We start from the raw sequence: 213,749 nt of genomic DNA on the forward strand, positions 1-213,749 counted from the left end.
TGATCAATTCATTGCTCCCTAATAAAAACACACTAAAAAATTTCATCAGAATAAATATAAGAGCCCATGATTTCACTTTTCCTCAAGAGAGTGTTGAATGCAAATCCTAATAAACAAGCAGTTTTAAATTACATACCAAACAAACAGAAATAAAAGGCAGGATATTTTAAACTATTGCTTTTATTATAATTCCACTGGAGCACAAATAAATAAGCACTAAATTATTGTAAAATATTGTCAATGCACTAAAGAAAGCAGAATCTCCAAACAACATCTTATTACTTCAGAAGTATCAAAGTACAGTTAATTACATCTTACTTAAAAAAATCAAGTACAAAAATGAAAAGAAAATTATTATGTATTTATACTGTGTATATAGAAATGGCTAATAATATATGATTACAGTTATCCTCTAGCTACTCCTTACTCCTACACAATTTCAGGCACATACCTGACATTTCTAACAAAATATGAAAAAAAAAAGCAATATGACATTCAGTTTTAAGATATCGGTAAACATATTACATTGGAATGAACACACAGAATGGTTTCTTCTTATTTAAAAACCCTGTAATTTAAAAACATAATGCCATAGTCCACTGAAAGAAAAAATACCATTTTATACCATTAATTTATTTTGTTAAAAAGAGCAATAAAAGTAAGCATACATTTGCTAATATACGTAAACACATTTTTAGTGCAAGAATAACGAGACCTGTGACTTTACTGTGCTTTCTTGAAATCACAGTGCACTTTACACAAATTGCTACGCTATAATGTTTAACTTTAGGAATTTAAAGCAAAGTAAGTGCATACCAAACAATTTCATATATACAGTCTCCATAAGTGTGTGTAGATATGTGGCCTGTATGTATATTCAGATTGCATATTTATATAACTGCAGCTTTAATGAGCACATGTTGCTAAATGCGATCATTCACCCTGTGATATAGAAACTGCTGAGACAATAGGGAATGTAGAAAATGTTTAGACACCATTTTGATGGTACGTTCTCTGCAGTGAATATTCACCTTTTATTCTCAGGCTGTGCACTCTGCCTAATGATAATGTTGTCAAATGATCAGAGCACAAGACAGGGACCTTATCCTAGCTCTGGCTTTGATTGGCTTTGGCAAGTCACTCAGCATCTCTGCCTCAATCTCACTTTCTATAAAATAAAATGTATCCTTCCTCACATAGGTGTGTGGTTTAATTCACATTTGTAAAGTGCTTTGAAGATAAGTGCTAAGTTCTATTTTAATTTTTCATGTGGCGTCAAACAATAATAAATATAAGCTATTGTTTGCATGGGATACAATGGTGGTCAGCAAGCATTTGGGCTAATTAACGGATGATGACTATGGTGCTGAACTATATATGCAAAGCACTAAGTGGTTTTTGTGGTAGTTTAAATGGTCAAGCAAATCTGTTTATGACCAGAATGCTTCAGAACCATGATAATTATTCCTATAATATGTCAATATGAAAAGGATACTGTACAAAAACTTGAACGATTGTATATAAAATTGTTTATACTCTCCCAAAGGTTTGTATTGTTGCCTCTTTTGAAGGTTTTCAAGATGTTCCCATTGGAGGCATGAATGTCAGTGATGAACAACTGCTCTTGGGGAATACTTCCAAAGGGAATATTAAAGTTTTTAAAATGACTAATTGCTTAAGGAAGTGTGTACAAGAAGTATCATGACTGAACACATACACAGAGAAAGATTTGGGGCAGTTTGTGAAAGGGACCAAGTAAAAAAAAAAATCTCACATTGATTATATGAAAGTCTTTTCTTGGCATATAATCACCCATAACAAGGAAAATAATGCATTTCACCATTCTAAACATTTTCTGAGTAATGAACCTGTTATCTCAACATATTCCGCATGACTAGCAAGTCATTCTCTTTCCAGCAGATTCTGGAGCATTGCAAGATCTCTTGAGTTTTTCTTCTGCCATTTTCTTTCTTTTCTGAAAAAAATGAGTAGGCAGAATATACAATTGGTGCCTTTTGGGTACAAGATTTATTTAAAGATTCCTTCACAATTTGTGGTTTTTATGTTTTCTGTCTTTTGGATTGTGGGGGCTTCTTTAAATTTTCATCTAAATTTTGTACCCATTTCAGCCTCTGTATATCCAACAACACACACACATTTCATATATACAGTATGTATATAGATGAGAGTGTGTATGTGTGCATATATGCACCTATACATATACACACACATTATAGCATAATGCTAATATACATACACACATATGAACACACACTTTTGTTTATCTTATACAGAAATCCTCAATTTGGACATCAAAATATACATTAGTTAATTAGTTATAAAATATTTAAAAACTTTATTATTATTTCAGAGACTGGAAAGAAACTACTACTGATAAAGCATTACTCAAACTTTAGTAATATAGATTACAAAAAAACCCTACTAAAATTGGTTATTTTTGGTTTTTTTGATCAGCAGTGATGCCCAGGGCATTGCTGCAAAATAGTTTCAAAGAAAAGCCAATATGACAATAAGTTCAAACAACACATTTTTTTCTTCTCAGAGAATATAATTTTTAAAGGACTATTAAAGAGGAATTTTCATGCTGCCAAATTTCAGAAGCATTGATAGAACTTTAAATATACAAAATATATGTGATAGCATCATTTTATCACTCCATGGCAATACGGATATTGTTCACCCTAAAGCGTTTCTTTTGGAAGATATTTTAATGCACAGCTCTCACTCTCATATGCAATATAAGCCATCTCTTTCTCCTGTTAAAACCAAGAGGTCATAATTCTTTGGTCATGACATAGCATTCTCTTAGGATGGGTGTGATGTCACAGAGGACTATGACCCAATTATCTGATCAGCCAGGAACAGGAAATGGGTTACGTGAGAGAAAGGTGCTCTGTGGGTCTGATCCAAAGCCAAGTGAAGTCAATGGGAGTCTTTCCATTGATGTCAATGGAGTTTGGGTCAGGCCTTTTTATATAATGCTTTCCAATTTGATACAGACCCAACTAGGGATGTTTGGAGTACTTAAAAATAATGTAAACAGATTTTGTTACCTTTACTTTCTGGACCAAAGACAAATGTGGACAGGAATCATGGGTGCATTGCCACTGTTTTAACCTGCTAAACAATGGGTTAACTCATTATCATGTGATGTACAATTCTTAGTCACAGTGAACCGTGGTCTCCTCTAGTCAGCTGAATAAAAGAAGGAAGAGCATCTATTTTAGACCTTTCTGCAGTAAATTTCATTTACTTGGTTAGCCAAATGTAGCCTAGGAACTATCACTGGAGACTTTAATAACTGATTGACATAAAAAGAAGGGCAATTTATAATAGTAAATTTACCAAAAATCTGATGCAGAACAACTCTTTTTTAATGCAATTTGGACATCCAAATTAAGCATTTTTATTTGCATTGTTTACAGTTTTTACTACTTCCTGCCAAAACCTTTCCCAGAAGAACAAAAGCAACGGATGTCTCTAATGAATATGACTCTAGTGAACTTCTACAGCCCTAGCACCAGGTTGATTTGTACATTGTACTTGTTAAACAAAAGTACAACCACATGCTTTTGTACAGAGGCCAAATTTAGGCAGGTAAGATCATTAAAAATGACAACAACAAAAAAGAGCATTAGGATACCACATATAAAATAGTTAATAAAACAATATAACAGTAATTATATTATATAGTAAAATTCTTCATAAACTTTTGAATTATATATTTTAAACAGTGTATTAGTTCAGGTGTTTTCAATAGATTGGCAAAATATTTACATTTCAATATCTTCTGGATCCAAAAAAATCCTTAATAAATATGCATGCCTTAATCAGCTGGAAATTTATACTTTCCTTTAGATTGACAGGTGAGCACCACATTGGTATGTTTTTCACTAGGTAGTTCATCACCTGCAGATTAAGTTTTATGTCACAGGCATTGCCTTATTAAGAAAGGAGGCTACTTGTGCATCTTACAACATTGTGGTGATGGCATCAGCAACAGTCTGGTCATATCGCTGTGTCCCAGAAAACAGTTTGTTGTTTGGAATAAGGAGGAGGGCTGTATTTCTTGGTCCCAGTGTTCTTCTTCCAACTCGGCAAAATGGGCATGCTGTCCTGTTTGCAAAGTCCTTTCTCTGATTTCTGTCGAGCCTTTATTTCTTTGCACAAACAACGCTTTTTCTCAATCATTTCCAGCATTGTATGGTCCCCATGCAACCACTGCATACATGTCACCTATCAAAAAAATAATGCATACAAATAACTGCTTAGCCATAGATTATATTTAGAGTGTTGGCTCCTTGTGGTTACCATGATGTTTGTGAAGCATTATCCATGGTTTTATGAACACAAAATCCTCATGCACTAAAAGGAATAAACACAAAAATCTACTTATATATACTAGACAAAGACATAAGGGAAAATAAAAATAATCCTTGTTAACATTGCAAGCCTAATGCAAGCTAATAAGGTAACTGTTTTTTGCCAAATGACGGCTGTTTATTTCTGGATTTTAAATAATATAGATCTTTAACAGGCACATAGATCTTACCAATATCCTGCCGTGTTGAAGGTAAAAATTCTATCCACTCAAAACCATGTTTTATGATGCCTGCCAAATCCAATTTGTCACATTAGAACTGTGGTGTTAATATAAATATAAAGCTAAATACGTTTGGGGTTTTTTGTATGATTTAATGAATCCTATTCCAGTCAGATGGTTTAACCTGTGCTGTTCTTTGAAGTGTTTCATTAACACAAAAGCAGAAAGTTGTTTTAAAACTGAACATCTTCATTCATTCACTCTGTTGCAAACTATGGTCCTGATCCAGCAAAGCAGATCTATGGTCCTGCTGAAGTCAGGGGAAATAGCTTCTTTTCAGTTCAGTGGGACGACTCATAAATATCGTATGAAGTGCATCACTGGATTGGGGCCTAAACAGCTAACTTTCAAATGTGTCAGTAAATGGATCAATGGATTTTGAGCATATCCTTGCTGTACATCTGCTTGTGTGCACAGATCAGGTAACTCTGCTTTTAGCAAACTTGATGTGCATGTAAAAGTGCTGGTTTGTGTGTCAAGATGTGTATTTTGCCTATGCCTTTAACCGCACAGTTGCCCTTGTATAACTGTGAGGCTAAATTTGGAGGCACAGTTTTCGTGGCTCTTCTGAACTTGTAGTGAAAATGTATATACTGTAAACTAATATGGAGAATACGTTTTAAGTTTCACAAAAAATGTTTGTTTACAATTAACTTTATACAGGTAAACATAATCTATGGGCATTCTTTCACCTCCAGATGTGATGTGGTATGGAACATTCTTGCTAACCTAGAATAATACAGGTAACATATGTACAGCATACCTTTCCCGAACTGAATGAAGTTAAAAGTCAACTAGGAGCCTGATCTGCTTTGCAATTTCTATTTGAGGGTTTGGCTCTCACTTTAGGTGTGTTGTGTCATTTACGACAGACTCCATATGGCAGATGTCATGGTGAGTCAACAAAGTTATTAGACTTGTTATGAGCGCTTTGGGCCTGATCTAAAGCTTGTTGAAGTCAGTGGAAAGATTCCCATTGGCTTCAATGGACTTTGGATCAGAACCTGTGTGACTAAGAGGTTTCCTTGCCATTCCGTCCAAGGGCAATATTTTATTACTTACACAGTTGTGTCTTCTTTTTTGTTGGATCCCTCAATGTGGCAGGCCAGGCGCATAGTCTGCACACAATTCATCAAACAGAATATCCAAATATATGACTGCATACCAGCATCTGGGCAGAGTTTGACCAAACAGACACTTGAGAGTGGATTTCACTTACAGGCATGCGGAAATACCCTTTTTTTTACCCACCCAGTAAGGGAACAGTGCAAGTTCTAATATGAAATGTATGCCTTATACTATACTCATCAGCTGTAATGCACTGGAAAGCCATCATCAGCACATACCATTGCTATCAAGAATAAATTTTATTCATGTTTTCATCCACACACTCGCCCCATTGTGCTCTATTAGAGTTTGCCTGGTTCGATATTTTCTAATGGATTAAGACTTTCACATGCTTTGAAGGAACTGAAGCTGAATCTTTACATCCTAAAAAGTAAAACACCAATTGCAAATCCCTAAAGATGGAAATGGTATTCCAGAATTTGTCTGCATATTAGCAGCCACAAAACAGCTCTGGAATTCCCTGTATCACTGGGCTAAAATAAACTCAAGTACAGAAAATGCAACATTCTTTTGTATTGGTTAGAGCTAGATGAATAGTTCAAAAAGAGCAATTTACTTCATGTCCAATCTATGAGATATCTGAATGCCCTTAACTCCCTGAGAGGAGATACTCAGCTTCTTTGATGTTTAGCATGCAAAGGTTTCTCCTCCAGGATAAATGATGTGTGTATGAAAGCCAAGAAAGAAAAGTTGGTGTCCTCTGTAATCAGCCATACATCATTATTTGACAAAAGAAACCTGCCTGTAAGCTTTTCTAAAACAAATCTAAATCATACTGGTATCCTTTATTTAAGCAAGATCATTTACCACAAGTTGTATCATCCCTTAACCAACACATATTTGCAATACATTTAAGGCTTTTGTAAAGAAACACATTGCACAACTTGCATTACGCAACCAAAAACATATGACCAATAATAAAGTAATTGTATGATAATATTAGACGTGTGTGTGTGTGTACACATCTGAACATATATATTATATATAAAAACATTGTTTATATTAAAAATAAGTCACAGAGATCTGAAACAACTGGGCGGGAAAGAAGAAAAATTGAGAGGTATGGCATTCTGGTTTAGTTTGATTTAGGGCCTACTTGTCAAAATAAGGCCTCTAATTTTGTGCACATAATCATTTCTATGAGGGCCTCCATTCATGGTAATTTGCATGCACACAACATTTAAGCATGATGCTTAAGTGAATAGTAAAATGTATGGGAGAAATCATGTGCCCAAATGATTGTCAGAGCAAAATTGGAAAATGTGGCCTTAGATGTAAACATTACATTTTAAAAAGGCCAGTCCATTTTGAGGGCCTGATCCTGCACCCATGGAAGTCAATGGGAATTTTGCCATTAATTTATACAGGAGTACATTCAGCTCCTTAATATGACCATATGCCTTTTAGAATGCCCTGAAATAGTGAATTAAAAAAGCCACATATGAAGGTTTTTGAAAATGGGAGAATGAGGATCTCAGCGTGGGCCCTTCAACTCCAAATACCTTTTCTGAAGGGGACAAACTATCATGAAAGTTTTGAAAAAGAAATCAAACTAGTGGTTAAAAGGAAAGGCCTGTGAGCCAAGAGATGTGGGTTCTATTTTAGCTGTGTTATCAGATTTCTGGATGATCTTGGAAAATCAACTAACCTTAGTGCCTCAGTTTTCCCATTTGTAAAAATGTATTGGTATTTACCTCCCAAAGCTGTTGAGACTAACTTCATTAATGTTTGCAAAATGCTATAAAAGGGAAATAATAATATAATTTTTTTCAGCTCAGAGAAACCATACTTCCCAATTTTAAACTCTAATTATATTGTTTTGTCGAATTAAATTATAAAACTATGGAGTTACATTAAAAGGAAAACTATTATTCATGGGAGAAGTTTGATGAGGAGAGGATTTATACCTTTCTTACAAACGTCTTCCTTTCTTTCTTTTCCTGACAGAAACTAGCAATGTGGCAAAATTCTGTCTCACTGATATGGAATGCAGAGGAGATAATAATTCATTAATCTTCATAAAGAACTGCAGCAAACTGTCATAAAGTTTGGTTAATAAGCCCTGCAAAGCTTTGGGTGACATCCAGGCTCCATTTAAGTCAATGGCAAAACTCCCATTGACTTCAATGAAGCCAGGATTTCTCCCTTTGTCACTAGGCAGGTTCTTCCTTATGAATCTGAATGCATTTGTTAAGGACATTGGGCCTGATCCAATGCTCTTAAAGTCAACGGGAGGCTTTCCATTGATTCTAGTGGACTTCGGATCAGGGCCATGATGAAGAATGAGATTTAAAAATCCATGTTAACGCAGAAATCACATGCGGGAAAACTCTATGCTGATACAGGAGGCAACTTTCAGGGTGCCTGGGGATCTCATTTTGAACAGAAATTGTACTCTTGTTTTATTTGGCATCTGTAACTTAGTCATGAGCTAAGGAGGTGATTACATCAAAGAGATGGAATTGGGGAGGAAGTAAGAGAGGGAGAGATTTGGCTCCCCAAAACAGCAGTACGGAAGGGATTTTTACACCTCAAACACATCAGACAGTTGTAATTCAGGAGAGCCCTAAATAATTAGACTTTATGTGGCCATGCTGTGTGGGGTGTGAGGAGGACTGGCTCCACCTCCCAAGCAAGGGAGAAGCCACAGGCCCAATACCCTTAACAAATGTATTCAGACTCATAATGAAGACCTGCCTAGTGACGAAGGGAGAAATCCTGGCTTCACTGAAGTCAGTGGGAGTTTTACCATTGACTTAAATGGTGCCTGTATAGTACTCAGCAGCTGCTACACCAGCTTATGGACAGGAATAGCAGCCATAGCTCCTTTACATCGTCCTCTGGTATATGGGAATTCCTGGCCTCTGCACCTAATATCCTAGATCTTGCCCACCTAGATTGCAGGTTGGGTTACTGAATAGAAATAGTAGTGATAGGACTGATGGATATCTTGCTATTAATGCATATAGGATGGATATTTATACTCTTGGACCTCTCTGCAGAGAATACTGATATCCTACCTGTGAAAGGTAGCAGTGTTCTAGGGTAGCATTGGGAAATGGTTTGAATCTTTCCTCAGTGTTGCATCCAAAGGTCAGTGATGGGCAACTGTACCTCTGCCACCAACCCCCTTTCACCTGTGGAGTACCATTCTATTCTGTAGAACTCCTGCCTTATTCAGTATTCACATGCAGCTAATAGGAGAAATTCTGAGGCTTCCTTTGCGCCTACATGTCAACAATATGGCAATGACACAACTCTGCTGTTCACACCCCATGATGATACCACTGTCACCCAGCCATCTCAGTGTTTAGCTAGAGTAGCACATGGAGCAGGAAGAGCAGGCAGAAATTAAATCCTAGTGAGATGAAAGTAATGCTGACGAGTAGAAGAAGCACTTCAACCAGCTTGCTAACAGAGTGCTGCATCAGCCAGTCAAAGATGTGTGCCCACAAGGCATCAACACAGACCAATTTTTTTTTCAACTTCTCACTGCCATAGCTAATATTGGACATGCCTGCTTCTGTGAGAAATCCATACTACCCCCTCCAAGTGGTTAGGAGACTGCATCTCAATCTTACTGTTGATACCTAGCTTTGACCATGCATGCTTCCTTGGATTATTGCAATGCAAGTTTTTAGACATGAAAGCATCAGCCCTGAAAAAACTCTAACTGGTGCAGAATACACCTCCTCAGAATCATGGCATACTACGAGCACATTTCCTCTGCACTCCACTGCCTCCCTTTAGATAGAACATCACATCAGAGTGTCTCATTCCTTATTTTAAAGGTTCTAAATGGTCAAGGGGCTCAAGATGCCTAAAAGCTTCACTCACTATCCTGGACTTTAACCACTCTTGGCAATCCATTCCTCATAACAAAGCTGTTTCCATCAGGACAAACTCTCATGAGCTGGAGACAGGCCTTTCTAAAAGGTGGGTTTAAAACTGTGGAATTCACTCCCACAGGAACTAAGGATGACACAAACATCAATACTCTCCAGTACAAATGCAAAACTCATAGTTTGACCTTGCTTTCTTACAAAGCTACATATCACATATATGGTTTTTTTTAAAATATAGGCTATTGAAAGAGAAAGGAAGGAAGGGAAGCAAAATGCTAACTGTTTATTCTTAACTCAAGGAAGTGCTCAGATAGCTGAGTGATGGGCATGGTATAAGAATCTAAGCAGAATAGAATTTTAAAGGAAAATAGGGAATGTGCTCCTAGAAGCTTCTACTGCAGCAGATAATACTTACAGTCATGAGTCAGAAGGCAAAGCTACAAGGTCAGGAAAGAATTATGAGAATATTACCAGGGCACTACAGACGCACTTAGAAACCATGAATTTCTTGACAGGGAGATGACTGAATATAAGTACTTGGGGCAGAACTTCAGCCACCATAAATGGGCATAGCTCCATTGAGTCCTAAGGGGCTGCTTACACCCACATCAACTAAGGATCAGGGCCCTATATTCCAGAGTGATAGATAGACAAATGAGATAGATGGATAAGAAAGGCAGGTAAGGGTGTGTATGGCATTAATTACAACAACAAAAAGATTTTTAAATCAAGAAAAATAAGTACAATGAATGCAACAATTCTTTTCCTTTGTTAAACTAAGCGGGTTAATTTTGTTTTGATAGAGGGAGTAATAAGTATGCATGGAATAAGGTCAGAAGGAAATATTTTTGACATCCCGACTAGTAATATTAAGCAGTTACTGCTAGATACAGCCCTCATCACTCATTAGCTATAGCCATTAGAAACAGTTATTCCCCCATATCTTTTGTCAGTAAATGATACAAAGTCTTGTATTTTAATATGAGATGCTTCTCTGCTGACTTTCAAGAGTCTGGACACTCAACATATAACACAAGACATAAATTGTGTTAACGCACTAAACAAACACTTCTTTAGTAGTTAGTAAATACATATACATCACTGAAAAAATATGGAAACACCTTCAAGTTACGTACATACCAAACCATATCCAACAAAAGCAAAAGCATGAAGGAAAGAGAGGGGGAGAGAGAAAGGAAGACGAGACTGAACATATAAAATGAAAAACGCTCAGTATCTGGTCTGTGAACCTGTTTCTCTATTAGGCATAGTAACTTTGTCTGCTCAGGTAATATCTGTTGTTGAATTTCACCCCTATAGGGAAGGCTTATGTGCCCCCTAAGTTCCACATGAGTTCTGTTTCGATGGATTAAATGATGCGTAAGGTAGGCTCATGCTGGTTCTCTGCACGGGGGTTAGCTTCATCCTACATATCATATTTTCAGAGCTGGTTGAAAAATAGGATATAATTTGCAAAAAAAACTTCATGAAAATCTGGTTTAATTTTTGTTGTTGAACTTTCTTGAAAAAATTATTGAAATTTTACAGCCAGCTCTACAGCAGGTCACAAACCAGGCCAAAAATGTTGACATTATTTTCATTATTTAAAATTTTGATGAAAAATTGCAAACATTATCAACCAATGGTATATTTCATACTTTGGACCCTTTTTTATCCTTTGGGAATTTTTTCCATGATCCAAATAGAGCATCTCTTACTAATGCTCACAGCAAGGCATTGTGAAGAACAGATTAGATTATGTAATGTTCCATTTTCTTATTTTCTCAGCAGGGAAGTCTTTGCTGTTGGGAGGCTTGCTTGTTTGTTTTTAATATGGTTGGAATATTAGGTGGCATTTGAAGCTCTAGCCAATAAGGCATGCCCATACTTCAATGGGTGTTTCCATAATTTTTTCCCCAGTACTGTATAATCACACTTACTTTGCTGTAACTGTACAGGTTATTAGGCTGAGGAAGAGGCTGTTCTCTTCTGGTCCTTGAGGTTTTCTTCCCTCTCCTATTGGATGGGCAGTGGGGCTGACTCTTCATTTACGGAAGTATGGGGAAAACCAAATAATGCTTATGTGATCATGAATGTCATGTACAGATATGCCCTTTTTCTTCATGATTACCATATACCATACTAAAAATGACAGTCCAACATTTAATGTAAGGATATACAAAGTGATCTTAGAATGAATGAAATTAAAAACCAACCACAACATTGTTTTGAAGTGATTAGACATGGCTCCAGCATCTGAAAACAAAGCAACAAAGCTATGTAATATGGTCTGTGAACAGTGCAACAAATGATTTCAATACAGCGAAGCATGCTACTGGTTTCCATCAGGCTAATAATAGGTGAAGAAGAAAGGCTTACTGAAAGCCACTTACCATCCTCTATGAGGAAGTGAGAATGGGCTCAGCACTGCTCCCTCCCCACTTGCCTGTTCTGACATGGCAGTCTCCACACTCTCTTTCCCACTGAGAATCTAGGTGGCACTTTCTCTTGTTTTCCAGCCATCTTGTCAACTGACGTATTTCCACTTGGAAGGGTGTGGAATCACATGACCTCTGATGTTGTCTGGGTCCCACTGGTGCATGTGGGATATGGCTATTCTATGGAGCAGTAGTTATTTCACATTCTCTGAGCTGACACACTTGGCTTGACATAACACAGATTCCCTCACCTTATATTCACAAGCAGGATTCACTCACTGCAGTAACTCAGCAGCCCTCGTGTTTCAGAAAGACATAAGGTGACATCCTGATCCTTCTGGAGTCAATGAGAGTTTGGCCACTGACTTCAACTGGGCCAGGGTGTCACCAGCGGTTTGCGAAAACAAATATTAATACAAGCAAATGTTTCAGCAAAGTCTCTCAAAGATATTTTGAACATTTATATTATGTTGTAAAGGTTTAATTTGGCTAGTCTACTAGAACCACTGCACTGCACCTGTATTGGGAGGATCCGATTCCACTTACACTTCTGCAGGTATAAAGCCAGAGTAGTACCATGTCGTTGATGGAGTTACTCTGGATTTACACCGACATAAATGAGAGCAGAATTTGGGCCAGCATATGCAGTCATCTGCTTAGCTCTGCACTGGCTAATCAGTTATTCCACAGTTGTTATATTCAAACATGAATTGGTTATTAGTACAGCGTTACTCAATAGTGACAATATATGCAGGGACGCACAAAGCACACCAAGTGAACAGAGAAAGCAGGTGCTCTCCACACAATGGCTAGTGCATGGGATAAATTTCCCCCGGGAGCTGAAGGCACCTCTATTTGATCTTTTCTAGAAAGCATTCTGAGCCAGCCCTTGGTTACATCAGTGTTCATGCTACAGTGTTACCTATGCATTCACATGCTTATATAGCAGTCACAAATACAAAGGTTGCATTATGCATAACCAGTGAAAAGTCTTTGCCTCCAGTATTCACAAATGCTGCCTTCCAATAAGCACAATGAATAACCTCTCCATTGATGTTTGACTTGTGTAGTCCAAACATAGAGGGATGTGGGGCCATAATAGCTGAAAAAGAGATGATGCCTGCTAAAAAGAACCAAATAAAGCTCTATGAATAGACTATATTAAGCAGTTGTTATATAGATTTTGATAGCAGCATATGTATGATTAACATATGTGAATAATTACACATTGGAAGTTTAAAAAACACTTATTCTCGTTTTCGTAATGCTTTTATCCTTTGCTGTCTGTGTTTCCCTTGGGATACAAGCCAGCATGAATCTATTTGGTGTTTTTGTTTATGAACCAAAATCTTTAATGTTGCTAGCGCAGATCTGCAAATAAAAATTTGCTAGTTTAACCTGAGCTCCTTTGCTATGGCAATGAAGCACAAACCTATGACAATGGTGTCTATTTGTTTCTAGTACCTAGGTGATAGAGGGTATATATTTTTAAGCAGATTTGTACATTCTGGTACATTCTGGAGGTGATTCCCCCAGGCCACAGCCATAATTTTAACATCATGATGGAAAAAATATTGTGAAGTTTTGTCTCTCCCCCTCTCCCCCCAAACACTACAAAAAGTATGTGTGTATGTCAAAGTTTATGCTACAGGGATATTTTACAGTAAAATTATATGAATCATTCTTCAGGGCTTGTTCAGATCACGATGTGGGCCCTAATCCAGCAAGATACTTAAGCACATAAGAAATGTTATCAACTTCAGGGGGAATAATTATGTGATTAAAGTTATGAAATAAATATTAAATATTAAGTAAAGCTTAAATATCTTGCTTGAATCAGGCCCACCATGATTAAAGAAATTTTAGCCTAGGTACAACTTTGCACAATTGGCCACGTGCTTTGTTGTTTGCCTTCCTCTGAAGTATGAGGTTGTGATCATTGATACAGTCAGGTAATAAACAGACCAACAGTCTTTTCTGTTATGGTAAATCCTGTGGTCCTAAAACTCTGCAAACTCATTTTAAATATAAATGATATTACCAGAAACGATACGCAATGTCCCTATAACAACTGCTGTAGCATTTGCTGTAAATCTTGTCTTATAATTTGATATAACATAAAAAGAAACCTCTTGATGTACTGTATCTTACCAAAAATACGCGTCTTACCAAAAATAGAGACAGGGTAAGTTACATAGTCTTGTCTTTAAATGCTGGGTTAACAACAAGAGCAGACAAAAGTACTTGGAACTTCAGGAATTCCAGTAGATTGTGTCAGATACAAATAATCTTTATTCTCAAATTTAATGAACCAATGGTTAAGCCATTTAGCATATCTGATCTCAATCTTCCAGTTTCATGATTCAGATTTCCAATTACTAACAATCACAGTTACTTCATACTAAGCAAACATAGCACGTAATCCTCAACTAGCTTTCCTTTGGTCTTTAATGTCAAATTAACTAGCTACCCTCAGACTGTTACTGTATTTTTCAATAAAACAAACTTTTTGAATGATAAATTAACATTCCTTCATTCAGTTCTCATGCTAATAAATACATTAAGTGCACTCTTGTGCCACAGATCTTCTTGACCTGGTATTAACTTATTTAGAAGCATGACTATTCCTTATCAAAGCTAATCTAGCTATTAAACAAATGGCTTGAAATGTATTACCTGACATAGTGTTATTTAACACATCATGGACTGCAAATATTACAAATGTGCAAAGTAAGAATTATAGAACAGCAAATGTTATGTATAAAGTAGTCTCATGACATCTAATTTATGTGGCAGAGAAACATACACCGCAGTCCCATTGAGGCCACTCATGAAAACCAAACCTTAGTCTATGCCTTTTCCCCAGAACTAAGAAATAAACACAGGGCTCAAGCAAACAGTGTGATACATCTTCTTGTTAACCCTGAAAATGGAGAGGGAAATGAAATATTGTGTTAGGGCCGCCGAAGGGGAGATAAGAGGCAGGCTACCCAGACACTATTGAATTTGATTGAGATAGAGACGTTTTTATGACCACACAGCATTTTACATTGCAGTGCCTATATCAGAATTTCAGCTCTTGGAAGAGAAGCAGGATAGTATAAAGAAAAACACATGTTTAACTTTTCTGAATTTAATTAATCTATTTCCTGGTAATTAAGAATAAGGAGGGCCTGAGCCTTTAGCTTTTACTCACATAGACAATCCTTACTCATGCATCTAGTCCCATTTGAATTACTAGATTACATGTGTTAATAAGGGTTGGCTAAGGCACCCTTACATTGTTAGGACCCACACCCCTGTGTTTAGGGAAGGGTCTGATATACCAATGAGTCACTCAGCAAAAGGCAGCCGGACACATACACTTAGTGAGGGACCCAGATCCCAATCTGCAGCATTGAAGTCAATGGGAGTTTTGTCATTGACTTAAAAAGGAACAAGACCGAGCCATTGGGAGGAAGAAATGGATTGTGGTGCCCCTCGATCCTTCATGTCATGTTACCACGTGACCCAAGAGAAGGGAGAGAAGCTGGCAGTAGCTGAAAGTTCCAGAACTCTGATACAGGTGCTGTAAACTGTCCAGAGAAGCTCCAGATTTTTTAGCAGGGGCCAAGTTTTGTGGATCTCAGCCCAGTTTAATCTTAATCCACCCCTGCTCCTATTGATATCAGTGGCAAAATTGACAGTGACTTCTGTGAGAGAAGGTTCAGTCCCAGGAGCAACACTTTTCTTTCTCAAGCACTGGAATTAGAACTGTACTATGTCACTATCAAGCATGGGAATGAATTCATAATAATGATGCTCTTTATCACCAGCCTTTCTTAAAATGATGCATAATAACCTATTTGTGATTTATTCCTTCAAACGTACATATGGATTTAGCTAATCTTGATTATTGCTCCAAATTGAGAGTACAAGTCTCTTTTTCTTCTTTAAATGTTTATGTTTGTATAAAGCGTTCTCAACAAAATGGACACAAAAGGCTTCCTCCTTGTCTAAAAACAATCATTTAAAGATTGAAGATGAAAGAGAAAAAGTTAGCATATTTAGCCCATGGAGAAAATGCCTCCACAGATAAAGTCCTGGTAGTCGGAACTCCTTGGTGGTCTGCTCATGTAGCATGATAAATTCACAAACTCAATGGGACCATGCGCGTGTACAAGTATCTGCAGGCCTGGGGTCTCACATTCTAGAGTTGTCTTACATATATGCAATATAGCACTGTGTTCTGTTCCATTTCTTCTCTTCTTATGGCCAAATCAAGTCAATGGTTGTTTTTTAAAGTGAACATCATTTGTCAAGGACGGTATCATTATACCATGGGAAAAAAATGAATGTAGGATAGTAAGGCATTTAAATGAATCATTATGTGTGAGTGAAAGATAACACTGAGCTATTCAGAGTTGGCAAAGTTTCGGCATGTGGGAATATCATCCTTCTTTCTACATGCATAGAATTGTGCTTAAAAGGCAAAGGTATCCCATGTGTTATTAGTTACTAAGATATACTTTAATTATAAAAATGCTGAATGGAAGATATTACTATCCAACATTGCTATAGTATGTTTCATCTGAAGGATCCCAAAGAACATTTCTAACAACAGTGTACAGGAGCCAGTTCACCACCCTCGTTAGCGTGGATTTTGGCTCAGGGCAATGTTATACAACCATTTACGTCAGGAACTGTTAAACAATGTAGTAACCAAATACAATGCATGGGTGATTTATCTCAATCCATAAACATCAAGTACAGTTATGGAATGTGTCCTTTTTAAATGATTGGATCTTTGTTGTTGAGACAAAAGACATGAGAAAAAAACATTCCTTGAAAGTCTCCTGGGATCCCTCAATTATAGCCTATGGGTAAAATGGGACTTTTGCTGTTGACTTCAAGGGGGTCAGGATTTCACCCTCTGACTTTAAAAATGAAAGATTTTCTGGCATGTGACTTCATTTAGAATGAAGGCCTTTCACAATGGTGCCTATGTCACTGCCAGTAAAACATTCTAAAAATTCCTCAGTATTTCCTCTGTAAAGATTTGTCTTCTTTCTAACAGCTTTCTAAGTAGCTGCTGACACTATGCTGCAATAACTTATTATTCACTGAGGCCAATCCAGCTGGACAAAATCCCGGAAGAGAAATAATAAAACTAGCATTAAATGGCAACAAAGTTGCCACACTTAAAAATAAATATGGCTTATGTAAGCATATATAATTCTTCATAGAAGACTTTATCCAGTAAAGCACTTAAACACATGCTCCACTTTAAGTATGTTAATACAGTGTTTCGCAAATGGTGGGTCTGATCCACCAGTGGGTTGCGGGAAGGTTCTAGATGGGTTGCAGGTCCTAGGTAAACATAAACTTCTCATGGCTTGGTGTGGCAGGGAGGACCTGGTGTTGGGGGTCTGGGTTGGGGAAGGGGTTGGAGAGCGAGTTCACCCCATACTCTCCCCACAGCAGTGGTTCCTGGATTCCTCTTCCTGCTCTGAGCATTGTGATCTGGCAGATGGTTTGGAGCCAGGTCACAACAGTTTGAGTGACGCTGCGACCCCATGCGCCAGATCATAACACCTGGAGCGGGGAGCGTACCCCAGCTCTTCAGGTCAGGAGCCACCACTAGGGGGTGAGTGTGGGGTGGGCTTGCTCTCCACCCCCTCACCAGACCCTCCCCTCCGCACTCGGCTGGGACTAGAATCACAGTGCTGAGGCAGAGGGTGCATTTATGTAATAGTGCGTTACAAAAAAGACAGTTGTTTGGGTCGCCTTCATAAAAAGTTTGGGAACCACTAGCTTGTAACCATCTATATAACACACTTTAGTCTGCAACATGCTTTTAACCTCTCGTCAGCATTTATTAACCCTTTGTAAACTATTTATAAATGTATTCTTACTGTAAAGTGTGACTGACATTTTTACCTGATTCTAAAACTCCACTGCACTGGAAAGGAGTTTCTTTCAAATGAAGAATACAAAATATTAATGAAAACAATACCTTGTCACTTAGATAAGCAGTGTAATTAACTGACCAATGCCCTGATCCTACAAACATTTATGCATGTGGGTGACTTTATGCACGTAAGTCGTTCTTTGAATTCAGTAGAACTCTTCACATGAGACAAGTCAGCATTTGCAAGATCGGCACCCAATTGTCTGAGAGCATTAGTTGCAAATGGAAACACTTGATGAACACAAGATGAAAAAAACCGAATGGACAAAATGCAGAATGTTTCCAAACACCTTTCAATCACAAATGACCATTGAAAGATGAGTCTAGGAGAAACAGAGTCAGCATTGCAAACTTAGGTTCAATAAAATACCTTTTAAGGAACAGTAACATGTAAAGCAATAGAAAAATAATCATTGTTAAAGTTCTCATTTAAAATACATGACATTTTTATTTTCATAGTTCAACAAGACAAAATGAGGGTAAAAGTAAGTTATCAAAAGTGGGTGCTGGCATTCATACTTCTTTGCAATCAACGTACACTTAATGTATATGAATAGCCATATATTTCTAATGAAAGACTATGAACAAACACACATACATATACATAGATATATAAACATACTATACATACATACATGGGTGAATATACATATTTATGTGCATACAGTATACAGACAAGATACTATACAACTACAGTAAGTGCAATATACTGTATAAGACTATACAAACACTGAGGGACTCTGATGAAAACATGACAACTATGAGAGCAAATTTGAGTGATTTATGATGTAATTTCCTGTCCTGTGGCATGTTTTATGCATCACGCAATTAGAACAGAAAAACATGGTACAGAATATTCAGTTCATATACAAAAAGGCAAGACAACAGAGTGCATGGGGCTAGCTGAAATGTGCATGATCAGACAAATAAGGTGGTTTTGTCTAGAATACAGGATCTTCATGTTCCTTTACAGAGGGTGCCTATATATAAATCCATGCGTTCATGAATTCTCTTTTCATGCCGTTGTTTGTAATTTCTATTTGTTTTCTTTATGAATACTATAAAATTCTTGCCCTGAGTTGAACATAAATACAGAAAGGAAAAAAAGGAAATTGCTTGCTTTTTGTTTTATTTGTTTTTTGTTTAAAACCAAGGCACAGTGTCTTCAGTAGTGATCGTAACACCATTTAAAATAAACACCACACTGGTTATTGTCCTGGCACTACTTCTCTTGTTAACATGATTAAACAAATTGGTTGCATTCAAAAGTCTCAGAACAAATTCTGGAATTAATTTAAGGGGTTTTTAAGAGAGTAAGTCAGTTATAAGAGGGTGCCTTAAAGAGATATTCCCTAAAGGAGCAAGGAGTTTTGCAAGATAAAATTCAATTATAGCTAACTTACTAATGTTTAGGCATAACATATTATTTTACTCTCTCCTTAGCATAAATTACAGTATAATGAAATGAAAGTTTGAATGCAAGTTACTTCCATTTTTAATAGAACCACGTACAAAGCTCCAAGAGCAGTTAAATAGTAGATGAAGCACCTCTAGTTAATTTTTAATTTCTCTGTATAGGCAGGACAGGAAAGTGATTTCATAAATGCATTTCACAAGCCTCAAGAGGTTTAGCCTAACAGTATCAGCCCAATGAAACAATAAGAATTTGAGGCTGCTTACCATCAATAATTTTATCTCACCCCATCTCAGCAATCTGGATGTCTTCTATTGGTGAGGTTCTTTATTCTCACTTTTGCTTTTATGTCCATTCAATTAATAAGGTGACTAAATAATCATAAACACGGTTATGTGAATGAATAAAAGTAAATCACAGATCTTTATATCATCCAAGATAGGTTGTGTATCTGAAAGCACAGGGCCAGATCCTGAGCTGAGAAGCACTCAGAAGTGGTATGGAGGTTGTGGGGTGTGCAAAGGTGGCTTTAAACCAACCCTGTACTTCCCTGATCCTGGGTATGCCTTGCACTGGACTGGTCCCTTAAGCTATTCTGATTTGTATTGGCTTTTATTGGCCCCAAGGGTCTTTGATGGCAGCCTGGAAAGCATACCTTGGCCTTGCCCCCTTTCTTCTGGTCACACTACCTACTTACCCATGACAGGGTGGCACATCAGTTGCTAGGGACATATTATACTATCTAAGGAATTCCCTGTGTAAGAAGATCTTCCTTCGATTGCATCCAGCAGTTTTGAGGCTGCTTTGCACAGCTGGAGCAGCATAAAACAGTCCCAGTGCACCAACGGACTGGGACCACACTATGTGGAAGAGCTCAAAGAGCAAGCTGACCATACAGGGGGAGCAGGCTCCATTCTTTTATAATGCTCCCTGGACACTGGGCTGCTCTGAGAGGAATTGTGCCGCAGTGAAGCATAATCTCTTCCAGAGCTTCCCAGGGCTGAAATTCCCCCCTTTGCAAAGGACCCTGAACAGACTTATAGCTATCTATCTGCAGTAACCTGGGCCATAAGCACCTCAATCTCTGAGCACCTTGCAATCTTTCAGGTAGTTATCCCCACAACAGCCAAGGAGGTAGAGCAGTGCTATTATCCCCAATCTGCAGACTGGGAACTGAGAGGCTAAGTGACTTGCCCAAGGCCACACATGGAATTTGTGGAAAAGGCAGGACTTAAACTCAGGCCTCCCTGGTCACCACCCTGACCACTGGACCAGCCTTCCAGTTTGCTTTGGTGATTAAATGGGACTTCTGTGATATACAGGCTTTGTGATGGCCCTCTGCACTGGGGCCTCTTTCTACTCGAGCTATACGCTAAAATGTGATCCTTTTTACACTGTGATTTTCCAACCATCAACTGAAAATCCAGCCACTGGTTTGTAGCATGCACAAAAACCCTACATAATAAACACAGCTGGAAAGCCCTTGGTATAGATCACTACTGCCACACGCCACCTAGTGGCAGAACTCCTCACCTCCTGCTTGCCTCCTCCCCATCCCCCAGACTTCTGTTACTGTTTTAGCTCCCACCCTGCCCTTTCCTGATGGTCACTAAGGGCATCACATGTGACTGCAACCACCAGAAGAGGCTGATTTGCTCATCCTATATTTCTGGTGAGGTCCTTGCCCATTTCAGGACACCATGCTTCTTGCAATGATGCTTTAATGTGGGCTGCATGCTAGGAACTGGATTTGTCTGCCCTTTTGGTTGGAAATAAACCTCACTGGTAGATTTTGATTTGTCCTCTGATTTTTTTAATTACTTCAGATTGGCTGTAGTGCCCTTGCCAGTTGTGTCACAACAGGCCAAACAGCGCTGCATCAGGGCTCACCACACCTAGCGCTGGTTAACCTCTACAAGGACCGATGCAGCCACACAGCTTTCCCTAGCTGTCAACTTTCTACCTGGGTCTCCCGTGTATTGCAAAACACACCCCTGTCCCTATCAAAGAGAGATACAGCATTACAAATGGATTGAAACAAGCTTCCTGAACCCCCATAGTCTGTGACGATGAATGGGTAATGCTACAGCAACCACCTCCAGGAGACCACTGAAAGATCTGCCCCTTCCCTTGTGAAAATACAATGGCTTATCTCCAGGCTTCATCACACAACTAGTAGAGCTGGTCAAAAGCAGGGACACATTTTTCATAAAAAAACACTGTGAAAATGTGTCCCTTTCTTTGTCAAAATATAGTTACATTTGAAAAGTTTTAAGCAGCTCTACTTCTAGGGGACATACATCCTGCAGGTAGCAGTGCTTGCTTTCAAGTTTTCAAACCTCAGCTAAGAAACATAAGTAAGAATCTTAAAAGAGTAGAGCAACCTTCCCCCACCCCATCTTAATTCCCAAATATCCATTTTTCTTGAATGGCCACTAGCCATGTTGAGCCTTGAGACGGGGTGGGGATAAGGAGAGATGCCTCAAATGGTCACTGAGGGATGCTAGGCAAAAGGGCTGAGGAGCTCAAGATTTTATCTTCCTGTCCCCTTAACTTATTCTCTTTCCTAGAGAAAAACCTTCTGAAAGCCTGCTTGGATGGTCAGTTCTCCCTTTCCACAGGCATCACCTGCTCCAAAACCTGTCCCAGAGACTTTGGGCCACATTTTCAAAGGCATCTCAATGTGATTTAGTCATTTGCACACACAAATAATAAAATATGCACAGGGAAATCAGGTAGTTGAATGTGCAAACACTCTATTTGTGCAAGCAAGGGTAAGGCCAGCTTTGAAAACATGTTCCTTTGTCTCTATAGACTGTAAACCACCCACTCAAAATCTAAAGATTATCATCTGGTATAGGCCTACTTCTCCACTCTGTTACACCAGGTTTATGCCTGAGATGGCATAAATAGACCCATAATCTATATACTTTGCAGTAGGGGCCCTGGAACCTACTTCAACTGTATGGTACACCCAGAGCTTCCATAGGCCGGTGGTCTGATTTTGCATCTACTGAAAACAGTGGCAAGACTCACACTCACATCAATAACAACGAGGGCCTCAAAGAGCATGTGATCTCATGCTTTTAAACCAGAGTCCTAGCAATGCAAAACACAGTGATGCAGCAACCTGCTTCATGACCATAACTGTAGAAACGCTGAAGGAAAAATATTGGGACAGCAACAGCACTACTGTGTGCCAGCAGGAGATGACTTTGGCACTTCTGACAGTGATTTCAGCCCATGAGGTGAAGGATGCTGGACTCTGGAGAGATTTGGTGATTGCATCTATTTCAATTTTTTAATAAATCCACCATTTGTGGAAGGGTTGTTTTTTGTAACGATTTGTATTATTTTGGACTAATTCTCTGATACGTAAGGCCCGTATTTCAAGCAGAAACTCAGCATAATGCAATGTGGCACCTTTCCTAAGGCAGTAAATTTTTTCACATTGTGTGCTTCCAAAATGTTGACAGCTATTTAGTTGGATTGCCCACAGTAGAATTTTTCCTTAGTGTGTGCAAAATAGCTGTCCTTGGGAAAAAAAGATTTTAAAATAGTCCCATTGCTCCCTCTTGTGGTCAGATCAAAGAAAGACAACCTAGATACAGGTTTCAGAGTAGCAGCTGTGTTAGTCTGTATCCTCAAAAAGAAAAGGAGTACTCGTGGCACCTTAAAGACTAACAAATTTATTTGAGCATAAGCTTTCGTGAGCTACAGCTCACTTCATCGGATGCATGCAGTGGAAAATTCCACTGCATGCATCCGATGAAGTGAGCTGTAGCTGTAGCTCACGAAAGCTTATGCTCAAATAAATTTGTTAACCTAGATACAGAGAACATTACACATCTCTAGCGCTCTGCATAACTCATGCTATGAATCCCAAGGTTTCATTAGCAATTCAAAGCTCATCCCAGATTTGTGAACTTTTGCTTAGGAATGGAACCAAGCCATTGCTCACATTTTGAGTGGAGACAGCTGATATACTGACTTGGGTCTGAATGTTGTTATTAGGGTCTGTCTACACTAGGCCAGACTGGAATCCCAAATCCACACACTCCCAAAATTTAGAGGGTGCCTTAAAATCTGAAACCTGTGGCCCCAGTTGACCTCTACTTTTGACCATACACAGGCCCATCTCCTTCTCCCATGTACCACCAGCAGCTCTCCCTATGCCCCCATCCCTGTCACATGTAGCACTCCCCTGGCACCCTCTTCCTCCAAGCCAGACAGGTGACTCTCTTCTGGCCCTTTCTCTCATAGAGCTCCAGGAGCTCTATCAGGCAGCCCAGGAAGGCCCATCTCCTGCAGATCATCAGCCCAGAAACCAGCAGCAGCCTCCCCGCAAACCCAATGTGAATACGTCTCCTCAGAACCTGTCTAAATTCAGGAGTCTCCAGTTCAGTGGGTGGTGCCGGGGCGGGGAGTGGAGGGTAGAAAAGGAGCTCAGGTTGTTTCTCAGTTTCTGAGTAGGGAGAGAGATGCACAGGTGGAAGGGTGCGGTGAGGGGGAGGAGGGGTAGAGCAAGTGTTCATATGGCATCTCAAACACCCAGGAGAGGAGAGAGCATGTTTGGAAGCAGAGTTCTTTTGATATGACTTGTGCTTGCAGGATAGAATCACAACCTAACCAGCCTGCTCCTGGGGTTCCTGCCTTTCCCAGCAGCTCAGACATGGCTAGGAATGTTCTAAGGCCTGCAGGGCTTCCCCCAACTCCATCAGTAATTAGATACAAACTAGCCTGAGTGACAACCACCCCAAGCCATTCCCTCTTGCAGTCTTGCAATAGCTACTGCACACAACCATTCAATGTGAGGCACAGTTATACTATGGTCTTTTCTGTGATATCCCACCCTGTCCTCCCTCCCTCCAATTTCCTACTAAATTCGATCAGAGAAAAACAGCCATTTAATATTTGCTGTTCTAGCTCCCTCTGGTGGCAACCGTGCTTCATTGTAGAGAACATAAATCTACAAGCTTCACTAACAAATTCACCATGTTTTTTGGTCAAAACTGGTTTGCACAGGATCACAGTCCTGGCTGTTCAAGAGTCCAGCACCGAACAAACCGAGTTTTCCAGCAGTCAGATCTTGTAGGTGAAGTTTAGGCTGGAAATCCTGTACACATTGGCTTGGATTCCCTCTGGGCTGGCTGCTTCAGTGGATCACTGACCTGGACTCTCCTCTCACTGACAGGATTCCATACCAGGCTCCCTCCACTGGCTTCAGTGGGGTTATTTGTGACTCATTCCAGTGACAGTGAGAAGAGGCTCAGGCTCACTACCCTGAATACAGCACAAATGGCAGCCTCCCAAAAGCATCGCCAGGCAAAAACAGCTCCAAAGAACCACTGCTGCTTTGCGAATGCAGCTCAAACGGCAAGGCTGTTTGCATCACATGCACCCCTTTGCTCTGTGTCCCTTCCAAGAGAAGCTGGCAAGGACTCAGTCAGAACAACGTGACTTTCAAATGGGGCTCCAGCCTTTCTGGGCAAGAACTGTGTTTTTACAGCTTCTGGCACAATAGCGTCCTGGTCTATGACTGGAGCTCCTAAGTGCTACAGCATACAAACTAATGATAATAGGTTCCCCCTCCCAAGATTTAGTTAAAATGGCTTTTATCCCTTTTTATCTCAATTTGAGTTGAGCTGGAAGTTAAAGTACAAGAAGTTAAAGAACCAACTCATTGCTTGTCGGAAGCAGCATTGCAGAGTGGAAAGTTCTCATGACACTGCACTGAGCAAACTCTCTGAAGATGCAGCTGTCTGCTACTAAACCCACCCACACTGAATACTTCACACGAATTCTGAGGCTAGACAAATTCATTGAGAAATCCCTGGTTGCTAAGGACCAAACCCTATTCGGTAGGAGTTTTGACACTGACTTAAATTCACAGTTACTGTAGGCACCTCTTAAAGAGCTCCATCAAAATCTCCTCTTGTCTCTGGGTCATTTTGGGTTACATTGTTACTTGAGCTGCTTAGGGGTATGAGAGGGAATAAGAAACCCTTTTGGTAATCCTTACATCCAAATACATAGGAGTACGTGGGTGCTGTGTGTCATTTATCTATCTATCCTAGGTACTTGAATGGCCTCCCCTTACAGTAGTTTCTGAGAACCTCACAAAGCTCCTGTGAGATGGGGCCGTGCTATTATTCCCATTGTCAATATGGGGAACTGAGGCACAGAGAGGACCAAAGTCACATAGAAAATCTGTGGCAGCGCCAGGACTTGAACCCACGTCTCAAATACTACACTACTGTCCTAACCACTGGACCACCTTCATCCTTCTAATCCCCACAGTTCTGCCTGTGGAGCAGGTGAGCCAAGGAGGAGTCAGCGGGGGAAAATGGGCATAGCCAAGGCTTCCCAGTGCATCAGCCAGCACAGCCACCAGCATGGGGGTATAGACCAGCAGCAAATTAACTACACCTTGGAACAAAGGGGAAGCAGGAAAGGGATCTAGCCTTTCAGTTCCTTCCCTAAACCATCCCAGACACTGGGCTTGAGGCAAAAGCCACAGACTACTCCTCAATATACATCCTGAAGAATTTCTTACTAGTGTAGTCGCCAGTGATTGTATAATCAGCCATATGAGTCGCAATCGCATACAAAAAGAAACTCCTGCCAAACCAAGGAAACTCACAATTAATCTATATTGTTTGTTCTCTTCTCCACAGATATTGAAGAGGTCTCCAAACACTGAGCACAACAAGGACAGTTAAGGAATGACCCATAATACATAACAACATGCTTAGAGCACAGTACATGTGGGTTTGCATTTTCAGATATTTAGAACTTACAAAACTATAAAATATTTGCGTGTGATTGTGTTAGCAGAGTATAAAATGTAATTGAAAGAAGTGTACAAGATGGTGGGTTAGCCTGCCCTCTGAATTTCTTTGCATGTATTGTTTTCGGGCAGGATGTATAATACATCAAAGTTTTCTCAGGGTCTGCGAGCCACATCTTGCAATCCTTACCCATCAGATCCCTCTGTATCCATCTGTTGCCTCTTGTCTTGTACTCAGATTGTGAGGTCTTTGGGATTTTTGTTCTGTGTTTGTACAGCACCTGGCAGAATGGGGTTTTGGCCCACAAGTGGGGCTCTCAGGCACTAAGGTAATACAAATAATAAATAACGTTAGGTTGGAAGGTGTTAATGGTTGCCATTAAGTGGTCTTTGATTTAGGCAGCCACAGATCGGATTAAAGCTGATGGCTGAGCTAATCATGCTTCTTTAAATTTAGGCTAAATGCAAGGAGCAAATAAGACTCTTTATGGAGTGAGATAGCTGGAAACAACAGAAGCCACTGCTAAAGGCAATAGGTGCATGGCGAGGCCTGATCAGAAGCTAAGCTGTGAGGGTTGAGTAGTTCCCTGTTTGCAGACACAGGGACTTTGGGTTTGTCTGCGTGTGTATGTTAGAGAAAGAAAACAAGCAGACTCAACAGAAGCAGTCGCAAGCATGGCCCTATAAGGGATCAGGGACTGGGCGTTCCTTGGGGCACAGGACTGATTGGCAAACCAGACTTGAAACTTGTGAGCAAGGAAACTGCCTGCTGTTGTTTGTTCCTACTGTGGTCACAGCAACAGACCTTTGTGTACATGATTGTACCAAAGAATACCCTGGACTTGTATCGTCCATTTTTCCTCCTAACAGAAACAATCCTGGAAGGCCCCAAATATTGCCTAAGCCCTTGGCCCAAAGGGGTAATAATAATAAGTGCCCCACTCCTCTGAAGTTTATGGACAAGCTTGACTTCAGTGAGACCACTTGTGTGTAATTGTTCACAAACATGAGAAAAGGAGAGGTCACAGTCTGTCTCAAAGTAGCTCCCTGAGGAGTTAGACACTACTCAGCATGAGTAAGGCTGGAGGAACCTGGCCCTTTTATTGTAGTCCCTTCACCCTGGTAGCACCCTGATAGCAACATGCTGATGTCAGTTTCTTCCTGATATCCTTCAGGAACCATCTCCAGCTTGGATTTATGATACTGAATGATCAAAATGGCTTTAACTGTGAAGTCTATATCAATTCCATTATGAGCATCAGTTTTTACAGTTACCATTTCCCTCATATTCAAGCAGGATGACAGAATACCTCAGTTCAGAAAGTTCTCCACCTACCTCTAACGACTCTATTTCTTTTATATCATGGAGGTTTAATAGGGCTGGTGTGATCTGTTATGGATCCTTGTGGTTCTTGATTGATTTGTGTTCATTTTTCAACAACAGAATTCATTAAGTGTGAAAGTCAGGAAACCAGTCCCTCTTAAGAAGCCTGACAACTGTGGGTTATTTACTGACACCTCTGGCACTTTTGTACAGTATTGCTGTGGGAATACAGAAGCTTTGGCCTGACAGAAATGTAAACAAAAAAGTACCGCTGCACTGTTTATGTTCCAGGAGGCACAGGGGGCATATATTAATTCTGAAAGCAGAGATCCCAAATCATAGAAATTTGAATTCATTAGAGAAATATTTGTCCAGTGCTTTAAAAAATTATAACAATAATAAAAAATAATAAATAATAATTAATAATTTGCTCTTCTAAAAGAAATCAAAGCACATTGCAGAAATTGATTAATTATAGTATAAGCACAACGCTCTGAGGCATGTAATTATTACTGTACCCATTTTACACGTGACTAAATTGAGGCACAAGGGCTAGACTTGTGGCTGAGGCAATATGGGAGTACTCACATGCTTAAAGTTAGGCACATGCTTAAATACCTTGTTGCACTAGGGGAAGAGTGCTCAGGTGGCTCTGCACACTGCCTCCCGCCCCATGAACTGGCTCCGCAGTTCCCATTGGCTAGGAACCGCAGCCAATGGGAGCTGTGGGGGGAGTGCCTGCAGGAGGAGGCAATGCACAGAGCTGCTTAGCTGCATCTCCGCCTAGGAGCAGCAGGGACAGGTTGCCACTCACGGGGAGCCGCCTGAGGTGAGTGCCACTTGGATCTGATACCCCAAAACCCCTCTTGCGTACCAACCCCCTGCCTTAAGCCCCCTCCTGCACACAAACTCCCTCCCAGAGCCCGTGCCCTGCACCCCTCCCATGCCCCAACCCCCTACCCCGCATCCCCTCCCGCACTGTGAACCCATCGTGGCCATTTTTCCACCTAGAACAGCGGGGACATGTTGCCACTTCCAGGGAGCCACGTGGAGCCAGGCAGGAAGCCTACCGGCCCTGCGCCAACGGGACTATAAACCAGACTTTCTACGAAAATTAGAAATGCTGGTTTGTAGAGCTTTCCGGTTGGTACAGGGCCGAATAACACAGCTTTTACTGTATACAGCATACCCAAATATACACCAAAAAATAGACAGCTAGAAGACACAGCAACTTCTATAGATGCCACTAGATGGAGCCATCAGTCCAAGAAACAGATTGACAGAGCCAGAAGAGTACCCAGAAGTTACCTACTACAGGACAGGTCCAACAAAGAAAGTAACAGAACGCCACTAGCCATCACCTTCAGCCCCCAACTAAAACCTCTTCAACGCATCATCAAGGATCTACAACCTATCCTGAAAGATGAACCCTCACTCTCACAGATCTTGGGAGACAAGCCAGTTCCTGTTTACAGACAGCCCCCCAACCTGAAACAAATACTCACCAGCAACCACACATCACACAACAAAAACACTAACCCAGGAACCTATCCTTGCAACAAAGCCCGTTGCCAACTGTTTCCACATATCTATTCAGGGGACACCATCATGGAGCCTAATCACATCAGCCACACTATCAGAGGCTCGTTCACCTGCACATCTACCAATGTGATATATGCCATCATGTGCCAGCAATGCCCCTCTGCCATGTACATTGGCCAAACAAGGCAGTCTCTACGTAAAAGAATAAATGGACACGAATCCGACATCAAGAATTATAACATTCAAAAACCAGACGGAGAACACTTCAATTTCCCTGGTCACTCGATTACAGACCTAAAAGTGGCAATACTACAACAAAAAAACTTCAAAAACAGACTCCAACAAGAAACTGCTGAATTGGAATTAATTTGCAAACTGGACACCATTAAATTAGGCTTGAATAAAGACTGGGAGTGGATGGGTCATTACACAAAGTAAAACTATTTCCCCATGCTAATTTTTTCTTCTACTGTTACTCACATCTTCTTGTCAACTGTTGGAAATGGGCCATCCTGATTATCACTACAAAAGATTTTTTTTCTCCTGCTGATAATAGCTCACCTTAACTGATTATTCTTGTTATAGTTGGTATGGCAACACCCATTTTTTCATGTTCTCTGTGTATATATTATCTTCCTCCTGTATTTTCCACTGCATGCATCTGATGAAGTGGGCTTTAGCCCACAAAAGCTTATGCTCAAATAAATTTGTTAGTCTCTAAGGTGCCACAAGTACTCCTCGTTCTTTTTGCAATTTTAAAGGCACCTAACTTTCTTAATTATTATATAGACCAGTGATTCTCAACCTTTCCATACTACGGTACCCCTTTCAAGAGTCTGATTTGTCTTGTGTACCCCCAAGTTTCACCTCACTTAAAAACTTATAAAATTGGACATAAAAATACATTACTTTCTCATTAGTACCATATAATTATAAAATAAAACAATTGGAATATAAATAGTGTACTTACATTTCAGTGTATAATGTACAGAACAGTATAAACAAATAATTGTCTGTATGAAATTTTAGTTTGCACTGATTTCTCTAGTGTTTTTTATGTAGCCTGTTGTAAAACTAAGCAAATATCTAGATGAGTTGATGAACCCCCTCGAAGAACTCTGTGTACTCCCAAGGGTTAAACATACTCTTTGTTGAGAACCACTGATGTAGAGAGACAAGATGGGTGAGGTACTACATTTTATTGGACCAACTTCTGTTGGTGAAAGAGGCAAGCTTTGGAGCTACACAGAGCTCTTCTTCAGGTTGTTTTTATCATGTATCAGGGCTTTCTGCTCTTTTGTTTAGTACCATTCACAGGGGTGGTATAGTAGGGTTTGGAGTTGACAGTTATGGGGAGGAATTTTTGGCTTTTGGTTTTCAAATACAGTTCAAAGATACATTTGGGGGAAAACATTTTCAGCCCATCTTTAACTAGGTCTCCATTTCTGGAGCTGTAACTTTGCAAGGGCAAATAACTCTGGGACTAGAATGGAGGAGGGGATTTGAAAATCTGGCCCTATGATGTATAATTCATCACAAAGCTTCCATATATTACAGTGCAAATAAAGTTATGTAACTAAATTAGCACCACTAACTTGGACTAGATTATGCAGTAAAAAAACCTGATTTGCGACATTCTGAAGTGCAAGGTGGATTATGCAGCCCATTCCTTCACTGTGGGATTGCAGAGTACAGGGAGCAAGATTTTCACGAACAGGAGCTAAAAGGTATGCTCTGAAATAAATATTTAGGCACCTAAATAAGTAACCTGATTTTCCAAAGTGTTCCAATTTACTTCAAGAGGAGCTACAGGATATTTGCCACTTTTGAAAATGAGGTCACTCGGGAGCCTAACCCTGATTTTGAAAAATTTGGCCATCCCTAGGAAAAGCCACACTACGGGTGAAGTGTACATTATATTTTCTTACCAGGCACCCTAGCAAGAGAACAGACTCCATGGAAACTTCTTCCCCCAAATGTCTTTGGATCGGGAAGCGCCCCTACAATGTTCAGCTAACAATGTTCAGCTAATCTAATGTTCTTCCAGCTCATTAGCCCTATCCATTCAGCCTGGGTAGACTGGATCTGAGTAGGTAAAAAAATTATGCAGCCAAAGAATAAGGACATGAAGGTCTGTTCTCTTTAGCTGTAACTCCCAGAGCATATCTTTTCTACACAGAGTGTAGCATGCTCAGCAGTTCTGGAAACCAGATCACTTATTTAGGGGATGTCTAGACTTATAGGACACATAACCAGGGGCCCCATGGCCTGACCACTTTTTATGCAGAAGCCACTCAAGACAATCTGACACCCTAGGCAAAACCTCCTCATATGCCAACTGTGATGAGGGTCAGCCAGGCCATATGGGAGTGAGAGGCACTGCAACTGGCCTCCTGGGTCCATTGCGATGGGGCGGCTGGGCTAAATCTGCCTTGTGAGGCAGCTGCCCAGAAATCTGCTGCCCTAAGCAGCTGCCTACTTTGCCTATAGCTAGAGCCCAACTTTTATGGTGGAAGTAGAGATTGGAGGTGAGCAGTGCCCAGAGCAGCAGCAGGATAAGCATGCTGGATCCACAGCATGGTCAGCCCTGCCACAGTGAGTGTACTGTATGGAGCAAATCTATGCCCCCTCCCCACCACTTCAAATGGTGCTCTGCAGCCCCTCTCTACAGTGCAATCAGAGGCATGACTGCAGCACATGTAGACATACCTGAGCTTCAGCAACAAAGTAGTGAAGCTGGGGCAGCAGGGGACAGCTGCTCAAGTACATCACCAGGGTCCCACTCAGGGCTGCACAATTTGTGCTGCCCCCTGTGCCACTGTGGCTTCACTGCTATTGTTATTCAAGTTACCTAGATCAAAGCTAGCTCTGTTACGTCTACATGTGCTGGGGTCACACCTCTGACTGCAGTGTAGACAGACCCCAAGATATCGAAATATGGATTTAGGCACCAGTTTCAAAACTTTAGGCACCGATTTTAAAATTCTTGTCCATAGAAATCTGATTTTAAAAGGGTTTACTAATGGATGCATTCCTTTGGGGAAGTACGGTGTGTATATCTTTACATGACAGCTGTGCCTATGCTGTTAGCATGTGAACTTCCATCTTTCCTTTACTATAGTAGTAAAGTAACCAGGGAGAGAATGAGAGAACCCTTCCCCTGCGTGGGATATTGGGAGGTTGGGGTTATTCTCTCACCCAGGACTGAGATATATGAACTCTGCATTGTGTGCTCTTGGGAGAAGCCCTAAGGGCCACATGATGGGAGCTTTAAACAGAAAAAAATAAGGGATTAACTGAAGGCCACTCAACCTGTTGTAGCAACTAGCAACCTGTTGTAGACATCATCTTTATGGCAGGTAGACTGCTTATTTGCACCACATCCACTATCTCTGCTTAATTATTTACCTTGCTAACTGGGCTGAGCTGAGAGAAGAGCCATTAAAAGTTCAGAGCAAGAGTGTTTCCTGTAGCACTGTGTAATTTTCTAGTGCTTTCTCCATTCTTCTTTTAAATGGAAGTTAGGCTCCTGTAGACAAAGATGTCCTGTGACCTTCATTCCCTCTTGTGGACGAGTTATTATTCTTAATCCTGGCACAGCTTTTGAATTCTACTGTGATCATTACTGGAAAGTTTAAACATTCTTACTCTGCTTACATCGAATATACCTGTCACCAACCCCATTCAGGGAGGTACCAGAATTTAGAAGGTTTATGCACCAACCAGAGATTGGAGACAATAGTATAGGAGCTACACTGCTGTCTTCCAACTAAAGAAAAAAACCAAACCAAACCAAATAGCTAACTGACAGCATGAAGGATGCTGCACATTTGCAGATAAGGTACAAGGTTCACAAAAATAGGCCTGCAAGAAGGCTCTGCATCGCAAAAGTGATGAAATACAGGCATCAGAACTAAAGAAGGATTTTTTCCTCAAGGATTTCTATTCCTTCAGGGAATGGGCTTTCTTTATTAATATGTGCTAACAGAACTGCCATAATCATGCAACTCAGTACAAGGAATTTTGCTGTAATAGTCCTAATCTAACAACAAGAACAACCAGAACAAAAATCAGTTTGCAAAATCCATTTGGAGCCACAAATTGGCAATAGATACATTTGCTATTTTTTAAACTGGTATCTGAAATTCTTTCCTTGTTAACAAACAAGACTGCACACATTAATTTTTTAACTAACTATGTCTGTAAGGATCCCAATAACAACCTAGCACTGACGTTTTATGTAAATTTAAAATAAGATTTGAAAAAAATCCCTTCATACACAGTAATCTAACATCTGCAATGCAGTTCACTTTAAGTGCATCCTTTTGTACCTAAAATATCACATTATGTGTGTATGTGTATGACACATAAGGCGGGTCTTGTGAAGCCATTCATTCTTCACTATCCTGAGACAAACGTGAGACATGAGTTTTTATATTCCTTTAAAATGAGGACGAGTGAGATGAGGCTGGGGAGCAACCCCACTCATCTAATTTTTTTCCCTTTAAATCTGAATCCTGCTGGCTTTACACATAGTAGGAGCTCCATTCATTTACAGTGGGTCTACTGATGTGAATGACACCAGCAGAATTTGGCCAAGGACTTCAGAGAAAGATTTGAGAGGCAGTGAGGTGCAATAGGTAGTACACTTCACAGGGAGTCAGGACACATGGGTTCTAGTCCCAACAATACCACTGACCTGCCACTAAGGATTTGTGCTCCATGGCACTTTTGAAAACCCCACCCTCTGTCTATTGGAAGCTTAACTTCTCTAGTAAGACTGCCAGTTGGTGCCAACGTGGTGGTGATGCATTTTGTCATGTAGACAAGGAACTGAAGCCACTAACTCAGTCAACATAGTAGGCCACACACTACATGGTCATTTGACCACTTCCAATCTAGACTGGATTTCAAATGGCAACTTAATGGTGAAAGGTTCAGAATCCCTTGAACTACCCAGCTACTCAGCAGCATCTATCTTTCTTTATTGTATTTATAATTATAATATGATCAAGGGCACACCTGGTTTACCTAGCTGAGTGCTAGGGTTTGCCTTTACATGGCTCTTGCTTTGGGTCTTTCTCTTTGAGAATTCTGGTTGCTGGCCTTACATCCCCTATTCCAACCTCCTGCTTCTTTAACTGTGGTTCCCTACTGCACTAGATAATTTATAGCTGTTCTCCATCAGAGGCCAGTCTCTTACTTTGTCTCTGCCTGTTGAAGAAATATTTTTGTTTTATTCATACAGTGAGATCAAAATATCGCTTAGCACCTTATAAAGCACTTTCAGTCTTCAAAGTGCTTGACACACATTAACTAGTCAGTCATCACAACACTCCTCTGAAATATGTTAACCACCATTATTACCACAGTATACAGATGAGGAAAGTGAGGCAGAGGATTTAGGTGCTCAAGATTACACAAATAGTTAATGTCTGAGCTGGATTAGAATTTAAGAGTTCCTAGCTTTTCATCCTATGCTCTAACCACTAGACCTGTCCTCCCCACCTGGTGTAAAAAATTTCATATTATAAAGTAGGTAGGGTTTTGTGAAATGTTCAACTGCAAACGTGAACCTACCTGAAATCAGTTAATGGGTTTAGGATCTATTCCTACTCAAGAGCATCACCCAAGTCCATGAACATATGGGATAATTGGGCTAACGCAGTAGTCTGTCTCTTTTCCTATGTGTTCTTCTTTCTTGGGGCCTTTTCTGCAAAGAGCACTGGGTGGTGGTTATCCCCACCTCACACATTTAGGGTGGATGCCACGCAAAGCTCCTTACTTCTTAATCCTGAATGATCTTTGGGAAAGCCTGTTGCTGCCAATGCTATGGTGCAGTTAAGGAAAATCAGTCTCAGTACTCTAAGACAACCATAGCATAGGACTATAATACCCTCTAGTCCAGTGGTTCTCAAAGCCGGTCTGCTGCTTGTTCAGGGAAAGCCCCAGGTGGGCCGGACCGGTTTGCTTACCTGCCGCGTCCGCAGGTTCGGCCAATCGCATCTCCCACTGGCCGCGGTTCGCCGCTCCAGGCCAATGGGGGCTGCGGGAAGCGGCGCGGGCCAAGGGACAAGCGGACTGGCTTTGAGAACCACTGCACTAGTCCACAACTGATCTGACTTCCAGTGGGCTAACAGCCCCTATCCTTCTTCATACACATCTCACTTGACCCAGGGTGTTGCATACCACGGTAATATGGGAATATGACTCTAGAGTAGGGATTGAGTTGTGCCAGGGTTTACACAAAAAATCCCAGTGATGTCTGTGTACATAATATAACTGCTATCTTTCATCCTCTCCTCCTGTTTCTCACTGGAGAAGTTCAGTGGGATTTTCCTGCCGCTGCCACTTAGGGCCTGATTCTACACCATTCATGTCGGTGAGAGTTTGGCCATTGGCTTCCCTGGGAACTCAGTTAGGCTAAGGCTCCTCCTATCTATCTCCACTGCTTTCTTTTGGCTTGGCTTTTCATTTCATTCATGCAGTGGCAAGGTATTTCAATGCTGATGAGACAACACTAACCAGTGATTTTGGAGTTCTGTTTGGGTATTTGTCAAAAACAACTTTTTAAGGTACCATGCCAATGAGGTTACTCACCCTCTAGGGCTGCCATGTTTGCTGTTCTCACAGGTACCCAAACAAACACACCCATACCTAACCATCTTCCCATACAGCATTACAAATTAGCAGTGTTCAGCATGATTTTCTATTGCCCCAGGGCCTTGCTTTATCCTACATCTTCTTACACCCTCCTGTCAATTGCACTTCCTGGTGCAATCCTGCCTTCCAACTCCATCAATGTATAAGTTATACTAGTTAACAGCAGTGGATGCCTACTAACACTCTCTCCTCCCACTGTTGTCACCTCTGAATTTGGCTCATAGTCTCTAAATCTCCCTGCAATACAAGATATTTTTACTATGTCATTTTTAAAAAAAGGTTGAATGAAGTTTCTAACATGTAAAGAGTTTCATATGGAACACACCAGAGGACCGAAAAGAGATGGACTATAACTCTATAAGGCCTGATCCAAGAACCAACAGAACTGAATAGAATAATACTTTAACAAGCTTTGTATCAGAGCCACAGAAAGCAGTGGTACTATAAGTGAGGGAATGCTTGGTAATATCAGATGACAATATCTGCGACAAAGTTGTGAAGTTAATTTCCCCACTTGCGGGGTGCGATGTAATATGCAGTTAACGGCTCTTAGAAACTCTGGGCCTGATCCTTTTTTCCTTGAAGTCCATGAGAGTTTTGCCATTCAATGAGAGCAGGACTAAGCCCTCTCATTGATAATTATACCATCATAACAGAGTATTGTGGCACACCAGTGCTTTATTTTTTCCCAACTGGTCAGTTTAAAGGGAAGATTAATATGAATCGAAGCCTATTACTAGGGTAGCAGGGGTTTTTGTTTCCGGGGAGAGCCATAATACACACTATACACTACACTGTTAGCAAAATCTTCGTCTTTTAGTTACTTGAATTTTTTTCCTGTCATCTTTATTCCTTTCTTCTCTCTAGAGTGAAGTGAATCCTTTCTCCACAGTTCTAATCAACCCTGGCTGCAGCTTCTGGAAGTCTCCTTATCTCTATCATCACACCGAGTTCTGCTTTCAGGGCTTACTGTTTTTTTTTTTAAATCCGAACCGAGATACTAAAAATCCTTTATAACATTCAAGGTGCCTTTGTGACTGAGTAACCAGCAATGTGTTGCATTGGCTTTGCACCCTGATCAATCATAAATCATGTATTACATATACATCGGGCCATGCAAAAATATTCAGAAGTGCAATTGCTCTGATTTTTTTCCATAGAAGAAAGAACTCTCAACATATCATTTAATTAGCTTGTCATTGTGAGTCACCGTTAATTTGCTTATCTAAAATACCTTTTGGTAATGTGTAAGTTTTTTTAGGCATCATCTCCAACAGGACACAGAATTATAGTAGAACCTCAGAGTTACGAACATGTTGGGAATGGAGGTTGCTTGTAACTCTGAAATGTTTGTAACAAAACATTATGGCTGTTCTTTCAAAAGTTTACAACTAAACATTGACTTAATACAGCTTTGAAACTTTACTGTGCTTTTAACTCTCTGAATTTAAATGATACAGAAAGTTTCCTTCCCTTGTCAAATCCTTTTCTTAAACTTTCCCTTTATTTTTTAGTAGTTGACATTTAACACAGTACTGTACTGTAATTGCCCCCCTTTTTTTGTTGTCTCTGCTGCTGCCCGCTGGCAGACTTCCAGTTCCAAATGAGGTGTGTGGTTGACCGGTCAGTCCATAACTCTGGGGTTCGTAACTCTGAGGTTCTACTGTAATAGAACAGCTCTTACTTCAGTTAAGCAAAGTTAGAGAAGTTCAACCAATATGGACTCAGTTGTCCAAATAGAATGTTACTGGAAAATAGGCTGAGTGAATTGGCACAGCTCCATTAGCTGTGCCAATGTACACCAGCATTACAGGCGTTAGTTAGAGCAGAGCTTCTTGCAGAAACTCACAGAGCTGCAATGCAATTAAGTATGGGAATAGCAAAGGGGCCCTAAAGGGAGTTAGGCCCCTACATCTCATTGAAATCAATGAGATGTAGGGGCCTTATTCCTTTCTGATCATTTGAAAAATCACAACTAAGTAAACAGAAATAATATATATAAGTTTAAAAGAAAACCATTCAATACCAAAATGCTTCATGTTTGATGGAAGACATAAATGCAATATTTAAATGCAGTCGTTGCCCCTATTACTAATCTTTGTAGTTAGTTCTGAAGATTAGTAAAACACCTCATCACTTGTGTGCACTGAAGTGAGCAGGATCTCCACATTAGCAGACAAAACAAAGTTACATGTGCATTTGGCCATGTCTTTATTTCTCATCTCTTTTCTCCAGTTGCTAATATAGGTCTCATTTGCCGTGTTCAGATACTTAGACTTCTTTGTCAAGTGTCCGTTGGGTATTTTTGGTATTGTTGAGAAAAGTAGCTCCATTTAAAGCAAGTAGGGTTTTTTCTTAGTTTCGTTTTGAATTTTTTGCATTTTTTTTTTTACAATTTACAATAAACATAACTACAGCAGACTATTTAATAGTCCCATTAGCACTATATGGCCTTAGGTTGAAGAGAGGCTAGCTGCCATATTTAAACAAAATAACTCGCCGTGTGAGCAATTTTAAGGACAACGATAATTCACAGTGTAATACAATCATGCACCAAGCTCAAAACAAATGTAAGACTGGCACAAATATTACAGTACAACAGGGCAGAAGTTAAAAGGTATGTACAAGTCTTTTGACAAACATTGGTGCAAGTGCTTTAGACGAGACATTTAAAAGAAACACACTAAAACATAGATTAAATTTATCAAATTTTGATAAATTTTAGACAGTAAAAAAGTACACAAAACATGAAAAAAATAAAAAAACCAACCAATACATATATAGTTTCACTACATCTATATTACAGAATGAAGGAAATCAGAGACAAAAAAGATTTAAGAATTCACAGCAAAGAAATTTCTACCAGCCTTGAAGGATAGAATTTCATTGCCAGTGAGAGACACACGCACACGCACAAAAGTAAAAACAAACACAAAAAATCATTTACTGTAACAAATGACAGACACAGAGGTGAGAAACATTTGGCATGTTGCATCACATGAAGTCATTCACGATTGGCTAACGATGGTACCTGGCTGGGTTGGAGATCGCTGGCTTGCCTGAGAGGAGTGACTGATGGAGGAGGCACACCTGATGTGGATGCAGATCGACCTAATCTACAGCTTGCTTTAGGCTCTAGGAAGGGAGAGAAAAGAAGACATATGCCCAATTAATGGGATTGTTGATGTTGGTGCAGTAACTTGACACTTGAGGTGACATAGAGAACTATAGGTCCTTGTAAGTGCCATTCACCTGCCTGCCAACCTCCCCAGAACTTTCCCAAGGTATGGAATTCAGGCACATATTTCTGGACAATGTCTTGGGAAGTTGGCTGAGTCATAAATAAAAGTTGTCTTCTAGGCACTAGCCACCAGTATGGCAAGAGAGAGGCCTGGAGCTGACTTCTCCCCACACCTCGCTGTCTCAACCTCTTTAATTTCCAGTAGCATCTCTGAGGCCGAAGAGTAGAGCAATGAGCAGCGGAGATAGGAAGCACGTCCAATTTTCCTTCTGCCCTCCACTCACACACTGTGGCAGTCTCAGTGCCCAACTCTCTCACTTGCATAATGTGGCAGTGATTGGTGAGGGGTGACTGAGAGGGGTAACTTGTGGCCCAATACCCTCATTCAGCGGCTGAGTGGGATAGATAGTGGAAGAAGACAAAAAGGTGGTGAGGCTGAGGGAAGCAGAGGGAAATCACAAAGAAGACACAGTTCTTGGGGAAGTGGACAAAGGTAGGAGAGGGTGATGGGGTAGGTGGGGAAAATGGGAAGTTAGAGATTTTCCAGAATCAAGACATCATGATTTGTGATGTCATGAAGGCCACACAGAAATCTGAAAGTAGCTGACAGTGAGTCAAGGTCAGCCACAGAACACAGAGTAGAGGGAAGAAACTTCAAGTTTTAATAGCATGACACAGGCCTCAGCAATGGAGTCTGTGAAGTTGGTTGCATTGTGTTGTCTCCAGCTTGTGTGTTCCCCAAGTAGGAGTGATTAACAGAAGTGAAGGACACTATGAAACAGGAGAGAGATCTCAGGCACCTGAAAAGAATTTTGATGCAGAAGTATTTGATTTCCCTATCCTGGTTTTACCCAGAGACATTTCCTGGAAGATTTCCCACTGAGTTACAATTCAATTTACTGCAATGATCCCAGGATAAATACCGAGCTGGGAGAAATTTACCACCTAATGGTCTGTCTGCAGCTGGTTTAGAAGAACATATCTCCCTGGGAATCTGATCTGCCCATCTCTGGTTGAGAGAAATGTTGCTCCCTGAAAGAACTGCAGTGCCCATGTCTCCTCCAGGCATTGGTCTGCCTTCGTCTGGCTCAGAGGAATGTGTTTATTCTGCTTGTATGTTATATCCCTTTCAACAACCCTTTATCGGTCCTGTCTATTTAAACTGTAAACACCTCAAGGCAGGGACTGTCTCTTACTCTGTGTTTGTACACTGCACAGAACAACAGTGCCGTGATTTTATTTGGGATCCCTATGCTCTGCTGTAATACAAACAATAATGCATCTCCTTACATCTGGTTGAAAAGACGTGTCTTCTCACAGCTTATATCAGCCCAAGTTTAGCTGAAGGCACACATCTCCCCATGATGATGGTCTGTCATGTCTAGCTTTGATGTGCATCTTCTCATATATCTTATCTGCCTATGTCTGACTGAGAGACATGTGCTTTCTCATGTCTGGCTAAGAACATCTTCCCCCAGTGCCATTCTATGTATGCCGCTGGATGACCAGAACACACCTCTCCATAGCATTGGCCTTTAAGGATCTGCAGCAGCTGCTGGCTGGGTCACTTCCTCCACTTCATTTTCTGAGCAGGTCAGCAGGCCACCTTCTTTCCATTGCCACCACCCACTTTTACCCAAAAACTCCTTCTGGAGTCTCCAGGAGAGCTGGCAGCCTGCACCAATACATAGATCTGATGTTTTGCCTTTCTGAATGAGGACAGTACACTGTTCAGTTGATTAGATCTGTTCTGAGATAATTTGTTATTATACATCTGAAATCATTTATTTCTTCACACTGTCTGTGTGCAAGGCACCCGATTTTTCCTTTACTAGAATATACACTAGCAACTGGAGTTTTCCTGTTGATTTCCATGGGAGAAAAATTGGGGCTTATTTTTGTTTTGTTTATCTGTTAAGGACAGATGCTACACTGTCTCTATGTTAAACAAAATCAGATTCCCATCCAGCATTACCTTGGTTAGTATTGTTGATGTCAAAAACTCCAAGGCATTGCTTCTGAATTGTTTTTTTTTTTTTTTTTTTTTTGCGTTGAGAAAGCAGAGAAAAATGTCATAATTTCCAATTTGGATATACTTGCTGCAACGAGAGCCCATTGTTTCCCTGCCAAAGACAATCCTTTCATCTGGCATCAAAGAAATAAAATCCATCCAACTCAGATGAAATATTAGTTTCTTCTTTTATCTCCCTGGCAATATATTCAAGTGTCAGAAACTATTGCAAAGTCCAGCATGGTTCTTACTATGGGAAGTTTCCAATCAATGCTTATCTAGCTTTTTCACATCCAGAAGTTTAGGTGAATAAGAATTTCTTTTTTAAGGGACAGTTCCATTGATATCAATGGGATTATTTTTACACTGAATCAATTGGGAACATGCAACAGAAATTTTTGCTGTGACTAACTTCTTCATGCTGTGGCATGGAATGCAAATTTTTTCCCTAAATGATCCATCAGATATTGTCTGTACAGCTGACCACACCATATTCAGTGTATCCAGTGCTATGTCTTTTTTGTCCCTTGTGCACTCCTTATTCCCTGTACTTAGCTAACCAGACTTAGAGTACAATGAGCATTTTTCTTGAGTAAGAAGTTCTGAATAGGGTCCCCTAACAGCTGCAGGAGGACTCTGTGTATAATGATGCCCAGCATCCTTTCCCCTTCAGTGAATTCAGTTTCTGGGTTGTGTGTTTCAAATGACAAATTTGAACTTGTCTACAGTGCTCTGTGGCTTCATGCACATTCTGATTCTGGGAGGAAACAGACAGAGTTAGTTTGAAAACTCCCTGCTGCTGTCCCCAAGGGGGTCCCAAACTGTTTGCCAGCAAAGAGGAGGGCTGGCTTCCAGGGAAAGCATGATGGCAAACCTGAAGTGGAGACAGATCAGTGTCAAGTGCTAACATAACCTCGCTGAGCGCCAGGTGTGTCCCTAACAACAAAGCAGGAGCCAGTTTTGGCCATGACTGGAGGAATGTGTGCTTTGACATGGATCTCTGGGGTGGTAAGAACTTGGGGTTCTAAACAATTCTGTCCCAAAGGCCACATCCCATTCCAAGTGCAAAATTCCTTTCAGAGCACAGAGACAGTGGCCGTGTGACACTGCTACTAGTCACTCAACTGCTGACAGTTGATCCTGAGGATCTCCTGCTATGCTAGGGAAGTCCCAAGCATATGGATAAGTGCTTTACTAGATGGGAGCCAAAGGATGCCATGTATTTGAACAGCCATGAGATGCCTGTTGTAATCAATGGGCATCACGTGACTTGAACTCAGCAGATCATGTTGAAAATGTAGTGGGTTGTTTTCAAGATTTTATTTATGTCAAAGACAAATATTTAAAAAATATTTAGTTGCTATATTTACTGATGAAATGTTCATTGTGATAGTTTTCTCAGCTTCAAAAGCCGGTTCCTTCACATTGTGTCATGTGAAATGAAGCACACACTGAGGGCCAGACTCATTCTCAGTGAAGTCATTGAGCAGGATCTCAGTGGAACTCCACATGGACATAAGGGATCATGTTGTAGGATCAGTGTCTAAGCAGCAAACACTGATTTCCCATAAAAACATAAGGCATAGATTAACAAATGGGGGCACCTAAATTTAGGCACCTAAATCTACATTTATGCTCATTTATAAGTGACCTGATCTTCAAAGATGCTGAGCATCTGCATAGCCCGTTGTCCTCAATTAAGGGTGTATTTTTTGCTAACATAGCAGACATCTCTGTTCTGAGGCCAGAATTTTCTGAAATAATTTAGATTTGTTTTATAACAACAAGAGGCGGTTTCCTGCATTCATCCGTTACACAACTGTTCTGCAGGATGTTTATTTCTGGGTTTGATCAGAAGAGATCTCTTTTATGCATCCCAAGGAGTCATCATTCTGCCTATCCTAATCTTAATTTAAAAAAAAATTCTCTGGCTGTCACACTAGAAACGCTTCCTATCCTGCTGCAGTCTCTCCTTTGCACATGAAAATAGAAGTTGCTTATGCATTATTGCTGCCAAGAAGCACATCTTGAATTAAACAATAAGACATGACAAGATGTATATCCTATGCAAAAAAATTGAACATGCACATTTTAAAACAAATTTCATCTATTATTGTTATACTGACGTAACCTCACTGGTCTCCTAATAAATATAAATAATCTGTAATATAACTGGAAATGATCGAATACTGTATAGGAAGAAATCATTTGATATTTTTCTTTTTTAAAAATATTTGACATGAGACTGCCGTCAGGAGGCATTCAGTGTTGAAACTTAAGAGCAGTGCATTTAAAAAGAAACATTTGTATACCATACATGATAAACCTCTGGAACTCAGTGTTACTAGATATCATTGAGGGTAATATCTTGGTAGAATTCAGAAACAGGATTAGACATTTATACAGAGCTAAAAAGAACACCTGCAGCTACATAGATTTAAAAAAAAAATTTGATGGGGTATAAACCCTTACATTTCAGGGCATATACCAACCACTAACTCCTGGGGACAAGGAAGAAACATCCCATATTGGCAGGTTATTCTATAATAGTCCATTGCAGGTTTCTTGCAGCTTCCTGTGAAGCAGCTGGCACTGGCCAAAGTCAGATACAGGACACTGGACCAGATGGATGATTAATCTGATCTGATATGGCAATTCCTATGGTCTGAATATGCATATATGCCATAAAATGGTGAAGTGCTTATGTGTAAAGGGTCACAATCTGAAGATTTTTTTTATATGCATGTACCTTCTCCACAGCTTACTGGGTCTCCTTTGTATTCTATCCAAAAATATACTTCCTTCTATAGGGGTAGGCACGTGCCTATACACTGTCATCTAGGAAGGAGTGATAGAACTGTGTATTATGAACACAGATTTGTTTATACAAGCAAACTTTTATTTTCAACTGCATATGCATCTCTGCATCCCGGGGTGATCTTTCAGCAGGACTTTAATGGAGCACAGACCGCCAGTTTAAAGCTACCCTCACCTGGAGAATGCTACTGCCTGCCATTCCCCTGGGGATGAATCCTCCTTGGATGAAGCAGGCATAGGTTGGGACAGTTTGCCTCCTGCGCCATGATAGCAGGGATGAATCAGGCCCTATATCTCTTCGGCCTCCCAAGGGGCTTTTTTGTGTGTGTCAATGTTTCTCCCATAGCGCTTGAGGTTAACAGTTGATTGTACTTTGAAATCCTAACCACAAACTCTGATTAAGTACAGTATACTCATTCCTTTCCCGATCATCTGCAGAGTATTCAGCCTGAATGCTAAATGTGTTGGCTGAGCTTCTAATAGATGGCGATTATAAAACAACGCCCCTCCGCCCAACAACCAGTTCTATAAACTGTTTAAAATGCAATGTAGAAATGCTTCTCTCTCGCAGCAGGTGGTAATGCAAAATGCTACAGAGTAGCAATAAGAGAGCAACATTCCAGAAAATGTTCTTCAAAACTCCTGGAGTTAAATTACATGTGCCTCCCATTTTGTAAACCTCCTGTGACTTTGCCCTGAAATTGCAAGGACATGTTTTGAATGCTGGTGTGCGTAAAAGATCATTGACAGTGCTTTTCAAATGGAGCTCTCTGGGAGAAACGGTATCATGCAGATAGGGTGCAAATGTCCCTGAGAAATTATCTGATAGATGAGAGAATGATCCAGTGCTGTGAAAATTGTTATTCAGATGGAATTAGTGACCTAAGGTAATTTAAACTTTGTGTGCCCACCAAAAGGGCCCATGATCTTTTCTGGAGAGGCCTGAGCTCTGATTCCAACCTTACTAGCACCAGTGTAGATCAGGAGTAACCACCGAAATAGTCAGTGGCGTTACACTGTGTAAAACTGTTATAAACACAATTGGAATCAGGCCCCAGAACAAGTTAATCTGGGTCCCAGATTCCCAGCACAGTTCTAACAGTACATACAATAAATCACATTGACTTGATAACGTACCTGTACCTATCCAGATAAATCTAAACCTTAATTTTTGTTTTTCATTGTACTGTAATTCTAGTTTGTTTGCAACAGTTGCAATCCACAAGGACAGTGTGCAGCACTGGGAATGAAATGCCACAATGAGGAAAAGTCAATTATGTATTGGTGCAAGAGCTATGGATCCCATCCAGGGAAAAATGTATATGGCTCACCGGGGTACGCAACTCAAAGGAATTGTAGTAAATAATACATTTGAAAAAACCACAAAGATACTCTTTGGGGGGAAGAAAGAGGCTTAATTCAGCCAATAAAATATTTGTATAATACTAACAATTGCACTTGCCATCTGAGGCTTTGATGGTCTTTGTAGTAAAAGACAAGACACAGCCACAGGTAGCTTACTGTAAGGCCTGATCTGACACCCATTGAAGTCTAGAGAGCTATGCTGATTTAGGACTGGAGCCGGTGAGTGTTTTGCATGATTTAACTGTGAGATGAATGAAGTCCCCCACAGCAGCCTCTGCGTAAGGGCTGGATGGAAGTGAAATATTTTGTTTATGCTTTATTCATATTGAGGGATGGACAGAGACTGGGTCCCTCTGATTAATTTTCCTTTTTCTTGGTTCTGATCAATATTATTGTCTAGCATGACTAAAGAGTTTGGTATGTACCGTGGGTTTGAGTCTGTGCTGTCCTGGCATTCTGAGCTGGTAGAATCTTTCACTGGTGTAAATGATACCAAAATGTGCAGGACAAAGTCCCTTGAGTTTATCTAAAACATTCACAGGTTCTAACCCTATAAAGGTAAACTTTTCTCTTACTCACTTTGCTGCACCCTCTGTAGCTTACTCCCAGCCTCTCAACTCCTCCTCCCTCCTTCCTGTTTCCTGTCCTTTCAGACTCCCAACAGCCAGTGCTCCCAATTCTAATAATTACAAGCAACATCTAAACACCACACCACTCCTAAGATCTAATCCTGCAAACCCTTACTCACCCGAGTAATAAATAGGTACATTAAAAAAAATCCTAATAAATAAAAAAAATAGCTAAATACTTTGCCAAGTATACTTTGCCAATTTACACTGATGAGGGGTATGCAGGATTGGATCTATAAAGAAGACATTTTTTTCCCTACCAGAAGAAATATTCTGCAGAATGTAGTGCAGAGTAACTACAGAAATCTATAATGGAAAAAGTGAGTGAAAGATTGCTGCAAACCTTTTGTCATCTTGGCAAAGTTTGTACAGTTCTACTGAGTCCTTGTTGTCAGAGCAACAAGCAAGACTTCTCGTCTCTGGGAAGCAAGACTTCTTTTATCCCACGCTGAAGTAGTGTTTTAAGTGAGAAGAGATCTCATACTTCTATTGTTATGACAGTATGTAGACACCAATGTCTGCTACCATTCACTCAGAAACATCTCTTCTGCAGAAATGGTTTATTGTTTATCAGTTTCGGTATGAGACACCGTCCACAGTCTTTACTCTTGTAGAAGATTGTTACTGAGATTACTGAACTATTTATGTCAATTGTTATGAAAGTGGATATTTCTGGCAAACAAACAGGCCACGAAACTTCTTTTTTAGTGATCTGTCACATTTTAAAAAAGTAACACTGCATTGATTATTCATAGTGTTATACATGTGCCAGCTATAGTCAGCTTAGATAGACATTTTACAAAATATAGGCTGTTTTTTTATTTCAATGGATTATATCAAGTCACTATATACATTTATATATATATAAATGTATATAATAGTTAATGTGATTAATAACACTGATGAATACTAATATTGACTTCTGAAATCTATAGTGAGTTTTGGACTGATTTACATGTAAGCATAAAAGAGTGGACCTCTTGTTTTCATCTGTTGTGTATATCAATATGACAGTTTTGTTTATGCTACAGCATGTTCTACTCATTATCTTATGTGACATCTGAATTTATTACGGTCCCTCTATGAAGTGAAATCTGGAGGATTATTAGCCACAGTGTCCCTCAAAATTATGTGTAATTTACAAATTTTGTTCAAATATTTGAATGGTACAATTTTATTCTTGGTCATTAGCTACTAAGGACCTAATCCTGCCTAAATAGAGACAACAGCTACAGGGAATATAAAGCCTGAACCTGAAAGGTGCTAATGGACAGATTTTTAAAGATATTTGGGTGCCCAAAGATGCAGATAAGTGCCTAATGGGATTTTCCAAAGCATCTAGGTACCTAATTCCCATTGATTTCAATAAGAATTTAGCACAATAGATGAAAAGCTGATTTCAGTGGAAGTTAATCACCTACATGCATCTTTTGGCAACTAAATACCTTTAAAAAGCTGGCGCTAAGTGCCCTCAACTTCCAATTTCTTTAGCTCAGCTCCTTGCAGGATTGGGCCCTATATTTGTAATGGTATCATGAGATTTCTTTCCTTGCTCTGCTTGTGAAACAAACTCCCACATACCTGAGCTGTTGTTTCCTGCCAACATTGTTGGACTAACAGAGGATCTTCCCAGTCTACTGGACACAACTGGTGGTCCTGGTGTTCCATCCCATTCCTGAGCTTTTATTGGCTCCCTGGAGGAAGTTGTCCCATGGTGACCTCCTCTCTCTTTGTTTTCCAACTTTGGTAGTGGTTCCGTACTGTGGCTCCTGATCTTCAACTCATCTAGTGGTTCTACAAAATATACAAAGTCCACATTCCATTATCTAGTGCATTTTAATTAAATTCATACCATGGTATTCTTTAACAGACTAGTATAAAAAGCGATCATCCTTAATTATCCCTCTGGTTGAGTTATGACCACCACAATCAGAGAGATGGGTAAAACTGGCAGTTTTTAATTCACTTGTTTTTGTTGAACTACAATATTTTATGAAAATACTTATTGTGGAAAAAATTATGCCCCCATCAAAGCTCTTTAAATTATATTTTTAAAATTAACATTTAGGAAATTACCTTGAATTCTTTACGGCTGTCTTGTCCCTGCAAACTGGTCCTTCTAGAACTCTCTCTCTCTTTCTATGCAAGTTGTTTCCTAAGGTTTTGTATTGTTCAGCTGATGGGCTTGTGACTCCCAGGAGCATTAATGGAAGCTACATACAATCTATCGTGCCTGACTAATTTAAGTATTTCTAGTATGCCAGTAGCATAATCTATGGGATAAATTCTGCTTATACAACTCACTTGAATAATCCCTCTGACGTCAAATTAGTGGCTGCTCCATTTGCAAGCACAAGAGTTGTTGCGGAGTGGAGAAGGCAGACAAATGGGAGAGCAGGTGTCCCCAGTGATGCCAGGGTTTTAGCAGCTTTTTCCATCCCTAGTAACTATCTATTCTGTCCAGAGCCCCTTCTTGCTCCTCCCCCATTTCTTCTATGACGGGCCCATCAACAGGGTGGGGCATTGTATTTCAAAACTAACTCACCTTCAATGGAATTAACAGATAGTTTCCATTTCTATTTTCTATGGTCTATGAATGAATTGTATCAAAAACATGAACAGGGGAAGCATTTAAGAGAGACTTAAAATCACAACAGTTAATTACTATTTGATCCACTTATGCAAAGCCTGCTGATCTATTTTTTTCTTATTTGATGAAAAATTCCCTCTGGAATATGCTTCAGGTATTCTTATGGCATATTCCTGATTTATAAACATTCGGGATTATAATGGAAATGCTGGCCCTTTTGAACTTCAGCATCGCTGTGTGGAGTACTATAGGGTAAATACAGTTTTAACTATCTATATAATTTGGAGGAGAAGAGAGAGAGAGAGATTTACACAATGCCTACACACAACTATACACAAAATTGTTTATTGTACCTTGAACAAAGATACCCGGTTAGATTTTGGGTCCCTTAATATTTTAATCTGTTGATTAACTTGTTTATGAGAAAATAACATTTTCTTTGTAAAATCCCTCAAGAAAACATTAATGAGAAGACAAATTTATCATTTCTAATGAGCAGGTATGCTGTACATTATGGAATCATTAAGATACTGTATGAATTACTGTCGGTTTATAAACTTGCTACTGAAAACAGAAGGGAGTATAAGGATTTTAACAATGTTTCTGACAGGAACATTTTTTCATCCCCAAGCGTTAAGGTCTTAGGTCACAGTAACAAAAAAGCAATAGAATATCACAAAACAATTCCAAGCTGACGATTCACATAAAGAATATTTAGAGTAATCACAAAAGCACTATAATCTCAAAATCTAACAACTATTTACTGCCCTTCCTTGAACTTTTGGACTGCCTACTTTAATAGAGAAATATCATAAGCGGGAAGGCCCCTGCTTTGTAACCCAAAAGGCTACATAGGGAGAGCATTGAAGAATAGTTTGCATCCATATTACATGACACAGGCTTTTCAGGGACTTTCAGCATGGAATGTCTGCCACCAAGCCTTGTTTATGCATTCTTAGAGAGGCAGGGTAATGCAAGGAGCTATGTCGAGAAATATAATAACACAGGGATTTATTCATTTAACATTTACACATAATTATAGCAGAAATATATCTATAAACTAATAACATGCGATTCCTGTAAATGCCATGTTACTGGGAAAGTGGAAGAGGAGAACAAATATCAGAAATTCGATGGAAATATAAACCAAAGGCACTGAATAAGGGTCGAGTCCTGGGAGGAGCTGACTGCCTTCTTCAAAGTTCTGAGTGCCTATTTTCCAATAAAACCAACAGAAATTGAGAGGGGCACATGTAATCTCATAGATTCAGGTCCTAACTAATAGTAAATGTGCACATTGAAGTTATGGAAAGAACGTATGTAACTTTACCTAAACTCCTTCATCTTATTGCAGCATTCAAAAGAACTAATTCACCATATCTTTCAATAGCTACTGTAAATGCTTTGATTATTTTAGTGAGAGCCTTTTATATTTGTGACTTCTTATTGCTGATTGAATACAACCACTTGAAATTTCACACACTGACAAAGTCATCCCTTAGTTACAGAAGAAGCACTCCAGTTGCATGTGGAACAATGGGGATCAAAAACACTTCAGTTCACTTTACAGAGCAGCATTTGTACTTATTACTTGATGCAAATGATTTTTCTGAATGTCACCTCTTATTTCTATTAGCTGAATCAAATGGCAGCAATTTTCTGCAAACAAACTGAGCTGTGGAAATACTCAAAGGCAATTTAAAACAGACTGATTAAGCAATGAGACCCAACAGGCAATCAATTTTGCATGATGTTATAAAGTACTCTGACAAAAGAGTGAAAAGAGGTGCAATGCAATGCTCTGATCCTGCAAACTTACTACTGTGCATAATACTAAAAACCATGAGCAGCCTTAGTGAAATCACTTGCTTCAGTGGCACCACATCTGGTCATAAACATTATAGATAGCAGTGTTTTCAGAGTCAGGCTCTTTCTGTTAATTTGGAGACAGCGTAAACGGTCATTCACTTCAGTAGGAGCTATAGTAGTTTATACCAGCTAAAATCTGCCCTGGAATGTCTTAGGGCTGAACAGTCCTAAAGTTGATCTGCATTAGTTAGTCTTTGTTAGTCAGCACTAAGGAAAAGTGTTTTATATATTCGGAATGCTATGAGGAGGAAAATAGGACCATCTCCTCAGCTGGTATTAAACAGTGTAGCTGCTGTGGAATTGGTAGAGCTATGTCAATTTACCCCAGCTGAAGATCTGGTCTCAGTTTATTTCTTAAGATTTTGTAGAAAATCAGTTTTCACTTGTCAGCCTAGATTTCATATATTTCCACTCCCCATCCTTTCCTGGGGAGCTTCAGCTCTGAGGTTATCTAAAAATTAATAAATCCTAAAAATGAAAAGCAGATTGGATCAGACTATAATCTCATGCAGCCCATTATAGGCCCCAAACATTGTTATTGGATGATACTTATCAGTAACACTGATGCAAAGTCAGAAAAACAATATGCTGATATTTTCCATGGCCTTCTGGAATATTTGATTTCACCTGGTTTTGTAATATGTCAAGAACAATAAAGTATATGGCAAAATTAATTTTCAGTCACCTCATCTTGAAGATGGCCCTACTTTACTTAAATGACAAGAGGGAATAATTTCAGCTTCAGAATTTTACTTATATATTATTAATAATATATATATTTACTTCAAATTTAAGACCAAAGGAATTCTTATGTCATATTCTGATTTATAATCATACAGGATTATAATGGATATATATATTATTCCCTCAAATCCCATGTTTTTGTAAATTCACCATAATACTTCCTGTTACATCTGAAGAATGACTAATTTTAACTGGTCCAATGAAGGTTTGAGAGGGGCAGAATGCTCCCCTCCCAGGCCATGGAACATAACTGGAACCATTCTGTGGTCACTATGACAGCTCTACAGTTATCTGGGCTGTCTCATGCCGTCTACCATTCTACACTACTCTACGCTACTGCAAATGGAACTCCATGGACCACAGCTCAGTGGCCCTTACACTAGTTAAAAACTTACTCATTGTTTTATATAAACGCCTCAGGCACTGATCCTGCAATGTATACTGTGTGAGAAGAAAGCTGCACACATGTGGAGCCATGGTGAAGTACCCATATTGAGATAACCTTATTATTTATCGAAGGCGAAACACATGCTTTTATGGGTGGTTGATAATTTTAGCTGGGACAAGCCAAGACTTAAAGGAATAGTTGTGCAATCCTGCAAAAGCTGTGGAAGGACTTCAGTGCTCAATGTACCCATATTGACAGTAGGTAACATATACTCTACAGAGGGCTCATCACTTATTATTTAAAAGACACAAAATAATGCAAATTGGATTTAAGATATACTATGCTGTTATTATCTCATTCAGATGGCTGGAGGTAGCAAAAGCCATAAAAGCTCTGTTTTAATGAGTTCCTTGAATCACATGTCTAAAGGTAAATCTTTTCACAGTCAAACACTGAATTTTGAAAACTGAACATCATTATGGAAAGTGTCTTTATTGGTCTATAATTCTTAACCCAAAATAGTACATAAAATGTAAATTTCAATAAATCATTTGTTGCTTTAAATATTTATGAATACCCCTTCAGTGAGATTCCCATACCGGCGTTCAAATGCTTGAAGCACTTCCACATATCACTGTATTTCAATATTAAGAGATGTGCACTTTCCACATTTATTTCACCTAAATCCCAGGCCTTCTCATTTGATGAGAAAGATGGCAGCTAAAATCTCTTAGGCAGTACACATTTTCTAAATAATTGACATGTATGGTTTGAACATTATAAAAGATCTCTTAATGGGTGCATAGTTTTGATGTGATTTGTGGTTCTGAGGACTTGTAAGCTCTAAACAACCTGAGAAACGCAGCTAATCAGCCACAGTTTAGACCAAACTAATTTGACAATCGGAGCTAGGGAAAACATTTTACCTAAAAAGCTATCATTGCAACAAATATACACTATGTGGCCAGCCTGCCACAAGCTGCTTAAGCACATATTAATTCTAGGACATGATGGCTTCTTATTGTAATGCTATCTAACAAATAGCAGAATCATTTTTAAGGAGGCAAACAAACAATAGTGTGAAGGAACTACACATGAGGGTTGCTCTGCTAACCTTCTCTCTGTAATCTGTAATTAATAAAGTAATAATCCATGTTTTATTCATTCTTTCTTTTTTCTGTCTTTTATAAATCTAAAATAAAAAAAAAAACATTTAAAGCATACAACTCTGTTAATCCGGGGAATAATTTTTTCTACTCACGGTACCTAAAGAAACATATGTACATAAGTCTTTGCAAGATTGGGATATTGATGTGGAAACCAGGTAAATCACTTGTAGATGGATTTTAAAAGCTCTTAACATTGGCTTTACTTTCCTTCCACTGAAGTCAAGGGGAGCTTTACTGTTGACTCCAGAGTGAGTACAGTTAGGCCAATGCCAAGCTCTTTTCAAAATCCTACCTCTAACCTTTGTGCCTCAATTTATTTATCTGTAAATTGGGGATAAAATTTTACTCATCTTTATAAGGTACTTTAAAAATCTTGGAATGAATGCTTCTTCATAATGTCAAAGTATTATACTTCCTTCTTGATGTGCACTTATTTGTCTGATCTGCGCAGACCATCGTGTACGAATATATATTCAAAAACACCACAGAGAAAATAAACTGGGTATAAATTCTGCAAAAGGAAAGATTCAATGCTTTAAGAAATTATATTTATAACAAACAATTATGAATATATTACAGTGCCAATGAAAGCCTTTTTCTGATCTTTATTAAGCTTGTGGCTTGTCTAGTCTGTCTTTATCTGGTTGCTAATTAAGCAGAAGTTTGCTTTTCATATCAATTTTTAATACTCATTTCTTAAAGTTAAGTGAGAATTGGAGCAGCTCAATTCAAAGCAGTTCTGACCTAGTTCCATGCAAAATCAATAGAGTGCCTGAAAAAGAGTCTCAGAAACCACCCAACATTCAAGGAGACAAGACTGAAATGCATCTAATGATTAATTCAACATAGGTGCCCATGGAATGGAGTGCAGCAGAGCTAGTAGGGAGGCACCCCCCCACCGCCACCCCAGCAGCCTTTAGGTTTATGTGTGGTGCTTTTTTAACTGAAGGTGGTACCACCAGTGACCCATGGCTCTGCCACTGTTCAAATTCTGGCTCCGCTTCTGGAATGTGAGTTTTTACGCACATCTAAATACAGTGGATATGTACTCTGCCTGCTAACAGATGGAATAGGGAAGGGGCAGACAGACCTTGGAAGCTTAGAATTGGAGGCTACCTGTTGTTTGGCTGATTTTTTGTAGCTAGGCCCCAAGGCCACAAGTGGGGAATTCTGGGAGATGTAGGAGAGTAAAGGGAGGGCACTGGCAGGGGCGAATTTATACAAAACAAAATCAAAAGTAGAAATAGGCTGATAATTCCATGAAAACGAAGGGTTAGTAAAAAATAAAGCATTAGGGTCATTCCAAAATAGAAATTAGGGAAGAATTAAAGCTGAAACATAAAAAAAGAAAACAGGGAAGGACAATAATAGAAATAGTCAGAAAACAGGTAACATTTTTCAAAAGTAGAAAAATAGATACATTTAAAAAAATAGGTAATGGCTTTCAAATAGAAAAATAGGGCCAGACGCTGACAGCTTGGCTCCTATTGGGTAAGCACCTTATTTCATAACTGCAATAGCTTCAAAGTAGTGCCAATGACTTTAGTGGGACTATTTGTGGAGTAAGATACTCTTCGGTAGGAATAAGTATATCACATCTGGCCCACAGAAATGGAAAAAGATATGGGTTACAATAAATAATAAGGTTTAAACTTTAATATAAACTAAAACTAGCAAATGTAAAGACCTAACTAATAAGACATGCATCTAACCTCATTAAACATTTTTCTTGTTTACTGTCTGTCTATTTTTATCATTTCTCTGACTTATCTTTTTTGGATCCCATCCTGCATGTGTTAAACTTTGCTAGCATGAGTAGTCCTACTGAAATCAAGTTGAGCACATGTGTCTTTTCAGGATTGGAGTGTTAGCATGTAAACACTTTGGGGCAGGTACTGTGTCTTCTTCTCTCTATAGATGATCTGGTCATCTCTTCTGGCCTTAAACTCTATGACTCTTATAGTAACCTAGCATAAGAAAGTAGAGATTGGTCTCTTTACACTGTAACAATATAAATAATAGTAGCTGTGAACTCATCAATGGGTGGTGCTGTTGGGGCTGAAATAATGCACATTCTACTGTGAGAAAGAACTGCTGGAAATTACTGTGAATATATTGTGGTTTATACTGTTCTGAAAATAAATGGTTGGTTGTGAGATGTTAACATAGATACATATATTATTCTGGGGCTCAGAGACTGTTTTGCCACTTAGGAATATCAAACCACATGCTTCAGGACTTAAGCCAGCCTCTAACTATTTGAGACCTAATGTGGAAGACAGATGATTCCACCACTGCCTACTGCAAGATTTCCTTCCTATGAAGCATCTCGTAATGGCCCCAGTCATAGAAAGGATACTGGACCACAGGTGCGATCCAGTCTGGTAATAACTATGTTCCTACATCCTCAGTGTGAAGGATTTTTTCCATCAACTTGCTGCTTGAATAAATAATTGATATTAACGTTCACTTTGAATAAAAGAACTTGGTTAGTGTCTACACTCATTCAACAATTACTTTTGCTCCAAACACTGTTCATCACCGTTGGACGGATTCCTGGTAAGCACAGGGTCCATTCCAATCAATGACCTCCTGAGGTCCCTTCCAACTCTGATATTCTATGAATCTATGAATGAAATAATAAGTCTTGAACAAACATTTTCTACTTTTATTTTTAAAAATCTCCACTCAAAAACAACTGAAAATGTTTTGACTGATGGAGTGAAAAAGCAGGACATTTCAGATATCCTGGGACAGCACAAGAGAAAGTGGTGCTGACTTGGTGAAGCTGAATTATAGGGTCACTTTAACAAAAAGATGAGTGCACAGACTTCATGGGTACAAGTTTATAGCCTCACTTGCAAATGCAGTCTCTTTCAATAGAAACTAACGGAGCTGTTGAATATTTTTAGTTGAATAGTTTTTCAACAAAATAGAACTTTTTGAACTATACCAGCATTTTACATGAATATTTTACTGTTGAAATTTTCCATTTTTTTGGTCAAAACAACATTTTTATTTTGATTTAGTTATTAATTAAACATTTTGTTTATACTGAAATTGAAACAAACTCATGTTTCTGTTCTAATTTAATTTTTTTTTCATCTTTTATATTTTTCCTTTTTTCTCTTCCCCCACCCCCACTTTACCAGTGGGGAAAGGGTGGAAAGAGAAGAGGTGAATAAATATCAAGTATATGAAAAAAAAACAAATTTTAAATTTTGATTTCAATCAAATAAAATCTGAACACTTTTTAAAAATTTCATTTAGATGATAAATGAAAAAGTCTATGAAAATTTTCAACTGAAACTAACATTGTTTGATTTTATTCAAAGTTTTTCCTGGAAAATAATTGCAATTTTTCTAACCGCTTTGAGTATAACACGTTTATTAATGCTAGTTTTTGTTTGATGGTTTAATTTTTCAACCAATGAGAGCACCTCCTTTTCATTACTAACAGAAATGTTCTGTTTGTATTTTGTTCCTTATACCACAGTTCAGCGGTTGAAGCACATGACTAAGGAGTAAGGAAATCTGGCACCAATTTGCATCCTGATTCTTCCAAGCTTAACATATGTGCTTAATTTTAGGCAATGTGAAAATGTTTGTGAGGTCATGTCCAAGTTAATTGCAGACCAAAGAGTAACACCCAGATTTACTGACTCCCAGTCACAAACTAACACCTACATTATGCTGCCTTTCTTATGTCCCTTTATCTTGAGTTAATACATTTCAGTGCTACAGTAGATTCACATTTCCAAAACAAGTTGTTTTTTTAAATTATGGATGTAAATCACACATCAGAATAAGGTTTACCCGTGTCTGTCTGGTTCAAACAATGAGGCTTTTTTCTTTCAGCTGAGGTTAGATGATCAATAGCTCTCCTATTCCCACTTAATGCATGATTGGATGTTAATTGCATGTTAATTTTTGTACCAAATAATTATTACGGATGGATGAATCCACACATTACTAAAAGCAGCTTGGCCCTTTGTACAAAATTAAAGCCCAGTTGAACTTGAGCCTTCCTTGTTTATTACAGTAATAATAATTATTATTATTTCTCTGTGTTCCTGTATTTCTATTTCCAGCCTCAGCTGAACCCAGGAAGTTCTGGAAATCCCACAAGTTTTCCAGCTCAATATCCAGATCAAGGTGAGCTGGATAAATCAAATAAAATATCTCCGAACATTTGAGGTTTGCCCATCCATGATAGGCCCATGTCATTGGTTGTGTTGAGATAAGATGTTCCTGGCAGGTTTTTTATGGAGAGATTGTGGGTAGCTAAGGGGACACAATGGGCCAAAAGTTATGTGTAATGTTCCAGCTAGTCACATTTACTAATTCTCCCTATCCCCCATATTAGTATCTATAGTCTGAGTATAGAAGTATGCTGAGTCAGAGAGGCTTTTTGTATGGAACAAATTTTTCACACAAGAAGTAAAGCCCTTTCACTCCATTGCCAAAATGTAGGCCTAATCCAAAACCCACTGAAGTGGGAGTCTTTCCTCTGACTTCACTGGCCTTTGGAGCAGTCCTTTAATGACTGCACTTAAGGACTGGGATCACGCTGCTGGGACTCAAATCAGAAGTTCTAGAAAGTCGAGATACTTCAAAGCTCATGTATAAGCAACTTAGTCAACCCAATAAATTGTTATTCTTTATTATGTAGATCGGTATGGAAAAGACATTTTAAGAAACGTTAAGAAGGGCAATAGTAGCTACAAGTGTTGCAAGGATTTCAGAACATAAGGCAGGAACTTATTTCTTTTCTTTATTCTTTTCACCCCCATGCACAGTTCCCACCATCTTCTCTCTTACAATAACACAGATTCTACAGCTAACTTGTTTTACTGTAAGATGTCCAGATAATGCATTTAATTAACCTCAGTCTCTTGTCAAGAAGCAGTGACAGTGGCTCAGGAGATCCTGGGAGTAGCATTCAGATCATGAGCAAGGGTTGGAAAGGTCTTCTTTTAACGATGACTTTCTGTAGCTCTGATGTACACATTCTAATTTTGAAAATGGAAAGCAGACATTTGCTAGCAAAATTAAGTTTTGCTTATGGTAAAATTGGGGAAATTGTTTCAGCTTGGTTGCCTTTGGAAATGCAAAAATGATCATTCTACTTTCTATATTGTACAATTGCTATGCTTTTTTTACCTCTCTTCACTACAATTTGTTTTAAACAAGCTAATTTTGACTGTATTCTGAATAGACACACACATATATACTAGTCCCTACAATGGACTGTATCTGATCTGTGAAAATCTGTGTTATAAACATGCTGGTCCTAAAGAACATTTTCTATTATATAGAAAATATGGAGGGTCTGTACTTTGAATTTTGGGGGTCTTGAAACTACACAAGCACTTGAATTCTATCCCAGCTTACAAGTATGAAACTCAAAGTACGCACAGTTTTGTGTACAGGCACAGCTGTGAAGTCCTAAAAGAAGCATATTAACACTCTCAGAGGAGAAGATTCCCTGATCAGCCTGCCAGAGGGACTGCCCACACTGTCACATACCCAGAGGAAGGTACAAAGGAAGGTCAGACTCTGAAAGAGAGAGGCTGCATCTACACTGTGAGCTAGGGGCATGATTCTCCTGCTCTAGTACCCATAGTCACGCTGAGAGCTAGCATGAGTATAAATAGTAGCAGAGCCGTGGTAGCACAGGGAATGACAGAATAGGCACCGCTGAGCTGTGCCAAATACAAACCCGCCTCAAAATGGTGGGTGTGGACTCAGCGTGGCTCATCCGTGCCTCTGCCGCCACAACCCTGCTATCAGGGCTACGCTACTAATACTCATACCAGCTTGATGAGAGCTTGCATGCACACGTGTACGTAAGCATGGTCTGAATGAGCTCTCCCTTGACATCTGATCATGCACCGGGGAAAAGATTTCAGGAGCAGACCCTATTTGCATAGATACACCTATCCTGCCTAGGTGTTCGGCAGACAGACCTGCTTTGCCAAAGTGATCAACTTTGGCTAGTTTTGGTTAGTTTTGGTTTAAAATGCTAGTTATTATTTCATTATTATTTTCACTGAGGAATATATGAGTACCATATATTTATCTCTCCACTCTAAAGGACTCAGATAAATTTCAACAGATTGTATTTATGCAATTTGACTGAAAGTAATGCATGTTTGGATTTCTGGAAAACAGCACAAGGTTAAATGTTTTTACTTCTATTTTTATTATTTCTAGGCGCACATCAATCTGTTGTGCATTCTGCAGTTTACATATTTAGAAAAAAAGCAGTATTTATAATATATTGCCAGTTTTGCTAGATGACTGTACAATTTTGAATATGGGCTTTTGTAATTACAAATGTCAGATTTGTGTCTAATAGCCAGATGCACAGCTGGTGTAAATGACACTGCTCCATTGATTTCAACTGAGATATGCTAGATTACAACAATTGAGGATTTGGCCCTAGAGGTCTAATTTTCACAGACATAATTTTTTGTGGCTTAGAAAGTTCTGTGCAGATAAATGAGTGGCACTCAAAACTTGGAGCAAATAATTAAACTCCAGGTCTTCAAATGCAGCAAGTGTTCATTTGCTTATCATTGGCATCTATTAAATACAGACCAGAGTAGGTGCCAGTAATTTAATTTATTTTTAAAAGATCCATTTCTTTAAAAATGTTTAATATGGCCAGGAAAACCCATATCCTACCTGTATATGTAATAAACAAAAAATAAAGCCTATTTCAACCTTGTGAAACCTTAACCAAAAAGTTGAAGACAGACTTTACTCAATTTCTTTTTTAACTATAGATTTTTAAGGGTTGTTTTTTTTTAATTCCTAAAAAGAAATGTTGATTGAGGTCCATACACATCAGTCAGAAGCAGCAGCTGTTTATAAAAAAAAAAATCTGAGGAATTATTTATGAAATTACGTCTTCTTCAACGATTCTATATACTGTAGCAGTCCCAAGAGAATCTGATTTTTTCATGAGCCTAAATTGCTGAAGTAGAAGAGGAGACAATGTCATGGTCTCAGTTAACAAAAGTATCATGTCATTTCAAAATATGTTTTCTATTTTAATGTCTGTGTGTAACAAAGACATTCTTTCATTCAAATAATAAACCACTAATTTTTCTGCTCCTCTCAAGCTCCACTGAACGCCTCCCTTCTTGGCCCATTCTTGTGCAGGTTCTCCTCCATATTTATTGATAAATACATAAGCAGCTGAAATACAAGCTTTCCTCATTTTTTTCTGTCCCGTTCTGCCATTTTGTTCTTTTTCCTTCCACTTAATTCCTTTTATAGAAGTGAATGGAGTTACAATAGTGCAAAACGGAGGTCATTCAGTGGTCACACTACAAGGAGTCTATCACCTCAGGGCCAGATTTTCAAGAGTCCAGCTTCCATCTCAGCCCCAGCCAGAGTTTCAAAAGTGCTCAGCACCCGGCAACTCCCACTGTGACACCAATGGCCAGATTTTGGGAAGAGTTCAGTACCCAACATGCTGAAGCTGTTCTGAAAAGCTGGCCATGTGATTCTGGTGCCTAACTGGTAGCTGAAGGCTTATGAAAATCTGAGTCTGATGGCAGGTGCCGTGCTCTTTCAAAAGTGTGCCCTGTACTTACCAACAGACAAGAAGGCAAAGGCATGTCTAAGGAATTGAATACAAGGGTGGGGAGAAAAGAGCAAATGAAAATAAACATAAGCATTAAGGAAAGTGGGGTAGGGAGAATTAAGTACTCATACTCCAAGTATAGTAATTAACCTTGCCAGTTCCGATAACTTGTTAATGTTACCTAAAAATTGGCAGCATCCCTATAATATGTAGTATATTGTTACCATCAGGAATTAGAGGGAAGTGCTGCAAAGAGCAGCAACATTATTTGGTTATCCTGGGTTACTCAGTTATCTAATGCAATTGGCAAGAATTTAAGCATGACCACTGTACCCAGTTATGTTGACTGAGTCACTCAGTTTGCCCAGAGCATATGCAGTATCTGTCTTATCCACATCCTTAATGCAGACTGAATTAGAGAAATGAACAGCCTTCAGATTTTCTCATGCTGTTTTCTGTATACCTCTGTCTTTTATGTCATCATGTAGATATGTAGCCAACCATGATGATAACACAGAACCAAAGTGAGACGTGCATACACACACACACGCACAGTTAAAACTACAATAAAAAACTGGCAGTGGCTGGGTCATTAGACATATTGAATCTATTTCCCTAAGTTAAGTATCCTCACACCTTCTTGTCAACTGTCTAAATGGGCCATCTTGATTATCACTACAACATTTTTTTCTCCTGCTGATAATAGCGCATCTTAACTAATTAGCCTCTCACAGTTTGCATGGTAACTTCCAACTTATCTGTATGTGTATATATATATATATATATATATATATATATATATATATATATATATAAACTTCTTACTATATGTTCCATTCTATGCATCCGATGAAGTGGGCTCTAGCCCACGAAAGCTTATGCTCTAATAAATTTGTTAGTCTCTAAGGTGCCACAAGTACTCCTGTTCCTTTTGTGGATACAGACTAACACAGCTGCTACTCTGAAACCTACAATACAGTTGTATCTATAATGCTCTTTTCCGACTCATTCATTTCAGCCCATTTGATTTAGCTGGGTGAAATGCTACTGAAAGCCACAATGAGGGCCAGCAATTTCTATTTGCAAATTATTTATTTCTATTTATTAATGGTCTTCTTTCCTACTGTAAATTTATAAGAGCTTCGTGTTTATATGCATGTTTTCAAGCTAATGGGAACTTTGTTGTAGTTTATAGTAGTGACTGCTAAAAAGACTTGTGTGTTTGTGAATTTCTGCACATATTGTAAGATTCTTGTATGCAATGAATAATAGTTGTAATGCAACCCTCTCCACAGGGTCTTGCAGAGTCTGTGGCTTCTGCCCTATGGAGCATTTCACTGTACAGTTGTGACAGGGAGGAAATGTGTGATGTACTATTTTCAGAAGGTTTGGAGGTTTAGTTAAACATCCGAAGATTTAGATAATTATACAGATTTTCTGATCCTTCTTGGTGTCTACTGAATTGTGGATTATAATTTCATTATAATCTTTCAAATAACATATATGGGGGAGGGGTGGCTAACCACCTTAAAAATGAACTTATTCAGATTCCAAGCTGCCGTCATCCACCCACAAAGATTTCAAATCTGCTACATGCCAAGGAATTAGTTCACAAAGTGATAGAGAGAAAGCTGAATTTTTCATCCTAGTGCTTTCCAAGGAGCTAGCATATGGATTTGGATCCCTGTCGGACAGAAGAGCATATGGGAAAAGAAAGTTTACAGAAATGAATCAGACCAAGCTAAATGCAAAATTCTCTTGTTAGATCTGTATGGCAGTCCAAGCTAAGTGTGGTAAACTCCTGCCATAGTCATTAGGAGTCCCTGTAGGTAGAAAGGGCAGGATATCAGAGTTTGTATGTCTGCTGGATTCAAAGTGAGAATTTGGCCCTAATGAATGTGGGTTTTGTTCAATATCTTCATAAATGATCTGGAGGATGGTGTGGATTGCACTCTCAGCAAATTTGCAGATGATACTAAACTGGGAGGAGTGGTAGATACGCTGGAGGGGAGGGATAGGATACAGAAGGACCTAGACAAATTGGAGGATTGGGCCAAAAGAAATCTGATGAGGTTCAATAAGGATAAGTGCAGGGTCCTGCACTTAGGATGGAAGAATCCAATGCACCGCTACAGACTAGGGACCGAATGGCTAGGCAGCAGTTCTGCGGAAAAGGACCTAGGGGTGACAGTGGACGAGAAGCTGGATATGAGTCAACAGTGTGCCCTTGTTGCCAAGAAGGCCAATGGCATTTTGGGATGTATAAGTAGGGGCATAGCGAGCAGATCGAGGGATGTGATCGTTCCCCTCTATTCGACACTGGTGAGGCCTCATCTGGAGTACTGTGTCCAGTTTTGGGCCCCACACTACAAGAAGGATGTGGATAAATTGGAGAGAGTCCAGCGAAGGGCAACAAAAATGATTAGGGGTCTAGAGCACATGACTTATGAAGAGAGGCTGAGGGAGCTGGGATTGTTTAGTCTGCAGAAGAGAAGAATGAGGGGGGATTTGATAGCTGCTTTCAACTACCTGAAAGGGGGTTCCAAAGAGGATGGCTCTAGACTGTTCTCAATGGTAGCAGATGACAGAACGAGGAGTAATGGTCTCAAGTTGCAATGGGGGAGGTTTAGATTGGATATTAGGAAAAACTTTTTCACTAAGAGGGTGGTGAAACACTGGAATGCGTTACCTAGGGAGGTGGTAGAATCTCCTTCCTTAGAGGTTTTTAAGGTCAGGCTTGACAAAGCCCTGGCTGGGATGATTTAACTGGGAATTGGTCCTGCTTCGAGCAGGGGGTTGGACTAGATGACCTTCTGGGGTCCCTTCCAACCCTGATATTCTATGATTCTATGGGTTCGTACTCCATTCAAATCTGCACTTATCCAGATTGCTCACCTTCCCAAAACATGGTTAAGTTCCAATTCACAGGCCTTCTGACTTTGGAGTTTTAGCCCGAAAGAGGAGTTTTAGCAGACTTTCTATTGCTATTGCACTATCTTCAGATGTATAATTGAGGTCTGTTTCAGGCACAGAGATTTGGGAACATAAATGATTTTTGACCTTAGGTTGACGTAATTCCTGCAGTTTTCTTTTATGGGTAGATACCAACCTCATTCTGCAGCCCTTCCAGATAAATGGATTGAATGGAGTGTTATGCATGCAGGATGACTGCAGAATTCAGTCCAAGCAAATAGCAGATGCATACCTGCCAAAATGTTCAAACCTAGGTGCCTACACTTAGTCTCCCTGTTGAGGTATCTAAATAAAAACTCTGAAATGATTTTAAAAGGTGCTGAACTGGCGCTCCAGTTGGTTTCAGTGGAATGTTTGAGTGCGCAGCAGTTTTCAAATTCATCTCATCCAATTAGGTGCCTAATTATAGATTTAGAACCGTCTCTTTAGGTACCCAAGTTTGAAAATTTTGGCCACAATGTAGCTACTAACATAAAAATCCCAATGAATGGCCAAATTCATTCCTGGTATAAGCAGACAACTCCACTGGGTTATGTTTTGCTCTTAAAATTAATAGAAACTGAGCATCCAAATCTCTTTAGAAATTTTGAAAATCCCACCGCAAAATTTAAAAAAGTTACCCTTTAGCTAACTAAATTTATCCCTTAAGTAACTTATTTCTAAACCTAAAACTAAATAGAGGGTATCTTAAATTGCTATAAATACTGATGGGTTTATACAGTTTAATTGTAAATATATAAATATTAGATTATATATAAATATATTTGTCATAAAATCAGGAATAAATATTATAATCCCAAATCAGAGATTTTACAGTAATTTAAACTGAAGGCCTTAATAAAATGTGAAGGCTTTAGCAGTTAGATTTAAAGGTGGCCAAGGGAGCAATTCAAAGATTTCAAATATCTTTTAAAAAAATAAAAGTGCTACAGTTTTACAAAAGATTTATAAAAGACACATACTATATAGATTTTCTGTAGTAAAATCCACCATTTAAGCAGACATCTCTATTTCTCAAACTAGTTTTGAACTATTTTGAAACCATTTTGAATCACATTGCTAAATATATTTTTCTTATTCCTGCCAAGAGTTTCATGATTTTTAAATGTCTTTATACATACGCGCACAGATACACACACGCGCACACACACGCGTGGTATTTTTGACGTTTGGGTTTTTATCAGGGATGGAGGTGGATGCTTATGGTAATAAAGGGATGAACAGCTTTCATTGAGGACTTTGAGAAATGCTAAGCTGTACCCACTGCACTGTAAACTCAGGGTTCAAACTCAGGCTTAAGCCTAACCCCCCCCCCCACTTCCGTCTATGCACAAATTGCACTAAGCCAGGGCTCAGACACAGGGTCCCAAGGCTCCAAGGGGGTGGATGGTCCAAGCCTGAGTCTAGCTGGGACCCAGGATTCAAGCCCTATTGTTTTGCAGTGTAACTGCAGCCCCACTGGAAGCATGCTCTGCGAGTCTGTCAAAAGTACCCCACAATCCCTTGGGCTGACTTTCTTTGCCCTCTGGACAGGCAGTTTTGGTGGACAGTCAAGTTTTCCCACAGTGCACCATGAACAAAGGGTAGAGCGGCCACATTTGGGAAGGGCACTAGAAAGTCCAGGATACGGGTGTTTGAATTTGGGCCTGCATAATGCATTGTAGATGCTGGAGCCCCAGGTTTGGACCCAGGGTTCAACAATTCCTAACTTGGGGTTACAAATGAGTGTAGACGCTCAAGCCCTAGGTTAACAAACCCAGGGTCTGCCAACTCAAGTTCTATTAGCTCTGGGCTGACATTGCAGTCTGGACATATCCTAAGAGACCTGGGAGGCTAATGAGAGTCGGAGCTCATCAGCACTGCAGTGACCACTGCAGCCAACTATAGGACCACTCCAGCCAATTTTCAGTGAGCCCTTTTTTGCCTACAAAGGAGGCTCCTTCCTCTTCTAAAGCTAAAATAAAACCCAACAGTTCAGAAAGATAGCCTCTTCCCATTTCCTAGGCAACACTACCATGATGCACAGCAGCCTCCCCTTTGGCTTATCTGCTGCAGTGGATCATGGGAGATGCAGTTCAGCTGGGGATTCCAGAGCATAGAGCAAAAGGGACCAGAAGCATCTAAACTACAGCCCTGCAGCACTTCAGGCAGATGCAGCTTAATGTTGAGCCTACTTGAAATGAAATGAAACATTTCAACATTTCCAAATTCAGCTGGAGTGGCAACCATGTAGCTGAGTCGACTTTGCTCCATAATTGCTACAGTACATTCCTACTACACCCAATTTGAATCCAAAATCCTGTATCATGCAGTTTTTAAAACTTACATTTAGCAGTGAGTACTTCAAACAAGTCACAGAGGGCCAAATTGCATAGGCTTCAATGAGAATCTTGCCTGAGATATGCCAAGAATAAATATACATATTTTTTCAAACTACACATTGATTAGTTTCTGAGCTCTTATTTCATAAGATGGACACAACTTTCTCTTTTTTTTCTACTTCCATCTGGTTTCCAGAAACTCGTTCAGACTAAATTACATTAAGCTTGCAAAAAGAAAAAAGGGCCAGTGCTGGTTTGCCATATATTACATTTGCTCTTCTCTTGTTCAAATAAATGTTGAGTATTACATCCTGATTCAAAATAGTGTGACAGCCTCAGGCTTTCTGCATGATTTGTATGAGTAAAATTTCTTAAATACATCTGGAGACAAGTTTAGTCTACATTGTCTTCCACTGTGTGTTATTATACACCACAAAATGTGACAAGCTTGGTCACAAGCTTTCAAACTCCACAATTTACTCTAATTGTGTTATCGTGGATCTCTCTCTCCCCCCCCCCTTTTTTTTTTGTAGAATTACACGAGAGATATTGCTCATCTCATACTTGGTTACAAGTCATCCTACAGTGATTTCTATTGCTATAATATCTGAGCACAAACCCTGTTCTTGCTTATTGTGGTAATCCCAGGAGATTAAATCATACTGTAAATACCACATGAAGTAAAGCAGGATTAGACTGACAGTCTGTTTACTTCCCCTACACAGCAGCACTCCAGAGTCTTTTGCTGTTAGCTTCACTACATAACATGGATGGTTTGTCCTTAAAGGAACCAAATTTGGCTTCTCTAATTCCTCTTCTCTCTCACTGCTAATGGCCAATAACAAGCACTTTCTCTCCCCTTGGAAGAGCAAACAAAATGTTCCTAGGGCAGCCAGTAAGAAAGCTGCTTCTTGTGGAGATCTCAAGGGCAGGAGCTGCTTTAAATTCATATCTGAAATTCTCCTTGATAGTCTACAGTTAATTTCAGTCAAGTGGACTATAGAGAACTTTTTTGGAGGGTCATCCAGGGGTGCTGGAACAATTTGTATAGTGGGAGTAATGAGAGCCATCGAACCAAACTGTAAACCCTGTATGTAACAGAAACCACTTCAAACCAGGGTGTGCTGCAGCACCCCCATCCCCGCACCCCTAGTTCCAGCACCTATGGCGTCAGCTGTGAAATGGCAGCATAAAGAGATCCTGAAATTTCAGCATTTGGAACTAATGACACATTCACTGTGGGAATTTCTCAGGGTTCTAAGGCCAGCTCTCTTATGCACACTGACAAAGAAAGAACCTTAGAATTTATTCATTCTCTGGATGGTGCTGGATTTTTGTTTGCTTATTAACAAGCAATAATGTTTATTGCCAGATTTACTCCTCCACTGTTTCTCTACCACATCACTTTAATTATTCCTAAATGTTGTAACATACTCCATATTTGTCCCCTATTACAAGAACCTTCTCATTCTAGACCCAAATTTGTTTCCATCCCACACACAAATCTGGTGTTATTGTATTTTTATTACTGTAATTATTTGTGGCAAAACTACTGAATCATGGAACTAAGCTTTCATACAATGCATTTATGTCTGCAGGCTGACAAACTATTGTAGGTGGATCAGGCTAATTTCTGCACTGACTTATACTCTGTGTATCCTACTGAGCCTAATTCCCTTCTCACTGCCACGGTTTTAAATCCATAGGCTTCAAAGGAGTTACTCCTGATGTACACTAATATACATGAGAAGAGACTTGGTCCCAAGGGGAGGTGTAAAACTGCTGTCAGTGACAGAAGAATCAAGTGCTGACTTCAGGGGGATACACAGATTATAAAGCAGTTCAGAAAATGACCCATCTCTCTATAAAACTTTGGTAGCCTGAAGACATCCTAACTACCATCACTTATAAGGATGAAAGCCAGCACAGAATTTGGAACTTTTTTTGTTACATCTCTGCCAAAAAGGTATAATATATGATTAGTACAAACATACAATAGAGTGCTACAAAATCAGCTATTCTCAAATAAAAGCATTTGAGCTATTCGGGCTTCAAGATATCAAAGTAATAAACTGAGAAATCATATCAAGCTCACTGACTTTACTCATCTATAAAAGCTTAGGGCCAAATTCCACCCTAACCCCTGTCTTTGGTTTCACTGACTTTGAAGGATTTGGGGACATACTAATATCTGTGCCAAGTTTACCCTTATGGATGTTCATCTCTTGCTAACTGCAGTTAGAGTTACACCTTGTGTAGTCTCAGGGTCAGACTGCTGCAAGATGCTGAGCAGCCTCAAAGCTAATGGGAGCTAAGGGTGAGACTGTTAGCCAGGAAACAAAGGTGTGGCATTCTTTTGTTGAAAACAACTAGGACATTTATCATGTTATAACATTATTTAAGTATTTATGGGCCTGAGTCCATGAGGTATGAATTCCATGTGAGTTCAGGGCACTTCAATGGCATTGGACAGAACTCGGCACCACAACAGAAATCTTTAAAACCTTTCAGGGATTGGGCCTTAAATCTCTTACAGTTCTCTTTTGCAAGCCTTCATAATACAGGACAAATAGCTTTGAAACCTTGATATATAAAATAAAAACATGAAATATAAAAGCAGTTTTCATCAGTAATCAACTTTCCTCTGGAATGGAATAGGCATATATAATTCATGTTGCTGAGTTATGTGGTTATTTGCACAGTTCTGATTTAATAAAATATGACAAGAGTTATAATGCTGTAAATGAGACAGTTAAACAGTGTATTGAAAACTTACTCTCTGCAGGCTCTTTAGATCTTCTGCCACTGGACGACTTCCTCAGTAAACTTCGTCCTGAGGTAAAGAGGCTGGTTAATTCCTCTAAAGGACTGGTTGGTGTTCTAGAACGTGAACCACTCTGTGATGATGACCCGTAGGTATTGACCGAGGCATTTACCATCTTTCCCCCTTCTTGCAACGTGTTTCTGGCTGTAGAATGAGGCACTGATGGAGAACTTCTTGAGAGACTTCCTGAATGTACAGAGTCATAAGGTGGAGGTCTTTTGAGGCTTAAGGGGGTAAGAGACCTACCCATACTGACAGGAGAGGGTGAGGCAGAGTGACTTTTAGGGTAGCCATGTGGAGACTGTGTTCTGTATAAGGTAGAAGGATGAGGAGGTGAGGAGGAGTGCCCAGGAGTGGTAATTCCATGAGATACTGTCTGGTCTTTCTCCAGTTTTTGATGGCCCGGTGTATGAGGTGGCAGTGAAGATGGAGAAGCTCCAACTTGTTGTTTGATGTAAGACACATTTTCTAATACAGGAAGCTTTGTGACTTCCAGTGGAGTTAGAGGAGACTCATCAGAATTTGGGGAACACTGCACTGGTGCTGGCGGGAACACCAATAGTGGAGGTCTATGAGAAAGTAGATTTGGAAATGGTGGGGGGATATCACAAAGCAAGCCCTTGGGAGTAGATGGCACTGAGGACTTGGTGAATTCTAGGTCAGGCACTGTGGGAGTAGCACACTGAGAAGAACAACTGTGATGGTCATATTCACATGAACACTTTGAATCTTGGCCTACATCATCAAATATAGGGTATTTCATCTCCTCATAGACTGCTTCACTTTGGTCATCCTCATCTTTTTTAAAGTCTCTTAGTATATTCCCAACCATTTCAATATAAACAGGCTCTTCTTCTTCTGTGTCTGGGGCAGGACTGCTGACTTGCAATAAAGAGGCATCCCTAGTGAGTGTTGTCTTCATGGGGCCATGCTTTTTGATGTACGTTTCATCAAAAGATGTGCTTAACTGAGTGTTTGGATTTCGTTTAGGCTTAGGAGGAGGGATCTTCTTGGTATATTCATCACTGTGGGGTCTTGGTTTGGCCGATGCTGAAAACAGAATGTAATATAAATTCATCAAAAATATTTAAACTTCTTTGGACACAGAATTTCTTACAATGTTATCATTCTAGAATGGATTTCTGGGGCCTGATTCACTTAGCAATACTCCAGTTACTCTAGTGCAACCCAATTGAAAATAATGGCCCATTCAAAACATGCCCTTTCCTTTCCCAACCCTGCTACGGTGCGCCACAATTATACTCTTAGTGAGCACTTCTTCCTCTCACAAGGGTTGCCCTCTCTCAGGCACTTTGGACAGGGCACTTTTCACATTTACTCTGCTGAAATATCACTATAGTTTATGAAAACCCTGGAGAGACAACAGTTGTACCTAGGAATGTACTTCTTATGAACATGAAAGAACCTTTAAGACTCCAGACAATCACACTGGAGTGACAGAGGCATAACACTAGAGTAACACAGTGATGAATCAAGACTCTTACATTTATAAGACCATTCTGTAGAGGGCATAACAAGTGCATGTTTAGTCCTACTGATGAAGTATATTTGTACTTACTGCGATGTAAGTACTGTAATACTTATCTTCAAAATCATTCTAATGAATCATTTAGATTCCATGTTGTGAGATGCCAAGACTTCAATGGAAGCTGAAGGGACTCAGCATCTCAAATGATTTGAACCTTTTGAGTAGTTTAAATCTGGAAACAATTCATAAATCTGTTTTTGAAATTACAAGCTGAAATATTACGATGAAATTCATTTGATATGAAAGGTCAAAGATTTAATAGCAACTATCCTCTACAGATACAACAAGAAACATACACATGAAAATTACATGTAGGTCTCTCTGTATAAATATCTCATTAAAGGTTGGGGTTAAGTCAGTTTATCCTCTTAAATGGACTTAACCAACTCACCTGCAAAAAAATCAGCAAGAATCCTAGCCCTTACCTCTATTCTTGTAGAATAAATATCTCCCCTATGTTGAAAACCCTGACACCTTATTGATGTATCCCACAGCTGTAAATGTCCTAAATCATAGCTCAGTTTAACATGCCAATCTTCCAGAATTTTACTTATACTGTATTTCTCTGTGATACTGTCAACTCTACACTTAGAGAATTTTCCAAGTACCTTCTGCTGACCCATCAGAAAAACATCTAGTGAGTTTCTAACTTTAAATCAACCAACCAGGCAGCACTTGTGGACTTAAAGGACCCCTTCTAGAAGCTCAGCCTCAAATGCACTACTAAAGTCAGCAACAGTACATTGTTCTGCCAGCTGGAAGACCATATTTTGACAGTCTACTTATGATCCCAGCTCTGGGGTAGGAGAGGCTAGCATTATGGCCTGTGTTTGAACTGTCTTGTTTATGGGGGAAGGATTCTAGCATATTATTATTGCTATTTTGTCATACTTGTGCTTTGTTACATAAGATACCATTACTGCTCACTGCTAAGACATATGCCCCATCATAGAATATCAGGGTTGGAGAAGACCTCAGGATGTCATCTAATCCAACCCTCTAACCCCCTAACGGAAGCTGTGGTAATAAAGGTTCAAGTTAAATAGACTGCTAGTTCTGTTTAAGAATAAGTAGACTTGGGTTTATATTGAGTGTTGAGACCACATTCAAGCCAGTAGTATCTGGATAAGTATAATGGGTAAAAAGGATTTCTTCTGAGAGGAAGGGACGAAATAGGAACTTAACCAGATTTTCAAACCCAAAAAAGTTGTACTACAATGTATTCAAATGTGTCAGGAGTAAAATTTACAGAAGGGCCTAAATGAATTATGCCTGGTCTACACTTAAAATTTAGGTCAACATCTCTTCATTGGTCAGCGGTGTGAAAAATCCACATTGCTGACCAATGTTGCCATACCAACCTAAACCCCAATGTCAACACAGCTAGATCAATTGCAAGAATGCTTCACTGACCTAACTACCATGATGCAGGGAGATAGTATCCCTTTCTGTTTCTATAGGCTGCGTCTACACTGTGGGGTTATGCTAGCATAGCTACATGCCAGGATAATTCCTATAATGTAGGCCAGTGGTTCCCAAACTTGTTCTGCCGCTTGTGCAGAGAAACCCCCTGGTGGGCCGGGCCGGTTTGTTTACCTGCCGCGTCCGCAGGTTCGGCCGATCGCGGCTCCCATTGGCGGCGGTTCGCTGCTCCAGGCCAATGGGGGCTGCTGGAAGCGGCGCAGGCCAAGGGACATACTGGCCGCCGCTTCCAGCAGCTCCCATTGGCCTTGAGCAGCGAACCGCGGCCACTGGGAGCCGCAATCGGCCGAACCTGTGGATGCGGCAGGTAAACAAACTGGCCTGGACCACCAGGGGCTTTCCCTGCACAAGCGGTGGAACAAGTTTGGGAACCACTGGTGTAGGCATTCACTTAGGAGGCTAAATCTCATTTCCAAAAGTCTCTTAGGGCAAGTCTCCACAGGGACACTCAAGAAAGTTATGCTGAATTCATTAAAGGTGTGAATGTAAAGTGCATCAGTCAAAGTGCATTGGCCCTTTTGTGAATGCTCTCATTCAGAAGTAAAGTGGCATTAGTTCAGTTTAGCTTACTCACTAGAAGGGGGCAACCTGGGAGGCACACAGAGCCCCTGGCATGAAGATGGGCATGGAGTTGTGTAGGGAGCCCCTGAATAGAGGGGAATGGGAGGGTGGCAAATGGGGAGTGTGAGTGGGGAGAATGGAGGAATGCAAAGAGCCCTGGTGGGTACAGCAAGATGTACGACCCTCATGTTAGCATAGAGGAGAATACAGACACTGGACAACATTTTCAGAGGTAATTTAGGTTTGATCTACACTTCAAATTTATTCAAGCATACCTATATCAATTGGGGTGTGAAAAACCACACCCCTGATGGAATGCTTCAGTCGGCATAGCTACTGTCATTCAGGGAGGTGGTGTAGGCCAGATCTATACCAGAGGGCTGGCTGACAGATATGCTGACATAAGCTCCGTGGTGTAGTAGCCAGAGGCCAGGTCTGCACTGAAAAGTGAGGTTGACTCAGCTATGTTGCTCAGGGGGGTGAAAAATCCACACCCCAAGCAATGTAGTGAAGCCAACCTAACCCCTGATGTAGACAGCACTAGGCTGATGGAAGAATTCTTACATTGACCTAGCTACCAGCTCTCAGGGAGGTAGAGTAACTACAACGATGGGAGAAGCCCTCCTGCCACTGCAGTGAGTGTCTACACTGAAGCGCTACAGTGGTGCAGCCAAAGCCTTAGGAACTTGGAGCCTGACTCTGTAAGACTCCTGAAGGCATGGCTACACAGGGACACTCAGGAAGGTTATGCTAAATTAACTCAAGGTGTGAATTTAAAGTACATTATACTCATGTGCCAATGCTCTCATTCATCAGTAAAGTGGCCTCAGATTTAATTTAATTCACTTGTGTTCCCTTCCTCTCCTATTATCCCCCATGCCACTGTCTGTCTACACCCCCCACCCACACATATATTCTTCTCCCTCATACCACTGTCCCCAGTCTCCCCATCCCTCCTTTCCCCCCTTTCACTCTTCCTCACCATGGCAGCTTTGTGTACCCCCACATTCCCTCTTCTGCCACATGGCTGGGGCTATTTGTCCCCCATGTTGTCCTTCCCCCCATACCTGTGTCCCCTATTCTCTCTGCCAGAGGTGCTGTGTGGTCCCCCACAGATGGGAGGATGGGCAGAGCTGAGATAGAATGCTGAAAGTTGCTAATGCAACCCATTCTAGACAATTGCAAAGGTGCTTGAAGCTCCTGGGTCTGCTAACCAGTTGCAAGGGACCCTGTGTGTCCCTAATTTCCCTCCTATCATTTTTCCAATTTTCACCAAAATCATTGGGTTCTTTCTGCCATTGATGCATAGAACTTTCCCTGCAATTTTGGAATTGATCCGATGTGGCATACAAAAGTTTTCACAATACAGACAAATAGACTGAGCTGGCCAGAAAACAAAATTTCACGTCTGTAAAAATGTTTGAATTTTTGGAACTTTATGACCCAAATTGGGACAAAAAGCTGAAACGTCCAAGTTTTTTTTCCAATATTTTGAAATCCTGCAATATTTTGTTTTGGAAACACTGAAACAGGGATTCTGATGGAACGCTCCCTGTGTTCAGTAGCGACGGCAGGTTAGTAAGGAGAGAGTGTTCAGTAGAGAGTTTATCAAAATATAACCATTTCCACAAAACTTTACTATTTGACAAACCTGTAAATTGTGACCAAACAATGTTTGGTTTAATTTTCCAACCAGCTCTAAGACAGAAAAAGAGGAATTCCATTGAGTTGTGGGGAAGGCCTTGCTTCTCTCTAAGACACTCTCTCTCTCACACACACACACACACAAAACTACAGTGACATGCAGGTCTTTTTGCAACTGGCACATGATGCCCTTATCAACAGAAAGGTCAACTGACCCAACCCTGCTGTATAGGGTGGAAGATAAATACCTATGGGGTGACTTTTTTCCCTCACGGTTATTTTATTTTTTCTCTACCATAGTTTAAATAAGTTAAGCAGGGTTTTTTTAGTAGTAGAATAGCAACACATAATTTAGATGCTTTCCCCCATCCCCAGCAATCTGTAGGACTTTAAATATTTTATAAAATGTTGTTTTTTTGTAACTTTAGGAACCTACTATATATTACTTTTACCAGGAATATGTGGTATTATAAGACACAAGAGAAACTAGCCAAATAAACTGGTGTGTGTGGGTGGTGGTGGTGGGGGGACAGCAGAGGCCTCTGAGTAAGAAAGGGAGCAGGGAAGCTACTACGCACCTATATGGGGTGCTGTGTACTCTCATTCAATTTCAATGAAGTCAGACTTCATTGCAATTGAATGAGAGTACACTGTACCCCATATAGGTATCAAACTGAATTAACACCATATAGGTGTCAAACTGAAATAACACCATGATGATTCAGACTTATTATTATTAATTATTGTTACTATTATTTTGGAAAGGCTTAGCACACTTCTGTAGCAAGAGATTAACTTTGTGGCAAAACCCACTGCTGCAGAATCATGAAATACCTATTTATAGACGACCACTCAAAGAATTGTAGACGGAACACAAGAATGCTGCAATTAAGAAAACTGTGCAACTGTAATGAAAGGCGCAGACAATGTGTCTGAAAATTTATGTATAACTAACATTTGGCAGGGATAGCTGTACACGAGGAGCTCTGCCAAGGTCCCATAGTTAATGAAAGCAGATTATTTGGCAATCCCTGTGAGCGGAAAGGCAGCATTGCCTTAGTACTTGACATTTATCAGGCCGGGAAAGCATTCAGCATGCCTACTGGGAACGCAATCTCCTATGAAAAGCAGCTATGGCTGACACATTGGTGATACACACACACTGCAGGGTTGTCTGCTATAAGCATGGAATAATTAAATGCTTTTCAACATGGATTACTATGCCACTGGTCACTTGTTCTTACTAACCTGCCATCGCTACCTTGCTACTATTACTACTTCTAAGCACTAAACGCCTGATCTGAAGCTCACTGACAGCAATGAAAAGACTCTCATACACTTCAGTGGGCTTTGGATCAGGTCTTCATATCATGCTGTTAAGAGTCTTATTTTGACAGGAGCTGAGCACTCACAAATCTCACTGAAGTCAATGGGAGTGGTGGCTGCTCAGCACCTCAGCCTGTTGGGACCGTCTCTAAACATTCCAGCATTTGTTCATCTTCACATCTTCTACTGTGGCAAAGTGGGAATTTTCTGAAATATTTTTATGAATCTTAAGCATGCCTCAGTTTCCATCTGTACATGGCATTGCTAACTGATCATCAGTTGGCAAGAGCAAACAGGACAAATGCCCAGTTTTGCAAAAAAGTGGGGTCAGGATGTGGAGGAACATGTGGGAGGAGGGGGCAAATGGCAGTGACAGCTCTGTGTGGGAGGGAGGGCTCGGGAGAGTGGCTCTGCCTGGGCCAGCCACACACAGGTGGGTGGCAGGGGATCTTGGGTCAGCCCTGCATGCAGGGGATAGTGGGGGGCCTCAGGCCAGCCCCACTCGGGCGGGGGTGGGAGGGCTTCATGCCAGCCCCATGCAGTGTATTCCGTTTTCGCTCCAGCAAGACAAAGAGATGCCACAATGACTGAACAATCAACACCCAACTGCATGAAACTCCAGCTGGGAGGACTTGGGGACTGAACTGAAAAACAAGGTGTCAGGTGACTGGAAGAAGGAGGCTTTTTGGAGGGACTCAGGAGCCCAGACTGGAGGAAACAAAGAGAGAGGGAGCCAGAGATGGAGTCCCTCACAGCTTGGCTGGCCTATCAAGGCACTGTTTGACCAAGATGGGCTATGTGGCTTAAGAGAGGGATTGCTGGTGCCAACTGCCCAGTCTTGGAGGCCACGGGCCTGCCCTGTGGAACTCGGGGCCTGGCACACTAGAGGGGTCACTCCCAGGAGACTGGTGACAGGCTGGGGCATACACCAGACCCCGTGACTCCATGACAGTCTCATCCTGCGTTCCTCTGATTTTTTCATAGATACCTAGAATTTAAAGCCTTTCTCGTGTGACCTCCTATATATCACAGGCCCTTACATTTTGCCCAGTTACTACTGGATTGAAACCAATAACTTGTGTTTGGCTAAAACATATCTTTCAGAAAAGCATCCAGTCTTGATCTGAAGATATCAAAAGATGGAGAATCCACCTCTTCCCTTGGCAGTTTGTTATAATGGCTAATCACCCTCAGTAATAAAAATCTGTGCCTTATTTCCAATTTGAATTTGTCTGGCTTCAGCTTTCAGCAATTGGCTCTTGTTATGCCTGTCCCTAACAAGATTACAGTTATAGATTCCAGTAGATTACAAAGCCCTTTAGTACCCAGGATTCTCCCCGTGAAGATATTTATACACTAATTAAGTCACCTCTCAATCTTTTTTTGGTAAGCTAAACAGATTGCGATCTTTAAGTTTTGCCCTCTCCAGCCCTTGAATTATTTTTGTGGCTCTTTTCTGCACCCACTCCAATTTTCCCATCACCATTTTTTAAAATGTGGACACCAGAACTAGATGCAGTATTCTAGTGCTGGTCTCACCACTGCCATATAGTAAAAATTACTTCCCTACTCCTACTCACTACTTCCCTGTTTAAACTTCCAAGGATCGCGTTAGTCCTTTTTACCATAGCATCACATTGGGAGCTCATGTTGAGTTGCTTGTCCACTATGACCCCTAGATCCTTTCCAGAGTCACTGCTTTCCAGGATACTGTCACCCCAACTTGTAAGCATGGCCTGTGCGCCTTGTTCCTGGATGGATGATTTGTATTGGATGTATTAAAATGAAATTTTGGTATATTAAGGTTTAGAAAAAATTATTTACTAGGACTTTGTGGAGAACAGAAATTCTGTGTCATGAAGGATTTTGAGATTTCAAAATTTGTTCTCATTCCAATTAGAAACAAAACCCCAAACTTTGGAAATTCTCTGTGAAAGAACATTCAGGAGAAAAATTCTTTCAGGCCAATAAAAATATTTTGTTTTGATAAAAATCAAAACATTTCATTTTGATTTTGACTTTTTCATATTATTACAAAATTTTTAAAAAAATCAAGATAAGTCAACTTGAAAGGAAAAAAAAGTTTTTCACTTCTGAAAAATGTTAAAATGGAGCATTTCAACATTGTTGGAACTTTCCCCCCTTTTGTTCTCTGAAACAAAATTTTGGCAACATTGACATGATTTTATGAAGCATTTTGATTTTGTTGGAATTGCATTTTCCATCAGAAAATGATTCTAGGAATGGTCTTCTGACCAACTGTATTGCTTACAGTTAAAAATACTTGAGAAACTGCAAAAACAGAACAATTTTAGACTATCTGAAGCTACTATTCCTGGTTATAACAGGATTACGAGAAACAATTTTGAGATGGAAGATTGAGTATTCAGTGTCTGGACTGTGTACTGTGATTGGTTTGTAATCACAAGCATCACACTATCATTTGCACAGCTAGTTGAAAAGGAAATACAACTTTCGTACTTTGCTACCAAATCCTCCCCCGATCCCAGCATCGGAAAGACAAAATACAGCAGAATCAGCATGATCCAACTGTCTTTGATATCAGCTATGGAGATTTTTTGCAGTCTTCTGCTTGCCCTGGGTCCAGTCTCCACAGGGGTTCACATGGAAGAAGGCAGAGGGCAGTGAATATGTAAATTGCATAGATTCACTGGCCCACAAAGTCACATGAGGGGATTTATACTGCACAACCGGTATTCCTGCTCACACTGGTTTCCTGCTCCATGTCTCAGACGTGGAGCAGCTCCAACCCAAGCAAGAGCCGGCTGGGACTAAGGATTCCATCCCTCTGTGCAAGGTGTACAGTCCCTTAACGAGCAATGTAAAACTGTGCCTCGTTTTACCAGCATGATTAATTTGTCAATGTTATCTTTAGAGGGAGAGATGAATATATATGGTTGCCACGTTCAGGCCTAGGTCGCGCCTGTAAGAATTAGCTCTGTATTGGGGTTGTGCAGAGCTGCCCACCATCCCAGGGGAAGCTCGGGAAGGAACTGTACCTTAGGTGGTCCGTATAGATAAAATGGATACAGTGCTGGTGGGCAGCCTTTGAAAGCCTAGCAGGAACTCTGAACTTGGCTGGGTGAGGGATGGTTTAGGAGTTGCTATCGTGGTTCTACATCATCTGGGGTGTCCCAATTGCTCAAAGGATCCTACAAGATCCTCTTGTAGGATCTTGGATCTCCTAGCTATAGTGCTGCTTTGTCCTGTTGAAACAACCCAAACCAGCCACAGCTGAAGGATAGGAGCCACTGTGATCAGCTGCTAAACTTTAGAAATAAGCCAGAACTTTAGCGAATCTAAAACTACTTTGATATCAAATCTCCCATATTGAATAGAATTCTACCACCATTATTAATACCTCCAATGACTGAATGACGAAATATGGCTAATAAACCAAGATATAGAGGCAGCTGTGCTTTAGAAACAAGAAGCTTAAAATAGCCTACTGGCAGCCCTCCTGAATAAGCAGAGTCTGACATTTTTGAAATGAGATATTTGTAGCACAAAGGTTATGCATAGCTTTCAGACATGCCTAAATGATCTGCCTTTCACAGTTAATTTTGGAAATTCAGCCTGCTTCTTGTCATCCTATCCTTCTGAAGTCTTTTTCCTCTTTAAGGAGAGACTGAACTATGAAATCATGTTGTGGCATTTCTTTTCATTATTTTCTCAGTGTATGGAAAAAAGGACAATTTTTTTAATAAAACGAGTTTGTCATTTTCTACTGTGCCTTAGCTGTTTACCAGATTTTGCGACCCACACATAGTCAATGTACTGTGCAGTTCAGCCCACTGCAAGAAGAAAATTAAGTACATGAAACAATTAAACTCCTACCTTTCAATGTTTAAAAGGTGCCACATCAAATGTAATTTTAAAGCTGAATTTCTTTCTAAACAAAAGATTTCCAGTTGCTTAAATTACAAATTTAAAAATTTTCTCCTTAAAAAAGATTATATTTGCTTAGCAATAGGAATTGCTCAGGCTATATTTGCGTCTTCCTTAGAAAGGACCCACAGAACAAAAGGCTATAGTATTCCTTTCATTAAAACCCTGAAATTACTGAATATCAAACTGTAGGTCACAGATTACTTTCTTCTACTATAACATATACACCATTTAATCAAACAAAATATGCCCCCAAAGCAGCAAATCAATTATACACATATGTAAGTTTAAGCATTTGAGTAGCCCCTATTGACTTCAATGGGATGACTCACCTGGCTAAAGTTACATGTCACTTTAAGTGCATTGCTGGACCAGGATCTGTGTGTCTCTAATTTCATTCATACCGTAGATGAATTTGGCGAGTATTCTTCATGAGACAGTATTGAGAAAGCAGCATGCTCCGACGCAGAGGTGGGCAAACTACAGCCCGTGGGTCACATCCGGCCTGCGGGACCCTCCTGCCCGGCCCCTGAGCTCCAGACCCGGGAGGCGAGCCCCTGTCCCCTCCCCTACAGTTCCGCCTCCCCCGCAGACTCAGCTCACTGCTCCGTCAACGCAATGCTCTGGGCGGTGGGGCTGCAAGCTCTTGCCGGGCAGCACAGCTGCAGAGCCGCAGCCTGACCCGGTGCTCTATGCTGCACGGTGGTGTGGCTGGCTCCAGCTGGGTGGCACAGCTGCCTGTGCTGGTGCACTGGGCAGTGCGGCTGTAGCACCACCAGCCATCAGTGGTCCAGGCAGCGCAGTAAGGGGGCAGGGGGTGGGAGGGATTGGATAGAGAGCAGGGGAGTTTGGGAGGGGGTGGTCAGGGGGCGGGGGTGTGGATAGGGGTCGGGATGGTCAGAGGACGAGGAACAAGGGGGTTGAATGGGGGCAGGGATCCCCGGGGGGGGCAGTGAGGAAGGAGAGGGGGTGTTGGATGAGGTGGCAGGGGGCAGTCAGGGGCAGGGGTTCCAGGGGCAGTCAGGGAACAGGGAGTGGTGGATGGGGCAGGGGTCCCGGGGGGGTCATCATGGGGTGAGAAGCGGGGCGGTGGTCAGATAGAGGGCGGGGGCCACGTCACGCCTTGCTGTCTGGGGAGGCACAACCTCCCCTAACCAGCCCTCCATACAATTTCGGAAACCCGATGTGGCCCTCAGGCCAAATAGTTTGCCCGCCCCTGCTCCAGTGCACTGGACTGGCACTCAGGAGACCTGAGTTAAATTTCCATCTCTGTCACTGACCAGCTGTGTGACCTTGGGCAAGTCATTTCATTTTTCCATGCCTCTGTTTCCCCTTCTACCCTTTGTCTATTTATACTGCAAGCTCTTTGGAGCAGGAACTGTTCCTTATTTTGTGTTTATACCATGCCTAGCACAATGGGCCCAAAATTTATTATTGTAACACAAATAGTAAAAAATAAAGAGGCTCGGACAATGTGTATTGAACTCTCGTTATGTTGAACATCCGTCTTTTCCTCTCTGAGGAACTTGCTATAGCAAAAGTTCTTGATCTGTTAACATCAATAAAACATACAAAGCTGTCTTTCGGCAGAAGACATGACCATCTAAATATCATATCTGGTTTGGCTTTAACACTAGGGAGCATATCTTTGTCACCAACCAAAGCTGGCTCTCAGAGTATTATTGTCCATGAGGGGTTTTTTTTGTTTGTTTGTTTTTTTTTGACACAGACCAGCTTTCAGTTTTCTAAAAACAAGCTAATAAGAAAAAGTACAGAGAGGAAGGGACAACAGATAAAAAAGCACTCAGTGTAAAGGCCCTGCAAGCAGTAGTTGGTTTTGACAGAAATTTAATGTTGCTACAAATACATTCCCCCACCACCAAATAATCTATGTCCCTCCCTTCCTAGCCCTTGTGTGGGTGGTTAAAGAATGACTCAAGCACAGACAAGTGAGGGGACTGAAAGACCGCTTCATAAAATACCACTCTGATGTCAGTTAAGGTAAATTTACACAGCTTGTGGCAGCAAGCTCCCAAGCCTGCATCAACACATCAGGTTTGTGCTATAGCACTTAAAATCGCTGTGTAGATGTTGTGGCTGGGCAGGAGCTAGAGCTCTGAATCATGGTGATGGGTTTCAGAGCCCAAGCCGCAACCTGAGGTGCAACTTCAAAGCGTTGTCCACACAGCTATTCTTAGCGTGGTAACGTGAGCCCCATAAGCCCACGTCTGTTGACCTGGGCTCAGAGGCCTGGTGCCGCAGGCTGCCACTGGCTCTGGAGACACACCCTCAGTGGCCTCAGGTGCTTTCAGGCTACATTTAAGGAAACTTCTTCAAGAATGTTTACATCCCAGATTTTGGTCATAATTTCTTTCACCTCTTTAAAGCCAAATTCTACTCTCATTTACACTAGTGTAAACCAATTTACTCAAAAGGAGATGATAATCCAGAATTAACAGCAGTATAAAAGAGAGCAGAATTTGGCCCTTGATAGTAAATTTGAGACTGCATTTAATCCAACAGTTCCTTCAATGTTGCATCAACATATCAAAGACTGGATAAACACCATGGCCTGAAGATATGCTACTGTCAGGTTGGGCCTTAGAGCTTTCTGTGCTGGAGGGGACACTCCTCCTATACTCAAGGCCTAGGAGCATCAGACTTACAGGCTGTCTTCTCCTTTCAATCATACTAGATCTCTGCTTCTCTGTGCATTTCTCTGGCATACTGAGCTGCAGAGATTAATTAATTAATTAACCTTTCTCACAATGAAGAATTTACAAAAGACTCCCAGAATATTATAAAATAACTGATTCCCCTCTCAACTACAGACCTTGTACCTCTGAATTTGAGTTGCATATCCTAGATCCCTTCAAGACTGAGTAACTGACCAACCTTAATTGTCCGGAAAACTGAGATAACAGCGAGCAAACAAATGACAAATAAAAAGTCAATATTTGGGGAACAAATGGAACATTTATGCTGTCAAGCCTTTCTGTACAATTTCATGGTGTGGAGAGCTCTTGTTTTCAGGCAACGTAATGCCATCAAAGGTGGAAAAAAAATCTCATTTTGGTTTAAAACAATTGTGAGTTTGAAGTGGCCTCCTTTTCCAGAAAGGAAATGATGGACCAGGCACAACTGCTGGCAAATAAAAAAGTGGATGTTTAAGAGTCCCTCTATGGGCAGACGTTGCTGAGTAATGATTTCGGAAAAAAACCTCTTTGAATATTGCTGCTATATCCAAATATATTCAAAGTATGCTCTATTATTCTGGTGTAAACCTTGAACAATTCCAGTGTAATGAGTGGAATTATTCCTGATTTATGCCAGCATAATCAAGAGCAGAGTCCACTCCGGTGTCTTCAGAAGATGGTACATTCATAAACTACATCATTCTACATCATTCTATGCATTAACCTGACTAGGACTAAAGTGATCAGATATGAAAATAGTGCAACTGTACTATAATCTGGAGGACCTCTAGCTATAGATTATATAACCTGTATATAAAATGATCAACAACAAGTATCACTAGATGAATTACATGAAGCATGTGCAAATGAAACTACTGAACCATGCTCAGAAAGAAATGAATTTACAAAACGTATGTGCTTGTTTGTTGTTGGTTTTAGTAACTAGTCTGCTATTGTATTTTAGCAGTGTCTGCCTAAGGCTGATGTTGTACAGTAGCTTAACTGGTTGGAGCATTGAATGAAAAAAATGCCCTCTCATCACATCCACTATGAGAGTATGGAAAAGCATCTACAGAGTAACAAAAAAGTAAAGCAGTTAAATTTGAAATCAGCATGTATTTTCACTGTCACCAGGGACATGAAGCTAAGGGCATTTACTGTTCTACTATAAATTAACTGATATCACTATATTCTCATAGTTACTAGCAAACTAACTGCAATTCATAATGAGAATTAAGAATTTGAAAAAGGCTAACTAAAAACAGCCTTTTTCCCCCCACAGTGACTGAGCTGTGCTAGTGTCATGACAGCCCAGCTCTAGGACAAATGTCCTCCCTATGCTATCTCTTATCTATTTCTGTCTAGCTATCTATCTCATGCTCATCATCATATCTGCTGAATGTCTTACAAAAATGTCTGTTCTGTGCCATAGTATTGTCTGCAGCTTTCTATAGGCTATGCAGTTTGCTAAGGCAAGCTTAGTAGAACTTCCACTGGCTCAACAAGAGAAAGGATTCCTTTTCACTCAGCTGAGCATTTTCAAAAGCATCTAAGTGACTTAGGCACCTTGATCCTATTGAAATTCACACCGAGACTGAGTGAACTAGGTCACTTAGACATTTCTGAAAATGGCAGGCTGTTTTTGAACCTTGGTCTCGGACACAGTAAAGCACACAATATACACGTGCGCATGTGCAAATTCAGCCTTTGTATAAAAGTACAACTCTTCTGACTGCCCATTTACACAAGGCCTCAATTTGGCCCACTGGGTCTTGCCATTGCAAAGAGGATTTTGCAATGTAGAGAAACTGCAACACTGGGTCTTAGTGTACTCTCATATAGAACAACCAGTGGACAGCCTCAGCAGCTGGCAAAGATGACAGGCCACTCTTGCATGCAACTACTGAAGTGAGAGAAAAATACAAAATATACAAAGAGTAAATTCCATCTGAGGGACAGTACATTTAGTTCAGTTATTTGACTTGGCCAGGAAAACGCTCCCTATCAGCTCACCTGGTAGTTGGCCAGGGACTCAATGGTGATCATGTGCAAGGGGACACAGGCGTGGAGAATTCATCCACCAGATGGGGGACTCTACCAGTTGTTTATATTCACTCGTCTTCCATCTGCTGATGCCATGGTTGATGTCTAATCTATCATTCATTTACACTGTTCACAATATGCTTGCCAAACTTCCAAAATAACTTCAGCCCATCAAAGGAGACTGCCAGATTGGCAGATTACGGATTGTAAATTGCAATAAATCACTTCTGGCTATTGCACGGGTATGGCAGTCCTTAGAAATGTTTCTGCACTTCCTAAACGCTTTCAACTGGTGTCAAAGAACAAGCAGCTTCCAGTAACCCCCGGACAGAAGTTCTGTGCTCTTTGTACAAGCCTTTCTCTTGAGGCCTTTGTTTAAAAAAAAAAAAAAACACACATTGCTGAGGATGAATGACACCTCTGACAGGCTTCTGTGTTGACACTTAGACTTCATCAAGGTGGAATTACAATGAGAGTAGTACAATGCCAATCAAAAGGGCCAGCTGAGTTGCAACAGCAGAAGCATCAGGAAGGAGAATTACACCTACTGACCAAGAGTTCATTTAAAGGAGCTACCCCGTCTCCGTCAAAAGGACACAGGATAACTCCACAGCAACAGATTCTGCAGGTTGTCACTGAGCATTTTCTGGGGTGATTATAATGGTAGTTGAAGTGAACAAAGCATTGTTAGAACAGTTCAGCTGCACTTCACAGGGATCTGCAGCCTGCAGATATAACATCTCTGCGGTCAGGGGCTGAGCAGTTCTCAAATGCTCAGTGTAATCAGTTTTAAGAAAAGACCCTCAAAGCAATTTCACATTTCAATTCCATCTCCATAGTGGTGGCTCCACCCTCCTCCTCCTTCCCATGACAGGATAAATCATTGCCATGAATTAAGAGTGGCCAAGTGTGAGTTTTTCTCAGATAAACTTAATTATCTCTGACTCTGGCACTCACCATTTTGTAAGTAATTGCTTTCCTTCACTTTAAGGTTCAACTACTACTAAGGTTCAACTCAACTACTATAGGTAGCAAGGGCCCGATTTGGATCTCTCTTATGATACACTGGTGTAAATCGGGGCTCTTTAGCTGGTGGTATACTTTTAGACAGTGCTCAACTGGAAGAGGGACAGAGCCCCACTGAGGGAAAGTTCCCCATCTCTATCTCCACAACAGCTGGAGGAAGTGAGAAGAAAGTTAGCCTGCAGCTGAAAAGAATGTGTTGAAAGTGACTTTCATTTGGGTAGCTGGTTCCTCCTCCTTTCCCTTCCCTGTGGCTGCTCCACAGTGGTTACTGCATCCCCAACCTTACAGTAAAATGCAGCCCCTAGATAAAAGAAGCAGAGGCTCAGGACGTAGAAGTGAAAGGTCTCCCTCTCTTCCCCTGGACATATCATGTAGTTTGTTCCTTTCAGTTTGCATTCATAGCAAGACAAAATGCCTGGCTTAAAAGCATGCTGGGGAGAGGTGGCTGGGAAATGGAATTTCAGTTCCACAAAAAATTTTGAGCCTTCAGAAGTTATCTTTATCTTGAACTGTGTCTTAAAATCTAAAAACTCTAAATTTTTCACAGAACTGAAATTTCTCAATATTTCACTTCAGAAACACCAAAACTTTCCAACAGCAAGAATGTTTTGGTGTTTCTGAAATTAAATATATTCCCCAATCTCTGCTCTGGCACTCTAGCGACACCATAAAGGGGGCATAAATTACATTCACGCTCACCGTAAGGCCCCTGTGTATTGCTGAGTGGTGCAAAGAGGCTTTAGTGTACATGAGACTCAGGACCACAGTATTCTCATTTAAAGCTGTTCTTTGCACCAAAATGGTGAGAGCAGGGCTTTTTATTAAAGTCTGAGCCTCTTTCATATGAACTGCTCAGAATCTGAGATGCTCAAAGGAGAAAGCAAAACATTGTAAATTGACTGAATTACTGCCAGGCAACCCCACTGATTTCATTTTATTTGATTGAAGTCAATGGGGTAGCCTGGATGTAAATGACAGCAGAATTTGACCCCACGTGCTCATTACAGAAACAAAGTTCTTTGTTATTTTCCCCCTCATCCTCCAACTATCTTTGCTGTTGGCACAGCCTTCTTGAAATTGGTTGCACAGCACAAACTCATTTTGAAAGGAACTAGATGGTTTTTTCTCCCTACCTACGTAAAACCCATTAAAAATTCAAACCTCAGATGCTAACGTTATTCACTTAGAACAGACATGAAGGAAACAATGTGGAGAAAAACTGGAAAATAGATAGAGTTGGTATGTTTCACATAACTGCTCACAGTGAAGCCATTGGCATGGTCTTGAATAGGAACAACCCTGCATCTGACATCTGGGACAGATCCATTGAAGACAATGGAGCTATGACAATTTACATTATCTGAAGATGTGTCTCCTGGTGCTTCAGGTCTAATAATGCCTTGCCCCCACTTCAGGAATCCCACATACTGTGCAGATACGAAGTATGAAGGCTGTGGTATTAGCAGATACCAAGTATGAAGGCTTTGCAATGACAGCTACAGCAATGATCCAGCTTCTCTTCTGGCAAGCAAGATTCCACAGATTAAGAAGCTTTGCCTTATAAGGTGCTTCCTGTGAAGCACCAAGTGCCCTCAGCTCCCACTGAATTCAATCAGCCCAATACAGGAACTGCTTCACAGATTTGGGTCCTAAAGCTGTGAGAGGAAAAAGGAAACTAGCTGTTGCACAGTATTTATAACCTGGCTCGTTCTGCTGCTACTGAAAAATGAAGCTCTTATTTAATAAGAACTCAACTATGCCATTTAGGCATAGCCCATAGTAAAGGGTGGTACAGAGCAGCCCCACCGCTGAGGCAAACTCAGGTCTCCTAGCACCTCCTATGATTGATTTCACTGTGAGTTGATGGTGCTCAACACCTCGCTTGAGATGCCAAGTATCTTGCAGGATCAGGCTATGATTGCAGGCCAGATTTTGCCACCTTACTTGCATTGGGTAGCATCACTGACATCAACAGGAATATTGGTAAGGAGATCTTGAGCAATTTTTGAAAAAATCTCCCTCTTTTGTTATATCACTATAGACTTCTGTTTCCATAGTAATTGAGAGAGTTTTTAAAAACAAATCAAAACAAACAAACAAACCCCAAATTCTTCCTTATAGTACATTATTGCCAGCAGTGAGAGACTCCAAATACTGGGATTTTCTGTGCCCTTCTTTTTCTGTTCAGAATGTCTTTCTTCATCTATTTACTGCTGCAGTTCCAGAGGTCACTATGCTAGCACCTGATCCTGCACAGCTTTGATCTGGTGATTACTCCTAATTTACACGAGTAATATATAACAGTAACACTTATCTCCTTATGTAGCATTTTTCATTAGTAGACGTTAAACTGCTTTATAAAGGAGGGCAGTATCATTATCCCCATTTTACAGATAGGGAAAATGAGGCAGAGAAATGGGACAATATTTAGCCAAGATCAATCAATGGGCCAGTGGCAGAGCCAGAGACAGACACAGAACCTGGGTCTCCTAAGTCCTGCTTTAGTGCTCTAACCACTAGGCCATTAATTACAATGGGACTAATTGCTTGCGTGGCAAAAGTAAGGGTTTGAATGTAAATAGAATCCTATACTTGCTGTCAAGATCACTCACCTCAGCTTTGAAGACAAACCAATAAATAATTCAGAGCAATGGATCAATATTTGTGACTTCTGTGTTTTTGTTTTTAAAAGCCCACATGTAAGAACATAAACTAGTTCCACAGGGGTGCTTCGGCTTGAGGTATTGTCATTACTGGCAGCTTTAGAGTAAACTTCATGGTTGTTTCAGTGTTTTCTTGGGGCCCGTGATTCCCTGACTGAGGGACTTGTTGCTGCTGCTGCAGTATTTATTCACCCTAAGTAATAACACCCAAACATTGCAAAACTTCCATTGTTATAAACACAAATCTCATTCAGTCAAACTGTCCCTATGGAGGAGACAGTTAATCAGATGTGGGCTTTCTGCACTTGGGGCAGAATCAAATTCAGCAAAGAGCAGGACTGATGTACAGGCCCAGCTACTGGATTCTCAGGGAAGTGACAATGGGCCAAGTCCTTCCATGGGTGTGGCAGGAAGGAGGATGCTCGGAGCCTTCCTCTTCTTGCAAGGCCCACCTTAGGACAGGAGAGGAAGGATTAGCTTGCAGTTAACGCACTGTCATGTAAGCCCCAGATCCACAAAGGTTCCTAACTTCTGTGGAAGTTAGAACCTAAATACCTTCGCAGCTCTGGGCCTTGGTATCTCTGCAAGCTGCCTCTTAACCTGCAAAGCAGTGATGGCTATTTCCTTTCTCTCCTGCTTTGTCTGCCCTGTCTATTTAGATTGTAATCTCTCCAAGGCAGGGACTGTGTCTTTTGCTATACAGTGCTTAGCATAATGGGGACCTGGTCTCAGCAGGGGCCTCTAGATGCTGTTGGAAAATAAATAATAATATATAAATAAATAATGATAAAGGGCCAGGTTCAACTGCATTCAAAGGCTGCATCTGCACTGTGAGCTGGGGTGGGATTCCCCGGCTCGTGTACACATTCTCACACTAGCACAAGCATAGATAGCACTGTAGATGGGGTAGCAGAGGTAGCAGCAGCAGAGGCATTGCTGAGCCCTGCCGAGTACAGACCGGGACTTTTCAGGCGGGTTTGTACTCAGCCCTGCTTCTGCTCCTGCTACCTGTGCTACTGTGGCTAAGCGGCTATTTATACTCATGCTGGCTCAATGAGTATGCAAGTGTGAGTGTGTGCACGTGAGCAGGGATATCATGCCTAGTGTAGCTGTAGCCAAAGAAGCACAGGGACTGTTCCCTGCCTATGCCCTTGGTGTGTGTGTGGGGGGGGCGGTGGGGGGGCAAGCAAGTCTGGTGAGTGGTCTTGCTCCCCACTCTGCACTAGCACACAAAGTGGTACTGGCTTGGTACTGGTACGGGGTGCCAGCAGCACCTGGTGTTCCACCTGTGCCCTTTGGAGAGCCGGAGGGATTCTACATAGCAGACTTCCTCTCTGAGCTCCACCAATTCTACCTCCCCTCCCCGCCCACACACACCCTGAACATAGAGCCATACATTAGCGGCACACTTAAGCCTAGTGTTAGATGCATGCAGTTTTGTTTTTATTTTTCTATTAATCCTCTCAAAAGCTGGAATTACTCAAGTGTAACTTACATGCTAACCAGTTGAGTAATATTTACTGAAAAAATATTATTCGTGATCATCTCCGAAAGGTGTTACCAATAAAGCTGTGACAAGAATTATAACATCGTACCAAGGAGTGGACACAAAATTATGGTCTTTAGTTGATTTGTTGACAACAAAGAGGTCAAATGTACTGTCATCCAGATTTTGGCCTCTCTTGCAATCCTGTGCAAGCCCACTGAAACCAGCGTAACTCCACAGAACGTATACCGAGTTAGAATTTGAACTTGTGTATTCCAGCTCACACGCCTGTAGTTCAAAGCAATGACCGTTACAATTGCCAAGGTATGAACAGTAATGAAGAACCACCACCACATGTAGATAATACAGACAATGATGGAGAACAGAAGATTCTTTGTGAACTTTTGTGTCAAATGGAGCCACTAGCGACAACAGAAGAATGGCCTCCCACAAAGTAGTGTCTCAAGACCTACATTATTCAACATCTACACAAATGACCAGCCAAGCTGCTCTGGCACAAGATGATTTATCTACACAAGGAATGTGGAATAGTAGCGAGTAGGTGAATGTACTTAACACCTTATATGAGTACTATGCAGCAAACCAGCAGTGCATTCCATCTCAAAAACCAAGAGGCCACATGTGAACTCAACATCAGCTGGCTTGGAATGAAAATTACTCATTCCTATATACCTTGGCGTCACTCTTAAACACGCACGGTCTTTTAGAACCCACGTTGAGAAAACGAAAGCCAAAGTTAGCATACAAACCAATATTCGCAGCAAGTGCATCAAAGTGGGGTGCAGACCCATCCACTGTGTGATCAACTGGCACGTTGCTGCTCCTCTGATGAACACACAAATGCAGCATGGGCACAATCCCCTCAAACAAAGAAGCTAGACCCTGCACACAATACTGCCTGCTGATTTATTACAGGATGCCGTTGCCTACTGTGACAGGGTCGGGCCAGATGGCTCCAGGAGAGTGATAGAAGGCAGATATATTAGCCTCAGGTTAAGTAGGTCCCTTTTCCCTGGGTAAGGTAATAGGGAAGGTTCCAGAACAATCAGGAACTTTCTGGTAAACAATTAAGGCAGACAGGCTGATTAGAACACCTGCAGCCAATCAAGAAGCTGCTAGAATCAATTAAGGCAGGCTAATCAGGGCACCTGGGTTTAAAAAGGAGCTCACTTCATTTTGCGGTGTGCGTGCAAGAAGCTGGGAGCAAGAGGCACAAGAAGCTGAGAGTGAGAAGGCGTACTACTGGAAGACTGAGAAGTACAAGCATGATCAGACATCAGGAGGAAGGTCCTGTGGTGAGGATAAAGAAGGTGTTGGGAGCAGGCCATGGGGAAGTAGCCCAGGGAGTTGTAGCTGTCATGCAGCTGTTACAGGAGCCACTGTAGACAGCTGCAATCCACAGGGCCCTGGGCTAGAACCCGGAGTAGAAGGCGGGCCCAGGTTCCCTCCACCCCCCCAACTCCCTACTTGATACTGGAGGAGTTGAACTGGACGGTGGGTTCCACCAGTGGGGAAGGTCTCTGGCCTGTTCCCTGATCCACTAGGTGGATCAGCAGAGACTGTGGGGATTGTTCTTCTTCCTTTCCCCATGCTGGCCAGTGAGGAGGCTAACTGAGTGAACGGCAGATTTGAGCCATGAAAGTGGCCAAACTGATGGCTTCTGTCAACCTCTGAAGCGAGAAAATCCACCAATAAGCACAGGACCCACCAAGGCAGAGGAGGAACTTCGTCACACTACCCATATCAACAGCCTCTACATCCGCGCAGGTATTGCTCCTCCAGCTATACTCCAGGAGGTTACAGTAGAGTTGAACACACAAAGCTAATGTGCAGATCTAAGATATCCACTATATGACATTGGCTCCAAGTCGACTGAAGTCACAACAAAGTTATCGTGCCATTGTTAAACCCCTAACATTGTCACCCAAACAGACAAGTGTTCAGTTATGGCAAACAAAGATGGAGAACGACCTTGTACGCCTCTTTGCTCCAGCTCCCAGCAGTTGAGGACCTACCTGGTACAGATCAGCCCTGGATTACATGGTCCTAATCAATGCCATAGTGGAGCTGGCTGGTCTAGAGATGCAATGGTCAAGTGGGGCTACATCACTGGCCCCCGGATCTGTGACTGCAGCAGAAACATGAAGCATCTCCTGCAATAACAGTTGCTTGCGCATGAATGCTCTTCCAGTGACCTGGCAGAGTGCAATGATCAGGCAATCACATGTGCACAGACATGGTGGGAAGCAGTTTGAGGACAAGACAAGAAGAAGAAGAATCAGTAAAACAAACACCAAGTTATTTTGGGGTTTGCATCTGCATTTTTTTAAAGTCCCATTCTGGCTCATTATGACCCCGTGGAGATGAGGATGTGTTCTGTTTAGCTGTTGCTAGTGTGCGTGTTATCCCAACATAGCTCCGTTTGCTGTATTTACAGCAGGCTCATAAACTGAAAAGCATGAAGTGCCAAACACAGTTGCAGCATGTCAGGCATATGCTGCTTGATGTCACCCAGTGTTAATCTATGTGGATGATATGAAAGCAGCAACTTTGTGTATTAACCAAGAAGATTATATTCGAACAGTGATTAGATACAAATTAGTGACAAACTGGAGAATGGGCAGTAGGTTTACTAGGAGCCTGGCACAAAATCTCTTAAGGCTCATTTTGGCTGAGCCCCCTCAACTCGCACTGAATTCAGTGCGAGTTGAGGGTGCTCAGCACTTTGCCTGATCAAGGCTTTAGGAAGAAAATGCTTTTAAGTTCCTGCTCCATTCAATTCAATGAGAGTTTTGCCATTAGCTTTAATGGGAGTAGAATTAGAGCTTAATTGAACAAGAAGGTAAGGGAAAAGGTACCAGGATAGAAACCTAATTTATTTTCTATAGAATAATGAGTGCAGCTGTGTTCTGTTCTCTTTCCCGTAGCTCCACATGAGTTTTACAGGACATAGGTATTACAATGGATAAGCTCTAAGGATATGTGTGGGATTTAATATTCTGACCTGATCCCGCAAACCCTTACCCGAGTAGTACCATTGCCTTCAACATTTTCAGGTCAGCTCTAGCAATGAGGCAATGGAAGCCGAAGCTTTGTTTTTCCAGTGGCTTTTAATGCTTTAGGGAGACATCCAGTAGACTAAAATAATCCAAGATCTGGTTTTATCACAGAATTTCAGCTCATGGCTAGTGGAAATACTGTGAGAAGGCCCATTATTATGTCTCCCTGCAGTGCAAACAACCCAATGAAAAGGTATCTGCTATGTGTACCTATATACTAGGTTAAACATAATGTAACTTAAGTGTAATAAATACATTTATGGATATTGCAGGCAGGCTGTATTTCTCATCTCGTGCTCTTTTTGCACGTGGAATGTCACCCCAAGTAAATGATCTATGTCCACGCACAAAATAGAAATGTGAAATGTATAAAGTGATTTCATCAAATGAAAAAAAGCCATTAAGCACACAAATCCTAGTGCAGGCTCATCTGTCATAGCTACAGTACTAATCATCAGTTCCCCAGCACAGAATAATTCCCTAGCTGGCAACTAGATTGTCATGTCTTTTAATACTGCATGGTCTGTTCTCCATTCAGTGCTTGTAACTTCCATTAACATCAATAAGTACGCATATGTGCCTTGAGTGGTAGAAGATACCCCTATATGGATTCAAAACTTGTTTACAAATTCCTCAGAAAAAAATCACATTGTGCTCATTGTTCTTGGCAGAAAGCTATCACAGCTGCATTGGAACCTCTGCTTTTGTTCCACTTTTTTCTGACCAGAGGGACCAGACAATACACCAGAGCAGATAGAAGGTGGCGTGGAATGCCGAGAAAAATAATTCAGCTCTGGGAGTCTGCCAGCGGAAAGTGGGGTTGCAGCAGAAAGGTGGTTACTGAAACTGCAGATCCAAACCTGCAGTGGCAACCTCAGCTAAAAATAAGCAAAGGAGACAACCACCCGTGACGGCATATCTTAGAGCTAACCGAGTGGTTAGACTGAGCTCTTTGCTGTTAGTTCCTGTTAGAATCCAGGCAACTGGGAGCAAGCAACCGTTGCAGCCTTAAGGGCCAAACTGTGGCTGTCTTCTGCATGGGCAAATACACTCATAGTTACAGGGAGATGTTCCTTGTCCCCACCAGCAAAATCAGGCAGGACCTGATCCTGCTGTTTGCAATCCCTGAATGAAAGACAATGCGGCTTTCTGGCCTGAAGACTGGAGCTAGGGAGAAATACATGCTGCATTTTGTTTTTGTTTTTTAAAGCAGTGACTGCATTTTTCGAGCCCCACTGAAGGCACTGTATCTACCTCTGCCCTATTTAGGCATATTGGGGGAGATTTTCAATGGCACAGATGTTAGTTAGGGAATCAACTCCCATTAATTTTCAGCGGGAGTTGGGCACCTAACTGCCATCTAGAAAATCTCCCCCTTTGTCTCCAGTCACTCCCACTTAGGTGCTACACCTTCGCAACCCCGCATCACAGCTGTTGCTTGGGAAGAGCTGTAATTTAGCTGTAAGTAGTTTAAGGGTAGTTCAGCTTAGCAGCAGGGTGAGGATCCTGGCAAAATAATATCAGAAAAAGCTACTTAGGTATATGGAGTGAATACTTATTGAGGGCCAAATGCTGTCGTGATTTATATCCATACTACTAGACTCTATAGGGTTACACAAGGAGTAGTCAGGGAAGAACACTGCCCTTGAAATATGAAGCAACAGCCAGGGAAAGCAGGAATGGGAAAAAATGTATTACATAATAAGGATCTTCTGACATATTTCTTCCATTAACAGGCACACAGCTAGGATGGAAAAAGCTGGTTATAAGCCAGGAAACATCATTCTTTAAATAAATTATTAGCCAATGTAGGAAACAAAAGGAACTGAGAACTGCATAAAGCTACTGAAAGCTCTAAATCCATTTCAGTCCAACTTCTGTTTAGCTCATGTGGCAACAGTTCAAGCTCATAGCAGGTGGTTAGCAGCTTGGGTGGGTAAGTAACTGGGAATTTATGAGAGGCACTGCCTTTTGAACAACTCCAATTACAGAATTAATTGCCTTTTTCCAAAGCTACATATTCTCTACAAGTTGACTGCTTGTAGAGGTTACTGAGCAGAAGAAATGCTTTTATCAGACAGAATTACAGAGCAGCAGGGTAGATGCCTCACATTCAGGTAAACACACACGCGCGCACACACTTAAATGGGCACCATAAGTGAGGATTTTCAAGAATGACCTGTCTCTGCATCTTTTAAAATCTAATTTGCTTTTCATTGGTTTTATGATTTAATTGTTTGTATTGCAGCAGTGCCAAGGACCCCCCAGCTACGGACAAACACAGAAGAAAGAGAGGGTTCCTGTCTCTAAGAGCTTACACAGTCACTCTTTATTCTGTTCTGTTCCCTTCTGTATTTCTTTAAACCTGGGCAGTAAAAATACATCAGTCAGTTTCACTCCTCTTTATATTTGTTATGTGCCATACAAGACAAAAAGCAAGATAATGTCCCCACCCTGAAGGAGCTTACTTTCTAAAATATCTCTTTCAGGTTGCCAAGCACTAGGGCAATGATATGATGTGGGATGCAAAACAGCTGTTTCTATTGGAAGTTTAAATCTCCATGGAAAGACAGCCTTAGATTTTGTAAAAACTGGGTTTTATAAATCCAAACATGTGGAACAAATGTCACCTGATGAAGGCCCTTTAATTAGTAAGGGGCAGGGGAGGGGCGGAGAGAAGAAGGAATAATATAGCCTGATAGTGTACACAGAGATATAGAAACATACCAATCAAATTAAAGAGAGGTCACAGGAATTTCTCTTAGAAATTGCTCCTTAAATCACAGACAACTTGAATATACTGTGATACACCAGACACTGGAGCATTATCACATTGCTATATAAGGAGGTTGGGCTAATGTGTGTCAGCACAAGTTAAAAAGATTTTTACACTATAGCAAATTTGGAAACAAGAACCTTTATACAAAAAGCAATTTAAGGAGCCACTACCTTTCTGTTTCTGATGCTATTTATGTTTTAAACAAGGAAGGACTTGCTAACTTCCAGTCAAGTTTCTCCTATTTACTGTCAGAGTCATATTTAAAAAATCTATTGCTATGGAAATTATTGTGATGTGACAGATTCAATATTTTGACTTCACCAGAATCAGGAAGCAGAAGAGAAAGTGGGTCACGAGACAGAACCCCTATATTTTTTTCAAAATGGATCATTAAAGAACAGAATAAAAAGAAAACACACATTGTATTAAAGATGATGTTGACAAATCTCTCCAATGGTTGCCTGGGAAGTTAAATTAATTTTCTTCCAAATTAGCCAGTGGGCCAGATTATAGACAAAAAAGAGTTGGAATTATCACGAGTTGCCATTAAAGTATACCTGCAACATTTTTGTACAAACATCTTTGCAAAATATCCTATATGTGTTTATAGAAAACAACAGCTTTGTTTCATAATTTTCCATAGTGGAATCTCCCCGATCCAATAGCACAAAAAGCTGAAAGGTCACTTGATATCAGACCTGTCAGTGATACAAGGCTGACTATTGTCTCTTTTGGGCCTTGGGCCAGTGAAATACTGTGGGGATAAATTCTGGAGGAAATGAAGGAAAAATGTGGTAAACAGCTTAGTTTTTCAAATGGCAGCAGTTTAAAGATTGGGTTTGGAGTGTTAGAAGTTGGATTTGGATCTGTGGGCAGAGTGACACAATGGAATATGCATGACAAATTCCATTTTCAGATTGTTTTACCTATCAACACATGTGAGATATAAATCTATGCTCTAATTCAATCTCTGTCTATAAATAGCCAGTTGAGCTAGGAGCTTTGAAATTTTTTTATTGCCTTTTTAAAATCTGATTGGTTAAAAAAGGGTTATAGCATGAGCAAACCCAACAAGTATTTCTGACCACAACCCAGCCCCAATGGACACAGACATGGAGAGCAATATACCACACCAAGTGTCATAACTGACATGTAATGTGGGGAGTGAGAGTAGACCAGCACTGACTAAAAATAATCTGTGTCATTCTGACCCTAAGGAATCCCTTTTACATCTCACACTAGGAAGCAGAACTAGCTTGATGTCTCCCAGTAGGGAGCATAGCTAGTTCTCCTGCTCCACTAAAGACAGTTCTAGCCTGGAGGGGAGGAAGGAAAGATCCTAATAACTTGTCCCCTCCTAAACAGTTTTTGGTGGAGAAAGAAGGACCTTGTACCCTGCCTCCTTTTCACTATTTCTGCTGAGGGGTTGGGGTGGAAAGAGCGGGTACAGGTTTTGCCCTAAATTGGGAAGATCGGGAAAAGGCAAGAATCCTTCTAGGTTAATTAATCTAATAATGGTTTGTCAAGGTTCCTTTCCCACTCTGAACTCTAGGGTACAGATGTGGGGACCTGCATGAAAGACCCCCTAAGCTTATTCTTACCAGCTTAGGTTAAAAGTTCCGCAAGGTACAAACTTTTACCTTTTGTCCTTGAACCTTTATGCTGCCACCACCAAAGTATCTAACAAAAATAACAGGGGAAGTGCCCACTTGGAAACATCTCCCCCTCCAAAATATCCCCCCCCAAGCACTACACCCCCTTTCCTGGGGAAGGCTTGATAAAAATCCTCACCAATTTGCATAGGTGAACACAGACCCAAACCCTTGGATCTTAAGAACAATGAAAAAGCAATCAGGTTCTTAAAAGAGAATTTTAATTAAAGTAAAAGAAAAACCTCTAAAATCAGGAAGGTAAATACCTTACAGGGTAATCAGATTCAAAACATAGAGAATCCCTCTAGGCAAAACCTTAAGTTTCAAAAAGACACAAAAACAGGAATATACATTCCATTCAGCACAACTTATTTTATCAGCCATTTAAACAAAACAGAATCTAATGCATATCTAACTAGATTGCTTACTAACTCTTTACAGGAGTTCTAACCTGCATTCCTGCTCTGGTCCCGGCAAAAGCATCACACAGACAGAGAGGACCCTTTGTTCCCCCACCCCCTCCAGCTTTGAAAGTATCTTGTTTCCTCATTGGTCATTTTGGTCAGGTGCCAGCGAGGTTATCCTAGCTTCTTAACCCTTTCCAGGTGAAAGGGTTTTTCCTCTGGCCAGGAGGGATTTAAAGGTGTTTACCCTTCCCTTTATATTTATGACATGGTTGTTTTACCATTCCTTACAAAAGCCAATATTGCCTCTGGGCAATATACACCACCTCTGCAACTATTTTTACCTTTGGGCAATATTTCACTGCTATAGTTCTGAGAGAGAGAGAGAGAGAGACTTTACTTTTGTAAGTACTCTTGTAATATAACTTTGTCTAGGAAAATGGTATTGGCATAGTTACTTAAACTACAGGTAATACATTTGCAGTGTTTCAGGAAAACATTATCAATAGGTTGACCTTAACATTGGGTCTCTCTAACACCACATTTCAAATAATTGTATTATTTACCTTCAGTCTTGTCCGGTAGTTTCCCACTCTTACTTGTTCCAGAGTTGACCGTTTCAGATGAGGTGCTTAGTTTGGTGTTGGGATCTCGTTTAGGTTTTGGTGGAGGTTGTTTACGAGAGCAGCTACTGCTTTCATCGTCGGTACCCCCAACCGAATGAAGAGACTGGGATCTCACGGTAAAGCCACTAGAGCAAGGATGCGGCAGTCTGTCCTGAGGAGCAGGCATTGTCATAAATCCCATCCGGAAATGTTTGCCCACATAGCTTCCTTCATTTCCTCTCGCGACTTCTCCACCTATGCTGTAAGAGAAAAAAGACATACACATACAGGTAAGGGATCTACCTGCATTTGAACAGCACCTAGAAATGGGGCCTCTGGACATTAATATTTAATAATCAACATCTCATCATAAAAGCTTTTACATAAAAAAGTTTCAGGGATATACATTTCCATGGCATGGGGTGGAGAGGGTGGAGGATATTTTTTAGTCTTTTTTTTAAAAAAAAAAAATCTGTGCACTTAGCTAACTTAATCAGAGACAATGAAAATAAAAACAGATTGTGAGGTTAGTTACAATGGTGTAAATCCACAGTAAGTCCAAAGAGGTACCCTGATCTAAAATAGTATAACTGGGATATGGATTTCGCCTTTGGAATTAAAGGGTGGAGATTTGAGATGGTCAAAAAAAGGGGATAAAAATTAAGAATTTTAATTTTTTCCTCCTTTTTTAATTTGAAACATTTTAACCAGTTCTGTAGATAGTCCAAAATTGTGTGCATGAGAAGGAAATTTTGCCCAAAATGTCAATACTTTTTCTTATTTATTTTTCAAAAAACTTTGAAACATGATTTTTTTAATTCCAAAAATACCGACCAGTTCTAAGAAAAAGGCACCTAAACTGGCAGTCACAAGATGGAGAAAGCCCATGTCCTTAACTTGCAACCCCTCTTTCAGATAGTATACAGGTCCTTCAGTTTTACAATTCCTTCTTGTGTTCCAGACTCGTTGCTGTGTCATGGCTGATTTGGGCCAGATCTTCTTTTCCCCTAAGGGACCTACCTACCCACTGGCTTTATTTTATAATCCTGCTTTAATGAGCCCATATATCCTGTGGAGTATCACAAGCTGTTTAAAACTTTTTAATTTCCCTTCTAGCTCTTCAGCAATATATACATTTTTCTCTTCAGCAAGGCTAAAAATCAAACCAGGCCAAACCATTCTGTAGCTATTACAAGCCAACACAGAAAAGTCTTCAGAAGTGAATGTCAGGTAAAATTTTCAAATCATCACAGCATTAAAACTTCTCTTCTGATTTTTACCAACCTTTTCAGGAAACAGTCACCTCTGGGATGAGATGCAGTAGGCAAATGTTCAGGAAGAATCTCTCTTTCTCTCTCTGAAGTAGTTAGAGGGTGAGGTTTAAAAATCAGTAATAATAGGAAATCAGCTTCAGTTTTAACTATGAAATAGCTACTGCAATTCTACAAATACTGCTTTTATATTTTTATAAAACAGTTGAACCCCCCTTATATAACACTACTTTAAGTAGTTAATTTGACTTTTTTATCTGAAATATATTTTTCTGTTTCCCACTCTGACTTTTCTTTTTACATGGTTTCCTACATGGCTTTTTTCACTCTTATCTCTGGTTTATACAATTTCATAGGGATGTTCACTGTAATCATTGTCAAGTCAAAAATCAAGTTACAATGTAAAATCTATATTTACTGCCATATACCAAGCATTTTCTATTACTGATCCCACATGAAGATCTGAAGACTCTACAAAACTGTAAGCTCTTTGAACCAGGGATCATCTTTTTGTTCTGGGTTTGTACACCTCCAAGCATGGTGGGGTCCTGGCTTGTGTCCAGGGCTCCCTAGGTGCTACCATAGTGCAAATAATAAACAATAAAATAATAAAACATTAAAAAATGCTTATCCCATGTTATTTTAGGGTAACAAGCAGTTGACTTCTAAATGTTGTATGCTGTGAGAACAACATCTGGCGAGATATAATTAGTGCATTTTATCAGTCTATGTCTATATCTAGTATTTGATATATGGTTGTACGCTTGAAACGTTAAAAGTAGTACTTCGACTCAGCTCAGATTTTATAGCAGTGTGACAAGAACCTGCCCACAGGACAAATCCCAAACATCAGAAGTTCAAGAGAAATCTTTTGGAAGAAGAGAGAAAATTGGTCTTGCAAGAAAGGGTATTACTTTAGAAATGTAGCACCATGGATTGATCTGTACTTCCAGGTACTCCTCTACGACTGTAGACATACATGCATCTCAGGAAATAAAAATCATGGGGTCTAGTCAATCCCTTTGGAATAAAAAGAATGCAAGGGAAAAATGCTCCAAAAATAACTCTCATACAGGGAAATGTAAACTCCACCTTATTATCCCATCAAATCTACATGAATCTGCAATGTGAGCAGCAACAAGGTAGTGAGGTAGAAGTGTGAAAGATGAATGGATAATGGGAATGCAGTCCAGATTCTCAGGAGACAAAATAACCCGGAACAATTTAAGTAAATCATAGGTATATGAGAAGGAAAACTCAGCTGACTTGGATCTGAATGTATAGAGACAGGTACCAAAATGCATTGGGGATGACACAGTATTTCTTCTGCAGTACTTATCAGTTCTGGAATGCTGTTCTTATTTATGCTTATATTTCTGGAATGCAAACACAGTTTGTTTCAGTTAAAAACCTTCAGCAATACAGTAAAATGAATGGGGATTATATCTGTAACAGATATCCAAACCATTCAGACAGCTAGTTATGTACACTCTCAGTTACATACACCTGAACCATATGGCCTTCATCACAATACATACAACTTCCACTCAGTACTTATTGTCAGTGGGTAAAATGTTTAACTTGCTCCCATTTTAATATCCTGTTTGAAGTGATCCTTCATTAGGATAATACTGAGTAAGGGATCTGGCAATTAATACACCTCTGTTTCCGAAAGCTAAGGCCATTTTTCTACAGCTCACTTGAGGATTGAGCAAGCCCTGTGCATCACATTATGCTGCCCTCTCTCCCTTTGATCTCTGGGGAATCATAAGAACACCTCTTTTTTTTGTTTAATTACATACTTCTTCAGATGATAAGCTACAGCTTATATCAAATACGCACTGTGTACCAGATGAGATAATAGCACGTTGATGATTATATGCTCCAAAAGCAGCAGTCTACCACAAGACCTCAGGGAGAATCTCTATTAGTTCACAATACTATTTCCATGTATGTTCTCTTTTCTAAGTTCCAGCCACTAGAAGAAGAGTCTATTATAAAAGGCTAGAAATTGAACATGTCTTGACATATTCCATCCATTAGAGGCAGTGGTGCACATATATATAAAACTAGCACATGTTTACAACCAACTTATTATTGGATCATAATGGGCGTCAATTCCAGAGGGATTTTCAAGCAAAAAAAATCAAAGGTTAGAGCTTGATGTTTTCCTCCACAATTTGAAGATTAATAATTAAAAACTACCAAGCAATCAACCAACCAACTGGTGGCTGATCTAAATGATCAACTAATCTTTCCATAAATTGTTCTGATAGTATAATCCTCTGATTCACCACAACAAAAAATGCCTGTCACATCATTTAAAGAGGATTACCATTTAAACGTATTGAAGGATGCAGGTAGGAGATCCACTTTAATCCTTAATTCTACTGTATTTATATATTGTGACAAAGTTCCTCCTCTACCTTGGTGGGTCTTGTGCTTACTGGTGGATTTACTCATCTTGGAGCTTCACAGCAGCCCTCAGTTCGGCTGTTTTCGTGAATCCACAGTCCAGGTCAACTCCTCCTGTGTCTGACCAGGAGTTGGGAGGTTTGGGGGGAAGCCGGACCCACCCTCCACTCCGGGTTCCAGCCCAGGGCCCTGTGGAATGCAGCTGTTTAGAGTGTCTCCTGAAACAGCTGTGCGACAGCTACAACTCCCTGGGCTACTTCCCCATGGCCTCCTCCCAACACCTTCTTCATCCTCACCATAGGACCTTCCTCCTGGTGTCTGATAATGCTTTTACTCCTCAGTCCTCCAACAGTCCACATTCTCACTCTCAGCTCCTAGTGCTTCTTACTCCCAGCTCCTTACAAGCACACCACAAACTGAAGTGAGCTCCTTTTTAAACCCAGGTGCCCTAATTAGCCTGCCTTAATTGATTCTAGCAGCTTCTTGATTGGCTGCAGGTGTTCTAATCAGCCTGTCTGTCTTGTCTCCAGAAGGTTTTTTTTTTTTTTTTTTTTTTGAAACAGAAAAGAAATTTATTTGTAACAGTTACAGAGATTACAAAAAGATAAAGAAAAACTTAGCAACAAAACAACGCAATCAGAAGGTATAACACAACAGCTTTCAGGAGGGAGAGGTGTTCAGGCTAGCCCAGGCCCAGAGCGGGGGGGCTTCCTCGACACTCGTGGTCTTCCACCCTCCTGAGTTACCTGGTGGCCTAGAGCGGGGGGGCTTCCTCGACACTCGTGGTCTTCCACCCCCTCGAGTTACCTAGTGCCGCGCCCAGGGTCACCGACCCTCCCTCTCCTGAGAGTGCCCGACAAGATGGGCACGGCTGCGGGGTGGGTGGCTGGGAGGGAGGGGGGCACATCCATGTATTATAAGACCCCTCCTAAATAACAATAATGATGGTATTCACAGCAGCTAACGGCTGTGGCTGGCGTCTCTCGCTCTGTCCCTCAATCAGAGGGTCAGACGGAGGGAACCGGACGGGGTCACCGAGCAGAGAACCCCGGACAGCGCCCACCGCTCCTCGAAGGTGTCAAGGGAGTCGGTGGACGCCGCCCGGAGGAACTCCGCCCGGATGCGTGAATGTACTGAGGATCGGAAAACGGCCCTACAATCGCAGGACGCCTCATGAGCCAACCTCCGCTCTCTGGTCTTATAAATGGCTGTCTTAGCCAAGGCTAGGAGGAGGCTAACCAGGAGATCCCGCGACTTGGTGGGGCCACGGATGGGGAGTGTATAGATAAAGAGGTGAGGGGAAAAATGAAGCCAAAAGCGCAAAAGAATGTTTGTGAGGAGCCGAAAAAGAGGCTGCAATCTGGCACACTCTAAATAGACGTGCGCCAGGGTTTCCCTCACATTACAGAAGGGGCAAGTCTCTGGAACGGAGGTAAAACGTGTCAAAAACACGCCCGTGCTCACGGCCCCGTGAAGGAGCCGCCAACTGATGTCCCCGACGGGCCTCGGGACCAAGGTGGAGTACAGGCTGGCCCACCGAGGTTGCTCCCCCTCCAAGGGTGGTAGGAGGTCTCGCCACTTTGTGTCGGGGCGGGACACCAGGGTGCGGGCGTGAAGGGTATGGAGCGTGAGTGTATATAAATATTGCCGTGATGCAACTTGAAAACCGACCGGTTGCAATTCATGCAGCCGGCTTGCAGTGAAAGGATGAGGGGTGTGTTGGGATCGGCAGGGTAGGGGCCCGATGGAAAGGTCCGGTGGGCCTGAGGTAAAGGATGGGCGGGGTGCGCCCTCGCGCAAGGCTCGGCTGACATAAGCCCGAGCAGCGGGGGTCAAAGCGGCCTCCACCTCCTGAAGCACGCGCCGGGGGGTGCGAAGGCTGGAGAGCCCCATGCGTCGAGCGAGCGTCAGGGGATCCAGCCAGTCCCCCCGGTCGTAGTCCAGGAGGTCCCCGACCCTCGTAACTCCCGCCAGGACCAACCTCTGGCGCACCGTGCGGGACTCCGCCGCCTGCACACGAAGTTGGGGGTTGTGTAGCAGGGGCTCCGTGAGGAGATCTGCCCCCACGATGGCCGCCACAGACCTGGTGGTTGAAAACAGTTTCCAGGTCCGGAGGAGGTCCTGGTAGAAATCCGGCAGCCCGGAGAGGTCTCGCGGAAAACCTCTCGGACAAAGATAAAAGAGCTGCCGGTCATATCGGAGCCCATGGAAGCGGCGTAGGAAGGCGTGCGCCAATATGCTCCACGTCGAACTACCTGCACCATAAAGGAGCCTCTGCAGGGCCTGGAGGCGGAAAACGCGGACCTGAGTGTACAGACACTTCAGGCCCTGCCCTCCTTCCTTCAGGGGCAAATGAAGAACTCCAACAGGGGCCCAGTGCAATCCTGACCAAAAGAACTCCAGAATCAATCTCCGGAGGTGGGACAGGAAACCCGGGGCCGGGGCTAGGGTGTTGAGCCGGTACCAGAGCGTGGACAGGACTAGTTGGTTAAGCACCAGTGCTCTCCCCCGAAGGGAGAGACATCGGAGTAGCCTCGTCCATTTCCTGATCCGCTCAATCACGCCGCCTTCCAAATTTTGCCAGTTCTCCGGCGGAGAAGGGTGCGTGGCAGAAAGGTAAACGCCGAGATAGAGCAGAGGGCCGGCACTCCACCGGATGGTCTGAAGCGCGGGTGGGAGGGAGCTTACCTGCCGCCAGCCCCCCACCGCCAAGCCAGAGCTCTTGACCCAGTTGACTCGGGCGGAGGAGGCTGCTGAATAAATGGCTTGGCATGCCTCCACTCGCGCCAAGTCGCCCGGGTCCTGGACCACGAGGAGGACGTCATCGGCGTACGCCGACAGGACCAGCCGCAGCTCCGGCTCCCGCAGCACCAACCCCGTCAACCTCCTGCGGAGGAGACAGAGGAAAGGCTTGATCGCCAGAGCGTACAGCTGGCCTGAGAGGGGGCACCCCTGCCGCACCCCTCGCCCGAAGCTGACCGGTTCGGTCAGGGTCCAGTTGAGCCTAACCAAACACTCCGCGGAGGCGTACAGCACCCGGAGAAAACTCACAAACTGAGGTCCGAATCCAAACGCCCGCAGGGTGCTCAGGAGGTACCCATGATCCACTCTATCGAACGCCTTCTCCTGATCGAGAGACAGGAGGGCGAACGACAGACCGTCTCTCCGCCCGAGTTCCAAAAGGTCTCGGACTAGAAAGAGGTTGTCAAAAATGCTGCGACCCGGGACAGTATAGGTCTGGTCTGGGTGGATCACGTCCGCCATCACGGACCCTAGCCGCAGCGAAAGTGCTTTCGCTACGATTTTGTAATCCGTGCTAAGGAGTGAGAGGGGACGCCAGTTTCGTAAGTCGCGGAGGTCCCCCTTCTTCGGCAGCAAGGCAAGCACCGCTCGCCTGCACGACAGAGGGAGGACCCCGCCCTGCAAAGACTCAGCCCAGACAGTGACTAGGTCTGGGCCAAGGATGTCCCAGAACGCACGGTAAAACTCCACGGTCAGCCCGTCCATGCCCGGAGATTTATTGGTGGGCATGCGGCGGAGGGCTTCCGAGAACTCGGCCAGGGTGAGAGGCAGCTCTAGCCGGTCTCGGTCGCCCACGCTGACCGTGGGGAGTTCCTCCCAGAGCACCCCGCGAGCGCCAGGATCGGTCGGATCCGGGGAGAAAAGGCTTGCGTAGAAGTCACGGGCCCTCCCACACATCTCCTCCGGATCCGTGAGGGGGGTGCCGTCTTCCGCTAGAAGGCAGGTGACATGTTTTTTGGCCCCCCTCGTTTTCTCCAAGGCATAGAAGAAGCGGGAGCCGCGATCCATCTCCCGAAGGAGGCGGATGCGGGACCGGACAAAGGCACCTCGGGCCCGGTGGTCCTCGAGGGCTCGAAGTTCCTCCCGCTTCTCCCGGCACGCTCCGCAGAGGGACGGGTCCCCGGGGCTGGCGGCCAGGCGCCTCTCCAGCTCTAAGACCTCCCGTTCCAACTGCTCTATCGTTGCATTTCTCCGTCGGCTGGCGCCCCGAGTGTAGTTGCGGCAGAAGAGCTTGGCGCGCACCTTCCCTAGATCCCACCAGCGCCGCACCGAGGGAAAGGCACGCCACTGCTCCCGCCAGGCCAGCCAAAACTCCCGGAAGGACATCACAAAGCTCTCGTCCTCCAGCAGGCTGTTATTAAAGTGCCAGTAGGCCGGCCCCGGTCCCTCCGCACGGAGGGAGACCGTGACGGTAACTAAATGATGGTCGGAAAAAGGGGCCGGCCGCACGGTGGAGGAGTGGGCCTGTGAAAGATGGAAACGGGATAGGTAAATACGGTCTAACCGAGAGCGGTGTGACCGATGGGCCTCCACCCGGACAAAGGTAAACGTGGAAGTGTCATCTGGGTGATGGTCACGCCAGACGTCCACTAGGGAGTGATAATCGACTATGTCTCGGAGAATGGTCGCGGCGGCCGGGCTCGGCTCGGCCCCCGAGCGGTCCCGCTCCTCGAGGGTAGTGTTAAAGTCCCCTCCCAGGATCAGGCACTCGTGCGAGTCTAGGGTGCCGAGAAAATCGGACACCTGCTGGTAGAATTGTGGCCGCTGTGAACTCACTTGCGGGGCATAGATATTAACAAGATTGACCACGAGCCCCTCCAGACGAACTCGGAGGTGCAACAAGTGGCCCGGTACGACCTCAGTGACCCCTAGCACCTCGGGCCGCAGGGCGGGGGAGAACAGGGTCGCCACTCCAGCTTGCCAGGTCGTGCAATGGCTGAAGTATACCCCGTCCCCCCACTCCAGCCGCCACCTATCCTCGGCGGTTGGGTCCGTGTGGGTCTCCTGCAGGAAAACCACAGAGTACCCCCCCTCCCGAAGGTAGGAGAGCACCTGGGACCTGCGGAGAGCCATCCTACAGCCCCTGGTATTCAGGGTTACAATAATGAGAGGTGTCATGCGGAGGGCCGGGGGGGTGGGGAGTTCTCATTGGTGGGGGTGCTCATGGCCCCCGGCGGGTCGCGTAGCAACCCGTGTCCCATCCCATAAGTAAGTAGCTCCTTCCGGAAGCCGCGGGCCCGCTCGTAGGCCGCAGCACCGCGCCTCCCTTGCCCTCTGCCCTCCTTCATAAGGGCCCTTGCGGCCTGAACAAGTCGATCGAAGTCCCCCCATCGCTGGAGAGCCAGCTGTGCCCTATTGCGGGCACCACGGGTGTGCTCTAAGAACTGCCGTAGTGCATGCCGCAGCTCATGGGGGGATGGGGTTACGGTTTCCGGGGTACTCCCCGATGGGGTTCTTAATACAGCCTCGAGGTCCGCTAAGGCGGGTAGGCAGGGTGCGGACCGCCGACGGGGCGTCTGACAGGCTGGGGTTATTAAATCCATCTCGTGCCTTGGAGTGGAAGGGGATGGCAGGGGGAAAAGCGCAACTCCTAATGAGTCGCAACTAGAAAACGTAAAGACTGCTCCCTGGGGGGGGTCTGCAAAAGGCGGAAAAGAAATAACCCCAGGGGCGGCAGTAGCCTTGCAGGAGGAGGGAAATTGAACCGGGACAGGGGTGGGGACAGGGGCAGAGGTAAGGCCCTGGGCTTCAGGAGGCGAGCAGCAAAAAGAAGATGCCTCCTGAGCAGGGTCGGGGGTTAAGGGGCAAGGGAGGGGGCTCCGAGCAATGCTAGATGCTGGCTTCGGGGTGGTCGTGGCAGCCATGGCATCAGGTGATAAACCACTTTCCGTGGGGTGCTCACCCGGAAAGGCAGTCAGGGGGAGAGAACATGGGGAAAGGGGGCCTGGGGTGAGATTGCCTAAAACGAGGCTGGCCGGCAGTAAATCATCCCCTCCCTGGGTGACCGGGGTCAAATCTAGGGCCTCAATCTCTGCATACACAGAGGAGAGGCCGACTCCTACTACCCTGGGGGCCTCTCCGCTAGGGCCCGCCTCAACGGTCACGTCGGGGTTCGTAGGGAGTTCAGGTGGTATCCGGTTAGAAGGGGCTTCCTCCGGGGCTTCGGAGGGGAGGGTCCCTTGCGGAGGGGGGATTCCTCCCTCCAATGCCAGTCTATCTTCACCTCCCAACACCAGCGAATGGATCTCACTCGTGGCTCCAGAAGGTTCCTGATTGTTCTGGAACCTTCCTTATTACCTTACCCAGGGAAAAGGGACCTACTTAATCTGAGGCTAATATATCTACCTTCTATTACTCTCCTGTAGCCATCCAGCCCGACCCTGTTACAATATATAGGCATATTTGTATGTATACAATGCTCTGAATAGAATATACTAATCAGAAGTAATGATTTCACTGTCATATGGAGATGTTTAGATTGTATACCATAGACCAAATTCTGTCCTCAGAAATTAATGTACACAACTTTCATTGTGGTGGTGGTTTTCCCCTTTGTCTAAGAAAACAGAGAACCAGGAAAAATGCCTGTGGATTTTATCATCCCTTCGAATGATCTTACACTCCCTGATAAAAATTCTATTTCCTCTAGATTTGCAAATCTTTGTTATATGCCAAATTTACTTCTAAATTATCTGCAAGTCATCAGAGGCTGACATTCCAAAAGATTTAGATTTGTCTTGGGCTTTTTCCCATCTTTAAAAGCTGTGGTACTCCTATAGTATAGTAAATCTGGAAAGTCTCCTATTTGGCAGAGAAATGGGCATTTGGAGGTCACTTTGAAATTTCTAGCGATCAGCACCTGCTCTTGAAAGAGATGCTTACTACTGCTTACATGCGCGCACACATGGGTGCACGCACCCACCCACGGCTAAGAGTATGCCAGTGCCATAAATTACATTGACGTATTAAACTACTCACGCACCCGCCAGTTGGCTCAAAGAGCACCAATGCAATAAATTGCATGCCAGTTAAATAGTAAACTTTACACCTCTACTATATTTGCCCTCGAACAGCTTTCATGATACTAACTACTGAAGATTTCCTGAGACCTGCCCCTGCAGGAGGTGTGCAGTGTTTGCACCTATAGCAAGACAGAAGTATGAACACAAATAGCCAGAACAAACCTGATGTGTCCCAAGCAAAGGACATTTTTTCCACAGGACATTTTTTCATTTTCTGTCTAATTCTTACACATGTACACTAGTAACCACCAAAATGGCCTTTATTAGTAGGGCAGACACACAAAGTCGAATCAATCCCTGGAGTTCCCCAAAGGACAGAATAAGCCCACAGCTTCTTCTAAAGCTACCACCTGTATCAAAGATGTGACATGAATGCTAGTAAAAGACTAGCCTTCTGTTCCTGGTCCCCGTTACATGACATGGTTACAAAAGGTTAACACCCGTCTCACACTATTGAGGCGATTGTTAGTTGCACAGCAGTAGGCGCTCTTTAGAAGCATGCCTGGCACTTTTCTCCCATTCACTAGAGGCAGTGAGCCAAATCTTGATCTCAGGTACATGAGCTAAAATCCAGAATAACTCTGTCCAAGTGAACAGTCACACCAGATTTATACCAGTATAAATGAAATCAGAATTATCTGGACCTGCCATTTACCTTTGTCTTCCCCCCAAACAAACAAACTCACTAAAGTCGTTTTGGAACCTGAGTCTCCAACATTACAATGCCTTGAGCTATTGAGAGAATTAAAGGATTTATTTATGCACTCCTCCAACTTGTAAGGAGGAGCTGGCTGGAGCTAGAATGTCCTGCTACAGCATAGCGGACTGAGAAAGATTTATACGTACTTTGCTGCATAAAGGACTATTGAGACAGCTACTAGAAATAATTGTGTAGATGATCTCACCCCATTACTTTTGACAGGAAAGTGCCTGAGCTCTCCATTGTACTGGTAATAGGTTCTCTCTCATTTCAAATGTGTATTATATGAGTTGCTGAAAATGTTACAGTTTATTAATATATATGGAAATGCAGATTTGGATTATTCCCTTGGGAAATTTCAATTTGAACTGGTTAGGTTCAACGGCTTCTATGACAGAGCAAAAAATGTGCCCAAGTAACGTTAAAAAAACAAAACAAAAATAAAACTGGACATTTGTCAGCAAAAACTAAGGTAAGGGGTGAATTGCACAGTGATAACATTTAATCATGTAAAGCACTCATGTTATAGACAGAGTAAAGTGATGGCTCTTGGAGCTGGAGATGCACTGTGGGACATTGATCGGACATATAGTGGTTAAGTATGTAATGTGAGCTTCCTACAGCTCACCTGGCCATGCCCGTTTTGGGCCATTGAACATTGCCAGAACACTAGCTACCTCCTTCTTTGATGAATTAGGGGTCAACAGAGCTTCCTGCCTTCTCTCACTCCCCTAGAGACGGTTACAATTTGACACTTAGGGTCCAATTCCAACACTCATATAAGACAGGATTTACCTTAAATTAAGAGGAAAACTAGTGGACTTCAACTGCAGTATCTAAAACATGCACAGTCATTATTCTTCAAGCTAGGTTAAATACATAGACTATAATCCTTTCCCCACTGAAGTCAATGCTAGGATCAGCTGGGTTTATCTCACTAAATCAATTCCCTACCATGTCAGGGGCCTAGGGTGTTGGTGCACCTCAGTCCTTTCTGTTGTCTGTTTGTGGCACATAATTGTTTAGGCTCCAGATGGCAAAAACACTTTGGTCTAATACTGGTTGTTGGGCTGGATGCATCGTTGGCTGGGTGATGCGATCCACAGGCGGTCAAATTAGTTGATCTGGTGATTCCTTCTGGCCTTAAACACGATGATATCAGTGTTATAATTGACTTTGATGGGGCCAGGATTTCACCTGGATTGAGGAACAATAGATGATGAATAAAGCTGATCTGACAACAGGGAAATGAGGGAACCTCAGTTCACAAGAACTCTGAACACAACTGAACTCAGAACTTGGTGGGCCAAGTTGTGGCCTCAGATTCAGGGTTGCCATCTCAGCTGAGTCCTTGTTGAGGTCAGAACTAGGCAAGGCAGGGTTAGAAGTCACTAACCTAAAAAACAGACTAAATGTGTAGCAAATGCTATTAATAACAATAGTTTGCCCATCTCTAGGTTGATAGCGCTGGTGTCCTGGTCAAATAACTACTCAGCTAATCATATTCAGCCTATTTAAATTCTACCCATGTATTATAGTGCAGTGGTTCTCAGCCAGGGATACAAATACCACTGGGGGGTAAGCAGAGGTCCTCCATGGGGTACATCAACTCATCTAGTTATTTGCCTAGTTTTACAACAGGCTACATAAAAAGCACTAATGAAGTCAGTACAAACGAAAATATCATACAATGACTTGCTTATACTGTTCTATATACTATACACTGAAATGTAAGTACAATATTTATATTCCAATTGATTTATTTTACAATTATATGGTAAAAATGAGAAAGTAAGCAATTTTTCAGTAAGAGTGTGCTGTGACACTTTTGTATTTTATGTCTGATTTTGTAAGCAAGTAGTTTTTAAGTGGGGTAAAGCTTGGGGGTACACAAGACAACTCAGACTCCTGAAAGGGGTACAGTACTCTGGAAAGGTTCAGAGCCACTGTTATACTGTCAACTGAATATGGCAATCTTCACTTTCTGACTCAAACTGTGATATAGAATTGTTGAAAAGCTGCCACAGTCTACCCTAGAAGAAGCTGCATTTCCTTGGTGTGTGAAATTATTTTTCTCTCTCTCTCAGAGTATAATTTAGTTAACGTTTAGGTGCTTGGAAAGATGAAAGGGGCGACTGAAGGGCTTTGCTATGATTATTATGACTTATTTTATTACAAACAACAACAAAGAAAAGAGTGTATAAAGGGGTCAACATCCTGAACAAAAAATAAAACCCTACAGAGTACTGTTTTTTTTTTTATTCCACTTTGCTTTACTAGTCAGTCATAATAAAAAGCTTCTTAACTCTGAAGTTGGATACTGAAGGCAGAGAATTTACATTAATTAAGAAATACTGGCCAAACAGAAATGGTGGCATTTGCTTAATATTTGGACATTGCTTGTCAGACTATGGAGTCTTTCTACCTCACTTTTTTCCCCCTAATGTGTGTTACAAATAATGGGTTTAAAGTTATTCTGTTACTTTGCTCTATGGAAATTACATCACGAGTTACTTGCAGAAATGTAATTAAAATGCTGTACAGCAAACTAATACAATTATGTGATTTATATATTTATTTTAGAAACTGCAAATACCTTATAATATCACAGTTCTGAGTAAAGCTGGAGGGATTCAGAATTATTGTGGTTGCTTAAATCCCATGATGTTCAAATACTGTAGAGTCACATCTTCTTCCCTGAGCCCTTCTTACCAGTTCAGACCTATAATCTATTGGTTTCATGCCTCAGGCACAAGCATTCATTTTAGGCACTTCATATCCACTGAGAGAGATCTATTTTTCTCCTTCTGTGTTCCTGCATCTGATATTTTAACACTACTTTTGCAGTTCTTAGCTAGAAGATGCCATGGAATTGCAAAGTGTTCTATTATTCGCACAGAACCTTTGCATTTACCTTTGTCATTCACAAGCCGTGAAGAGCTGTGCTCTGCCTCTATAAAAAGAGGCTTCTTGTTCTGGCTATGGCAACCCAAAGGAAGTTATAGTAGTGACTGCTCCTTATTCTGAGTAAGGAGAGACACTTGATAGCAGTTGCTGACCTGATTCATCTCTTGGGTTAGCTGGCAAAATCCAGGCTGTGGGCCTCAGCAATGGTAAGACCCAGAGGAGTGTGTATCTGTGGAGTAGTGTACCACAAATCATTGCAAAGCCTGCTACCATAGGAAGCCTATAGACCCAGCTAGTATACTTTCCATAGTAGGTCAGTCTAGTCCAACGAGATACATTAATTCAGAGACAGGGGAAAAAAGAAGATGTTACAGAAATGAACTATGCTGAAAGACAACAAAATGACCTATTGTAGATACAGTGCTAATATTTGACTCAAGAACTGTGTGTGTGCTAGCTAGAGGCATTCTCTTGACTGAATAAATAGAAATTTAGTACTCAAAGCAATTAGTATTGTCACAGTTAAGCAAACAGTAACTTATTTTAGGATACTTTAACCCCTTGTTTACTCTTATGCCAATTAATATGCACATTCTCTGTTCACATGAAATGTTCTGAAGATAAAGGACTGAAGTGGCTTTGAAATGTCTGTTCCCCATTGGAATAAATTTCATATGTATATATTAGGATGACATATTTAACTTTGTATCAGAAAGGCCCTTTCAAGATTAGCATAAATTATATTTGTAAATTGGAACTAGTATCTTCAGTTTTTAGGCATCCACTATTTTTATCCTCAAACATGATTTCAACAGTCCATGAGATGTAATAGTGATAGATGTGAGGGGGCGGGAAAGGTAGGATCACAACCATGGAGTCAGGGAACTGCACACACCAGTGCTATAATATACAACTATATTGTTTACATTGAGCTACGTCATGTTAGTCATACACACGAACAGCAGGAGCTTTCCAAATTGAAAGGATTCTGCTTGTATTTTTTTTTTAGTTTAAATTGCATTTTCTTTTCAGCGACCCCATTCCTTGTCTCACCCTTCCCATCCTCTCCCAAGCATAGAATGTCTGCACCATGCTACAGCCCAATCAAACCAAAGGTCCTCATGGCGCCTGATGATCCCACATCAGCATCTCACCAGGATCCGGAAGATAATAAAACCTGTAACATTGATACACAGGCCTGAAGTTCAAGGAAAGAGCCACAAAGGTCAACCCCAGTGTCACTTGCTGTACTGGCCAGCAGGAGCAGCTGATCCAGTGAGCAACAAACACACACTTCCATGTCAATGAAATATTTTACTTCTGCCATATGCATCATCTTTAGTGGCAAGAGATCAGATGCTGCTCAAAAAGTCAGGTCTCTCATGACACAGCACTCAGTACTGCTGTGAACTGCTAGGCTTGGCTCCTTTTTTTACCAAAGTCAAGTCTATAAACATAGGGTTTGATCCTGCAAACATTGCACATGCAAGTTATCTCCCTTACCCACATGTGTAGTCCTGCTGAAATTACTGAGATGATTCATAGGAGTTTCCTTTGGTTTGTGCTATTATACCATTTGCAAGAGAGGATTCATGTAGCTCTTTTTGGAGCTATATTATATATCCAGCAAAATCATTTCCCAGCAGACTAGCATGTAATTCTACTAGTTGTTTCCCTATTAACACATAAAACATCTTAAAATGAAGAGATGGGTCTGAGCTCAGAACATTTGGTTCCAGAGCCAGAAATTGATTTTGAATCAGGGGTTATGGCTCTTCCCTTTACAGAGATGGGGCAGCCACTCAATTCAGAGGAGTTTAGCTTTGAGTCATAGGACATAGCAATATCCATACTGGATCAGATCCCTCATTGTCAGAACCTCTCAGTAGGCCGATGTGGGATAATCTGTTTTCCAAATTAGGTCTCACCCTGACCTGTAATAATTAGAGATAAGCTAAAGCCCTGTAGCATGAGCATTAAATTCAGCCAGAGCTGTCCGGAGTGGACCTCCGGTAAATATTTTAGCCCCATGGGGCTAAAGCCCCAAGGCCCCATCCCCACCCTGCAGCTAAAGCCCTGAGCTCTGGTGCACACCCATCTACTATGGGGCAGAAGTCCTGAGCCCCGGAACATGCCCCCCTTTCCCCCTCCCCACCATGGAGAATTGGGGTGGGGGCATAGTGGGCTCTGGGAAATACTCCATGAGAATTTAAGCCCTAAGCATGAGGTTTAACATGTGTATGAGCATCTTCCCTTCCCCACAGGCACAAAGTTTGGGAGTGATCCTGGATTGTAGCTGAGTCCATCTCTACCTACAACATCAATGCTGATTTCTTAGATATCGCATGCCAGCACTGTTAGCTGTGATCACATTGCCACAGGAATCCTAGCAGAATTATACACATTGTTATTGTGAAAGTGTGACAGCCATGGCCTTCAAGCAGATTTTTTTTTGGCAGCCCGGGGTGGGGGTGGGGGTACTTCTGCCAGCCTGGGCCAGGCAGCTCCTTTCCCTCCCTGACTGCAGAGCATTCTACAAGCTGGTAGGTACCAGCGCCACGTGCGTTTGGCAGTGGGTCAGCATGGAGCTGGGGATGCTGCAGCCGAGACCCAGCAGGGCAGCATGAGATCTGGAGCAGCTGAGAACCTGGCGTAGAGTCAGGCAGCAGGGCCACCCAATTAGTCGATCCCCCCTGTTGGAAGCAGGAGCCAGGTACAAACTCTGTAGAGAATCACTCCCTTCCCCCCGGGCTACCCCTAGCTCCCCTGCTACCCCTATGTTCCTGCCAGCTCCCCCAACTAGCCCTCAATGCCCTCCCAGGGCCTCCCACTCCTGCACCGGACATTCACCATCTTGGCCACCACTGGGGATTGAACTGGGAACTTTGGCACTAGCTGTGTTAGCATATACAGCTTGACCTAAAGGACCATGCCAAGCAACTGGGCGTTGAAATAGACTCAGTGGGAATGAAAGGAGATACATAACACACACACTGGATGATGGGTTACAAAAGCAGACATTTTTAGTCTTCTAATCAAGACTGTTCACAGCAGGGTTGAATAAAAGGTGTAATATTCTCTCTCAAAGGAAAGGCTTACCATGCCCCTGCTGATATCTATTTTCATAATAACAGCACTGGAAACCTACCAATAATTGGAATTTAGAGAAGGTACTTAAAGAGTCTTAAAATAGAACTATGGTATATTATGTTTACAGCAAATCTGATTTGAATAAAGGGATCCTATAAAGATATGTAGCTCTCCTAGGTACTGGGCAGAACTGCTCACCAACTACTCCTCAGGAAATGCAATGTGCCCCTAAAGGGATGGAAAGAGACAGAGTAGGTGGAGCATGGATTGCCATGGCTTGCTGGCAACACAAGTGAGTACTATACGGCTCCCCTTACAGGGGTGTAGCATTGTGTGATATCTCGCTGAGGTGGAGTATCTCCACTGCTCTGCCCTCAGGACTGGATGATGATGCTTCAGTGTCACAATCTAGAGACAGATAAAAAACAGCCTGTCAAGGTTCCTTCCCCACTCTGAACTCTAGGGTACAGATGTGGAGACCTGCATGAAACCCCCCTAAGCTTTTTTTTACCAGCTTAGGTTAAAACTTCCCCAAGGTACAAACTATTTTACCTTTTGCCCTTGGACTTTATTGCTGCCACCACCAAGCGTGTAACAAATATATAACAGAGAAAGAGCCCGCTTGGAAACATCTTTCACCCCAAACCCTACACCCCCTTTCCTGGGGAAGGCTTGATAAAAATCCTCACCAATTTGCATAGGTGAACACAGACCCAAACCCTTGGATCTTAAGAACAATGAAAAAGCAATCAGGTTCTTAAAAGAAGAATTTTAATTGAAGAAAAAAAGTAAAAGAATCACCTCTATAAAATCAGGATGGTATATACCTTACAGGGTAATCAGATTCAAAACATAGAGAATCCCTCTAGGCAAAACCTTAAGTTACAAAAATATACATTCCATTCAGCACAGCTTATTTTATCAGCCATTTAAACAAAACAGAATCTAACGCATATCTAACTAGATTGCTTACTAACTCTTTACAGGAGTTCTGACCTGCATTCCTGCTCTGGTCCCGGCAAAAGCATCACTCAGACAGAGAGAACCTTTGTTTTCTCCCCCTCTCCAGCTTTGAAAGTATCTTGTCTCCTCACTGGTCATTTTGGTCAGGTGCCAGTGAGGTTATCCTAACTTCTTAACCCTTTCCAGGTGAAAGGGTTTGTCCTCTGGCCAGGAGGGACTTTAAAGGTGTTTACCCTTCCCTTTATATTTATGACACTGCCTAAAAATATTCCTACTTTTTGAACATAGGGGAAGCTTAATGAACATCAGTGAAGCGGGTTCTGATTGGCTATGTTTTAAAATTTTTGCATGGGAAATGCTCAGCTAAAAGCCAAGAAATGAGAGCTCATATGCTCCCTCAGAGTCTGAGAGTGATTTCAGATTAGAAACCTGCCATATGCAATATTTAAACTGAGTGCAAATTTGTGTTCACTTTAACGGAATGCATGTTTGCACCTTATCAGAAATGGGTGGAGCTTTGACAAAGTTGTACACTTGTCACTTTCAATGGAAAATCATGTTGGGACAGCATCCATAATGCCCGGGTGCATGTGGATGAATGAGTAAGTAATTATTGAAATGAAATATGTAAATTAATTAACATATGAAAGCCTCCAGTTGTGAATTTTAGCTGCTACAATGATTCTATGGCTTGGATCAGTAAACAGAGGATTCTTAGATAAGACCATTTCTCATGGGAGGAAATTTATAGAAAGGAATAAAGGCTTCCTTTTTGGATCAGATACTGGAAAAACTTTAGACTTGGCACAAACAAAGGAAACATGTCGGAGCTCTCGGAAGTGGGATTTGGAAGTCAAGCACACAGGAGCCGTGCTTTGCTTGCCAAGGTATTACCTTGTCTCTAGCCTTTCCAGCAACAGGCTTATTTCCAGCAATGATTTACAGACACTTTTCTAAGGCCATCTAATCAATATGAGTCTACTTTCCTTTTAAATATACAGCTCAAGTAGCAAACGCAAAGGGAAACATTAAGGGTTTTCGATAGCATGTCAGTTCCCACAGCAGAAGATGTAGGGTGAGATTTTCAGAAGCCCAACAAAGCTGATCTGTAAAGCAGGGGAAACTCCACTGAAGTCAACACAGTTGAATCAGTCTGAAACCCATATGAGAACACAATCAGACTCATAATATTTGTATACCACTATTGCTGCTACTACTACTTAAAATAATAATGATGCTTATACTGGTAATGCCTAGGGGTCAACTGAAAATTGGACCCCACTTGTACTGTACAGCGATAGAATAAGGAACAGTCTGTGCCCTGAAGAGATTCAGGCTACCCAGACATGACAGAGAAAGGGTAGGGAAAAGGGTTAGAGCATAAAAACAGAGGGATCAGCATGCTAACTGCAAAGAGCATATTAATTCTGAGGTTTCTTTAGTTTTGTCTTGCTATTTAAACGCTTTCAGTGGGGTTATGTAGCAGGAAAGTAAAAACAAAGGCAGGCAGTGGGTTGGAGCAGATAGCCAATGGCAGAATGTTCAGAGTGAAAACTGCAGAGAATAGCCTGAGACATCAGTATCCATAGGTTCCACTCCCTGCTTGAATTGTTTCTCAGGCTGGCTTCTCCTTGAAGCCATGTGAGTGGAATGCTACCAGGACCGGCTCTAGGCACCAGCAAAGCAAGCACGTGCTTGGGGCGGCACAATTCCAGGGGCGGCATTCCGGCCACCCTTTTTTTTTTTGCTTCGGCAGTTGCGCTCTTGGAGTGGAAAATTTTTTGCTTGGGGCGGCAAAAAACCTAGAGCCGGCCCTGAATGCTACCTGGGTCCTAGTGCCCCCAGGGGGTTTGCCTACACAAACAGGTGTGCTCTCAAATATTTCAGGTGCATTTTTAGATGCTGCATTAAAAACTGACCCTTAATACACAGGTATCCCTTTCACCTTTAAAACGAAAAGTCGCTGATGTGCTGTGTTTTAGTAGTAAGTCATGTGATTAAAAATTTGGGGCCAGATTGTCATCTATAACTGAGAAAGGCACAGTGTAAGTCCGCAGGAGCTGCAAAGGTGGCATAAAGCCCACCTTGGTACTTCCCTGGATCATGGGACCCCTGCATATAGGGCTGATCTGCAGATATAGTCAGAACAGCCTGACAGCTGCTCTGACTTACTACAGCTGCTAATTGTCCCCAGCATAGACACCTCCTGGCTGCACCCTGGTCACATCCCATCCACTGTTAGGAGGAAAATGTAGTGTCTCTACATTACCAGAGAATCCCCTTTCCACTGGAATATTTCTCCCAGAGCCCGTTATCTTGGCTTTATAGCCAGAATATGTCGTCAGCACCATCCACACTTTGGCCCATTATATTTTTGAAGCAAAATACCCATTTATTCCTTGATAGCCACCATATGAAATAAATCTATCATATCTCAGCACTACCAGCTTCTTGTACCTTGCAAAATTACTGCAACCTCTGAAAATTAAGCACATTTTTCAGAGGTGTGACTATATATGGACATTATACAGAATGCAATGCACAATGTGCAATGCATCTCAGATGATTCTGAAAATAGAGTCTGTTCTCTCACTCTCCCGCTCTGACTGGTCTCAGGCTGATAAAACAACTGAATCCAATACTGTACATCAATATTGGCAGCTTTCAGAGTCACTTTGCATCCAAGCCTAAAGGGCTGCAGGGTCTTGTTCACTAACATTCAAATTTCCCAATGAACAGCTCTCTGCGGCTCTCTTCATGGCATATCTATTTGTAACAAAATGATAGTTATCACCACAAGATAATATTAATATACTTTATGCCTACATTTGAAAATAAAAAGAAATCTTTCCCTGCCTTGATGGATGCCAATAACTAAGCCAGTTTTGTCAGATGGATGGTTATAATAAACTAAGCACCTACACTGAGAGAAAATGGGGGGGAAACGGAAATTGTATTTTTATAAACAAAGTTGATTTAAAATTGCATGGCACAATGTGAGAATACGGTTAAGACTCACTGATTTAAATTAGCTCACTGAAAGAAACTACCCAGCAAAGGACTGCATGTCATTTACATGTACTTACCATAATGCTCCAGCATAAAATTCATATTAAGAAGCCAATTCTGCCTGCTGACATGTGCAAGCATCTCCCACTGAAATCAATGAGAGTTGTGCGTGTGCAAAGTCAACATTTGATTTTAAATGTTCTTCTCCTATGTATTCACAAAGGCTATGAAAAGGGGATGCTTATTCTCTTAAGTATTAGAGGCGCGAACCCAAGTCCATTGAAGCAAATCCTACGGGGCCTTAAACATAGAGCTTCACGGTCAGGAATGAAATACCGGCTATGGCTATAATAATTGCAGGTAAGCGGATTACCTTGAAAAAAAGCAGTATGTGTTGAATTTCTATTACTCAGAAATTGCCCCTGCAAATGGAAAGAAAGTGGAGCTACTGTAGCTGACTGGCATCCTTCTGATGTAACCCAAAGGGTTTTCAGTACAGCTTGCGAAGCTGCAGTGACATGAAATCCATGCCCAATTCAACAAAAAGTGTTGTCTTCCAGGCTGTGAAAGTCTGTGTGAGGCTCATGCTTTTTCAAGTATTCCAGAAAAAAACACAACCCCACCGGAAGGGGACATAAGTCACGGCAATGGTTGAATTATACCTATGTATGCTCCGCATTTGAACTTTCCAAAAGAATGTTTGCTGTGCATTGGGGTGGTATGAAATTGCTCCCAGAACAGACTGGGATGCTGTAGTGAAATGAAGTCTGAGCCTCATTTTACAAAAAAAAGGTGTCAAAGAGCACAACATTGTTTTGTTCTTTTTGTTGGGTTAAGGATTATTTTTATTACTAATTTTGCAAGATTGCTGGCAAAACTTTCAGGGATTTAGGCCTTTTTGAAAATTTTACCCTGCAGCAATATGTTCTATTCAATGATGTCTTAATCCAGGCCAGAATTTAAGGAGGCCCTGTGTGAATACACTAGGTATCACAGGCCAGGTCAGTCAGGATTAAAGGATAGCTGTACATCCAGTAGCTTCAACAGAGACTCAGCTTTGCATTCGTTACAGCGGAGTCCTATAGCTTCTCTGTTTAGAGGAAGACCACTGAACACTTCTTCCCACCCCCTGCTTAGTGCACAGATAGACAATAACTACTGTAATACAGCACCCCTACTACTGTGCTCTTTCTTGTACTGGCAGCAGAACGTTTACTTTTTGGTAGGATGTCCCAAAAGCAAATCATTTTAAGAGTTAGATAGAAATTTCTTAGGCTGGAGAGGCCTATGCGTATACATGTCCTGTTCCTTCCATGGTTGCTCTGTTCATATTCTGTGTACATGGAGGCTAAAAACAGTTTCCAAGCAAATATATTGTAGTCCAGTTTCACACATGAACTTTGCATAATAATCAAATATAGTAAATAAAAGGTTAATGAGTTCTGGACAATACATGGGCTAAACTGGAGTTCATGTGAGCAGATGTACTCCTGGGAATACTGGAGGATCAAAATATAAGTCATTTCCTAGTCTACACACTAGTGCTGGACCTGAATGCATCTGTAGAATAGTATGTATTATCTTCTGAACTGGAGATCTGAAGATAGTGAGTTTATACATAGAGACCTGGTACAGTAAGTTTCTGTATGTGGCTAGACTAGTGTATTGTTCTGTAGACTCCCACCCTTGGATATTCCTTTCTACTGTATACTCAATAAAGGCTAACCATTTTGTTAAGTAAAACCAAGTGGATACTTTATGGCTTAATACATAATTAATGCTTTGTTTGGCAGGAGCAGGAAGATCAGAGGTACAGGGAAGAGGGACCACTAAAGTACTACCAGTCCCAAATATTCAATAATCCTATGTTAGGTCTCAAAAAATAAAACAACAAAACAAATCATGAGATTGGCTTTAAAATCATATCTTTTTTAAATAATAAATTTTGGGTACTTTTAGTCTTCCAGTTTTTGAGCCTCTAAGATGAACATGGATCACATTTTCAAGCTTTGTCTATAACCATGAGGGCTAAAACTCCCCATTGTTTTAAATGAAAGCTGAGATTCTCACTTAACCCCAGGCCTCCAGAAGTGGAGGCTTAAAGAAAAAATCCACCAAATATTGCAAGACTTGTGATAAAAGTATGAGAGGTGGCACCCCTACCACTATAAAATCCCCATAAAGTAAAATACATTTAACCTTTGGACGTACAGAGTAGTTAAACTTGGCAAACTTCCTTAGCATTCCTGGTATTTCACATCAGGATTGGCTTCCCTCCCTGCCACCTAGGCCATTATTCAGTCAGGTCCATTCTACACTGGAAGGCAAACCAAAGGGACCTACCAGCAAGCCATAGGAAGCCATAATGCAGGGAGAGTAATGCTGAAGGCAAAATCTGAACTGGTCCTGAATTTAGAACCCAAGTGTTCCCTCAGGGGAGAAGAGGAAACTCAAAGAAAAGGTTTGCTTGCAAATCTTGTTGAAACCAACAACGTTTTGGACTCATATTACAGCTGTAGGTACACACAGCTACCAGTGTGGACAGGTAGTTTACTATCACTATACCTACCAATTTCTTCAAAACACTCTTGATTTAAACCCAAAATTAACTGAAGCAATAGGAACCCCATATATCATGAAAACACACTATGCTGGAAAATATCACCAGGGAAATAGCATTCTGCATTGTTAGGGTGAGAAACTGGGTGGTCTAATGAGCTTTTTCCATGTCTATATCTATGATTCTCGAGTTGCTGATAAAAATAAATATGAATTATAATTTTTATAGTACTTATGAGTCCTTTAGGCTTATGCTCATTAGTGTGTGTTTATTTCCCTTCAAGCTGAGTGGAAGAACAACTAGATTCTTTTTCAGCAGTGGTATTATGGAACACACACGTACATACTTTTGATTTACAGAGTGTGACAGGCAATCAATGTGTGTCAGAGAAGACCCACATCAACAAAAAGATTTGTGATAGCTGTATTTGAGTATTCTTTTTCAGACCTGAACAGGGGTTTTTCTTCATTCAGCAAATACACTAGGAATGTCAGACCACCTGAAATCTGTGCTAGGAGCAGATATACTACCTTGAAATGTAGTAAAAGTAAATAGCACTGGCTTTAATGATTAACTCCAGGAGAAAAACATGGCAATGTCTTCAATGGAATCATGTAGTGCACAACAGAAAAAAAGGGAAGCAGACAGATGCTAGAGCCCGTTATTAGAATTTCCCACTTATATACTGCAAATAGTACAAAATGACAGCTAGAAATGCACCGGTATGTCAGAAATACACACCATATGACAGAGATACAATAAAATTGTTTCGGGCCTCAAAAATGACGAACTGAAGCAGAAGTCAAAAAAAGAAAAAAAAATAGTCTATGAATACTTTTTAGTTTATTCAAAGTAGAAAATACTGGAGAGAAATTAAAGACCAAAAGTCCCTGTTTATTAATGATGGGACACGGCTATGACAGCAGTTAAAGATACTTTTAAAAAATCCATAGACATGACTTTCATATAAGGTTTAAGTCAGTCATTACAGCTTTAACAGAGGCAATTCAGATAGGCAGTGTTAGAATGTAATATCAGAGGCTATGGAAGAAATAGACATTTGTTTCCCATGTGTCAAAGTGGATAAAGTCACTAGCATTTTGCTTTTGGAACCAGAGGTCAAGTCCAGCTTAGTGCCCTAAACTTGTATAACTCATCACCACATTCACATTTGTCCTTTTTGTGATGCTCTCAGTCCCCACTGACTGCACCGTCTATAGACATCCCTATTTGATCCCTTGTCCCAACAAAGCTTGGAACTCCTACTTCCCAGAAAAACCCTAGTTCAGTTCTAATACCTGTGTTTATTTCCATCCAGGGTCCCATAATTAGAGCTGTGTGGGAACCGGAATTTCCATTTCTGGATCAGAATGAAAACAAAGAATGATTTCCCATTATATGAATTTTTCAAAACAATATCATTTCCGGTAAAATCAACACATTTTCAGTAAAACGTTTAATTTGAATTGACTTTTTTTTTTAAATGTAAAATATGTTTCAGAAAGTTTTGATATGAAAAACCAAAATGTTGTGTTCTAAAAAAGTCATAACAGAACACTTTTATCTTAAATAGATGCTTTTACTTTTCAAACTTTTCCAATATGAAATTTTGTTGCAATGAATGAGTTCCCACAGAACGTTTCAGTGAAACACCATTTTACAAAAGCAATCTGTTCCATCAGAAAAGTTTCAGTCAGCTCTACCCACTCTTTCTAGATACAGTAGAACCTCCGAGTTACGAACACATTGGGAATGGAGGTTGTTCGTAACTCTGGAATGTTCATATCGCTGAATAAAATATTCTGGGAGCTAAACCATGGCTAACAAGTTTACATCATGCACATTTTATCTGTTTATTGCTAATGGAATCAGTAACGAAGAGTAAGTCCCTACAAAAGCACACAGCAAAGGGAAAGACGCTGAACTCAGTCACGGAAGAAACAGGTTAGATATAAAGCAGTGTCTCGCCTATCATTTCAACCCATCAATTTATAGCAAGTAAATTTTAGGTTTTAAAATAGAAAGAGCTACTGTGGGAAAGACATCAGAAAATAAGCACTCTGTCTGTAATGGAAAACTTTGGATGGAGGCTATTACAGAAGTGCAAAGATCTCCAAGAGCTTTGTTAATTGGTTTGAAAGATTTTAAACTGGTAAATGTTGATTTCACTGTACACACACAAACCTATGAAAAATGTTTTCATCAATAATCAAAATTTACAGATCGGCAAAGAAAGAAAAATGCACTTTAAGAATTTAAAGTAAAAATCCAGTGGTTTAGACTAATGAATTAGGCTGGTTACAAAGGAACTAGTGAATGAATAGTAAAATTGAGTATGATTTGTTGATTGAAGGATATTTACTTTGTACATTTTGACATGTGATGCTGACAATTTGTGTTTTAATGGCTTATAAAGCTTTAAAGACCGTATATGCTGAGATTTAAAATCAAACAATTGTTTGACACCCCCATAATTTCCTGCAACTGTGAAAATATAAATGGATAAAACTTTAAAAAACTGTTTTCAAATGAACATTGATATTATCTGTCAAAAATATAAAAAATAAAAATCAAATTCTGCTAAGCCTATTTATAATGACTTATTAACTTGTTAATGACTTATGCCTTGTGACTAATCTTATGAAATACGTTAGTAACTATTAATCACATTTTCAAGATACAGAAACAGCATGGAGAAGGTACATTACATTCTCAGAAGTGTCTACTCATTTTGCGTGCCAAATTTGAGACCAGTAGGAAAAGGCAGTGTTGTCTAGTGCACACAGCACTGGATTGGGAATTGGGAGAACTGGACTCTGCCACTGACCCGCTGTGTGACCATGAGCGAACCACTTTAGCTTTTCCTCTACCCACTCTTTGTCTGCCTTAGATTGCAAGTGCTTAGAGCCAGGGATTCTGTGTGTACATTGTGAAGTACAATCAGAACTTAGTGGCTGGGTCTGCTAGGCCCCACTGTCATAAAAACTAATAATAATGACTAATAAGTGTCTTGCCTAGTTGTCACTCAGCAAGTCTGAGACAGAGTTGTGGAACAGAACCAAGCTCTTCTCCCTCTCAGTCCTGGGCTTTAGCCACAAAACCAGCCTACCTCACACCTAAAGAATAGTAAAACTAGGTGTTTGGGTAAAAAGCCTCCGATTACAGTGAAGGAGAAATCCAACTGGTAATTACTGTATTTTATAACTACATGCCTAGCCAATTTTCAAGAATGTACTGCAGCAATTTGTTTGGCTTAGGAAAACAACAAGTCATCATCTGTTCAGTATATTAATGAAATGTTTGCATGCAGCAGGAGGCTTAAATATCACAGGGGCATCCCAGAGAGAATAGTCCACTGCTCTTTCTTGTTTCTAGCTTTGAATTTATTCTCATCTCTTCTGTTATCCTTTTTTCCCCTCCCTTCTGTTCTTTTCAAATAGTGTTTCAGATCTGTTCGCCTGAGTTTATCACTTTAGGAAGAAGGGATAGGAAAGAGGCACCTCAAGAGAAATAGAGGGAATCACTGGGCTTAGAGGGAGATGCAGCTGGGGCACTCATTGTACTTGATCGAATGTACTGGAGTTGGGTCCAAGAAATCAGAGGATGGATCAGTTTGGGGAAAGGAAGGAATGGAGAAAAGGGGATGGAGCAGAAAAGATTCATGGTGAAATCCTGGTCCCACTGAGGTCTATCTAAGGCAGTAGTTCTTCACCTTTCCCAACTACTGTACCACTTTCAGGAGTCTGAAGCTGAGCCCACTGCCTGGGCCACACAAGCCCGAGCCCCACCACTCAGGGTGGAAGTCCGAACCGGTCACCGGGGGCTGAAGCATGTAACTTAGTTTCATGGAGCCCCTTGTGGCATGGGCCCCCGGGCAATTGCCCTGCTTGCCACCTCCTAATGCCAGCCCTGCACTTGTGACCCCCCTAAACCCATCCTGTGACCCCCTGGGGGTCATAACCCTGACGTTGAGAAACATTGATCTAGATGAAGTGATGTACCCCTGGAAGATCTTTGTGTACCCCCAGGAGTACGTGTACTTCTGGTTGAGAGCCACTGATCTAAGGTATTTCTATAGTCCACATGACCATAGTATCCGAACACTTCCCACACTAATATATTTATCCTCACAACAACCCTGAGAAATAGGAAAGTGCTATTATCCCCATTTTACAGAATGGGAACTGAGGCACTGAGAAGCTAAGTGATTTGCCCCAAGTCACACAGGAAGTCTATGGCAGAGCAGAAGTTGGACTCAGGTTTCCCAACTACTAGGGTCGCACCCTACCCGTAGGGTGAGCCTTCCTCTCTGGCAAAGCTCCTGTTGAATTCAGCTAGTCCAGGATTTCACCCTTACAATTCAGTTATGTATCTGAACACTTGTCTCTCAAGCCATGATGAGTCATTTTAATTTAGCAGAATGTTGTTGACATTACAAAGCCAAAATAGAATTCACTACCATTTGACATGATTGACAATGGCAGTCTCTCAGGAAAGGCCAAGCCTAAGAGCATAAAGGGGGCCTGCAATGAGGTCTCACATTGAAGTGCGAGGACAGAATGTGCTTTTGGCTTATCTGCAGCTACCTAGTCATCCCATCCCTTTTCATCTTTCTAGGTTCTCCAGCACATGCCAAATCAGGCAAAAAGAGGGCAGTGAGACACATTCTCTAATGATAAACATACACACGTACACACCCCTCAAAGTGACATAGCCCCAGCACAGTAAAATCTAGTATGTAATGACAATGTTGGAGTGTTTGGTACTTCTGTCGTGATGAAAGAAATGTATGGTAAAGGATGGACAAGTACACTGTGACTGAACTGGTACACTTTTCATCGTAATTACACAAATATGTGCCAAAATTGGGAGAGGGACTGTTAAGGATTTGGAGGGGGGTGGGAAAACAAAGCAGGAGGCTTACTTGGTTTTGCAGTCAGAGATGGGGAATATGGTATGTATGCTAAGGGGTGCTTCGTGGCCAGAACCATAGTGCAGATGGACTGAAACAGAGGAACCTGGACACACTAATACTACTAAATATTTACACCCAGCTTGAAACTGGTCCAAAAAAGCATTTATGGAATTTTGTGTTGGGTGAAAATGTGAACCTATTAAAATTGGATCATTGACACAATATAGTTTGTCAATGCAGAGTTAACGATAGTATCGACAGTACATTTTAATGGAGACAGTTTGATGTTCTGTATTATAGCAATGCATAACAGTCTAGGTTTTGATGTTACGCAATAAGACTCTTTGATTGAAATTACATTGGATTGAAAGCAGTGACTATTATTTCAATGAGCCCATTACATTTCCTTAGAGAAGAGTTCACCTGTTAATTTACAGGGAGAGAAGGGGGGCTCTTGGTATGAAACTTTGGGCCTAATATCAGTCTAACATTAGTTCATTCATCCCCACTTTCTAATTCCCCCATGAATGATGGTGATACTAGTTTTTCATAAAGTATCAATCTCTGAAAACTCCAACTAAGCCCTTTCTGAAGTATGAGAAATTTAGGATAATTCCCTATTTATCTTAGGTACTTTTATGGTCTCCTTTACCACAGTATCTTAGTGCCTCAAAATCTTGAAATATTTATCCTCAAACCAGCAAATTGAAAAAGGGTCTCCCAGGTTAGCACCTTAACTACTGATCATCCTTTCCTCTGCCCCCATCACTTTTCATTTGTACTCACCTCTGCACTTACTGGTTCTAACAAAGTCTGGAAGTGGAAATGATGGTTAGAGACTTATAAAAAAAAGCTATATTTACAATAATGCATTTCTGACTAATTAGTCTTTATGCTTCTGGTTTAATCTTAGTCACGCCCTACCCACAATAAAGAAGAACTGTTACTATATTGTGAGATTTTTTCAGCCTAGTTTGGGTATAACTGAATGAAAAACTTGACTAAAGACACTTATTGTGTGCCTGTGGAAGCTGATTTTTGAACACTAAATATGTTAAAAGGCTTCATTCCACACTGAGTACTAGGGGCCAGATTCTCTATTGAGAGCTGGCCCCTTTACTTCACAAATGGGCCTAAGTCTGTCCATATGCAGCCAGCAAGAAATTCCCTTAGTATGGGGGAATTCTGTGCTGACAGAGGCAATACCTGTCCTAGCTGCCCACCTCTAGCTGTAGACGCATGTGCCTCTCCTCCACTGGCATAGAGTCCGTTAGACTAGAGTATGTCTACAATGCAATGCCTTGGGTTAGTAGAACTCGAGTTAGCCAGATCCTGGGTCTGTTAATCTAGGGCTTGAGCATCTACACTCATTTGTAATCTTAGGTTAGGCATTGTTGAACCCTGGGTCCCAACCTTGAGCTCGAGCGTCTACACTGCATTATGTGGGCCTGAATCCAACCATTCATATCCCAGCCTTCCTAGTGGCCTCCCAAAATGTGGCTGCTGTAGCCCTTTGTTCATGGTGCAATGTTGGAAAACTTGACTGTCCACCAACCTTGACTGTCCAGAGGACAAAGAAAGTAATTCTATGGGATTGGGGGGATACTTCTGGCAAACTCACAGAGCACAAGTCCAGTGGGGCTACATCTCTACTGCAAAGCAATACAGATTGAATCCTGGGTCCCATCTTGGAACCACTCCCAGGGGGTCCTGGGATCCTTGGTCTGAACCCTGGATTAGCATTATTTGTGGGTAGATGGAAAGGGGATTAGGCTTGAGCCTGAGTTTGAACCCTGGGTTTACACTGCAGTGTAGACATACTCTTAGAAACCCTATGCCAGCGTGCAAGTTAGACCAGTCCCTTAATTGCTCTAAGTCTTGTTGAGACTGGGACCATGACTGATGCAAACCTTCCATCAAGATCAGGGAGAGGGAAGCAGCTCTCTCATGTCCCCCATCTCCCCAGTAGAGCTTGGCTGCAACAGAGAACAGGGTCTTAAGGGTCCAATCCTATGGTCCTTTCAAAGGCAAAGCTCACATTGACATAAATAAGAATGTTACCTATGAAAAGACTGCAAGATAGAGCTCTAAGCCCCTGAAGCACACTGACATTGGAATTAAACTCATGCAACCAGGCTGAGTAAAAATGTTACAGAAATCACCACCATAAAGCTTGTTTTTAAAACTGTGTGTTCTAAAAAAAGCAGCTTAAGTGAATTGTGGGGGAAATGGGATGCAATCTGATGACAGAGTTGCTAAAGGAAATGGGTGTTCAGTTGAAATGGGTGTTTTGAGACCATGAATACTTTGCTATGACTATGCGACTATGTTAAAGACCTCGGAATAAAAAGCTATTTTCTAATGCCATCTGCTTTTCTCTGCTTGTACCCCCCACTATGCTATTATGCAGTGCTACTGTTAAGCCAGTGCTTCTGGGAATGTTGTTACAGCATGGCAAGAGAAATGGTATTTTCTAAGGCCTGGATCCAAACCCCATTGGAGTCAATGGGACTCTTTCCATCAGACTACAAATTAGCAACAGTGCAGGCAGAAAAATGTTTTCCCTCCCTGTGGACTTGATGGCAATCTCAGTGTTTAGACGGACCAGAACCTTCTCCAGCTTTAATATGTATATAAATGCCAAACTACCTATGCTTGCTTCTCTGTATGAGTACCTAGAACACTGAAATGATTATACATTTCGTAGGACAGGATTGCTATAGTGACTAGATGTGGGAAACAGCCACAAAGTTCAGGTTAGGATACATTTGAATCTGGGATTTGGGTTAAGACCATTACAGAGATAGTGGCCAGCATGAAGTTTGATCCACATCCGGATCAAAGCTGTCCTACAGTTCACATATGCATGTATCCTGTGTTTTGGTGATTCAGGTCCATCTCCATTAATGATCTGATAAATACATTAAAACTCACATGAACTAAAGTTAGATTGGAGTTCGATTTAGAACAAGTGGAGTTAGATTTAGAACAAGATCTGCCAAAATGGCTGTGATTCCAAAGAGTCGGCTCTTATCACATGATAGGATACCATGATATCTGAGATACCATATGTAACATCCGTTTGCTTAGAACAGGGAAATAAATATTCTGAAGTACTGAGCTGATCTGTTGATTTGAGTCCAACACATGTAAACTAGAACAATGCCTGCTTTAGAATATTTCAATTATCGTTATTTTCCTGAATTCCAGTTTGCAGCTCTTATTTATTTTTGAGGCAAAGCCTGAGAACTTGTATCCCTACTCGGATCAAATTGCAGGTAGTTATTGTGGGCAACCACACACTGTAAATGTCATTGTACTTATAAATCAATAAAGATGTGTTTTATATATTTCTCTGGTTGATTCCTGTGCACTATGATGTTTACAAGATGGTCAAAGTCAGATAAATCATTACTATCTATGGCAGGAGTAAATGTCTGATCATTAAGTTGGAAGGCTGTGGTTTTTCCTCAGAACATGTGGGGGGCATGTTATGTTAATAACATTGCTAAAGACAAATATAAATTGATAGGGGCATCAACATCTCCAATATATTCCCCAATGTGAGTTCATTCATATAAACCATGTCATAGAAAGTCCTGGATGAAAATTATAGTTGACATTTACCTTTGTCTAATGTTCTCCTTATATGTGTATTTAATTATAAAAGAAAAATTTCTCAAAACTTTGCTTTCACCAGTTTTAAATCTTTGTAAAAGAAGCTAATGATGAAGGGCCTGATCCTCCAAGTGCTTATGCACTTGAGCAAAGTGTTTTCAGAAATTGGGCCCTTCCATGATTGTGTGTGCTCATACATCTCAAAATGAATAAGATATTTAGAGAAGTCAATCTGACAAGCAATTGGATTTGAATATATATTTAGCATTTTGAGGGGGAAAGTTTGAGAACATAAAAGAGCCATTTTTAAACACTACTATTTTCTTAACAAAAACGTTACTAATATGAGCTATTGCAGCTGCCTGTACTGAGGGCAGAGTTACTTCCTGAATGCAGCATGTAAAATGTTACTTAGCTTCTTATGCTCTCAGAGAACCATTTATCTTATAGGTTTAACAAGGCTTTCGGCTGTTTACCATAACAATATCACATGGCAGTGAGTTCCATAGATGAACTATGTTAAAACTAGATACTATTTTTAATATATCTGTTTTAAATGTTCTGGTTTATATTATAGAAAAGTGCAAACAGGACAACCCAGAAAGCTTCCTGTATCCCATTAATCAAATTTGCTTGGAAAGGTGGAGAGTCACAGGGAATATGATCATTCCTCTATTATATTTCCTTTTACTCTTCATTCCAAACTAACTAGTCCTTGTCATTTTAGTTTCCCTATACATGGCTGTCAACAAGTTGTCTTAACTATTCTTCCAATGAACTGCATAGCACTTTCTAAATGTCTGCTTACAGGAATAGACTGAGGCACAATAAGCCATTCTGACATCTCAGATGAATAATAAATGGTTTTGAAACTATCCAAATATTGATTTAATTGTCTAGAAAAAAATAGCTCTTTTGGGTAGTGCAATAAGTGATTTAAAATACTTACTAAATATGTATTTACTCTATAGATCAAACTGCAAAGAATCCATTCCAGTCTTTTAAGTAACACATATGTTGCACATTTTATAACCTAAAAATCTTCCCTGGAAAGTCACAGACTAACACGGCTGCTACTCTGAAAAAATATTCAGTAATTTGTTACGTATTTATTACTAAACAATGCCAAGGGACCTGATTTAAACCCACCTTGCAAACGTGTAAATTAAGGCTGAGGCTCCTTTCCAAAACTTGTACCATGAAACTCACTTTCCTTTTCCCTGAGGTAAACGCTCCCTGACTGAAATCCTAGTGCCACTGAAGTCAATGGGAACTTTGCCTTTGACTTCAGTGTGGCCAGGATGTCGCTCCTTGAATTAAAGGACAATGCTGGTTTCCAATCAGGGTTTCCTTTACTTCTGTTAATTTAAGTCAAACTCTTGCCAACAACATGATCTTTCCTCGCCAGTGGAAAGGAAATCAGGTATCAGATGTTATATGTTTAATCTTGCTAAGCAAAGGCATTCTCAAAAGAACTTCAGAGCATCCATATTATTGCTATGTAGGCAAGATAAGAGATAAGGTCAAGTTGGCACAGCAGACAGCAAATCTGGATTATTCTTGTTGGCTGCCTTTTGTGAGGTTTCTGTAGCTTTAAACTTTTCTGTCATTATTTTCTGAATATTGGACCTTAAATAGCTAAGAAATCTGCCCATATGCCAAGACAGTAGCCATTTTGTTCTTAGTGTGACGACAACCTGCACCAGAGGGGAGACACACTTTGTGACTTTACTTTTATTCTGTCTTGCTACACTGTTTCCAAAGCTCATGCTTTTATCATGTCTCATGATATTGAGTGTTTTTCTTAAAGCCCCAGCTTCTGCAGTCATGTTATTTCCTGAGAATCTCAGCTTTCATTTTTTAGTGAAGGAAATTTCTATTTCTCCTGCTGATGGAAGAAAGTTTGAAAGTGTGTCCTAAGTGCACCCTAAAAGTTCTGAAAAACAGGAGGCAAAGAGTGAGCCCAAAGGTTTGTATTGTTTTTAAAAATATCATTTTTAAGCCAATCATTTTGGGGGGCCTAACTCATTATTTTTGATGCATGTGGGGTTAGCAATACTGTTGCTGTATTTTTCTTAAGCTAAAATAAATTGAATCTGAGATGTAAGTGTATATTCTCATTTTTTTATGAGAGAGCACAACACACATGAGTGCTAGTAGACCCTTTAGCATCCTAATACTCTGCCTCCCCTCTACTGCGGGAAGTCACTCTTGGAAGGTCTAATATCCAACAGACTCACCAGGTCCCTCCTATGCAGTAATCATTTTTGGGTGGCAGGGAGGGGGGAACCTAAAGGTCCAGATACAGCCCACCCTCTCTCTGAGGGAGAAGTTGTGAAGTCCTGGCAGTAAGGAAAAGTGATCACAGCAGGAAAGCAGGCCAGGGGAAATGGGGTTTTCCATGAGAAGGTGCAAAAGCCAAGACTACTCCTTTCCAAGGGTACTGACCTGCCTCACATTCCAGCAACCAGAAAACTTCCCTTCTCTGTAACATAGGAGTTCCTATTACAACTAGTGGTCTAGCTGTAGCCTCAATTAATTGACTAGACTCCCAGGTGTTAAATACTTGCAGATTAGCCTTTATCCTAAGGGTAAAATAACATGCACAGAACATTTGAGATTTTTTCCAGCATAAGAGGTGGAGATATAGCTGCATGACCCCCACTCAGGTAAGATATGTGATTAAATCCCTGCATACGGCACTATAGACCTTAAGGTTTTTTAAACCAATTAAAAAATTTAAATTGTGATTCAGAAGTCACAAACATGCATGTTAATGACATTCTGACAGCAGATTTTCACGTAAGATTAGTGCAAAAAGCCTACAGAGAACACAAAAAGAGTAGGCATGCTGAAACGGCACAATGATAGGGAATATACCAGCAAACAGGCAATGGGGGTGTGGGGGGGGAAGGTCACCATGGCAAATGACAAAGTGACTAGACTGAGAATTTCCAGAACAGAAATAAGACAAAACCCAAAACATGCTGAAGGTTTGAATAGTTCTCCCCCTTTATTGGGTGGGTTTTTGCACTTGATCTCTTCAGAAAAGTGCTGAATGTGCTCTTTGCTTATATAAGATGCTTTTAGCAACAACAACAAAATAAATGAACAAACTGTTAGCATGTCAAGATGAATCTGTGTGCTTCTTGAATAAGCCTCTTCAAATTGTGCTAATGAGTAGGTAATACTGAAGGGTAATGTGACCAGACTTATATCCCCCAAAGTGATATAGTGTGAACGTCTAAACTCTATTCACCTAGACTCAGATGGAAAGGAAAGCTCATAACTGTCCAGGATGGTCATCTTGTTAATGCTCCTGGTCAAGAGAAAGGAGTTTCGTGTTACACTGCTGCTTTACCAAAGTCTCCCTGGGTGACTTTGGGCAAGTCACAAGGCCAAATCCCAAGTTGCAGCTCATTGATATTCAATGCATTGGGGGGAGGGCAGTCACAAAAAGGTGCTCTTTGCATGCACACTTACCTTAATTCTGGGGGCTGGTTCTGGTACAAATTCAAGCAGCTTTAGGGTGGAATATTAGAGAATATTCATGGACAGCAAATGTTGAACTCCTAAATGGGGATATTCACACTGGAAAGCTAGCACCAAGAGTCACGCTCATCCAGGCAAGGAGAAAATAGACCAACCATGTAACCTGATTCCAGCCACAATTATAATTATTAAATAATTTCTATTGTAATAACACTTAAGGACCCCAAACAGGGATCAGGGACTCATTGTACTATGCTCTGTCAAACAAATAACACCTACAGTTCCAGTCTCCAAGAGCTCACAGTCTACAAAGACTGAAATCTTGAATATAAAATATTCAAAATAAATTGCTTACAAACTGCTTAACAGATCAAGCATTATTTGTAGAATTTAGCCAACAAATAATTTGTATAATGAATAAACATATAATGAATACATTTGTAAGTTGCTGTCAGGCAATTCACAGCAAGGAAAAAAGCAAAATTTGTCAGTTATGATTTGCTATGAATTATTTTCTCAGCTCAATATTATGGGGGTGGGGAGGAAGGTAGATTTGGAATAAACCAAAAATTTCTAGTTTTGTTCCTCCAGTTGAATTTAGCTCTTAATGAAATCAGTTCCTATTTTTCTAATTCTGGTTTACTCCAGAATAATAAAAGACAACATTGTTGCATTTCTATGGTCCCTACACAAGTGTTAAATAATGAGTCCCTAATTCTGCCATTGATTACAGAATTGGGAGCATTCGTTGGGAACTAGGCAACCTGTCTAGAAGTGGAGAGAGTTTGGGCTAGAGGAGGAGTTAAGGGACACTGAGGACATATTCAGGATCAGGAAGAGAAGGTTTTAGGGTTTGGAATGAAAGACACAGGGACAGATGATTGATTGATTTTGAAGGCAGGAATGAGAAGAAATGGAGAAAGAAAACATGGAAGGAAAAGAGAGACTCAAAGGGTTTGGATAACTTCAAACTGGACATTGTGAAGATCTGGAATCTGGAAGCCATTTGCCATGTACATCAACAATCATTTTATTTGACTTACAAATTTATGAATATTACATTTTTATGGCCACTTTTTATATTGTCTACATACACACTGTTTTATGTATATAAGTCCCAAAACAGATGTGAATTTTTCATAGCATATCCAGATTCACTACTTGAATTAGATAGCTGCTAAAATGTAGATGCTTTAGATATCCAGTATGAAATAAATGAACTGAAGATGTTAGCAGAAAAATAAAGCAGTTTAAACTCAATCTATGGAGCTAGCTCCAAATTGCAGCCAGAGATACAAGGCATGATTCTTTTCTCATTTACACTGCTTCAGTTCCTGTGACTTCATTGGAGTTACTCCAGATTTACAATGTAACTGAGAGGAGAGTCAGGCTAACAACATATCAATACCAATACATTCCTAATTAGGATCCAGTGTTTTGACATTTTTATTTCCAGCTAATTAGTGTTGCTATTCTATTACTAGGTTATGATTGCTTTCGGATTCCGCAATAAAGAATGATTCATATCTTGACTCAAATAAATTATTAAGCAAATAAAATAAAAAAAGCATCTCTAATTTGTGTATTTACAACGCTGCCAAAACCTAACATTAAAAAAGGTCACAGTGGAGGATCCAAGTCACACATCTGATAGAATGTAGCCATCTGGAGAAGATGTATTTGGAAAGTATTTTAGCCACTTGGAAGAAAGTCAGAGGGTATTTTACAGGTACAAATTGAGATACATTGACAGAGGTATATGGAAAAGCTTTCAGAACCCCTGTTCCTTCTCTTTTATAGGCAATAATGTCACCCACAAAGTGACTGAAGAATTTAAAAAGCCTTACCTGCAGGTACAATCAGAAATGGTAAAAAATTAGGAAACATTGGAACAGTTGTCCAGAAGATTGTCAAAGCAAATTGCAGATATACGGGACATTGCAAATGTCATTCATTTAGTAGGTTACTAAAACCAGTTTAATGCATGGTACAGAAAATTAGCAGCAGCAGCAGCAACAAAAATCATTTTAATCTAAATGATAAACCTCTATCAATTTGTATATAAATGTCCAAATGAATATAATATTTGTAGAGGTGTATCCGCCTGCCATAGAAGTAAGCAGCAGAAATCCCATGGATGTCAATGAGAGCATGGGCATCCCATTAGTATCTGTCTCTCATCACTGAATATGTTGTCAGAGTTGCCTCTCTTCCCCCATCTCATCCTTTCTCACCTGGTGAAAATCACCCTAGCTCCACTGAAGTCAAGAGAACTATGCCAGTTTACACCAACTGAGGATCTGGCCTGTATCTCTTGTAATGTGTGTGGGGGAGGGGATGGTACAAAGGAGGAAAGTAGTTTAACTACTCTCAAAGACCAATTACAATTTTATGAGAAATGAAAATCTTCAGCAGTCTATCAGTTTTTACAAGGAGCAGTAAAAGTTATGAAATAAAATCATGACAATTTCCCCTTCCTCGAATAAACAACAGGAAAAGCACTTTAAAAATAAATAAATCAGTAAATGGATCAGGATGGTTTGGAGGCAAATAATTGTATTTTCCATTTGGTGAAACATCATATCTTTATCATCATAACTTTAATGACCATGTGTTTAGTCATTCACGACAGGTTTCAGAGTAGCAGCCGTGTTAGTCTGTATTCGCAAAAAGAAAAGGAGGACTTGTGGCACCTTAGAGACTAACAAATTTATTTGAGCATAAGCTTTCGTGAGATACAGCTCACTTCATTGGAATGCATCCGATGAAGTGAGCTGTAGCTCACGAAAGCTTATGCTCAAATAAATTTGTTAGTCTTTAAGGTGCCACAAGTCCTCCTTTTCTTTTAGTCATTCAGTTTCATGTTACCATGGGTCATTTTTATGAATATGAGCCTGGGACGAAACGGGACTGATGCTTCTCAGAAAAGTCTAATCAATCAATTGATGAAATCCTTATTTTTATTAAGGAGGATAATGAATTGTAAACCAAAAGTAAAGATTAAAGCCTATTAATGAATTCCTTAATAATGAGCTAAAGTAACAAACTGGAATAATAAATTCCATTATAACTAGTAAGTAAAAAGCTGGTGTGATGTATTACCAGTGGGATCTTTCTTTTATCTCACCTGGTAGGCCTGCTGTCTGTGAGCAACAAGGGTCCTTCCGGAAGTCTCGGCCATGGCACGTCAGAGGAACATACAGTGAATCCTGCTGTTGAATGAAAGCTTTCAGCTAATTGTTCACTCCCTGGTGCCAACACAGTCTGATTTCATATCAGTTTTACACAGCAATGACAATTCAATAGCATAACTCCATTTAATTCAGTGAAGCTATACCTTGGTTTACAACCTGGTGTAAGTGAGATGAGAATCAGGCTGAGAACATAAGTGTAGGAACTAGGAGCGTGGGGGGGTGCTGCAGCACCCCCGGGTTTTGCGTGGGGTCTCAGCGGCTGGCCAGGGTCCTGGCTGCCGGCCCCATGCCCGGGGCTACCCTGCTGGTCCTGGTCCTGGCTGCTGGCCTGGGGTCCTGGCTGCCGACCCTGCACCCAGGGTCCAGGCTGCCAGCTCCACAGCTGGGGCACCGCTCCTGGCCCTCGCCTGATGCTCCGCACCCACCTCCAGCTGTGGCCCAAACCTCAGCCCCCTTAATCCATCCACATCCCCTCCTCCTGAAGCCGCAGCCCTGCTCCCGGCCCCAGCTCTAGGGGGCAGTGAGGGGCACGGATGGGGCAAGGGGAGTGCTACTCAGCACCCCCATTCTAAAAGCTGTTTCCGTGCCACTGGCTGAGAGCTATTCAGAAAGCTAGGTTGTTATTGTTTGAAGATACACATGTAAATACCTCACACATACGTGATTCTCTCTTTTTCTGTTTGGTCACTTCTTCTAGGTGAAGAGACTTACACACTCCTCCAGGGAAATAGCTTTTGACATTCTGCTAGGAATCAGATTTGGAACTATGGCATAAGAAGACCTTCACTCTGTCTGGTGTAGGGAAGGTGCAAGGAGCACTCATTGCCCCAAGAGGAGTGAGGTGAAGGTGGAGATGGAGCCACCACCTGGAACAAGCTGGACATATCAGTGGGATTGGAGGGAGAAGCAGGCCACACTACCTGAAAGGTGCAATCCCTTTCTGAAGCACAGTCCTTCCGTGTGTCTTCATGGCACAATCTAATTCATAATGGCAAGAGTCAGAGGTTATTTCCAGTTATGAAATGGGCGTATCTGAAGCATTCTCCTCGTACAACATATTAAGTTATTTTTCATAAGAGCCACTAAGTCAGCCAGTCATTAAAATCAAATTGGCCTGAATTCCAGATTGTGCTTGCTTGCAGTTTTCCAAGGCTGCCATGCCAGCGCCCTCATCTATTTCCCCATGAAAATGTTAACAATTATGGGTTCTACAGACATGTAATGCAGGAATTTTGCCTAATTAAAGCTGAAAAGATTTAAAGACATTTTCCTTAGAGAAAAGGCATCTAAGATCATTAGTTTTTTTCATTTCTTTGGACAGGTTCTTTGTGTGAAAAGAGATTTCTACATTATGGGATGACTGAAACCTATATTGAGGGCACAGGAATCAAGAGCACAGGACAGGATTTAACCCAGAAAATGGCACTGATGTCCATGTCCATGTCATTCTGACATTTAATCAACCCATGGAGACAGTTTGTAGGAGTTGGGTTGTGTCACACTAAAATATACTACACATATCTACACATAAATATCTACACATAATAATAATAATAATATCCAGACTATATGAAATGCTTTTCACTCCAGTACAATGCTTTACCTATAGCTCAGCAACACTAACAGTGTAGCAAGATATTATATACAATGAATTACATTTCTAACATAAAAAAACCCATCTAAACCAAGTTTCTTGTTATCTTATAAGTTCAAAACTAAACAAAATGTTACATACAAAAAATCTCTCTTAGGGTTTGATTTGACTTTCCACGGCCCTATATAAGAGTCAGTCTATTGTAGTTTATGTAACATATGCTATTTCATACACAATCTATTCTTCTCTAGACCCTAGCCTTTATCCCCATGGTATCTTACCAGGTGATCATGCCCCTCCATCCTCACATTGGGCAATCCCACTGAAGTCAAAGGGACAGATCCTCAGGTGGTATAAATCAGCATAGTTCAAGTGAGGTCTATGGGACTATGCCAGTTTAAACCAGCTGGGGATCTGGCTCACTGGCTCTACTTCTGGAGTAAGGATCTATTCACTGTAGCAAAATCTGGCCCTAAAAAGCAATTTGCTTTAAAAAAAAAAAAATCAAACCCTACCATAAGGAAAACAGAAACTCCATATCCTTCTAGAACAGACCCCATATGGAAACATTACAAGTCTCTTTAAAAGGAAGATTAACTTCATTTCTCCCACCATGATGCTGGAATACTTAAATTCATATGATATCTAAAAATAACATGCTGAATCTGTTTGTTTAAGCTGGCAAACGCAGGTGATGGTAGTTTTCATTTCATGCAGCTATACCTAATTTGCTACAGTTAAAACCTATTTGAAACATGCTGAGCAAGAGGGACAAGCAAGGTGTCCCCTTGTCTGCAACTTAAAACACCGCACTAAATCTTGCCAGTCACTGCACACATCTTCTGTCCTATATTTAAAGGTCACATCTGGCCAAGTAATTGTTAATCAAACATCCACACAATTTAATCAATTAGAATGCAGATTGTATTTGTACCCTCCTGGAGCTGCACGTAAATTTTCCTGTCATAGCTGCGGCTCCTTTTTCATACCAAACTGATCCAATTTTCAGCAAAATGGCAAAGGGTAATGCTCCTCTTTTAGATGAGATGAATATAGAATGTGCCTTTTTTGTTTTGTTTTCATACTTAAAGATCAAGGAGAACCTACATCAATACATTTTTGTTTAATTATACAGTAGCTAAGGGGCTGTGACTCAGTCTCTTTGAAGTGCTTAACTTCTCTGATACTTTCTCAAGTGAAATTACACACAAAAGGGAAGGTACTCATCACTCTGAATAGTATCAGCTTAGATCTGTGTAGAGAAAGGAAGTCAGATATATTTTCCGATTGATTAATAAAATGTAAACACAGCCTTAGATTAAATAGTCGTCGGTTTCCTGAAAGATGGGTTGTCAATAATGGCTAAGATATTTACATTTAATCTTAAAATGCTGAAAACATCTTTGGGGTCTGATGCTGGCCCCAGTTGAGCCCAAGGGAGTTTTGCCATCAACTTCAATTGCAACAGCTACAGTCCCTGGACAGACTTTAAGGTAATTATTCATTCTTTGTTTAGGGGTCACTTTCTTCTTCATTGGCTTCATTCAGTTTATGCAGAAAAATATTTAGCTTCCACCATGTGACGATTTCTTTGTCCTCATTGGTAGCTTGATCCATCTCCCATCTAAGCCAATGAGAAAACTCCCATTGACTTGAATGGTGCAGGATCAAGCCCTGGAAGAAGTCAGTGTTTCTACGGAATTCCTCACATAAACAAGGGTTTTAAGCATTGGACATATGTCCCTTGGTTTTGAAATTCATAGTAAAATTTTCTTAGCACCAATATTAGAAGTTGGGAACAGCTAGTCTTAGGGTCTATCTACCACCACCACTATGGTCTCTTTATTTGCCTGATGGTAAATTAATAAAAAAAATATTTTTCAACTTGCAAAATGTATTGGAAATATTTTTCTGCCACTTAAACACCTTTATAAATGCATTTTTAAGCATGCAACCTACAAACTCTACAATGTGCTTAACACCAGAAAAGAAAACCTGAAGCAAGAACATGAACAAGAGATGAACTAAGCTCTGTTGTCTCAGATTTTTATTGAATAATGGAGACCTCTCATCTTAGAATCTCCAGCCGTGAGGTTCCCCAACCCCCAGCCCATATATTTTTCAGACATCAGGATGGCAACATTTACTAAAAGATATTGAGTGATAGCTTTAGCAGTGAAAGCGATGCCAATTCAATTACACAGATGATTAGTACCCAGTAAAGCAGGAGAAGAAGGGAAAGATTATCATTTAAGCACAGTATGTCAAAGGACAAACACTGATACTTCTTCTGGGATTTCCACATTTGATAAAATAAACTTAAACTATTATTTATGGAATGTTGATCCTTTGCTTCACATATTTATATGTAATTTAGAACAACAAAAGATCTGTGTACTGTTTTGATAGAATGTTGCTTAATGAAGGAAAAGGTTGTTTTTTTTCTAAGTGTATTATTTATGCCTGCCATATGACACACATGGCTTGATCATGATAGCAATAAATCACATTTATCTCTGTGTACTTACAAACACTCCCTGGAGACCAATAAAAAGGCATATGGCATAATGGAGTCATCTGTTCAATTGTAATCATTATTGTGGTACATATTAAATGTACTGTACTGAAGGTGAACTGAAAGTGCTATGGCCTGTTAGCTTAGACTTTTTTTGGGGGGGGAGGGGTGGTTTTATATTTTGTTTCACCTGAATTTAGTACTCATGAAAGGCAGCAGATTGGCAGCACTGATATGCCTACACTGTAATCATGGGGGGTAGATGTACTTGAGGTAGTTTTAATCCACTGGAATCAACAGTAAAGCTGCAGCAGCTCATGCTTCTGTACTGCTGTACAAGCCTACCAGGAATCATGGGCAATAACTCATGGGCTGCTGCAGCTTCGCTGCTAGATTAAAGCTAGCTTAGTATGTCAACAATCATACGCCATGACTGCAGCGTAGACATACCCTGAGAATGAAGCCTTCCATCCACAACACAGGAACAACATTGACAGAACAAGCAGAAGTTTTTCCCACTTAAACACCCTGCAGAAGACAGATTTGTAGGTGTGAGAAAGTATTCTCCACATCTGTTCAATCCTGCTCTTCCAGAACTATTGGTCAGATTTCATTTGAAGAGCATAACTTTGTTTCTGTTGCTCAGTAACTGGTACTGCCAATGAGAGTGTCAAGAAAGCTACGAAATTTAAATCCAAAGTTAGATCCTCAGCTGAGTTTTTCCCAGAGTTTGGGGCTGTATGAATTTGGAAGAGTTTTGGTTCAGGCCAAAACCAAAAGTTCAGTTTCCAATCCACCATTTTAGGGGATGAAGATCTAGTTCAGGGCTATCACTAATACTGTGTAATGACAGTGGACTTTTTTTCACGACAAACTGTACCAATTAAGTCAATTAATTTCACAACGACCTCGAAACTGTCAATTGGTGGTATAAAAAAAAATGGGACAGTCTACTGGTCACGACCAAGCTGAGCCAGTGTGTTAGAGCAGAAAATCTCTAATTCTCATCACAGTTCCTCTGAGCCATCCAGTCATTCATCTCACTCTTCACTGAAAATATATGGATGCATTGACAGATATTTGGTGGGAATGCTATTTGGAAAGATTTCTTATTACACTTCTAAATTCACTGTTTTAAAAATTTTCATTAGATGTCAGAATTCTGCAATCTAAAACTCTGAAATCTCAATTCACAGTAAGGTTTATTCTGGCAAGCTGCGACTTACCCTGAATAGCTATCTATTTTTTTCCACAAAATGTAGTTTGATATCGAATTTGTCAGTTACACAGATCAGCCAGAAAGTGGTCTAACCTCAAAATTTACATCTCAACAACAGTTGTTAAGAAAGACTTTATCTGCGCTTTTTGACAAATCCATAATGAAGAGAAAACCTGAAAAATTATTTTCAATCTTTTATTACAGACTGCTGGAATTACACTGGGACAGAACTCTCGGTGTTCAAAGGAAGAAACCTGTTATTACTTCTTATTGTAGTATTATAGTAGTCCCTAGCAGCCTCTTAATGAGGTATAATGACCCTTTAAGGCTGGGGGAGCGGGGGGAAACTTGGAGACCAGGTTACCCCACTGCAGGAGTTCTATTCCACACAGAGACCCAGGGAACAGAGGCAGCTGTTGCGAGAAAGGAGGTAGTCCTGGGGTAGCAGTCGATGTCCAGAAAGACCCCAAGCTATTGGGTTGTTCAAGACTTGGACTAGGATACTTCATATGGCACTGGGCAGGGCTCCCCGCTCTTTCAGAGAATGACAGCTGGTTCCAGGAAGGAAGGTAGCATAGAACCTGCCTCTTCCTTCATAGAGGAAGCATTGCTGTTTGGCACCGGTCTGGCTGCTAGCCTCTACCAGGACTCTACCACCTTCAAAGACCCCCCACACACACACACACACGTACAAGACTATATAACTCCATCAGATGCATATGATGGAGTAGGGAGAATGAGACTCGGCTGTTAGGACTGTATGTTCAGAGTGTGAAAAGAGAGGTGAACAAAACTCACCTCAGAAAGGATGTCTGGGGAGGAACGAATCCTCCAGCCCAGGATGCAGCAAGGTAAAGTTGATTTAAGGACTTGCTAAGTGCGGCCACAGTCCCTGCCGCAGTGAGCTCACAGTCTAAGTAGGCAAGGCAGGCAATGGTGGGAGGGGAAATAAAGGCAAAGTGATTTCCCCAGGTCACAGTGCAGGTAGGTGGCAGAGTCAGGAACAGAACCCAGGTCTCCTGATTCCTACTTCAATAACCTGTCCACCACTTTAGGAGGTCAGATTAAAGGAAAGTTCCCCAAAATTCTATTTCTGGCAGTTGAAATCCAACAGTGACTACAGACATAACCTCATGTATTGTACTACCTACATAGTTACCATGACACCAATTCAGTATTTGTGTCGAAGACTCATGCAAAATAAGCCTTTCATGTGTGAGTGATTTTTGCATTTTACTGCTTTTCCCCCTTTGAATAAGAGATGGATCATATTTTCAAAAAGCTGCCTCTCATGGAGCATGGCAAAAATTGCACCTGCATCAACCCGGGTGGAAAAAGGCAGGGATGTGTCATGAAAACAGATGCCTGTGCAGGATTATGGGGTGTGGAATTAGAGCCCAGGTTGATAAGACGGAACGGTTAGTGACTTACGACTCTTAAACAGAGTTGGTCATATTGCAAGAAGTGTTCATGGACTTTTGCTCAAAATTCTGAACAGCTATTTGGCTCTCCCATATTCCTTACCCTTTTTAGTCACTGTTCATGAATGAGCTTTTACTACACTAATGATTGCTAAATGGGGGTATGAATCTTCTTAGCTTCATATGAGCAAGAATATTCACTATTCTTTTGCATTTATTCAGTATTATCTGTTAATCTATATAAAAGTTTCAGTCATCCAATCAGGAGCAGCACCAATACCACGTGACTTAGGTGACTGGTCACATACTAGGAACAACAAAGAGAAAACAAACAACTCACTGGTACCCAGAGGCTGAAATTTACTTGTATAAGCTATTCTGTGAATCTGTATGAATAAACAAATACATTTGTAGACATCAGGATCAATTCACTAATGATTAATGAACAGAAAAATAGGCTGAATTTGTCAAATACCTTATTCTCCACCAATAATTTCAACCATCTCTACCTTAAATGAAACAAACGGGCTTTCAAATAGCCACACATGCAAAATATGATCTCTTCTTTCTGTGACATGAGATGAGCTATTTTTTCCCCAAATACTAGAGTATGTCCTTCTATGGGATTGTCTGTCAAAGCTGTGCTCAGAAAAGCATGTTATTAACTCCTTCCAGAACCAATTCTAATACCACACAGTAGGCTAAATTACCAAAGGCTATAACTTGACAGTTTGGGACTCACTCTACCCACTCTGACCCTGAAGAGTGAATATGGATAAAGCTGATCTGTCAGAGAATCCTTCATAGACGGGAAATAGCCCTGACAGTCTTAGCTCTTAAAGGAAATGATTTAAAAGTGAGTTGGCCAGGAAAGAGAGAGAGAGAGAGAGAGAGAGAGACTATGAGTGAGCACTGCCAGTAACTTTAAAGCTCTTCTTTAAGTTACAACAGAAAGTCACTTGAAAATGTTTATTAAGTGGATTCTATCTATGGATTAATAATTTAGTTATGCATTTACACTGTAGCTGCATTTTTAGAGGATTTCATTCTGCAGCGAGTTTAGCCAAGTAATCTGAATATAATTAATCAATCAATCAATAGAAGGGATGTATCCAGCCACATGCTGGTTTTTCTGGTAGGCTTGGCAGACCATGTGGTATACAGAAACATAGGAATTGCTGTAATGGATCAGACATGAAGCCCATCCACTCTGATATTCTGTTTCTGACAGTGACTGGTGCCAAATGCTTCAGAGGAATGTGTAAGAACCCCATTGTAGGCAGATATGGAATAAACTGCCCCCCATATTGTTTAGAAATAGGCTCAATCCCTGAAGCATGAGGCCTAATATCCCTTGTACAAATTTCATTAATTATAATAATTGATATTCTTGATATCCATATAAACATCCCACCCCTTTTTGAATCTTGTTAAGTTCTTGGCCTCAACAACTTCCAGTGACAGTGAGTTCCACAGTTTAATTACACTTTGTGTGAAAAAAGTAAGTCTTTTTCTCAGTTTTGAATTTCCCACCTTTTAGTTTCACAGAATGTCCCCTTATTTTTGTGTTACGAGACCGGGGGAATATACATTCTCCCTCTACCTTCTCTCATTATTGTATATACTTTTATCATGTCTCCTCTTATTACTTTTCTTTCTAAGGTAAGCAATCCCAATCTTTTCAGGAAAGGGGAAGTTCCTGTATTCCTCCAAACTGCAGGTACTGCTGTCTACCCCTTTCGTGATGGTCCCAATGGGAGAAAGGACTCTTTGGCTTGGTCTGCACTACAGACTTATGTCGGTATAACTACATCGCTCAGGGGTGTGGACGCAGTCATACCGACTGAACTCCTAGTTTAGATAGCGCTACGCCAACAGGGAGGTGGAGCACCTACACCGACAGGAGAAGCTCTCCCATAGGCGTAGGTAGTGTCTTCACTAAGCACTACAGTGGCGCATCAGCTTCAGTGCAGTGCTGCGCTTTATGTGTAGACAAACCCTCCATGTTGCCCTCATTCCCTGAGCATCCCCACTGGGCTCTGACACAATCCAGCCTGTGTGGAGTACCAAACCTGCTGTTCAAAAAAATACTCTGCTCGCATGAGAGGTCCCTCTATGGTATATTCATGTACAAATGGCAGCTGATTGAGCATAGGATTACTGTCACATGGCATGTGTTGCACACTGCCTTGATTAATTCCCTGACTGAACATAAGAATGCATAAAACATGCTGGCCATTGCACGCAATGTGAGCAGTTACTTCAGTCACTCCACACCTTGAGGGAGAGGAGATGCATGACAGCTGGTACTTGCATCAGATCAAGCAGGAGGTATTCTCCAGATGGAATTTCACCATCCTTCTGGTTGAACGACTCTGTACAATGAAAAACCATTAATAATTTTGCAATGCAAAATATAGGTACTGAGAAAGGGAGCTTGGTTTGTATGGTTTATTTGTTACTTGCTTATGAAGTCCTAAGGAAAGCTAAAGTATTATTATGAGATATGCGCTTCCTGTGACATTTTTGTCTCACTTCTTGTAAGTCCTGCTACTGACAGCAGTGTGATAGCATGTAGGTTCTTGGTTAGCCATTAACTAGTCAAATACTATTCAAAGGGAGCTCAGATTAATGGAAGTTTGCATGAGTAAGGACTGAATAGGGATCTCTGGTACTTTTTTTTTTTTTATAACAGCACCCTAGTATGATGGGCAATTTGTAAACAAACCAGACCAGGAAATGAAAAATAGTTGTTTGTTTTCTTACAGATAACATACAGCACCAAATTTATCCCTGGTGTAACCCCATTAAGTAAATAAAGTTGCACCAGGGCTGATGACAGCCCTAAATGTTTCAGGGCAAATTGTGATTTTGTAGTAACATATCATGTAAAGTTGTGGGATCAATTTATGGCTTGTCATCTGTGCAACAGCAATAAAATCAAAGTAGGTCCAAAGTTGCTCCATAGCATATAGATGCCCCACTCTGTTGAAGAAGATGTGTTTCTCTAACTGCAGCTTTTTATATGAATTGCTTAACATTGTATTTATGTCACCGCACAAATCTTAGACTACATCAACTTTAGCTGAGGGTTAGTGCTTACAAAAGGGACACTTGAGAATCACATTTTTCTCTGAAGATTTTGTTCCTACTATAGTAACACCTAAGGTTTCTATGACGGGAAGATCAGAGAAAAGATTTTGATTAGTTTACTTTGCACATTTGACAACACTTTGCATTTTAGTCAATTACCTTTCCTGTCTCATGTTCTTATTGAGTACCTCCCTCTGATGCGCTGCTCTGGGTGGGAAATTTACATGCATTCTCCCCCACAGGCCCCAGAAGAGAAACAGCAGCAGCAAAGCAGAAAATGAAAAAGCAGCAGTCAGAACATATGCACCAATATATTTGGTATTCTTGGGCCTACCCAAAAGGCCCCTGAAAGAGAACAGAAAATCCCTGAGGAATATTTTTATGAACAAAAATTAAATCAGAAATCCGGTTAAAATTATTAGCTAGTTTTCAAAAGAAGCAACTCAGCAATGCCCATTTAATATGGGGAGAAGTTTCTCGATGTGTGCTAGCTTCCTTGGTCCAAGATCTTTTTTCAATGTGTTTGATTAAAAGGTTTGGTACAGTAGTCAGTCTTAGAAATGTAGGGCTGAAGGGACCACAGGAGGTCCTCTAGTCCATCCCCCGACACTGATGCAAGATTAAGGGTTAAGTACACTAAAACCATTCCCCACAGATGTCTGTCTAACCCAGGGGAGGACAAACTACGGCCTGCAGGCCGAATCTGGCCCGTCAAGGCTTTCAGTCCAGCCGGCGGGATTGCCAGCTCCATGGCGCAGTGGAGCTAAGGCAGGCTTCCTGCCTGCTGTGGCCCCATGCCCCTCCCGGAAGCGGCAGGCACAACATCCCTGCAGCCCCTGGGGGAGGAGGGGGTAGAGGGCTCCGAGCGCTGCCCTCGCCTGCAGGCACCACCCCCTGCAGCTCCCATTGGCCGGGAATGGGGAACCATGGCCAATGGAAGCTTCAGAGGTGGTACCCACAGGCCAGGGCAGTGCACAGTGGAGCCGCCTGTCCCACCCAACTCCCAGGAGCCACTGCCGGACATGCTGGCCACTTCTGGGAGCGGCGTGGGGCCAGGGCAGGCAGGCAGGGAGCCTGCCTTAGCCCCGCTGTGCGCCACTGCCACCCCGGAGCCGCTCGAGGTAAGTGGTGCCGAGCCAGAGCCCATACCCTGAACCCCTCCTGCACCCCACATCCCAACCCCCTGCCCTGAGCCCTCTCCCACACCCCTCCTGCACCCCAACCCCTTGCCCTGAGTCCCCTCCTGCACCCTGCACCCCACCCCCTGCCCTGAGCCCCCTCCTGCAACCCGCACCCCAACCCCTTGCCCTGAGCCCCCTCCCGCACGCTGCACCCCCTCCTGTACCCCAACCCCCTGCCCTGAGCCCCCTCCTGCAACCCACACTCCAACCCCCTGCCCCAGCCCTACATTCATGGCCCTGCATACAATTTCCCCACCCAGGTGTGGCCCTCAGGCCAACATGTTTCCCCACCCCTGGTCTAACCTGTTCTGAAAAGCCACCAATGACAGGAATTCCATAATCTCCCTTGGTAAGCTGTTCCAAGGTTAAATACCCTTATAGTTAGAAAGTTTTTGCTAATATCTAACTTGAATTTCCCTCGCTGCAGATTAAGCTAGTTACTTTTTGTCAGCGGACATGGAGAGCAATTCATCATTGTCCTGTTTGCAACAGCCCCTTAACATATTTGAAGGCTTATTCAGTAACGCCTCAGGCTTCTTTTCTCCAGACTAAACATACCCAGACTTTTTAACCTTTTTCATAGGTCAGGTTTTCTAAACTTTTAACATAGTTGTTGCTCTCCTCTGGACTCTCTCCAATTTGTCCATCTCTATCTGGTGCCCCAAACTAGCCACAATACTCCAGCTGATGCCGCACAGTGCCAAGTGAGATGAATGTAGTACCTTGCTGTACTCTGTAATCTAAGTCAGTAACATAGTTAATCAACTTTTCCACTCTGAAGTCCATCCCCATCACCACACGTGACCCAGACTTTTGAAATCCATCTAGCCAGAGGCTGTGTATTAGGGTTAACACCATTCTGCCATAACAATTCAGGCAGCCAGCTCTAATTATTGTATAGGATCCTGATTTAAGTACAGTAGAGTTTTCTTCAAATCCCAACAGGTCATACGGAGGAGATAATACAAATTGCTCTCAAGCTACTGTATTTCTTTTCAGTATTTGGCTACTTAATCCCCTCAAAAATTTAACTTCGGGGCATTCTCGCCACATGTGAGAAAAGCTGCTCATTATATTACAGCCTCTGCAGTCCTAGTCTGATAGCAAGTTTCCCATTTCATTCAATCTGTTCAGGGTAAGGTTAGTTCTCCAGGAGACCCTAACACTGAATTTTAAAACAGTGTGTGCAAACTCTTGCTAGTATGTCTGAATTCAGCGAGCCAGAATTTTGTTGTGGTTTTAAAACTGCATAGAGTTGAGGTTTCATAGGATTCAATAAGTTTAATACTTTTGGAGAGTGCAGTGAATGTGTTAATAGCTCCACGTTTTTGTGATAAGTTCTTTATCATCAGTGAAGTTATTAAATACTTGTTCAGTCCCATATAATGGCTTCAAAAATAATGTTCATCAAGGGTACAAAAAAAGTCTGTGTCTCATAGAGACTGGTGAAGAGAGAGCTCCAGTTTTACATCTGGCTTTAATTTGTTCAAATGCCATATCCACTTCCCATGTGTTATACATACTCTCTCTTACCAATATATGGTATGTATCATCTCATCCTTTTTTGAAACGCATCAGGTGAAGCTATGGGTTGAAAGAAGGAATTGCTATGTAAGGCCCTATTTTTACCATCAAAACAATTCTCTACAGCTGGTGCTAACAGGGTTGATTCCTACCTGTGTGGACAGAATAAACAGCGTTAGGTAAACATTTCAACCGAGCTATATATCAGAGTTCACACATGGCTCTCCAACAAGACCATGATGTTGGGGGCGGGCGGGGGTCTGATCACGCACAGGCATAGCTCTCCAACCTGATTATAACATGATTTGGCCATAACTATGTTACACAACCATGTTGAAAAATGATTTTGTAGCTGAGATAGGGCCTAACAGTAGGACAATGGGATGGAATTTCATAATTTTAATTACTTTTCTCCTGGTAGTGGACATATAGGCTGGGTTTCTCCAATGTTCATTGCTGTCAGTGGAAAGGACCCCATTGACTTTAGCAGCCTTTGAATTGTACCCACCCTATGTGCCACAAATTGATTATCCAAAGGCCTGGAAAAGTTTTGTCTGGATAAGAAGAGAATACTGTGTCCCTAAAACCCTCAGTGCCTGGGAGTTACAAGAATATCCTGATCCTGCTATGTACATTCTGGTTCACCACAGATTGTCATTTAAGATCTTCAATGAAAGCCAGGATCATGCTAGTCATTGATATAATTGTGAAATATATATATTATGCAAGGAGTTATGTATGTATATTGAAAATATGTTCCTAAAGTCTGTATCAAGGCAGGGTGGACAAACAGGTTTCTGCCAGACAACGGATGTATATTCACCTGTCTCTCTGAGTCTGCATTGCAAATTAAGCATTGGAAGCCAACACAATGCAAGTTCATTTACAAACAAAGTTGATGACAGGAAATCACTGAATAAACCACAGGGGTTGTCCTGTGGCTGGGAAAAGACAGTGAACTTTGGGGATTATAAGAAGAAGGCAAAACATATCCTTTTATTCTGCACCAAGGAAGTAATCATGCAGCACAATTAACATTCATGAAAATGGGATCACAACCAGCCTTGGTTGAAATGCTGCAAAGGACATTTGGGGTGAGAAACTTCTTTAGACCAAAAGTTAGCCTATTAAGTTAGTCACTAGAAAGCACTATACTTTTAATTTGTTTGTAACCTGTTGTTTACTCACCATCTTGTAAATCTTGATAATATACTTAACTTAGTACCGCAGCACTGAGATATGATTGTAAGTGCTGCTTCTGAATTGAACTAACTAAGCTGATGTGTACACTGTTCCCCTGAAGGCAGCAGTCCTGGGAATGATGAGTGTTCAGTGAGAAGGGGCTGGACACTACAGAGGAATGCTTCAAAGGGCCTTGAGGACTGGGTACATCTATTGTTAGACCTCAAGGCAAAGAAAGTGCTGCCATAGCCCGGAGGAGAGTACTTGGGCAGTAACAGACTGGAGGTGTCAGGGAACTGACACACAGTTAAGCACAAACAATTCTTTATCTTGCTGGAGGCAAGGTGGCTCTCAGGATGCTCAGACCTGTGAGCCATCAGAGATATATTTTATTATTTTAAAGAAAAAAGTAATGGCAAGAACCTGGGAAGAGGATATAAGTCAATTATAGCAAGCAGGAAGGTGAAGGACAAGCATACTGTGCAGTAACAGAGAATCTCTAAGTAGTCTGGTCACATAGTATTAATCAGAGTCATTAACTGAAGCATTTTGCCACTGCTTGCCAAATGATTTGTTCATCAAATCGATTCTTCTGGTATTTGACTGGCTGTAATAAATATGAAGACAGAGGAGTAACCCAACTTTGAATCGTAACTTTAAAGAAAATAGGATTATATGCCTTGATACTCAGTGTTTAGGTGCGACAATGAAGAGGACTATAGAAAACAATAGCTAGATGGTGCTTGTGAACGGAAGGGGCCATTGAGGACACACAGAATTAGACCCTGCCCAAGGTAACCCATACAGGCAGCCTTTCTTGGCAGGTGTGAAAGGCGTCAGGCAACAGCTGCCCCAAACTCATCAGATCCATACTCAAATCCTGAGTCTCTTAACTGTCCAAAACGTAATTGGCCCATTTAAACCCAAAGGCATCCAAGCCCTGTGTGCCCTTGCAAGTTCCTATACCAAGTAACCCAGAAGCGTGCAGTGCAACTTCAGGCATTCTTGCAGCTCTCAACCCCTTCAGCACAGTAAGTCAATCAATGCCCAGGTCTCAGGACAGGGCATTTACTCTCTCCCTCAGCTTCTGTGGGTAAGACCGACCCAATCATTCAAACTCTACCAAGGGAAAACTAGCCCCTGCCTCCAGGACAAACTGCCTAATTTTAGGATCTTGTGGGAAAAAAAAGTACTATAAATGAACGTAACCCCAGCACCTGCCCTCGCACTTTGTGGCATCCAGGCCCATGCAACAAAGAAAGCCCCACTGCTTTAAAGTCCCAAATGTACTCATACAATAGCATGTGTCCCAAAGCCTTGCAGTTACCCAAAGTGTCCTCATCCCTGTGCCAAGAAAAGCAAAAGTGTAACCATTAACCTACAAGAGAGGCAAGGCAGGAAATTTGCGGCAGTAGGTGAGAAGCAGGAACAGCCTGCTTCTGCCGAACCTCTATGGGAGGACCCTGCCTGCCAATCCCAGCATCCCTTGGAATTACTGGGACTGGCCAATAGCAGCCCCTCTACCTAGGGAAGGATACATTGGCCATCAGGCATTGCAGTATTCTCCAAATGTGTGGCCCATCGTCCCTGCCTTGCCCTTTGATCTAGTATGGCTTAGATGGCCAGTACCTCCACCCCCTACTTGAAAACAAATTGGGTAGCATAATCCTTAAATGCCCAGAGAAAGTAGAACTGCTTTCAGGCCCCAAATGAAAGAAGGCAATGCATGAAGAGAAAAATGCTTAAATGAAACAAATCCTCAATTCATGCTTTCCATGAATTTTTAAATAGTTGCCTTCCTTGACTTCTCCTTTTCTCCTATCATCCTAACACCAGCAGTTGGCTGAAGGAAAATTGAATTGTCATAATACCACTAAGTTAATGTTTAAACATTAATTCTTTTCAACCTCAGATTCTTTTTCCTTCCTTTGATGACAGTCCATGCGGGGGTTACTGGTAGCTCAGAGGTGATGAGAAGAAATAGCTTCCAGTCACCACACCAAGAAATTTGATGGGCACACAACAGGCTAAGAAGCTGCAGGTGCCATAGAATTATATCTGACCTCTGCTTCTTTCCCTTTCATAGAGACTTCATGAGTTTTGATTCTTGCATTTGCTAGCTAGTCTTTTTCCTGATATTCCTTCTTTTCTTATTCTCTGGCATTTTTGTTTCCCCTCCAAAAGGACAACAACAAGAAACAAAGATAGATGACTATTACAGTGGTTCTCAAACTGGGATCTGTTGATCATGGATGGTCCATGGAGCTATTTCCGTCAGTCTTCAAACAATTTTTCTTACTGCTAGTTATAGGACAATTCAGGCCTCTTTTAGAATTCTTAGAGATTTTTAGGACCATCTAAACTAAACAAACCAAATGCCTTTATTCATTGCTGCTTCATGTCTTTCGTCAAAATTCAGCCATGATCAAAATTTTCTTGTGGTCACCAACACAGGAAGCATAACAAAACACACAAGGCAGACCAAAACATCAAAGTGTCCTGGAGTGACTACAGTAGTGGGGGGCTAATAAATGTAAAGCTCTTCATCCAGGGAGAAGAAATCAAAAGGACAGAATGGTGGATTGTAACAACGCTGCATAAATATCATGATTACTTCCACAATGCTTCCTTAATTATTGTCCTAATATTAATGCTAGAGCTGGTAGAAGCAAAGTGTTCCATGAGAAAATTTTACAAAACTTTGTGGGAACATATCAATTCTGATTGTTTTGACTGAAATACTCCATATTTTGATGTTAGAATGGAACATTATCCCCCATTTGTCACAGCCTCCTGCTGCTCTTTGTAGGTCAATCACCCTGATATCTCTCAGGTGTGGCTCATTCTGTAATCAGGATTCACTAGCTCCAGCCCTTAAGGGGCAAGCCACGCTGTTATGCCTCACCATTTTGAGCAGAAAAGTCTGATGATCATATTTGTAGCTTTCAAGATAATCCCAAATCACGCAGTGAGCTGTATTCCAGTCTCCTGGCTGTTAGCCCCACCATCACTCAGATTAGAATTAGATTGCTTGAGGTAGTGAAAAGCAGTGAAAGCAGTACTTTGCTAGCTGAGAAGAAACAAGCTTCTGCCGGATGCTTTTCACAAAACTGGCAAAAATCGCCCCTGGGGCATTTTTATGCCTGATAAACAAAGAGCAAAGTCCATTTTTATGCCTGATAAACAAATAGCAAAAAGGCTGACATGGCCGAATTTCACTGAAGATATTTTTCAGACAAAACAAGGAAATGAGAGTGACAAATTAAATGGATGTCTTAGTTGTAGGCTCTTTCTCCTCCCTTGTCCTAACCATGAGAGGAAATGGTACAAATTAGCATTTGTAGGTGTAGCTTGCAGTATATATTGTTTCCTGCAGTGTGGGCTGTAGAATTCTATTGTTTTGAAAGTAAAAAGAGAAAATGCCATTCCGTTTACAAACATTAAAAAGTTAATATTTATCAACCACATTTTTGGCATCGTTTTTCCTCTTTTAAAAAACTCCGGTATCTCATATTACCAGGTGGTAACTTGGCCAATCTTCACAATAGTGAACTCTTAATAATAAAGAAGGTGTCCGTCAAAGGGATATACATAAGTAATGATTATTTCTCTCAGTCGCATGTATAATTCCATTCATGCTGATAGGCGATCCATGCATGGATTAATGGCAGCCCCATACATGGCTCATAAAGTGCCTGCTTAATTCTTGCCCCTGTTTATGTGTAAACAATCTGTTTAGCATATGCAGTGTAGAATATGCCACTTTCCTAATGAATATAAAAATATTTGTATATTTAATAATATGTGTGTGTAGCTTGTGTGTGTATGCATACTAGGCCAGGAGTGCAAATATTCTCCACTCAGGCCAGCTCTGAAACCACCCACCGTTTCTTGCCTGCTCTGATCCCCAAGTCTGTTGCAGTTGAAAAGGATTGTGGGATTGGAGTCGTGGCAAGAAACTGTGGCTCGTTTCAGAGGGGGCCAGGAGGGGTACGCTCTGCTACTACTCAAGTAGATCAGATAGTTTACTACCTTGCTTAATGTGTTACTTCTGGAAAGTGTCAGTTTTTAAATGGCTTTACAATCAGGAGTGACATCACACCACTAGACATAAAACTATCCAGATATTGTAAAGTCAATTAAGCAGCTCAGATACTGCAAAGTCAGTGCCAGAAGGATTGTTTCCAGAAATAATAGCTTCAAAGAGAAGGGGGGGAAAATTATGACTGCAAGTAGCAAAACAGAAAGACAGTCCATTTCCTCCAGGTCTCCAGTTACCCCAATGTATCTGGAGAAACCAAAATTTCAAAACCAAAAGATTAATCTATTTTTCAAGAGTCTGCAGCAATAGCTCTCTTGACTTCAAATTCTACTCAGTCTTCTTCAAGCAAGCAGCCCAGGTAGTTGGTAAGGGGCCACTGGCTGCAGCGTTCCAGTCGGTGGAGATTAGAGATATTTACCTGCCCTCACATTCTTGTGTTCAGCTTTCTGTTGTTCCTTCAAGCATAGAATGAGTAGAATTTTAATGAGTTGCAACCTTTTGCTTGAGGTAGTATTTTGGCAAGCTCTCATGCAGCAGCCAGGTCTGGATTTTTCTTCTTTTCACACAAGAGCTGGTTTCTCCAATGTTTTAATGAGCTATCTAGTATACTACAATGTTTCTGCTATGACACAAGAAGTCACTGATGTAATGCAAAAACTATGGTAAGCAACATGCATGTTTATTAGACACCATTCAAAACTGCTGCAGAGCTATGTATTATTCCATACCAAAAAGTCAATTCTTGTAAGATATTGTTTGTTTGATGCAGACCCTTGTGGGCCCAACTGATATCAGGACCCCATTGTACTAGGTGATTTAAATACACATAAGAGATAAGCCCCATCCCAAAGAGTTCACATTCTAAATAATATAGCCATTTAGAATAGATTCCACTGCTGTAGAGCCTACAGCCCTGTAAACAAGTGGCCTCCTCCCAAACACCCCCTTGTGACAGCCCTGCAAGTGGTCCCTCACTTCAGTTTCCCTTTTGAGTCCCCCAGTAACTCCATTGAAGCTTATCTTCTATTCATACATAGTTTATTAATAAATAGGGTGACCAGATGTCCCAATTTTATAGGGACAGTCCCAATTTTTGGGTCTTTTTCTTATATAGGTTCCTATTACCCCCCCACCCTGACTTTTCACATTTGCTGTCTGGTCACCCTATTAATAAAACATAGTGTAAAAATCCCAAAGCATAATCCATATCACCCCAGTGCAAATAGCCTTTAAAATCATAGATCCTCCTGACCATTGACATAAGACATACCATATTGTGGTGTCTTCTGCCACACCCAGACTCTTTATCAGTCCTCCTCTGTCTCTCTGCCAGGACAGCCACTCCAGCCTTCCTTCTCCAGTGAAATCCCCCTCTTCCCAGAAAAAACCCCCACAGCCTCTGCTGGTAGCATCCCTCACTCCCCCTGGCCCTTTCACTGTTCCCCAGGGTCCAACTTTCCAGCAAGCAGACATCAGCAGGTAAACCCATCCACTGTTCCCCCTCTCTCGCCTTTGGCTCCAGGTCAGAGCCAGCAGACATCTCCCTCTGCTGCTTCTCCTACTTTCCGCTCCTGGCTCTTTGGCTTGAAGATGCCAGCCAGCAAACCCCTCTTGCTGCTCTCCTATCTTTAACATTTCCCAGGGACCACTTTCTCTAGCAGCTCTCATCTCCTGCCCTTTCTCACTGAACCAGTCCACTCTAACTCCCACACTTATTTTCTCACCAGGCCTCTTATAGCCCCCAGATGCTGCCTGCCCTCTTAATTGGCCCAATTGGAAGCATGTGGACTAGAACAGGAGTGCTGAGCCCAGTTTCATTTAATGGGCAGGCTACCCTGTTACAAGGCCTACATTATTTGATATTAGCTTTTTTAAAAAGATGCTATGTGTAGTTGCAAATGTAATATATATGAAATAGGATACATTACATTTTTGTGCAAATAAATGAAGTATGATTCTCTTTTGGCTAAAGGCGTGCAGGTTCTTTACTACTCCCAAAAATGCCTCCAGTAACTTACAGGGACAAAATGATGTTTTATTGCCACTGGGGTTTCTCTGTTCTACTACTGCTGCTGGATGTACTGTCATTAGCACCACGCCTCTAGAAGGGAAGCAGGGAGTTATTTCTATCATTATCTGTCTGTCTCTAGAGGGCAAGTATGGAGTTATTTTTGGTTTGCATCCAAAGGAAGGATTTTTTGCAAGGAATCAAAGGAAATGCCTTCCTGTCTTTTCTGCCCTCTGAAAGAAACACAAGATAAGAAGATTATGTCTGAAATCATTCCTGCATTGATGCCTGGCAAAAGAATGGAGTGCTGGCAGCTTTCACATCCCTGGTCCTTGAGCTGCCAGGGGCTAGTCTGGCGGCAGCACTGGTTAGGCCAGCCCTATCTTGCACTGGCTGCCATATCCCTATGGGGTTTGCAGCAGCTGGGGAATAGCTGAAGTGTAAAATTGGCCTGGCCATGCCTCCTTTTACTTATAGCATGCATCCTAAGGGAGATCACAGAGCCAGCCATCTATGCTGGCACAAAATAGCCATCGTACAGGGGTGATTTCCACCCCCAGTTTTCCTCCAGAGAGTTAGCTGCTGTTATGCAGCACCCCTGAATTTAGGGCTGCAATACTTAATTTACATAAGGATCTAAGAATGAGAGTCAGATATAGTGAAAATAAGGGCTCAAACGCTGGAAAGCTTGTCTACTTGTCACGTGGAATATGGGCATAATACTAAGCATTGTGTAACCTAAGTTAATGCAGTTCCGTTCAGTGCAGCAGAAATGACAAAGTACCAAAAACAACAACAAAAAATGAACTGTTATGTTTAAAAGCATCAGGTACAGTAGTATTGATTCCTAGTAATAGATTTCACCTGGCAATTGAAGTAAAAGCGTCTTATGCTGTTTAAGTGCCAAGGGCCATGATCTAACCACATGTGTAGAAGGATGAAAGTGGTTTAGAAAAGGGGTAGAAAACTGAGTGTATGAATTGCTATTTCAAGCCACAAAAAGGTTTATTCTATGGTGTTTAAATATGGAGTACATCTTGCAGTCAGAGGCTTACAGTGAGGACAAAGAAGAAAAACAGAGTGTAGATAACATTAGAGGACACATCATAAGAAAATACCATTCAAGTTGTGCAAGATCTAATCAAATAGCCTATTGCAGCAAACCTGTATGCTCAGCACACTGCTAATTCCCTATGTGTGTGTGTGTGTGTGTGTGTGTGTATGGAATGGTGATTTAGCCTCTTTGAATTCAATAAAAACATAAACAGCCTCCTGGAGCCACAGATCCCATCAAAGTTTATTGGCTCTCTGTTGCAGATAAACACCATGTAAAATGGCTGGACCTCATAACAAACAATGGAAGACAGAAATATCCCAAACATCTCAAAACAGACAATATGTGCAAAAGGAAAGACAACTTTTGAATCACTCATTGTGATCTCATCATCTGGGTTTTGTTTGTGTTCTTTTTATGTTATATGCTGTGGGAAAGCAGTTGGTGGTTACACAATAAGAAGTGTCTTGGAAGTACAGCATGCTGAAAGAACTGTAAATTTATATATATACACAACATTTGCTTATATATAGCATCTACAAAATTGATATTCAGTGTGTATATTTTTCTTTAACAAAGGAGTTTGTATGTTTGGTGTCTATAATGATAGGTATGCTCTTGATGCACCTGACAGTAGAGCTATCTGAGAAGTGCTTTTTTCCACCACCCCACATGAACAACTGATGATAATAAAAAACAAAAAACTTGTTCATCAACATTTTTTCATTAAAAAATAGAAAACCCCAAAATGTTTTTTATCAGTTTTCAGCAATGAGCAAATCTTGAGAAACAGCTGATTTTCAAGTTTCTGACTTTTCAACAACTCCCTTCCCTCCCCCCCACCAATAATGAAAATGGACATTTCCCATGGAAATTCTGTGAAATAAGCATTTTGCATTGTAAATGCTCTTCAAGAGCCAAATGCGAGCTGAATGGATTGCTAGAACTGTAGACGCACACAGAAAATGAAAATGATTTTATCAAACAAGTCAGTAGAAGCAGGATAGACTCATGGCTGTTCAAATTTAGAGTTAAGTTCCAAGTAGGTTCCTATTTCTTTTGAATAACTGCACATCTCTAATTCAAAGTAGGGAAGGGGATATGATTTCCCCGAAGCGGTGAGTTTTTCCTGACAGTGTAGCGAGAAGGAACGTAATTGTTTACAGCACAGGTAAACTACAATGAAAAAAAACCCATGAAGAAAATAACTGTGTAAAATTCAGTCTCCCTAGTTTCACCTCTTTTTGTGTTCAAACACAACATGTGTGTTTTTCAAAGCAATCAAACTTACCACTTTTTCCCTAGCCTTCATTAGCTGACATTCTTCTTCCTTTACTGCAGCAGGCTGTTTTGTTTGTGGGCTAGCTCACACATAGGAGCAAGTGAAAACAGTCCCAAAAGAGAAAGTAACCAGCCACCAGGAAGTCCCCTTTGAGCTCCTGTGATCTAGCAGACAGTTTGCCACAAGACACTTGGTGGATATCATTCATAATACGACTACTGGGACTTAATCCTTTGGCTATTTATGCTGAGCGCTGCCTTGGGGCTGCTATCAGTGTAAGTTAAAAAGATGATTACATGTGAAATGGACCATTGTGGCTGCAGCTTTCTCGTTTGCGATGCAGATTTCAAAAGATGGATTTAATTAGAATTTAACCTAGCTACCTCCTAAAGCAAAAGAATCAGAAAACAAGTTTGATATTGAAGGGAGATGAGGATGACTCCTCCAAAAGAGCTGGGAGGGCAGATGTTACTTGGATACACATTGGATCATCCTAAAAGCAGAGCAGATTGGCTTTCACAAAGGAGCTGTCCTAAGTGGCTTGGCAATAGAAGAGCTGGCTGAAAAATATCTAAATTTGAAAATTTTCAATGAAAACCAAGGACAAGTTTTTCATGAAAATGTTTTCCATTTTCTGGCCTGCTCTAGACAATACATTGGGCCAACAAGTGGAAAACAAAGGCTAACAGAGAATATATTCGCAAAAAGAAAAGGAGGACTTGTGGCACCTTAGAGACTAACAAATTTATTTGAGCATAAGCTTTCGTGAGCTACAGCTCACTTCATCGGAATGCATGCGATGAAGTGAGCTGTAGCTCACGAAAGCTTATGCTCAAATAAATTTGTTAGTCTCTAAGGTGCCACAAGTCCTCCTTTTCTTTTTGTGAATACAGACTAACACGGGTGCTACTCTGAAACCAGAGAATATATTCTGTCCTCAGTAGATTCTTTCTATGGCAAAATCAAAGATACTGGGCAATATGCTACTGTTACACAGCACTCTGTCATCACTGAGTGCTTTCCATGATCCTTACAAAGATTCTGGAATGATGTACTGCATGGTCACTGACAGATGCTTGCCACAACAATTCCAAAACTACTAAGGCAATATGAATATTAGTTTTAAGATAGGATGACCATATTTTCCCAAAGTTGAAAATGGAACACTGCCCAGGGCTGGCCCAAGTCCCCCGCGGCCCTTGTCTACCTCCACCCCATGCGGGGCCGGCCCAAGGTCTCCCCTCTCTCCGTTACAAGTGGGGCTGGCATGAGTCCCCACGCCCCCGCATGGGGCCAGCTCAAGGCCCCCAGCCGGCCCGAGACCCCCCACCCCACCCCTACCTGTCTGCATGGGGTTGGCCTGAGGCCCCCCTCTAACTCCTGCACTTGTGGCTGGCCCAAGACCCCCTGCCACCTGCCAGCACAGGGCTGGCCAGGCCCCAGCCACTGTCCCAAGCCCTCCCTCCCATGCAGGGTTGATGTTGCTGCTCATCAATCCCCCTCCCCCCGTACATTTCTCTGCGCCCCGCTCAGGGTCACCCCCTACTTTTTTGGCAAAACAGGGCATTTGTCCCATTTGCTCTTGCCAACTAGAACAGGGGTTAAAAAAGGGACTGTCCCCGTCAAAACGGGACATATAGTCACCTGATTTCAAGTTATTAGGTTGGCCAGAGCTGCTTATTCCTTTAATAATCTGATGAACGCCTCATTCCTGTGCATTTAATGTTTTTTAAAGATGCATCTTATTTTATCTCCACAAAAGAAAAAAGAATGGAAAATGTTGAAAGAAGTTTCAGAAAGAAACAAAAAAGTTACCTCATTTACAAAACTCTTGTGCACTTAAATCCAAGAAAATGAATAGTTTAGGATAGCATAAATCTTACACTACTTAAATAATAAGCACAAGCACATTTTTCTTACTGAGCAATGTATATTTCATTGCAATACAGCCTTAACTCTGACTCAAAATAAATACCAGTGGTAGTCTCAAAGTATGAACTCAACACAACATCCTTTGGAGAAAGAAACAGATGTTATATATGCACACACAGCAATGACTCATGGTGATCAGGCTTACATGCAAGTCTGCAGACATCAGTAATATTTTCATAACAAGAATATTACACACTATTACTCTTAAACTAAGAATATGTTATTCTGAGGAAAGAGCAACTATAAGTACTTTACCAAAACATTCCACAGTCCATCAGTGGTATTAAATTATATGTACCAGAGTACGTCTGTGATGGGGTATACAAACCCCACAGTGCGATAGAAGGGGCCGTTCTGGGTGCAGCTGATGGAGGAGCTTCAAAGAGAGCCAGACTGGTCAGAAAGGAGCAGATATGATAAGAGGAGAGAGCTACATTGGGAGCTCTTGAGTAAGGGCACACCTGAAGCCCTGGCTGCACGGGAGAAGTCTGTATAGCAGCATTAGCAACTACCCCAGGGACTAACTCTCCCCTAGTGATAGGGAACCCTTCACTCCATCATCTAGTGGATTATTTGTGACTCCTGAGGCTTTCTGACCATGTTCTGGACTGGGTGGGTTAGTGGTAGGAATTAAGCACTTGTGTATGTTTGATACACTGCCTCTTGTAGGGCGCTGGGCCAGAGCCTGGTGGAGAGAGAGGATGTGGGCTTCATAAGAAGGGGACACAAACCCTTTCCCACCTGGAGATGTGGGTGGGTGACAGAGGCATTGTAAGACATGAGGAAAGGGGTCACAGCCCATAGGGGACTATAGACATGGGCTGCAGATTCTCTTCCTTTGTAAGGGATATTGGACTTGTATATTTGGTTGGATTCTGTTATGGTGAAAGCGGATGGACTCAGCTAGTAACCTGGCTGGAGGGCTGAGTACTATTTACTAGAAAGGAAACTGCCACCACACTGTCGTGACCACTGGTTGTGTGATACTAGAGACTGGGGGAGTGTTGTGACTCAGGTACCTCACCAATAGGCATACTACCCATAAACTTATCCCATCACAACACCTAAAAGAAATACGTAGATAGCAGAATCAAGATAAACAAAGCCAAGGGGTGAAGATCAGAGTTAAGTGATTGAGGTATTATATTATATTTGGTAAGAAAAATAGGTTTCTGTTTTTCTAGAGATGAGGTAAGGTCCTAATCCTTAACCATTAATTTTCCTGCTTTTACAGTAAACTGTGTGGTGGATAATTACATAACTGTCTCTTAGTAGCCTTCAATGTTTTGAAATGAAGGATTTATAAAAATATATTCTGTTGGTAACATTTATCTGCAAATGTTAGGCCCAATCTTATAAGCCCTTCTTGCACGGAACTCCAGGATGAGGCCCTTTAAGTCACAGAAAGGAGCTATTGATGACAGATACTGTCTGGCTTGTAAGCTTTCGGGAAAAACAATACACTGAAAAACAGATTGAGGACAAATGAGTGAACGAGTAGGAAACAACTACTCATAATATTTTGTCATGGGACTACATAACCTTTCACATAGTTTTAATTTCAGACAAAAAGAGACAGTAACCTTACAGTAACCTTTATAGTATAATTCTTCTGATGAGGAAAAAAAAAACAAGGAAAAGAGGTTTTGAATTCTGGAATAGGAAAAAGGGGCATATGCATGTGCATGAATGCTTTAATGGAAGTGGATAAGGGGTAGGTGATCTTCTCTGAAAATCCAGCACCACTTATGTGTACTTTGGAAAATCTGGCCCTTTGATTAGAAGTAAAAGACTCAATATCTCTTCCCCATGCTAATTCAGCTAATAATACGACGATTCAACTTCAGTCGTGTCTTTATTGATAGAATTGGCTTGTCCAAAATCTTTGCTGAATTTCTGCTAATGACAATCTGGGCAGTGAATGACTCTTGGCTTTATTTAATGCCTCAAATCAAGAAATGATCCTGCAAATTGTCTCCCTACAAGGTTGATATTAATAAGGAAACACCTGAAGGAGACAATAAATAATGACATAATCACCACATGGTGTTATGAAAGCAGCATACTAAAGTATATCACCTTACTCAGTAACAAGGCACTATCTTATTCTGGTGTATCTAAAGAATGTCTCCTTAGTGAAATGTTGGTTTTGCTTCTGAGCCCTAGCAAAAATGTGTGTGTCAGTGTCAGGATCTTCACCTTTTCCATGATAATGAATACAACATTTGCTTGCCCTTTAAGTGACCGTGTTAATGTACAAGTACACTTGCAAATTAATTCCTAGACCAAGCTCATGCTATTGCATTGTGGATCACTTTCAAAATGATTACCGAAAAACAAAAAAGGAAACCAGGGTTTAGGCAGCTTCCTATGCACTGGTGTTAAGTAAAAACATTTCCACATAAATGTGACTGCTTGAGAAATAAAGATGAAAGTGTGATTGACTTGAATTGAAAATCGAAAACAGGCTTTCCTCAAGTTCAAAAGCTACACTACAAATCACCAGAATCATTAATTCCAGCATACAGGGACTTGAAAGGTGTCCTCTTTGTAAAATGGGTTGCCTTTATATAACTGGAGCTAAATGACAGCTGCATAGCTGAAGCAAAAGGCCAAATAACTGATTTTTTTATTAATTAAACTAACAAACTCTTTATACCTTCTTGTCACTCTGCCAAATTTCCTCCCTCATTTTGTTGATGCAGCACATTGCTCCACATAACTCCTCCACTGTAACTATGGGGTCATATGTAGTGACTGTAACTTTAATCAAAAAGGACAATCATAAACTGTATTGTTTTGTATATAATGCACTAAATTGATAAAGCCAAAGGCAGGCAACTGTTTTGTTTTTACTGGTATTTTACTGTTTAATAATATACTGCTTCAAGTGCAGATGCATGTCTGATCTAAGTCCCACTTCTTCATTTTAGTCAAGTGTACACACTTTGAGATATATTTTTATTCTAACAAAGTGTTGGCCAAACAAATTAAAGTCCTCATTAAACCGGGAATAAAAAATGCACACTATTTCAGTCAGATCTCATTCTCTTCACTGACTTTCCCCGTGTAGATTGTATAGGCAGTACAGAAAAAATCTGTCAAATTGGGGGCAGGTTTTAAATGGCCATAAATACCAATTATAGGCCATGTGCTCCCTTCCACTATGCAACGTGTAGCATGACAAATGCAGCAGTAAAGACTCTGTCCCTGCAGAGGCAGGAGACTAGTAGATCAACAGCATACCACCTGCTGGCCTTTCACACATCACAAAGGCCCTCAGGTGTACATTCTCGGGGCTCGGGGCCTTTGGGGGAGCAGAGACAGTAAGGAAGAGCAGACTGTCTTTGCAGCATGCGTCCTTCATAAGTTACCAGTTCTCAGACCAGCATTAACTCCCCCTCTGAATCTGCCAGCCTGCTCTTTCTGATGGGTAAGCATAGCTGCAGATGGGGAAAGGGAAGTAAACAATAGCAGCATAACTTCTAAAGAAGGGCAAGGACAGGAGGTTCAAATGCTCCAAAAGAGTGGCTGGGGACTTGCGAAGTCACTCTCTGCTGTCCTCACAGATATTTTAAGGGAAGTATGCAGGTGCTCTGAGCAGAAGCCTGTGGGGGTTTCTGAAGTTTGTCCTGGCACGTTAGCACATGACCTGGCACTGAAAATGACTCCTTAATGTTCCTAAAGTGCTCTTAAGTAAAGGCCCAAGTTCTGACCTCGTTTATACTCTTGAAATCTATAGGGTTTTACATGTGAAACTGAAGGCAGAAAATTGGCCTGAAAAGTGTTGTGCAGTATAAGTGCCTGTGATGGGGTGTACCCCACACAGGCCCTGACTGGGTTAATGTGGGCCTGAGAGGTCAATTAACATACCCGAGAGCACCTTCCAAAGAGACAGCCAGGTTTCATTGATGATGAAGCCCAGCTGGGGAGGGACTGGTGGTGATTATGAAGCCAGATAGTTGAGAGCAGAAGGGACTGTGAGGGGAGACAGTCTGCAGTCCTTCTCTGTGAATATAGAGGTGGAGAAAAAGAAACCCACAGGGAAAGAATAAAGCCGTGGAGTCTAGCTGGAGTAGAGAAGGCTGGCAAGCAGTTGGGGAGGTATAAAGCAGCTACTGGGCTGGAGCATGCTCTGGTTGCACACCTTGAAAGAAGGGCAGGATTTGAACTGCCAGATAGAGAGAACCTTGGGAGGGGTTCTGTGGAGGAACAGAGTAAGGGGAACTTAAGAAGCTTGTAAGGGCAAGCCTGAGGAGGGCTGAAATTGTTGTTTATATACATACTCTTATACTGGGATTTTGTTATGGGATTTGAGGGGAGGTCTCTGAAAGAAGGGTCAACCTAGAAAAGTTGGAGGGAAGAAGGTCTGAGAAAGGCTGGATAGGAAGGACTCCAGGGAAACAGCAGCAAGGAGTGGGACTGTACAGACTTTGGCTGCAGGTTATAGATCCCTGGGCTGCAACCTACTGTAGTGGGAGTGCTTGGGTTCTGCTACCAGCCATTGACAAGGTGGCTTGAGTCTGGAGGAGGGGACAAGGGTATGAGGACCAAGGACGTGGAGTTGAGGTCAAAGACCCTCTTTTGTGAGGATATTGGACTATTTTATGTTGGGCTTTCTGTTACATTGGATCATGACCTGGCCAGAGGGCTGAGATATGGGAAGAGAGACCACCAGAATGACTGTCAGCAGGGGGTGGCAGACTGAAAGACAGCTGCTATACCATGCCTGGCCACAAGGGGCGCTCCTGTGGTGAGTGAAGCCCTTTGCAGTGCCATTAATGCCCCACTGAAATCAAAGGGCCTTTCTACTTAAAAAGCAATGGCACAATGTTGCCTGTTTATGGAATCTATTAACCTTTGTATGGTCAGTGTTTTATCCTATTGAAGAAATGTTGCTGAAATACCATTGTATTAGTGAAATGGAAGTGAAGAAAATGCCAAAAGAGAGGGCTCCATCCACCTCTGTCCTCCAGGTTTTAATTTAAGAAATAAAGTCGAGTGGGGGGTGTTGCTTTACTGCAAAATGTTGCTTTACTGAGATCTCCAAGTAAAAAAGCATGGAATAGAAGCAAAACCCTGGTGGTCTGTCAGTTTACTGACATTTTTCCCCTTTAAAAAATCTGCCAAATATAGCAAAGATCACATGACAAAATGGCATCTGTGTGTTTGAGAAGCTACTCTGTTCTTTGGCTCTGAACTAGCACATGTATCATGTGATGCAAGGGTAGCCATGGTAAATACATATGCAATTTTCTGATCTGCTCCATGACAGATGCCTCAGAATTCAAATTAACATTGCAAGAATATGATTGTATGAAAAAGCATTTCTAGTCCGGGCTTAAGTTTGGATATGAATCTGATGGAATTTTAAGTAAAATATCTGTTCAGTAATAATCAGTGTAATACAGATAAAGCCAGTTTTTAATCTCCAACTGAAGCCATTTAAATTACAAGTTACCAATCTGATCAAAAATAATGTAATTTTGACACATACACCTTACAATACATGAATATCAATGTGTTTTCCCATTTCAAGTGCACACTAAAATATAATATTCTAGCTACCAAAACATGGTTCTAATTAGTACTGGGAGAAACCACAAATTTCTCAGTATTATAACAAGACCAAAACATATCTTAAAAAATTAAAGTTCAACAGGAGCTTTTTTAACCATTGTAATCCACTGGTTGCCTGTCAGCTCTGAGAAACTTGTGTGAAATGTAGCTAAGAAACATCATGGAATTTCATTAACATCTGATGCTAAAGTTAGGAGACTGGCTAATTCAGTTGGTTGATAATGGACTACATAGCCTTTCACTTCTAGCTGACTGGTTGAACATGGCCTAAATCATTAGTAACAGAGGGCCAGATTTATAAAGATATTTACGCATCCAAAGATGCAAATAGAAGGTTCGTCACTTCTGAAAATCCTAAATGAGTTACATGCTTAACTCATGTTGAACTGAACTTTCAATAGGAGTTAGGTGCCTATTTGCATCTATATGCACCTATATACCTCTGTAAATCTGGTTCCAAAAGCTTTACCATCTAATTTATCTTCAGCTGTCAGTGCAAAATGAGCTGGCGGTCTTAGTCCAGCTGCAAGTGGAGAGATTCATGGATTCCAAGGCTAAAAGGGACCATTGTGATAATCTAATCTGACCTCCCATGAAACAGATGATAGAACTTCCCCCAAATAATTCCTAGAGCAGATCTTTTAGAAAAACATCCAATCTTGATTTAAAAATTCTCAGTGATGCAGAATCCACCACGACTCCAGTAAATTATTCCAGTGGTTAATAACCCTCACTTTTTAAAAACAAACTTATGCCTTATTTCCAGTCTAAATTTGTCTAGCTTCTATTTCAAGCCATTAGATCATATTATATACCTTTCTCTGATAGTTTAAAGAGCTCATTATCATATTACCCCATGAAGGGACTTATTGACTATACTCAAGTCACACCTTAAACTTTTCTTTGTTAGATATAAGGAGTTCAAGGCACGTTTTCTAATCCTTTATTCATTCTCATGGCTCTTATCTGAACCCTCTAATTTATCAATATCCTTCTTGAAGAGTGGATACTACAACTGGACTAGTATTCCAGCAACAGGAGTGGGGTCTCCTCACTGTACCAGATATAGGAGCCCAAAACTCTCTTTCTCAGATCCATTAAGGGATGCTTTCCTTCCAATCCTTTTCTAATCTATTTTATCCAATGATCATAATGAGTACCTGCACTGGACATCTACCCCGAGGTTTATGTACTAAGTTGCTTAATTATAACCTAACCTCCTGTCCCATTCTACTGGGTCCTCGACCTGCTGTCAGGAATACAAAACAAAAAATAAGCCCGTCACCCTGCTTCAGCCATTCTCGTGATGAGGAAAAATTCCTTTCCACCCCCTCCGCCGCCCAGGAAAAAATGGTGCTGAGGAGTGCACGGGGGGGGGGGGGGGGGAGAAAGCAGGGGCACAGACCCCTCCAATAATTGGCAGGGGCACAGAACTCCTCTGGCCCTGGGGCCAGAGAGGGAGCTGACAGTTCCTCTGGCTGCAGTTCCTCTGGCTGCAGCGAGCCCCTCCGGTCATTGGGGGCGGAGGGGTGGGAGGGGAAGCAGGCCCCGCCAAAAGCAGTAAAATGTTTGTTCCTGAGCAGACCTCTGTAAGGGTGATTAGCATAATGACCACAGCAGGTCCTGAGGAAACCTGGTTCTTTTGCAAATTTCATGGGTGTGTAGGTGGGTGCTGCCAGCCCAATATAGGTGAAGGAGGCTTCTCCAGGCCTGCATGGGGATAGAAATACCCCTACTGATGGTCAACAGGAAGGACACAATCCCCATCCTGTCTGTCCAGCTACTTCCTGGCCTTCTGTACTCTCTATCTCTGTAAACTTTCCCCACTTGTCCTCTTTTAACACTTGTTGTAAGGGGAGCCCTTAAAGAGACAACTACTCTTTTCTTCTGGCCAGCTGCACAAGAACTCACTGCATTGAGCGGAGGTGAGCACAGTACTGACTCATGAGGCAAAAGAATGAGCAGAGGCCTCCCCAACACAGTAAGGGAATGAGAGGCTGCTGCTGGTTTTTTTCCTTTTATTAGACATACTTTGGGAATTTGGGTACTTCTAGCCCCCTTCCTTTTTCTCAATTAGTGTTAAAAAAGGATAAACTCTGCTCTTCCTACCATTCATATTTTTTGTTTCCTTTCCATTGAGTGCAATCTACCTTCTCTCCCATAGCAATAAAAGGGAAAATAATCATTACATTCAGTGTCCTAATTTAAAAGGATCACAACACTAAAATACAGCACACTACACAATATAGCATTCTATTCACAGTGAATTTTAGTGTCTTCTGGTTTTTTGTTTTGTTTTTAAAAAATTTGATGTCCACCCAACTGACACCCCTGTCACTTTTCTAATCTAGATGGCTCGCTGATCATGAAACTAAGAGCTGATTGTGCGGATTTGAGCTGAAACCAAGATAAACTTCAAACCATATAGTATTTAGACCTTGATATTCATCTTCATCTCTAAAGTACAGAGAATTGGAAGTAAATAGCAAATTTTCCCCTGCAAAACAGCAACTTTTAGATTATTACAAAATTGCTGACACTTCCCTCTAGTTCATTTCACTTCCAAAAGTTGGGAAAATTAAATCGCAGTTAGTTTGCACTAATGTGATTTTTGGTATCAGCAGATGTATTTAAATTAGTCTCTTTGTTTACTGATTTTTCTGATTTACATAATCTGGGACTACTGCGATATTGTCCCTGCTGGTGTTATAATGCTGAGTGTGAGAAAAATAACTTCTGATGTATACCAACACCACAGTTTCAGCCCTGAGCTTTTTGCATATAGCAGGAATTTTCTGTCCCTCAACAGCATGCAGAGAAGCACAATGATCTTTACGTTTAATATAGAAGATTGTTCTCTTGATGAACTGCATTTTAAATGATCCTACTCCAATAGTAAGAGACACTGCACTTTCATTTCCTTTTGTCTTTAAATATTCAAGTAAAAGCATGTTTCAGAAATTAAATTATAGTATAAAATTAGCCAAAGTATGAAATACTGCATTTGCTCTAGCATTCAGGGAAAGGCTGTACCAAGCAATTCACTTAATAGCACATGTGATCTCAACTTAATAACTGAAGTGCCCTCAGTTAGCAGAGAATCTACTGGTGAGATATGTCCTGTATAATCCACCAGAAGAGGGAATGAATTAAATGTATGTAAATTTTATTAATTAGTAGCAAGCCATACAATTGTTCATATTTTCAATCTTTTAAAATTATGATTGCCTAATGTAACTCATTTCCAGCCAAGAATAGCGGTGTTGGTTTTAGATATTTATAGCTCTTTCACTATGGACACATTCTAGACGTGCCTATTAACTCTTTTTATTAAGATTTCAAGCTATTCAAACAATAGCTGTTAGATGGAACTCCTCAGTATATCCCAGCAACTAGGGAACAATGCTGCATTACAATACAACTGGAAATGAGCAGTCGTTTAACCCCTAAATCATAAGGTTTTTCTACCTGTTGTGTATTGTCTAAATGTTAAATTGTGAGCTGTCTCTGGCCAGGACTGTCTTTGCATTATATGTTTATACAGTGCCTCATATAATGGGCCCCTAATTTCTATTTGGGGTCTTTAGGCACTGCTGCACTAGAAATAAATAGCACAACTCTCTGCTTTTGACTGGACTTCTGCTATGGAAGCTGAAGTCATTTCATTTATTCATTTCACAGGCTATGCAGCACCCTGGGTAGGGAGTTGCAGTGTTAGCTCTCCTACAACAGTCCACCAGCACTTTCAACCCTGTACTGAACCTCTCTGACTCTGTGGAGGTGAGAAGTCATCCTGTTTTCATGTTAGCTGAGCTGTGGCCTCTCCGAAGAGGAGACTGTCATTGGCACTAAATTATGAATGAAGGTTTGTGCCGAGGACAATTTTCAACAGGGAATTTTGTTGACACCTTTAAACTGAGTTTACTTAGGACTTCAAGCCAAATTGGAATGGAAAACCTTAGAGGAAGAAAAGGTTAGCTTCTAAACCATGCAGTCCCGCCCCCCTCCAAAATCTGCTTCTGCTTTAATCTCTCATTTCTCAAATTTTAATCCAATCACATACAAATCTAATATACACAACAAAAATGAACCTTCCCCTACATTAATGTTTTCATATAATTTCAGTCCTCCACCTAGCACACAGCACACAAGTAACACCCATTGACATATGTTGGCTTTTGTTGCAGAGCAGGCATGTGCTACAATAATTTCTTTTCTGATGCATGTCCAAACAGGGCCCCCTTCTCCTTGTCACAAGTAAATAAACTCACTGAGTAGATTATCAAGGCACCATAGTGTGTACTCAAGCCAATTCCTCTTAAAAATAAATTGTAATGAAAATATTTGTAACCTGAAATATCTGAGAGGTGCTAATGTCTAGAGAGAGGGGAGAGCACAGTTATCAGCCAATTGGGTGGGATCTGACATAATCCCCTCTATTATTAATGAGTGCAAAGTACAGCTGGAATTTACAGCCCTGGAAAAGGGAATGACCTGAAATGTGTTTCAAAAACAATTTGCCTGCTTCAGTTTTGTTCAGGCTTACATCTAGGTGTTTATAAATGATGGATTTTCATAAGGCATAAAAACGATCCACTCATATTATCCTTGTTATCAGACATCTTTGGTTCTGTTTCTTCCCCCTGCCCTGTGTTGAGTGGCACTTTCCCAGTTGTATGTACAAGCGACCAGTTTGTCAGCAGCTCATAAGTGTGCGTTTGTGTGCTTCACTACTGACTGCATTTTACGGCTTATGGATTCAGAGAGTTCTTTTTGGCCTCTCTTCCGCAACTGTTACTTCCTTGGGCAGCGTCATCCTTTCCCATAACCATTATAGGTCAAGCCACATGCAATGACTGTGTGTGTCAGGAGTCAGTGGAACTTGACCATAGAATATATTACTGAAATTGTGAATTTATTTTTATTGGTAGCAGATCAACACTTACAAAGCAATTTTTCCAGCTGAACTGGACTAATTGCTAATGTATGTGATTCTGCTGTTTTACTGAAGGTATTTCTTTATTAATGAGATCCATTCTGAATTCACTAAAAAGGCTGTAAGTGGGCAGCCTTGAAAATATGCTCTCCTTCTTTTCCTGCCCAGTCTCTATTTGATAACATTAAATCCCCTTCTGGAAAAGTCCTATGGAATTTAACAGATAACGATAACCTTTCTATCCTATTTTTGACCCATATAATTTCTTCACTTTATAATCTCCTGTCTGTAGAATTCTGTACAATGGTTAAAAATTCATTAATTTTCTAATAAATTCTGCACGTGTTTAGAATACTTTGTATACAACCCTATAACATTTCTATTGCTCTATAGTGGTTTCATTTCTATTAAGTTCTATAGCCCTTTCCATAAGGGACACTACCACTTGTCTAAAACATTTCTCCATTTTCTGCATTAGATTAGAAATACCCTAGCTATATTTTTTAAAAATGTAAGCAAGAGATAGCAAGGAAATGTAGAAAGAAAGGAGCAGAAAAACAAGGGATTAAAAGTGGCAGTGGAAAATTCTTGAGACACTTGCCAGTATGCCTCAGTCATGATGTGTAGGGTACCATAAAGAATGATGGAGCCAGGAAGTCTCCATGATAATTCAGTCTGCCAAGAGTGCTAGCCAGGCTGTAAGTTATAATGTGAACATCTGGCCACTAGAACATCTAGCCACAGAAACTGGAATGAGGCCAGCAGTCCATGTCACACCGGTTACCACACAGCAAACAGGTAGCAATAACTTTCAACCATTATTGACTTGGGCTGTATTTGAACTAGTGACTTCAAGAGGAAGGGCCCTGTATCCCATTACCAGTCCTCTGAGCCATCTATGTCCATTCCTCTTTTGTCCTTTTAAATATGGCTAATGGAAGCCAAGTCGAAACAACTAGGCTTTGTGGGGTGGCGAGCACTGGGGGAGCTCACCTGTTCACATTACAAGTTAAATATCAGAAGAAAGAGACCCTCAAAACTGTATAAGATTTACTTGAAATGAATCTCATTATTTTTATACCAATCTCATGATTCTTTTTCTCTGTTTTCTGATTTTGATCACTTGGGGTTGGCAGTGCTGTCACAGTACCGGACAGCAAGTAGTTGTTTGCCTCAGCTGGTAAATATTGACTTGTTTTGCAAGACTGCCCTAAAGTAATATTTCAGGAATGACAATAGTAATACATTTGCTTTGGGGGTTGTTTATTTTGTATTGTACTAATATGGGTAGCCATATGGGTCTGAGCATTTGGGAAGGAGGATTTGTCAGCTGGATCATCTCATCTATTTACTTATAAATGTAAGAAAATACATGCAGAGGTCAACAGGGCAAATATTTTACTTGCTATGGGTAGAAAAGATGTTGCTACACTAACCGAACTACATGTGATCATAAGATGATTTGAGATTTTCACAAAACAAAGTTTTTAAAGTCCTGTGTTAAACTGAAATCTCTAACGGAACCTTAACTACAGTGTTGTGACCAGCTCCACCATAATATGACTTGTATCCCAGTATAAATTCCACAGAATTACTATACAGCATGTAATGGAGAATCATGAAGAAATCAGAACTTTTACTGATTAAGTTCCTCAACAGCACATGCCTCTTGATTAAAACATCAGGTTATGTCAGAAAATCTCCTTTGCCACTGAATGGTAAACCTTGTATTGTAAAGCAATAAACTGATGAGCTCATAATTAACAACCTCTCAACAGAACCCCATATCTGCACTTGCAGATGTTTTCACTGAGCCTATCACCCACAATGGCTGCATTTATTCCACTTTTGTGTTTTTTCTTGAGGTCTGGCTGCAAACATTATCTGCTGAGCATGAATATTCTAACATGTATTTTGAAATGTGTAGTTGACTGAGCACAATTTCAATGACTGGCAAATATTTTTACTATTTAAAAAAAACCAAGTGTATGCATTCTTTTGCCTAAAGTATTTTCTCAATATCAACATATTACTGAAATTAAGTTCATTGTGAACTGTAAGTTGGTAATGAAAAGACTTTCCTTAGGCTATTTTTATTCGGATATAAACATTTTGGTAGAAGCACTTTAACATCTCCATGCACACTATTTTGTTACTCTAAGATTACACATTTTCTCTGCTAAATAGAGCATTTAGCAGTAAATAAACCCATGGACCAAAATATTTTTCATCCTTGTTTGCAGTTACATACATTTACAAATGTCTAGCTTTTAGCTGAAGGATGTCCTATGTCCTATTTAGAAAGAAACCTGAGGACATAACCATTGAAAACTACAGACAGTGCCTCCACACCCTTAAAAATACATATTGAGAGAGAGAGAGAGAGAGAGAGAGAGAGAGAAAATATTATCTTACATTTTGCTGATGGGTTAGTCTTCAATATGTGATCTGCCATGGGGAAGAGAGGTTAGGATGACAGCTGTTCATTACAATTCCTTCTTTATTAGAAGAGCTTAATTCTGCTTTTGGCTGGCTGGCCTATATCTGTTAGCTCTAACTCAAAACAGCACTACTAAAAGCTCCTCCTTCATGTTGGCATCTGTTTATTTACTCCCAACAGCAAGCAAAAACAAAGCTTTCCACAATGCCATTTCACAGTGCTAGAAATGGTCTGCGAGCAAGGTTAACTCCTTGAAACAGGAAGAAATACTCTTACAGCTATGTCCAAATCTTGATGGGTGGAGATTCATGGTCACTCACACCATCAGATTAGCATGAGGGGAGTTACATTTTTACATGTGCATCAAGATAAAAATATTCTCTATAGAATTGGCAGCTGAGGCGTGGAAGACTGTAGGACAAAACTGCTGAATGTACAGACATCATTTTTACACTAATTTATATGTCATGCAACCCCAGTGACTTCATATGGCTGATGTGACTGTTATTTCAGTTTTCACAGGAGAATTTGAATTCATGCATTTTAAAAAAAAATGCTTTTCAGCTGAGTTTTTATATAGGGCAAGGTAGCATGGACAAGGGTATGGAAGTTTAATAGGCTTAAAGCCTTTTGAATTTATGTTTCAACTATGGACGAGCTGGCAGGCAAATGCCTGCCATCATGGGTGCCTGAGGATAAACCCAAAATACTCAACCTTCCCCCCCGGGCACCCTGAATAGAAGAGGCAACCAGGCGTTATAGTCACAGAAGTGCTGCCTCCAGTAGGTGGTGCACTGTTTTCTATTAAGAGTGGCTAAGACACATGTTCCGGCATTGCAACTCGATTCCTAATGGAAGCCGTAATGCTTCTTAATGTTGTATTCGTAACACATAAACTCTGTAGGCAATATGGCAATGTACCACTAATAGTTTCCTGTCATGCTGGATAGACCAGCCTTCAAACTTGAAGAAGAGCTCTGTGTAAGCTCGAAAGCTTGTCTCTCTCACCAACAGAAGTTGGTTCAATAAAAAATATTACCTCAGCCACCTTGTCTCTACCATAAAATAGTAAGACCAGAAAAATAAGATACAAGAAATCAGTATGTCCAGAAAGTAGGTGCTAACTTTGTATGAAAACATATTTACTGTTTAATCGCAGCCCTTTCTCAGCACATTATCCTTGTTTTCTTTACATAACCATTAAATACTGAGCTAAAATTAGGTCAAAAATGCCGATCAGATCAGCTGACTCGGTCCAGCAAGATGAGAGAGAGAGAGACTAAATTTTTGCTCAGTTCAATATGAGGCATGTTTTATTTCTTGTAACTTACAAAATGATCCATACAATATTTCTTCCATAATTAACCTATCAACATGTGTTGAATTAACAATCATACCAAAAGGTACATCAATGCCACTGTTAGCGCACAAATACAATGTGATGTAGCACTCCCAACCCTTTCTCAAGGAAAATGTATAATACAAGAGCATTTTAATTTTTTGTAGGTCATTTTTCACATTGTATTTGCAGAACACTGGCACCATCTAATTCATTTCACTGAACTATTTTACTTATCTTAAAAGGTTCTACCCATGGAACTGAGAAAATAAATAAGTTACTCCATCCTATTTTGTTAACAACCATGATCAACCTTTTTCTAAAAAGAATCATTTTATACTCAAAATGAATGGCTCCCAAAAATGGTATTATGAATTCCAGGGAATGTTTTGAAAATTGTATCCTCAGTCATGAACACCTCTCACCCAAACCATAATATTTGTTTTGAGTTTTTTACCTTGGCACACTTCTTCATGTAGTCTCTGGTCTTTTCATGATTTTATGCCTGCATGTGTTCCCTAACAACCACTGTCGCTCTCTAGATCACATGTGCAGGAACCAAAAGTAATCTAAAAGTCCAAAGAGTTAATAGTGCAAATACTTAAGGATAGTTGCATGAAACAAAGAGGGAAACTAATAATCCCATGCCATATTTTATGCCTGCCACTTGTCAACAGGGAACATGGCACTGGATAAATCCCTTGATGTCTCCACAGGGAGCAGACTTGCTTGCAATCAACTTAAGTGGCTTTTGATGTCATTGCTCTTTTAGACAAGTCAGATTTCTTCTAGATTATCACAGTTTTCAGTTCTCCTAATAAAAGGGGAGAATAGCCCCTCCCCCTTTCCCACCCCAGACTCTGTGCAGGGAAGCCTGTGGGAGGGAGCTAAAGGAAAGGAAAACTCCATCAGGATTCCTTTGAGGAAATTGTTATAACTTGTTTCCCAGCCCATGGAACATTCAGAAAGAGGCCAGGGCCATTTTCAAAGAGTTTTTATGCCTCCATGCAGATGTGGTGCCCCTCAGACATACCAGCTCCCTGGCTGTGTCTCTCCACTGCAAGCACTTCTGAAGCCAGCAACAGCCCCCAGGAGGATCCCTGCTGTTAAGGAGGGCTCCATCAGAATGGTAGTGTAGCCTCAGGTTTTATTATCCTTCCTGAAAGACCGCTGGGTGGCATGATGCAAATCCATCCCCATATCTACCTCCACCCAACACACCCCTGACTCCTTTCTGCCTGAGAAAGGAGAGATTTTTACCCCACTGACCCATGCCTGGCACACAAATCTGGGAAGCATGGTCTGGCTGTGGGTGGTTGGCCTGTTTCGTCAGCCCAGGATGGACTCATTTCCACACCCACGTTGTTCTGGGCACAGTTTGATTGTTTGGTGGCTGAATTGAAAAATTAAAAACTAACTAAATAAATAAATAAAACAACCCCAACAATTGGCTCATTTTGACTCTGGTGATTTTATTTTTTTTATCACCAAAACAAAGTGTCCAAATGGTTTGAATGACTGACATTTTAAAAAAAAATCCTTTTTTCCCCAGCTCAAACAATTTGCCAAATGCTCTATTTGCCATCCACTAACTAAAAACAAAACCAAGACATTAACACCTTTCTTGTGGTTTCCTTGTTTCTTTGTTTACACCAGGGAAGTTTATCAACAAATTTCCCCTATTGCTAGGATCAGCTCCACCTGGGCCATTTTATTTTCGACAGGCTGCCTGCTGCCATGGCATGTAGGTGACAGTGAATAGGGGTGCTAGTAACTAATAACTCATCTACACTAGAGCTCCAGGGCACCCAACATAGGAGATCAGCCAGCATTAGCAGCAACAGGCCATTTCTGGCAATATTCCTCTCGGGCAGATGTGGCTTCTGTGTCTTTTCTTCCTTCCCAAGTGTGAGGTCTGTGGAACTGTCTGTGTTAATATGTTGCACAGACATTTACCTGTTAAAATCCAACAGTGGGTAAGTTTTGTGTGTGTGTGTGTGTGTGTGTGAGAGAGTGTACGAGAGAGGGAAAGAACAAATATATACATTATATAGCTTGTTTGCTTACATAGAGAAAACAGAAAGGAAACCAAGATGGCACAAATTAAACAAAAGCACAACCAGCATAAACCAAAACAGAAAACTAACTTGCTTTCCTTATGGCCAGTTAATGTAACCTTATAACGTCATATGTATTACAGCTGAACCACCAAAAAAACTACGGTCTCCACTCCCAAACATTCTGAAGCACTCTAAATACAGTACGTCCCACAAATCCCTGTCAGGATATCCTACCCTCAGAAAATTCCAAAATGCACATGTTTGATTACGGATTGCTGTTCGCCTACCATGTCACACTGTCTTTTCCCCCTTCCCCAAAAACAAAAGGAGCATTCAAACAGAAAATCCAAAGACATCAGCAAACGTGGCCGTCGCAATTTCGGCTTTTGTTGCTTTTCCCCCCGGAGCGCCAGATCTACTTCTATTGCTCTATTAACATTTCATCAGAATTAATGGACTATTAAGGTGTCCCTGGAACGTTCAGCAGCACAGCAGGTCTGCTTTACCTGTACAGTGCAAGGTACTTTTTGCAACATTTAATCACTTATATTACTATGCTGAAGATTCACACTGGGGGAAATAGTCAAAGGGCCTCCTATCTGTGTGTGTGTCTTCAAATCCTTCATTTGCATATGCAAGTTTAGCACTTAGATGGGTGGTTTGTATTTATACAATTTGTCCTTTCCCTCAAATCAATGGCAGATTTGCATATGTAAATATGTCTTTTGCTCATCCTTTTTTCCTGTCCGTGAAAGTTCATAGTTCTCATTGACATCCAGGGGAATTTGAGGCTAGATCCAGTAAGCACTCTGTTCTTAAACTGCACATTAAAATCTATGGGAGTTCAGTATATAGAATATTTACAGAATCAGACCTTTTGTGCATATATGGAGTCTAATCCATTTCCATTGAAATGAATGATAAAGCTTCTGATGGCTTCAGAGAGAGCAGGATGATGAAGAGATGCCATAAATAGCAAATAAATTATCTGAGTTCTCTGATATTATTAAAGGATATTTTTTATATAAAAGCATCAAATCAAGAATAATCTATTTTGAGCCACAAGGAATATTCCCTAATGTCCCAATCCTGCAAACACATAGGAATGTATTTAACTTTACACAAGATGTTCCACTGGAGGGATTACTCATATGCATAAATTACATATTTGAAAGTGTTTGTAGGATCAGTTCCTAACTCTTCCAAGAAATGCAATTTAATTCACATCAATCTAACTTTTATTTAGAAATCACACTGGTGAGGGTCCCAAACTCATACCTTTGGTTAGAGATATATTCTGTTAGTTAAGAGTATCGTCTTTCTCAGATTTCTGAGGACAGAGCCACTCTGTCATTCATGCATACTGTAAAACATATGAGATTAACAGCTCAGTGGGGCCAGATCCTCAGCTGGTGTAAATCAGCATTAGCTACAGAGATGTTACTAGAGCTATGCTGATTTGTACCAGCTCAAGGTCTGGCCCCTTACTTTTCAATCAGTTTTACGGACCATACAGCTGAAGCCAATAGTCAATGGGATAATTTTCTCATGGCCACTTCCTGGCAAACCATGTTCTTTTTATTGATATATTTACCGTTTTATTGCTTCTTCTTGTTTTCGGCGTTTTTCATTCTTTTCTTTCAAGTAAGCCAGGTTTGTTTCATTCCTCATGCGATCATTCTCTCGAGCAATGTCTGATGCATTCTGTATAACCAAGCCATCATAGGCCTTCATCCCCATATCTTCAATATACTGGAGAAAAGTGCCCAACGTGACCTCCTCCTGATTAGAACTCATCATCTTGCAGGAGATAATGGACGAAGGAAAGCAACACTTCCTGCAGGTTGAAAGACACATGATACCTTAATCAGTGAGCAAATAGCTTACAATTTATTACAGATAATATGTTGTCAGCAGCAATTTGCAGCGCTTGGCAGGAAATATTTTTGAGGCCAGCCTCCTACCTAAATTTATAGCAAACAAGGCAAAACAAAAAAAAAACCTTTTCATTTAAGTTACCCAGAACCATCAGGTTATGGACATTGTAAGTTTGTGTTATCGTGTGATCTTAATACTGTTTCTCTGCTCCCCTTTCCCTCCTCCCCTTCCAATTGTTTATTACATTCGCTAAATTGTATCTTGTCCTTCAGTTGATTGTAAACTCTTCAAGGCAAGGACTCTGGGTCCCTTTGTGTTTGTACAGTGCTCAGCACAGTGGAGTAAGGAGCCTACCTCAGGTCCTAGGTTCATCTTATTTACTAATGTTTTTAAATCACACTTTGAAGTGCCATTTATAAAAAGAGTTAATAAATGATTGTAACATATTATTCATAAGTAGCATGCATTGTATGTGGCTATAAACATAAGGGGGTTGTAAGCCATAGTTTCAAGCAATTTATTGGACTCTATAACAATTGGTTATTTGTTAATATATATTAACCATTTGTCAATCCTTTATAAATAGAATCTTCATATAAAGTGTGAACATTTTTTCTGTCTTAGGTTCTCATATAGTCTCCATCACCTCACAGTCTTTTAATGTATCTATCCTCACAATGCCCAATGAGAGAAGTACTATTATCCCCATTTCACAGAGGGAGAATTGAGGCACAGAAAAACTAAAGTAACTTGTCAAAGTCATGCAGGGTCTGGGTTATATGAGGAGGAAGGATGGTATCATTTCTCAGACAAGGACTGAGTCTATGTAATCATAATGCAGCATAAGAACAATGCCAGGACAGTGAGAACACCTTAACTGATCTTACTGAGCAGGCAATGGGAGTTCTGTCTGAACGTGGACTGTAGCATAGGATCCACTGTTTAACTAGCATCAAAATATTTCCTCTCATTGTTATATAGTGTTATGTTTCCAGGCCCATTTCAGCATTGTTTCATGCTGCTGGATAAGTAAAATTCTGATGTGGACAGTTATTAGTTTTAAACCCAAAATGAAAATCTCTGATAGATTCCAATAATCACTGTGCACCTGTGGGCACAGCCCAGACCATGAGACAAATTCACAAAGGAAACCAAACTGGGAAAGGTAGAAGTCCTCCCCTCCCCACCAACCAAAAAGACTATTCTTTTCTGTTTAGTAATTTTAGCTGTTACTGGTAGCAAAAGTAAGTCAGGTTTCAGACGGAAATATTTTTGGTGTCCCATTAAATACAGACAATTTCATTGCCTTTACTTCCCTTTTTTTACAAAACAAAAAATATAAATGTAAAAATGACTTTAGAGTAACATTAAAGTTGGGCAGTTAAAATCTTAAAAGTCAGAAAGGACTAAGGCCCCAGTCATGCAATCTATTTCCTGCAGGCAAGCCCTCTGCACCCATGCAGAAGTCCCCCTTTTAAATCCACTGGGGCTCTGTGTGGGCACAGGAGTCTCTCTGCATAGAACAATATGCAGGATCAGCACCTATTTTAAGGATCTAAGAGCAGAGTCAACCTGGCAGCCTTGTTTTTGTGTAATTTCATTGGTGTTTCAACAGAAGTGAATTTGGACCAACATGGCTACGTTCATAATATTGTGAGTTATGGAACTGTAGGGCATGAGATGGCAGCCCTTACTCCGACAAACCTCCTTTTGCCTTCAATTTAAATTCTGCTTGATTATGGAACACAGGACTAGACTCAGAATTGTTCTGGCTCCAGAGTTTGTTTTCTTTTAACTAGAGATTTAGAATCTAGTCCCTTCCCTTATTTTAAGGTCATTTACATTTAGCCAAACACTTTCTGGATATGTCTACACAGCATTTTGGAACAATTGGGAGTGAGCCTCCCAGCCTGGGTCAACAGACTTGGGGTAGCAGGGCTCACGCTAGCACTCTAACTATAGCTGTATAGAGAGCGCTTGGAAGCTGCGGTTCAAGTTCTGAAGCCTAGGAAGGGGGATGGACTTCAAAGCCCAAACTCCAGCCCAGACTGCAACTTCAAAGTGTGTCTATACAGCTATTCTTAGAGCGCTAACACTCGCCCCCCTAGCCTGAGTCTGTTGACCTGGGCTGGAAGGCTTGCTCCCATTCGGTCCAAAATGCTGTATACATGTACCCTTTCAGCATACATAAAACAATAGCACATGGGGTAGTGATAAAGTTCCTTTAAGGTAAGGTTCATTCAACCATGAAATCCTGACTCCATTAAGTTAAAGGAAGTTTTGCCATTGGTTTCACTGGGGACAGAATTTCACCCTTAAGGAATATATTAAATATATGTTGATGAGGTTTTGGGGGCTGATCCAAAGTTCATTGGTCAATAGAAATACTCCCAATGACTTCAGCTGACTTTGGATCAGGCCCTAAAGAATTATTAAATGGAGAATTATTCTGATCTTTTTCACTGAGGCATGCAGAACTTAATTTGTTTATTACATGTCCTCCACACGACTTGGTTACTGCATTTTATTCCGTGTTCTCTTTTTCTGAGGCTTAAAATATGCAGGCATTAAACAATATAAAAGAGCTGCTTAGCTAAGGCTCATGGTACGAAGAATTTTATTTTTTATTTATATTAAGCCCGAGGTCAAAGCAATATGGGGAAGGCAAACATACATGTGCTCATTAGAGATGAGTCTCTGTTTTGCTGTATGCAGTGGCCAGATATTTTATTATATTGTGTTATTGTATTAGTTACTATTTATTACTGATCATGTAGATAGCACTGTACATTTCTTTGGTGTTTTAGAAACATAGAATAAGACACATTCCCTGCCACAAATAGTTTACAATTTAAGGATGCAATTTTGCAAACACTACTGATCACAGTTCTACTGTCGTAGTCCCATTGAAGCCCACTCCTGCAATCACTTTATACTAAGCATATCACTGTCTGCTTAGTCCCAAAGGATTCAGTGCGTTGTATTGACATCAGTGGCACTACATATTAAAATAAGTAGTGAGATCAGTAGCAAGTGTTTGCTGGATCAGATCCTAAGTATCTGGTATAATTTTTGAATTTTGCAATCTCATGGCATTTGCCAATATTTGAAACTTGTATCTGCCATGCTTAAATAGGGCATAAACTTCAAACAGCTGGGACCAGTCAAAGCTTAAAGTACGTATTACTGTAAACATTGTTACTTTATTAATCTATCCAGTGTAATAAGACAGGCTGATTTTTGTTAATGCACAATTGTGTCGCTTCAGACATTTTATTACTTGAATATCCAGACTGGTGAGAATGTGTAACCAATACATGTGGCCCTTTGAGTCATAATATACATGGTCTGTCACTCTCTCTTGGTAAGGTAGGTTGTGGACAGCACTGATCAACTGCTGACCAAAGGTTTTAATTTCTGGTAAACTCAGACAACAAACCATTTCCAGTCATCTATCGGAGGAGAGAAAAGTCAAGCAAGTATTCTGTTTGAGTACATTTACATTTGATTACACATCTGTAAATCACGAAATATGTAATGTAAGCCTGAGGTGAGGCAACATTTTGTCCCCCCTGTTGTGCATATAGTGCTCCTGGAGTTTTAATTAGCTGGTGATGAGGGGAAGAGAATCATAGGGCCACTTGCATAATCAACTTGCTTTCAGTGCTTTTGATTTCTGAAACCGGAAAATACTGGCTAATTGTGACATGGAGATCGCGTAATTTGGAAAATTCTCTTATACCACTTTCCACCCCTCTCTGTGTGGATATATATACATGGGGAGGGGGCTGTTTCAAAAACACCTAAATGTCAGCCTAGTTCTGGTCCCAGTGAAGTCAGTGGTATGGAATGGTAATGATAAGTCAATGCCACTGATTTCATTGAGCACTTTTGGCAATCCATCCTACAGTGAGGACATAACTAAAAAGGTATCCAAGGCATACACTTCATTTCATAAAAATTACATGAAAGGCAAATGTGTCAATTACAATAAATCTGGTCATTTTCTCAAGTGTAGCTGTATATGCTGGATGATTTGGCAAGCCTATAAAGACTGGTCCAATATTTATCCTCATAAATGTGCTATGCTACTGTGAATACCATTATATTTATTAATGTACACAATAGAATAGAATGCAAAAATGTAACAAATTGATGTTCCATAATATCAATGAGTAAGCATTCTGGGGAGGGCCTTGGAAGTTAATCGCTGTACATTAGCAGGACAGTTTTTTGCAGTTTGGGCAGGATAACCCCTTCTTCAAAAAACATCAAGATCTGAAAGTCTCATCACATTCTTCTCTCCTCCAACTCAAAGTTGAGAGACATTATGAGGGCAACATGGAGCAGCTTACAGTGACACTGCCCATGCAATCAGCTGTCCGCATGAAAGAAATTAAATTAGATTTTTGCCAACTCTTCTACAAATACATACAGTTAACTGGCAAGTGCAAGCAGTTCCCTGACTGATTTTTGCCTATTAACAGGACTGAATATAAGAGAATTGTAATACTTCAGATGTGATTTCTGAAAATGTGGGTAAATAATGCATGGTGTTTCACAAAGCTGCTATGACATACTCTAGTATATCTTTATACATTTGAAATACAATTTTCTATTTGATCTGATGCATAATATACAGAATCCTAGTATTAAAAAACTAACACCGTCCAGAAAATGCACAATCTATGTGTGAGGAATGCTAAAGTCAGACTACTAAGTGCAGTGATCATGCTGTTGCTATGTTGTAAAATTCAGAGAAGTGGCTCCACCTTTATTCATGGTTAGGCCACCCCAAGAATCTTCACAGTTGCTTTTCACCCTGCCTGATAGCCTCAAAATGCAGCTGTGCTACACTGAAAAATGGCAATGTTGATGTTAAACTGAAGGAGCTTGTTTAAATAGTGACAAAGGCGCTGATTGCTTTCTTCTCAAATCAATAGGAGGCATTTTGTTTTTTTAAACATAGGAGGACTAAGGCTGACAGAACTCCACAGTGATGTAGTACATGTCATGAATCCAACCCTGGATTCATGGGGGATATGTATTCCACTTCATTCCTGCTTTACTCCCTGCATACTCACGCACCTCTCTTCTACACCCCATTCACTCTAGTGTTACTTGTCAGCTATCTCAGCAAAATGCAACATTTCAAAAGCATTTTGCACAGATCAAGAATGCTAAATCGCCACCCTGCCCTTTGAGTTTGTGCTGCAGTGTTCCAGTAGCTTGCAAGGCAATAAGTGCAAAGTAAACAGAACACATCTGATTTTCACAAACTGGTGACTACAGCCCCATTAATAAGGGCTTCATGGTATTAGGGGGTAGACAGTATACTTTTCCCTCACCAAAAGAAGTGACTGCAAATACATCAGCAAATGGAAAGAGACGCTGCCTTCCATGAAATCGCTTCTATACCTCTCATAATATTTCTACCCCTGTGCCAGGCAAGCTTCCATATGTTAAATATGTGATCTGATTAATTGTTAAAAGGAGAAGCATGAACAAGCAATGCATCAATAAAAGGCAAATAATGAACAGGCATGTTGTTTGCCTAAGTAGTACTACACTATATTCTAATGTCAAATAGAGAGCAAAGTCTCTATGAATTAGGCACTCAGGCTTTCCTAAGTCGTACCATGTAGTTTGATCATTTTTTTTTATTAAATAGAAGCTAATTTAGTCTTAAATGCAAATAATTTTTTACAAGTTATCTTTGCTAAGATTACATACTATCCATCTTGCAGTCGTTACACTGCACAATATGAGTGATATGCACCAGCACCTGAGTGAAAGACACAGAAGCTAAGTGATGCTAAAACCTTCACTTGAAGAGGTTAAAACTGGCTCTTTGGGAAGAATAAAAAAAAAACTGCTATATGTTTTTAAGAAGGTAGCCTGTGGCTATAAACTTTCACCTTTCAAGTGTAAAGGTCATTCGATCAAGAGTTTAAAAAACAAAACAAAACCCCAAAACCTTGGAATTTGAGTCACTTCATGCTGCATTTTGGGCAGCAGAAAGATCATTGCCTACAATGTCTCCTCTCTGCTTTAGAATTTAGAGAGCTGTTGTTGTTTACTTTGCAATAAGACACTTTGATCAAGGTGCCTTTTCAAAAAGATAGAATATGTTTCATCCAAAATACATGTATTAAAATGTAACAAATCTGCATTCGTAACAGCAAGCACTCAGTGTAATTATGAGATTTAGATTATCCTTATACTACTGGGGAGAATTAGAAAAACATTACGGGCAAACATAGATGTATTTGAACTCAGAAGAAAGAAAGAAAGAAAGAAAGAAAGAAAGAAAGAAAGAAAGCTTCTTGTGTATGTGATTTTTTTCCTCCCTTAAGAAAATGAAATGGAAATTTTACTACTAAGAGTAATGTATTAAAATGTTGTAAAATATTAATAGTGTGGCATGTCTGATAAGTAACTAACACAGATGTTATGAATCATATCAATTAATACATCAGAATATAGCAAAGAATGTTTTTAATAATTTAGCTCTGCTTTTTACAAATTATAAACATAGCTAATGTGTGTAGGTACATAAAAGAGTCTGAGATACATTTACAGCATTGTTTAGTTAAGGAATAGTTTGATTAATCTGCCAAAAACAGATAAGCAAACTTTGGCATTAGACATCCCTGACTACAAATTATTCCAGTTTTGTAAGTATAATTTTTTTTAACCTTCTCTAATTAGCACTGTATTCTATTAACATGCTCAGAGAATTTTTTAAAACATGTACATACCAAAATTTAAGTCCACGGGGACTGCTAAGTGCAATAATCAAAGGTGACTTTTGTCTGTAAAAGCCCTTTCCTGTGGTTATCTCAGTGCAGTCTGAAGGAATATTTCAGCACCATAAGAAACAGACTTGCAATTAGGCTCAGTTTTTCTTCAGTTAAAGTGCATTAAATCTTGTTGGCAAAGATGCCCAGATTGTAGAATTCTGCATCACTAGAAGTCAGTGGGTATGTTAAAGATCTTCTTGGTATAGGATTAAAATGGCCTTTAAAGTTTGGCTTTTAAAAATGCAGTGGCAAGAGAAGACAGGTGCTTGCTTCTTTAAATCCACATTCAGAGAACAGAGGGCATAGATAATGGGAGGGTACAAACAGCACCCTGCTTTCGGTCCAGCTGAGAAGAAACTGGATGATGTTTACCCACTTTACAACGTAGAAGATTACACCACCGTCATATGCAATATCACAGAGATTGCTAAGGTGCCTCATTTGAATGTATTCTGTGGAGACAAAAATAAATGAAAGAAAGGAATAGAAAACATCCTATCCAAATGGCTTCTTGCAGCAGAAAAGATGCTCTCTCTCTCATTGCCACTCAGATACAGAAGGTTTGAAGCAGTCTAGCTTGTGGCATCGTCTCTCTCCCCCGTGACTTACAGGCAGGCTTGCTCTCTCCAGCTGCCTTAGTCTGTTGATGCTGCTGTTGATTAATCAGGGATTCTCAAACAAAGAGCAAGCCTACCTTCTGATATAAGCAGTAATCTGGTTCTCCTCTCTTTCTGCAATCCGCTTGTATTCAGCAGCCAAGCAACCAGCATTCTAGTACCTTGGATAGTTCCTGCTCACTAGGCCCATTGGAAAACGGTGAGAAGAAGCAAGTGAAGAAATGACAAGAGACCAGAAAACAGCATCGTTCTACTTCAGATTTCAGCTCCCGGGGGTTCAGTTGCTCATTAAAGCCTCCTATCTAGGCAACAGATCTCTCTCTTATCTCCACTATACTGTAGTCTGATTAGCAAATAATCCAGTGGAAAAAAAATCTGCATTAACAACACCATACATCATATTTAGCCTCTGTAGGTAGGAAAGAATATGAAACACACACACCTTAAAAGAAAAAAAGAAAAAAACCTGTTCTTCCTCGGAGAATGTGTAAGTTAACCTTTAGCCCATGTTATGGCTCAAGGAAATGAGCAGCCACTTAAACGGAACATCTAGGTCTCAGTTTGATACCTCATATTGATATATCTTTTGCACTCACCCTCACTGTAAAGCAGTGCAAGGCACACAATTACTGCTGACGCAGATTAGGCTGCTGCTTGGGGAAAGATGGGAGGAGCTTTTTAACCTCATCAAAACAACCTTCCACCACCTGCTCCCATTGCATGAGAACAAAACTATCCTACTTGGACAGAATAAGCGTGATCTGTATGCTGCTTGCTTTTTTTTTTCCCCATGAGAGACGCACTCGAATCCAGCATGCTGCATTATCAATATCCAGAATGTAACTATGCAGTTTTATATCTCCCTAAATTTGCAAACTCACTTTCTCAAGGAAGACTTTTATTTGTGTTTCTTAATTTTTCACCATATAATTTTATTTGCTCATCTTCTATTTGCTCTTCCTGGAATTAATGCAGCTCATCTTTGTCACCCAAAGCTGCTAGATCAGACACAAAGCAAAGGCGCTCAGTCCTAAACCATGAAGCCAGTGAAAATGGAGATGTCAAAATGTGCACAAGAATGTAAGTTACACCGTTGTCTAACTTCAATTCCTTCCCCCCCCCCGTTTCCCGCACTCCCCCTGCACACTGACTCAGTCACTTCTTTACCTTGCGTGAATTTTAAATCTAATATTATACTAATGTTTGAGTAATTTTAGAAAAAAATAAGAAGTGAGGCTCACTGGATAAATTCCCATCAAATTGGTGCATATACACTGCAAAAGCAATATTACTACACACCTAAATACTAGCAGTAAGCAGCCCCTTAGACAGGACACACACATACCTTACTGGTAGGAATAATTTGTGCAGATTCATTATGTCTATGCTGGAACATTGGAGTGTGCTCTGTTTAGGCACTTCTGATATCCACCCAGAAGCTTTAACTGGAGCAAAAGCTAACTGCAAGCTTCCTGAATAGTGGAATAACTTGATATGTGAGCTCCAGCCTGAGAAGCACATGTTACTAAAAACTGTTTAAACAGTAATAATAAATAATTCAGTTACAATGTACTTTGTGAAGGTGGCTGTGCCAGGACACTCAGGCTTGGGGTGCACGCCCGAATCCCACTGCACCTGTTACAGTTTATGGATCCTTTAAAACTGGGAGCTATAGTTTGTAGGTCATGTGCTTGCCTCTTAGTCGTGCCCAACAGGAAATTTCATATAATGCTGTCAGGCAAGGGAGCAGGCTGGAGGGACCTGGGGGGAGAAGAGGACCTGGGAGAGGCCCTGCACCTGTCAGATGGAAGGCCTGGAAAGGACACACCTGCAGGAAGCAAGAGCCAGCTGGAGAGGGCTGTAAGGACCATGAGCATCTGGAGAAAGGGACTAGGACAAGAACCTGAGGGGCAGTGAGTGTTTGGGTTGCTGTGTTTTTGCTTCTAACTTCATAAAGAAACTTCCCGAGAAGAGGAATTGGGATTGTGCTGTTTGGAGCATTATTTCCCCTTCCTCTGGTGGTGGATCAGCCCACACGCTTACAGTGGAGTTAAGATTGCTGCCAGATCATAGTGCCTTGTGCTCTGCATGTTCTTCCAGAATTTCAGAGCCCCCAAACTCTGCACTGGAGAACTAGGACATGCTCATTTAAGATCCTTCCATGTATCTGTAAGAGAATCTCACTGTAAACTTATTAAAACCCGAGAAAACCAGGAACTGCACAGCCAAGGGAATGCTTACAACCCAGCATCTCGATCAACCTTAACTCTGTCCCCAAAGGCAGGAGAGAAGAGATGTCCCTCAAGCTGACTCGGGAGCAAAGCTAGCAGCTCCCTCCTTGAATCAGCTTCTGCCCACGTCAGAGTGTGAGCTTCAACTGGGAGAGCAGAGTTGTGATGGAGAGCCTTGGAATGGAATGGCTAGGGGAAAGGGAATACGTTCCCCAAGGCTGGAGGAAGGGCATAACTGAGGGACCATCAGGGAGGTCCTGTGATTATGCGTGGGTGTGGGGAGTGAGGCAGTGAGAGAAGTATGCTGCCAGGGGTAAAGGGACGTCTCTATCCCTGCCACTTCCATCCACGACACCTGTGACAGAGAGCTAGGAGCCTAGAGCTGACCCAGCACTCTGGTACTAACTCTTTCCCCCGGAGTAGACTTAAGTGGAGATGGGTGCTCAGTGGCTAAATTAGGCAGGGGACTAACAAGCTAATGAGAGCAATCAACCTATCAGATGGGAACAGTTAAAAGTCAGAAGGAAGTGCAAGGGGGAAGCTGGCCAGGGCCAGGAGATACAGGATCTCAGGATGAGGAGATATTTCTTCTCCCTCCCTGGAGTGTCGGCTAAGGGGGAAGTTTATGTCCATTTATATGTTGCTGCACAAGGTTGTACACTCTTGAACTGTTGGAGGGGAACTAGTAAATAACACACTGCTGCTTATAAACCTGGAAAGCGTCCAGCCTGTTTGTGTTGGTTCAAAGGGCTGAGAAGGGAGGCTGTTTGCCCCCCGCTTCCCTTTTCAGGAAATACTCCCCCAGCTCTGGAGGATGTGGTCTGGCTTCAAGAATCAAGTCCCAGTCTGGTGGACCATCTATGGTTGGCTAGCTGGGGACAGCTGCTGGTGGAGCTGAGCATTAGCTGTCCTCCTGATAGAGCTTCCACACCAGCTTCCTCAGTCTGAGCATAACAGGGACCATGGAGGGGACAGAGACAGCTGACAACTCAGCTATAGACTCCGAGCTGTAGTGGCTGCCCGTGTTCCACAGAGCGGGCAGTAGCATGGAGTACAAAAAATGAGTCACTAAATGTTTTAATATTCCAAGTTGTGCACCTTTCTTGGTAGTATGCCCTCGTTCCCACCATAGAGAAACTAGGGATGTATTTTTTCTATCCTGCTCACTATTTTTAACTGAGATGTAGGCAAAAATATGTGAGAAGACTTCTGAAATATTAACAGCTCAAGAATCCCTAGTTCAAATGACTTCATATCCCCCCCCCCCTTCCAAATTTTACCCTGGCTGCACACCTGACCTAAAAAATTTCAGGCCCATCTGACTTCTTTTGTGTGTTTCTCTCACAGGGAGGTACAATAATCAGCTTTAAAAAGAAACTGAACTGCAACCTGGATCATGCAGTGGTTAGCTGCCACTCCTTAGTGATGACAGGGACTAAGGTCAAGACTGGAGCATACACACACAACCATATTTGCTCAACATTTCAATGGCCAGATCTCCTGTGGAAAACGGTATGCATATGGGCACCACATCAGTCAGTTCTGAAGTGTAATACTCCCCTCATGATGTCGCTGTGTGCCACATTTCTGGTGGTCACTTATTGTACAGCATCTTGCCTGAATCTCACACTTTAAAATTAATTTGATCTATATGCACTGAGCTTCCACCTACCAAAAGCCCACAGTCTCCATCATACAGCATTCTGAGTGTACTCTGTGTTAGACTAAGGACATGCCACCAGGTGTGAAAACCCCACAGTAGGCCAGGGCACGAAGGGGTTAATAATCTGCCATGGAAATGGGGATTGAGATCAGCTCCCCTTTGCAATACCTGCCAGAAAATGCAAGCCCAGAGGAAGAGCTGCCGTGAGTAAGGAAGGTCTCAGAGTATAAAGGGAACAGGACTGGCCTCAGCAGCAGGCTGCTCTGCCAAAGGGCTGACCTTCCTTCCAGACTCCAAGAGAAGCCCAAAGTCTGCAGCCAGCAGATCAAGCAAAGGGCTTCTCTGGGGAAGGGAAGGCTCATTTTACAGGCTATTTGACCACTCAGAGTGGGGCAGACTGTCCAGCTCTCCCTGACATAAGAGGAAAGCTAAGGACAAACTGCTTACAGGTTTTTGTGTTTCTGACTCACTCTCCAAACTTGGCCAAGCGAGACATATTTGAAAAACTGCCATCTGCACATGCTCAATAAAAACTTCTAAGGTTTTAGCAGCAAAAAAACTCAGAAGATTCCATCCTCAATGAGCATACTCAAGCCTCTCTCAGCTTCTAGCGCTGACCGGGCTGCACATGTGCACCCCTACAGAGCAACTAAGCATGCTTCATCCCCTCACAGCTGCTAGCTGAGAGAGACCATGCCACACATGCCATCCCTACACAGTGACCAAGCGTGCTCTAGCCCAGGGAAACAGAAGCAAAGCTAGACTTCACCCGTAATGGCTGCTCCCAGCTACTTGGGACCAGGCACTGGAAATAGGAGCAATGAGCCTGTCTCTAATGTGCTCTCAGTGACCCCCCCACACCCAGGCCTAGGCATCATGGAGGAGAAAAGCAACTAAGTCTAATGCTGAGAGGTCAAAAACCAGACCAGCAGGGAGGGAAAGGAGTAGATTGGAGAAAGACGTTTAAACTGGGACTGGAGAGGGAGTGAGAAACTCTCTGGAACACACTGGGCAAGGAGATTGGGACCAGGAGCCAGTGAGGGAAATGGGGGTGAGAGGTGGGAAACCACTGAGGTCAGACAAGGAGCTGGAGGGACAAGGAATCTGGGACTGGTGAGACAAGGAGACTGGGACTAGAACCAGTGGAGAGGGCAGGGAGGGAAGACAGGTACAACAAGGAGCTGGAGTGGAGAGGCAGAAATGGGACTGGCTGGGCAAAGAGACTGTGGCAAGCAGCCTGGGAGGAGAGAGACTAGGGCAAGGAGCCAGGAAGGGATTGGAGAAGGGGGACTGAAGTGGTTGATGAGTCCAAGGAGGGGATGAGGACTGGAAGTCAGTTGTGGGGAGGGGGAAGAGACAGATCAGATGAGGCACCAGGAGAATGAAAACTGGAACTGGTTGGGCCAGGAGACTGGGACTGGGATGTGAAAAGCCTGGAGACTGGGTAGTCAAGGAGAATGGAACTTTGACAAGGAGACAGAGGCAGGGAAGAGACAGGTTGGAGAGGATGGAGCAGATGGGGTCAGGTTTGAGGGGAATGGGCAGAAGAGTCTGTGTTCGCTAGGACACACGCCCCTCCAGAGACTGGAATGGAACCCAAGATTCCTAAGTCTCCCCTTTCCTTTGCTGCCAGCAATCTCATCTGCAAACACCAATTCAACTACCTTCTCCGGGTGGACAATTCACAGATCTCTCCCTACTCCAGACCTATCTTCTTCTGTTCAAACTAAAATCTCAGCCTGTCTCTCTGACATCTCAGCATCAGCTCAAAGTCAACATGGCTAAACCAGCTCTTAATCTTCCCCTCCAAACCCTCCCACCACCTACTTTCTCTGTGGACAACAACACCATCTTGCAACTTAGAAACCATCCATAACATTTTTTTTTCACAATGAACTTATCAGAACAACGTATTGAATTAACAATCATACCAAAAATGTATGTCTGGGTCATTGTTAGTGTGAAAATAGAATTCAACGAATAATTCCCAACCCTTTCTCAAACAAAACGTATAATACAAGGGCAATTGCAATGTGAAAAATGTTCTACAAAAATGAATTTGCATAATATTGGCACCATCTAATCAATAAAACTATCTCATCCTCCTTCAAATCCTTCCAACTCTCTTATGCCACAATACTTATAAAAAAAAAAATTATGACAATGGTTAGACTGCTGGTGTGTTGAGGCCAAAGCTTATCATGCTGATCAATAATGTCTGTTTCCTTGTACTCCCCCTTGTCTGTATTCATGTTTTGTCTTATGCTTCGATTGTAAGCTGTTTGGGGCAAGAACTGTCTTTTGGTTCTGTGTAAGTACAACACTTAGCACAATGGGGCCTGGTCCATGCCTGGGGCTCCTAGCAGCTACAACACTATAAATAATAATAATCATGTATCACCATTCCTTTGCTGTCAGCAAATGTCATCTTCAGATGTAGGATAAAGATTTGCATCTCCACACAGCCCCTGGGATGCAGAAAGCTACATATTGTTTCTACTGAAGAAGGCTATTATAGTTTATTTAAGCTCAAACTGAGTTAATAAGTATTTAAGAACACCAGTAGGCTAATTAGAGGGGAACGCATAGGAAACAAATGAAAGCTTCAGTCTATATTATGGACCATTCCGTTCTGTTATATCACCTTTCTTTAGTTAATCACAGCAAGGCTGTCTGAGGTTTTTAGGTGGGCAAATGCAGCTAAGCTGCAGGGTTAAGGAAGAGGACAGAATCCCGAAAGGGACTTTACTCAGTGAAAAAAGAAATATAATTACTGATTGTCAGGCATTTCTAAATCTTAATTTGCATAATCACATTTAAAAAACCTGCAACAACCTTTTATGAACATACACGCACAAAAGTCAGTGCTAGCTGTCTGAATGTAAATTATTCTGAGTTTTGATTTTGTATTGGGCAGTTGCTACCAGTCTCTGACCATGCTAAGCAAATGATATAGTTCAGTGAAAACCTAATAACTCCATTCTGCACTGAATTTTACTACACAATGTACCAAAAATGTAAGAGGAAACTTGACATCAACACTGTAATCATGCTTACACTGTGAGGTAAGATTGAAGGAAAATATTATCATTTGTAAACGCTACATACTACAGTATATAGATATTAAACATTTTAGTGTCAAAGTAGTCCCAGAATATCCATTCGTATCCTCCTCTTTGCTCTGATGAGATGATATAAAAGCTCACTAACTGCGATATTGGCTCTCAAACTATATTACTAGAGGGTCCCACTGTGTTGCTTCTGTATGCTGAGCTGTACACCCAGAGAAAGCAGCATGTGAAACTGCTGCCTGTGATGTGTACGCAGCAGCAGGGGGCGCCAGAGAAATTCCTCTGCCTGCAACACTAGGAATTATGGAATTATCCGATGCAATGTTCAAACTTTATTGCTGTACATACAGACAGACAGACAGACATGAAGAGTATATTTATTATATGCTTCTACTTGCATTTTATTAAATACAATTAGAATGGAAGAGAAGCTTTTATGGAGGTAGAGGATCCAATTCCATAAAGCTTAATTCACTTGAATAGTCATTACCTATAGCAGTAGGCCATATGAAGTCAGTTGGAACTACTCTTGTAAGAGTTTGCAGGCTCATGTACAAGTACAAATTAAAAAACAGTTTCTTTCTACCTTTCAATGAGAAAACCTGCAGTAAATGTGAATAAGCTCATCTTACTTGGGCCCTGTGTTGCTCCAACTGAAGGCAATGGCAAACTTTCCATTGCGTGGGAGCAGAACTGCATCTCTTCTGTCTTTCTGATGTTTGGAAAATTAAACTAGCCTTGGCTACATGTCAGGCGTGTCCCTGCAAGAGGCTGACTATCCTCAACACCCAATGAGTCAATAGGAGTTTAGGGTGTGCAGGATATCACACTGTTATCACATCCCAGCAAGACCCTATTCAGTGCACTGGGAGTAGTTTTCAAAGACACAAATAGCAGTTAGGCACCTAATTCACCTAGGAAGTCAAGGAGAGTTAGGAACGTAACTGCCATTTGTGCCTTTCAAAATCTGTCCCATTGTCCCTCAGTGATCAAGTTTTCCATGTTGTTCTGATCTTGCACTTATTGTTTAGGCAAACCTTCCATTAAAATCCATGGGGAGCTTTGCCTGATTAAGGAGTGAAGAACAAGGCCCTACATGTATTTGCATACACCACAAAGATCGTGTCCTGATTAAGACAATTTATTCTACATGACATCTGGGGCAGTGGGGCTGTTTGTAAACTGAACTGTGCTGTAAAATATTTCATTGTTTTGACCATTTTAATTTCTTCTAATGGATTTCAATGACAATGGATTTCTTTCTTAAATTAGATTCAATGCAAGGTTGCTATCCAAACCCTTTAATTATTGGACAGTGTATGTTCAATGCTTTAAGTCGCACTTACAGACCCCGTGAGCTCCTGCCAAAAATCTATTAAAGCTGGTAAAGACACATTTCTATATAGGATCCTGAAACATGTATCAAAAAAGTAAATTTTAACACAGGATTTGAATTAGGCCAGCTCACCACAACAGTGCTCCAGAATCTCAGTTTTTGTTTTAAAGAAGTGTAAAGTCCTAATCCTACAGACACTTTCACTCATGCTTAACTTTATGTGTATGCGTAATATTCTTGACCAAATTACTTGTATGCTTAAGTCATTGCATGATCAGACTAAGCCGCCAGCGCTTATGGTTGCAAATAAAGCCTTGAAAATGTCAAGCCTGCCTGAGTTTTCAGAGAGCCCGGAACACTAGCTCTGAGAAGTATGACCTACCACATTCCTCTCTGTTAGTTATTAATGTGGATAAAAGATGGTAATTTAATTGCCAACACTGTTAACCATTTCCCTGATGACCAAAGCATGTAAGGAAGGAGAGATGTGTGATCGTATTATGAAAATCTGCACAATCTCTTTCGGCACCACAGATTCATTGGTGCTCGTGAGAGGACAACCCTGTCTATTTTCCTCAGTCTGGAACATGCTGCTACTGAACCACAGAGAAGGAGGGGAGCCAAGGTGAACAACTGAGACTTTCGCTACACTTAAAACTTACACTAGCATAGCTAGGAGTGGGGGGCGGGGGAGGACAGGACAAAACAAAACATAGATCCCTGGCTTACATAGTTATTCTGACAAAAACCCTAGTGTAGATGCAGCTATGCCATCAGAACAGTGTTTCTGTCAGTATAGCTAATGTCATTGGGAGAGGTGGCAGAAAAACTTCTTGTCTGTGTTAGTGGCTTCTACTCTAGGGGGCTGTACCAGCATGCTATACCAACACAGGCTCCAGAGTGTACGCATAGCCAGAGTCTCAAAGGAGAGCCAATCATCCAGAGTGCTCAGAGGCACCCAAGCCCCAGGGAGAAATAGCCATATTCTGAACCCCAGAGGGAAAAGCAAATCTGAGAAACCCAACAGATCACACAATCATATTTTGAACACCTGCATTGTCTACTGTGAATGAAATCCCATTTTGCTGTCTCACATTGGTGGAGATGGATTTGTGGGTGGAGTTTAGAAGAATACCACTTTCTTTTTTCCCGTTTGACCCCTCAATCTGCCTTCATAAAAAAAGTATTCAAACTTGAAATCTTATGATCTTAATACAATCTACAAATATTTTGTGCAGCTCTGTAGAAAACTAAGTCCTATCTAGCTAGAGTTTTTGTCCAGTATCCAGCGTCCATTGCGACTTCAATGGGATTTGTGGTTGCTCAATACCTCAAAATATCAGGCTGCTAGATAAACACAAACATGGTAGGATTATAAAGGAATGAAAGAGCTCAAGGAAGAGACAGCATCTTGTACGAATGTTCTCTAGACACAGACAAAAATACGAGATGCATTGACTAAGTAAATAATTGATCAATTTTGCTACATTTTAAAGATATTTAAAAGGAAATTGTTGCTTCTGGCTAAACTCCACTTTTCATTTATTTTTAATAGGCATTTAGCTTTATAATGAAATTAAAACAGAGGCTATTTATTAGACTTTGTTCAATCTAATTTACCTTACCTTTTAAAAAAGCTAGAGCATAATATTGGTTTTCAGAAGTATACAATAAAATTAGTATAAAATATTTGTTGCTACAAACCTGTTTATGTTGGTGCTATCCAAGCTCTTGAAAGCTGAACCCCACTCCTGGAAAATTAAACTAGTTGAATCTCAGCTGCAACCTCGCCATGTGTTGTTAAAGGCTACCCATCTTAGTTATGTGCTTGTGTAAATCTTCATAATATATGTCCTTGCCTCTCAGGTATGGCCTCTCCTCTCTTCCAGACTGATGAGAAATGGCATAGTTAACCATGCTGACAATTAAATAATCATAATTGGAAGTTAGACTCCATTGAAATGAATAGAAAAGTTCAAATCTTGGAGCTATTGTTTCAGGCTTTCTGCAAACTCAGGCAGACAGCTCAGAATCAGTTACCCTCACTTCACATTTTCAGGGCTTTCTTCACAACCATAACAGTGAAAGACTTGCTTTCATTTAAAAATGAAAGCTGAAAAACTAGAGAACAATTTAGAAGATGGTCCACACACCCCTCACGCACCAGCTAGTCCTTTATGCTCTCCCTGCCAGAGGGAAATGCTACACTTCGCGAAACAGTGGTTAACATGGCAAAGGAAGGTTCAATGATGCTGAGTGTAGAGCACAGGCATTGAGGGTTTCATGTATGAGCACAAGGGAAACTGTGACGAGCAGTCATCAAGTTACTTTGTCCTAGTAGCAGGCCTGAAGCCAAAGAGAGAAGCACATAACTAAGCACCTGATTTGCATGCTGTGAGCCATCGCATTTAAGCTTATGTCCTCTCAGACACACATTCTCCCTGAACCCTTGAGAATAAAAGGGGAAGAGCACTAGGTACTTGAGAATCACTTTCATTTATTATAGAGGACAAGGGACAATACTTAATTTTACTTGATCCCATGCCTAGCATCCAGTCACACTTTTGCTGGAGCACAGCAGTTTTGTGATCTCTTTGGAACTCTATACCAGTTTTATACTTAGGACCATATTATAGGGTCAGCTGTGGACATCCCAGAGACACCAATGAGACCTGTAGGCAACTTTCTTTAAACATCATGGAATTTTTAGTTAGTAGAAATAACCCAAAAGGAAATGGATCAGAGCGAGACAGGGAGGAAAGAGATGAGAAACAGAAGAAGGAAAAGATGGGAGACACCTGAGAAAAGAGAATACAAAACACACTGGGGATTAGAGAAAAAGAGTCCGGAAACCCACAAGAAGAAACATAAGGAGAATGGAATGGAGCTGAAAGAAAAAGGAGGAAAGTGGGAGATAAGAGACAAAGAGAATGCTTTCAAGACAGGAAGACACACAAGGCATTACAATTAGCATCATTTATTTTTGCTCCTATATTTTTTGATGAGGGAAGGATGTTAGGAGTCCAGGGAGCTGGATTTGGAGAGAAAGGAGTGGTCTAAGCAGTGGATTTGAGGAGGCAGTGGAGGATGGTCTACTTGGTGCAGTGAGGCAGCAAATTAAAAGATTTTGCATCCATCAAATTTTGCTATTATGTAAAATAAGAAACTATCTGATTTTGCATAGAAATTTGTACAAACTTAATAGCCCCTCTCTTTCTTTAAACTTGTCCTTTCCCACATGAGAAAAGGCTATTTTTCACTATAAAAGGGAGCTCCTTTTTAGCACCAACACCTACAAATTATGGCACCCATTTTGGCAAAATGGAGCCATTTTCAAGTTCAGAGTAAAATGTAAAAAACTCACATTTTACTTTTTTTGTGAATAGTTTACATTCTTCTGATTACTATGGAAACCACCAAGGAAGCATTCATTTCCTGGTCAGTCTCTAGATAAACAATTAAGAAAGTCAGATCTCCATGACCACAGACAGCTAATAATTGGATAATGACAGTTTAACATATTCCTGCAGCCCCCTCCCCCCCATTTCATTAAAATATTGTGATCCTTTGTACTGTCTTGGTATAATAGCTACTCCTATCAATGGATGCGCTGAAAATGCCCCCATGAAGGAATTAAAGAATGCAAATGTGGAATACCAATTAACCTCTTTACAATTAAAAATGTCCCTATCTATTATACCACCCATTAGCGATTCTCTAGTTAATGGACTGTTAACATTTCCATTAGACCTTTTCCCCCTGCACCCATACAGAGCTAAATCCTGGCTAATCACCTTGAAAACTTATCCGTGGATTTACATGGCACCACATACATGGTTCAAATGAGGTAAAATATGGATACACATTACTTTGAGCCATTACATTCTAAGTACGTACACATCTGCTAATTCACATTAAAATATACTGAGTGATTTTGCAAGATGTTTTTCTCTCTCAACATTAGTACAGTAATTTCATCTACAAAAAACAAAACAAAACAAAAATCCCTAAATAATTGTGGAGGTCTGTCTCAAACTAATATGGTGAAAGCTGCAGTTTGAAGCTTTGTCCATAACTGACTCCTTTCAACCAACATGTTTTAGATGATAGGATTGTCTTTTCAGGAGATTTGGGACAGTGGGTTATGTTTTGTGCTATGTGCTATAATTCCTAGACACTGCAGGGTCAATTAAGGACAAGGGTTCAGCCTTAATAGCTCAGAATCCCCTGACATCTTTATGGTTAAGCCACACTCTCCTCATTATTGTAATGCAGACTTTTGTATGTCAAATTCATTACAAATTTAACATGTTCATGTATATTGCATTTGTCATTCCTTGAAACATTAAAGACATATTTAAACATTTTATGGAGTACTAGGGAAAAGAAAAACAAAAAGCACTGGTTATACAGACAGGAAAAAAGCCATATGAGCTAAAGCCTAATCTACAATTTAACTCTTGGTTTCACCATTATATTTCTCAATATGTTCACAATGGTATTGACTAGTGCTTGTAAAAATGCATTGGCAACATTCTGAGTATTTAACGTGCACCTAATTGTTGAACTTATTCGTCTGTCAACTTTATTCTCACTCGGAGGCTATGTAGCTTTGATGTGAACTAATTAAATCTGGGCCATGTAAATGGACTACCACTCAGCAACAAAAAGCTGTAAGATGCTCACTGGTTTAAAAGAGTTGTAAAGCGTTGAATAAAGAATGATTGACTTTTGGGGAGGCCAGAGTTTTTTACCAGATGTATTTGGATAAACTGAAAATCCCAACACATTTTATGTACATTATGCATATTGAAATATCAATTAAAAGAACTAAGTTGTAGTTTGATGCCCAGTTTTTGTGCACAGAATCCACAAACTTTAGAAGCAGAAAATAGAGGTTCTGATCCTGCACAGATGTGCTGAACTTTGAACCCTGGGAGTAGTTCCATTGAATTCAATAGGACTACTCCCTTTCATAAAGTTCAGAACATACACAGGGTTTTGCAAGATTGGGGGCTTTGTATGATTACATGACACCAAATATGCTGAGCCTAATTTTCTAGTTTATCATTTGTGTTGTACCTGCTTTCTAACACTGACAAGCTTTTCTTTATCATGGGGCTATAACAAGCAGGTGTATGCCTTAAATAGGAACACTGAATGCATAGTAAAAACAAACCAAAAAAATCCCCAAAACTTCTTACAGGAAATGTATAGTGGTGACAGAGTGAAAGTACAGGCACTCCAGCCCAGAATCCTGTAAACTGGTGTTATGGGGTGGGTTAAACCTTGTTGAAACCAGTGGGTGTAACAGCTGCCCTTCATTCGGGATAAATGTAAGAAAGCAGTTAAGCTCCTTTATGGAATCAGATAGCTGAAGCAAAAGCAGCTGCCACCCAAAACATAGGCACATGCAAGGCACATGTAGGCAGAGGGATTTCTCAGGGTATTATTTTATGACGGTTTTTGTGACTGAGATAGAGGAATGAAAATCAGAGAAAAAGAGAGAGAAGGCAATAAGGAAGCACCAGAGAGCCAGAAAAAGCACTGGGAACATAGTCCTGAGAAAAAGCTAAGAGAGCTTTTGGGACTGAGTGCTGGCTAGAAAGGGGTTTGGACCTGTCAGCAAAGAAATGGTCTCCTGCTGTTTGATTCTTGCTGTGTTTAGAGAAATAGGACTTTGTCATGCTTTGAAAATAAACATGATTGCATCAGAGAAATATCTGGTTCCAGCATCAACTTCTCCTTCTAACTGAAAAACTGCAAGACTCTGAATTTTGGCCAACTACTCAGGTCAAAAAGAGTTAACCAATAGAATGTACCTGAAGCAGTTAAGGATTTCACATACCCCATTCCAGGCCTGAAAGAAACTACATTATTCAACTAGTATTGCTATCCATGCAACCTTTTCTTTTTAAAAAAAGGTAAATTCTCAACATGTCAACTGCTTTCATTTATGTAATTCCAAACCGTGCCTGTCTATAGAACCAACAATGTGAAAAAACCATGTAGCTCTTGCTGGACCCATTGCTGATTCAAGCAGGTGAATGGCCAAACATCTAGCACAGGGGATAAAATGACCTACTAGTGGGGCACAGAAGATCCAGCAATGGCACCTGTGGTTGTTGTCCACCCTTTAGTAACTTTAACAGATTAAGGTCCACAAGGCCAAGGCTCAGTATTTGCTGCTCAAGTAGAATTGTCCATAATTATTCATCATTATAAATTATATAGCATCACTGGTGTGAATGGCATTGAGAGACACATGAAGACAAAACCCCTGCCTAGAAGAGTCTAAGCAACGGAACTCCACTAGCAAGCGTGCACACGATGACTGTGTGCATACACCGCTGCAATAACTGTGCATCTAAACTGCTTACAAACATAATAATTCAGTTGACTTCTGTTGTTCTAAGAGGATGTAGGGGAAAGAGGAGCAATAGACCAGCCTATAATAATGTGCTTCTTGCTTGCCTTGAGTTTGTATATCAAACATCAGTTACCTTTTTATTTTGTTCGTAGGATTCTGCTTTTAATAATTATTTCCAACATGTAAACCAGGTGATACAGAAGAAGAAAAGAAATGAGTATTTTGGCTATCACAGTGCACAGACAGTCAATGGTAAATGCAGTATCCTGTTTCTAACCTGCTACTTCATAAACCATTGACATTCAGTTATTTATCCAAGATAATACTGATGACTCTGGATTAATTGGCAAAAGTCACACAGTAGCACAGATACAATCATATCTTCAAGCAACCTTAAATTTAGTATTTTAAACTGTTCACAGATTTAATCAATCTGAAGACCTAAAATGAGTATCACAGGCCTAGAAAAGAAAATTATGCTTATTCCTGTTTATTATTTAGATTACAGTCATCTCCAAAATGTGCTAGCTGAGAGGGAGACACGTTCTCTTCCTGAAAGAGCATACAATCTGAAAGACCGAAGCAGACAAAGCAAGGGAAAGGGTATAATTAGAGTTAGCTGGATGTTTTCAGTGAAATGAAATTCCACTAAAGCCAAAACGTTTTGCTGAGCCATATCAGTTTTGATGAAGTTTTTAGTTAGGGAGGATTTTTCCCCCCAGAGCTCTCTGGTCAGAAGTGATGAGAGAGAGAGAGGCAGAGAGAAATTGAAAACCTGAGCTTTTTGATTTAAAAAATTGATGTTTTGACAATTCCATTTTGTGACAATGTTCAAAAGGTTTTGCTTTCATTGCACTGAGGATTGAAAAGACAACAGTTACACCTACATTTTCCTAAGCTTGGTTTTATCCCATCACTCCAGGTTATAACTCCCTGGAACACTCTACATAATTTCTCACTTCCTTGGTGTTTATGCCTATCAAATATCTGAAGTACTTTTAGTTTAGTTTACTGAAATACTCCCCTCCACACAACCTCGGCTATTGTCTAGCCAAGCTACTCACCTTTAGTCTCTATAATCTTACCACTAGATCTTTCTCTCCAGACACTCAGGCTGTACTTTTCTGAAATTCCCCATTTGTTGACATCTTTCGGATGTTGAGAAGCCCAGTGTTTTTATTTCTTCCTGAAGGTCCATTTGCATTGATCCTGTGTCTCACTGGTGCTTACAAAACCTCCCACTTTAGCATCCAGTGCAAAGCTATATAATGGGCTGGTTATCCCTGCTTCCAGTTAATTAAGAACAATGCTAAATAAATATTACAATATTAATATCAAAGTCAGTTCTCATATACCTAGGGGGTAAATCCTGAAGCCTCCCCAACATGCCCAACAGTGACAAGTGCCTTGGACATAGGGCAGTAATGTTTGCCCCACTAAAGGGGGGGCAGAATTTGGGGAGATCTTATAGGGGCCTGCACCGCTAAATAATATAGCATTTGAGAGACGTCTCACACTAGGATAAATTAAGAGTAACTTCACTGAAGTCAGTGGACTAATATTGTAAAATTGGTGTGAGAGGGGAATCTGGTTCACAAAGACTTATAGATCCAACAAATGTTTCTCATGTAGAGAAGCATGCAGCCCAAGGAAACTATCTTGGAAACCCCTCTAAACCTCCTCTTCGATGTTCTTTGTTCAACAATCATAGTTTCTACATTTACCACACACACATACTTACACACCCCAACCCCTATCCATCAGCCAAATGGCATCTGATGCCAGCACTTGAATAAATGAAAAAAGAAACAGTCTCTGATATTGTTCCAGCTACGTAGATTCACTCCTCAAAATGAACAATTCCAAGAAAGATACATAAAGTTCTCTTTTTTGTCTATTATCCATGCACTTTCTTTTCTAAATTTAATTCCACAGAACACACACAAATACTCCCTAATCTTCAGCAAAGCAGGCCTTGAAGTTTAACCTTTCCATAATTTAAACAGAAATCTAAGAACCAATGTTCTTTTTGTGGGGCTTTTCTTTTTAATCATGGCAATGATTCAGAGGGAGGATATGAAATAGTAAAGGCAACCTGAACTTTTTGTGAGCATACATCAACTCCAGAATGAAAGGGACATTATTACTTCTTATCTATTGCTTCTCATTATTCATCTGTTTCATTCCACTTCGTTGCCGAGATAGTTTAACGTTCCTGATGTCAGATATTTTACTAGTTTAATTACAAATATCTGCAAGGGATTAAAGAAGAGACAATAATGCAAAACACAGACTATGGGATTTGTATTTAATTTTGAAAGAGCAAAATGTTGCTACTACACAATTTTAAATGATTTAACTCAAAGGGTACTTGATAAGGGTGTGACACTTAGGAGTGCTGAGAACAAATGGAACTTTATTTCTTGGTCCCCGTCACCTGACCGAGGTCACGGTTACAAAGAGCAATATAACAGGCACACAATACCAAAGGTCCACTGACTCTGCTTGGTTTCTCTTACAAGCCCTACAATCCCGAATTATGAAAATTAGTTTATTTCAAAGCACACATCCATTCTAGATTAAAATGAGCACTGGCTGAAAGGTTTACACATGAGTCATCTTAGTGGAGTAAGGGGACTAGGACTTAGCCCCAATCACAGGGGCTGACTTTTGTTTTTGCCAGTGGGTGCTCCTCTCTGCACCCTCCCCTTGTGCAAGTGGGGCCTCGGTGGGAAGAGGCCGAGCAGGGGCGGGGCCTCTGGGCTGAGCAGAAGGCAGAGCAGGGCCACAGTTTGGGCGCCGGGGCCCACAAAAGACTAATCTGGACCTGCAGTGCTGAGCAGCCCCTAATTTTTTTTTTTTTTGGTGGGTGCTTGAGCCACAGAGCACCCACAGAGTTGGCACCTATGGCCTCAATTTTAAAAATATTTTGAGCGCTCCCTACTCTGCCAAATACACTGGCCCTGTGTACATGTGAGAGCAGTGTTGTCCTCTAGAGTTTGGTACACCCAGGGAAGGAGGGTTCTGCTGCCACCACACCACCAGCTTCTTCTTTAGTTCAAGGGATAGAGTTTTGGCAACAGCATTCTTGTCCCCGCTCCCCACGTACATATCACTTGTATAATTGTCACAGATTTTTTACACACCCATTTTTCCTATCAGAAACCATGGGTAATTCAAGCAGCGACACTGACAGCAGCCTTAGAAAGAACCTTTCATCCTCTTCTCCTGGCTGATATATGACAATACCAGCTACCAGTTGTTTGCAAAAGGTTGTAAGTGAGTAAAAGAGTATGAACAGGTTTCTCACATTTGATGTGCAGAACTCATTGCACTCTTGAGACAGTCTCACATGATTGGCACTAATCAAAGTATATAAATCATGACAGCATTGACCTACTTGGAAGAGTACAGGAATCCTTTCCCTGATATAGATTTTCCACTAAAATTTCTCTGAGCAGTAACCTAAGATGTTAGCATCCTTTATGACTTCTTTAACCCCTTTGCTGCACCAGTAATACAAGCATGTCAGCAACTGTCTTGCATGCACCCAAAGAAATGTATGTTTCTGTACACACTGTCTACAAGGAGGGAGCACATTTTCTAAGACTTAACTATATACCGTAGTTACATCATGTATATCAAAAACTATCAGTTGCATACAAGTACCTCTAACACTTGTTACAATGACCAGTTATGAATGACTAGTACAAGTCACAAATATACTGTTGACTTCAATGGGAGCTGCTAATGTAGCTGCCCAAATACGAATTTAGGAGCCTCATTTTGTGCATCCATTTTTGAAAATCTTGGCCACCATATCTTGCTCTTAACGTGACATGATCAAAACCTGTGGTTAATGATGCCGTCTCACCTTTGTAAATGGCAGTGAGATCTCTGCAGGAAAAGCGTAGGCACCAATTATGGTAATTTCAGAGAGCCATGAAACTAAGAATTTCCATACACAGCAATCGAAGCAAACCTCCTGCCACAGCAAACTCCTTCAAAAACTAAAGCAACACCTTAGGAGGCCCTAGGCACCCTATGCATGAAAGCTAACAGAAGTACTGGGGAAAATACTTCCATCATATGAGCATCCAACGCATCTCTGAGTATAATTTTGGGGCAATACAGCCAGGGCAATACCCCGCTACATACATTACATTACATTCTCGTATCAGTTAACTATGTGTTGTCCGGCTATATCGAAAGAAGGACAGGAGACACTTGATATGGATTTAATCAGGCTGCAACTTTATTATTAGATGTCTGGGACTACCCGGCAGATAAAAGTGTACAGTATTTATTCCATAATTACCTGGGGGGCTTCCATCAGCTCCCCCTCTTTTTCCATCCAGGTCCCTCCAGCACATCCATTGTCAGGACCTTACTATCCACCCCTCCTCGTAGGAGGGTTAAGGTGGGCTACAAGAAAGTGGGGGGAGGTTGTCTCCTTTCCATTCCAATCATAGGATCCCCAAACCCCCTACTATTCCATTCCTTTAACCAGCACCCCCATTTTAAGTCCTTTACCAGGCCATTTATCTGGTCATGCCTTCCTATGCCTTCTATGACGAGATAACTGGCTCTGTGGGTGAGGGGAAAGCAGTGGACGTGTTATTCCTTGACTTTAGCAAAGCTTTTGACACGGTCTCCCACAGTATTCTTGCCAGCAATTTAAAGAAGTATGGGCTGGATGAATGGACTATAAGGTGAATAGAAAGCTGGCTAGATCATCGGGCTCAACAGGTAGTGATCAATGGCTCCATATCTAGTTGGCAGTGCCCCAAGGGTCAGTCCTGCGGCTGGTTTTGTTCAATATCTTCATTAATGATCTGGAGGATGGCGTGGATTGCACCCTCAGCAAGTTTGCATAGGACACTAAACTGGGAGGAGAGGTAGATACGCTGGAGGGTAGGGATAGGATACAGAGGGAGCTAGACAAATTGGAGGATTGGGCCAAAAGAAATCTGATGAGGTTCAACAAGGACAAGTGCAGAGTCCTGCACTTAGGAGGGAAGAATCCCATGCACCACTACAGACTAGGGACCGAATAGCTAGGCAGCAGTTCTGCAGAAAAGGACCTAGGGGTTACAGTGGATGAGACGCTGGAGTCAACAGTGTGCCAAGAAGGCCAATGGCATTTTGGGATGTATAAGTAGGGGCATTGCCAGCAGATCGAGGGACGTGATAATTCCTCTCTATTCGACATTGATGAGGCCTCATCTGGAGTACTGTGTCCAGTTTTGGGCCCCACACTACAAGAAGGATGTGAAAAAATTGGAAAGCGTCCAGCAGAGGGCAACAAAAATGATTAGGGGATTGGAACATATGAGTTATGAGGAGAGGCTGAGGGAACTGGGATTGTTTAGTCTGCGGAAGACAAAAATGAGGGAGGATTTGATAGCTGCTTTCAACTACCTGAAAGGAGGTTCCAAAGAGGATGGATCTAGACTGTTCTCAGTGGTAGCAGATGACAGAACAAGGAGTAATGGTCTCAAGGAGGGAGCGATAGCTCAGTGGTCTGAGCATTGGCCAGCTAAACCCAGGGTTGTGAGTTTCATCCTTGAGGGGGCCATTTAGGGATCTGGGGCAAAAAATGGGGATTGGTCCTGCTTTGAGCAGGGGGTTGGACTACATGACCTCCTGAGGTCCCTTCCAACCCTGATAGTCTATGATTTTATGCAGTACCTGCACTGGATGTCCAGCCCCCTGCTTACAAAATAAGTTGCAACATCTAGCCTACCACCTTTTGCGCTCACCATAAAAAGTCTTCCCTGACACCCACCATGGGAAAGGAGAAAAAACCCCACTCCACCGAAGACAATATGGTAGTGAGGGGAAAATTCCTTTCCAGCCCCACTAAAAAAGGAGCAACTAGCGCCAGGGGTGCTGGAACAAGTTATATAGTGAGGGTGCTGAGAGCCATTGAACCAAACTGTAAACCTTCTATATAACAGAAACCACTTTCAAACCCACAGCAGGTTCAAACCCCACCTGATAATCACACCTCAAGGGGACGGGGGGTGGGTGCTTCCTTCTTGCCTGCTGTGAGAAGAAGGGATTTCCAAGACCAGGGCTTGCACCTTTAAAGCCCTCCACCCATTACATTTCCAGGGGGTGGGTCAGTGCTGCAAAGCTGACCACCACCAACCTTTTTGCAGTAGTTTCTGACCTAGTCTCCTGCCTCCCACCCCCGCCATAAAGCACTACTGCCTTCCTCTGGCAAGCCTGGACAATGTCTTACACTGCCCCCCCCCACACACACACACACACTTTAGGAGTGGTGTGGTCAGTTTGGGATGCTGACTCCACTCTATCATCCATCTCTGATCTCCTCCTGAATATCTTTCAAGTTTCCTTTACCTGGATCCCCAGCTGACACCCAGGCCATGTCTACACTTACCTCCGGAGCGATCGATCCAGAGGGGGTCGATTTATTGCATCTAGTGAAGACATGATAAATCGACAGCCGAGCGCTCTCCCGTCGACTCCGGTACTCCACCGGAGCGAGAAGCATAGGAAGAGTCGATGGGGGATCATCAGCAGTCGACCTACTGCAGTGAAGACACAGCGGTAAGTAGATCTAAGTACCTTATTGACATAGCTGAAGTTGCGCAACTTAGATCGATCCCACCTCCCCCACCCACCATGTAGACCAGGCCTGAGTGATAGAAACTGGAGGGAAACTAGAAGGTCACTGCTAGCTACTTCCAATTTCCTGTGAATTTGCCTCTACTGTCAAAGGAGGAGTAAAGAGAAACAGATCTGAGGAAAGGAGGTCTGTGATTTGGGAAAAGAGAGTGTCTTCATCTGATTCCTACCTTTGGCCATTTTTTTTCCAGGACACACTGTCTTGGAGGAATTGTTCTACCAGGGGTCTCTCTATGACGATCTTGCTCCAAAGAGCCAGCAAAGGAGGGGATGTGAGTATCATGGCCCCACAATCTCACTATACTACTGAAGTAACATGATCACTGCTAATACTATGGCTACAGAAATCATCCACTCTGAATTTGTCTCAGCTCAGACAGTTGCACTAAATATCGCCTTCTGATAGTAGATGGTTAGAAAGTATGTCAAGATGTTAATCTACTGAATATGTGCTTAATAAAATGACAAAAGTAAACCACTGGGTGAAGCCCAAGAACAATAGGCTAAAAGAAAAAATAAAAAAAACAAGAAGGGAATCAGTCAAACATGCAGGGAAAAAATATAACTAGCTGAGTTAGAAAAAACTTTTAGAGAAAAGATGGTTAATAAGGGTGTTGCATTAATAATATTCCTTCATGCAAATCAAGAAAACATGACGAACATTTCATGCCAATCTCTCCCTCCTCAAACTCACATTTCGAGCACTGGCATTTTGTCTAGTGACAAGCAAGGATGAGTATCTATTACTGAGTATCAAGGATGAGTGTCTTACTTCATCCTGATAGTCTGGGTCAGGTTCTAAGGAAATCTGGGACTATGGGTATAGTTCCTGTCAAGGTTCCTTCCCCACTCTGAACGCTAGGGTACAGATGTGGGGACCTGCATGAAAACCTCCTAAGCTTACTTTTACCAGCTTAGGTTAAAACTTCCCCAAGGTACAAACTATTTTACCTTTTGCCCTTGGACTTTCGCTGCCACCACCAAACGTCTAACCGGGTTTATTATTGGGAAAGAGTCGTCTGGAAACGTCTTTCCCCCCAAAGTCCTCACCAAAACCTTGCACCCCCCTTCCTGGGGAAGGTATGATAAAAATCCTCACCAATTAGATGACCACAGACCCAAACCCTTGAATCTTAAGAACAATGAAAAAAGCATTCAGTTTCTTACAAGAAGAATTTTAATAGAAGAAAAAGTAAAAAGAATCACCTCTGTAAAATCAGGATGGTAAATACCTTACATGGTAATTCGATTCAAAACATAGAGAATCCCTCTAGACAAAACCTTAAGTTACAAAAAGACACAAAGACAGGAATATCCATTCCATTCCATTCAGCACAGCTTATTTTCTCAGCCATTTAAAGAAACCATAATCTTACGCATATCTAGCTAGATTACTTACTAAGTTCTAAGACTCCATTCCTGTTCTGTCCCCGGCAAAAGCATCACACAGACAGACCCAGACCCTTTGTTTCTCCCCCCCTCCAGCTTTGAAAGTATCTTGTCTCCCCATTGTTCATTGTGGTCAGGTGCCAGCGAGGTTATCCTAGCTTCTTAACCCTTTACAGGTGAAAGGGTTTTTCCTCTGGCCAGGAGAGATTTTAAAGGTGTTTACCCTTCCCTTTATATTTATGATAGTGCCATACGGGCCACCCAACAGCCACAACCACATCAGAGGGTAGATTGATGGTGGTGGCTCCTACACCCACCTAGCAATGACAGAAGCATGGCTAGGGATCTGCTGTTCTCAGGAGTTTGATTTGGAACCAGGTGATTTCCTCCTTGGTTTTATATGGCTTCTGGAGGTGGTTTGAAGACTTAGGCAGAGAGGTTTATACTCAGTTCACATTTTCAAACCTTTTCTCCCCTACATACTTGAGGGATAGAAACAAAATTCTTTTAAAAATGAAAATATGGTGGCAGACACTCTGTCCAGGAAAGAGGGCTCTGACCTGCTGCCTCTGGGTCAGCCAGTGGCTAACTCTCCTGCAGTTTTGTAAGGGGAACCCTACCAGCATCCCAATGCAAGGGGCTCACTGATATCTGGCAGTAAGTTCCAGCTGGCCTGACCAGTTCAGTGTATGTGTAAATTGGTGCTTCGGTGCAATGGTGCTCCCTCTTGGCCAGGCGTGATGTGCACCTGAACTCACTCGGCCTGGCAGGGCTGTTAATCTATTGGTGCCCAGGGGTCTGAAAACCCTCTCTGCTCTTATGGATGTCCAGGGTGGTGGTGGTAGGGGAACCCAGCCTTGTCCACACCACTGGGTTCCAGCTCGGGGCCCTCAAGCTGGATCAGGGTCCGTCAACTCTGGCTGTGCCCTGAGCTCCTTCTTGCCTTCCTCCAGGTTTCTGGTCACCTTTATCTAAGGTGTTGGGGAACAAATACAAATACAAACCTTAAATTCATGTTGGTTTAAAAGCGGTCCGTGAAAATCTCCCCCCCGCTTTCTTTCAGTCAAGGACTTTAGAGGTATGCCTACACTGTAGAAAGGACTTTCAGGGTATGCCTACACTGCAATAAAACACCTGTGCCTGGCCAGCATTAGCTGACTCGGGCTTGTGGGGCTCTGGCTGTGGGGCTATACAATTGCAATGTAGACATTTGGGTTGGAGCTGGAGTGGAGATCCTCTCCCCTAGACGGCCTGATCCAAAGCCCACCGAAATGAGCAGGAGATTTTCCATTGATTTATAAGGACTTTGAATCAGGCACATAAATCAGGACTAACTCTACTGAGGCCAGGGGCGAATCGTACCCTATATGTTCACATGCATGAGTTAGATGGAGCTAGCTGTAGCTGACCTGAAAATTTAGAACGAATTACTTTAGACAATGCTGTAAATGCTGTAAAGTCTATAAATATCATGAAACAGCTGTTACATATTTGCTGCGTGCCTATAATTTTCTCTATTATGAAAACTTAGTTTGATAACACCAATCTGAAACTACCAATAAGCAGTGATCAGGAAGGGTTTTAAGTAAAAATTTTAACACTCTTGTGAAATTCTAATACTTTGCAAAAGAAGATTGAAAGTCCCCCAGTTTTAGTTCAGTTAATAAAATATTGTGTTTGACAAAAAAAGCTGTAACAAACCATTCATACATTTTAACATTAATATCAACATCAATATTATTTTTCTACTAAGCCCTGACTTTATTATATATTCTGTTTTAATTGTAGAGCACTGAGAGTTACTAACCAGGCCTGTCAGAACTGGGACGCTACATGTATTCTGGGAGTCACTGTCCCTCAGACAGTCACAAAGAGCCTGATCCTCCTCTCATACCAGTATAAATCAGGATTCACTCCAGGGAAATTCTGTAGGACCCTTCCAAGGTATAATACACCATTCTAGCTCCATCAGTGTATATATTATGCCTACCTAATCTCCTTCTAGACTCAAGTTAGAGACTGTAGGCTGAATGTCTGAATGGGGGAGGGGAACTCTGACCTATCTTTCTGTTCTCCTGATCCTGGGGCAGCCAGTGTTTGATTATTTTATGAATGGTATTTAATGATGCTGCCTGTGAAAGGGGACTGGACTCCATAACTGGGGAGGTCCCTTTGTAGAGAAAAAACTGCAAATTCCATTTTGTTTAGGCACTTCGCCATTTTGTTTGTAAGGAGTTGTTGTTTGTCCACCATGTTGGTAAGCTTCTTCTTGAGATAGTTGGTGCTTTTTTCTCTCTAAGGCAGGAAAGAGCAAGGATCACATGGCCTGTGATCTGCCTAGTAATAGGAAAGCATAAAAGACTGCTGCACCCGAGAGGAGAGGCTGTCCTTCCTGGTGGCAGCGCAGTACATGTCCTAGCCAGACTTCGAGGGATCTACAGAAGACCAAAGAAGAAGATCCAAACTCCATAGTTCCATCTATCAGTTCCTGATTGATTCCTATCTTATCTGTATTCTGAACTCCTGTGTCCTCACCTTGATGTCCGGATGTATTCCATCCGTGATGTCCTCTGTCGTTGGTCCATTCCTCTGAACCTGGTGTAGTATACTGTGTACCTCTGTACCTTAGCTGTAGTAAATTCTCCTTTGTCCTTATGGGTTTGGGACCTTGACTTTATGTCAGTTTGTTGTGCCAACCTGTACCTGTATGCCCTTTGTGTATTGTTTTGCTGGGGGTCCAATAAGTTACTGTTTCCTGTTTGAGTCACTGTTTAATAAACCAGTTTGCTTTATAGTTAATCCTTCCCTTAATTTTCTCTCGATTGATAGATGTGGTTTGGGGGAACGAGTCTGCTGTGTGGGGACTCTGAGGTGTGGAACCTACAGCACATCCAGTTAACCATAGGTAAGATCTGAGTCCTGGTTAACACCTTTCTGTCCTAAATTCTTCACATCCACAGATGCATGTGCATAGGTAATTGACCAGATAAGGTGCATCCTACTAGAGAATCAGACAGACACACAGCAACTTACAAGGGTGTAATTTACCACTCCATCTTGCACATCAAAGTTTTTATAAGGGTCTGCACTGCAGGGCCAAAAGAAAGGCATGTGTAACAAGGCATAAATTGTAATAGTCCCCACCCTATTGTAATGTACATCTTACTACGCTTTCTTTCAGCACTTTGGCCTGCAGGTGACACCAGCTTAGATTCCCTTATACTCACTCATCAGTCTGTGAATATAAGGGAATTGAAGGAATTCTGAGGAGTGTATAACAGAGTATACGAATCTATGTTATGCCCCGTAAAACATCACCTATGAATATCCCTCCAAAACTCTTCAGATCTAAAATTAAAGGGAAAATGAAATGGAAAAAGCTATTCCACCAAAGAGGAAGTTAGGCTATACTGGAGTCTCCAGAACAGGATATGTCAGATAAGAAGTGTTGGATCCCTGCTGGGTGTTTTGTAAGTTGCTGAAGGATTTGGCTGGGTTTCTATAGAAACACATTGATGCTTTTATATATAGTCACTATGCTTTTCAGCTGATGGCATCATACACTTATCTGTACATGTGTTTTCCAGAATTGTTCTTTGTCTTTCAAAACAGGACACCAGATAATGAGGATGCCATAGATACAGTTGAAGATGAAAGACTTTCTGTACTAATGATGAAAGACGTAAATAATAGTAAAACCATCATTAGAATATGTTTTAACACTGTCAAACGTTACCTGTAAACTCATTGACCAGCTCCAAAGCTTTAAAAGTATAATTTCAGATTGCAAGAACAACACAACAAACCTGTTTCTTCCCTTATCCGCAAAGACCTCCACTATCCTAGAACATGACTCCTCACCAGAATCTGAATTCCATATCTGTGATTTGAGGGCTTAAAGCAAATACCCATAAATATTTACTTAGCCATATTTCTGTTTTAGATTGATCACTACATGCAAAACAAGTATAAAAAGTCAAATTGCAAAGCAATACAGAAAGCAGTCTGGCTAGGACACGCTGCAGTTAAAAAGTGTATTTAACACATGCATTGCTGAGCATTTTGTTTTCATTTCAGGTGCTGATATTCAGCCATCTGGCTTTCCTTGTGGCTTTTTTTTTCTTTTTTTTTTAAATAAATGTTATTCAATTGCATAGGATACAGAAAGAAGAGTGAATCCATTCTTTAATAAAAACCACTGCAGGCTACAAACTGCTGTGCCATTGTTAAACCAAGATGAATCATTTGGCAAATAAAATTTCTGTACCAGAGACTATTTCCCAAAGAATTCTTTGTTATCCCTCTTAAGTCTTCCTTTTGTTCCCACTACTGCTCATCCCAGCCACCAGATGGCTAGAAATTTATAATTAATAGTATTCATTAAAAAGAAATACAGGAACTTGAATTTTTGAATAGATGTGTCCATTTCTTTCAGTCTCAATGAAAAGTTAGAATTTTTGATAAAACAGATGGATATTCACCTTGTGACATGCCCAGGGGCAGGGAGTAATTTTGAATTTATTATCAGTGGATCACCTTTGAACCTACAGCATGCAAACATTAAAATTCAACTTGAGTGTGAAACACTGGATGATTAAAAAGTTTCCAAGTGATGAAGCACCAGCCTACTTCCCGTAATCACTACTAGCTCAAGCCTATGTGGTCCTAAGCACCCACAACTCCCTTGGCCTCCAGCACAGAACAGGATTGCGCCCTTACACAGCATTATCAAAAACAAGTCAAGATTTCCAAAGTGACCAGGTATTTTGGATGCCTCCATTTTTATGTGTTCAAGCTGGGACATCATAAAGGGGTTTGATTTTCAAAGGGAGGTGCTCAGCATTTGCTGAAAAATCAGGTTCCTTTTAAGGCAACTTCAGTTAGACCCTCAGAAATTGAGACCCCCAAATTCATTAGTCACTTCTGGAAATCTTGGCCTGAAGAACTGATCCCGCAGTCTATATTTACACAAGTAAGAGTTGCAGGCTCTGCTCCGAAATACTAAGAAATGTCATATAGGAATGTTGTTGTTTTTTGCAGGGAAGGGGAGACAAGAGAAGATGGTTAATTTTGTTTTTTACACCATTTCTGCTTGCTGAATTAATGGAACAGTGGAACATATCTACTGTACTATAGATTATTTTTATTGTAGTAGCAACAAGAGGCTGTCAAATTCCCTGAAGACCTTACAATCTAATCTATGGGGACTCAAATGT

At 41.2% G+C, this 213,749-nt stretch overlaps 1 protein-coding gene across 2 annotated transcripts; it reads right to left on the minus strand.

The window, feature by feature from the left end:
- Positions 1–3,762: 3,762 nt before the first annotated feature.
- Positions 3,763–186,469, minus strand: NYAP2 (neuronal tyrosine-phosphorylated phosphoinositide-3-kinase adaptor 2). 2 transcript variants are annotated; one of them, XM_074962968.1, is made up of 8 exons: positions 185,897–186,469; positions 185,161–185,654; positions 178,116–178,358; positions 97,123–97,421; positions 68,209–69,306; positions 47,363–47,575; positions 38,750–38,853; positions 3,763–4,257 (listed from the first exon to the last, which is right to left on the minus strand). In XM_074962968.1, the coding sequence occupies exons 3-8, from the start codon at positions 178,319–178,321 to the stop codon at positions 4,030–4,032; spliced, it is 2,148 nt and encodes a 715-aa protein (XP_074819069.1). In that variant the 5' UTR covers positions 178,322–178,358; positions 185,161–185,654; positions 185,897–186,469; the 3' UTR covers positions 3,763–4,029. The 2 variants fall into 2 exon arrangements, with proteins under 2 accessions (XP_074819069.1, XP_074819070.1); XM_074962969.1 differs by lacking the exon at positions 185,161–185,654.
- Positions 186,470–213,749: the final 27,280 nt, after the last annotated feature.

This window comes from Natator depressus, chromosome 9, assembly GCF_965152275.1.
Source record: "Natator depressus isolate rNatDep1 chromosome 9, rNatDep2.hap1, whole genome shotgun sequence".
NCBI classification, from domain to species: domain Eukaryota; kingdom Metazoa; phylum Chordata; order Testudines; family Cheloniidae; genus Natator; species Natator depressus.

What these genes read in the sequence shown, in the direction of transcription:
- NYAP2 (XM_074962969.1), bottom strand. Translation starts at nt 178,321, where the DNA reads ATGATGAGTTCTAATCAGGAGGAGGTCACGTTGGGCACTTTTCTCCAG. An exon ending in ATCTAAAGAGCCTGCAGAGA is followed by an intron (nt 47,576 to 68,208) that starts GTAAGTTTTCAA and finishes TATATTTTGTAG; the next exon opens with AACCACTAGATGAGTTGAAG. An exon ending in GCGATCTCCAACCCAGCCAG is followed by an intron (nt 4,258 to 38,749) that starts GTACCATCGTTA and finishes TTTTTTTGATAG; the next exon opens with GTGACATGTATGCAGTGGTT.